The 288,358-nt window shown below is 47.6% G+C and overlaps 1 protein-coding gene across 3 annotated transcripts; it reads right to left on the reverse strand.

The window, feature by feature from the left end:
- Positions 1-12,190: 12,190 nt before the first annotated feature.
- Positions 12,191-222,667, reverse strand: LOC138246671 (carcinoembryonic antigen-related cell adhesion molecule 4-like). Of its 3 annotated transcripts, XM_069201425.1 has the most exons (8): positions 221,965-222,664; positions 189,382-189,522; positions 150,216-150,566; positions 83,324-83,485; positions 83,148-83,236; positions 52,854-52,886; positions 35,053-35,096; positions 12,191-15,361 (listed from the first exon to the last, which is right to left on the reverse strand). In XM_069201425.1, exons 2-8 carry the CDS (start codon positions 189,449-189,451, stop codon positions 15,355-15,357), a joined length of 756 nt encoding a protein of 251 aa, XP_069057526.1. In that variant the 5' UTR covers positions 189,452-189,522; positions 221,965-222,664; the 3' UTR covers positions 12,191-15,354. The 3 variants fall into 3 exon arrangements, with proteins under 3 accessions (XP_069057526.1, XP_069057527.1, XP_069057528.1); XM_069201426.1 differs by lacking the exon at positions 52,854-52,886 and having other exon boundaries at positions 221,965-222,667; XM_069201427.1 differs by lacking the exons at positions 150,216-150,566; positions 221,965-222,664 and adding an exon at positions 119,305-119,342 and having other exon boundaries at positions 189,382-189,517.
- Between the last annotated feature and the right edge of the window lie 65,691 nt (positions 222,668-288,358).

A 288,358-nucleotide genomic window follows, 5' to 3' on the forward strand; every position in this document is an offset into this window, starting at 1 on the left:
ACCCACATCACCCACAAACCCCTTCGACCAAAATCCAAAAAGAAGCACTGAGAGACACAGCAGCGATCACAGAACACCATCACACAGAGGCACACTACACTATCACCCACACAATATCCACACACAAAGCAACACACACCACCACACTCAACACACTTAACTACACATACTCCACCCCACACATCATACACACCACTCCATGGCACCCCAAAGACACCCCCGCTTCTCAGACGAAGAACTCAGGGTCATGGTGGAGGAAATCGTTCGGGTAGAGCCCCAGCTCTTCGGCACACAGGTCCAATACACCAGCATTGCCCGGAGGACGGAGCTATGGCAGAGGATTGTCGACAGGGTCAACGCTGTGGGACAGCACCCCAGAAATCGGGAAGACATCAGGAAGCGATGGAACGACCTACGGGGGAAGGTGCGTTCCATGGTATCCAGGCACAACATCGCCGTGCAGAAGACTGGCGGAGGACCCCCACCTCAACCCCCACAATTTACAACATGGGAGGAGGAAGTCTTGAACATCCTGCATCCTGACGGCCTCGCAGGAGTCGGCGGAGGAATGGATTCTGGTAAGTTGAAGCTTCAATACTGCTTCCCCCCGACCTGCATGCCAAATCATACCCCAACCCTCACCCCCATCCTCGAACCCCACCCTCACCCCCACCCCCATCCTCACCCCCACCCTCACCCCCACCACCATCCTCACCCCCACCACCATCCTCACCCCCAGCACACCTATTCCCTGCCAATGTCTCACCATCACAACCCACACATCCCAAAACCTAGGCCTGCATGCGTCCACTAAGCATGGACACCCATCACCAAAGCATGCCCAATGCATATACACATCCCCCCCACAAGCCACCCTCACCAAAGCCCCCACACACGAATGCCAGCACTTGGGGACACGGGAACCCACAGATACACCCATATGGCACACATTGAAACTATAACCATACCTCTATACCCCTGCAGGACCCGACCGCCAACACACCGCCACGGAGGGCCCAGAATTCTCCACACCCCCCACCCAAGAGGCCGTCAGCGATGACAGCAGCTCTGTCGACCTGGACACTGATGACCAGCCTGGACCATCGGGGACCTCTGGACAGTCGGTTCCCCTCAGACAGCCACAGGCCACTACAGACCCAAACCCCTCTGGGAACACCAGCACAGCTCCCACCCAGCGGGCCCATGCCTCTGTCTCCAGGGCGCGTCAATCAGCGGTGTGTCTACCACTACAGGGCACCCAGGATAACCCACCACCCCAACAACAACAGGGACCTGGGGGCAGTGGTAGTGGGCACACCGGCCAGGGGGCAGAGGCCCAGGGAAACAGGGGAACTGGGAGGGCAGCTGTGCGACAGGGGGGGGACGGGCCCAGGGAACCCACTCTCCACGAGGCCCTCACCACCATCATGGGAGCATACAACCGCTCCCAGGAGACGATGGCGACGGTACTGGCCAGGTTCCAGGAGATCCAGGTACTGCAGGAGGAACACTATCGGGGGTACAGGGAGGACATCAGAGCCCTCACCTCCACCCTGGTTACCATGGTAGGGCTGCTGCAGGAACTCATCAACACCAGGACGGACACTCAACAACAACAAAGGGCCCCTGCCACTAGCCTGGACCAAGAACAGCCAACCACCTCCGCCGGCGCTAGTGGACAGGAGGCCCCCGCACAACAGCAGCCCACCAGACCCCCACCTCCTGCAGGAGAAGAACCACCCCGCAAGAGGGCCCTGAGATCTCGCAAGAAGACAGAGTAGGATGTCAAGACCCCCGCCAGCAAAGGATACCACCTGATGTCATCCCACTGTCCCACATTGTCACCCTGTCCATCCTTGAACTGCCCATGCTCCATCTACAGGCCTATGGACAATGCACCTGTGTGACTGTTACTCTGGACTCTGCCATGGACATTCCTTTACAATAGCCCCCACCCACTTGAAACCACCCTTCCCATTTTGAGCACTGAAATAAACACCTATTTTGCACAAAACTATCTGGAGTCTGGCTGTGATTTCAAAATATTGTAATTGACATGACAGTGCAAATATGTCCTTGTACATAGTGAAGTCAACAAACAGCTGCCACAAAGCTGTAGTCCATGGGGAAACGAAGCACAGGACTCGTAGTGGGGACCCCAGATCTGAAATAGGGAGGGAAAAGCCACAACTCAGTCATCATACACTGGGGCAAATAGACAGGCATCAGAGATGCAGGAGAGTAGTTTACATTTACTAAATTATGTTTGAATTGTTACCTGTGTCCTATTGGAAGTACTGTGCAATGATTCTGTCCCTGTTGTCTGTTTCATCCCCGTCGTCTTCCTCCTCTTCACTCTCCACAGGTTCCACAGCTGCCACAACACCACCGTCTCGACCATCCTCCTGCAGGAAAGGCACCTGGCGGCGCAAAGCCAGGTTGTGAAGCATGCAGCAGGCCACGATGATGTGACACACCTTCTTAGGTGAGTACATTAGGGATCCACCTGTCATATGCAGGCACCGAAACCTGGCCTTTAGGAGGCCGAAGGTGCGTTCGATCACCCTCCTAGTACACCCATGGGCCTCATTGTACCGTTCCTCTGCCCTGGTCCGGGGATTCCTTACTGGGGTCAGTAGCCACGACAGGTTGGGGTACCCAGAGTCCCCCAATAGCCATACACGGTGTCTCTCTAGCTGTTCCATCACGTAAGAGATGCTGCTATTCCTTAGGATGTAGGCGTCATGCACTGACCCAGGGAATTTGGCATTTACATGCGAGATGTACTGGTCAGCCAAACACACCACCTGGATGTTCATGGAATGGTAACTTTTTCTGTTCCTGTACACCTGCTCACTGTCTCTTGGGGGAACCAAAGCCACATGGGTCCCATCAATGGCACCAATGACGTTGGGAATATGTCCAAGGGCATAGAAATCACCCTTCACTGTAGCCAATTCGCCCACCTCAGGGAAAAGGATGTAGATCCTCATGTATTTCATCAGGGCAGACAACACTCTGGATAACACCTTCGAAAACATGGGCTGAGACATCCCAGAAGCAATTCCCACTGTTGTCTGAAATGACCCACTTGCCAAGAAATGGAGTACTGACAGGACCTGCACCAGAGGGGGAATCCCTGTGGGTTGGCGGATGGGGGACATCAGGTCGGGCTCCAGCTGGGCACACAGTTCATGTATAGTGGCACGGTCAAGCCGGTAGGTCAGGATAATGTGGCGTGCTTCCATTGTCGACAGGTCCACCAGCGGCCTGTACACGGGAGGATTCATCTGTCTCCTCGCCAAACCCAGCGGACGGTGCCTAGGAAGGACAACATGGAGCACACAGTCAAGCAACCCACAGGTACGTACTCACAGCTTGCACAGTAAACGATTCTCTATGCAGTGAATGGCGTGTATGAGTGGCTATGCAAGGCCTAGGCCTGTGTGACGCAGTTGAAATTGAGCCATGTGGACCCTCGAAATGGCGGCTGCCTGACCTGTGAAGTGTGACGATGGGATGTGAGGTCAATGCGCTGGCGTGGCACACCGCGGCGGTCGGCGGTCGAAGACCGCGGCGCGAAGCCGCATTGGTTAACATTGAAGCCTATGGGTTTCAGGAGCCAATGGCGAAGGGCGCCGGCGGTGGCGGTACGCACCGCCGCGGTACGCACCGCCGCGGGCGTGACCGCCATTTCCTATCTACTTATTCACTCGCGACTTGAACTTTCACCTGGCGGGGATGGGGGGCATGTTGGGCCTGGCGGGGGGCCTGGCGGGGGGCATGGCGGGGATGGGGGGCATGTTGGGCCTGGCGGGGGGGCCTGGCGGGGATGGGGGGCATGTTGGGCCTGGCGGGGGGCATGGCGGGGGGCCTGGCGGGGATGGGGGGCGTTGGGCCACTGGCAACGAAAATGCAGACAAACTTGAACGTGGTATTTCTCCCTCCCTGTACGTGTCACATAGGTCCGCGCCCATGAGAAGATCGGGATTTGGCGTGCCATCGCCAAGGAAGTCCGGACCCTGGGGGTTCACCATCGACGGGGCACCCACTGCCGCAAGAGGTGGGAGGACATCTGCCGCGGGACCAAGAAGACCGCCGAGTCTCTGCTGGGGATGGCCTCCCAACGTAGGCGGGGTGCCTGCCGTCAACTGACCCCCCTGATGTTCCGGATCCTGGCGGTGGCCTACCCTGATTTGGATGGGCGCGTGAGGGCAGCACAGCAGACACAAGGGGGTGAATACAAGCATAATCTACTCTGTTGTCGCGCAGTGGAGGTGTCTGGGTGGGGGAGGAGGGCTGTGGGTCCCCCTAGGCCAGGGCGATATCTGTAGGCTGGGCACCCCCGTAAGCCCCTGTGTCCCCAGCCACCACCCTCAGTAGTGTGCCAGTACAGCCATCCCTGGGCCGTGTCATCCATGGGTGCAGTTGTCAACTCTAGGCGTGTAGGGCATGTTCCACGGAATGCGTAGCGGACCCCAAGTGCGCAACTTAGTGCAAGGGGCATCTGTGTCTGTCATGTCCGCTAACTGTACCGGTGATCCATGTACTCAAAATCTCTTTATTTCTCTCTCCCCCCCCCTTTTTGTTTGTCTTTCTGTGCTTGTGTGCATCAGCATCATCAGGCGGAGGAGAAGTGGCATTGGGGCAGGAGGGAGCTGCATCTCACATGGCCCAGGAGGGCCATGCCACAGAGTCTGACTGGACCAGTGAGACGGAGGGCGAGGGGAGCTCCACAACGGGGACGACTGGACCCTGCAGAGACACGGACACGTCCTCGGAAGGGAGCTCCCTTGCGGGGGTGGCACCATCCGTGCCCCCCGCCATTACAGGTACAGCCGCCACCCAGCGCACCATCTCCGCCCTCCCAGCAGCCCCTCAGCGTTCGCCCCGTGCCCGCTCTGCCAGGAAGCCGGGCATCTCCTTCGCCCCAGGCACCTCAGGCCCTGCCCCTGTTACCCCCGCTGCCCTCAGTGAGGAGGTCATTGACCTCCTCCGAACGCTCATTGTTGGGCAGTCTACCCTTTTGAATGCCATCCAGGGGGTGGAGAGGGAGGTTCATCGCAGCAATGCGTACCTGGAGGGCATTCATTCGGGTCAGGCTGCCCATCAGCGATCGTTCCAGGCTCTGGCCTCAGCACTGACGGCAGCCATTGTCCCTGTCTCCTGCCTCCCTCTACTAACTCCCTCCTCCCAGTCTCCTGTTCCTCTGCCTGTCCCACCCACACCATCAGACCAGCCTGCACACACCTCAACACCCAAGAGCAGCTCATCCAAACATAAGCACCACAGATCACGCAGACATTCACACAAGCAACATTCCGATGCAGACATGCCAACAGTCACTACCACCTCTGTGACCCCCACCTCCTCGTCTCCCTCCTCCCTCCCTGTGACGTCTACACTCACACCTTCATTCACCTCACCATCAGCCAGTGTTTCCATCACCAGCACACCCTCCAGTACAGTCCGCACACGTGCAGTCACCACCCCCACTGCCATTTACACGTCCCCTGTGTCCTCTCCCACTGTGTCTGTCACCCCCTCTTCCACACCACACAAACGCAGCCACCCACCCACCCAACAGCCATCCACCTCACGACAGCCTATCCCTCCTGCACCTGCACCCAAAGACAGCAAACGTGACTCACCCACAACCACATCCTCTCCCTCCACTCCCATTCCCACTGTACCTATCACTCTCCATTGTCCCAAGAAAATCTATCTCTCTACTGCTACCTTCTTTCCTGACCCTGAGCCCCCCCCTCCTTCTCGTCGGGGTAAAAAGAGCACCTCAGCCACCACCAGCCCTGCAGCCCCCTTGACAAGGGTGCAGGGGTATTGGAGCCCACCAGCCCGCATGTCTGGATCTTCGCCCAGCAGCAAGGGGACAGGCAGCCCACCCCTTGGGAAGAGGAGCAGGAGGCGGAAGGGCCGCCGCAGGAGCCCGGGTTCTATATCCCCCCAGGACACTAGCCAGCCACCGTCAACAGCCACAGCTCCAAAGGGAGGAAAGGGCCACAGACTCCCGACTAAGGAGGGCAAGGGCAGGAAGGCGGAGAAGTCAGGCAGCAGGCCTGCTGCCCATGGAGGACCCGTCCCAACTGCCCAGGAGGAGCCCACAACCCCCATAGCCGCTGCCCAGGGAGGAACCGTCACAGCTGCCCAGGGAGAGCCCACCACCCCCATAGCCGCTGCCCAGGGAGGACCCAGCCCAGCTGGCCAGGAGGGCCCCACCACCCACAGCCCAGGTGGGCATTGAAGGAGCACCATCCCCGCTGCCCAGGAGGGCACCACCAGGCAATGAGCAGTTGGCCATAGAATGGCCGCCTTCTCCAGCACCGCTCCGCTGGGGACCGCCGTCTCAAGAACCGCTGAACTGGGCCCTTCAAGGCAAGAACCGCTGAACTGGGCCCTTCAAGGCAAGAACCGCTGAACTGGGCCCCGCCGTCTCCAGCACCGCTCCCCTGGGGACCGCCGTCTCAAGAACCGCTGAACTGGGCCCTTCAAGGCAAGAACCGCTGAACTGGGCCCTTCAAGGCAAGAACCGCTGAACTGGGCCCCGCCGTCTCCAGCACCGCTCCACTGGGGACCGCCGTCTCAAGAACCGCTGAACTGGGCCCTTCAAGGCAAGAACCGCTGAACTGGGCCCCGCCGTCTCCAGCACCGCTCCGTTGGGGACCGCCGTCTCAAGAACCGCTGAACTGGGCCCTTCAAGGCAAGAACCGCTGAACTGGGCCCCGCCGTCTCCAGCACCGCTCCGCTGGGGACAGCCGTCTCAAGAACCGCTGAACTGGGCCCTTCAAGACAAGAACCGCTGAACTGGGCCCTTCAAGGCAAGAACCGCTGAACTGGGCCCCGCCGTCTCCAGCACCGCTCCGCTGGGGACCGCCGTCTCAAGAACCGCTGAACTGGGCCCTTCAAGGCAAGAACCGCTGAACTGGGCCCTTCAAGGCAAGAACCGCTGAACTGGGCCCCGCCGTCTCCAGCACCGCTCCGCTGGGGACCGCCGTCTCAAGAACCGCTGAACTGGGCCCTTCAAGGCAAGAACCGCTGAACTGGGCCCTTCAAGGCAAGAACCGCTGAACTGGGCCCTTCCAGGCAAGAACCGCTGGCCCTTTGGCAGACGTGGCAGGGCAGGATCTGTCTCGGGCAGGGCTGCAGGATGTCCTCTGGCCAACATGCCTCCTCCAGTGGCAGTGGAGTCTGTTATGGACTGTTTGGACTGTGGCTTTGCACTCCCCAGGATGGCCCAGTGGGCAGGCCACCCACTGTATGGACTGTATGGACTGTGGCTTTGCTCTCCCCAGGATGGCCCAGTGGGCAGGCCACCCACTGTATGGACTGTATGGACTGTGGCTTTGCACTCCCCAGGATGGCCCAGTGGGCAGGCCACCCACTGTATGGACTGTATGGACTGTGGCTTTGCTCTCCCCAGGATGGCCCAGTGGGCAGGCCACCCACTGTATGGACTGTATGGACTGTGGCTTTGCACTCCCTAGGATGGGCCAGTGGTCATGGAGTCCCCTCGTGGATCTGGCGTCGTGTACTCAAGTGGCTGAGGTGCCCCCCCTTCCCTTCCCCCTGAGGTGCCTGTCCTTTTTTCTTTCTGATGCCCCTGCAGTGTTCTCTCCGTGGAGTTCTTGTCGTGGGACTGGGCCTTGCCCCTTTGCTCAGGACCCCTGTGGTCCACGGACAGTGGTTGGACTACATATAGTAGATGTATATATTTTGTACATAGTTTATTTATTTATTTGGATTACTGCTGTCCATTTTTCAATATATCTGCCCGTTTAAGATCTCTTCTTTTGGTCTTTGCATTATTTCGGAGGGGGGGGTTTGTGGGTTGTGACAGTGATCTGTGGGAATGCATTGATGTGTGTGTTGTAGTGGGTGTGGGTGGGTGGGTGTGTGCCGGTAATCTTTTCCCTCCCCTGTGTCGTAGGTGCAGTACTCACCGATGTCTTCCGCGCCGCCGGGCGTGCTCCTGGTACAGGAGCAGGTATAGGAGTGCGGGGATGACCTGTAACTCGGGTTCCATACTGCCGGAATCTCGCGTGGAGTATGTGGAGGTGAGCGTTTTCCCGTTCGTAGTCTGTTTCCGCCGTGTTTTTATCGGCGGTGCTCCCGCCCCGGAAAAGTTGGCGGATTGGTGGGTCGTGATAGGGTGGGCGGTACCTTGTCTGCCGCCTGGCTGTTGGCGGTGACCGCCGCGCTGTTTGTTTGTTCCGCCGTGGCGGTCGGAGTGTTAATGCGGCGGGCTGTGTTGGCGGTTCCCGCCAGGGTCAGAATTGCATATTTTGGACCGCCGGCCTGTTGGCGGGTTGGCCGCCGCTTTATCACCGACCGCCAGGGTCAGAATGACCCCCATTGTCTCTTCTGCTATAGACATCATACAAACAGATATGTTCTCTTTACACCATGGACAGAGTCAGCTATGGTCCATTATGCAGTTGGGTAGGACACTTCAAACATTGAAGGCGGGTTGCGTTCACTGGCAGCATGTCAGCGCAAGGGAAATATTATCTTCCTTTAATTTAACGCGACAACAACTAATGGCTAAGAAAGAAGCAACTTATGTCATGCTAAACATTGAGAAATTAGAAAAGTTGCCTTTTACAGTGGCTGAAATACCATCCGCTGAGTGGCAAATACACGGGGTCATCATTCTGCCTATTTCTACACTTCAATTCACCTCCTGTTTAAAACACATTCCAGTAGGCAGATATGAAAGGCTGGGAGATAGTTACATCCATGAGGTGTGGGAGCTTCCCTTCTCGTGCAGATGTCTCAGTGGCATGAAAGAAATCTTTCTTAGTGGTAGTGAATACGAGACTTCAGTCAGCCATTCGGTGGTTTGTAAACAGCTGTCCCTGCATGGGGCGTGTAACGCGCCTGCAGCAAATTTGGCTTGTTATCTGAAGGGAGTTCCAGTCCCCTTGATTAGACCTTCATTCCAGGTGCTTTCAAATGGCAGCTATGTCCTCCTCAACTGTGAAGACTGTTATGGGATGCAAGCCGGAATAGTTTATGTTGATTCAGTCTCTAAGATCGTTACATGCTGGGGGAACTTACTTTTTCCCCCCACTAAGATAAAAGAGGTAGAGGACAATTGGCTTCACATTGCTACTTCGAATGTGAATTTTGACAAGTTGAGCAAACTCAAGGCTTTATTATTTCAAAAGCATGTGGCCCTTATATCTGCACGTGAGACCTACGCACTTCAAGTGGCAAAGTCGTCAGCAGAAATACAGTCCCTTTTAAGTACAAACTTTCTAAGACACTTTGGTGAACTCGTGGGACGGATAGGTAATGCGTCCAGTACAATTGGAATCGCACATTTCTTTAAGTCTGTTGGTTCTGGTTTCATTCACACCTTCTCCTCTAGATTTGATTTATTACCATCGGCCATCCACTCAATTTTTTATAGTATTTTCGGGGGATTTCCGATAACTTTGCCTTTTTTAGCTGGCATTTTGCTATCACTATTTTTTATGTGCAATGACTGTCCAGCCACAACAAGAAGGAATGAAAGTGCTCCCATCAGTGCAGCTGTGTCGTGAACGTATGATGCAATATTTTGGAGCAATACTCCTGGAGCAATTGGAGTGTGACTGGTCTCTGTCATTCAGACCAGTTCTATGGTGCATGCAGCCTGTGTTTCGGTGCCTCTGGTGCTCTTCCAAATACGCACTGGAAGTTTGTCTTTCTACACAGCGCTTGCTTTCATTGGATGCTGACCTGTTGATGTTCTAGCTGAGGGCTTATTACCAGACATGCGCGTTGAGGTTGCGTTTGCTACGGGAAGCTACTGATGAGTCACCCTTCCTGGAGGATATTGCTCTTGACTCATCTTTGGGTACACCACAGAATGCCGCCTTGGCTGAGGCTATGGAACACGGCTGCTTCTTGATCCTTCTAGGCGATTCCTTTCCAACCTTAACATCTGCTGAAGTGGAGGATTTCCTGTCCTCTATGGTCCCGGATTCAATTGGAACTTTTAAAAAATAACTTTGCGTTTTGAAATTCAGTCTTTTTTTGCCACATGTTCACATTTCAAATTGTCCTTTTATATGCTCACATGTCCCTTCGACTTGTCATAATTGACATTAATTTTTACATCCATATATCTTAGGTTGAGCTTTTGGTAGCAATTTTATATGTCTTTAGGCTTTGAACCACCTTCAACTGACAAGGGGAGGGTGTTGGGTAGCCATTTTAGCTATAGCTCCATGCACTTTATTTTACTACCCTAGGCTAAGCCGATGTGCACCCTAATCTAGATATATTTTATTCAGCTTTATTTTATTGTTATAATAGCCACTTTTACGGTCTTGTTTTATTTTCTGTTTATCTGACTGTTTTTGCCTAGACCAGCACTCGGTTCTCAAGCAAGACATTCTTGCTCACTCTGTGCTTTGTCCAAGGCTACAGCACGGTACATTGCCGGTGAACGTGGTAGAAGTGTAGTCTCCAACATTCTTAGAAAATACACATTCTTATGTAGGGACATTTTCTCAGAACATCAGCTGTTTTATTATAAAAACACTTCCCTGCCCCTTACACGTTAGAGGGAGATTCCAGCCAGAGAACCACGTCTGTATGCTGATTGCCGAATGCTTCGTTACAGATGCCAATGCAGACCGCAGGCCTTTGCTCAGGTATGGGGGATGATGTCTTCCCAGGGGAACCTGAAGAGCAGAATTAGAGCTTAGCATGCTGTGCTCTATTGTAGCCTAGGCAAGAGTTAGTCTATCAACCGAAGTGACCATATAATAGCGTTATTTTTATGCTTCACTCTCCTCGTCAAAATTGTAATATTGTCATGCTGTGTCGTCCTGGTCCATGGATTTTTAAAAGACAAATTATCAAAGCCAATTTTGCTTAAAATGTTTGGCGTTAATTCAGTCCAAGAACATCAACAACTCACGTCCGGATGAGATTAGAATTGGGATTAAATCAATTTTTAAATATTTATGAGATTGTTATAATGCTCCACTGACAAAATTGAAGGGCTTAAACAGTGATGACTTAACTATACATTCTTGAATTAATGGAACAGAAGCAGAGTTCTAGTCCTTCCAAGAAAATTGCAATTTGCTTCCCCTATCTATCCTAGCGTCACTTCCAAATCCAAGAACAAATCTATTATTTAAAAGTGATAAAAAGTAAATACCCAATGCCACTGATAAAGATGATCTTATCAAGTATAAGAATTATTACTATACAATTACAGGACTGACAAGTTTTCAGTTTGCTAACGTGTGACATTACTATGTTTTCTTTTTAGTTATGGGTGACATATGCATATCCTATGTGTGACACTTTGAGTGACACTTTTATCTTAAGGCTAGCTGAAGCAATTGCATCTATGTTTTTCTGTTAAATAGATACATCTTTACACTGCTAAAAACTCTTCCAATACTAATAATTAAGTTCAAAACCAATTCTTGTGATTCCCTTGAAACATCGTGGTCTATTTTCCATAACCTGTAGATAGCTTCTCTTCTCTTTCCCACACTGGTAGTTTCTCTTGTGTTTAGCCCTGGTGCACTCTTTTCCATCCCATCTCAGGTACCCGCTACTCTATGGCTGTTCCCGTAATCTCTGCCTGCCACATCTACAAGTAATTTCACTTCTGTTTTTCAGGTATTTGTTTGTCCACCTCCCCCCAGGTTCTCTCTCACTTCTGTTCCTACAACAATTGTCCTTATCATTGCACTCTTGCACCATTCATTAATTTCAAGTCTCTCTCTTCGCTGCCTCAATATTACCTTCATTTACCTTCTGTCCACCTCAGGTGATATTTCTTCACCTCCCCCCTAAAGAACTCCCCATTCTGGGATTGTATCTCCCACTATCACCTCACAGTAACCTTCTTTCCCTCATGTTCTTTTCTACACCACTTTTCTGTTCTCACTTACATCCTTCTTATGCACCCTTCACCCCATTTGTATTGTCTGGACCGTAAGGCATCAGTTCCACTCAGGTACCCTCTATTGCTCTTCAATTAATAATTGTGTACTGACCCGCCAGAGCAAACCCATCTCTGTACTGTGAATACACTCACCACCCACCTCAAAGCAAACAGATCTTTGTGTCCTCAACCTCCACCCCATCCTAGCCCATCCAGTTCTCACAAACAAAACCTTTCTGTGAATTAATTGCATTTTAGACATTTGAAGACAAATGATTTTTAATGGTGCACATCATACATTTTCGAATGAATAGTACAGAATCAGCTGTGAAAACGTTTCTATAGCAGTCTACTGATAGGACAGCTTTAAAGAAGAAGGGTGGACATCATTCTTATCTCATACAGAGGATGAGGCTCTCAATCTCCTTCAATCCAACTATCCCATATCATATGAGATAACCTTTGTCAGTTCTAGTTTATTTTGGCTCCTAAACTTTCTATGCTGGGATTTTAAGCACATACTTCCAACAAGGTACCACACAAAACAAGGACACATTTAACCCATCTTTTCAAGTGCAAGGAAAACTTGAAATGCCCCCAGAGTGGATCATTGAGCAGGGCCACGCCCTTTGACAGCCCCTGCAAGTCTGGAATGGTGTTGCCAAAGCATTTCTTGACTTGAAAGGCACTCAGTGACCTGACCAACAAGTACCCTGTGGTGAGTACAGTTGGGCAAATCCTGCTCCCCCGGCAAGTGGATGGTGCTTTGGCCCTTTAATAGGAGTCAAGCTACCAATGCACCATGGGTGAGCGGACCTAGCAACTATAATTTCAGATATCACTGTTTTAGTTGATATTCAAGGTTATGCATACACTGGGCAAATCAGAGCATTTGCTGCTAATGCTTGCTATACTGATGATTATGGATGGCTCTTCATAGTGATGGGGCAGCTCTTGAGTGGTTTTGAGGCACTACACCTAAATATTCAGAATGACTTAAAGGCATGGGATATATGAATGAAATTGAAGACACCTATTGAATACTGATTGTACAGGTAGATGTGCTTAAAAATATCTGGTCAATCTTCTCAGAATATCTCCTGTGTGGATGCAACATGAGGCCTTTTCTATTTGTAAGATGTACCGCTTATTATCGTACCAGGATATAATGCATGCATGACCTAAGGACTATGTCATGTTGTGTTTGTTCTGTTTATGAAGATTGACATATTTGCCGGCTTTTGTAATCACTGCTTTAAATGCATAAATCAACTTTTTGAGAAAGAATACACTCATTACAATCATGCCAAATTATGCCACTGCATTCCAAGTCAATGAAGAAGAGATTATAGATATCAAGAATAAATCAGGAAGAGCTCAAATAATGCCTCTATTATGCCAATATTGTCCGGAAACCCCCGGTTTTGCACATCAATTGTGTCCTAGTCTTTTGTCCTCTTCAATCTTTCTGGCTCACTAGTAACATGCCTTTACACACCACCTAATTCTTGTGTTTTCCAGCAGGCAGGGCTAATAATGTTAATGGAGCATCAAACCCTCAAGCTCACAATGTGTATATTTCATAAATTAAACTGATGCTATCATCCAGGATTTCCATTGCCAGACTTGAGAAGCTCATTCAGTTCCATTTTTTCCATTGCATTCTGGTGCTAGTATTCATGCTTTTATAATCAGAGAAGACCGCAAGTATTGTAATGCCAAAGAAAAGTTAGTAGAAGTTAAGCTATTTACACCAGGGTGGGTCAACTTCAGAGCTCAGCGGATGTCACCATTTTAACATGAATGATTCATGTATCAAGTCTACTTCATATTCTGAAAATGCCCGTCAATTGGGAACAACTGGTGCTCACTTTGTGGTGTCCACAAGCAACTTTAAACATGTTAAGTTGAAGTTTGGGAGGCAGTATCATCTACAGATAAAACTCTAGAATTCAAAAGCACTCTGACTCCTCCTCACCCTTCTACGCCCCAACAGCAAGGCTTCCTCTGTGTTCAGGAACATTACAAGCCAGCAGGCGCAGTTGGGCAGGCAAAGATAGGCACATTGATAAGATGACAGGTGAGAGACAGGTGAGGGCCTGCTACTTGCTGTCTACTGGAACTAATCCCATCCCAACTAGAAGTTGTGTGGTTTACAGAGGATGGTGGGCCCTGTTTGATGGTTAATAGCAGTGGTCTGTACTAGCATCTTCTAATATGGGTGCGTTTGGAGGTCAGCACAGGCTTTCGTTTATCAGAAACTCTGCATGCCTAAAACAAGACACACATATTGGACCTCTGTGGAGAACCAGAGGAGATGCTTACACAATTGGATTATAGCATTCTGGGGGTTTTCCATTGCACCTCTCTGCCATCATGTTTTAACACAAGGGACTTATTAGGTCAGTGGGAAACCTCCAACACAATCACTCTTTCAGTTTACCTAATCAAATTGTGAAACATTGCTCCCAACATGCACATGGAACCAAAGCCCCTCTCCTGATGATTCTCACATAATTGTCTGTAAACCCTGACCATAGAAAGGTGGGAATACAGAACCTGATGGTCTTGTTGCAGGACATTATTACTAAGGATTTCTAAAACTATGCTAATGAGGTAAGTGATGGATCCAGGATCCATATTCTTTATCATCAGAATGGATGCCGGGCTGGGTGAGAAACTTTGGACCAGGGATTCTACCCGGTGGCCTTTTACACAGATGCCATTAACCTAATGGTTGTTGCTCCCTTGATTTGTGCACTGATTTTCATAAGGTGAAATGACAACACTTACATCCAGTTGGAAAAGATGAGGATGCTAGTGGCATGTACTCCACTGAGAAAAATGGGTACAATTGGATATTATTGAAAGGTGCTGCCAGGTAACCAAACTAATCTAGCTTACACTGTGCAGTTTAACTGCTTGCAGGTGCCCTTAAAAATACTATTTCTATTTTCTCCCTCTTCATGTTTACATGTGTCAATTGTTTCATCTTTTTCTTTGTGCATTGTCCTAATTTCCTTATCGAATAAAACATAATTTGGTGAAATGGTTGCAATTTTATTTTAATAGGCCATTAATTTTGTTTTTCTATATTTTTTACATATAAACATAGATTTATTAGATGAACTAAGCATTTTATTTTTTAGTATTAAAAACAAAATATAATCACCTTGATGTTTAAGCACAAAATATAAATTTTCCTATAACACAATTATTAATGGTTGCACTTCATGTAAATTAACTGAAATCAGCCTGACTATAATTGGTCACATTTGCAGCACTTATACAATAGGAAAATCTCAAGCTGATAACATCCCCACAAAATGTTCAATTATTAGTTATGTCTTTCTGCATATTGATGTAAGCGGGGATCTTCCGGTTGTTAAAAGCATTTAGTTTCTTCTTCAACACACAGAGTCCTTTCAGCCAAAGCATCAGGGCCTAAAATGAGGAAAGAGTTATGAATTACTTTTTTCAGATGGAAACCTTGTCTTCTTCAATAAAGAGTAAGACCCCTGATGCTGAAAACTGCTGTCCATACTTTCTATCATTTTTGGTCTTGCATAAAATGCTACTTTACCTGTCTCATAACTTCTACTACTACTTCTACTACTACTGCAACTGCTGCTACTATTACTACTCCTACTACTCCTGCTACTTCTACTACTGCTACTTCCACTATTACTACTCCTATTACTCCTACTACTGCTACTACTACTATTACTACTACTATTATCCCTGCTACTTCCACTACTACTATTCCTCCTACTGCTACCACTACTATTACTACTCGTATTACTCCTGCTACTTCTACTACTACTACTATGTCTACTATTTCTACTACTGCTATTACTACTACTGCTGCTACTACCAATAATAATAATCATACTCATAACAATACCTAAAAAATTGCTGGTTGCATGAAGTGCATTTACTTCCTGAATTAGCTTGTAATTAGCATACCAAGGGCCACAAGTACAGAGCTTTTTTGAATGAGCAAACAACCCAATTCGCAGAATCAGGCTGTTCGCAACTGCAAAAAAGTATTTTTGTATGTACAAAACTCATTTTACGATTCAATAACCTATTACCCGATCGCACAATGGGTTTGCTATTCCATATTACGAATGGCATGTTAAGGATGTCCCTTCCTAATAGCGACTTGCAGTGGTATGTGTGGATGCTTTGCGAACAAAAGGCAGTGACAAAACATTCACATTTTACTGACTCCTTGAAGGAAGTGGTAACCCATTTGGAAATGGGAAAAGGCCTGTTGTGAATGTGGGTGAAAACATTTTTAAAAGCAGGCAGTGGTCCCACGGACGACTGACTTCAATAAAAAAAAAAAAAAAGGTTCAGTTTTCTTTTTGAAATGCATCCCGCTTTTCTTTAAGGAAAACGAGCTGCATTTAAAAAAAAATTGCTTTCTTTAAAAAGCAATCACAGACATGGTGGTCTGCTGACCTCAGCAGGCCTCCATCCCTGTGATATTTAGCCATTCCCAATGTGGTGCAAATTGTGATGTACCTCATGAATTCTGATGAGGTAGGTCTATTTGCGGCCCACTGGGACTCATTAAATGTGTCTGAGACAGCCCTGGTATCCTCCTTTATAAACCATTGATGATTCCTGTGTTTGTGATTTCATAATTGCAAATTAGGAAATCACAAATGAAATGCTTTGCACATCTGGCCCATAGAGTGGTGCAAGGGGTCAGCCACCTTCAGCCACCAGCTTTGTTGACAATGTCGTTCACATTGCATCAGTCCACTGGGGAGTCAGGGAGTGTGTTTAAATGAACATTGCTCCTACTTGAGGTAACTAAACTCTTCACTGGTCTGCAATTTTGTTAGCTCTCTCAGAAAGTGACCTAAATCATCTGTCCTCTGTAAGCCATCAATGCCTCATGTGTAAACCATTGATGCCTTCTCAGTAACCCATTCATGCCTCCTTTGTAAACACTTGATGCCTCTCTTGTAAAACATTAGTGCCTTCTGTGTAAACCATTCATGCCTTGTTTGTAAATTATTGTTGCCTCCTTTGTAAACCATTGATGCCTCCTTTGTAAACCATTGACACCTCCTTTGTAAACCACTGATGTCTCCTTTGTAAACCATTGATGCCTCCAGTGTAAAACATGAATTCCTTGTTTGTAAACCATTGTTGCCACATTTGTAATCGATGGATGCCTCCTTTGTAACCCATTGACACCATATTTGTAAACCATTGATGTCTCCTTTGTAACCCATTGACACATCCTTTGTGAACCATTGATGTCTCCTTTGTAAACCATTGATGCATCCTGTGTAAACCATTAGTGCCTTGTTTGTAAACCATTGTTGCCACATTTGTAAATGATGGATGCCTCCTTTGCAACACATTGACACCACATTTCTAAACCATCGATGTCTCCTTTGTAAACCACTGATGTCTCCTTTGTAAACTATTGATGCCTCCATTGCAAACCACTGATGTCTCTTGTGTAAACCATGTATGCTTCCTTTGTAAACCATTGACGCCTCCTTTGTAAACCATTGATGCCTCCTTTATAAACCATTGATGCCTCCTTCATACACCATTGATGCCTCCTTTGTAAACTATGTATGCCTTCTTTGTAAACCATTGATGCCTCCTTTTTAAACTATGTATGCCTTCTTTGTAAACCATTGATGTCTCCTTTGTAAACTATTGATGTCTCCTGTGTAACCCATTGATGCATCCTTTATACACCATTGATGCCTCCTTTGTAAACCATTGATGCCTCCTTCATACACCATTAATGCCTTCTTTGTCAACCATTGATGCCTCCATTGTCAACCATTGATGCCTCAATGCAAACCATTGATGTCTCCTTTGTAAAGTATTGATGCCTCTTGCGTAAACCATTTTTGCTTCCTTTGTAAACTATTGATGCCTGTTGTGTAAATCATTAATGCTTTCTTTGTAAACCACTGATGCCTCCTTTGTAATCCATTGATGCTTCTATTGATGCCGCCTTTGTAGACCATTGGTGACTCCTTTATAAAACAGTGATGCCTCGTTTGTAAACCATTGATGCCTCCTTTGTAAACTATTGATGCTTCCTATGTAACACATTGATGCCTCCTTTGTAAACCATTGATTCATCGATTGATGCCTCCTTCATAAACCATTCATGCCTCCTTTGTAACCGATTGATGATTTCCATGTAAACCATTGAAGCCTCGGTTGTAAACTGCTGATGCTTCTTTTGTAAACCATTGATGCCTCTTGTGTAAACCATTGATGCCTCCTTTGTAATCCATTGATGCCTCTATTGATGCCTCCTTCATAAACCATTGATGCCTCCTTTGTAACCGATTGATGATTTCCATGTAGACCATTGATGCCTCGTTTTTAAACTGCTGATGCTTCTTTTGTAAACCATTGATGTCTACTTTGTAAAACATAGATGCCGCCTGAGTAATCCATTGACACCTCCTTTGTACACCGTGGATGCCTCCTTTGTAAACAATTGATGACTCCTTTTTAAACCATTGGTGCCTTCTTTATAAACCATTCATGCCTTCTTTATAAACCATTAATACATCCTTTGCAAACAATTATTGCCTGCTTTGTAAACCATTGATGCCTCTGGTGATGCCTCCTTTGTAAACAATTGATGCTTCCTTCTTACACCATTGTTGCTTCCTCTGTAAACCATTGATGTCTCCTTTGTAAACCATGATCCGTTTTTGAGTTGGTAATGACAATTCTCACCACAGGTTGATTTCTTCTATAAGATGGTATACTTTGCTGGGCACTTGTCAAATATGCAGTTAGCTTACATCAAATGAACAGCTCCACCGCAGCATTTTAAAGGCCTGTCAGGTTCGAGGCTGAGCTGAAGAATTTGACCAGTGGTGTGAGGAGTTAGTAAATGTTTGTTAAACTGTGTTATGTGAAGTCACTGCCGGTCCAGCCATGTGAGGTTCACCAGGGCATCGAGCCTGCCCAAGTACACACCTTCTTGACAACTCTAATTTATCTTCAGCTCTTTCTGGTTCTTATACTACATTAGCCTTTTTGTTCTCTCCAAGCATTTTTTTTTACTTCTCATAGACATGCCCAGACATTAATGGAGCTGACCTTTTCCTTCAACTATTATTTTTCCTCCACACCTCAGCCCAAGCACTCTCAGTTCATGGCAGCAAAGTCAAAATCTAGTAGCAGTAGGAAAGTGGTACTACCTTGAAGTATCTTCAATAAGCTCATCGCTGTCACTGCTTAGCCAGTGAAGTGTGTGCACATCTCTAAAACATGAACATAAAGTCCTGTTCAGTGCAGGGTCAGGGCTCATGTAGCATAACAAAAAAACTAACAAGTACTGTGTGCTTTCTACTGGAGAGTGAGAGATTAAACTCCAGCAATGTGAAGGAGAGTATTGTTTCTTATTCCGGTCTTCTCCGAATGAAGATCCTCAGCCATGCCAGCTGTCAATTTCCTGGACCAATCTCACTTGGACTATTGCAACACTGGTTATCTGTGCTAGAAAAGTCCCTTTACTGACTACAAATAGTCCAGACTGCCACAACGCATCTGATTGCTAGCCTGTCCCACCACTGCAATCCCGGCTGAATATCCATCAAGGCCATGGTGATTACCCATAGAGCTGTCTATATAAAGGATCTCATAGCTGCCAAGGTCACATGGCATTCTTCTAAGTTCTCCTTAAGACATATATCCAGAGCACATGCTGTTACTTTTGGAGCTTGCTATTGCGCAGTGGTGGTAGCAACTGCACAGACTCTCTCCCTTTAAATCATTTACTAAAACTAACTTGGTGAAAGCAACTAAAAACCTGGCTAGTTAACCCATAGACAATGTTACTGTCCTATTTACTGTGTCTACAACTACTTTCATGATTATCAGTTTGTGATTTCACATCTCTGTTGGTGGTCCACAGCACCATGAACCCTAGTGAAACAAGTGCTTTTTCAATATACGTTAGTAAAATATAACATGGTGCTGTATTGCTGATTTTGCCCATTCAATCCTGTTGACGTCCTTTCCCAGAGATGTTTCACCATTCATATAAAGACCTTCCTTGTGACACTCCTGAGACTCCTAATCTCCTCACATATCATCTCATGACCCTTGACTCTAAAAGTACTAGCAAACGACACTATGCACATCCACGAGCCACTAGGCAGTCGGAAAGCCAGGACACTGGTTATTGCCATTCACTGGGTAGATATACTGGATTGGTTGTGAAAATTAAATGATCACTGCTGACACCTGCTGTGCCAATCAGGCCACCATACTGAATCTTGCCAAAATCAGCTCAGCCTTTCACCATTCTGTGGCTTAGTCAACTGATTACTACTAAAAGGAGGGGCAACAAAATGCAGCACATAGAATGGACAAAAACAGTCACATTTGCTACAACGTAAAACACAATGTATTAATATCATAGGGGCAGCACCTATTATCCATCATGAAGTAAAGGAACACATGTCTAGGTGAGCAAGCTGTAAAGTAATGTAAATTTGTACTTGTAAAGCACACTCTGACCCAAAGGTACTGAACCCAGACCGCTGTGGAACCCCTCCTGGCTTTTCCCTGTGAGGTGCCCACACTTGGGCAACCCCCAAGGTGAAGCCAGGCATCCCAGCACTTTTGGGGCCCTTGTTAAGATTAAGCAAGCTATTGCCCAGAGTTGCAGAGTGAGACCCATGAATTAGATTAGGCATTGAGGTCAGAAATATCCTATATAGGGAAATCAGCCTAAGAACCGCCGAGGCAGGAATGGAACCCTGGTCTAGGCCCAGATCACTGCATCAGAGATCTGCCTCTCTAACCATTGTGCCACACTTCTCCACATTTCAGTGAGCAAGCAGTAAGTGTTTAAACAGCAAATCATACTACAGACATTTGAGGCCAGATTTACAAGGCCCTTGTGCCTCTCAGCACCACATTTGTGGCAACATTTTTGCCGCAAATGTGATGCTAATGGGCCACTACCATAGCACCATATTTACAAGGTGGCGCAAACTAGATTCGCTTCACCTTGTAGACCCTTTGCGCCACATCTTGCATAATATATGCATGATGTATGCAAAGGGGGCGTTCCCTCGTTGGAGGGTCACTAAAAAGGGCATAATGGAATCTAAAAGATTCCATTGCACCATCTTGAGCGTCATTTTTAACGCCTGCCTAAAGCAGGTCCTAACATGATGATCCAATTGATTTCAAGGGGCCTCTTAACACTATACTGGATTAGCGTAATTTTGATCAAATGACGCTATTGCCCCTAACATGTGCCATAGTGCACCGTATTGTAAATTTGGCGCTACCATGGTGCCGTTAGGGGACGCAAGGGGGCCACGAGAAAAATGGCGCATCAATAGTGATGTGCCCCTTTCTTGAAAATCTGGCCCTTGGTTTGACAGGAAAGTTCTCAATGTTGCCTCAGTATTTCATCCTTCCCATGGTGATAAATTAAGTACTAATAAATTGAGTAATTGTAGGAAAGTACCATCTTGCCTGGCATGTTACCCCCATTTTTCACTGTATATATGTTGTTTTAGTTGTATGTGTCACTGGGACCCTGCCAGCCAGGGCCCCATGCTCATAAGTGTGCCCTGTATGTGTTACCTGTGTTATGACTAACTGTCTCACTGAGGCTCTGCTATTCAGAACCTCGGTGGTTATGCTCTCTCATTTCTTTCCAAATTGTCACTAACAGGCTAGTGACCAATTTCACCAATTTACGTTGGCACACTGGAACACCCTTATAATTCCCTAGTATATGGTACTAAGGTACCCAGGGTATTGGGGTTCCAGGAGATCCCTATGGGCTGCAGCATTTCTTTTGCCACCCATAGGGAGCTCTGACAATTCTTACACAGGCCTGCCACTGCAGCCTGGGTGAAATAATGTCCACGTTATTTCACAGCCATTTACCACTGCACTTAAGTAACTTATAAGTCACCTATATGTCTAACCTTTACCTGGTAAAGGTTGGGTGCTAAGTTACTTAGTGTGTGGGCACCCTGGCACTAGCCAAGATGCCCCCACATGGTTCAGGGCAAATTCCCCGTACTTTGTGAGTGCGGGGACACCATTACACACGTGCACTATACATAGGTCACTACCTATGTATAGCTTCACAATGGTAACTCCGAATATGGCCATGTAACATGTCTAAGATCATGGAATTGCCCCCTCTATGCCATCCTGGCATTGTTGGCACAATACCATGATCCCACGGGTCTCTAGCACAGACCCGGGTACTGCCAAACTGCCTTTTCAGGGGTTTCACTGCAGCTGCTACTGCTGCCAACCCCTCAGACAGGTTTCTGCCCTCCTGGGGTCCAGCCAGGCTTGGCCCAGGAAGGCAGAACAAAGGGCTTCCTCAGAGAGAAGGTGTTACACCCTCTCCCTTTGGAAAAAGGTGTTAAGGCAGGGACCGAGTAGCCTCCCCCAGCCTCTGGAAATGCTTTCGTGGGCACAGATGGTGCCCATTTCTGCATAAGCCAGTCTAAACCGGTTCAGGGACCCCTCAGCCCTGCTCTGGCACGAAACTGGACAAATGAAAGGCGAGCGACCACTCCCCTGACCTGCACCTCCCCTGGGAGGTGCCCAGAGCTCCTCCAGTGTTCTCCAGACCTCTGCCATCTTGGAAACAGAGGTGCTGCTGGCACACTGGACTGCTCTGAGTGGCCAGGGCCAGCAGGTGACGTCAGAGACTCCTTCTAATAGGCTCCTTCAGGTGTTGCTAGCCTATCCTTTCTCCTAAGTAGCCAAACCCTCTTTTCTGGCTATTTAGGGTCTCTGCTTTGGGGAATTCCTTAGATAACGAATGCAAGAGCTCATCAGAGTTCCTCTGCATCTCTCTCTCTTCACCTTCTGCCAAGGAACCGACTGCTGACCGCGCTGGAAGCCTGCAAAACTGCAACAAAGTAGCAAAGACGACTACTGCGACACTGTAACGCTGATCATGCCGCCTTCTCAACTGTTTTCCTGGTGGTGCATGCTGTGGGGGTAGTCTGCCTCCTCTCTGCATTAGAAGCTCCGAAGAAATCTCCCGTGGGTCGACGGAATCGTCCCCCTGCAACCGCAGGCACCAAAGAACTGCATCACCGGTCCCCTGGGTCTCCTCTCAGCACGACGAGCGAGGTCCCTTGAATCCAGCAACTCTGTCCAAGTGACTCCCACAGTCCAGTGACTCTTCAGTCCAAGTTTGGTGGAGGTAAGTCCTTGCCTCCCCACACCAGACTGCATTGCTGGGAACCGCGTCTTTTGCAGCTGCTCCGGCTCCTGTGCACTTTTCCAGGATTTCCTTTGTGCACAGCCAAGCCTGGGTCCACGGCACTCTAACCTGCATTGCACGACCGCCTGAGTTGTCCTCCGGCGGCGTGGGACTCTCTTGTGCAACTTCGGGTGAGCACCATTTCACTCCACTTCGTAGTGCCTGTTCCGGCACTTCTCTGGGTGCTGCTTGCTTCTGAGAGGGCTCCTTGTTTTGCTGGACGCCCCCTCTGTCCCCTCACGCAATTGGTGACATCCTTGTCCCTCCTGGGCCACAGCAGCATCCAAAAACCCTAACTGCACGCTTTGCAGCTAGCAAGGTTTGTTTGCGGTCTTTCTTCAGGAAAACACTTCTGCACGACTCTTCACAACGTGTGACATTCATCCTCCAAAGGGGAAGTTTCTAGCCCTTGTCGTTCTTGCAGAATCCTCAGCTTCTACTGCCTAGTAGCAGCTTCTTTGCACCCACAGCTGGCATTTCGTGGGCATCTGCCCACTCTCGACTTGATCGTGACTTTTGGACTTGGTCCCCTTGTTCCACAGGTACTCTCGTCTGGAAATCCATCGTTGTTGCATTGCTGGTGTTGGTCTTTCCTGCAGAATTCCCCTATCACGACATCTGTGCTCTTTGGGGAACTTTAGTGCACTTTGCACTCACTTTTCAGGGTCTTGGGGTGGGCTATTTTTCCAACCCTCACTGTTTTCTTACTGTCCCAGCGACCCTCTACAAGGTCACATAGGTTTGGGGTCCATTCGTGGTTCGCATTCCACATTTGGAGTATATGGTTTGTGTTGCCCCTATCCCTATGTGTCCCCATTGCATCCTATTGTAACTATACATTGTTTGCACTGTTTTCTATTGCTATACTGCATATTTTTGGTATTGTGTACATATATCTTGTGTATATTTGCTATCCTCATACTGAGGGTACTCACTGAGATACTTTGGCATATTGTCATAAAACTAAAGTACCTTTATTTTTAGTATATCTGTGTATTGTGTTTTCTTATGATATTGTGCAAGTGACACTAGTGGTACTGGAGGAGCTTCACTCGTCTCCTAGTTCAGCCTAAGCTGCTCTGCTAAGCTACCTTTTCTACCAGCCTAAGCTGCTAGACACCCCTATACACTAATAAGGGATACCTGGGCCTGGTGCAAGGTGTAAGTACCCCTTGGTACTCACTACAAGCCAGTCCAGCCTCCTACATTGGTTGTGCAGCGGTGGGATAAGTACTTTGCAACTACTTACCACTTTTGTCATTGTACGTTTCATAAGAGAAAAATATACAAAACAAGTTCAGTGTACGTACACATAACCAAAAAGTTTTGCTTTTCTTTTCTTCTTTCACTTATTTTCTAATTTCTGAAAAGTACCTCTAAACTTTCTAAAAAGTTCTTTAAAAGTTTTAAAAGTTTTTTTTCTGTTCCTTAAAAAGTTCTGAAAACTTTTTCTTTCTTTTTCTGTCCCTTAAACCTTTTCTATCATGTCTGGTACAGGCCAAACTCTTGATCTGGCCAGCACAACTTATGACAACCTTAGCTGGAAGGAAGCAAGGAGTCTCTGTGTAGATAGAGGTTTAGGGGTAGGGAAGAATCCCTCAAGACAACTGTTAGTTAATATGCTCATTGAACAAGATAAGACCTTAGGTGGCACTTCTGGTGAGAAATTAGCTGATGGTTCCCATTCTGATTCTGGGGCACCCCTAGGAAAAGATTTGGGAGGGAATCTTTCCAACCTGCCCCTTAGCAGGCCACCTAGCAGGGCTGGTACTTATGTGAGTTCTCATCACAGTATAGAGATTACTCTTTTAGGCCAGGTTGTTAGAGTGCCATCTGTTAGGGACAGGTCTCCCTCTGTTCATTCACACCATTCTTCTGTGTCAAGGCATGCCCAACCCACCCACCCTGATGACAGAGGCGGTCATTCTGACCCTGGCGGTAAAAACCGCCAGGGCCGGGGACCGCGGGAGCACCGCCAACATGCTGGCGGTGCTCCCTTGGGCATTCTGACCGCGGCGGTACAGCCGCGGTCAGAAACGGAAAACCGGCGGTGTACCGCCGGTTTTGCGCTGCCCTGGGGAATCTGCGCCGCCATGGGGATTCCGACCCCCATACCGCCATCCTGTTCCTGGCAGTTTCGGCCGCCAGGAACAGGATGGCGGTATGGGGTGTTGTGGGGCCCCTGCAGTGCCCATGCCAATGGCATGGGCACTGCAGGGTCCCCCGTAACAGGGCCCCACTGAGAATTTCAGTGTCTGCATAGCAGACACTGAAATTCGCGACGGGTGCAACTGCACCCGTCGCACCCCTTCCACTCCGCCGGCTCCATTCGGAGCCGGCATCCTCATGGAAGGGTGTTTCCCGCTGGGCTGGCGGGCGGCCTTCTGGCAGTCGCCCGCCAGCCCAGCAGGAAACCCAGAATACCCGCGGCGGTCTTTTGACCGCGCAGCGGTATTCTGGCGGCCCCAGCCAGGCCGGCGGATTCCGCCGCCGGCCGGGGTCAGAATGACCCCCAGAGTGTTAGAAAGGGAACTCAATAGATTGAGAGTGGAAGAGTCCAGGCTGAAGCTTAAAAAGCAACAGCTGGATCTAGACAGGGAAGCATTTGACTTAGAAAAAGAAAGGTAGAGGTTGGGGTCTGGACCCCATGGTGGCAGCAGCAGTATTCCAAATAGTCATCCTGCAAAAGAGCATGATTCTAGGAATCTGCACAAGATAGTTCCCCCTTACAAGGAGGGGGATGACATTAACAAGTGGTTTGCTGCACTTGAGAGGGCCTGTGTTGTACAGGATGTCCCTCAAAGGCAGTGGGCTGCTATCCTATGGCTATCATTTAGTGGAAAGGGTAGGGATAGGCTCCTTACTGTGAAAGAAAGTGATGCCAATAATTTTGCAGTACTTAAGAATGCACTCCTTGATGGTTATGGCTTAACCACTGAACAGTACAGGATCAAGTTCAGAGAGACCAAAAAGGAGTCTTCACAAGACTGGGTAGACTTTGTTGACCATTCAGTGAAGGCCTTGGAGGGGTGGTTACATGGCAGTAAAGTTACTGATTATGAAAGCCTGTATAACTTAATCCTGAGAGAGCATATTCTTAATACTTGTGTGTCTGATTTGTTGCACCAGTACCTGGTGGACTCTGATCTGACCTCTCCCCAAGAATTGGGAAAGAAGGCAGACAAATGGGTCAGAACAAGGGTGAACAGAAAAGTTCATACAGGGGGTGACAAAGATGGCAAGAAGAAGGATGGTAAGTCTTCTGACAAGGGTGGGGACAAATCTAAAAATGAGTCTTCATCAGGCCCACAAAAACACTCTGGTGGGGGTGGTGGGCCCAAATCCTCTTTAAATCAAAACAAAGAAAAGAAACCATGGTGCTATTTATGTAAAATAAAAGGCCATTGGACAACAGATCCCAGTTGTCCAAAGAAAAGCACCAAGCCTCCCACCACTACAACCCCTACTGCTACACCTAGTGCCTCTAGTAATAGCAGTGGTGGTGGGAGAAAACCTACTAATAGCCAATCCAAAGGAGTAGCTGGGCTCACTATTGGTAACTTAGTTGGGTTGGTCTGATTAGGGAGAACACAGAGGCTGTGTTAGTCTCTGAGGGGGCTATTGATTTAGCCACCTTGGTTGCTTGTCCCCTTAACATGGATAAGTACAAGCAACTACCCCTAATAAATGGTGTTGAGGTTCAGGTCTACAGGGACACAGGCGCCAGTGTTACAATGGTAATAGAGAAACTGGTCCACCCTGAATAACACCTACTTGGTCACCAGTACCAAGTAACCGATGCTCATAACAACACCCTTAGCCACCCCATGGCTGTTGTGAATCTCAACTGGGGGGGGGGGGAGTTTACTGGCCCAAAGAAAGTTGTGGTTGCCTCAGATTTACCTGTAGACTGTCTATTAGGGAATGATTTAGAGACATCAGCTTGGGCAGAAGTGGAGTTGGAGGCTCATGCAGCAATGCTGGGCATTCCAGGGCATATTTTTGCTTTGACCAGGGCTCAGGCCAAAAAGCAAAAAGGACAGGGCGACTTGGATCCTGGAAGAATGGACCAAGTGCTCCCTAAAGCTAGTGTTAGCAAAGGTAAAACACTACCTACTATCCCTCCCTCTACAGTGGATTCTTCTTCTGAGGAAGAATTTCCACCCTGTGCAGAACCTACACCAGAGGAGCTGGAAGCAGACACTGCTGAGCTTTTGGGTGAAGGGGGGCCTGCCAGGGAGGAGCTGAGTGTGGCACAGCAGACCTGTCCCACACTAGAGGGTCTAAGGCAGCAAGCTGTCAAACAAGCAAATGGGGATGTCAGTGACTCTCACAAAGTTTACTGGGAGGACAACCTCTTGTACACTGAAGCAAGGGATCCAAAACTTGGAGCTGCCAGGAGATTGGTGATTCCTCAGGAGTACAGAAAATTCCTAACTCTAGCCCACGACATTCCCTTAGCTGGACATTTGGGACAAATGAAAACTTGGGACAGGCTTGTTCCCCTGTTTCATTGGCCTAGAATGTCAGAGGACACAAAGGAATTTTGTAAGTCCTGTGAAACCTGTCAAGCCAGTGGCAAGACAAGTGGCACCCCAAAAGCACCCCTTATTCCACTGCCTGTGGTTGGGGTTCCCTTTGAAAGGGTAGGGGTTGACATAGTTGGCCCCCTTGACCCTCCTACTGCTTCAGGCAATAGGTTTATCTTGGTGGTAGTGGACCATGCCACCAGATATCCTGAAGCTATTCCTCTAAGGACCACTACAGTTCCTGCAGTGGCAAAGGCCCTCCTGGGAATCTTTTCCAGGGTGGGCTTCCCAAAAGAGGTAGTATCAGACAGAGGAAGCAATTTCATGTCTGCTTACTTAAAGGCCGTGTGGAAGGAGTGTGGTGTGACATACAAGTTGACTACACCCTATCATCCAGAAACAAATGGACTGGTGGAGAGATTTAACAAAACTCTCAAAGGCATGATTATGGGACTCCCTGAAAAAACTCCGCAGGAGATGGGATATCCTTTTACGTTGCCTCCTTTTTGCTTACAGGGAGGTACCTCAAAAAGGAGTGTGCTTCAGCCCCTTTGAACTCCTATTTGGACACCCTGTGAGAGGTCCTCTAACACTTTTTAAGGAGGGTTGGGAACAACCTTTAAAAGCTCCAAAGCAAGACATAGTGGACTATGTACTTGGCATAAGATCTAGGATGGCTGAGTACATGAAAAAGGCCAGTAAAAACCTTCAGGTCAGCCAAGAGCTCCAGAAGCAATGACATGACCAGAAGGCTGTTTTGGTTCAGTACCAACCAGGGCAGAAAGTGTGGGTCTTGGAGCCTGTGGCCCCAAGAGCACTCCAAGATAAATGGAGTGGACCCCACACAATTGTTGAGAAAAAGGGTGAAGTCACCTACTTAGTTGACTTAGGCACTGCCAGGAGTCCCCTTATGGTGCTCCATGTCAATCGCCTGAAACCCTACTATGACAGGGCTGATCTTAACCTGCTCATGGCAACAGATGAGGGACAGGAAGAAGAGAGTGACCCTCTCCCTGATCTCTTCTCTTCCACAGAACAAGATGCTCTAGTGGAAGGTGTAGTACTGGCAGATTGTCTTACTGCTGAGCAGAAAGACCACCACATAAATCTCCTGGGTCATGTTTTCTGAACTCTTCTCTACTGTGCCAGGTACCACTTCTTGGTGTGAGCACACTATAGATACTGGAGACAGCTTGCCTGTCAAAAGTAAGATCTATAGGCAGCCTGACCATGTCAGAGACTGCATAAAGCAAGAGGTGCAGAAAATGCTTGAACTGGGAGTGGTTGAGCACTCTGAAAGTCCATGGGCCTCTCCTGTGGTACTTGTACCAAAACCTCATTCCAAGGATGGAAAGAAGGAAATGCGGTTTTGTGTTGACTACAGAGGTCTCAACCAGGTAACCAAAACTGATGCTCACCCTATACCCAGGGCAGATGAGCTAATAGATACACTGGCATCTGCCAAGTATCTAAGCACTTTTGATTTGACTGCAGGGTATTGGCAGATCAAATTATCAGAAGATGCAAAAGCAAAAACTGCATTTTCAACCATTGGAGGCCATTACCAATTCACATTAATGCCTTTTGGATTGACAAATGCACCTGCCACTTTTCAAAGGTTGGTGAACACAGTCCTGCAAGGGCTGGAAGCTTTTAGTGCAGCATATCTAGATGATATAGCTGTCTTTAGCTCCAGCTGGGATGATCACCTGGTCCACCTATGGAAAGTTTTGGAGGCCCTGCAAAAGGCAGGCCTCTCTATCCAGGCTTCAAAGGGCCAGATAGGGCAGGGGAAGGTGGTTTATCTGGGACACCTGGTAGGTGGAGAACAGATTGCACCACTGCAGGGGAAAATCCAAACTATTATAGATTGGGTTCCCCCTACTACTCAGACTCAGATGAGAGCCTTTTTAGGCCTCACTGGGTACTATAGGAGGTTCATAAAGAACTATGGCTCCATTGCAGCCCCTCTTAATGACCTCACATCTATGAAAATGCCTAAGAAGGTATTATGGACAGCAAACTGTCAGAAAGCTTTTGAGGAGCTGAAGCAGGCCATGTGCTCTGCACCTGTCCTAAAAAGCCCCTGTTACTCCAAAAAATTCATTGTCCAAACTGATGCATCTGAATTAGGGGTAGGGGCAGTCTTATCACAACTTAATTCTGAGGGCCAGGATCAACCTGTTGCTTTTATCAGCAGGAGGGTGACCCCTAGAGAAAAGAGTTGGTCTGCCATAGAGAGGGAGGCCTTTGCTGTGGTCTGGGCACTGAAGAAGTTGAGGCCATACCTGTTTGGCACTCACTTCATTGTTCAGACAGACCACAAACCTCTACTTTGGCTAAAACAAATGAAAGGTGAAAATCCTAAATTGTTGAGGTGGTCCATATCCCTACAGGGAATGGACTATACAGTGGAACATAGACCTGGGAGTACCCACTCCAATGCAGATGGACTCTCCAGATATTTCCACTTAGACAATGAAGACCCATCAGGTAATGACTAGTCTTATTGTCCTTCGTTTGGGGGGGGGGGTTGTGTAGGAAAGTACTATCTTGCCTGGCATGTTACCCCCATTTTTCACTGTATATATGTTGTTTTAGTTGCATGTGTCACTGGGACCCTGCCAGCCAGGGCCCCAGTGCTCATAAGTGTGCCCTGTATGTGTTACCTGTGTTATGACTAACTGTCTCACTGAGGCTCTGCTATTCAGAACCTCAGTGGTTATGCTCTCTCATTTCTTTCCAAATTGTCACTAACAGGCTAGTGACCAATTTCGCCAATTTACATTGGCACACTGGAACACCCTTATAATTCCCTAGTACATGGTACTAAGGTACCCAGGGTATTGGGGTTCCAGGAGATCCCTAAGGGCTGCAGCATTTCTTTTTCCACCCATAGGGAGCTCTGACAATTCTTACACAGGCCTGCCACTGCAGCCTGGGTGAAATAACGTCCACGTTATTTCACAGCCATTTACCACTGCACTTAAGTAACTTATAAGTCACCTATATGTCTAACCTTTACCTGGTAAAGGTTGGGTGCTAAGTTACTTAGTGTGTGGGCACCCTGGCACTAGCCAAGGTGCCCCCACATGGTTCAGGGCAAATTCCCCGGACTTTGTGAGTGTGGGGACACCATTACACGCGTGCACTATACATAGGTCACTACCTATGTATAGCTTCACAATGCTAACTCCGAATATGGCCATGTAACATGTCTAAGATCATGGAATTGCCCCCTCTATGCCATCCTGGCATTGTTGGCACAATCCCACAATCCCATAATCCCATGGGTCTCTAGCACAGACCCGGGTACTGCCAAACTGCCTTTTCAGTGGTTTCACTGCAGCTGCTGCTGCGGCCAACCCCTCAGACAGGTTTCTGCCCTCCTGGGGTCCAGCCAGGCTTGGCCCAGGAAGGCAGAACAAAGGGCTTCCTCAGAGAGAGGGTGTGACACCCTCTCCCTTTGGAAAAAGGTGTTAAGGCAGGGGAGGAGTAGCCTCCCCCAGCCTCTGGAAATGCTTTCATGGGCACAGATGGTGCCCATTTCTGCATAAGCCAGTCTACACCGGTTCAGGGACCCCTCAGCCCTGCTCTGGCGTGAAACTGGACAAAGGAAAGGGGAGTGACCACTCCCCTGACCTGCACCTCCCCTGGGAGGTGCCCAGAGCTCCTCCAGTGTGCTCCAGACCTCTGCCATCTTGGTAACAGAGGTGCTGGTGGCACACTGGACTGCTCTGAGTGGCCAGGGCCAGCAGGTGACGTCAGAGACTCCTTCTGATAGGCTCCTTCAGGTGTTGCTAGCCTATCCTCTCTCCTAAGTAGCCAAACCCTCTTTTCTGGCTATTTAGGGTCTCTGCTTTGGGGAATTCCTTAGATAACGAATGCAAGAGCTCATCAGAGTTCCTCTGCATCTCTCTCTTCACCTTCTGCCAAGGAATCGACTGCTGACTGCGCTGGAAGCCTGCAAAACTGCAACAAAGTAGCAAAGACGACTACTGCGACACTGTAACGCTGATCCTGCCGCCTTCTCGACTGTTTTCCTGGTGGTGCATGCTGTGGGGGTAGTCTGCCTCCTCTCTGCACTAGAAGCTCCGAAGAAATCTCCCGTGGGTCGAAGGAATCGTCCCCCTGCAACCGCAGGCACCAAAGAACTGCATCACCGGTCCCCTGGGTCTCCTCTCAGCACGACGAGCGAGGTCCCTTGAATCCAGAAACTCTGTCCAAGTGACTCCCACAGTCCAGTGACTCTTCAGTCCAAGTTTGGTAGAGGTAAGTCCTTGCCTCCCCACGCCAGACTGCATTGCTGGGAACCGCGTCTTTTGCAGCTGCTTCGGCTCCTGTGCACTTTTCCAGGATTTCCTTTGTGCACAGCCAAGCCTGGGTCCACAGCACTCTAACCTGCATTGCACGACCTCCTGAGTTGTCCTCCGGCGGCGTGGGACTCTCTTGTGCAACTTCGGGTGAGCACCGTTTCACTCCACTTTGTAGTGCCTTTTCTGGTACTTCTCCGGGTGCTGACAGGACTCCTTGTCTTGCTGGACGCCCCCTCTGTCCCCTCACGCAATTGGTGACATCCTGGTCCCTCCTGGGCCACAGCAGCATCCAAAAACCTTAACCACACGCTTTGCAGCTAGCAAGGTTTGTTTGCGGTCTTTCTTCAGGAAAACACTTCTGCACGACTCTTCACGACGTGGGACATCCATCCTCCAAAGGGGAAGTTTCTAGCCCTTGTCGTTCTTGCAGAATCCTCAGCTTCTACTGCCTAGTAGCAGCTTCTTTGCACCCACAGCTGGCATTTCCTGGGCATCTGCCCACTCTCGACTTGATCGTGACTTTTGGACTTGGTCCCCTTGTTCCACAGGTACTCTCGTCTGGAAATCCATCGTTGTTGCATTGCTGGTGTTGGTCTTTCCTGCAGAATTCCCCTATCACGACATCTGTGCTCTTTGGGGAACTTTAGTGCACTTTGCACTCACTTTTCAGGGTCTTGGGGTGGGCTATTTTTCTAACCCTCACTGTTTTCTTACAGTCCCAGCGACCCTCTACAAGGTCACATAGGTTTGGGGTCCATTCGTGGTTCGCATTCCACTTTTGGAGTATATGGTTTGTGTTGCCCCTATCCCTATGTGTCCCCATTGCATCCTATTGTAACTATACATTGTTTGCACTGTTTTCTGTTGCTATACTGCATATTTTTGGTATTGTGTACATATATCTTGTGTATATTTGCTATCCTCATACTGAGGGTACTCACTGAGATACTTTGGCATATTGTCATAAAAATAAAGTACCTTTATTTTTAGTATATCTGTGTATTGTGTTTTCTTATGATATTGTGCAAGTGACACTAGTGGTACTGTAGGAGCTTCACTCGTCTCCTAGTTCAGCCTGAGCTGCTCTGCTAAGCTACCTTTTCTACCAGCCTAAGCTGCTAGACACCCCTATACACGAATAAGGGATACCTGGGCCTGGTGCAAGGTGTAAGTACCCCTTGGTACTCACTACAAGCCAGTCCAGCCTCCTACAGTAATGCTCAGTAGTTTTCTGTGCGTGCCTCACGAGAAGCTCACAGAATCTTACAAGCTTCATGCAGCAAGCTTCACCCACTGAAGCTTGCACGCTACTCTTGCAAGAATCTCGCCCGGTTACAATGCAATTTCAGGGATATAGGTGTGTATGTAAAGCACTAGCCTCCCCACAAAAACCCTCCTTTGGATAATGGGTGTGCAAACTGGAGTATGAGAAGGGACTACCCTCTGCTTTCAAATCTCTCTCCCAAATAAAAACTATGTATAATCGAGCATATGCAGGGACTGGCCTCTCTGCTGATACCCCTTTCTTCCTTAACACGTGTACACAGTAGGGTGTGTTGTGGGACTGGCCTCTCCTTTCAAATCTTTCTCTTGGATAGCAGGTGTGCATAGTAGGGTGTGTGGATGGAGCAAACTGTCCTTTGAGACCTCTCTCTTAGATGACGTGTGTTTAGTAGTGAGTAGAGGAGGTCTGTCCTTTACTCTCAGACCTCTCTCTCAGATGATGGGTGTATGTAGTTGTGAGTGGAGAGGGACAGCCCTCTCCTACCTGACCTCTCTCTCAGATGATCGGTGTGCATGGTAGGGTGAGTGGAGAGGGACTGGCCTCTTCTCTGAGACCTGTCTCTTGAGCGACAGGTGTGCAAATTAGTGTGCAGAATTTAACAGGCCTTTCAGGTATGATCGCTCTTTCAGATGACTGGTGTGTGCAGTGGGTTATGTGGAGAGAGACTGGCCTCTCTGCTGAGATCTCTCTCTCTCAGATGACGGGTATGCATGGTAGGGTGTGGTGAGGGTCTGGCTTCTCCTTTCAGATCTCTCTCGCAGATGAAAAGTGCACCTGGTGTGATGTTGGAGAGAGACTGATCTCTCCCCTGACACCCCTTTCTTGAATGACGGGTGTGCATGGTAGGGTGTGGTGAATGACAGGCCTGTCCTTTCTGAATTCTCGCATATGACGTGTGTACATATTATGGTCTGTTGAGAGAGACTGTCCTATCTGCTGACACCTGTCTCTCAGATGATGTACTAGGGAGCGGAGAGGGAGTGTCCTTCCTGCAAACACCCCTCTCTCTGATGATAGCTGTGCATGGGAGTGTGTGGGAAGAGGCTGTATTCCTTCACAACTCTTACCAAGCCAACAGGCGTAAATAGTACACTCTTATAAACAACATCTCCATTGCTATACATTCCTACAGTAGTAAGGAGCTGCGGCAGATAAACTTTATTTCTTGAAAGTTTTGTGAAGGTTTGTCAAACGGGGCCAAAGGTTATTAGCAAATCAAAAAATGCTTTGTCTATGAAAAAACAAACCCATCTATAACTACCTATTGGTGACTGTCAGTAGGTAACAGCTCTCAGGATGAGGCCCAAAGTCAGATGTTCACTGGGCCATGACTGCCCAAGACTTCTCTGTCACAGACCTCACTCTGAGGTGGGCAGTCCCAGGCAGAGTAATGAACGCAGAGTGATGGTCCCCCACATTAGGGTTTCTACCTTTTGTTTTTCAAAAACAAAATCCTGCTGTGGGAGTTTATTCTGGAAAAATTGCCAAGTGATATAAAAACAACATGGTCACTTCTTCGACAAAGCTTTACTGCAATCACAGCATCTCACAGATAGATGCGTCGAAGGCAGTAGGATCCCCGCTTGGCAAGCAGGGTAAGCAGTGATCTTCAAACAGGGCAGCCTGCCAGGTCTAAGGGTCTAAAGGACCCCTGGAGACCTCTTACAATCTACTAACTAGACTTCACTTAAGATAAAGGAACACTAGCACATTTATATTTTATTTTTTACCTTTTTATCTGCTCATAAGTTGCTTGATCTCCATGTTTCAACTCCTGAAACCAAAGAAACAATCATTAGAAACAAAAAGATTTTAGTAGATTCCCCTTGTTCTTGGTCAGCATTAGCTTTTTGAAAGGTTTATTTACTGTAGAGCGCACAATCTGGCATTAGTGTTGTATAGCTTGGAGGGGGCTGAGTCCACCTTCTTCATGGTTCCTGGTCCTATCTAAAAACATCAGTTGTCCCAGCTGTCAGGACCAAGAGAGCCACAGACTCCATGGATTTGGGAAAACACAATGGGGCATATTTATAATCCCCTAGCACCACTGAAGCATCACTTTCAATGACGCTCCAGTGGTGGTAACCACTGCTCTATATTTACAAAGAGGTGTAACGCCACTTTTGCAGCACAAGAAAGAGCAAAATGCCAGAAATTATTGTTTATGTGCGGGAAGGTGTCCCTTTCTGCACATAAACAATCATTTGAAAACGACGCTTTAGCACTTCTGTGTGTGCTGCATTGTGTCAAAACGGCATTAGTGATTATTTATGTGCAGGAAGGGATACCCCTCAACGCAGACATCCTTGCACGATGGTGCAAGGATGACATGCATTGGCGCTGGCAGCTAAATTTAGTGCCAGCACAGGTGACATCGCAGGGGTGTGCCATATTCACCTAAATATGGCGCATCACTGCGTTGTGAAAATGACGGAGAGTGGCGCTACCAAGTTTGGTGCAGCGTCGCACTCTGTCATTTTCCCATAAATATGGGCCCATGTTTCAAATGCCAGAAGCATAGGAAGGCCCTGAGCCCCGGTGTCTCTGCATAAGCTGCACCAGTGGTAGCTATGTCCTGTGCTCTATGCTCTTCTGAGAACTCACCGTGTGCCAGTAGCATTCAAGCTTTTGTATTGAGCAGGGACTATGGTGCTCACTAGCCTTCTATTATGTTGATAAACATTCACACAGCGTTCATTAAATCTGATAACTATCAGTCGTTGACCTTAACCAAACGTGTCCTTCCGACGTCTGCAGATCATGTGTTGGAATCCAGGACACTCTCCATTTATCCTTCCTACACCCATGAATAAAGTACAATCCTGATACTAACATCTGCTATGAAAGGTGCAGTATGAGGAATTCTATTAGCATAAATATTAGTAGCAATAAAAATAACAAAGCAATAATGACAATGATATTAATAAACATGATTACAATAATACTAATAACAATAGTATTAATAATAATACTAATAATGCTACTACTAATAATAATAACAATAATAACAATAACAACAATAATAATAATAATAATACAAATAATAGTAATAAACATAAATTCAATAGTAATATAAATAATAATAATACCTACAATAATAATAATATGCATTCATGTAATGATAGGAATAATAATCATTATACTAGTAATAATAATAATAATAATAATAATAGCAATTACCCTTGTTATTATTAAAACGATTATACTAATTACATGCATTAATATAATAATAAGAACAATAATAATAATAAGAACAACATTAACAATTACACGCATTCCCATGATAATAATAATAGCAATAATAATAATTATACACATTCGTATAATAATACTAATGATACTCATGATAATAATAATAATAATAATAATAATAATAATAAGGTGTTGTTGTTATTATTAATATTATTATTATTATTATTATTATTATTATTATTATTATTATTATTATTATTGTTATTAATGTTATTATTAATATAATTTCCTCTCAGTTAGTTTGAATCGGCTCTTAATCTATGCTCTGTTCATTTTGATCTCTGAGACTCTAAACGTCCCTCCGTAACCTACAAAGTTGAGGATCAGGAACATCTGAACTGCCTGTTTCGTGCTTCTCTGTCCCACAGGCAGACACGTCTCCTACCCACAGGAAGGACGTCTCCTCTTTCTGTGCCAGGGATCTGTCTCTTGTCTCCAAGGTGAAATACCATAATGACTCTAAGGCTAACGTCTTGTGATGTCACAAGGTCTGATCCTTGTACTGTTTTATGTACTCATGCTAAACTCTACTAAAAGCGACTACATATCCCAGACTGCTTTGTGGCCCTAGTAGGTGGCCATATTCACCATCACCTGCTCCCTCTTGCCATTTCCAACAAGCGCTATAAAGCACAAGGGGGCACACCACTGCGCAGGAAGCAGTAAACTCTGCTAAATGGGACTACATATCACAGACTGCTTTGTGGCCCCAGCAGGTGGCCATTTTTGACATTACCTGCTCACATTTGCCATTTCCAACAAGCGCTATAAAGTGCAAGGTGGTGCACTGCTGCGTAGGAAGCTCTAAACTCTGCTAAAAAAGTGACTATGTATCCCAGACTTCTTTGTGGCCCCAGGAGGCAGCCATTTTTGACATCACCTGCTCCCACTTGCCATTTCCAACAAGCGCTATAAAGCGTGAGGGGGAACACCGCTGCAGGGGAAGTGCGCAGGGCGTGACCGGGCCAAGGGAGGGCCTGTCTACATCGGTCGGGGCCCGAAGGAGGCTGGACTGGGCCTGCCCTCTTGGTTTTGGCTCCCACCTAATCTTATCATTTACGTCTTGTTGTGAGGTATAAGCAAAAAGGTGGGTCTGTTCTCCCAAAAAAATCTATTCTTATTTACATAGAGGTGTATTGAGGCTTTTAGAGCCCTAGGGAAACAAAATGGGAATACGCAAGTTGCAGGAGAGTAAGGGAGCATCTATAAAACCTCAAAAGGGATTTATAATTGACTCCTTCCTAACCCGGGCTATGGGTGTGATTGCAAAAGAAATTGATTTGGCTGAAAGGAGGTTATCTTTGGAGCCGAGGGAGGAACCGAGTGGCAGGCCACTTGAGGGTCCTTCCACGGTCCCATGTTCCCTCCACTACTCCATAGGGTCCCCGGATATTTTGCCCTTGGGACCCATCACCCAACAGAGATAGTAGCTGGGAGGGAGTAGTTGGAGGACTCATTAGTACAGACCCCACCTATAACCAAAATGAGTGCCCCACCAGTAAAAGGAAAGCGACAGCCCAAGCAACCAGAGAGAAGAGGTTTCATGAGCAGCAAGGTGGGGGTCCCGGATGGCAGCCAGTAGTGGGATCATATACTGGATACATTTAAACACATTATCAAACAGTGTCTGGCTCCATTCCTAGAAAGGTTATCCATATTGGAGATGTCGATCTCCCCTTTGAACAGGCCAGATCCCACTTTGACCACTCATGGGACCCATGTGCTGGCGAAAAGAAGATGTGAGGTTAGTCGCTTGCAAGGAGAAGCTGTTAGTAATCCAGAGTTTAGGGACGGAGGCCGTCCATTCTCAGTAGTTTTGCCATCAGCTCCATCTAATGTTCAACCCTCACAATCTCGTGCTGCGGGCTCCTCATTAGGTATTATAGGGGGGTCCCTTGTTTCGTGAAGTTGGGAGGGAAATGGTGAATCAGGGGCAATCCATAGAGGGGGTCTCTAGAAATAACAGGGGTAAGGATGCACAATTTGCGCCATTCAGAAGACTGCCATCTGAATCTGCCGCCTGAATGCTGTCCATATTTGGCAGTATTAGCTGGTGTTCTCCCCTTAAGTCTCCCTATGGAGAGACATCTGAAAACCTGCAGAATAAGGTTTGTCATTGGCTGAGCCAAAATACAACTATTCACCCCATGGAATCTAAGAACATACTATTTGTGCAGAGAGTTGAGTGGATTGGACCTACAAATAACTCCATGGAGGGTGAGTGCGTGGTGATTAATTGTAGAACCCTGGATATGGAGGGGAGGTTTATTTTGGCAACCAGGCAACCTTTTATGATGGGACCTGGCATCAGGATTTTCCCATTAGGATTTTTCTATAAGCCCACCACCCCGTCCGTAGCTACTGGTTTTAATTATCCAGAGCAGAGATTAGGGCTGTGCCCTGTTCCCACGATACCCACCAGAAATAGGTTCACCCCGTCTGATCTCAATCAGTCAATCAATCAATCAATCAAAAGAATTTATAAATCGCGCTACTCACCCGTGAGGGTCTCAAGGCGCTTGGGGGGGGGGGGGTAGGAGGGTCACTGTTCAAACAACCATGTTTTTAGTTTTTTTCTGAAGAGCAGGAGGTCTTTGGTTTTGCGGAGGTTGGTGGGGAGGGAGTTCCAGGTTTTGGGGGCGAGGTAGGAGAAGGACCTGCCTCCTGTGGTGGTGCGTTGGATGCGGGGGACTGTGGCTAGGGCAATGTTGGCTGATCGGAGGTTGCGGGTGGGAGTGTGAAAGTTCACTCTTTCGTTGAGGTATGTTGGGCCAGAGTTGTGGAGGGATTTGTGTGCGTGGATGAGGATCTTGAATGTGATTCTCTTGTTTATGGGGAGCCAGTGAAGGGTTTTGAGGTGAGGTGAGATTCGTTCGTGGCGGGGGAGGCCAAGGACGAGGCGCGCGGCTGTGTTCTGGATTCTCTGGAGTTTGCGTGTGAGTTTGAGTGTGGTGCCAGCGTAGAGGGTGTTACCGTAGTCTAGTCTGCTGCTGATGAGTGCATGGGTGACTGTCTTCCTGGTCTCTGGGGGAATCCATTTGAAGGATTTTTTTAGAGTGTGAGGAAGCAGGAGGACGTAAGTGTATTGATTTGCTGTGTCATGGAGAGGGCGGAGTCCAGGATGATGCCGAGGTTGCGTGCGTGGTTTGCGGGGCTAGGTGCGGGTCCTAGGGCGTGGGCCACCAGGAGTTGTCCCATATGGTTTTGTTGGGGCCGAAGATGATGATCTCGGTTTTGTTGGAGTTGAGCTTGAGGTGATTAGTTGTCATCCAGTTGGCGGTGTCGAGGAGAGCTGCGTGTAGGGTGGTTTTGGCGGTGGTGGGGTTGCGGGTGAGGGAGAGGATGAGTTGGGGGTCATCTGCGTAGGAGAGGATAGTGATTCCGTGTGATCGGAGGATGTTGGCTAGGGGGGTCATGTAAATGTTGAAGAGTGTTGGGCTGAGAGAGGACCCTTGGGGGACTCCACAGATGATCTTGGTGGTGGTGGAGTGGAAAGGTGGGAGGCGGACTCTCTGGGTCCGATCAGTGAGGAAGGAGGTGAGCCAGTCTAGGGCTTTGTGGCTGATTCCTATGTTATGGAGGCGTGTGCGGAGTGTGTGGTGGCAGACAGTGTCAAAGGCTGCGGAGAGGTCTAGGAGGATGAGTGCAATGGTCTCGCTTTTGTCGACGTTGGCCCTGATGTCGTCAGTGCATGCGATGAGGGCGGTTTCCGTGCTGTGGTTCTTGCGGAACCCGGATTGTGAGGGGCCAAGAGTGTTGTTTTCTTCGAGGTAGTGGGATAGGCGGGTGTTGACTAGTTTCTCTGCGACCTTGGCGGGGAATGGGAGGAGGGAGATGGGGCGATAGTTGGAGAGGATCTCTGGGTCGGCTTTGTTTTTTTTTAGGAGAGCAGTGATTTCCGCGTGCTTCCAGGGGTCTGGGTAGGTGGTGGAGTCGAAGGAGGAGTTGATTATGTCGCGGAGTATGGGGGCGATGGTTGGGCTGGCTTTGTTGTAGATGTGATGTGGGCAGGGGTCTGAGGGGGATTCGGAGCGGATGGAGTTCATGGTTTTTTCAGTTTCTTCGTGTGTGGTGGGGGCCCAGGTGGTGAGTGTGGTGGGGGGATCATGAGTGGGGGTTCAGTTGGGTGAGTGGGGGGTGTGTGTGGTGGGTGTGTGTGGTATGAAGCTGTTATGGATGTCCAGGATTTTGTGGTGGAAGTGGTTGGAGAGGGCGTCACATAGGGGCTGTGTGTGTGAAGGGTCTATGTTGCTGGCTTTGGGTTTGGCTAGTTCATTAATGATGGTGAAGAGTTCTTTGCTGTTTTGGGAGTATTTGTCAAGGCGTGTCTTGTAGTGGTCTCTTTTGGCATTGGGTATGAGTTGGTGATGGGTGCGAATGGTGGCTTTGAGGGTGGAGAAGTTGGTTGTAGAGGGTTCTTGTCGCCATATTTTCTCCGCTTGCCGGCATTTGCCCACGGAGTCTTAGAGTTCGGGGTGAACCATGGGGCGTTCTTGATGTTGCGGGTGGCGATGTGTTTTCTGAGGGGGGCTAGTGTGTCTGCGCAGGTGGTGATCCATTTTGAGAGGTTGTGGGCTCCTGTGTTGGGGTCGTTAGTGTGGAGGGGGGTTGTGAGCCAGTTGGGAGTTCAGGCGTTCTGTGGGGATCTTGTCCCACATGCGGTAGGGTATGGTGTGTTGATGGTGGTATGTGGGGGGTTTGGCGAAGGAGAAGTTGACGCAGTGGTGGTCAGTCCAGAGGAGTTCGGTGGTGTGGGTGTAGGTTATGTGTTGCCTTGAGGAGAAAATTGCGTTGAGCGTGTGTCCTGCTGAATGGGTGGGTGCGGTGGCTAGTTGTTTGCGTCCGAGGTTGGCGAGGTTGTCTATGAGGGATGTTGAGTTGTGTTCTTGTAGGTTCTCCAGGTGAAAGTTGAAATCACTGAGGAGGATGTAGTCTGTGGAGGTGAGGGCGTGCAAGCTGATGGTGTTGGCGATGGTGTCGCAGAAAGCGGGGTGTGGTCCTGCTGGTCTGTAGATTAGTGTACCTCTGAGGGTGGAGTTGTTGTTAATGTGGATTAGGAAGTGCATGTGTTCTGTGTTGTCAATAGTGTCTTGGGAGCTGGTGGTGACTTTGATGGTGTCCCTGTGTAGGATGGTGAATTAGATTGACAAACTATCACTGTGCCTATGGGGTTCCGGCTGGGCTTAAGCCAGATGTTTGCAGCCCTCAGAAGGGTATTCCCACAGGCGTATCCAGGGAACTAAGCTTCCTCTTATTGAAGTGTGCGGGTCTGGGGAATAAAATCTCCAACCCTCAGTGGATTACATTCATCTCCCAGTATGACATCATATAACTTCAAGAAACATGGGCACAGGATCTGTTTTCTGTGGAGGGTTTTGAGACCTATGTTGTATTAGCACCTCCTTCACAAGGGTCAAGAGCAAGTGGTGTTTTGGCTCTGTTATTCTGGGTAACTGCACAGCTGTGAGTTGTTCCAATCCCTCTTAGGCACAGTGGTATACAGATATCTTGGGTTGTGGTTTCTGAAAAATGTAATTTCTTTGTTGTAACTTTTTACAACTCAGTTTGTTACTTGGGGTGTCAGATCAGGACTCTATTCCAAGCACTTTTGATCTTGGCCGAGAGGGTGACCCCTAAGCTGGGTTGTTTTAATGTCCTCTTAACGGGAGACTTTAATGCCAAGATAGGAACGGCCCCTCTGGGTGTAGATCCACTCCTTATGGAAGAATGGGTATCGGCCGCAGAGCCCCTGGACCCTAGAGGCAAACTGCTGGTGACTTAAGTGTGCCGTGCCAATCTCTGCAATATGCTGGAGAGAGTGGCAAGCTGTGACGTACTCAAACCCACTTTGTTGAGTGGGAAAAAGGGACTATAATTGATTATATTTTTATTTCTATTAGCTTTGTTGAGTGTTTTACCAAGGGGCTGATCTGTGACCAATTGTTTAGTGACCACAATACTATCGAAGTTAGAATGGTTACTCCCACTACAGGGATTGTGAACTTGACTCCAGGTGTGTTTGAGCTGATTCCAAAAGGCCAGGGTAGGAGGCTCAGCTAGCAGAAAGTTTTGATCCTTATCCTATTGGTAGAGGTTGTTAAGAGATGCAGGAATGTGTTTTCCAGCTCCCTTTTACTATTTGAGGCCCCAACAGTGGCTATTCTGGCTGAATTTCAGTCTCTGAATAGCACCCTCAGATCTATTATGTTGGATCTTCAAGGACTGTTAAAAGACCATACAGAGGGATGGTTTAATAAGAACTGCCGTATTGCCAGTAAGCACCTCCCCAAAGTCCCTAAAGACCACCCAAGGAACCCCCACTTTCTCAGTGAAGCCAGGGCTGCTTACAAGGAGGCAATAAAACTTAGGAAGCAATGTCTCAAAGAAGAGACGCGGGAGCAGTTAGTGGGTGCTTGCAAGCTTGGGGATGTGAAGTCCTTCTGGAGTATAGTGAATGGGAAGCCTACTTATCAAGCTTCCCCTGACATTGTAGGGACCACCATACCCGCCCAAAATGGGCTGCCCATTTCGAGAGGGTCTACTCACTGGATAGTATAGAACAATTGGTGAAGGTGGATGTGGCTGTTCCCTCTCCGTTGTGCTTAAACTTTAAATTGGAGGGAGTTCAGGCTGCCTCTAACAAAGCCCCCAGCCCGGATGGTATCGCTATGGACTTATATAAGAAAAACGCTGCCCTGTGGGCTGCGCTATTGATGAATGTACTTATGGAAGTCAGCAGTATTAGTGCCGGTTTTTAAAAAAGGGTGTAGGCAGAAACCGGCGTGTTACCGCCCCATTTGCTTTCTGGACTCCACGGTTAAGATAGTGGGACGTATTGTCCTTCTTAGTATTGAAGAATGGATCAAAGCAAATAATATTATCTGCCCGGCCCAAAATGGTTTTAGAGAGGGCATAGGGACAGTGGAACAGTGCCTTAATCATAATCTATTGGTGGGTAAATATGTGGTGTCCAACAAGGGTGCTGTCTACCTGGTCTTTATGGATCTGAGCTGGGCCTTTGATAGGGTTGTTCGATCGAAGCTATGGTCATTCCTGGAAGGTCTTGGGTTGCCCTAACCTTTGGTAAATTTTCTTTGGGCGCTCCTCCAAGATATTAACACCCCAGTTAGATTTGGAAAGGCAGGGGAATGCTCTGATGTCTTTAAACTAGCAAGGGGAGTCAGTCAGGGGTGCGTTACGGCGCCAATTCTATTTTTACTATATAACAATGGCCTGAATTCACATCTAGTTTTAAATGTCAAATATAACCATGTCCCCTCTTTATTATATGTAGATGGCACAGTAATCCTCACTCACACACTGAATGGTCTTAAAGTTCTAGTGGATCTGTTTGTTGATTTTATGGGAGACCATCAACTGGATGTTAATACCTCTAAGAGACATTTTATAGTTTGTGGGAAGCGGAACCCAAAACTTAGACCGATCATAATTAAGGATCAGGTGATAACAAGGGTAACCTCCTTCTCACATCTGGGTGTCATCTTTGATGAGCACTGTACATGGACCAAATGTCTTGCAAACCTTTGTCTGCGCTTTGACCAGTCATGTGGGGCGCTCTTTAGATTTGCTTGTTTAGTTGAGAGCAAGCCTGTTTTACTGTTGCTGCAGATCTACAAGATGAAATGTTACCTGTAATATTATATGGCACAGGAATCTGGGGGTATTCTAACTGTATATCTATTCAGCGCGAAGATATTCCAAGTCGGTTTATGCATGAAGAGTTGGGTCTGGGCATTGCGGAAGATTATACAAAAATTGTGCCTATGTTGTTGTGGATATCGGTCTGGAGTTGGAAAATGGCAACTTTTAACAGGGAAGTCATTGAGGACTGCCTCAGTTGTGATTTAGGCCATAAAATCCCATGGCTTAACTATATTCGATCTTTCGCTTTATCAGTAGGGCGCCCAGAATAATTTTTTAATCCTGAAGTGTTGAAACGGACTGACAAAAAGACCATGAAGGAGCTGCTATTAACGCAGCTCAGCGAAAGTAGAGAAAGCATAAGTCAGCTAGGGCTCTGATGATGTTAAATACTACTCTTGGCCCAGAACCCTATCTTCTCACCAGGTTCAGACTAGGTTCAACTTATGCTTTCTGCCTGGTCAATATGAGCCCTCTGCGATAAAGATTTGCCCCTGTGACAACGCTTCGCTCCAAACCTTAGAACACTTGGGCCCTCATTATGACACTGGCGGTAAATCCTGCTTACTGCCACGCTGACGGCCGCCAACTTACTGCTTCGGCGGCGGATATCCGTTCACCATATTATGACACACACATACCAATCTGACAGAATACAGCCACAGACAGAAATCCGCCAGCCCAAAGGTCAGTGATAAAGTGGCGGTATCAAAACCCACACTGTTACACCAACAGAACAACGCCCACCACATTATGACCCATGAATCACCACGGCGGACATTTAACAACAGTAAACCATTGGCGGTACATACTGCCGTGCTCACAATGGACACCCACAGACAAAACAACACCACATTGGACAATTCAAACAACATACACCTGACACCCCAACACATTACCAAACACACCCTCACCAGCACACATCACATAACACCCATGGCACCACAAAGGCACCCCTGTTTCCCTGAAGAACAGTTAAGGGTCATGGTGGAGGAAATTGTCAGGGTAGAGCCACAGCTATTTGGAGCACAGGTGCAGCGGATATCAATAGCCTGGAAGATGGAGCTATGGCAAAGAATCGTGAACAGGGTCAACGCCGTGGAACAGCACCCCAGAACAAGGGACGACATCAGGAAGAGGTGAAATGACCTACGGGGGAAGGCACGTTCCATAGCAGCAAGACTCCAGCTCGCTATACAGAGGACTGGCGGAGGACCCCCACCTCCTCCCCCACAACTCCCACCATGGGAGGAGCAAGTCTTGGCAATACTGCATCCTGCGGGCCTGGCCGGAGTCAGAGGAGGACTGGACTCTGGTAACTTTAAAAAATGATCACCCCCTACCTGCATGCCATCATATACCCTCACCCTCACTCCCATCAATCCACTACATCCCACACACTCCACCATCACATCTCATTTATCCCAATGCCAAGCCCTGCATGCTGTACCAATGCATGGGCACCCCTCACAACCCTGCATGGACACTCATCACTAAAGCATGCACAGCATAGGGAAACTAACAATCCCACTATACACCAACATACACAAGTAAAAGCTGACTGGGCAACACCAACCATAGAGAGGAAGCCAGAGATGTACAATATGTCATACACATGAACCATAATACATCATTTACATCCCCACAGGTACCCCAGCCAATGTCACTGGAAAGGAGGTGCCAGCACTATCCAATCCCCCAACTGAAGAGGCCCACAGTGATGACAGTACCTCTGGTCTTCAGGATCTGGACGATCTACCTGGCCCATCAGGGACCACTGGACAGCCGGTTACCCATGCCCAGTCACAGACCACCACAGAGCCTCCCCCATCAGGAAACTACACCACAGCACCCCCCAGCGTACCCAAACCTCTATCCCCAGAACACGTCAATCAGCAGTATGCTCACCTGCACAGGGACCCCAGGCCACACCTCGCACACAAGACAATCAGGGACCTGGGGTCAGTGGCAGTGGGCACACGGTTCAGGGGAAAGAGGCACAGGCCAACAGGGACACTGGGAGGACTGCTGTGCACTAGGAGGAGGACAGGACCAGGGAAACGACTCTCCAGGAAGCGCTCTCTGAGATTCTGGGAGCCTATCAACATTCCCAGGGCACAATGGGCCAGATCCTACACAATGTGCAGGAGAACAGGCGTCTGCAGGAGGAACAGTATCAGGGGATAAGCGAGGACTTGCAGGCCATCAACAACACCCTGATCTTCATAGCAGGGGTGCTGGCAGACATGGCCAGCATTATGAGGGGGCAGTGTCACACCAGCGGGCCCCTGCCACAAGCCAATCATCTGAACAGCCTTCCACTTCTGCTACCACAAGTGGCCAGGAGGCTCCGCCACAGGACTCACAGGCCACCAGAACCCCTCCCCTGCAGAAGATGAATGACCCCACACATGTTCCCTGCGATACAGATGGAAGCCAGAGACACTTGCCAAGACCACCACCAGGAAATGAGAGTCTCCTGATTGTCCCCCTTGTGTCCGACTCAGTCACCCTGTCCACCTTGAACTGACATTGCTCTCCTTCCTATGTCTCCTTGGACAATGTACCTGTGCTACAAACAGACTGGAACAATACCCTGGAGTTTCCTCCATCATCACCCCATCCCATTGCACTTTCCCCTCTATATATTAATACTACAATAAACACCCTTTGATATAAATCAAATTCGAGTATGTCATGTATTTCAAATATGTATTGATTGAAACAGGTACAACCATTGCAAATGAAATGTACATACAATGAGCATAGAATCAATGACCTGTAGCTAGCTGTTGTGATCACACCAGGAGTATTTGTCAAATCACCAACATCTGCAAAATGAATTGCCAGAGGTGTGAGTAAGTGGGCATTGAAGTGGGAAATACCAGCATGCCAATGCCACACAGAATACAACCAAAGTCATTGAAATGTAAAGTTGCACTGTCATTAGGAGTACTGACAGATTACAGATGTTCTGTTGTTCACTTCCTCATCCTTTGCCTCCTCATCCTCACTGTCCAAAGGGTCCACTGCTGCCACAGGGGCATCTACAGTCTACTCCTCTTGTAGAAAAGGCACATGGCGTCTGAGGGCCTGGTTGTGCCACCACTATCTGGCAGACCTTCTTGTGTGAGTAGCACAGGGACCCACCTGTCAGATGGAGGCATCGGCACCTGGCCTTCAGGAGGCCAAAGGTCCTTTCAGTGAGCCTTCTGGTTCGCCCATGTGCCTCATTATAACGTTCTTCTGCCCTTGTCCTGACATTCCTCAAAGGGGTCAGCAGCCATAATAGGTTTTGGTAACCAGAGTCACCTGCAAATATTGAGGAACAACATTTAGCCACATGCTCTCCTATATGGCCAACACCATAGGCATACACCAACATATACTGGGTGGGAACCAGGGCTCACCTATTAGCCACACCCTGTGCCTCTGTAGTTGGGACATCACATTTGGGATGCTGCTATTAGGACAATGGCATCATGCACTGACCCAGGATACTTAGCATTGACGTGGGAGATGTACTGGTCCGCGCCAAACACACCAGCTGCACATTCATAGAGTAGAAACTCTTACGATTCCTGAACACCTGTTCATTCTGGCAAGGGGGGGGCAAATGCAACATGTGTTCCGTCAATTGCACCAATTATATTTGAGATATGTTCCATTGCATAAAACCCGGCCTTCAAAGTGGCCCAATCCGCAACCTGGGGTAATGCAATGTAGCTGCACATCTGTTTTATGAGGGCAGACAACACTCTTGTCAGGACTACTGAGAACATTGGCTGTGACATTCCTGCTGCCAAGCCCACTGTCACTTGGAAAGAACCAGTTGCCAGGAAATGGAGAGCTGATAGCACTTGCACAAGAGGGGGATCCCAGTGGGGTGACAGATAGCAGATATCAGGTCAGCCTCCAATTGGGCACACAGCTCTGTGATTGTGGACCTGTCCAGTATATAGGTGAGGATTATGTGCCTGTCCAGTGTAGCCAAGTCCACCAGGGGTCTGTACATGGGGGTATGTCTCCATCTCCTATTTATCCCCAGCGGTAGGAATTTAAGGGACAAAAGAGAGAGGAGGCTGTCACAAAGTGAACAATGGACCCACAACAGTAGTCCGCAAACTGTAAACATGTGATGGTACAGTGTAATTTGTCAAGTATGTGCCTATTTATCCTGTGATGCAGCATTATTCCGCAGGCCTGCCCCCCCTGAAATTCCGTCCGCCTGTCCTGTATGGAGGGACAGGTGGAAGTGAGGTAATGCTGCTGACGTGCCCTGTGGCGGTAGGTGGTCGGGAACCGCCGTGCAACTCCTCATTGGTTATAATTGGGCCCTATGGGGTACAGTGGCCAATGGTGATCTACGCCAGTGGTGACGATATGCACCGCTGCAGACGTGACAGCCATATATCTATCATATTCATCACTTGTTTCCTGAACATCCATAGGAGAGGACCTACACTGTATGTGATGCTGTGACCTGTGTCTGGAACCTACCATGGCCCATGTGACCGGGGAAAGGGCCCCAACCTTCACTCCTGAGGAGTTAGAGAGACCAGTGGAAGGGGTCCTACCCCAGTACGGACTGCTGTATGGGACTCCAGACCAACAGGTGAGTTCACTGTGGGCACGACGCATCTAGCATGAATGCATGGAGTTTTGTGTGAAGGCATTGTGTAAGGGGGGTGGATGTCCTGTTGGCAGTGTATATGTTGTGTGCTGGGCTATGTGTGTGCCAATGGTGATGGAAACAGGTATGTGGGCCATGTTTGTGAAAGGCTGGACTGTATGTTAAATGGAGTTCTCCTGTGTGTATTACCCCTGCAGGTCAGTGCCCATCAAAAGAAGGGATTATGGCGTGCCACTGCCAAGGACATGTGGTCCCTTGGGGTCTATGGCAGGAGGAGCACCCTCCGTCAGAAACGGTGGGAGGACCTGAGACACTGGGCATGGAAGACTGCGGAGGCCCAGCTGGGGATGGCCTCCCAATGAGGAAGGGGTGCCTGTCGGACCCTGACCCCCCTGATGGCCGGCATACTGGCGGTGGCCTATCCAGAGCTTAATGGGCACTTGAGGGCATCACAGCAACCACAAGGGGGTGAGTACAATGGCCATCATTGAAGGACACGGCTGGAGGGGTGGTATCCGGGTGGTGGTTGTGTGTCAGTGGATTCCCCTAAGCCAGGCCAGACATAGGAGCATAGGTCCTTTAGTGGCTAAGGGTCTGAAGGGGAAATACTGCCTACCTAGCTTGTCAGCATCCACTACTGGTCAGGTCTGCGTGGGTCCCAGGTGTGCTGCAGTTGGCGGGGTATGCTCCTCCTCATGCCTTGGTGGCTAGCAATATCACTGGTAGTGCAATGCATACTGCGTAGGCCTGTACCCTGTGTGTGGGGGTGCTGTGTACACCAACGGTGGTGTTGGTGCAGTCATTGACCCAGTGTACCCTTTGTCTCTCTCCCCCTTTCTTTTTTGTCATTCTGTCCTTATGTGCATTAGCATCATCTGGCAGAGGAGCAGAGGCACTGCTGATGGAGGGAGCTGCATCCCACAGGACACTGGAGGCAGAGTCCACTGACACTGAGGGCACCAGTGGGGCAGAGGGCGAGGGTAGCACCACGGCGGAGACTGAAGGGGACAACACAGACTCTGATACCTCCTCCGATGGGAGCTCCCTGGTGATGGCGGACACTTCTGTGACCACCCCAGCTACAGGTACAGCCACCACCCCCGTGCCAGCACTACCCTCCCAGCAGCCGCTCAGCGAGATGCCCGTGCCCGCTCACCCTGGAGGGTGGGCATCTCCTTCACCCCAGGCACCTCAGGCCGTGCCCCAGTGACCCCTGCTGCCCTGACTGAGGAGGCTATTGACCTCCTGAGATCCATCTCTGTAGAGCAGTCAACCACTGTGAATGCCATCCAGGGGCTGGCAGCCCAGATGTAGCAATCTAATGCATTCCTGGAGGGCATTCACAGTAGATTGGCGGCCCAACATAGCTCGACCAAAGCTCTGGCCTCCTCTCTGATGGCAGACATTGTCCCTGTTTCTACTGTCCCCCTCCAACTTCCACTTCCAAGTCCCATTCTCCTCAACCCCAACCCATCCCAAGCACACAGCCAGACGAGCAAACACACAAGACAACACCCAAGAGTGTCACAGGCAAACACAAGCACCACACTTCATCCCACAGGCACTCACACAAACACCATTCAGTTGCAGACACAACAACATACACTATTTTCACTGTCTCCCCCTCCTCCACCTCCCACCTAGTTACATCCACACTCACACCTGCATGCACTACTTCATCATCCACTACCTGCATCATCACGACACCAAGCAGAACACACACCTCACTGGCAGACACCTCCACAACATCCATGTACATGTCCCCTGTGTGCTCTCCCACCATGTTTGTCCTCCCCCCTAAAGTACACAAACACAAGCACTCAGACACCCAACAGCCATCCACTTCACAACAGCATACATCCCAAGCACCAGCACCTAAATCCAGCAGACAAACAGCTCCAACAACCACTCCCTCATCCTCCACTCCCATTACTTCTCCCTCTTCCTGTCCCAATGTCCCTAAAATGCTTTTCCTTTCCCAGATTGACCTCTTCCCTACCCCTCCCCCCCATCCTGCACGTATGGCCAGGGTATCAAGAAGCCAGCCAAGCACCTCAGCCAAACAGTTCATGGGAGTTTCAGCAGCACCTACTCGTGGTGGAAAGGATTCCAGGCCACAAATTCTGAAGGGGAAGGAGCCTGCACCAGCCACCAAGAAGGGGAAGGAGCCTGCAGCAGCAGCTGTCACGGAGGCCCCCCACTGCCTGCCATGATTGTGCAGCCATCAGAGAGTGCAGGGGCTCAGCAGGAGCCTCCCTCAACCACGACCTTAGTGCAGACATTGGAGGGTGCAGAGGCTGAGCAGGAGCCTCCCACAACCACCACCAGAGTGCAGCCATCGGAGGGTGCAGGGGCAGAGCAGGAGCCTCCCACAACCACCACCACAGTGCAGCCATCGGAGGGTGCAGGGGCTGAGCAGGAGCCTCCCACAACCACCACAACAGTGCAGCCTTCACTGCCGGCGGAAGCCATATGATCCAGCCTCCATGGGCTGCTGTGCGGCCTGCCCCCTCCAGAACCAGTGGAGTATTCACCCACCTGAGAAACTATTGGCTTGCACTCCCCAGGACCAAGCTCAGGGCATGTTGCCCCCTCCAGAACCAGTGTGAGAGACACCGACTCGAGAGACTGTGGCCTACCACTCCCCAGGACCAAGCACAGGGCATCATGCTGCCTCCAGAACCAGTGGAAGAGAAACCCACTCCAGAGACTGTGGCCTATCAGTCACCAGGGCCAAGCACAGGGCATGTTCCCTCATCCAGAACCAGTGGGAGAGACACCCACTCCAGAGACTGTGGCCTGCCTATTTGCCAACTGATGCCCTTTCAGTGTTCTCTCGATATTGGTGCAGGGATCGAGTGGGGCCTTGGATTTTGCCCTGCGGCCCATGTGAACAATGGACTGGGCAGTGTCCCTTTTTTTGTATATTTGTACAAATCTGTTGCATTGCCACATCGACTTATTATTTTTGATGTTGATCTTATTACAATCACTTTAATCAATTCCTGTTATCGTTGCATTATTCACCCAATTATCTGGGACAAATTGTTTTCTTGTGCATCTGGTTGGGTGTATGGCGTGTGTGTGTGTGGGGTGTGTGTTGTGCGTGTGAGTGTGTCACTCTCGTCTTCCTCCCACCCTCCCTTGTGTGCTGGGTGGCCGTACTCACCGTTGCCGTCTTCGCTGGCGTTGGTGTTCCAGGTGGAGCATGACGTAGAAGATCATCGGGAAAGCATGCAGTTCGGGTTCCATGGCAGTGTGGTTCTTCCTTGTGTCTCCTATGGTGAGTCCTTTGAGTTTTGCGTTCTGTTTCCGCCAGCCTTTTGAGTGAGTTGGTACCACCCCGGAAAAGGTGGTGGATTGAAGGGTCTTAATATGGTGGGCGGTACTTTGTCTTCTGCCTGGCTGTGGGCGGCTGCCGCCATGGTGCCTGTTGTTTCTGCCCTGGTGGTAGGTGTGGTACATTGGATGTCTGTCGGAGATAACACCGCCATGGTCATAATTTGGCGGTATTTACCACCATTCTGTTGGAGGTATTACCGCCACTTTATCACCGACTGCCAGGGTCATAATGAGGGCCTTGGTCTTGTTCTGTAGTTTTTATGATTCACTCAAAAGAAGATTTCTTCTGCTCATTCTTAAAATCAAAGGATTTTATCAATATCACCCTGCTTTTTTATATTTACAACTGCTGAATGATTCCATGGTTGCAGTGGCAGTTTCTAACTTTTAAAAAAATACCTTGCGTTGAAACAAGATTATGAACTTTGGGCCTTAGATTTCTACGGCTTCTGGAGACAGAATATATGATTTTTATTTAAGGACCCATGGTCATGATATGACCATGTTTCTTTTTAACATTTTATGGTTTCTAACATTTCTGATTGTTCATCACATAAATTATGTAAATTGTAATGCTTTGTACTTTTATGATTATTTTTTATAATCAAAATAAATAGAATTAAATTCAATTCATGTACTCACCGTGTACTCTGGGTCTAAAGCTGACTCTTGATTCTACAGGGGAAGAATGAAAAGACTTATCACATTTGATGATTTAAGTATAAAACAGGACATCTGACCTACATAAAACATCATGTGCTTGAGGTCCCCTGGCTGGAAGGATAGTAAAGGATTGAACTGATGTTCACGTCTAAGCCACCAATTATAACTCAGTGGGTAAACTGGGGTGAGGAGCAACTCTGACTTGTGTTCTGCTACCCTCAATACATCTTTCAGACCATTCTTCCTGATGTTTCCAACCTTTGTCCACCCTCTACGCTCTCAAGACTGTTTATTTGCTTTCCTTTGTCTCCCACAGATCTAGGCCTTTGGCTAGGAAGGGAAAGTGAAAGACCACTTTGGAACATGCAATATCATATGGCAAAGGCCACTGCTGTGGTCGCTCCTCAAAATTTGCTCCACAGAGCGGCAACCTTTTCAGAGATAGGAGCTCTGTTATGAGATTGTTTGTCTCATTGGTGAAGAGGTGTCCACCTGCTCCAATCTTCTTTTATGTGGAAGGAGGGCCGTAGAGAGTGTCATCCTCTCCGGCCCCTAATGCACTCTCCTGAGTGACAAAGGACAGAATAATAACTCAACTTATTGCATTGTAGGCAATGAGAGAGTACCATCGAGCATTAATGAAGGTGACTGTTAAAGAGTGAAACAAATGAATGACACTGTATTACTTGTAATTTGCACACACATATTAACATATGACCTTTGTGAGTTTGCAAATCGTTGCCATTTCAACCACAGCAAGATAAACACATATGTACTAATGAGGAGAGGAGAATACAGGTCTTTAGGTTCCAGTTTAAGCAACTTAGATACTAAGGGCCTGATTTAAAGTTTGGTATGCATGGTACTCTGTTGTGATGGCCACAGAGTGCCAAGTCTGTCAAACTCTTGATCCACCTGCCCACTTTTGAGTTAGAAAGTCATTCAAGTTTATGGTAACAGAGTAAAATTGCCTCCATTTGTGTAAACCTTTCTGCATCTATTTGCAGGAGCATGGGCCAACCGATCTGACCTTCTACCCTATTTAGAATGGGTGGTCAAATCATTTTTTTTACTGTCTCTCACCACCAGAAATATCCTTGTAGTGAGTGACAGTAAATATATAAATTGAGCCCCACACCCTTGGAGAAAAGCTACACTGGAGATGTGGTGATTAGCTTTCACTTTTCCAAAACAAACTACGACTTTGGGAATTTGTTCTTAGTATAGAAAAATCTTTTAAAGGTGTTATATATGCATCCATCACCAAGGACGGATGCACACCAAACCTTTACAAAGCTTTGTATAAACCAAAGTGACACCAGTTCATGCAAAGCCACAGAGTTCACTGGAGGACCAGCAGTGAACTCAAAACTTTCTCCAATTTTCCTTTAAATTTGTCAGGTGGAGTGAAGATAGGGTGGAGGACATAAAGTCCTTAACCAAGCTGGCAGCGTTTACTATGTTTATCAAACTCTAAATAAGCCACTAAATCATGAATGTTCTGATTACATTCTCAATTCATTTTAAAGGGTGCTGTTCTTCTTGATGATTTGTACACACTATAAACATATTTCCATAATTAGCTATATTTATGACCAGATATTTGGTGAATACAGACGCCCAAGATCATTGTTTTATTCTATATCTGCCAAGACAATGCCAGACTATCCACAAAATCTAAGGACAGTGAGGAGTCCTTCCTGATCATCATCACCCACATCATTATAATATCAGACTATGAAGTACTGGTAACTTGGTTCTTGAGACTCCGAGATAAGGCTGTTGCCTCCTTAATCCCACACAGTGACATGTAAAAGGACCAGACGTATTAGAAAGGATACTGTGTCCTCCGGAATAAAATCCATTGGCAAAACACTGGATAAATACAGGGAACTAACTTACTGAAGAATCTGACTCAGGAAGACCAGCATTGTGGCCCTGGAAGATCACCAAAGCACTAGCAAAGTTCTATAGTTGGAATTGAAACACACCAGATAAAGGAACTTCGAATGTGCTGCACACAAAGATAGATTCTGACCGGCTCCTCATATAACTAGGAAAACATTAAATGACCCACAGCAACTGAAACTAATGACAGCCACGGTGGTCAAGTAAAGAGTCATTGATAAAAGATGATGCCAGCCGTCTTGGTTTAGACTAATTTACAGGAAGTGACCTAATGGAAAACAGACTCTGGAAAACTGCAAGAACATTCCTTGAGTTTCTAGAAGTAATATTTAAAAGGAATACATATCTGTTGCCTAATCTTTTATGAAACACAAGGCATAGCACAGCCCAGCAGCCCCAGCTTCAGCATAACTGTCCAGACTGTGCTTCCAAAGTGTGCTTGAGAGAAGACACAGGGCTGGAGTGACATAGAAGAGTGCTGAGACCGGACACAAGGTAAGTCTGATTTACTTTGCCAGACAGTGCTGTTGACAATATAACAAATCTATTTTGTCCTAGATTAACTGTTAATTTAGTTTATGATCGGATTTGCACTATCTCATGGTAATCCTTGCTACATTTTTCATATTTGTCTCATTCCTGACTAATTCCCAGTGCATGTTCAAATTTGCATCACCACTTCATAGTCCTAAGAGAAAGTTGACATTTTGGGGCATGCTTTCATCTGCAACCAAAATGGTCACATAACTTGAAGCTCTGTTGTCCTCATGCACATCCTATGCACTGCTTCATTATCTTGAAGCGACAAGTGTATATGGCTGAGCCTCAGAAGGCTGGCCATGAGAGGGGTCACCAGAGACAGAAGCCATCTTCACTTCACATCCGCTGAGTTGGGTATGCACAGATGACACCACAGTTTGATTCCTGAATCTAAAATGGACCATTGTGCCTAGTGCTGCTCTACATATCCCAACACTGACAGCAGAGTTGAGCATGCCTTGGCATATGAGACTGTGGTGCTGCTGAGCTGCATGGTGGGCTGTTAGACCAGACAGCTCTTGGTGTTATTTCCCTGTACATTTTGCTTCTGACCCTCTAGTTCTGAATCCTGTGATGTAATTTGTTTTTGCTGGTTTTGTTACTCTTAGCACTTTACCACTGCTAACCAGTGCGAAAGTGCAAGTGCTCTCTGTCTAAAAGGTATTGGTAATTTGTTTTCCATGTTTTCATGATTGGCACATTCTGTTTTACTGGTAAGTCCCTAGTAAAGTGCACTATGTGTGCCCAGGGCCTGTAAATCAAATGCTACTAGTGGGCCTGCAGCACTGATTACGCCACTCACATGAGTAGGCCAATAAACATTGCTGAGACCTGCCACTGCAGTGTCTGTATGTACAGTTTTACACTGACAATTCGACCTGGCAAGTGTATCTGCTTGCCAGGCCCAAACCTTCCCTTTTACTACATGTAAGTCACCCCTAAGGTAGGCCCCGGGGAGCATTATGGGCATGGTGTAGTGTATTTAAAAGGTAGGACATTTACTGTACTAGTGTGTTCAACATGTTTGATAGTGAAATACTGCCAAATTCCTTTTGAACTATTGGAAGGCCTACCTCTGCCATAGGTTAACATGGGGGACTGCCATTAAATACTTTTTAAGTGCAGTTTCCTATTGGGACCAGGTGGAGATGTGGATTTTGGAGTCTCTAAACTCACAAATTAAAAATACATCTTTTGGGAGAGTTGCTTTTTAGATTGTCTGTTTGAAAATGCCACTTTTAGAAAGTGGCCATTTTCTTGCTTAACCATTCTGTACCTCTGCCTGCCTCTGGAATACACGTCTGGGTCAGACTGACAGTTGGGCTGTTTGTGAATTAACTCAGACAGTAATGCAAAGGGAGCTGAGGTATGTCCTGCATTTCCTATTGAGTCTTCCTAGGTTAAAGTGGGTAGGAGGACCTGTCACCTGCACTTGAAAGGGCTGTCCATGTCCTCTCACAATACATTCTCCAACTCCCTAGTGTGTGTCTGGGGCAGGGTAAGGAAGAGGCAGGGTCTTGTGCACATACAAAGACATTTCTTTGAAGTTTGCCTACTTCAAATACAGAAATGAGTATAAGTAGTGAACTCAAAACCCCAGACATTTAGATTAATTCTGGATCAAGTGGAGCCTCTGCCAAGGAGAAGATCTTGATGCTTGAGGAGGACCTGCCACTCTGCCTGTTGCCTTGCTGTGCTGGCCTGCTGCTGCTGCTTCTGCCTGAGAGGGAAAGGACTGGACTTTGGCCCATATTTATACTTTTTGACGCACAACTGCGCCAACGCAGTTGTGCGTCAAAAATATTACCGCCTGCTAACTCCATTCCAACGCGCCATGCGGGCGCCTTATTTATGGAATGACGTTAGCCGGCGCTGCGGACTGGTGTGCATAAAAAAAATGACTCACACCAGGCAGCGCCGGCGTATGGGAAAATGGGGGTTGTGCGTCAAAAAATGGGGCACGTCAGGTCTGAGGCAAAATTCAGGCCTCAAACCGGATTTGCACCATTTTTTTTTACGCCCAACCTCCATTGACATGACTCCTGTCTTAGCAAAGACAGGAGTCATGCCCCCTTGCCTAATGGCCATACCCAGGGGACTTATGTCCCCTGGGCATGGTCATTGGGCATAGTGGCATGTAGGGAGGCCCAAATCAGGTCCCCCTATGCCACAAAACAAATCTGAAAAAAATACTTACCCGAACTTACCTTTACTTCCCTGGGATGGGTCCCTCCATCCTTGGGTGTCCTCCTGGGGTGGGCAAGGGTGGCAGGGGGTGTCCCTGGGGGCAGGGGAGGGCACCTCTGGGCTCCGTCCGAGCCCACAGGTCCCTTAACGCCTGCCCTGACCCAGGCGTTAAAAAACGGCAACCATCAGGCTGTGCGTCGTTTTTTAAGGCCCACCCCCTCCTGTGCGTAAAAATGACGTCAGAGTATAAATATGTGGCACAGGCTTTAAAGTCATTTTTTGGAAGGGAACGCCTACCTTGCATATAATTAACGCAAGGCTGGTTCCCCTTTCCAAAAAATGACGCACATGGTGGAATTTTGACGCCCGCGGGTCGGACGTTAAAGTATAAATATGGGGCAGGGTTTGCACCGATTGTGCTTCAAAATTATTGACGCACATTCGGCGCAAACGGAGTATAAATATGCCCCTTTGTTTTCTGAAATCCTGCTTGTGAAGTTTTTCTAAGAGCTTGAACTGAGCTTGCCTCCTGTTAAGAAGTCTCAAGGACATCAAAGACTTCACCTACCAGCCTCTGGGTTCGTTTGCTGAGGAACCTGACTCTCCAGGTGGTGCCTATTCCAGTTCTGGGCCCTTGGGAGTGAAAGATGACCGTAAAACAAGAAAAAACAGGTGCCCGACTCCGGACGACTCCAGGACCGATGCTGCTGCCTGACCCCGTGACACCGCCTGCACCCGAAGCCGTGGTCCCCACTGGAGTGCGACAACCACAACTGAAACAGCAGGCCCAATGCTGCCGCAGCCCCGCTGAAATTCCGCAACTCCGTGAGTCCTGAGTGCTGTGTCATCGACGTCCGTGACACCTGACTCCGCCACAGCGCCTGTGGCCCCGTGATGAGACAGTGTCTTCACCTGTCGGCTTCATCGACCCCACCAGATCGTGAGGAACCAACTCCTCGCAGTGACGCAGCATCACCTCCCCTGCTTTGCAGTAAGGAACCAATGCTGCACTGGATCCAGTCACGCCACACCTCCTCAACTCTGGGCACCAGCTTGTTTCTTTGTTTACCAAAGGTACTGTACCGGGGGGGTCTGTGTGACTCCATGGCCGGTGGCGCCCACCGCACATCGTGATAGCCCGAGTTGGAGCTATTGTGTTTCTGAGTGTTTATATTAAACTTTAATCTTTGAAAATGTGCAGCTTTGCTTGTGTGTTGGATTTTTGTCATTTTGGTCTTGATCTAATCAGATAAATATTGGCTATTTTTCTAAACTGATGTTGAGTACTTTTGCGGTGTTTTCACTGTGTTACTGTGTGTGTTTGTACAAATACGTTACATATTGCCTCTGAGATAAGCTTGACTGCTTGTGTCAAGCTACCAAGGGGGTGAGTGGGGGTTATCTGAGCTGGGTATCTCCCTTACCCTGACTAGAGTGGGTTCCTGCTTAGACAGAGTTCAAACTGACTGCTAACCAGAGACCCCATTTCTAACAATGGCCATGAGGCAGTTCACTGGTGCTGTGGTGTGTGAACCCCCTTGGCAGACAGGCAGGCTATGAGATGCATGCTGAGTGTGCTGCCATTTGTGGTCCCTTTCCGTTGTCCATGGAGAGATGCACTTGAGGTTCCCCTACTTAATTGCATTCTCTCGTGTAATGGGGGGAACAGAATATCGCTCATGTTTGTAATGGAGAAACCCATCCAGCAAACTCAAAAACAGGCCTAAGAGTTTAAAATGGCCCATGCTGTGCATCCTCAGGAAATAAGTAATTTATTGCAGTAATACCATGATTTGGAATACAGAGATATGGCAGGCCTGGGAAATCCTTATGGATGGGACAGTATCCTGAGAGACCTGATAAGAACCTGGCCTCATTGCTGAGAAGAGACAGGTGCAGTAATCATAAATCAGAAATTGACAGAGAGCAATGGTAGATACTGATGGACAGTAGGTATATAATTTGAGAATTTGTCAAAAGCTAGTTGTGACTATATACTTCATGAGTCCCCCAAACGAAAAAGTAAAATGCCTTAAAGAGATGGACTTGGTTCAGTTGGCAAACTGTCATGGGCAGCTCCTGGGTGAACCAAAACTGATTTATGAGATTACAGCCCCTATTGAGAGAGTGGCAGTCTTCCATAGGCTATCGTCTAAGTACTATAAAACCTATAAAAACATATTAGAACCACATCTACTTGAGGTCTATGTGGAGGTTCTTCAGCCCAGGCAGCTCCAGTCCCTGCTATGTTAAGTCATTGCATTGCTTCTGAAACTGGGAAAATATCCTTTTAAATGTGCGTACTATCACCCACTATCACAATAAGATACTGGCAACGGTAATTAACAATCATCTGTCAATATTGATGGATGGGCAGCTATGCCTATGCAAAATTGATAGTTGGGGAAAGCTCCCTTTCTCTAGGGTCAGTTTATGCGCCTATGGGATCTAAGCATGCCTTTTTGCTTTTCCTCAACTGAATTCTTACTGAGATTGGAGCCTATTGCTACATCATAGGAGGAGATTGGAACCTCGCCTAGGAGGCCGTCCTTGACATATCCGGCCCCATTGATGTATGTAATAATACAGACAGGGCCCTCTTGAGGGATATAACTTTTGACCATGGCCTGTTTGACTTCTGGAGGCTTACCCATCCGGCAGACGGGGAATACACCTTTCTATCCTCTGTACATGATATCCAGTCCCATCTAGACTACTTCCTAGTCTCGCAAAACTTGGTAGCCTCCACCTGTGACTCAACGATCCTGCCGGCCATACTTTCCGATCATTCTCAGGTCCTCCTGACGATGGACACAGGCCTTACTTCTCCAGGCCATAAGCGATTACATGAATGACAACAAGGGCTCCGTCTCCTCCCAGAGGGTACTGTGGGCGGCACCTAAAGCCACACAACAGGGGCTTATGATACAGAATGCGGCTATAGCTAACAAACAAGCAGTGTCCCTCCAACATGAACTCGAGGACCTTTATTTCATCCCTTACCCGCCTTTACACAGCTCGCCCATCGCTACTCGTGCGCCGCCTAGGACAAGCCAGGGTAGCTCTTAATGCACTTTATACTTCCAAGGCGGAACACGCACTCCAACAACTCAAAAGCCGCCATTACGAGAGGGGCGAGAAGGCCGTCCGCCTCCTGGTGGCACAACTAAGACAGCTGGCAGCAGCACAGGCTATCACTGCCATTCACTCCTCTGGTGGAGTAGTACTAACGAAGCTGCATGAAATTATCGATGAATTTGCTGCATTTTATCGGCAGCTATACACCCAGGAATCTGTGACCAATACCAAACAAATAACGGCCTTTTTAGATGGTGTGAGAATGCCACAGTTTACCAATAAAAGTCGGGATCTGCTCGATGGGAACATTAGTAGGGGTGAGATAGTGCAGCTCATCTCTATCCTCCCCTATCATAAATCACCAGGGGAGGATGGCTTTCCATCTGAATTTTATAAGTGAGCCGGGGTGGAGGTACTCGACTCCCTTCATGGGGCCTTCCTAGAGGCTAGTCAAGAAGGATCCTTGTGCTCTCTTTCCAACAGAGCTGTGATAGCGGTGATCCCATAGCCCGGTAAAGACCCCCTCCACTCGGCAGTTACAGACATACCTCGCTACTGAATGGGGATATCTATTTGCCACGCTGCAGAAGTTTGGCCTGGGCTACCAATTCATAGCCAAAGTTTGTCTGCTCTACGAGCATCCATCGGCCCAAGTAAACTGCTGCAGATTCCTATCAGACCCTCTCTCTAAACAGCGGGGGTCAATACAAGGCTGCCCTTACTCTGCATCCTGGCCTTAGAATCTTTAGCAGCCACTATTTGGGCTCTACCCAAATTACTGTTGTACTACTCCCAGGAGGGGAATCCAAAGCCTACCTAGATGCAGATGGTATCTTACTAAAATCAACAGACCTCCAGTGCTCCCTTCCAGCTTACTTAGAACCATAGATGACTTTATGCTTATTTCAGGCTATAGGGTGAACTGGGGTAAAAACGAGCAACTACCCCTCACCATCGTCACCACGTGGCCAGTAGAACACAGCTGTCCTTTCCAGTGGAAATCATGACATTTGAAATATATGGGGATTCTTGTCAATTCGGAACTTGCCTGTATGGTGGTGGATAACCTTTTCCCACTCATAGTCCGTTCACGGCTCGATTCCACGAAATGGTAGCAGCTGAATCTCTTCCTGTGGGGAAGAGTATAAGCGGTGAGGATGGTCATGCTCCCAAGTTACACATATGTGTTGGGCATGCTCCCATTCATGGTGCCCCTATCGACTCTACGTCTGATAGATGCGGAGATTTGTACCTTTGTGTGGAGTACCTCTCGCTCCCGGTTGGCTCCAACTAAGATTATGGTACACCACTCCAGTGGCGGACTTAGGCTCCCCTCGGTGGAACATTATGCCCTATCCCTGCAGCTGTCCCAGTTGATGTTTTTGATCCCTCAGACGCTGGATCCCCCACAGTGGGTCATCGTAAAATGACAGCTATATGCTGGCCATAACAACTACGGTCTTAGCCTTCTGCATTACAGCCCATCCAGATCCCCCTCCGCCAGCCCAGTGCTCCAAGGAGCCATGCACAAAGCCTGGCAGAGAGCACACTAGCTCTTGGGAGTCCATCCCCAACTCCATAAGCGGGCTCCCGTATGGGGTAATGATAGTCCACGTATTGAAGAAGTGTCCCATACTTGGCCTCATTGGTGCACGACTGGACTCCACAGCCTCAATCAACTCCTGGATGATGACGGACTCAAGACCTTTGACCGTCTGCAGGAGGAATTGGGCCTCGAGTCCCAGAAGAAATGGAGATACCTACAACTACAACATTGTCTATGCAAAAGCCTCAGGACGGAACCCTGGAACCTCCAATCCTCACCAGTGATATCCTACCTCAAGATCTGGGGACGCTTTAAGGGAGCGATGCCAGGTTTATATGTGTTCTCACCAACCACCTCTTCTCGACACCCCTTACCCACAGTCTACATACTAAATGGTGCTCCCAACTCCAGGTGACAATAGAGGAGGAGGACTGGTCGAGCCTTGCGGAGGCCCTAGATAAGGGTGTGCTGGAAGCAAGGCTGAAATTCTGCATTTTTAAGTCACTACACGACTGGCATTGAACACCGGTGAAACTCCATAGGGAGAGGCATCTGCCAAATGCTAACTGCTGGAGGTGTGCAGCTAATCGATGTGACATTGCACACATTCTTTGTGAATTCCCCTCAATAAAGCCCCTTTGGGGAAGTTGGGAACACGTTAGGGTCTCTATGGCCCATCAGATACCTATATTTCTCTCTCTTATTATTCTTCATGACTTTGGAGACTCCCCTGACCTGATGGGTTCACAGCGCAGTCTCCTACACACAGCCTTTGCTAGGGCTAAGATATGTATCATGCATCACTGGAGATCCCCTACTCTTCCGACCCCAGAGGAATGGACAGTGGCAATAATACAGACTGCAGCCCATAAGCATGTTATTTACAACTTACAAGACCAAGCAGTGCTCTTCAAACAGCCCTGGGAACCTTTCCTTGGAGACAGCCCCTCAACCTGAACATACTCTGCATCATTGTGCCTCCCCACCTCCAACAGAGCTTGCGGCTCCTCTGCCAACCCCTCTGCTGACTCATTTACCCCCTTCCCATTAATTTTCCTTCCTTTTCCTTCCTTCTCCCTTTCTACCCTTCCTGATTCCCCTATTTAATTTCTACAAGTTCCCCCCACCTTCTTGTCATCTTTATCCCTCCTCCAGACCTGCCAGTCTGATGACAGTTCTGCCCTCCTCTCCGACTTAGCTGGTTTTCCCCTGCTTCTCCAAGTGCCATACTGTACCCTCTACATTGCCTCTCCCACTTGCTCAATAATGTGTACCATTGCCTCTTCCTGTCCATCTAGACGTCTCAAACTCCCTGTCCTGGTATGCTAAACCCTGTCCGGCCCTGCAATGTATGTCCTTAGGGATTCCTCCATCAATCTGGTCCTTCCTTTTAGATAGCCGGGCCCTATTACAATTTAATTTCTCTACCTGTGGGGATGAGTAAAAGCAACATTTTGCACATTACTAGTTAACTTTCCCTCTTCGTTTCCCTCCCTAGTCCCCACATACCACCTGCCCTCCCCGTTCCTCCCCATCCTCATTACTGTTAACAGTTATTGATTTGTTCTGAGCTACTGTTCTCCTTTCATGGTATTTACTGTAGCAACATATGCTTGTGTACGGATGTCCTGAAAATTTAATAAAGAAATGCTAAATAAACAAATATGTTGATGGAGGCATTGTTTTGTCTGCATAATCAGGATTTGTCCCACACAGGTTCACTGTAGTTATTCTACACTGTGCTTTCGGTACAACATTAGCTAAATCCCTAAACAGAGGACAGGGTGGCACTTCTGTACTAAAAACAAAAATTGATTCTCTAGAGTGACTTTTTTGATGGCCACATATGAAAAGATTGGTGTGGGAGAGATTTTCTTAAGTTCGTAACACTCTGTAAGTTTGCTTTTGCTAGAGAACTGGTTAACAACTCCCTCTCATGACAAGGGCGGTGATAAGATAAGGCAGATTTTTCTGCATATCTATTAACTGGGACAAAACTGTACTTCATCCCTTAACTGGTAACACAGCCAATATCGAGTTACAAATTTCCAATTCAATGGATGGAATAACCAGTCAGATATCTATGGATAATGCTTCACAGAGACACAGAGGTCATCCTCAGACAGAATTACAGTCCAGCTGTACAGTCTGACCCATCTTATAAAGAATGCAGTGCTCCCAGACTTTGTTTCCCTGTTTATGAATATACCTATACATTTGAGCAGAAAGGTCTTCAAAAACTTAAAACACTTTTGAGCACACAGGTGTGGGCAGATAAACAACCATGGCCACCTGGGATTTATGATGCTCTTTTATGAGAGAGGTGAGTTTGAGGTCCCAGGTCTATAATTTTATTATCTACAAGCCCAGTGTCATTTTATCATACATTGGTATCATCCAGAAGATAGACTCTTTTACCTCATTACAGAGGAGAGCAGCAGACAGCACCACCTTGAAATCTGTACTTTCCCTAGGACTGCCATAACTCCCCTATGATACTCACCATTGCAGCCACATGCTGGAATTGGTGGACTCTGAACCTACAATCCAGCATATTGTGTACGTATTCACCAGAAATACCACTGGCCTCCTGCTCACTGATGAACAAACAGTGATGGTGGTACTAACCATGGCAGCTTTAATTCATTTGGATTACCTGTATGTAGAGAGGGAAGCTTCTACCACTAGACTAGAAAAAGACTAGGGCGGTCATTACAACATTGGCAGTAAATGCTGCTTACCGCCGTGCAGAAGACTGCCAACACACTGCCGTGGCCGCGGAAATCCGCCACACCTATTATGACCTATAATTTGGAATCCGCCAAAAGTCAGACACCCACAAAAGTCCCCCACACCAAAGGTCAGTGATAAACTGGCGAAAACAAAACCTCCACCGTCACGCCAACAGAAATACGCCGACACTATCACGACACACGAATCCACGCAGCGGTCTTTCAACCGCAGTATTCCATTGGCGGCACACTCCGCCGCACTCAAAATACACACACGTTTACAAAACACAGCCATATTGGACAATTCAAAATACACACACCTGATACACATACACACACCACTCCCAGACACCCATTACAATATAAAACACACACCCACATCACCCACAAACCCCTACGTCCACAATTACCAAGAGAAGGCCAGAGAGAGACACTACAAACAACTACCAAGCATCCACAGGCACACAATACCATCACCCACATAACTTCCACGCACCTCACACAACACACCACTAAATACCACCCCACTTATCACTACACATACCACCCCACACATCACCCACACCACCCCATGGCACGGCAAAGACAACCCAGGAGCTCAGGGTCATGGTGGAGGAAATCGTCCGGGTAGAGCCACAGCTATTCGGATCACAGGTGCAGCACACCTCCATAGCTAGGAAGATGGAGCTATAGCGCAGAATAGTGGACAGGGTCAACGCAGTGGGACAGCACCCAACAAATAGGGATGACATCAGGAAGAGGTGGAACGACCTACGGGGGAAGGTGCGCTCCGTGGTCTCAAGACACCACCTTGCGGTTCAGCGGACTGGCGGCGGACCCCCACCTCCTCCCCCACAACTAACAACATAGGAGGAGCAGGTCTTGGCGATTCTGCATCCTGAGGGCTTCGCAGGAGTAGATGGAGTAATGGACTCTGGTAAGTCAAATCTTAACTATTACTTCCCCCACCCTACCTGCATGCCATCACATACCCCCACCCTCACCATCACCCCCATCACTCCAACTCCTCACAAATGTCCCAACATCACAAACCACACATCCTAACACCAATCCCTGCATGCATCAACAAAGCATGGACACCCATCACCAAAGCATGGCCACTGCACATACCCATACACCCCCCTAAACCACCATCACACAAGGTCCCACACAGGAATGCAAGCACTGGGGTACACGGTCACCCACCTATTGCACACCATGGCACACACAGATGTAATAAACATCCTTTTATACTCCTGCAGGACTCCTACCCAACATCACCGAACAGGAGGGTCCACACATGTCCACACCACCAACAGAAGAGGCCCACAGTAATGACAGCAGCTCTGTCCAACTGGATCTAGATGACCAGCCCGGCCCATCGGGGACCACGGGACAGTCGGTTCCCCTGACACAGTCACAGGCCACTACAGAGCTTCCCCCCTCTGGAAACACCAGCACAGCACCCACCCAGCGGACCCATACCTCTGTCCCCAGGACACGTCAATCAGCAGTGTGTCCACCACTACAGGGAACCCAGGCTAACCCACCACCCCAACAACAACAGGGACCTGGGGGCAGTGGTAGTGGGCACACGGTCCAGAGGACGGAGGCCCAGGAACACAGGGGAACTGGGAGAGCTGCTGTGTGACAGGGGGAGGACAGGCCAAGGGAACCCACGCTCCACAAGGCCCTCTCCAACATCATGGGAGCCTACCACCACTCCCAGGAGACCATGGCAACGGTACTGGCCAAGTTTCAGGAGACCCAGAGCCTGCAGGAGAAACAGTATTTGGGCTTCAGGGAGGAACTCAGAGCCATCAATTCCACCCTAGGCACCATCGTAAGGGTGCTGAAGGAAGTACTCAACACCAGGAGGGACACTGTGGCACAACAAGGGGCCCCTGACACTAGCCTGGACGATGAACTGCCCACCACCTCCACCGGCGCTAGTGGACAGGAGGCACCGCCACAGGACCAACACACCAGCAGCCCACCCCCTGCAGAGGAAGAACCACCCCGCAAATGGTCCCTGAGATCCAGGACAAAGACAGAGAACGATGCCAAGACCCCCGCCAAGAAATGAGACCACCCTGAATGTCATCCTTCTGTCCCACTTTGTCACCCTGTCCATCCTCAAACTGCCCCAGCTCCACTTCCTATGCCCATTTGGGCAATGCACCTGTGAGACTAATAGACTGGACTCTGCCATGGACATTCCTCCACCATCACCCCTCACCATTTTACAACCCACTCCAATATTGAGCACTTAAATAAACACCCTTGAAGAACAAAACAACCTGGAGTCAGTCTGTGATTTCGAAATAGTATATTAGCAATTACAGTGACGAAATGCTCTTTCAAATATAATGTCAACATACCTATGTCACACAGCTCTAGTCCATGAGGAAACAAAGCAGATGTCACACTGTGGGACCCACATCTGTGAAATCGTAAGGGAAAGTGACAACTCAGTGACCATACACTGGGTGAAAACGACAGATAGTAGAGAGGTGGTAGTGTTAAAGTACATGTAGTAGGCAGGTTTGTATTCTTACCTGTGTCTCACTAGAAATATTGCAGGATCACCGAGTTCCTGTTGTCGATGTCCTCTTCTTCTGCTTCCTCGTCTTCACTGTCCACAGGCTCCACAGCTGCAATAACACCACCATCTGGACCATCCTCCTGCAGAAAAGGCACCTGTTGTCGCAAAGCTAAGTTGTGAAGCATACAGCAGGCCACGATGATCTGGCACACCTTCTTTGGTGAGTAGAATAGGGATCCATCTGTCATATGGAGGCACCTGAACCTCGCCTTCAGGAGGCCGAAGGTCCGCTCTATTATCCACCGAGTTCGCCTATGGTCCTCATTGTAGCTTTCCTCTGCCCTTGTCCTGGGATTCCTCACTGGGGTCAGTAGCCATGACAGGTTGGGGTAACCAGAGTCACCTGCAAATGGCGAGAGACAACTGTTAGACACACACTAACCTGTTGGGATATCCCCAGAGCCAGACAGCCATTCCCACTGACTTGCTTCCAGGTGCTCACCTAATAGCCACACACGGTGCCTCTGGAGCTGACCCATCACATAAGGGATGCTGCTATTCCACAGGAAGTAAGCGTCATGCACTGAGCCAGGGAATTTGGCATTAACATGGGAGATGTACTTGTCGGCCAAACACACCATCTGCACATTCATGGAATGATAACTCTTCCGGTTTCTGTACACCTGTTCACTCCTGCGGGGGTACCAAAGCCACATGTGTCCCATCATTGGCACCTATGATGTTGGGGATATGTCCCAGGGCATAGAAGTCACCTTTCACTGTAGGCAAATCCTCCACCTTAGGGAAAACGATGTAGCTCCGCATGTGTTTCAGCAGGGCAGACAACACTCTGGACAACACGTTGGAAAACATAGGCTGGGACATCCCTGATGCTATGGCCACTGTAGTTTGAAAAAACTTGCTAGGAAATGGAGTACTGACAGCACCTGCACTTGAGGGGGGATTCCTGTGGGATGGCGGATAGCTGACATCAGGTCTGGCTCCAGCTGGGCACACAGTTCATGGATTGCGGCACGATCAAGCCAGTAGTTGATGATCACATGTCTTTCCTTCATTGTCGACAGGTCCACCAGTGGTCTGTACACCGGAGGATGCCTCCATCCCCTCACATGTCCCAGCAGACGGTGCCTATGAAGGACAACAGCGAGCACAGAGTCAACCAACTCAGAGGTACGTACCCACAGCTTACACAGAACACGAATCATAATCCGAAATTTGGCCTGTATGAGTGTTGAGGCAAGGCCCTTTATGTGTGACGCAGTTAAAAATTAAGCCATATGGGCCCTGAAATGGCAGCTGCCTGACCTGTAAAGTGGAACAATGGGATGTGAGGTAACTGCGCTGGCGTTGTACACCGTCGCTGTAGGCGGTCGAAGACCGTGGCACAATTCTGCATTGGTTAACATTGGACCCTATGGGTCCCGGGAGCCAATGACGATGTACGCCGGCGGTGACGGTACACACCGTTGCGGACGTGACCGCCATTTTCTATCTGTTCAATCACTCGATACCTGATCTTCGACAGGAGAGGACCTACACTGCAAGTGCTGCTGTGACCTCGGTCTGGAAGAGACAATGGCTCGTGCGTCTGGGGAAAGGGCCCCTGCCTTCACATCGGAGGAGTTGGAGAAACTCGTGGATGGGGTCCTCCCCCAGTACACGCTACTCTACGGTCCTCCAGACAAACAGGTAAGTACACTGGGAGCATGCTGTATGGGCTATGCCTGTGTGGAGTGGGGTGGATGAAAGATGGGGGGGGAGATTGAGGCGTGCATGAAACGATGGTGAGTGCATGTGCATCATGGCAAGGGTAGGGATGGGGGCCAATTACTCTGACAGTCCATTTGGTAATAACTTTTCTTTTCTCCCTGTACAATTCATGTAGGTCAGCGCCCACCAGAAAAAAGATATTTGGTGTGTCATCGCCAAGGACGTCCGTAGCCTGGGGGTCTATCACAGCCAGAGCACCCACTGCCGGAAGAGATGTCGGCCATGTTCCAGGGATTGAACAGTGGAGCCCAAGTGCGTGGCGTAGTGCAGGGGGCTTCTGTGTCTGTCGTGTCCGCCAACGGTAGCGGTAATGCATCCACTCAACATGTCTTTCTTCTGTCATTCCCCCCCTTTTTGTGGTCTCCCTGTTCTTGTATGCATTAGCATCATCAGGCAGAGGAGCAGTGGCACCGGAGCAGGAGGGAGCTGCATCCCACATGGCCCTGGAGGGTGACACTATGGACTCTGAGTTCACCAGTGGGACGGAGGGCGAGGGGAGCTCCACGGCTGGGACAGGAGCTGACACCAGTGACACGGACTCATCCTCTGATGGGAGCTCCCTTGTGGTGGTGGCAACATCTGTGCCCCCCGTATCTACAGTTACAGCCGCCACCCCCCCCTACCAGCACCGCCCTCCCAGCAGCCCCTCAGCCTTTGCCCCATGCCCGCTCACCCAGGAGGGTGGGCATCACCTTCGCCCCAGGCACCTCAGCCCCTGCCCCAGTCACCACTGCTGCCCTCAGTGAGGAGGCCACTGACCTCCTCAGGTCCCTCACTGTTGGGCAGTCTACCATTTTGAATGCCATCCAGGGTGTAGAAAGGGAGTTGCAACAAACAAATGCATTCCTGGAGGGCATTCATTCTGGTCAGACGGCCCTTCAGCGAGCTTTTCAGACTCTGGCCTCAGCACTGATGGCAGCATTTATCCCTGTCTCTAGCCTCCCCCCTCCACCTTCCTCAACCTAGAGCCAATCCCCTGTACCTCAACCTATCCCAAGCACACCTTCAGACCAGCATGCACACATGTCAACACACAAGGGAAGCTCTGGCAAACATAAGCACCACACATCCCACAGGCACTCACGCAAGCATCACACACATGCAGACACACCAACATCCACTGCCTCCACTGTGTCCCCCTCCTCCTCGTCTCCCTCCTCCATCCCAGTCTCGTCTACACTCACACCTGCATGCACTACATCTACAGCCACTACTTCCATCACCAGCACACCCACCACCACACCCCGCTCACGTGCAGTCACCACCCCCACTGCCATTCACACGTCCCCTGTGCCCTCTCCCAGTGTGTCTGTGAGGCCACCTTCCAAGATACACAAATGCAGGCACACACCCACCCAACAGCCATCCACCTCACAACAGCCTCCAGCGCATGAACCTTCACCCAAAGTCACCAAACGAACACCTCCTACAACCACAACCTCTTCCTCCACTCCCAAACCCCTCCAGCTACCCGTCACAGTGTTCCCAAGAAACGTTTCCTGTCCAACCTTGACCTCTTTTCCTCACCTTCCCCACCCCGTCCGTCTCCTAGGGCCTGACTCTCCAGGTCCCAACCTTGCACCTCAGCCACAATATCTCCGGGACTAGTGGTGCCTGTAGTCACCGGAATCTGGAGTGCACCGGCCACCAGGGCAGCCAGTGTGGCACGGAGCCACAGCACGGACAGTCCCCCACCTGTGAAGAATCAAAAGTTGGCCAGTGCCCGGCGGGAGAGGGGGAAGACTGCAGCCATCAAAGCTGCTCCCAGGGGTACAGGTGGGAGTGTGGAGTCAGCTGCGACACCTTCCAAGGTGGGGAAGGACCACAAGAAAGTCAGCAAGTCTGGGAAGAGCAGCAAGGCGGAGAAGACCGCCATCATCCCCGCTGCCCAGGAGGCCACCGCCAGAACCAGCCCAGCTGCCCAGGAGGTGACCGCCATCATCCCCGCTGCCCAGGAGGCGAACGCCACCAGCCCTGCTGCCCAGGAGGCCACCGCCACCAGCCCAGCTGCCCAGGAGGCGACCGCCATCATCCCTGCTGCCCAGGAGGCCACCGCCACCAGCCCTGCTGCCCAGGAGGCCACTGCCACCAGTCCTGCTGCCCAGGAAGCTACCGCCACAAGCCCTGCTGCCCAGGAGGCAACCGCCACCAGCCCTGCTGCCCAGGAGGCCACCGCCACCAGCCCTGCTGCCCAGGAGGCCACTGCCACCAGCCCAGCTACCCAGGAGGCGACTGCCATCATCCCCGCTGCCCAGGAGGCCAGCACCAGCCCCGCTGGGCCAGACAGGACCACCAGCACCTGCCCCACTGGGCCAGACAGGACTGCCAGCACCAGCCCCACTGTGGTGAGGTGGCTTTCAGATTTTACAAGGAACTTTTACACACACAGACCAAAACGCACGCACACACTCTTTCTCCCTGTGTTTTGAAAGACTTCAAAAATGTTGGTTATTTCCCAAAATAAGATGTTTTCTCTCACATAGAGCCTGATTTAGATGTTGGCAGTAACGGTCCCGCGGTCGACTTTTTGACTGGAAACCTGCCTGCTGCTGCAACGGTTTGCCGGCTGTATTTACATGTTGGCGGTCCAATAGATGAAACACTACATTCGAACTGCTGTCTCTGCCAAGAAACACCGCCCTCGTTGATGGCGGGAAAGAGAAAAGGGGATGCAGGCAGGACCACTGCCAGCCTACTGTAATGCTATTTCCATTCAACCACCGGCTCCATCTTGACCACTGACTCCATTTTGTGCTTAGCTTAGCTTCAAACACCGCCACATTGATTGCGCAGGTATTTTTCCACGCACAGCTTGTTAACGTGTTTTCGCTTTTTCTCACCAAGGAAGGGAACATAACATGGGGGAGGAATTTAGGTAAGGATGTACCAGGCTGAGAATGTTTATGGTAGAGCAGGGGAGCTGGGGATCGGGCCAGTCTCTAGTGTGTTCTTTCAACACTGACCTAGTACGGTCAGCATTTGAACAACAACTTACTCGAAGGGAGGGGGGTTGCTAGAATCTTCCTCTTAAGTTTGTTTAAAGTATATCAGATGGGGAAGCTTGACAATTGGAGGAAGAAGGAACTCATATCTGGGAATGGATGCATTGCCCAGGGAGTAATCCCATCAGGGTTCTTATCTCTCTTGCTTCGTTTGTCGAGGGTTCGTAGTGACTATATAAATAAATATATATATATATATATTTATATATATATATATATATTTATATATATATATATATATATAATATATATATATGTAATAATATTAATTGTTGAAGTATTGCATTTTCTTAGTTTCTTTGATCATTATTATTCTACTGCTGTGATTATTTTGAGAATTGCACGTGGGTTGCTCCATTTGAAATAAAAGCTCACATTATTCCTTTCAATTATGAAACTTGGGAACTGCCTTAATAAATTCATTACTTAGACTAAGGGGCATATCTATAAACCCCCAGGGCCACATTGCGCCACGTTAGAGTAAATTGTTTTACGCTAATGTGGCCGTGTGCAGCCAAAATCCTTGCGCCATATTTACAAAGTGGTGCAATGCATGCATGTAACCCTTTGCGCTACATTATGCCTGTGCTAAGCTTAATGTATGCAAAGGGGGCATTCCCCGTTAGGGGGGGCTGAAAACATGGCACAAAGGGGAGTCAAAGGGGGCTCTCAGAGAGCCCATAGAAGAACAGACAGCATGCACAGGAGTCCCACAGCACGGGCCAAGGAAGGTGCAAAAAGAGGCCAACGTAGCACTACTAGCTCCCACACCGCTGGAGAACCACTCAGGAAACTGTGCATCACAGGATAGAGTGCAAGGGGCCGGAGCTGCAAGATGCACAAAGAACTTTGTGGAAAGATGCCAACAAACTTTGGCAACTGCAAAAGACGTGGTGCATGTGGGTACTGTCTTGCGTGGGGACGCAAGCTCTTACCTCTACCAAAGTTGCACAGTTGGATGTAAGGACCGTCGGGACCACTTCAGTCCACCACCTGTGATGCAGGATTCAAGCAGCTCAGCAGGAGAAGGGATCCACGCAGCCGGACATCATTGCAGTCGGTGACTGCTGAAGCAGGGGAATGACTCCTTCAGCCCGAGGGAGATTCCTTCTCTCTTCTGGTGCAGGCTGAAGACCAGCTGTCCTTGGAGGATGCACAACTGGGAAACAGTTGCAGTTGCTGGCAAGAGCTGAAGATACAAAGTTGCAGAAGGCGTCTTGCTTCTTTGTTGCAGTTTGTAGAGTTTCTTGAGGGTCCAGATGTAGTTTCTTCGGTGGGAAGTTGAAGTGGAGGATGCAAAGGATTCCTGCTGGAGTCTTGCAATCCGAATCTGAGGAACCACCCAAAGGAGAGACCCTAAATAGCACTGAAAGGTGGATTGGTCAGCTAACCAGGTAAGCACCTATCAGGGGAGGGCTCTGACATCACCTGCTGGCACTGGCCACTCAGATGCTCCCAGAGTTCCCTGCCAACCTTGAATCCAAGATGGCAAAACCCAGGGACCCTCTGGCCCACAGGTGCCCACCCCAAGCCCCAGTAAGACCCCCACCCACACCAGAGAGATACCAGAGGATGGGGGGCCCACCCCAGGTTAGTATTTTAATTTTATTAAAGTGCCACTGGGGCTCTTACATGGGACTAGGTGTAATGGCCATGCAAAGGTGACACTGGTCCCCTGTGATGGCCATTGGGGTGGTGGGCATGACTCCTGTCTTTACTAACACAGGAGTCATTTTTGGATGGTTATGCGCCAGGAAATGACGGTAAGCTGGTTCCCGTCATTTCCTGTCAGACAACCTCCTTTTCCCATACCTCCACCCCACCCAGCTAGCGTCTTATTTTGTGAAGCTAGTCCAAGCTTAGCGCCGGCTTGCACCATTCCTTAAATATGGCGCCCACTGGCGCTGTAGAATGGAGCAAGTCAGTGCTATACTTTTTGATGGAAAAACAGCATTAGTGCATTTTTGTGTCAAAAACTATAAATCTGGGCCTTTGTCTCCTAAGTTAAGCCTTGTTGCTCGTTGCCAAGCTACCAAGGGTTGAGCTGGGGTTAATTTATTGAGACCTAACTGAACCTAGTGGGGGTTAGTGGCCTATTGCTAAGTATAGGTACTTACCTGCCCTTACCTGCCCTTACCAATAATCCACTTCACAACATTGAGGCAGCCTACATTTTATGAGAATACAGAGTGCATTAACTGTGCTATTACAGCAATTGTCAAACTAGACTTTCTTCCTATGTTGATGAGGATTAGAGAGGCTGCAGAAGGCAGTCAGTGGAGAGTGGCTGCTTATCAACTTTTATCAACCCCCAGTTATATGGAACCCTTTTTATCTTTTATATCCAATCATTGCCACTAGTATTATTTGGATAGAATTTGTTTTAATACAACTGTTTTTTTGCTTTCCTATCCAAAATATGTGTATAGAGATTCCGATCTTGAATCTTGTCCATGCAATTTAGAGGCATTAGAATCAATGATGTGTTTTCTTTTTTTGTAACTTTTTCACAACCCCAAAAATATTTTTATTGTCCTTACTAAAGTTTCTCAACATGAGAAAAGACAAATCTGCTCTACTGCATCTTCAATGACTTCAGCCAGAATGTGTCTGTATAATGGTATACAAATGTATTTCGGTTGGATCAAAAAATGTAGTGGCAAGCAATTTAAGGACATGAAATTCCAAAGAGCAATCTGATCTTTGTGTTTGTGGTAAATTTGAATTATTGTGTTTTAGCAGAACTTGACTATTGACAATAGATGAATTAATTAACTATGTTTTTTTTAACTTAACTGTGTTTGCAGAGTGTTTTTACATATTTTATGTCTGTATTTTAATGTGCGCACTGGCACGTTTTGATCTGTTTTAATGACTCATAAAATTGTATTCAAACCTTAAGCTTTGGTGACTAACAATGTATTTGTACATGCATTCCTTCATGGTGTAATATTCACCAAATAAAGATTTTTAATGATGAAGATGACTGCATGTTCAGATTTGTACTATCAGCAATTCTCAACATAGTCTTGGATTTGCATTGACTCAGTAGTTCTCAATGTTGTCTTGGATTATAACTATCATTCATTAATCCTCATTGGAATCTTAGATTTGGACTATCACTAATTAATCCTCAATGGAATCTTAGATATGCACTGTTAGAAATGGGGTCTCTGGTTGGCAGTCAGTATGCACTCTGTCCAAGCACGGACCCTCACTCTAGTCAGGGTAAGGGAGATACACACCTAAGGTAGCCCCTGCTCACCCCCATGGTAGCTTGGCAAAAGCAGTCAGGCTTATCTCAGAGGCAATGTGGAAAGTATTTGTACCAACACACACAATAACACATTGAAAACACTACAAAATGGACCACATCAGTCTAGAAAAATAGCCACTATTTATCTAAATCAAACAAGACCAAAACAAGACCAAAATGACAAGAATCCAACATACAGAAGCCAAAGAATAAATTTGTAAAGTAAAAAGAGTCTTACTCAATAGAAAGCAATGGAAATGTTGTTGTTACACAAAGTACCTGGTTTGCATAAAAAATAAGGTCGGATGGCAAAGCGTGAGTTGGAAAATTCAGCAATGCTTCGATTCCTTACTCCCATGTGAGGCCGTGTGACGTTTCTTCTCCAGTCGGGTAGGCGATGTGGTGTTTTACTCTCCCACAAGAGATCGATGAGTTGATTTCCGGATTGGCATCTTGGATCTGCACAGGTTCACAATGATTTTGACGCCCAGCGATGATGTGTGAGAAATCCGGCCACAAGGTGATGGAAAACTGAGCAAGCACAGCTTCCTGTGCGTGGATTTCAGTTCTTGTTCTACCAGCTTCACCTTTCAAGGGGCCAGGGACTGGATAAAGCACCAATTGGCAGGGTAGGAATCTCAGCAGAGAGTCCGGGTGCTGGCAGAGGAACTCTTTGATGGCCCTGAGACTTGAAAATAGGAGGCAAGCTCAGTCCAAGCCCTTGGAGAAACTTCTCAAGCAGAAATATACCACAAATTCCAGTCTTTTTCCCCTTTCTCAGGCAGAAGCATCCACTTCAGGATAGCCCAACAAAGCACAGTCACCGGCAGAGCCAGCACATCTCCTCAGCTCTTCAGCTTTTCTCCTTGGCAGAGGTTCCTCTTGGTTCCAGAAGTAATCTGAAAATCTGGGGTTTTGGGTCCACTACTTATACCCCTTTTTGCCTTTGAAGTAGGCAAACTTCAAAGGAAAGTCTCTGTTGTTTACAAGATTGTGCCTTGCCCAGGCCTGGCTCCAGACTTACACCAGGGGGTTGGAGACTGCATTGTGTGAGGGCAGGCACAGCCCATTCAGGTGTAAGTGGCCACTCCTCCCTCCACTCTAGCCCAGATGGCTAATCAGGATATGCAGGCTCCTCCCCAGCTACCTTTGTGTCACTGTCTAGAGGGGATTCACAAACAGCCTGTTAGAAATGGGGTCTCTAGTTGGCAGAGGGGTAAACCTTTGTCCAAGTTGGGACACACAGTCCTAGTCAGGGTAAGTCACACACAATCCAAATTATCCTTTGCCCACCCTCTGGTAGCTTGGCACTGACCAGTCAGGCTTAACTTAGAAGGCAATGTGTAAAGTATTTGTGCAATAAATCATGCAAGAGCACAGTGACAACACCACAAAGGTTTCGAAAAATATAAAATATTTATCTGAGTAGATTAAGGTTAAAACGATCAAGATTTGATAAATACAAGATGAAATATCACTGTTCTAATTATAAGATGAGTTTTAAGTTCTTAAAAGCAACAATTGTCTCTTGCAAGCACAAAGTACCTGGTTTGCGTCAAAATTACACACACGAAGACCGCAGAGGAGGAGATGCGCTGAAAAAGGTAGGTGTGCGTCGGATTTCCGGGCCCACACAGATGATGCGTCGATTCTTTTCCACACGGCAAGGGCTTTGCATCGTATTCCGGCACACAGGCTTGAATCCTCTTTGGAATGCGGGGTCTTTTGACGCCCAGGGACGATGCGTGGAAATCAGGGGCGTGCAGGACGGAGTCACAGGAGCTGCGGCGATCTGGTGGGTGATGCATCGCAGTTTCAGTCGCACGGCACGAGCTGTGTCGATTCCTCTCGAAGGAAGTCGGGCTGTGTCATTCCAGCTCAGCGATGTGTCAATCCAGTGGGCTGTGCGTCGAAGTTCTGGTCACAATGCTGGTGCTGCGTCGATCTCCACTCAGGGAGCCAGGATGCATCGTTCCGGTTTGCCAATGCGGGATTCTTTCCCCGCTAAGCAGGCTGTGCATTTTTTACGGCAGGCTGTTCATCGGTTTTTCACCGCACAAGGAGTTCTTTGCAGAGATGAAGATTTTTTGGCCCTGAGACTTCAAAAAACAGAAGGCAAGCTCAATCCAAGCCCTTGGAGAGCACTTCTGAGCAGAGCCAGAGGCCATTAAGGCAGCAGGGAAAGAGCAAGGCAGCAGTTCTTTATAGCAAAGCAGTCCAGGTGAGTACTTTGGGCAGCCAGGCAGCTTCTCCTGGCAGGTTGCAGGTTCTGGTTCAGAGTTTCTTTCCCAGGAAGTGTCTGAGGTGGTAGGGTCAGGGACCCAGTTTTTATATCCAAAAGTGCGTTTGAAGTGGGGGGGGACTTCAAGGAGTGGTTTTGAAGTGCACAAGGTCCCCTTTCAGTACAACCCTGTCTGCCAGGGTCCCAGTAGGGGGTTTGGCCATCCATTGTTTGAGGGCAGACCATGGTCCTTTGAAATGTAAGTGTCAGGCCCTCCACCCTTCCAGCCCAGGAAGACCCATTCAGTATGCAGATGTGTGCAGGTGTGGCTAAACATCCTGTGTTTGTCGTTGTCTGGCTGAAGTGCACAAGGGAGATGTCAACCAGCCCCACCCAGACGAGGATTTTAAGGCACAGAAGGATTTGAAAATGCAGAAAAATGCTCACTGTCTAAAAGTGGCATTTCTAAAATAGTAATATAAAATTCAACCTCACCAGTCAGCAGGATTTTGTATTACCATTCTGGTCATACTAAATATGACCTGTCTACTCCTTTTTGATCAGAATCAACCACTCTATCAGTATATGAGGGTAGCCCTAATGTTAGCCTAGGAACGGAGCAGGCCTCACAGCAGTGGAAAATGAATTTAGGAGTTTTCCACTACCAGTACATATAAAACACATAGGTATATGTCCTGCCTTTTACCTAAACAGCACCCTGTCCTATGGGTTACCTAGGGCCTACCTTAGGGGTGACTTATATGTAGAAAAAGGGGGGTTTAAGGCTTGGAAAGTACTTTTAAATGCCAAGTCGAAGTGGCAATGAAACTGCACACACAGGCCTTGCATTGGCAGGCATGAGACATGGGTAAGGGGGTATTTACGTGGGTGGCACAATCAGTCCTGCAGGACCATTGGTAGCATTTAATATTTTGACCCTGGGCACATGCAGTGGACTTTACTAAGGACTTACAAGTAAATTAAATATGTCAATTGGGTATGAGTCAATGTTACCATGTTTTAGGAAGAACATATGGACTTTAGCACCAAAAAGTAGTGGTAAAGTGCACAGACTCCTAAAGCCAGCACAAATTAGGTCAGAAAAAGAGAAGGAGGAAGGCAACAGGTTTGGGGGTGACCCTGCAGAGAGGCCATTTCCAACACAGCCCAACTGTCAGTGTGACCCAGAGAGAAAATACACAAGCAGGCAGAGTCACAGAATGGTTTAAGCAAGACAATGCCCACTTTCTAAAAGTGCCATTTTCAAACAGACAATTTAAAACCCAATTCTACCAAAAGATGTATTTTTAAATTGTGAGTTCAGGGACCCCAAACTCCACACCTCTGTCTGCTCCCAAAGGGAAACTTCACCTATAAGTTATTTAAAGGCAGCCCCGATGTTAACCGATGAGAGCACTGCACCCTGCCCATGGAGCTAACTAGGGTCTACCTTAGGGGTGCCTTACATGTATAACAAGCATTTGCAATGCAACGGGTCTCGCGTTTGCTCGTGTTAGAGCTGAGAGCGTTGTAAACTCCTAACCCGACTTTTCACTGGTAATGAAACCCATCGGCAAAAGTGCATTTATGTATCTAACCTGAAAAAGTGCAATTAACTGTGTAACAGGGCTGAATTTTGTAAAGCGCTCGACTTCTGCCAAGCGAGATCGCGCTGGGAAAATAGAGAAAAAGTAATTCACGAGCCAGACAGAAAACAGCGAGCCTCGCATGTTTTCTGTACTTGGTCGATGCGCTCGAGGAGGGCTATCCACCGAAAAGGCATGACATGTGCATGCCTTCCACTAATGAAATCAAGCAGATTCTAACAGGCAAGTCCACAAGCCAATGACAGACACTGATGTGACATGGACAGGGCTCCGAGCCCTTTATAATTACTAAAGCGTCTCGCTCAGCGATGCGCATGCGACGCGGGATCGACCCTAAAAAAGGAACGATGTGCCTTTTGCCTGTTTCTGCACACTACACTACAGGACCTCTCTTAAGTAGTATAAAAGTACTGCACATATCTAAAAAGCCATGACTGTAACAGGCCTGAGGATGAGGAGGACTCTCAGGGAATCTCAGGGTGAGAAATATTCCAAGAACACCCAAGAGAATAATGTGGAATAATTTTGTTTCCAGTCTTGACAACCGTTACAGGCCCTATAAGGTTTAAAATACTTTTAGTGCTGAAAATGTTTACGAACATTAGGTCCATGCCCCTAAATAAACAGTGTTTTGCGAAAGGTTGGGATCTGCGAATGTGGGCCACTTTTTTTTTTACTACCCGGGCCTATTTGTGGCCCCAATCCAACCCTGATGGTAACTCATGTAGTGCTTTCCGAGTTTCAGTTAGGGGCGTAACGCAGACACGTGCAGCTCCTCGGTGCACAAAGCCCCCCAACCCTTCAGGGTCCCCTAATTTTTCTACGGCCCCTCATTCAGCCAGAGACCAATGAATATTTTCACATCTACCGGGTCAAGGGTGCGTCATCATTTTGCGTTACGCCACTGGCTTCAATAAATAAAGAATTGCCTTTGATTGCAGGTCCGATAACAAATATCGCAAATAAAAACCCCTCTCTCGTTATAAGTGACGTGGCAATGCACCTACTCGCGTATGGCGTCACTTTTTTCTTTAATACAATTTATAGAGATTCTACTGGGCTCTTGAACGATTTTAAAGAGACTGTTTTGTGTAAAGAAAAGGAAAGACGACTGTGAGGTTTGGGGGAGAGGTTGGTAAATCCGTCACAATGTGAGTTATTGCTTTGCAGTTACACTGCAGTCGCTGTTTTAATCACAGACTCATGCTAAAAGCTGAGCAGCCCCGAGAATCCATTTGAATGTATTGTAGGATGGCGCTGTGAGAGCCCTGCCTTTACCTGTCAACACAGAGAAGCAAACACAAAGACCCGCCAAAACTACCTTGTTATAGGCAACAGAATGTGCACTGAGTTACGGAAATAGGAAGACAATGCACAATTTACGGGGCATGTCCGTGGTAAACCATTTAGCAGGAAGTGCAGCCACCAGTCAGTTTCAAATTAACGCGTCCAATTCTGTTTATGAAAAACCTGAGCAGCAAATAAGGGCGCGAACCTTTACCTTCCACCTTCCACCTTTTACCTTAGCATTTGCTCTGCCCAACTCTGCAGAATCACATTTTTTTTAATGCATTTCGAGTAAAGCGGCGCGCAGTTTATCGGTGGTCGGATTTAGAGTAATAAAAGCAGCGGTGGAATGAGCCCGGTGATTTTCAGGCAATACTTGCCAGTAACATTTATAAACTGCTGTTATAAAATGTCAACCCCTGTGATACATTCTGCTGCCGCTGCATATATAAAGTGGCCGCCATGGAAAGAGCCCAAAAGACAATAGATTATATCACCTCCGCAGCTCTGTTTGATCCGCCATTAAGGCAGCGTTTATAACAAGCATTGGCAATGCAACGGGTCTCGCGTGTGCTCATGTTAGAGCTGATCGCGGTGTAAACTCCTAACCCGACCTTTCACCTATCGGCAAAAGTGCATTTATGTACGAAACCCGAAAAAGTGAAATGAACTATGTAAAGCGCTCGACTTTTGCCAAGCGAGATCCGGCTTGTAAATGAGAGAAAAAGAAGTCCATGAGCCCGATGCAAAACAGCGAACCAGGGAGGGCAAGCCACCGGAAAAGGCATGACGTATGCGTGCCTTCCACTAATGAAAGCAAGCAGATTTTATTAGGCAAGCCCACGAACCAATAAAAAACACTGACGTGAAGTTGACAGGGCTCCAAGCTCTTTTCTAAATACTAAAGTGTCTCGCTGCGATACGCATGCGCGAGCGCATGCAACGCAGGCTCAACCCTAAAAAGGGAAGGTTTGGGGCCTGGCAAGTGGGTACAATTGCCAGGTCGAATTGGCAGGTTAAAACTGCACACACAGACACTGCAGTGGCAGGTCTGAGCCATGTTTACAGGGCTACTCATGTGGGTGGCACAACCAGTGCACAACCAGTGCTGCAGGCCCACTAGTAGCATTTTATTTACAGGCCCTGGGAACCTCTAGTGCACTTTACTAGGGACTTACTAGTAACTCAAATATGCCAATTATGAAAAAGCCAATTACACATACAATTTACACAGGGAGCACTTGCACTTTAGCACTTATCAGCAGTGGTAAAGTGCCCTGAGTACCAAAAACAGCAAAAACAGAGTCCAGCTCACAGTCAAAACATAGGAGGCAAAAAATACAGGGGGGACATTCCAAGGATGCCAGGTCTAACATTCACCATCACTCATTGATCCTCAGTGGAGTCTCAGGCTTGCACCATCTCTCAATGAACCTCAGTGGAGTCTTAGATTGGCACCATCACTCAGGTATCCTAAATGTAATTGTAGATTGGCACCATCACTTAGTTATCTACAATGTAGTCTTATATTCTGACCATCACTCAGTAATAGTCAATGCAGTCTTAGATTAGGACTATCACTCAGTGATGCCCAATGGTGTCTTGTATATGGACCATTGTTCAGTAATACTCAAAGGAACAATAGATTGGCATCATGACATTGGTGCCAATTAGTGTTCAGTAATCGTCAGTTACCCATCACTCAGTGATCCTCAATGGAGTCTTAGATTGGCACCATCACTTAGCTATCTTCAATGTTGTCTTAGATTTGGACTGTCACTCAGTAATCCTCAAAGGAAGATTACATGGGAACATAGCGATGGAACCATCACTAAGTAATCGTCAACTGAGTCTTATATTTGCACTATCATACTCCAATATCATTCAGAACAATGCACCCTCCGAACACAGCCTCACTCTGACAATATCCTTTTGCTGATAAGGGTAGGATCTAGGGGCTCAGGAATGTTCTCTGGGTTGCTTCCCTGCTATAAATATGTTAATTCAAGGTGCAGTTAAAATAGTAAAGCTAGGTACATGCTTACGTTCACTATATTGGGATCCTCAATATTTTGGTTATGATATTTTTGTAGCAGATATTTTAGATGTGATATTCTGGCACACTACCACCCTTGTCACCACTCACCCAGCAGGCATGAACTCAAGATCCAAGGAGAGGCTGGAGCCACACTTAACGTAGGGATCTGTCTATAGCAAAATCACTCCTCATCTTCATGCATTAAAGAATCGAGGAAAGCACTCAACCTGGTAGAATGCTTCCTGAAGCCTCTTAAGTCAACAGGGCCCACTCGGACACTGTCACAGCAGGGCACCTCAGGGACCATCAAAGGCCACTTCAGAGCCTTGTATTCACTCCATCTGCCAGACATACCTTACAGCCTAGTATTCATCAGGTTCAAAGCAATGTCTAAAGCCATGGTGTTTTTGCACAGAGTGGGAGGCCTATGGCCTCTGGTACATTCAGTGTGACTTTCACAATAATTATACGTTGGTTTTATTAATACTAGGCATTATTCCCTTTCATGCTTGAGTGCAGACTGCATGCTGCTCACCGTAGACTGCCCCAGCTGCCCTGTTCTCATGTTCTCATACTGGGTATCCAGGTTCTGCAGAGTGTTGTGTTTCTGGAATGCACTTTCATCTGGGATAAAAGAGTGATGTAAATATTAGTCATGTGCCATCATAATAAGGCGATATATAACAAGAGATCTGTGCCACAGTCTTTCACCTGTATTCGTCCCCTTCCGGGTCAAGCATCTCTCATAATGAACAGCCATCCCAGCTATAATGACTGCAGCAGCCAGGAGAACACCACAGGCCACCCCCAGGGTGGTCTGCCAGCAGGAGCCAGGGCAGGAGCAGGGGGTGGCTGGTGGAGGGTAATCCACCCCTGTAGAAGGAAGGAAGACAGTCAGTGAGTGTCTGGATTATGTCAGCAATTCACTCGGGAAGCTGAAGAGTTAGAGCAAAGCTATCTGTTGCGTGTTATGTGTCCCAGGACGGTCATGACTGGAATGCCTTCCACTCTCCTAGGGTCTATGTGTTGTTTATATAATAAACCCTAAAGAGTTGGGAGGACAGTTCTGATGCAATACTGCATCTTGAAGCAGGCTCCTGAGCTGGCAATCAAAGTTAACATATCATGTACGGTACATGCAGCCATGCTCAAACGTACAGATTACATGTTGTACAACGGCTGAAAGAAATATGTGCAGCATGAACCCTGACATCTAAGGAGAAGCAGTTAATCAAATATAACAGTTGCTAAAAGCAGGCTCACTAAAAGCATGAATGAAATGAATATGAAAGTAAAATGCATAACTGGCAAAACTAAACTAAGAAAGGGGTTTCCAACCCGCGTACTAAAGGGGTCCTCACTACATGAAGATTAAAATCCCGAAGCAGGATTAAATTAGTGGATTCTAAATATGCTGATGCAATAGCTTCTTGTATTGCAGTAATCAAAATATTAACAAGCCCAGGAGGTCTGTAGATGAACCCAATTGCATTAGACTTATTAGAAATGTATTCAAATATATTCAGTATCTGATGGAGAATTAATTATCCGAGATAAAACTGAAAACTCTTCGTTATATTTCACCATTATCCATCTCCCAGGGCGTAGCATTTCATTGGTGCTCACTCTTCTTTTATCCAAGTTTCAGATATTAATGGTAAATCCAAGAGGCTCCTCGTCTCCATTGCAGGCTTCACCATGGACCAAGCATTTCATAATAGGAATGTGCTTTTAGATGCAATATTCCTACCAGCCTCCTGTCCTTCTAGGCTGGTAAAACTGGAAAGTGAAGGGGTTAGGACTGGGGTGAAACAGGGTGAGGAATTGGCGCACCTGAAGCATTACATATCACTCAAGAGAAACTTCAAAGTAATGGGTTTCCTATTACATAGCGGAGAGTGTTGTATGGACAGAGTAGGATCTGTGCTTACTGGCTGAGAGGCAAGATAGATAGAGTCCTGGGGCTTGCGCGCAGTCAGGGCATGGGTAGGTACAGTTGGGCTTGCCTTTGGCGTCCCAGTGCTATGCCCGCTGAGTGTCCATGCTGCGACTGGCCCTAGACAGAGCGAGGATGAGCTACACATTCAGAACAGAAGAGGTGCGCACTGCAAAAATGGCCCTCAGAATGGACCACTCTACGAGTGAGAATATCGCTACCACTCTCCATGAGATACACGGACCAAAGAGCAAACAAGGCTTTTTAAAAAAAAAGATAACATACAACTGAAAACTAAACAAAGACATTTTGAAGAGGCCAAGGTTATCTAAGTAGAACAGTTCAATAACATTGCCCAATATTCAAGAAGCCAAAAAAAGAGATGTTGCAATGTGGAATTCCAGGGAGACAAGTGAGAGGAACCTCTGGGATTACTTACAGGCAACAGTCAGGGTCTGGGGTTCACTCAAGCTATTGCTGACTGGGTTCATGGCCTGGCACTGGTAGATCCCTGAATCCCCCCGGGACACATAGGATATGGTCAGGGTTCTGTTGTCTTCTGACAGAATGTTACTTCCAAGTAGAGCTGGGCTGTTATTGAAGGACCAGAGGATGGTGAGAGCCGAGCCCGAGATGTCACAGGTTATAGATCTCACATATTTCACAGTGGGTTTAGTTACTAGCTCTGCAATCAGAATATAAAGACAGAGGGTGCGTCTTGCAAGTACAATGAATCAAGGGTTAGACTGCGGCATTTTAGTTCCGGTGCCCCCCACCAGCAGTGAAACCCGCCACTACTCTTCCAGCCCAGGGGGAAATGCCTGATGCCTGGTCATGATAATTCAGGTGTAAATTTCCATCACATTGCGGGCTAATGTGTTAGCAGTTGACCATAAAATGGAAATCGGATGCAGCATCTGGCACGGAAAAGCAGCCATCACAGTGATGTTCCATCTTAATAAAGAACAAGCATTTGCAATGCAGTGGGTCTCGCATTTGCTCGAGTTAGAGCTATTAGCTTTGTCAACTCCTAAGCGGACTTTTTTTGCCACATAAGTTGAAAATGAAAAGTGAAACTGTTGACATAAGCAAGCTGATTCAAAGTGCCATGGCTGCCATGAACGTGAAGAAGACACACAAGGAAAAAGAAGTTCGCTCGCAGCAAAACGTAGCGGCAATCGTGTAATTATCCATGTAACAGGGTCGATGCCCAAGACGGTAACCAAACTGCCCCAAGGAAGGACAAACGTAAAGCATTTACCAAGAATAACAAAGAAGTTTTGAAGGGCAAGCCCACAAACGACTGAATGTGATGGGCATGCAGTGGGTGTGGTTACAAGCCCAAAGAGATAAGTACACGTCAGAAAAAACAGCACTTGCGCGCTGCTATACTCAACCTAAAAAAGGAGTAACTAAACATTTCCTACTAAAGAGCCTCTGTCACGATTAGTAACCTTCCAGGAAAACATTAGTCGCAATGGCCCCTACACAGCAATGAAGACATCAATCAATCAATCAGGAATTCTTAAAGCGCACTTGTAGGAAAATGCTACTGTTGGCATGGCTACCCCCTAACCTTTTGCCTTTGTTGATGCTAGTTATGATTGAAAGTGTGCTGGGACCTGCTAATCAGGCCCCTGCACCAGTGTTCTTTCCCTGAAACTGTACCTTTGTCTTCACAATTGGCAAAGCCCTGGCACACAGATAAGTCCCTTGTAAATGGTACCCCTGGTACCAAGGGCCCTGTAGCCAGGGAAGGTCTCTAAGGGCTGCAGCATGTATTATGCCACCCTGGGGACCTATCACTCAGCACATACGCACTGCCCCTCAGCTTGTGTGTGCTAGTGGGGAGAAAAAGACTCAGTCGACATGGCACTCCCCTCAGGATGTCATGCCTACAACCCACTACCTGTGGCATAGGTAAGTCACCCCTCTAGCAGGCCTTACAGCCCTAAGGCAGAGTGCACTATACCACAGGTGAGGGCATAGCTGCATGAGCACTATGCCTCTGCAGTGTCTAAGCCAATTCTTAGACATCGTAAGTGCAGGGTAGCCATAAAGAGTATATGGTCTGGGAGTTTGTCAAACACGAACTTTACAGTTCCATAATGGCTACACTGAATACTGGGAAGTTTGGTATCAAACTTCTAAGGACAATAAATCCACACTGATGCCAGCCCAACTACTAGTGCTAGGCCGACCAGTTTCTGCCAGCCTGCCGCATCCAGATAGGCTTCTGGCCACATGGGGTGAGTGCCTTTGTGCCTTCTGGACCAGGAACAAAGCCTGTCCTGGGTGGAGGTGCTTCACACCTCCCCCTGCAGGAACTGTAACACCTAGCGGAGAGCCTCAAAGGCTCAAGCCTGGTGCTACAGCACCCCAGGACACTCCAGCTAGTGTTGATGCCCGCCCCTGGACACAGCCCCCACTTTTGGCGGCAAGTCCGGAGGAGATAATGAGAAAAAAAGGAGGAGTCACCCTCCAGCAAGGACAGCCCCTAAGGTGTCCTGAGTTGAGGTGACCCCTGCCTTAGAAAATCCTCCATCTTGCTTTGGAGGATTTCCCCCAATAGGATTAGGAATGTGCCCCCCCACCCCACAGGGAGAAGGCACAAGGAGGGTGTAGCCGCCCTTAGGGACAGTAGCCATTGGCTACTGCCCTCCAGCCCTAAACATAGCCCTAAATTGAGTATTTAGGGGCGACCCTGAACCCAGGAAAACAGAGTTCCTGATGACCTAAACAAGAAGAAGGACTGCTGACCTGAAAGCCCCGCAGAGAAGACAGAGACAACAACTGGCTTGGCCCCAGCCCTACCGGCCTGTCTCCAGACTCAAAGAACAGGCAACATCGACGAATCCAGCGGGACCAGTGACCTCTGTCAACTCAGAGGACTGCCCAGCAACTCAAAGGACCAAGAAATGCCAGAGGACAGCGGCTCTGTCTGAACAACCAAGAAGAAACCATCTTTAAAGGGACTCCAGCCTCACTCTGGAAGCGTGAGTCCCTAACACTCTGCACCTGACGCCCCCGGCTCGTGTCCAGAGAAACCAACACTGCAATGAGGATCCCCAGGCGACTCCCACAACGGGGACACCCTGAGATGAACTCCCTGCACCCCCACGGTGACGCCTGCAGAGAGAATCCAGAGCCTTCCCCTGACCATGACTGCCCAGTAACAAAGAACCCGATGCCTGGAAGAAGCACCGCACCCGCAGCCCCCAGGTCCAAGAGAAACCAACTACTGGTGCAGAAGTGACCAGCAGGCGGCCCTCATAATGGCCCAATCGGTGGCTGGCCCGGGAAGCCCCCCTGTGCCCTGCTTGCATCGCCAGAGTGAACCCCGGGTCCCTCTATTGAAACCAAACCCGACTCCTTGTTTGCACACTGCACCCGGACACCCCTGTGCCGCTGAGGGTGTATTTTGTGTGTCTGTTTGGGACCTCCCAGTGCTCTACAAAACCCCCTGGTCTGCTCCCTGCTCCAGGTACTTACCTGCTCGCAGACTGGAACCGGATCACCTCTAGTCTCCATAGGCGCCTAGATTATTTGGGCCCCTCTTTAACCTCTACAACTGACTGGCCCTGTGTTGCTGGTGCTAGGGGTTTAGGATTGACTTGAACCCCCAACAGTGGGCTGCCTATGCCACGAGAGTAAACTAGTAAGTGCTTTACTTACCTGCTAAACTAACTTGTACTTACCTCCCCCAGGAACTGTTGATTTGTGTACAGTGGCCACTTTTAAAATAGCTTATTGCCATTTTTGACAAAACTGTGTACATTAGTGTTTCACTTCAAAGTTTCATAATCACCTATGCCAAGTACCTTACAAGTTATGCACTTACTTGAATTCTGAATCTTGTGGTTCTAAAATAAATTAAGAAAAGAATATTTTTCTAAATAAAAACCTATTGGCCTGGAGTTAAGTATTTCAGTGTGTGTTCTCATGTATTGCCTGTGTGTGTAAAACAAATGCTTAACACTATCCTCTGATAAGCCTACTGCTCGACCACACTACCACAAATAGAGCATTAGTATTATCTAATTGTATCACTATCAACCTCTAAGGGGAACCCTTGGACTCTGTGCACACTATCTCTCACTCTGAGATAGTATATACAGAGCCAACTTCCTACAGCACATTTCACCCATGAGGGTCTCAAGGCGCTGAGGTGGGGGGGGGAGGTGGATGCTGCTACTGCTCGAACAGCCAGGTCTTGAGAAGTTTCTTGAAAGTAAGGAGGTCTTTGGTCTGATGCAGGTGGGTGGGAAGTGTGTTCTACGTCTTGGTGGCGAGGTACGAGAATGATCTGCCACCGGTTGTAGTTCTGCTACGCGTGGGACAGTTGCGAGGGTGAGGTCGGCGGAGCGGAGATGCCGGGTCGGGGTGTTGAAGGAGAGCCGTCTGTTGAGGTGTTCTGGTCCGGTGTAGTGCAGTGCTTTGTGAGCATGGATGAGGAGTTTGAAGGTGCAGGTCTCTCAGATGGCCTGTGATGTGGCAGTGGTGGGGGATGCCCAGGATGAGGTGTGTGAAGGCATTCTGGATGCGTTGCAACCATATCTGGAGTTTGGCTGTGGTTCCCGCATAGAGGGCATTGCCGTAGTCCAGTCAGCTGCTTATGAGGGCTTGGGTGACTGTTCTTCTGGTTTTGGTGGGGATCCATTTGTAGATCTTTTGGAGCATGCAGAGGGTTTTGAAGCAGGAGGGGATGGCGTTGACTTGCTAGGTCATGGATAATGAGGAATCCAAGATGAATCCTAGGTTGCATGCATGGCCAGTGGGAGTCGGAGCGGCTCCGAGAGTGGCAGGCCACCAGGAGTCATCCCACGCAGAGGGTTGTGGAGCTGAAGATGAGGACTTCCGTCTTGTCGGAATTGAGTTTGAGGAAGCTGTTCTTCATCCATGTGGCGATGGCTTTCATTCCTTTGTGGAGGTTGTTCTTGGTGGAGTCCTTGGGTCAGGAGAGGAACAGCTGGGTGTCGTCGGCGTATGAGAGGATGTTGAGGTTGTGGGATCGGGCGGTGTTAGTGAGCGGGGCCATGTAGATGTTGAAGAGGATCGGGCTGAGTGACAAACCCTGGGGTATGCCGCAGATGATTTTGGTTAGCTCCGAGCGGAATGGGGGGAGGTGTACTCTCTGGGTTCTGCCAGTGAGAAAGGAGGTGACCCAGTCCAGGTTTCTCTCACGGATTCCTGCATTGCTGAGGCGTGAGCGTGGGGTGTGGTGGCAGACGGTGTTGAACGCGGCTGTTAGGTCCGGGAGGATGAGGGCTGCGGTTTCGTCATTGTCCAGCATGATTCTGATGTCGTCGGTGGCGGCGATGAAGGCAGTTTCGGTACTGTGGTTTGCTTCAGAACCCGGATTGGGAAGGGTCCAGGGTGCAGTTCTCCTCGAGGGAGCGGGTTAGTTGTCTGTTGACAACCTTCTCAATGACTTGTGCCTGGAATGGAAGCAAGGAGATAGGCCAGAAGTTCTTGAGGTCCTTTGGGTCCGCAATGGGGTTTTTGAGGAGGGCGTTGATCTTGGCATGTTTCCAGCTCTCCGGGAAGGTGGCGGACTCGAAGGAGCTGTGGATGATCTTCCGTAGTTGAGGTGCGATGATGGAGCTTGCTTTGTTGAGGATGTGGTGAGGGCAGGAGTTAGATGGAGGGCCGGAGTGGATGGTGTTCATGATTTCGATGGTGTCGTTGTCGTTGACGGGGGTCCAGGAGAGCAGGAGGCTAGTCGGAGATGAATCTGTGGTGTTGGTGGTTGCCGGGGGGTTTGGGTGCTGAAGCTGTCTGTAATCTTGCGGTGGAAGTAGGAGGCTAGGGAGTCGCAGAGGTCTTGAGATGGCGGGATGTCATTGGCATTGGAGCTGGGGTTGGAGAGCTCCTTCACGATGTTGAAGAGCTCTTTGTGGCTGTGTGCGTTGTTGTTGATTCGGTCTTTGAAGGCGGTTCTCTTGGAGGTTCAGATGAGTTGGTCTTGTCTGCAGATGGAGTTTTTGAAGGCTGTGTGGTTGTCCAGAGTCGGATCTTGGTGCCACTTTCTTTCGAGTCAACGACAGGTTTGCTTAGATTCATGGAGTTCGGTGGTAAACCAGAAGGCCTTTCTGTCGATGCGCCTGTTGGAGGGATTCATGATCGGGGCAAGAGTATTGGCACAGGTGTTGATCCATTGGCTGAAGTTGCGGCCAGCTGCGTCAGTGTCGGTGGTGTCGATGGGTGGGTTCCGGGAAAGGGTCGCGGAGGGGGATCCGTTGTGGGTAGTGGTGTGTTGTGGGTTTCTTGAAGGATAAGTGGATGCAGCGGTGATCTGTCCAGTGGAGTTTGGTGGTGTGGCTGAAGGAGACGTGATTGCTGGAGGAGAAAATAGGGTCGAGTGTGTGTCCTGCGGAGTGGGTCGGTGTCCTGACGAGCTGTTTGAGGCCGAGGTTGGAGAGGTTGTCGAGCAGGGTGGTGATGTTGTTGTCGTTGGTGTTCTCGGGGTGGAAGTTTAAGTCCCCGAGGAGTATGTAGTCAGTGGATGCGAGCGCGTGCATGCTTATGACGTCGGTGATGGAGTCGCTGAACTGCTGTCGGGGCCGGGGGGCCTGTAGACGAGGGTCCCTCGGAGGGTGGTGTTCAGGTCAGTGTGGATCTGGAAGTGCAGGTGTTCAGCAGTGCTGAGGGTGTCTTCGGTGCTGGTCGTGATCTGTTCTTGTGGATGATGGCGATGCCTTCTCCTGGTTTGTTGGAGCGGTCCCTGTGGGTGATCTTGTAGCTGTTTGGGATGGCTATTGAGATGTCAGGCGCTGAGGAGGAGCTCATCCAGGTCTCGGTGAGGAAGGTGACGTCTGGGGAGGCTGAGTCCAGTAGATTCATTAGCTCTACTGCGTGCTTGTGGACGGAGCGGGTGTTGAGGAGGATACATCTGAGATGGTTGCGTCCTGCCTTGGTGGGTAGGTCGTTGGCGTGGAGGCTGGTGAAAGTGCAATCTGGCAGGAGAAGGGTGCGCTGGTGGTCTGCTGGGAGGCTTGAAGGCAGGTGGGAGAGCGGCCGGTGTTGAGGGTGCGGAGGGTGGCGGCATCGTAGTGAAGACGTGCCTAGCGGCGTTGGGGGGGACGAGAGCCAGGGGTTCTGGTGCTGGGCGCGGTCCAGGCGTGGACTGGCTTGCCTTTGGCGCACCAGCGGCATGGCCACACAGCTGCTGCCATTAAGTAGGGAGGTCGGGGGGGAGGACAGCTGGGAGGCGGGAACAGGGGCAAAAAACAGTGCGAAAAAGGAGGCGGGCCGCAGGGGCAGCAGCTGCGGGGGAGATATAGAGGGGGGAGAGCGAAGTGAGAGAGAGAGAGCGGAGTGAGAGAAAAATGGGGAAGAGTGTAACTGAAGCAAAAGGAGCACAAAAAGGGACAGACAGAGAAGTGAAAGCAGAACAGAGAGCAAAGTAGAAAGAAGGAGGAGAGAGGCAGAGGGCAAAAGGAGAAGCAAAAGGAGGACAAAAAGGGACAGACACAGAAGTGAAAGCAGAACAGAGAGCAAAGGAGAAAAAAGGAGGAGAGAGGCAGAGGGCAGCCTAGCAGGAAAGCAGAGCTCTCCCAGTAGACACCAGGGATGAGGCGCAGGCAGAAGCCTGCAGGTGGAGGAGGGCCTCAAACTCCTGACAGGGGTCAGGAGTTCAGAGGAGCGAGGGATGAGGGCTCTACTTACCAGGTGGAGCCACAGGAGGCAGAGCAGTTCACTGACCAGGACATCTCACCCGACATGATGGGAGGCCACTAGCCCATGGCACAGAAATAAAACACCTCTACCACGGGCAGTATGTTCACTGTTAACAGCCGATAGCGTTAGGCGAGAGAGCATTACTGCACTGAAATGAGCCGAGCTAAGACATGATCGACGTTTCAAGCCAATGGCGGCAAGAAGCTAATCGGAGAAAGATACTGCAAGAAGGGGTCAGAGTCCAAGCTCATTCCATGTATATTTGTACCAAGATGTCTGTTTGGCAATTGCTCTGTCAAGACACACACCTAAAGTAGCACTTTGTGTGGAAATTATTCCACTGGCACCCAAATAATTAGACTGAATTTTCAAAGTTTGACCTGCAGAGTTTTACAAATGGATCACACAAGGCTGCTCTGCTAGAAACTGCTAGGAACTAAAATTGTGATCCATCTTTAAGGGCTAAAACAAATGTGCCTTGCACAAACACGTATTTACACTCAGGAATTAAGATAACGAGTGGACAATTTTACTAAAAAAACAACAGTGAACAACTTTGCACCCAACCTTCACCAGGTGAAGGTTAGACATATAGGTAACTTGTAAGTTACTTATGTGCAGTGGTAAATGGCTGTGAAATAACTTGGATGTTATTTCACTCAGGCTGCACTGGCAGGCCTGTGTAAGATTTGTCAGATCTCCCTTTGGGTGGCAAAAGAAATGCTGCAGCCCATAGGGATCTCCTGGAACCCCAATACCCTGGGTACCTCAGTACCATATATTAGGGAATTATATGGGTGTACCAGTATGCCAATGTGGATTGGTAAATTTAGTCACTAGCCTGTTAGTGACAAATTTGGAAAGCAGAGAGAGCATAGATACTGAGGTTCTGGTTAGCATAGCCTCAGTGAGACAGTTAGGCATCACACAGGGAACACATACAGGGCATATACTTATGAATACTGGGGCCCTGCCTGGCAGGGTCCCAGTGACACATAGATTAAAACAACATATATACAGTGAAATATGGGGGTAACATGCCAGGCGAGATGGCACCTTCCTACAGCCAGCAGAACAGACACAAACTTCCACCGGGTCAAAGACCTCCGAGCAGCCCAAGTAACCCAGAACCTGCATCAACACCAGACAAGCCTCCTACGCAGAGAATATGGCAGCCAATGACACCACCACCGGACCTGGAGGAGAAAGAGATAGTCCAATCATAATACCAGCCCCCAACAGCGAGCACAACAGAACCCCGCAGACTGGAGCAGACAGACAGAAAGGACTAAACGATTGTGAGCCCCCCAGCCACCACAGGGAGAAATCCCTGAAAGCAGAAACCCAGCTCAAGGCACCAGAAATACAATCAAAGCCAACAGACCCTGTACCAACAACCATACCAGTGAGTCCGAAAATTCACCCCAAAAAACACCACGACCAGGGAAAGGAACAAAGATGACAGTTCCCCAAGACAACAAAAATCTGAGCCCCCTACAGGACCCAACCACAGGAACCCCCAGCAGGGGCACAAAAGGAGAGTGCACCAACAACCACTGAAAATGAGGAAAATGAACACCCCCTTCATGTACAGAAAAGCCAGAACCATCACAAATACAAGGGTGTTGATTCAAGGCCAAAAGGAAAGAACTAAAAACCGGAAAGGCGTGACCCCTCATCTCAAACCAGAAAACCCGCCGAAAGGGAACAGCAACAGAAAGGGCAGAGGCCCCCAGAGACCCACAGATGCCAAGAACACCTGAACACAGCAACTGAACACCTCCAGGAAACTCATGGGAAGAGGCCCCAAACCTGAGACCAGTAATAGGCACCACATAGAAGGCCCCAAATCCCAACAAGCCCCTCAATGCAACCCAAAGGGCCAACCAGACCCCTAAGGCCACTGGAACTGGAGGCAGAAAGATGCCAGCAAGAAGGGGTAACAGGAACGAAGCCTACATTGTAGCCACAGGCTTCAATGACCAGGATCCAATGCCTGGACACACTCTGAAAGGGCAAGACATGCAGCCATGCAGGAAAGGCCCTGGAGAACAGGGCAGGGAACTGCCCACCAAAGAGTACCTGACCCACAAACTGAATAGACCTCAAGGCAGCCCCGTTAGGGTTCGACGACTATTGAGCCAAAAAAGCACTGCCAGGCTGTAGCCAGAGCACCAGTGAAGAATGAAGAAGTCCAGTGAAATGGGTGCAAACAACCCTGTCAACAGCTCCATAGCAGCCAACAGAGCAGAACAGAACGCAGCCACCTCAATGGCCACAGCCAGTATATTGAATACCTGTTCCAAGTAACATGGCAAAGACGCAGACAAAAGACCACCGAACAAAACCAATGTCCCAGCCATACACACCTCTAAAACTAGAGGCCATTGGCACCACCTTGGCAGCATATAGAGCACAGCATACTGGAGTAAAGGCCGCCAAGGTAAGCAGGGGCTACAAAATAGAGTCTAGACAAACAGAAGGAGGAGGAGCAACTGCCCCTCCCACCAAAGAAGGGCACAAAAACCGTATAAAGGGAAGCACGGGAACCATAGAAACATTCTGCCCTATCATCAGAACCAGGACCCAACAGGAACCGGAAAGGGCATGGTAAACCAGAAAGCTGAGCCTAGCAGAGAAACAGAGCACCCCAAGCTGTGCTGCCAGAAAGGATTGAACACCCCTCAAAAGGACCAGCACAGGTGCCAGAATATCGCAGCACTCCACACAGGAAAAAAATGTCCCCACAAAAGAAGTAGAGGGCACCCCAAAGCTGAGGCTGAAGAATCATAAACAGGCACACCGTCACAAGCAGTGCCTTTGCAAAATGCCAAGAAGGCTGCACACAGTGGCTCCAGCTACCACAACCAGGACCAGCAATTCCTCCCCAGAGAGAAGAGGCATACTCATCTAAAGCACAGAGAGGCATGAGCTGTGTTCCTGGGGAAGAGGAACAGCCGACGAGCCAGACGCAAGCAACAGTACATGCACTGAAAATCAGGGAGCAGATAACTACACACCACAAAGAAGGGAAATGATCACAGATACACCTGGAAGAGAACCCACAACATTCAGTGTGAGAGTAGACAGGAACACACAGTCTGCAGCACGAGGGCCAGGGACCTAAACCACCAGGCCACAGACGACCTCCAGAGTTCCATCAGAAGGACACAAAACCAACCAGGCCACCGGGAAGGAAACCGCCAACCATCATAGGCAAAGCCAAGCAGTAGGCCCAAGCCTGATGCTGCATGACAGGACAGAAGAAAAACTCACACAAAGGAACTCAAACACAGTCCCCCATGAGAGAAACAAACACACTGCCAAGTGATACAAGGAACTGAACCTTCAACATACTGAGAGACAGTGCAAGAAGTCACTCTCCATAACATAGAAAGAATAACTGCACAAACCTGTTCATACCACGTGCACATGCAACCAATACGCACTGACACCCGCCAAGGCACCGACCAGGAAGTGCAGCCCAGTCCATAGCAGGACAGCTGGACTCTTTCAGGGTGACTGCAGGCAGCAAACACATCCGCAGCCATGCAAAAATCAAGGGACGCCTCCCAAGCAGGGAAACTGCTGCCCAGAGCTACGCTCACAGCAAGGAGTTAAACCACAAAGCCCCCAAGGCCACACCATGAAGGGAGAAAGAAGGTAAGTTTACAGGGAGACAAAAAAGAACAGGACGAGGGGGGCAGAGGTAGTTTTTATTTAGAGGAGCGAGGGGTCTATTGGAGGCAAGGGGCTTCATTGGTTAAGAAGGAAGATGAGGAAGGGATGGGAGGTGCTAAAAAATACATAGTGAGTGTTAAAAATAGTACTAGAACCATATATACCCAGACATCTATGTGCATAAATGAAAACACTCATATAAAACATAGACACATAGACAAACAGTCACACAGACATAATTACACACAAACCTCACACTCTCCATCACAAATGCTTACACACCCACAAATTCCCATGCCAATAGACATCCCCTTGCACACATTCAGTCATACACACACATACACAACCACACGCTCTGTTTCTCAGACATGCATGTACTGACATGTTGACAGATATCCCCTTGAACTTACATGCACAACTACACCCACACACACATACCTCACACACTCATACACATACACTCACATCTCTCACACACTCACTCACTTAGCCACTCATGTACACACATAAACAACCAAATACAGGGCCTGATTCACAAAGACACTTACAACACATAAAGCTATGAGTACTGAGTCTCTGCACTTGAGGTGCAATCTCTGGACTCTGAGTGGAATCTCTGTACGGCATTGGACTGTATGGAGATTCCATCCTGAATGCAGAGATTGCAAGCCCTCTGTGTCACACATAGGCAGACATGCATAAACTCACATGTTCATGGACACCCTTGCACACTCACATCCATGCACAACTGCAATAGCACATATAACCTCAAACATGCAGTCAGACACATACACTCACACCTTGCACATGCTTACTAACTCACTTATATAAAAACATACACAGCCATTATCTGAGACACATGGAGCCAGACATGCAAATACTCCCACGTCGACAGATATTCCACGCTCAAGTGCACCCATACACAAACATAGCCATGTACACTCACTCAAACATATACACTCACACCTTACTCACTCACATGCACACATACACAACTTCACACTCTGTAAAGCACACAGACAGACATGCACATACTCACATCTTGACAGACATCCCCTTGTACTCATACACACACAACTGCACCCTCTCACACACTTCAGGTTCTCCTGGGAAGACATCATCCCCCATACATGAGCAAAAGGCCTGAAGTCTGCATAAGCAGCTGCAGCAAAGCATTCAGCAATCAGCATACAGTCGTGGTTCTCTTGCTGGAATCTCCCTCTAACGTGTAAGGGACAAGGAAGTGTTTTTATAATAAAACAGATAATGTTCTGAGAAAATGTCCCTACGTAAGGATGTGTGTTTTTCTATGAATGTCAGAGACAAAACTTGTACCACATTCATCATCAACCTATCTTACTGCAGCCTTGGAAGAAGCACAGAGTGAGCAAGAATGTCTTGTTTGAGAACAGAGTGCTGGCCGAGGCAAAAACAGCTAGATAGAGAGAAATAAAACAAGACCGCAAAGGTGGCTATTGTAAGAATAATAAAATGAAGCTGAATAAAATATATCAAGGTTAAAGTGCACAGCGACAGGCCTAGTATGCTAAAGTAACATGCATGGAGCTATAACTAAAATTGCTACACAACACAGTCAGATACACTCACTCACACCTTCCACACATTTGCTCACTCACTCATATACACTCATAGACAACCACATGCTCTTTCACATACACACCGAGTTACTCATGTACTCATAAGTTCAAAGACATTCCCTTCCACTCACACACACTCACACACACACACACATTCATAACTAGATGTATACTGAGACACAATAAATTAGAAACATATGCTCATAGACAGTCACATATTCTGTAATACACACAAGTAGAGACAGACATTATCAAACTAAGACATTATGGGGGTCATTCTGACCCTGGCGGTCATGGAAGCACCGCCAACAGGCTGGCGGTGCTTCTGGGGCCATTCTGACCGCGGCGGTAAAGCCGCGGTCAGAAAAAGGAAACCGGCGGTTTCCTGCCGGTTTCCCGCTGCCCCAGGGAATCCTCCACGGCGGCGCACCGACCCCCTTCCCGCCATCCTGTTTCTGGCGGTTTTCACCGCCAGAAACAGGATGGCGGGAACGGGTGTCGTGGGGCCCCTTTGGGCCCCTGCAGTGCCCATGCCACTGGCATGGGCACTGCAGGGGCCCCCTAACAGGGCCCCATTAGGATTTTCAGTGTCTGCTTGGCAGACACTGAAAATCGCGACGGTGCAACTGCACCCGTCGCACACCAGCAACTCCGCCAGCTCCATTCGGAGCCGGCTTCATCGTTGCTGGTGCTTTCCCGCTGGGCGGGCGGGCGGCCTTTTGGTGGTCGCCCGCCAGCCCAGCGGGAAAGTCAGAATGACCGCCGCAGTCTTTTGACCGCGGTACGGTCTTCTGGCGGTTCCCGCCAGGCGGGCGGCTTCCGCCGCCTGCGGGGGTCAGAATGACCCCCTGTATTGTTTTTCTATTTTTTGACCAATTTCAAGATATTCGGTTCGGAAAAGAACCATCTTTTTTTTTTTAAGTATATATTTTTTGAAGATTTGTATTACTTTTTAGAAAATGGGGTTACAAATGAGGGCTTCTGAATTGGGATGCAAAATTATATATATAAAAAACATTAACACTTGTGGTCAACCACAGCTTGCATCAAGGTGTTCAGAAATTGCTTCCCAATAGTGATTCTCTTATTGCACATGGAGGAAAATGTTGTCAATTTTTGTAGTTGTGGCAAATGAGGTGGTAGTGCTTGCACCAGTTGGAAAGGTAAAGGGTCTCCATGTGACAAAGATGGTTGTCTTGAAGTTCTAGAAATCTGAGCCACAGCTTGTTTTAAATCTGCTCCTGCGAGCTGATGAGGATATATTGTGTAAAGATGCTTCATCATGTTAGATGTCCCATGACTATATTTTTTGGCTGTTCCTCTAGACAGTTTCTACTGCCACAAAAAGCACTAGACAAATTTAGTGAAAACCTTCTTCTCCCTTGATGGAATTGGTATTGTAAAGAAATCCCACATTTTGAATTTGTTTCTTCCGGGGGATGGAGTGGGTTTTTTTACTCTCCTTGTCTTCATACTCATGCTCCCTCTCCTCCTCTCTCTGCCCTTCAGGGGCATATGATTTTTTTTTTAAGTAATAAAAGTTTCCAAAACACGAAAGAACGAAATTCAGGACAGTGCCTCACCCAAATAACTAAGCTGAAGAGTGAACTTCCTGTTAAAGAAGGTGGAGACTTGTTTTAACCAATGAGGGCTGCTGTTTGGGTATGTTTGCAAAAGCTTCATGGATCCAGGATAACACATAAAAGCACAAGCAAAAACTGTTTCTGACACATGATATTGCTGTTTCTTTTGCCTTATAGTAAACGTTTACCCTCAGTACTCACTAATATAACCTCTTACATAAGGAACACAGTGATTTTAAAGACCACAACAGATGTGCTGATCCATCATAGTGCATGGAATGGAAAGTAGAGGAGCCTGGGGACTGCGTGGGCCAAGACGTTTGGGCTCTACAGAGGCTCAGCAGAGCCCAAATATAACCCAATAATATTCGTAAAAAAATTCATGCAGTAATATGAATTTCAAATGTGTTTTGTATTATACAATGTAGGAAAAAAATCCTACTACTTTTTTGTGTAGTCCTTAGTACGTATATATCTAATTAAAAAAAAATGAAATTTAGTGCAAAACCTAAAACTTAAAGAGACGTCATAATTAGACTTATACTGTAAGTATATTTAGATCATAAAAGATAAAAAAACAAAAAAAAATTGAAAAATCTAAAGGTTAAAGAGACATAGTAGTATGATAACAAACTTGAGGAAAGTCCTCCTGTTTTAAACATAAAAAACACTGAGATTTGCCAGTGATAATTCAGGGAGCCAACTATAAATTGTGCCCTCAACATGCACTGCTGATGACCTCCTATGTTACATCAGTCATGAAATGCTCAATGGCATAATTGAGGGCATCACTGATGCCATCTTAAATTCAAGGATGGAGATATGAATGTGTTAGTTTGGTAACCCTCTGGAGACTCGGCAATAATATCAGCAAGCACTTTGAGAAAACTCCAAGTATTATTAATCTACACAGTAATTCTAAAGACAGGTTTTGGGGTGTTGTGGATCATTGTTATGAAGTGGTATCAGGCTCCCATTCACATGTTTTTATGGAGGCTTGAGGGGTAGGAACTGTGGACTCAATTACTGGGTCATTGGTTAGCCTCTGGACCTCATCAATTTGATCCTCAACAATCCCCAGTTCAGTGTTAATAGCCCCCATAGCTGATAAAAGGTATGTAGTGGTTGAAGTTGTAAAAATGCTATCCATTTCCCTTCCGCACTTGGGCTGGATTGATTCCTTTTTTTCCCATCAGTCTAGGTGGCAGTGAAAGACATGTAAGATGAAAGTAATCAATGGCCCACGTCATTGGGTCAAGTCCGTCACAGTGCACTGTGAAGTGGGGCCACAAGGGGGGGCCATCCTATCATTGTCTTGGTCTGGTCTTCGCCTGGACACACATCAGGCGCGTCCCACCTTGAAAGATGGCAACCTTCAATTTAACCTCCCAGGGTGGCATGGAAATGACAGCACCTCCACAGAGGTGCTGAGCGGTCTTCTTGGCTTCAAAGTCCTAGCCCAGCCCAGCCCAGCACTCTGTGTGCTTGATGCACTCTCTTCCACTCTGTAATTGTCAGAATTGGGACGGTGCGTGGTCTAAGGCCCACCCCTCTAGTAGCACCTGGTAGGTTTCTGCCCCATGTTCTATGTCCTCCCACATAAGACGGTTTCTGTGTGGGAAGGCTCATGAGAATGATAAACCAGGGCAATGGTGGGTGTGCTGCGCTTATAGATCCCATTAAGGATTTTAACATGTGTATTTGAGATCCGCACTGTTATGATTACTGTGATGCCTCTTTTGTTCCCACAGGGCTCAGGTAGTCGCTTAGGACTACATTTCCCAAGATAGCCTCGAGGCAGCCATGTTGGGTGTGTCAGGTCTATATAAGCCAGCCACACCCTGGAAAAAGGTCTTACTTTTCCTTGGGGCTTCCTGGTGGCAGAGTGGCATTGCTTTCTTAGCGGTGAGAGGAAAACATTTTCTAACTGACGCACCAAGAATTTTCAATTCTATTAAGGACACGGAGGCGAGGATTATGCTTCTCTTTCTTTACTGAATAATTAGCAGCAGGCAACAAACTTCAAGTAAATCAAAAACAACATTTACCAATATAACTTGTAGTCCAGTCTGACCAATCACAGGCCTGCAACTCTCTATAAGTGTCACTGTCACAACAGCTCTTCCTCTTTGCACCAACTTGAAACTTGAACTCCACAGAATCAGACAACTTCTAACGAAGAACTCGAACAGCCAACAGTGACCAACAGCGGCAATCATCACATTTCCAGCATCTTTCTGGTTCATTTAAATGCCTTTACTGTCGGAACCTAAGAAATCTGCTAATGATACTATTTTGAAATGAATATGCAAAAAATAAGGGAGGGAAACTTGGTAATCAAATTTAAAAAATATAATCACAATGTCATGTCTTAATAATCATATAACCAATACGGTATTATATCATATATAATCACAAATAAGGGAGGGCTCATCCTCCCCTCCGTGTCCTTAATAGAATTGAAAATTCTTGAGGAGTCAGCTAGAAATGTTTTTATCCTATGTCCAGACCGGAGTCTTTGGATTATGCTTGTTCAAATCTACTACAGTCGACGCCACATCAACAATAGGCTTATGATAAACATTTTAAACGTACTGTCTGAAGACCAATCTGTGGCTGCCATGATATCTTCAAGACGAGAACCAGCACCAAAATACTTGGATGCCATGGCCCCTCGAACTGAATGTGCTCCAAATATGGTAGTGTCTATTCCAGCCCCCCCAATTAACCATCTAACCCATCGAGCTAAGGTAGTGGAGGCCACTGGACCGAATGGTTTCTGTAATTAAATTAATAATTGACCTCCTGCATCTCTACGGATCTCACGCGTACAACTTTCATAAGTTTTCAAACAATGAACCACATACAACTTCTGATTGTGAGGAAAAGCTGATTAAGAAATACACCTCAAAGAGGTCTTAGTACGTCTGGAAACAGTGAATGAAACTCCAGTTTGAGTAAATACTCTACTTGTCAAATCCAGTGCTCTTTCATCCGATACCTGTCTATATGAAATGAGCCATAAGAGTATTGTAAGCGTAGCCGATAATTGTTTACGAGACAGATCTTCACTACATGGCCAACATCTAATAAAACACAAAACAATATTCACATCCCATAAAGTGGAAAACCTGGGTTGAGGAAGCTTAACCATCCTAATACCACGAAGAAGTTTAGAAATCAAGGGGTGTTCCTCGACCAGTCTACCCCTTCAAGTGAGGGTGTCCTGCCGAAAAAGCAATCTGAAATTGTTAATGGTTCTATAAGCTAGACCCTAAGTCACTAGGTCCGATAGGAAATTAGCAATCATAGTAATGTGGGCCCCCATGGGATCAATACTCCGTTCACTGCACCAACCCACCCATCGCTTCCATGAAGCTTCATATCGCTTATGGGTGGAAGGAGCCCTGGATTGGGAAAGGAAGAACATAGCGTTTCCTGAAACACCTGGCATTTGCCAACATCTCCTGAAAGCCTCCATGCCATGAGGGTTAGTTGACCCTGCACTATCAGAGGATGAGGAAGCCCCCTCGGTCCAGAAGTAAGGAGGGGAACAATGGAATTAGAACTGGAGGAGCACATGATAGTGACATCGCTACTGGAAACCAAGAATGGGACTTCCGGAGAGGTGTCACCAAAATGATCTCTGCTAATCGTCTCTTGACCTGTGTGAGAACCCTCTGGATCATTGAAAATGGAGGGAAAGCATATAGAAGGTACTGGGGCCAGTCCTGAAGAAAAGCATCCAAGCTCATCACTAGCGGATCCGGTTTCCAACTGAAGAACTTAGGGAGTTGTGAGTTTAGCCGGGAAGCAAAAAGATCTATCAAGCCTCTGCCCCATCGACCAATCAGGTTGTGAAAAACTGACTGATGTAGCTTCCAGTCTCTGCCATCCCGCAGGAGGCATGAATTCCAGTCCTCTACCACGTTGGAGCGTCCCGGGATATACTCAGAAATTACCGAAATTCGGTGATGGAGGCAGAAATGCCAAAATTCCTTGGCTATCTCCACCAGAATACAAGATCTGGTTCCTCCCAGGTGATTTATATACTGAACCGCTGAAATGTTGTCCATCCGAAACAGAATACAGCAGCTGGCCTTGAGGGGAGCGAGAAAGCAAATTGCAAAAGCTCCCACTAGAAGCTCCAAACAATTGATGTGAAGGTTCAGTTCCTCCGAGGACCAACGACCTCCCGTCTCTTCTGTGCCACAACGGGCTCCCCAACCCCACCGACTGGCATCTGATTCTATCACAATTTCCAGCGATGACGCAAATAAGGCCTTGCCGTTCCATACTTCCATGTGATCAAACCAACAAGCAATCTCCGATTTGGCCTCCACCGAAAGCGAGACCTGCTCTGCATAGGTCAGACCCTTGCGAAGATGCATGATCTTTAGATGCTGGAGGGCACGGTAGTGCAACGGGCCCGGGAAAAATTGCCTAGATCGAGGAAGCAAGAATCCCTACCAGGCGAGCTAAAGTCTGTAATGATATAGTCGGAGAGGCAAGGGCTCTCAGTAACTCTCTCTTGATCAAGAGGCACTTCGCTACCAGTAGTTTGAGTTGAGCCTGAATGGAATCCACTTGAAAGCCTAAGAATGCTATACATTGTGTGGGAAAAGTTATAGACTTTTTGTTTTTGATCAAAACACCTAGATCCTGTAGGATCTTTACCACCCAAGCCAGATGACTTAAAACCAAATCCGTGGACTGGGCCATGATAAAGATGTCATTGAGATAGATAACGAGGCAGACACCTCGTTCTCAAAGGAATTGCGCTCTGGGACGCAGCAGCTTGGTGAAACACCATGGGGCAGAAGACAGACCAAATGGGGGGACCTTGAATTCGAACCATTGGTCTCTCCAAACTGGAGAAAATTCCAGTATGGAGAAATAATCAGCACTGTTAAATACGTGTCTTTGAGGTCCAGACGCACTAACCAATCTCCTTCTTGTAGGAGGTCTCCTAATAGATGGATACCCTCCATCTTGAAATGACGGTAGACTATCCACAAATTGAAATCTTTTAAGTTTAGAACCAGGTGAGAGCCTCCGCCTTTTTTCTGAACCAAAAATATTGTACTGACAAAACCTGTCGGATGGGGAGGTGATCTGATTATAGCTTGCTTGTGCAGAAGCTCTAAGATCTCCACATCTATAAAAGAACTCTCTGTTTTGGAAAAACGGAGAAGGAGAGTGTGAAATTCCTGTATGGGAGTGGAATAAAATTCCAGTCTGTAACCCTGAACTGTTTGCAGGATCCAAGGGTCCTGAGATATGTGTGTCCAAGCCTGAAAATGGCTCTCCCACCTCCCCCCAAGAATAACCTCTGTAAAGGGGATTATTCTCACCTGAAACCGAGGCATTTGGGACGTTGACAGCCCCTCGTGCACCGTCTCTGTATCCACGAACACGGCCTCTTCTGGAGCGGGACCGGTAGAACCAAGAGGAAGCCTGATAGTAACCTTGGCCCCTTTGGATGTAATTGGAGAGGTCTGATGAAATCCTCAGCCTGGCTCCTGACCTGGATAGCATCCGGCCCTTGAAAAAAGGGTACTACTGAAGATTTTCTTCATTGAGGTCTGAGCCTTATCTAGAACTGAAAAGGTGGAAACATATTTGGTCAGATCCTTAACAAAGTTTTCTCCAAACAGGAGACCATTAGCCAATGTTCCTGGTTCTGAGAGGGCAGGTTCTGCTAATTTAGGGTCGATTCGCATTAAGAATGATTTCTGCTGTTCTGTGGACATGGCACAGTTAGCGTTTCGAAAAAGACAAATAGCTCTTTGGGCCCATTCTAAAATTGTATCCGGCTCCAAAGGCATTTTGGTTTCTTTAGACTGGACCGCTAGTTCTAGGATTTTGGTAATGGGGCCTGATAGATCCAGAAGTTTGTCTTGAGAATCCTACCAGGCTCAATACAATCCCTTTTTGGGATCCCTAGCAACTTTCTTTAGGAATGTAGCCACACTCGGGTCCAGTTCCGGGCACTTTTCCCAACAAAAAGGGACGGGGCATTCTTAGCGCAGAGTATTGGGCATGTCTTTATTGAAGCTCTTGAACAATCTATCTTGCACATAATGTGCCAACTCGGTGCATGGCACCCATTCCGTAGACCTGGATTGAATAATGTTCTCAGGTTCAAAAAGTAAATTTCTCTGCGCCACCACCTCCTCTGTGGCATGATACACCTTGCACTTACACATGCCAGTATGCTTGGGCTCTGTTAGAGGACCTGGTGGAAGTGTGAAGGCTTCAGAATCCAACACGATCTCACCGCCATATTCGTGGGCCTTAAGAATGATAAAGGCTCCGATGGAGGGCGTCACATCAGTTCTCTTCGCCCAAATCTACTGAGATGTAATGCAAAAGGTGTTAGGGCCTTGATCAGGGCCTGGTTCACTGAGTCCTGCACATGGTGGCCCAAGGCCTGCACCAATCTTTGCTCCATCTGTTCGAAGGGCACCTCAACCTCTTCTTGGAAATATTCATCCTCATCTGCAATATATGCCATCTTGTCAGAGGTAAGAAGGAGTTCAAAGGGGGGGGAATCCAAAACAAGGAGAAGATCTCGTAATAAAGTTTGAGACCAAGTCCCAAAACGGCCCAGCGCTAGAAGGTGGAGGGAACACCTGCAAATTTCCCCCTAGGGAAAACCATTCACTGTTGTTACACCCCGTCGGACGTTCTGGGGGCATATAACACTTATCTTGTTCTGGCAGCACGCACGACGATCTCCGACTCAGAAAGATCGGCAATTGCAGCATGCACAGAAATAGAAAGAGGACGGAGTCCTCTAGGCAGCACTCGTTGGGTCTCACACGGAAAGCTGTGAAATAATGGAGGCGGCACAGACCACGCTCCCAGCCAATCAGAGTGCAAGGAGCACCTTCTGAGAAGGAGGGAGCGGTGGAAATTGTCACAGTATGCATCCCGCCCAAGAGAGGGGGGAGAGCTGAGTAAGTGCGATATTCGCGAGCCCTGAAATCCACAGAGAGTTCCCTGAAATGAGCGCAACTCTGCCCCACTCCCACTCCACAGGCTAAATCAAAATGCTCACAATAAAGTCAAATAAGCAAAAAAATTAGATTACTTTTCTCCGGCTGCGCAGCAGCAAAGAAAGAGGAAGAGCTATTGTGACAGTGACACTTATAGAGAGATGCAGGCCTGGGATTGGTCAGGCTGGACTACAAGTGACATTGGGACGTTAGCCGGCGGTAAAATTTCTGACGCACAACTGCGTTGGCGCAGTTGTGCGTCAAAAAGTATAAATATGGGCCTCAGTGCTGTAGTAGCCATTTGAGTTGGTGATGTCTGGAGGTGGGCCCTAATGAGCATGGCACAGATCCCAAGGAAGCAGCGATTTGACAGTAATAAGATTCCCAGGCTGGCAACCATCAATTTAATCTCTCAGGGAGGTGTGTCAATAATAGCCCCCCTCCCTCCGAGGCACAGCACAGTGTTCTGGGCAAGGGTGGAGAAGAGAATCAGTAAGCTAGAAAGGACGGCAATGGGGGTTGCAAGCGACATGGAGGTTGGGATGGGGAGAAAAATTAATGGGCAACAGAGCAGCATGATGAGGGCAGGGGGTTGCATACAGGTGAGAAAGCAAAGCACGGGTACAGTACAAGAGAGAAAAAACAATATGGATGGGTGGCAAGGAGGAGCACCAGGGCAACAGAGAGACACACAGAGCACAGGGGGAGAAAATTACACAATGCAGAGAGCTGAAAAACACAGCACTCTCATGAAGTGCTTACCGCAAAAGAAAAAATGAGTGCTTAAAAAGCAGTGGAAGTAGAGAAGTCAGCCAATCAAATGATAAAATATATTCTCCATGGAAGACACATACACTAGATTGAAAAGCTAGGGCACAAATAAGAAGCAGACAAGGAAGAGTGAAAATGCATAACTTGGTCGTGCTATTATGTGGTGCAGGAGTTACACAAAAAGTATATTCAACGAAGCATATATTGTATGCTTTAATGTTACTAATGTCAAGTGGTGAATCGAAATCAGATTATTCAAGGTGCACTCACAAGTAGAAGGGAAGTAATTTTATATGTATGTTTTATTAATGACTTTAATCAGTCGAAATGTAGCGTGTGTATGCCTTTATATTCATGTATCCAGATTATGGTATTATGATTGAAAGATGTGTAAGGAAATGCCTTCCTTGGCATGGTTACCCCCTAACTGTTTGCCTTTTGTTGATGCCAGTTATGATTGAAAGTGTGCTAGGACCCTGCTAACCAGGCTCCAGCACCAGTGTTCTTTCCCCAAACTGTACCTTTGTTCCCACAAATGGCACAGCCCTGGCACACAGATAAGTCCCTTGTAAATGGTCCCCATGGTACCAAGGGCCCTGTGGCCAGGGAAGGTCTCTAAGGGCTGCAGCATGTATTATGCCACCCTGGGGACCCCTCACTCGGAACATGCACACTGCCTCACAGCTTGTGTGTGCTGGTGCGGGGAAAATGACTAAGTTGACATGGCAATCCCCTCAGGGTGCCATGCCCAACTCTCACTGCCTGTGGCATAGGTAAGTCACCCCTCTAGCAGGCATTACAGCCCTAAGGCGGGGTGCACTATACCACAGGTGAGAGCAGAGTTGCATGAGCACTATGCCCCAACGGTGTCTAAGCAAAACCTTAGACATTGTAAGTGCAGGGTAGCCATGAAGAGTATATGGCCTGGGAGTCTGTCGATTACAAACTCCAAAGTTCCATTATGGCAACACTGAAATCTGGGAAGTTTAGTATCAAACTTCTCAGCACAATAAATGCACACTGATGCCAGCGTGGGATTTATTGTAAAATACACCAGGAGGGCATCTTAGAGAAGCTCCCTGAATACCAGTCCGACTCCTAGTGCTAGGCTGACCAGTTTCTGCCAGCCTGCCACAACCAGATGAGTTTCTGGCCACATGGGGTGAGTGCCTTTGTCACTCTGTGGCCAGGGACAAAGCCTGTACTGGGTGGAGGTGCTTTTCACCTCCCCCTGGAGGAATTGTAACACCTGGCGGTAAGCCTCAAAGGCTGATGCCTTTTGTTACAGCACCGCAGGGCATCCTAGCTAGTGGAGATGCCTGCCCCTCTGGCCACGGCCCCCACTTTTGGCAGCAAGGCCGGAGGAGATAATGAGAAAAACAAGGAGGAGTCACGTACCAGTCAGGACTGACCCTTAGGTGCCCTTTAGTATTTAGGGTTGACCCTGAACCCAGGAAATCATATTCCTGCAACCTGAAGAAAGAAGAAGGACTGGTGACCTGAAAGCCCAGCAGAGACGACGGAGACACCAACTGACTTGGCCCCAGCCATACTGACCTGCCTCCAGACTCAAAGAACCTGCACAGCGAGGCATCCAATGGGGACCAGCAACCTCTGAGGACTCAGGGGACTGCCCTGATCCAAAAGGACCGAGAAACTCCCAAGAACAGCGGCACTGTTCGGAACCTGCAACAACTTTGCAACTTTAAAGCAACTTTTAAAGAGACTCCACTTCCCACAGAAGCGTGAGTCTTCACACTCTGCACCTGACGCCCCGGCTCGAGTTTCGAGAAACCAACACCGCAGAAAGGACTCCCAGGCGACTCCAACAATGTGGACACCCTGAGTCAACCCCCCTGCACCCCACAGCAACACCTGCAGAAAGGATCCAGAGGCTCCCCTTGACAGCGACTGCCTCGTAACAAAGGAACCTGACACCTGGACCAAGCACTGCACCCGCAGTCCCCAGAACCGAGAGGGACCCCGTACCAGTGCAGGAGTGACCAGCAGGAGGTCCTCATCCTAGCCCAGTCAGTGGTTGGACTGAGAAGCCCCCCTGTGCCCTGCCTGCATTGCCTCAGTGACCCCCCGGTATCGGTATCTATAGCAAACCAGACGCCTACTTTGCCTACTGCACCCGGCCGCCCGTGTGCCGCTGAGGGTGTGTTTTGTGGGCTTGTGTGTGTGTGTGTGTGTGTCCCCAGTGCTCGACAAACCACCTCTGGTCTGCTCCCTGAGGACGCAGGTGCTTACCTGTCAGCAGACTAGGAGTGGAGCACCCCTGTTCTTCATAGGCGCCCATGTGCTTTGGGCCCTCCTTTGACCTCTGCACCTGACCGGCCCTGTGTTGCTGGTGCTGTGGCTTTGGGGTTGCCTGGAACCCCCAGTGGTGGGCTGCCTATGCCCAAGAGACTGACTGTGTAAGGGCTTAACTTACCTGAGAAACCTAACTAAACTTACCTCCACCAAGGAACTGTTGATTTTTGCAGTGTCCATTTTTAAAATAGCTTATTGCCATTTTAACCAAAACTGTGTTTACTACTGTTTTAAATAAAAGTTCTATACTTACCTGTGTGAAGTACCTTGGATTTTATGTACTTACCTCAAATCTTGAATCTTGTGGTTCTAAAATAAATTAAGAAAATATATTTTTCTATATAAAAACCTATTGGCCTGGAGTTAAGTCTTTGAGTGTGTGTTCCTCATTTATTGCCAGTGTGTGTAGAACAAATGCTTAACACTACCCTCAGATAAGCCTACTGCTCGACCACACTACCATAAAATAGAGCATTAGTATTATCTAATTTTGCCACTATCAACCTCTAAGGGGAACCCCTGGACTCTGTGCACACTACCTCTCACTTTGAGATAGTATATACAGAGCCAACCTCCTACAGATGTAGAATTACACGTTTATTCATAATTATATTACATCTATTCAGGGAAATGCACGTAAAATGGCTATATGCTACACACACCTCTCTATCAGAATATCTACTGAGGTTTCTGTTCTGTCTGGGAAACTGGCACCTTGTTGCAGTACCCCCCTAATTTTTGCTTGGGGTCTGAATGCAACTTGGACTGGAGTGCACTGGGATCCTGCTAACAAGGTTCCCAGTGCCAGTGTTCTTTCCCTAAAATTGCAAAGGTAATTAGAAACACCGTTAGCTGCTATTATAAGTCCCTAGTAAATGCTATTTAGGTTCCCAGGGCATGTGGTACTATGGGTAGGCCACTGAGGGCCGCAGCAATGATTGTGCACCCTCGAGGGCCATGCATCCAGATGCACCCAGCACTGCCATTGCAGGCTGAATGTTCTGGTGCAAACCTAAAATACCAACTCAACATGGCACACTACCTGTGTGCCTTGTCCACTATACACTGCATACCATATAGGTAAGTCACCCCTCTGTCAGGCCTTTCAGCCCTAAGGCAGGGTGCACTATGTTGTATGTGAGGGCATAGCTGCATGAGCATTATGCCCCCACTGTGTCCTTGCCAAACTTGGGACATAGTTGGTGAACAGAGCAGGCCATGAGTTTCCCAGCTACATGATGGCTACTCTGAACCCTGGGTTTTTTGGTATCAAACAACTCAGAATGATAAATCCAAACTGGTACCAGTACTGGATTTATTATAAAATGTCTTAGGGGTCCCCTAGAGGGGCCCCCTGCAAAAGCTAACTACCCTGCCATGGTTGTTGATAGGTTCTATCCAGCCTGCCACTGCCAGACAGCCAATATACAAACCTTGGGGGGATCCCTGTCTCTCTGGTTTGTAAAACAATGCCCTTTCGGGTGAAGATGCTAACACCCCCTCCTCCAGGAATGTGCACTGCCCTGGCGGTGAGCTTCAAAGTGCTTACCACCGTAGCAGGGCTTACCACCCTAGCAGCAGATGGCCTCCCCTTTTGCAGACCTCAACTTTTGGAAAGGACATGGTGACCTATGTCCAGTACACAAGTAAAATGACATCCCCCCACTCACAAAGTCCGGGAAAATGATCCTGCAGGTCATGGGGCACCTCTGCTAGTGCAGGGGTGCCCTCACACACGGCTACTCTGCACCCTGCCCTCAGGGCTGAAGTGCCTGCTATAGGGGTGACTTATAAGTGGCCTGGTGCAGTGTAATTGTCAGTGAAAGGGTACATGCACCTTTTCACACAGGCTGCAATGCAGTCCTGCAGAAGCCTTTGCATGGCCTCCCTATGGGTGACAAAAGATATGCTGCAGGTCATAGGGGTCCCCTAGAGCTCCAATGCCCTGGGTACCTAAGTACCACATACTAGGGTCTTATAAGAGGGCACCAGTATGCCAATTGTGGGTGAAATACTGGGTTACCAGTATGGAATAACCATAATTTAAGGGAGAGAGCATAACTACTGGGGTCCTGATTAGCGGGATCCTAGTAGACACAGTCAAACACAATGACAAACAGGCCAAAAGTGGGTGTAACCAAGCTAGAAAGAGGCTACTTTCCTGCACAACCCCTCCCCCTGAACGAAAGACAATAACCTTGGCCAGTTGAGACTTCATTGTCTAAGTTGTGATAAGTGGAGAGCAGCTTTGCAATAGAGTGGTTACTCCCCTTATCATCCACTATGTGGTCCCTTCCCTGTGGGGAGATGAACCACCCTGTTTGGTTACTTTTAGCTAGAGAACAGTGAAACTGTGGACTCTGAGATTCATTATGTTTAATGTTAGGAAAAGTTTTAAAGTGGGGCAGGATGACTGTCCCTGGGATCCTATGTTAGGACAGGGTTGCTGTCTTAGGGGTTGTAATGCCAGACAGTGGTGCTGTCTTAGCAAGGCTAGAGCAGGGCAAACAGTTTGTCCCCATGGCTCTAAATGATGACAGATCTACTGTCCTTTTTGGGGTAGAGCAGGACAGGGTTGCTGCCGCAAGGGCTCTACATAAGGAGATGATTGCTGTCCTATGGTTTTAGAGGTAGTGCAGGGGTGCTGCACTAAAGTTTCTCTGGGAGGGATGGAGGGTTACTCCAAATTTTCTAAGACAGGGCAGAGTTGCTGTTTTGTCTTAGTTTTCCCACAGAGAGGTACTTTTACATCTGGGAGTCCAGCTGTGGTAGCTTGTGACTCTTTTGATACAGGCTCCACCCTAGGAGGGTTGTCTCCCACTACAGGAATGATACTTTGATACCTTTTTTACCTGTGGTTTGAGGAGGATCCTGAGGCTTCAGGGCTGCTTCTCTTCTTTGCCTTCTAATCTCACTTGAGATTAAAGGAACAATTTCTTGGGTATGCCCAGCATGGATGCATGGGTCATAAACTCTACTTCATCACAACCTGAGGCCTCTAGGTCATTTCCTAAGAGACAGTCTACAGGTAAGCTAGGTGACACCACCACCTGCTTAGGGCCAGTAACTCCACCCCAACCAAGGTGCACTACAGCTAAGAGGAGAGACTAACTGGAGTTATTGACATCATTAACTTTGGACGTCTGTCTAAGTAGGTGTTGTACAGGTGACACCAAGTTTTCAGTGACTAAAGTGATACTGGCACCTGTGTCCCTGAAGGCCTGGGCCTCAATACTATTTATCTGATTTGGCTGCTTGTACTTATCCATGTTAAGGGGACAAGCAGCCAAAGTGGCAAGTCCAATGACACCAGGCAAGAAAGAATACTATTTATCTGAAATGGCTGCTTGTTCTTATCCATGTTAAGGGGACAAGCAGCGAAGGTGGCAAGGCCAATGCCACCAGGTGAGACAGAAACTGTCTTGGGTTTTTTTACACCTACCCCATTTTCTATTATGGACCCAAAAGTGAACCCAACTACACCTTTGTTTTGACTATTGCCAGTAGTCCCACCACTATTACTACTACTACTAGGGGCACTAGAAGTGGAAGTGGAGTTAGTAGTGATGGTAGGCTCAGGAGTTTTAGCAACACAAAAGGATGATGGACGGAGTGCTGAACAATGCAAACACTCACCCCCAGTCACAGATCTGGGTTTAATCCACAGTTCTTTTGCTCACCATGCCACCCCAGTTTGGACCCAGCCATGTGCAAATCAGTCTTGACCCTGTTCCTCATAGGAACAGTCCAGCCCGAACCGCCAAGCCAGGTCCTCCCTTGACCAGAAACAAGCATCCTGGGACCGGTTTCAGGGTTTCACCCTTCATCAGCCAGGCTAGCTTGAATCCAGTGGCACAGTGAGCAAGGCTCGGCATACCCTTCCCACTTTAGAAACACAAGAGGATCTTTACCTGGACAGGATTTGTCCCCTGGCCAATGGCCTTTACCTCTGCATGAATAGCACCAAGGCTTTTTATTGTGTGCAGAAGAAGAAGAGGAAATGGTTTTATTCCCACCCCCAGAGGAGTTTTGTGGACCTGATGAGGAGTGTTTACTTTTGTGTTTGTCCCCACCCTTGTCCTGAGACTTATCACCTTTCTTGTTGTCCTTGTCACCACCATATGAGATTTTCTGCTCACTCTCGCTCTGACCTATTTGTCTGCCTTAATTCTCAATTCTTAGGGAGAGGTCAGATCTGAGTCTACTGGTGCAACAAGTCAGACACACCGTTGTTCAAAATATGCTCTCTGAACAGAAGATTATATAAGCCCTCATAGTCAGACACTTTGCTGCCATGTAGCCAGCCTTCTAAAGTTTTAACAGAACAGTCCACAAAGTCAACACAATCTTGTGAGGCCTCTTTTCTGGTCTCCCTGAACTTGATCCTGTATCGTTCAGTGGACAGACCAAAACCATCTAAGAGTGCAGTCTTAAGAACACTGTAGTTGTCTCAGTCTTCTTCTGACAGTGAGAAGTCTATCCCTTCCCTTGTCAGAAAAGCACAACCACAAAATAGCAGCCCACTGCCTTTGAGGGACCCTCTGAACTTTACAGGCCCTCTCAAGTGCAGCAAACCACTTGTAAATATCATCCGCCACCTTGTATGGGGGAGCAATTTTGTGCAAGTTTCTAGAATCAGTGGAGTCCTCCCTGATTCTATAATCCCTGAAACTGCAGCTTCTGCCACCATGGGGAACTAATCCCAACCCCTGCCTTTACCTTTCCACAGCCAATGCCTCTCTATCTAGGGCTAGCTGTTGTTGCTGCAGCCTCAGCCTGGCCTCCTCCAGTCTCAGTTTCCTGACCTCCCTACTTATGGAGTTATCTCCTGGAGTTGTGCAATTGGATCGCTCAGACACTGAGGTTATATGGGAATGGGCAGAGGTAGATCTTTCCCTAACTTTTGTGACCCCAGTGACCTAATATCTGGGTGTGAAGGGAGCCCTACCTGAGTGACTACCCCTCCCACTACTAGCTACACTAGGGGGTCTGCTAGGTACTAAACCTTTGGAATAGACCTCCCCTGAACCTGAATGGTGATTATCTGATTCTATGGGGTCAGAATATCCCTCTACCTCCTCCTCTTCCTCCTGGCTACCAGCATGCTCCTGGTCATCCTGTAGAAGGAGGCTCAAAAGGAATTTCTTGTTAGGGTTATTTCCCCACATCTAGTTTTCTCTCTGTGCAAAGCCCCTTCAATTACTTGAAGGTCATGCCCTCATAGGGAGTACCCATGACCTCAGAGCTAGGCCCAGCAGTAGACATGATGTGTGTGTTAGGGTGGTGTGGGGAAAACCTAACCTACCTAACATCTAGTTTCTAAGAAAGGAAAGTAAGAGACTAGACCCTTGTACTAGGTATATATGTATAGCTCTAGACATAGAGTAGTCTTTCCTGTGGAAAGCACCAGGTGACAGATTGATAAGGGAATTACAAGTACCTATCCCACTGCAGCGCCACCAATGTAGGAGGCTTGCCTGGTTTATAGTGGTTGCCTAAGGTACTTACACCTTATACCAGGTTCAATTATCCCTTATTAGTGAAATGTAGGCAGTGTCTTTAAGCCAGGCTCTCTAGGGGTAGCTGTAGCTGAGCAGCCAAGGGTTATCTAGGAGACATGCAAAGCTCATACAGTACCACTGTAGTCACCCAGTACTCACACACATGAAAGAAAATACTCATTGTTACAAAAATAAAGGTACTTTATTTTGGTGACACAAATGCCAAAAATACCATAGAGACTATACTCCCTTAGGAGGTAAGTAAAACACACATTATACACACTAGTATGCAAAAACAGGTGTAAAAACTGTTAGAAAACAGTGCAATTAGTGACAATCACAATAGTTAGAAATGGGCCTACGGAGAACACAAACCATATACTAAGAAAGTGGAATGCAAATGTCCGTTTCCCACCTAGGCAAGTGTAGTGTGTATGGGAGTATTACAAAACACCAAAGGTAAGTACTAGAACACACCCCAGAGCCCAGAAAAGCAGGAGTAAAACACAGTAACTTTCCTAGAACACACAAGAACATGAGAAAGAAGATTATGCAAGAACCAGAAGAGACTGCAAGACACCAACAGTGGATTCCTGGATCTGAAGACCTGTGGAAGAAGGGGACCAAGTCCAAGAAGCACAGAAGAGTCCAGGGAGAACAGGAGCCCCTGCCAACTCGGATGAAGGTGCAAAAGAAGAACCACCGGTGAAGAACAACAGTCAGTACTGCACCTAAGAAGAAGGATACACATTCCTGGTTGGTGCAGATGATGTCCCACGCTGGATGGAAGATTGCAGTCTGGTTTGATTCACTGAGTCCACCAACAAACCTTGGCACATGCAAAGCTCGTGTTTAGCACAAAATGGCGCTGCCCAGGACCAGGAGCGACCTGGTGGACTCTACCCAGGAGGGGGAGTCAGAGAGGGCTCTCAGCAACTCAGAGAGCGCACATAGGACCAGGCAGCATGCACAGGACTCCCATGGCACGGGGACAAAGGAGGTGCAAAAGAAGGCCCACGTAGCACGACAACAAAGGATCCCAACCCACCGGAGAACCTCTCAGGAAGCTGTGCATCGCAGGATAGAGTGCAGGGGGCTGGAGCTGCATGGTACATGAAGAACTTCATGGAAGGATGCCAAAAAGCCTTGGCAACTGCAAAACACGCGGTGCAAGGGGGTACTGTCTTGCGTGGGGTGGCAAGCTCTTACCTCCACCAAAGTTGGACAGTAGGACGTCAGGGCCGTTGGGACCAATTCAGTCCACAACCCATGATGCAAGATCCATGCAACTCGTCAGGAGAGGGGACCCACACAGCCAGTCGTTGTTGCAGAGAGGTGCCTGCTGAAGCAGGTGAGAGACTCCTTCACTCCAAGGGAGATTTCTTTGTTCTTCTAGTGCAGGCTGAAAACAGGCTGTCCTCTGAGGATGCACAACCAGAAAACAGTTGCAGTTGCTGGCAGGAGCTGAAGATACACTGTTGCAGAAGTTGTCTCTACTTCTTTGTTGCAGTTTGTAGAGTTCCTGGAGGGTCCAGATGCAGTTTGTTCAGTGAGAAGGTGAAGTAAAGGATGCAGAGGATTCTTGCTGGAGTCTTGCAATCCAAATCTGAAGAACCACCCAAGAGAGAGACCCTAAATAGCCCTGAAGGTGGGATTGGTCAGCTAAACAGGTATGCACCTATCAGGGGAGAGCTCTGACATCACCTGCTGGCACTGGCCACTCAGATGCTCCCAGAGTTCCCTGCCAACTTGGAATCCAAGATGGCAAAACCCAGGGACCCTCTGGATGAGCTCTTAGCACCACCCCTGGGGTGGCGATGGAAAGGGGAGTGGTCACTCCCCTTTCCTTTGTCCATTTTCACACCAGAGCAGGGACTAGAGGTGCTTGAACTGGTGTAGACTGGATTATGCAAGGAGGGGACCAAATGTGTCCTTCAAAGCATTTCCAGTGGCTTGGGAGGCTACCCCTCCCAAGCCTGTAACACCTATTTCCAAAGGGAGAGGGTGTAACACCCCTCGCACAAAGGAAATCCTTTGTTCTGCCTTCCTGGGCTTGAGCTGCTTAAGCAACAGGAGGGCAGAAACTGGTCTGAGAGGTGGCAGCAGCTGGGGCTGCCTGGAAAACCTCAGAAGGCTGAAATGGCAATACTGGGGGTCCCTAAGGAGCCCCCAGAGTGCATGGAATCATACAACCAATGCTTGCAAAATCCTTGGGGTATGATTCCAACACGTTTGATACCAAACATGCCTATGTTCGGCGTTACCATTATGTAGCTGGACATAGATAGTGACCTATGTCCAGTTCACGTGTAAAATGGTGTTACCGTACTCACGAAGTCTGGGAAAATGGTCCTGAAGGTCATGGGGGACTTCTGCTAGTGTAGGGTTGCCCTCACACACAGCTACTCTGCACCCTGCCCTCTGATTTATAAGTGAACTGATGTAGTGTAATTGGCAGTGAAAGGGTGCATGCACCTTTTCACGCAGGCTGCAATGGCAGTCCTTCAGAAGGCTTTGCATGGGCTCCCTATGGGTGGCAAAAGATATGCTGCAGTCCATAAGGATCCCCTGGAGCCCCAATGCCCTGGGTACCTAAGTATCATTATTAGGGACTTATAAGGGGGCACCAATATGCCAATTGTGGGTGAAATACTAGGTTACCAGTATGCAATAACCATAATTTAAGGGAGAGAGCTTACTACTAGGGTCCTGATTAGAAGGATCCCTGTAGACACAGTCAAACACACTGACAAACAGGCTAAAAGTGGGGGCAACCAAGCTAGAAAAAGGCTACTTTCCTACAGTGACACACGGGCGACCAGGAGGCTAAGCCTCACAAGTGTGCCAGGCTTAGTGACACTGCGCCCTCCAGTGGCCAAATCGTTCCAATACCTTGGGTACTGGTCAGCTGACATCAGACACCAGAAAAAACAGCTCACTCAGAGCTGAAAAAGGACGAGGAGGAAGCCCTAGGTGAGGGACTTCAGGAACACCCCAGACCTCCCACCAGAGTGTCCCCGTTGTCCTGTAAGTGACCCTCAAAGAGACCTACCTCCAGATCCAAAGGGCACCTTTGCGCACCGCCTCTGGCTCACTGATTCTGCACCAGGCGGCCTTGTGCCCTGCAACGAAGAACCAGCTGTGACCCAAGGGTCCCGTACCCCTTGGAACCTCGGCAATCCAAGGGGACCCCAAGACGCCACCTTTAAACTTGAAAGAGCAGACCTTTTCCAAACGGTCCCCCTCAGTGGCCCTGCACCAGCTCCAAGAGACTTTTCAACGCTGCTCCTGCCAGATCTGTGTGGCCGCCCAAACTTCTCCCACTGGTACAGTGTGACATCGATGACCTCAACCAACTTGTAAAAGCGGAATTTGGTAAAACAACTGTATGATTTTTTAATGAATTTTTAAAGGTGTCTTCAAACTGATTCCGATGGTGCGTAATTACGCACAGAAAGACTGCATTTATTAAAACTTCAAAAATCCATATCTTCAAAAGTACTTAACAAATTTTTATAATCTTGGTCTTAAAATGTATATAAAAATCTGAACTGTTATTATAAAATGGTCTTGAGTTATCCTTTCGAATGTGTGAGTTGTATGATTGATACTGTGAGTACAACAAATGCTTTGCATTTCTCCAAGATTACCCTAACTACTCAAACCAAGCTACCTCAAATATTAGAGCATTAGGTGATCTTGTTTTTGCCTCTGTAAACCAACGTGTGGTTGCCTGGACCCCCTGCACAGTGTGCCTAGTTTTGCACACTACATAGAGGGCCAGCCTGCTACATTATGCTGACAGTTTCTAATTGTTTTCATTAGTTCCTATATTTCTGGGAGATAATTAGGACTTCCCCTAGTTTTGAAAGGATTAGATAAAAGGATTGCAACTTGTATATTTACTATCAAATCTTATTTTCTGTATTGCTGCATCCAAGATTCTGGTTTGTATTATGCTTGTATGATTTAATCTAATTCCGCGCTTTACTTCACCTTTGCTGATCCTGTGCTTATAAAGCATGTTTCTCAGACTCATTTACATACATTTGGGCTTAAATTTATAATGAACATTTAAACCTTACTCTCCGTCTCTGAGATTTGATGTGTGAGTCTGGGTTCAGACAGGGTAGCAGCACGGAGGATATTTGGGTGATCCTCTATTCATTGTTTGAGGCGGCAAATAAAAAGCAAGCACCACCATTGTAGACTGCCTTTGTCGATTATACGACTGCTTTTGGTAAACTGGACAGAGTAAGGATTTGGCAAAAGCTTCATAATTGTGATTGTGGCATTACATCTGCATTGTTGCAAGCCATTATGAGCTTGTTTGTGAAAACTTGGGTTAGATTCCGGTCTCGGGGAATAGAGTCATGCAACAAATCCAGACCTCCAAAGGGCTGAAACAGGGGTGCATATTGGCTCCCTTAGTATTCAATATTTATTTGGCTGACCTTAGTAATGCTTTGTCAGGAGTGAACACCTTTCCACCCAAGCTTGCTGGCATACACTTGCAATGTCTACAGCATGCAGACAACACTATTCATTTGACCACACAGCAGTTGGCATGCAAAGGCTTTTGTATGCTCTGTCCATATATATATTAAAGTGATGATCAAACTAACCATAGCCAACGTGTTTCGTCCTTACTGACTTCTTCAGGCTAGAACCAGACAAAAAACATATAACATAAATATATATATAAAGACATTTACATCTAAAATCTTATTAATCCTTCTATTTACAATGTTCTGATGTTGCCATCTTCTTCTAACAGTGCGTCTTATGATGGAAAGTATTTTTCTTGCACCCACATTTATTATCAACCTCCGACGGGGCACATATATTTCTACCTATTATATCCCATTTGCTATGTTATTATGTATCACAAGGGTCCTTAAAACCAAAGACAGTCTAGGGATTTAAATCACTTATTTGTTCAAACTCATCTTATGATATCATAATTAACATTCCACAATTGCTCGATTATATGGGCAAACTAATCATATGAATTTCATCTAGCAACAAATCATAGAGATGTTAGTACATATATTTATCATTACCACAACAGGGAAACACAAATATGGCGGCCATTTTGAAGTATAGCGATCGTACATGTTAACTAATATGTTACCTTCAAAGTTGTGTTGTCACATGACACGACGGCTTTACTTATTCAACCATATACTTTAGAATCTATACACAATTAATTTTTTATTCAAAACATCATGTGATATGATTCACATTCCATATTTTCAACAAATACGTGGTCACAACGTGAACGTGCAAATTTCATCTGGCAACATACCTCTAAAGGTATTATCACATTTATTTAATTCATTGTCGTCATTTCTAAAATCCTTAGTGATAGATGACCCGTATCCGGACCGCAGACAAACATGCATAAATATAGCGGCCATTTTGAAGTGTAGTAATAGGGTATGCTAGACAGTATGTTATTACTGATGTTATTTAAATGCAAAGCTCATTTACTTATATATCTGGCAACGTACCTCTAGAGGTATTATCACATTTATTGCATTTATTATCTCATTTCTATAATCATTAGTGATAAATAGCCCGTATCCAGACCCGCAGGCAAACATGCGTAAAGATAGCGGCCATTTTGAAGCATAATAATGGGGTATGTTAGATAGTATATTGTTGCCGATGCTGTTTAAATGCAAAACACATTTATTTATATATCAATATTATGAGCTAACCCACTGATAATTAAACCAAAATTAGTAAATTCTAGTTTAATCTCCAAACATGATATTACAACCTGATGTCACTCTGAATATATTTGGTCACAGACACAGCGATACACATTCCATTGTATTGACATATGAATTTCCAGCTTTTCATGGGTATTAGTGGCCATTTTATTGATGCTGAGAATAGTGATAAGCATGCCAGGCAAGCTTTGGCCACAAACAGAGTGATACGCATGCCACTTCACCCTACATACTTCATACGTTTCACATCTGAGAACAGCGATACCTTTTCTATGCAAAAGTGTCCTTGTGTGCCACTTAGCAGGCATAAATTGTAGATCTTTGCGCATCAGTGCTCTTTGGAAGAAATACAAGTTTCAATTCACTTTTTTTGTGTAATGATCTGTGGAGCATAATTTGGCAATGCTACCTGATTCTAATTGTAAATTGTACACCGGCATTACATTTGTTTTGCGTAGAGCTTTCATTACTATAATTACATTTACATTTTTTGTCGTTTTTTTAGCTGCATTATTATTATTAGCATTATGCAAACTATCGCACAACCTTCACCATTTTTGCAACTACCTGGTGATCTTCCAATTAAATGTAAAGAGTGGTTCAGGTCATTTAACCATATAGATGTGTTAAGATTTGATTTGAAGAAGGATTAGATGAATACAAGGAGACTGTTCAATTCTTGGAAACACATTTTGATAAACCATCCAATTTAATTGTCAGAAGACACATTTTTTTCATGAGAACAATCTGATTCTGAAAATATATTGATATGTATGTAGCATTTGTACGTGTGTTGGAAGCCAAATGTGAATTTGGAATTTTTATTGATGAGCTGATTAGAAATCAGTTGGTTACTAGATGCTTCAATAAAAAAATCAAGAACTCCTATTAACCTACAAGAATCCGTCTCTTGAAGAAACTATTGGACTAGCCAACAGCATGCAAGATTCTAAAGAATATCTGAAAATAAATCAACAAAGCTTCATCTGATACTCTTGTTATCATTAAAAATGAGAAGCCTGGCTTTACTAACACTAGTCCACAGCAGAAATCTAAAGCCACAAGTGAGTCCACGTGTTACAGGTGTAGATCACAAATGCATCGGGCATCTTATAAACACTGCGCTGCACTTGGCAGAGAATGTAAAAAATGTGGAGTCTTGGATCATTTTGCAAGAGTATATAGCAATATGAAAATATTCAAAGTCAACTCTGCCATGGGTGATGAATCAGATTCTATAGGTAATGTAATGAGAAATATGCTGCTTTGTTTAAAAGTACACAAGACAGATATACCTCTTTGCAAAGACCCTGTTTAAAAGTTTGGAACTAGTATTCCTTTGTTGGCTAATTCAGGTTCCAAAATTACTATCATTTTGAAACAAACCATGTTAGGCTGCGGTCTTATGCAAGGTCTTTTACTCCATAATGTTACTCTGGGAGGTTACAATGGACACAAGATAGATCTTGAAGGGTATTCTGAATCATCTATACAATTTAAAAATTGCATAGTTGTGGGAAAGAATTATGTGTTGGTTGCTGGGCCAAACATTTTAGGGAGGCACCATCAAGGGTGTTTGGTTCTTCAATTGACACCTGGATGTTACCCACAAGTCCTGAGTATAAGTGAAATTGATGAATCAGTGTTAAATGGATATTTTTGCAGAGAAATTGTGTTCGCTGGGCATTTTTGAGCATCATATTAAACTAAAACTCAAGCATAAATTACGTAGTGTTCTGTTGAGTATTAGAAGAGAGTTATGTGAATTGTTGAAGAATCTACAGATTCCTCATTATGGTTGTTTCCTATTATGGTGGCTCGCAAGAAAAACAATGAACTACATATGTGCATTTACTAAAGGAGCTTAAACAAGGCTATGGGGGTCATTACAACCCTGGCGGATGGTGTTAAAGCTGCGGTAATACCGCAAACAGGCCGGCGAAAAAAAAAGGAAATTATGACCGTGGCGGAAACCGCCAACATAGACAGCCACTTTAACACACCGACCGCCACGGCAGTACAGACAAGCAGCGTGGTGGTCACCGCCAACAGACAGGCGGAAGACAAAGTACCGCCCACAGTATTACATCACACCAATCCGCCACCTTTTCCGGGGCGGATTCACCGTGGATAAAATCATGGCGGAAACAGCTATTGCAATGGGAAAACGCTCACCGTAACACACTCCACGAGGAAGGAGGCCACCATGGAGCCCGAACTCCAAATACTCCCTGCGCTTGTCTTCCTGTTCCTCTACGAACACCAGCAACGGCCGCGCCAAAGACAACGGTGAGTACTGCACCTACGACATAGGGGAGGCAAAAGGCAGGGACACACACACGCAACACCCCCACCATCAACCCGACTCTCGCACACTACAACACACACACCAATGCATTACCAAACATCACAGGAACAACCCACAACCCCCCCGGAAGAATGCAAAGACAAAAAGGAATTCAGTAAAACCATTGTAATGTATCCAAATACAGTAAGCTCATATATGCAGAAATATATACACATTCCAAATATATACATCACGATTAGTAGTGCAGGTATGCACAATTCAATGTCCGTGGAGCACTGGGCCCACAATGCATGGGCGAGGCCCACACTAGATACCTGTCCACAAACGGAGAGAACACTGCAGAGGCATCAGATAGAAATACAACAGGCACCTCAGGGGGAAGGGAAGGGGGGCACCTCAGCCGGATGAGTGCACCACGCCAGATCCACAAAGGGACTCCTTGCCCATTGATGTATCTTAGGGAGTGCAAAGCCACAGTTTCTCAAGTCTCTACAGTGGGTGGTTTGCCCACTGTACCATCCTGGGGAGTGCAAAGCCACAGTCTCTCAAGTCTCTACAGTGGGTGGTTTGCCCACTGCCATATCCTGGGGAGTGCAAAGCCACAGTCTCTCAAGTCTCTACAGTGGGTGGTTTGCCCACTGTACCATCCTGGGGAGTGCAAAGCTGCAGTCTCTCAAGTGGATAACAGTCTCCACTGGTTCTGGAGGGGGACTGGTGCCCAGAGTGCTTCATCCTGTGAAGGATTCAGGTAGTGTATGCAGTTCTCCACTGGTTCTGGAGGGGGACTGGTGCCCAGAGTGCTTCATCCTGTGAAGGATTCAGGTAGTGGATGCAGTTCTCCACTGGTTCTGGAGGGGGACTGGTGCCCAGAGTTCATCACGCTCCCCGTCACGGTCCCAGTTCCGTCACTGTCCCAGCTGCACATGGGCTAATGATGCTTGAGTTGGCAGTCTTTGCCCTGTTCAGCGGTGCTTGACTTTGCAGTTTCTGACCTGTTCAGTGGTGCTTAGCCATGGTGGTCTTTGCCCTTTTCAGCGGTGCTTAGCCATGGCGGTCTTTGCCCTGTTCAGCGGTGCTTAGCCATGGCGGTCTTTGCCCTGTTCAGCAGTGCTTGACTTTGCTGTCTCTGACCTGTGCAGCGGTGTGTGGCATGATGGTCCCTCAGTGCCCAGCGGGGCTGTGGCTGCCGGGGCCCTCCACAGCACTGACGCTGGCGGTGGTCTTCGGACCAGCGACAATTGTGCTGCCTTCCTGGGCACTGACTCTGTCGGTGGTCTCCGGACCAGTGACGATTGTGCTGCCCTCCTGGGCACTGACTCTGGCAGTGCTCTCCGGACCAGTGACGATAGGGCTGCCCTCCTAGGCACTGACTCTGGCGGTGGTCTCCGGACCAGTGACGATAGGGCTGCCCTCCTGGGCACTGACTCTGGCGGTGGTCTCCAGACTAGTGACGATTGTGCTGCCCTCCTGGGCACTGACTCTGGCGGTGTTTTCCGGACCAGTGACGATAGGGCTGCCTTCCTGGGCACTGACTCTGGCGGTGGTCTTCGGACCAGTGACGATTGTGCTGCCCTCCTGGGCACTGACTCTGGCGGTGGTCTCCGGACCAGTGACGATGTGGCTGGCGGTGGCGTCCTGGCCAGCGGGGAGGATGGCAACCTTCTCCGCCGTGCTGCTCTTACCAGACTTTGGAGACTTCTTCTGCCCCTTCACCACCTTGAGAGGAGTCACAGCTGACTCGGCACTCCCCCCGGGACCCTTGTGAGTGGCTTTGCCGGCAGGAGTCTTCACCCTCTCCCATCAGGCACTGTCTAACTTCTGGTGCTTTACAGGGGGTGGACTGGCAGTGCTTTGGCTCCGTGTCACACTGGCTGCCCTGGTGCCCGGTGACCTCCATATACCTCTAACACGCACCACTGGAACCAGACTATTTTTAGATGAGGTGCTAGTATGGGACCTATGAATTGGAGGGGGGGTGGTGGGAAAGAGGTCAACATTGCTCAGGAAAAGTTTCTGACGAACACTAGCTGGAGGGGGTCTGGGAGTGGAGGAAGAGGAGGTGGTTGTAGGAGGTGTAACTTTAAATGATTTGTGTGCAGGTGCATGTTCTGGAGGCTGTCGTGAGGTGGATGGATGTTGGGTGTGTACTTGGTTTGTGTACTTTGGGAGGGGGCGTCACAGACACACTGGGAGAGGACACAGGGGACGTGTAAATGGTAGAGGGGGTGGTGAGTGCAGGTGAGCGGGGTGTGGTGTTAGGTGTTCTGGTGCGAGTCCTAGTGGCTGTAGATGTAGTGCATGCAGGTGAGAGTGTAGACGACACTGGGAGGGAGGAGGGAGAAGACGAGGAGGGGGACACAGTGGAGGCAGTGGATGTTGCTTTGTCTGTATGTGGGTGATGCTTGTGTGAGTGCCTGTGGGATGTGTGGTGCCTATGTTTGCCTGAGCCACTTTTGTGTGTTGAGGTGTGTGCATGCTGATCTGATGGTGTGCTTGGGATAGGCTGGGGTACAGGGGATTGGGTCTGGTTGGAGGAAGTTGGAGGGGGGAGGCTAGACACAGGGACAATGGCTGCTATCAGTGTTGAGGCCAGAGATTGCAGGGTTCGATGAAGGGCAGCCTGACCAGAATGAATGCCCTCCAGGAATGCATTACTGTGTTGCAACTCCCTTTCTACACCCTGGATGGCATTCACAATGGTAGACTGCCCAACAGTGAGTGACCTGAGGAGGTCAATGGCCTCCTCACTGAGGGCAGTAGGGGTGACAGGGGCAGGGGCTGAGGTGCCTGGGGCGAAGGTGATATCCACCCTCCTGGGTGAGCGGGCACGGAGCGAAGGCTGAGGGGCTGCTGGGAGGGCGGTGCTGGTAGGGGGCTGGGGCTGTACCTGTAGAAGTGGGGGGCACAGATGGTGCCGCCACCACAAGGGAGCTCCCATCGTGGACGAGTCCGTGTCGCCGTTTGCTGATCCGGTGACCGACGTGAAGCTCCCCTCGCCCTCCGTCCCACTGGTGTATTCAGAGTCGGTGGTGTGGCCCTCCATGGCCATGTGGGATGCAGCTCCCTCGTGCTTCGGTGCCACTGTACCTCCGACTGATGATGCTGATGCACAAAAGAACAGTGAGAGCACAAAAAGGGGTGGGGAAACAGAAGAAAGACAGGTTGAGTGCATGGCTTACCGCTACCGTTGGCGGACAATACAGACACAGCAGCCCCCTGCACTACGCCATGCTCTTGGCCTCTACAGATGCAGTTCCTGGGATATGGCCTACATGGCTATGAGTGTCATCTGTCCACATATATGCCTGTACTTGGCACTCTACAGAGGTGGGGTGGAGTGGCACATGGCCTGCATTCTGGAGGGGCCAATCCTATGGAACTCGCCCTGGCCTATAGAAACCCACAGCCCTCCTCCCCCACCCAGACCCCTCCACTGCGCGCAAAGTCATCAGAATGTGAGTGTACTCACCCCCTTGTGTCTGCTGTGATGCCCTCAAGCGGCCATCCAACTCAGGGTAGGCCACCGCCAGGATCCGGAACATCAGGAGGGTCATGGTGCGATGGGCACCCCTTCCATGTTGGGAGGCCATCCCCAGCTGAGCCTCCGCCATCTTCTTGCTCCAGCGGCGAATGTCATCCCATCTTTTACGGCAGTGGGTGCTCTGTCTCTGGTGGACGCCCAGGGTCCGGACTTCCTTGGCGATGGCACGCCAAATATCCTTCCTCTGGTGGGCGCTGACCTACATGACATGTACAGGGGAAGAAGAGAAGTCATTAGCAACAGCACCGTCGAAGTGAGTGGCCCACATCCCTGCCCTTGCCATGTGGTGCATGCATACACACTCCTTCATGCTCGCATAACTCTGCCCCCTTCCTACTTACATCCAGCCCTCTCCACCCAGGCATAGGCCATACAACTTGCACCCTATGTACTCACCTGTTGGTCTGGAGGACCGTAGAGTAGCGTGTACTAGGGGAGGACCCCGTCCACGAGCTTCTCCAACTTCTGTGCAGTGAAGGCAGGGGCCCTTTCCCCAGACGCACGTGCCATTGTCTCTTCCAGACCGAGGTCACAGCAGCACTTGCAGTGTAGGTTCGCTCCTGTCGAAGATCAGGTATCGAGTGATTGAACAGATAGAAAATGGCGGTGACGTCAGCGGCGGTGACGTCCGCGGTGGTGCGTATCATCACCGCTGGTGCACTTCGTCATTGGCTCCTGGGACCCATAGGGTCCAATGTTAACCAATGCAGCATTGCGCCGCGGTCTTCGACCGCCTACCGCGACGGTGTACAACGCCAGTGCAGTTACCTCACATCCAATTGTCCCAGTTTAGAGGTCAGGCAGCCGCCAATTAAGGGGCCCACATGGCTTCATTTACAACTGTGTCACACATACCTAGGCCTGGACTCAACACACTTACAGACAACTTTTTGGATTATGTTTCGTGTACTGTGTAGCTGTGGGTACATACCTCTGATTTGCTTGACTCTGTGGTCGCTGTTGTCCTTCCTAGGCACCGTCAGCTGGGACATGTGAGGAGATGGCGGAATCCTCCGGTGTACTGACCCCTGGTGGACCTGTTGACAATGGAGGAGCGACATTTAATCATCACCTACAGGTTTGACCGTGCCACAATCCATGAACTGTGTACCCAGTTGGAGCCAGATCTGATATCACCAATCCGCCATCCCACAGGAATCCCCCCTCAAGTGCAGGTGCTGTCAGTACTCCATTTCCTTGCAAGTGGGTCATTTCAAACAACAGTGGCCATGGCATCAGGGATGTCCCAGCCTATGTTTTCCAACGTGTTGTCCAGAGTGTTGTCTGCCCTGCTGAAACACGTGAGGAGCTACATCGTTTTCCCTCAGGTGGAGGATTTGGCTACAGTTAAAGGTGACTTCTATGCCCTGGGACATATCCCTAACATCATAGGTGCCATTGATGGGACCCATGTGGCTTTGGTCCCCCCCCACAGGAGTGAACATGTGTACAGGAACCGGAAGAGTTATCATTCGATGAATGTACAGATGGTATGTTTGGCAGACCAGTACATCTCGCAGGTAAATGCTATGTTCCCTGGATCAGTGCATGACGCCTACATCCTGCGGAATACCAGCATCCCGTATGTGATGGGTCAACTCCAGAGGCACCGTGTGTGGCTATTAGGTGACTCTGGTTACCCCAACCTGTCATGGCTATTTACCCCAGTGAGGAATCCCAGGACCAGGGCAGAGGAACGCTACAATGAGGCCCATGGGCGGACTAGGAGGGTGATCGAACCCACCTTCGGCCTCCTGAAGGGCAGGTTCAGGTGCGTCCATATGACAGGTGGTTTCCTATTCTACTCACCAAGGAAGGTGTGCCAGATCATCATCGCCTGCTCTATGCTTCACAATCTTGCTTTGCGATGCCAGTTGCCTTTTCTGCAGGAGGATGGTCCAGATGACGGTGTTGTGCCAGCTGTGGAGCCTGTGGACAGTGATGAGGAGGAAGCAGAGGAAGAAGACATTGATAACAGGGACTCTGTCATACAGCAATATTTCCAGTGACACACAGGTGAGAACAAATTTCTTTACTAGTACATTTACTTTCACACTTCTACCTCTATCGTGTCTGTCAATTTGAAGCAGTATATGTTAACTGAGTGGTACATTTCCATTACGGTTTCACAGGTGTGGTTACAAACGTGTGTCATCTGCTTGCATCCTTCATGGGCTTGTGATGTGTGACATAGGTATGTTGACATTACATTTTCAAACGGATTTTGTCATTGTCATAGATAATACACATTTTCATAATCACAGACTGACTCCAGATTGTTTTGTAGTTCAAGGGTGTTTATTGAAGTGCTAATTATTGGAGGTGGTGGCAAAATGGTGATGGGTGATGGTGGAGGAATGTCCATGGCAGAGTCCAGTCTATTAGTCTCACAGGTGCACTGCCCATATGGGCATAGGAAGTGGGGCTGGAACAGTTCCAATCTGGACAGGGTCACAAAGTGGGACAGTGGGATGACAATCAGGGTGGTCTAATTTCCTGGCGGGGGTCTTGCCATCTTGCTCTGTCCTGTTCCTGGATCTCAGGGACCGCTTGCCGGGTGGTTCTCCATCTGCAGAGGGTGGGGTGCTGGTGTGGTGGTCCTGTGGCGGGGCATCCTGTCCACTAGCGCCGGCGGAGGTGGTGGGCAGTTCATCGTCTAGGGTAGTGTCAAGGGCCCCTTGGAGTGCCACGGTGTCCCTCATGGTCTTCTGTATATCCTTCAGCACCCCTACTATGGTGCCCAGGGCTGATGGTTCTGAGTTCCTCCCTGAACCCCAAATACAGTTCGTCCTGCATGCGCTGGGTCTCCTCAAACTTGGCCAGGACCTTCGCCATCGTCTTCTGGGAGTGGTGGTATGCTCCCATGATGGAGGAGAGAGCCTCGTGGAGAATGGGTTCCCTTGCCCGGTCTTCCCCCTGTCGCACAGCAGCCCTCCCAGTTCCCCTGTGTTCCTGTGCCTCCGTCCCCTGGACCGTGTGGCCACTACCACTGCCCCCAGGTCCCTGTTGTTGTTGGGGTGGTGGGTTATCCTGGGTTCCCTGTAGTGGTGTTGTTAGTTGTGGGGGAGGAGGTGGGGGTCCGCCGCCAGTCCGCTGAATCGCGATGTTGTGCCTGGAGACCACGGAACGCACCTTCCCCCACCTTCCACCTCTTCCTGATGTCCTCCCGATTTCTTGGGTGCTGTCCCACTGTGTTGACCCTGTCGACGATTCTTCGCCATAGCTCCATCTTCCTAACTATAGAGGTGTTCTGCACCTGTGAGCCAAATAGCTGTGGCTCTACCCGTACGATTTCCTCCACCATAAACCTGAGCTCCTCCTCAGAAAACCTGGGGTGTTTTTGGCGTGCCATGGGGTGGTGTAGGTGATGTGTGGGGTGGTGTATGTGGTGATGAGTGTGGTGATGTGTAGTGGTGTGTGGTGTTTTGTGCGTGGATGTTGTGTGGGTGATGGTGTTGTGTGCCTCTGTGTGGTGGGTTTGTCTATTGCTGTGCTCTCTCTGTCGCCTTCGTCTCTATTTTTTGGTCGTAGGGGTTTGTGGGTGATGTGGGTGTGTGTTTTATATTGTGTTGGGTGTGTGGGAGTGATGTTTGTATGTGTATCAGGTGTGTGTATTTGGAATTGTCCAATGTGGCGGTGTTTTGGAGATGTGTGTGTATTTTGAGCGTGGCGGTGTGTACCGCCAATGGAATACCGTGGTTGAAAGACTGCTGTGTGGATTCGTGGGTCGTAATAGCATGGGCGTGTTTCTGTTGGCATGACGGTGGAGGTTTTGTTTTCGCCAGTTTATCACTGACCTTTGGTGTGGGTGTCTGAATTTCGGCGGATTCCGAGATGTGGGTCATAATAGCTGTGGCGGAATTCCACAGCCGCGGCAGTGTATTGGCGGTCTTCTGCATGGTGGTAAGCGGCTTTTACCGCCGATGTTGTAATGACCCCCTATATGTTGATGGGCATCCTCTTTCCTATATTGATGAGTTGATTGTGTCATTATATACAGCATCTATATTTTCCAAATTGGACATGTGCTCCACATATTATCAGCTTCTTCTTAGTATGGAGTCCAAGCATTTACTGCTTTTGCCACTCCAGATGGTGTTTTACAGTTCTGTAGAGCACCATTTGGTTTAGCTTCAGTGGCTGCTACTTTTCAGAGAGTGAATGAGGATGTACTAAATTGTATTCCTGGTATTTCTATTTTCCAAGATGATTAGGTTGAATAATCGGGCATGTAGTGCCCTGCAAGAATTTCACCAAGACCAGGTTTACTCAGTGACATTGTTGATATAGCCAAACCCAGGGATCGCGGTGAACTTCAGGTGTTCATGGGCATGTTTGAATTCTATGAAAAGTTCATCCACAATGTTGTCACGGTTGCAGAACCTTTGTTAAAGTTATTTAAAAAATGCAAAGTTTGTTTGGAGTGTGAAGCAGAAAGGAGCTATTGATAGTTTCAAGAAGAAGCTTAGTGATGCACCTTTACTGAGTAATTTTCTACCGGGAGGAAAGATGTGCATTACAGTAGATTTGAGCACTGTTGGGGTTGCAACAGTGTTAGCACAGTAATGTGCAGGCAAAGAAAACACTGTTGCATTTGATTTATCTACATCAAAACCTCAGGAGAGGATGTACTATGTTAGCCTAAACTTGAAGTGTGGAAAACTTCAAATTTTATGCATGGGGTACTCATTTCTTTATTAGAATTGACCATAAGCCATTGATTCCATTTTGGGTGGTTTTAATATCAATACAAGTAGACAGACAGATCACTTAGACTTAGCTCGAAACGTTTGGAGCATCATTTTGAAGTTGTACACATCCTGGGTAAGAACAAGAAGGCGGATTGTCTCTGATGTGATTACCCAGACTGAAGAGGATGAAAATGATGTGGAATGTTTGGTGGCTAATATTTGTTGGTTGGATGTGGGTTGTGTGTCTGAACAAGAGTAGAGAGATGCTTTGAAGGAAGGAAGGTAGTATTTTGAAGGAAGGGAAAAACTATGTGACCGGTGGTTGGCCTAGAGAGATGAATTTATTGTTTATAGTTTTTTTAAGATTCAGGATAAATTGTCGGTGAAGGGTGATTTTCTTTTTCTTCGTGATAAACTAATAACACCTTCCAATGTTAGAAATAAGTTACTTGCCCTTCAGTAATGAAGGGCACTTAGGCATGACCTCCAACAAGAAAAGATTAGGGGTTCCAAGTGTGGGCATTGGGTTCCAAGTGTGGCCATTGTCAGCAAAATGACAAAGGTCTTATAACAATAGTACTGCTTTTGACATTTGTTGATTCACAAAAAGGTGTGTGGGAAAGAGTTGCCATTGATTTTGTGGGGCCATTTTATTATCTTACAGTAGAATATATGCATGCTGTTGTTTAGTAGACTATGGCCCTCATTGTGAGTTTGGCCGGCAAAAAAGGCCACCCACCAAACTCCTGCGGTCAGGTCACCACCAGTGCAGTGATCTTCCCCATCCCCTATTACGAGTTTCCCCCTGGGTCAGTGAGCAGAAACAGAGTTTCCACCCACTGGCCCAGCGGGAAACAGCCCACAACTTTGACGCCGGCTTGTATTCGAGCCGGCGGCAATGTTGCGGTGGATATGGTGCAACAGCACCTGTCGTGCTTTTCACTGACTACTAAGCAGACAGTAATAAGAGCAATGGGGCTGTCCATGGGGACCTCTGGATTGCCCATGCCAAGTGCATGCACCGTGCAGGGGCCCCCATTGGGCACCATGCAACTCTGTCTCCGGCAGCTTTTACATGGCGGTGCTACCACCATGTAAAAGCTGGCGGAGAGGGGGGTCATAATCCCCAGGGTGGCACTGCGTGCAGATTATGATCGCCAGCACTACAAGTACCTCCAGTGGATGGAAACTGGCAGTGCTGGTGGTCCGACCGTGGCCGAACTGCCACTGTCATAATGTGGCGGTCTGACCGCCGCCAAAGCGGTCAAACCACTGCTTTGGTGGCGGTCAGACTGCCACCGCGAGTCTGGCGGTCCTAAGACTGCCAGACTCGTAATGAGGGCCTATGTCTCAAAATGGCTGGAAGCTAGGTTTGTAAGTAAAACTCACATGAAAGATGTCATTACTTTTTTGACTGATATTTTTGCCAGAGAGGGTTTTCCAGCCAAATTAATATTAGACAATGGGGTGCAGTTTAGGTGAAAAGAAATGTTGGAGTTTTTGAGTGGGTTTGGTATTAAACACAAATGCTGCAGTGCATATCACCCATGAGCAAATGGTGTGGTAGAACAAATGAATAGCATGGCTTTGGCATCATAACACGACCAACATTGAGACAGAGATCACCTCTTTTTGTGCTTTAAGGGGAAGAAAACCTTTTGATTCACATAAACCAGCATGGTTGTCTAGGTCTGGTGTTTTGATGGAAGATGCATCTGCAGGGAGTTCTGCGAGGAGGATAGTTCCGAAAAATGATACCTCCAGATGCAGTCAGAGTATGGTCAGATTTGATTCCATTAAGAGTGCAAAGAAATTGCAGGACAATAAAGGTGATTGGGTGTGAGCGAAATTAACCAAGGTCAGTGTGAGAAAAGAGAGCGTGACTTTTACTCTGGCTCATAATATTCAGGAAGTTAGTGAACATTCAAGTGCTGTGAAATTGAAGAATGGTCAATGGTGGAATTGTACTAAAATTGTGAAAGTAAGTAGAGAATGTGCAAAAATGTTATTAGTGCATACATTTTGTGGGTCTGAGTGCACTCAAGGGTTTTTGTTAACGATAAATCTTCCTGTAGTGCAGGTGATGCTATTGCTGCTTTTAACTAATCATTGTAGACCACAAGTGAGTGAAGTTTTGCTAAATAAAATGCAAAACTATAAGATGTATTAGTTCAGTTACACACTGTATAGTTGCTCCTTAAAATTGATTGCCTCTTTAGTTACAACATACATAGTTTAGGTTTCTATTTGAGAGTTTCCATTTTTGGACTTTCTTGTATATGTTTTTATTGTTTTGTGATTGTTAAACTCTGTAAAGGGACTGTTGGGTTGCAAAGGGGGGAGGTGTGTTCACAAGGGTTCTCTGCAGTGGCGGCCCCTCCTTTAGGGCGGAGTAGTGTCGCCCCTCTGCTTAATTTATTACCATTTTATTTTGTTTTCTTTCCCTAGCCCAAGCTGTGTTTGGGGGCGGGGCCACTGCTGCAAACTGGCAGCAGGGGAGTGGTGCTCACCCCACCAGTTTAGAGTGCACATATCATTTTGACTGGTGGTCATTTGACAGACAGCCTGACAGGCACACTTTAAACCTCTCAACCTACCTTTCTTAGACCACTAGGTGGAGAGCAGTCACAGGCCCACAGTGCCTGCAGAAGCTTAAAGGAAGCCCGTTTCAGCCACTCCTGTTTCTGCTCTCATGCTGCTTAACATTACCAGCACCATGACAGCAGCATCTGGATTGGTGTGGAGAATTCAAAATTGCTGCAGTCAGAGCGCCGAGGGACCCAAGCACGAGGACTGAAGGAGACGAGGGAGCTGTGATGGTAAGTGCATTTTTATTTTTTGTGTAAGTTTACCATCACAAACATAGTCATAACAGAGCCATGCACTCAAAAGTTAACCAAATAGGACCGTACTAGACCGCATGAGACACAGGGAGATATTGTGATTTGCCATACATCACATGATGCATTTTGGTCAAGTGTCAGAGCCGAGATTGTAGTAGCTCCAAACTCCAGCCATCAATGTCGGCAAGTTAGACTTCAAACTACGCTTCTAGCTTCTTTTCTATCATTTATGTTTATTTTGTTGATGGCATCACTCCTTTACCCATCTGCTCAGCCAACTGTCTTCTGTTTAATTTCATAATTAAATCAACAAATTGCAGGGGCATGTTTTCTCTCCAGTGCCTGGATGCACTGCCTCAATTATGGTTGTTCGATCCCTCCCCATTTGAGCACCTCTGAATCCTAACTACCTTCAGCAGGCAAGGGGAGCAAGACTACTGGCTGTTTGTTCCAACCAATACATTGCTCTGTACTGAAATCTAAATCTAAATGTCATTATTTCACCCGCACTGAATCTCAGCACTGTATCAGGTGCATGTACAGTACCATAACTGGCCCATGCACAAAGGGCAAGATATATAACACTTCAGGTGCACTCATCAGGAGAGCTGCACCACTATAGCTGCAGATAGGAACAAAGTGACACTTGCAGCAATCAAACCATTTTAGCAACAATCAAAGCTAAAAGTGCACCCAAGAGGCAAATACACACATGCATTGGCATTTCACACATCTGGCCTACAAGTAATATCCTCTCCAGCAGTGTGCCAACAAACAACACAGCACCATAACTACACACATTTTGTGGCCTGGCTAAAGACAGATTATCTTTACTCAAAAGCTCATGATATGAGCCCTCAAAAACACTAACAGGATAGAGAGAAGAAGTACTTCAGGTCAGTCCCTATGAGCCGTGTATTTGCTTTCATTACAGCAGTTTGTAGTGTTCACACACAGTCATGTATTGTTGCTGCTTTTCGAGAGGCTGTTGTAGTAGAATTCTGTCTGTTTTTATCGGGGTTTTTGGTTTGTTATTTCATCTTTTGTGTCTATAGTAATAGTAAATGTGATCTTCCATGTTTTTATATTTTAATTTAACAATTAAACAAAAACAGTACATATGTAGCACATACAGTCTAGCTTTATACTGTACTCACAAAATACTCACGATATTGTGCAAACCGCAGACATTTGAAATGTTTAACTATCTGATAGAGCTATTCAGTGTGCTGTTTATGCCTATTAAAGATGGACTGATAATATTGTGAGGATCTCTGTCTTTCTATCTTTTTTAGGTCACAGCCTACCACACAGCATAGCTGTCCATTTTGCTAAAGACACCTTGGTGAAATTCAGAAAGTGGACCTGGGAATACATTCTGCCCATTGCTTGCCACTGGCTTTGTAATTTCTTGCTTTCCATTTGCTGGATTTATTTGCTTTATGCTCCCCAGCTAGAGTTCATACCTCCTCATGCTAAAGCTGTGTTTGTACTATTCTTCCATGAACACGTTTTCTATAATAAACAAATCTGTAAATCTTGCTCTTATCCCATCACATTTGCTGGGCACTCAGAGACCAAGGACAAATGACAAGCTGTGTTTTTGAGGGAGCCTGGTATTTATTTTGTTTTTGGCTGACTTCAAAGTGAGAGCATTTACAGGAAAGAAGAATGCAGCGTACTTTCTCCATGAAGCCTCCTTGTGCTATTTCTTATAATATTTTAGACATAGCCATCTCATAAGGTATCTCATTCTTCAGCTGCACTAAACATTTGCCTTTCATTCATGGGCATGAAGGTCACTATTGGCACTGTCAGGGTGGGTGGAAGCATGAACATTTTTAAACTCATCTTTAAAAACTATCACTAACAAAGAAATCTTGCGGTGGTTTAGTATGGTGCGGTAGCACTACTAGGATGAAACAGTTTGCCTTGTCCATGAAATACATTTTTGTAATTTTTGCAGAGACTTTTTCATATTTAACAAGTTTTTTGTTAAATTAATCTTCTTTGGTGAGTCCATTTAATTTGTAAAACTGCCTTTTTAGGAGCAAAGTACAAACCCGTGCTTCAGTCTCACCTTTAGCCTAACATATGGTGATCTAGGGCAATTTACACTGTTTATGGCCCATTCACTGTCATGAGATCTTCTCACAGGAACGAGCCAGCCACATTGTAACACAATTTAACAATGCTTGCTTTTCACTTTGATGAGTAAAGCATGTGTTTTATTTAGGACATCTGTGCAACTGGTATTGTAGCTTTAATGTTTATGTTTAGCTACACAATAATTATGTATTCTGCCTGCAAGTGTGCCTTTTTCGGAACACATATATTACTTGATATAAACAATTTCCTCATTTGTCCTTGCAGGCATTGGGTCAGGATTTGAATGGTGCAGCAGGTGCAGTGGCACAGGGCCAAAAGATCTAGGAAACCTACTGAACACCAATAAATGCTGTAGAAGGGGGATGGGCACACACTGCCTCACCTAACAGCACAGTTCACTGCTTTGCATTGTGGTAACTGCAGTACAAAATGTGCGGATAGTGCTGTACATCTCTAGACACGTGTTTCAGGATTTTCTATTACATCAGTTGAGATCAAAAAACGCATTTCATCAGGGGTTGCTGAGAATGCTGCCATAGTCCTCTCAGGTATCAGAACCTCTCACTGAGTAAGTGCAAACATTGTACTGCAGTACCACAATGCTAAGGCTCAAACTGTTCAGTGATATGAGGCAGTGTGCTCTCACCCTCCTACCAATTATTGCTATATTTCACTACTGAGCAATCAGTCACAACTGCAGTTACCTTGCAGGTACTAGGTCATGATTTAAATGGTGCATCAGGTGCAGTGACACAGGGGCCAAAAGCTCTAAGAAATTCACTGAACACAACGTAGTGCTATATTTCACCACTAAACAAGTGTGCAGCCACCTTGCAGACACAAGGGTCATGATCTGAATGGTACAGCAGGTGCAGTGGCACAGGGGCCAAGCTCTAGGAAACCCACTGAACACCTAATATTACTATATTTTACTACTATCTCCAACTCAAAACCAGCTATGGCCGATATCGCCTCGCTCCGTAGGAAGCGTCTCCTTTCGCAGTGCTTCCTGTGGCACAGTGTGAGTGCTTCCTCCTCCACCACTGCCGTGCTTCCTGACCCTTCCGTCTACCCCTCATAGGCTTCCTCCCTCGCAGGCTTCCTCTTCTACTCACCTAGGACAATGGCACAACTTAAATCACTTAAAAGCTCTATAAAGTATCTCAGCACTTAAGAGCACCAGTTATAATGCACAAAGACACTTTTTTATGGCACTAAGGAGATTACATGATTTGGCCAGGATCTCAGAATGTTGAGCAAACACGAGAATCAAACCCATTTCCCTAAGTCCGCAGCTCTTTTTGTTACTTCACATCTTTATTGTAGTCCTCTGCAACGTATACAAAAACATTAACAAAGACAATAGATTTCACAAAGGCATAACCTATTGGCTTTGCCAATGCTTGTTATTTATTATTAAAAGACCTTGAAATATATACCTTCAAGGTCAAGAAATGTATACCTTCAAGATCGAATAGGCTTCACCTTGCCAAAATCTATTGCCTTTGCCAAAGCTTGTTCTTTATTATTATTACATATAAAAAAGACCTTGAAATATATACCTTCAGGATGTGTGCTGTACAAAAATTTCTCCAACACTTGATTTTACTAAAATGTTGTCCATGTAGAATAGCAACCCAGGCCATCCAAAGGGTGCACATTACTGACTTGCCTCTTAGTTCACTATTGGCATTGTGCGGGTGGGTGGAAGCATAAACGTTTGAAAACTCATGTTTGAAAACTATTCCTTAAAAAAAACTAAAAATACTAAGGTGAAACTATTCTGCATGTGAACAAAATGCATTTTTGGAATTTCTGAGGAGAGAGTTTTCATATTTGATATATTTGTTGCATAATGTCTTCAAAAATGAAGGTGGCTCAAAAGTTAACTGTGTAGGATGCCCTAGTTACTTGCTTTCTTTTACGTTGATCAACTTGTAAATAAATTCCTGCCCGTTTTGAACAGCTGGCCACATGCAAAGTTCAGGAGTGTACTTGCAGACCCCAGACCATAGATCTTCAGGACTATTCTACTATAGATTATACAGCTGAGCTGGCTTAAGTGCAGCATTGCTTCAAGTAAAAAAAAATCAAGATCTATAACACAGTCGACACTGGCTGTATCATAAAGCTTTTTATGTTTACTTCCAGCCATTTGCAACATGGCTAAAAAAACATAGGCAAAGCCAATAGATTTCACATAGGCAAGACCTATTGGCTTTGCCAATGCTTGTTCTTGCAGAAATTACCCCGAGTTCCTTAGCATTGGCACCCCTCAGATGTACTCTGAGGATGGAAGTGAGCAGCAGAGCTGGCAGTCATAAAACTATTAAAATGTTGCAGCCCCAGGGGGAGCTGCTGATGGGGAAGTGGCCCATGGCACTGGGGATGCACAGTGTGCTGCTGAGGAATATGGAGGGGGGTCGAGAAAGGAAGGAAGAGACCTGGGCACCAGTTCCAAGGAGGCAGCCTGCTGGTTCCTGAGGTACAGGATGGGGAGGAATGGAACACTGGGCAGGAGGCACCTACACAGGGGTCATGGAGACAATGAGGATGCACACCATACACCGCATAGAGGGGTGTCACCAGCAGCCTGAATCAACGTTCATGGACAGTAGACGTTGTCTGTGTGTTTTAGATAGCCTTGCACATATCATTGTTGTGGAGTCCAAGGTAGGGCTTCCAGAACAATCCCCCCACTTCGTAGATGTGAGTTACTCTGACACCGTTGTGTGACTCCTAACATGCTTTGTTCGAATGATCCCAACTCATTGTGGTCAGTAGTGAAAGGCACCGGTGCCTTCTCCTTTACTTGGGGTCGGTTATGTATTATTCCTTTTGGAGCTTCAGAGATGTATGAGGGTGAGCCCTCTCCAAGAAGTGGGTTTCAAGGCACCACCGGTTGGATGATTTTAGAATTATTTGCTGATTCCTACACAACAAAACGTTTTCTAATGTACATAAATAAGCATGAGATTTGCATCAGAGATCAGTTTATAGGATTAATATTAGTGCTGCTTTTATTTTATTTGCAGTGAGAAGCTGTTCCCATTGGAGACCCTTCCCAAGCACATCTCCTGATCAGAGCCCTAATCCAGCACCTTCCCCTGCTTCACAAACCTCTATTCCCTTTGTGACAAAGGTCCTTTCATTGACCAGCCCCACCTTCCCCAGAGCTTGAGTCCTCTCCTACCTAAGTCACTGCACTTTGTACAAATAAAATCCCTGTTCATCCATCGGAGTGGTGAAAGTCACAATGTCCAGCGCCTGTGGTAGACCTGTCAGGCTTAGAGTGGTCTTCCCCAAAACATTTTGCCTTCACCTCCTCTTTTTGATACTCTTTTTGTTGGCCTTAGGACTCAGAGCACTTTACCATTGCTGACCGGTGCTAAAGTACATGTGTTTCTTCCCTAAACATGGTAACATGTATACACAACTGACATATTTCATTTACTTGTAAGTCCCTTTCAATGTGGTATACCATATACCTAGGGCCTGTAACATAAATGCTACTAGGGAACCTGCGGCACTGACTCTGCCACCCACTTCAGTAGCCTTTCAAACCTGTCTCAGGCCTGCCATTGCAGGGTCAGTGTGTGCAGTTTTACTGCCACTTCGACTTGCTATTTAAAACCACTTGCCAAGCTTAAACTCCCTTTTACATAGGTCACCCCTAAGGTAGGTCCTCAGTAGCCTTAAGGGCAGGGTGCTATGTAAGTAAAAGGCAGGACATGTACTTTTAGGTTTTACATGTCCTAGTAGTGACAATCAGCCAAATTCATTTATCGCTAGTGTGAGGCCTATTCCTCTCACAGGCCAGCATTGGGAATTCCTAAATTCACTTTTAAGCTGTAATTCTTGATTGGAAAGGAGTAGCTGCATCATGTTTCATATCCTTGGAAAGGTAATAATACATCCTCTTTAATGGTAAAGATGGATGTAACATTACTATTTTTGAAATGCCACTTTTAGAAAGTGGGCATTTATCTGCTCCTGCTGATCTGTGTGCCTTAAATCATGTCTCCAATACACATGCATTCCCTCTAGACAGCCACAAACACAGGAAGCATGTTTTGACAGAGAACTCATCTCCATTCATCTGCCTTCTGATGGCTCTTCCTGGGCAGTAAGAGGGAGGGGAGCTGACACTTACACCTGGATAAGGAGTGCCTGTCCCCGCACAAAGGGCTGATTAACCCCTACTGGTAGTCTGGAGTCATAGCTAGGAAGAAAGTACCTCTGTGCACGTCAAAGTCCCTTCTTTGAAGTCACCCCACTTCAAAGGCACTTTTGGGTAAGACAGTACACTACTGGACCTATGAAGAACTCTGCCAGGAGAAAGGACTGCTGTGCTACAAGGATCGCCACTCTGCTGGACTGCTGCCATGGAAGGACTGCTTTCTGCTATGATGAGCTGCCTGCTGATCTCTGCCCTGTTGAGGATAAGGACTGGACCCATCTCACCTGGACCCAGAATAACTCTAGGGCTTGTTGGGTTGCCCCCGTTCTTCTGTAGTCTCAGTGACATCAAAGACTGTCATGCAACATGCAACCAACACCTGGACTCTATCTGCTTTGAGTCCTGCTCTTCCAAGTGGTGCCAATCCAGTCCTGGGGCCTTGGAAGTGAGTATCTGTGCTCCAACCCAAGAAAATCACTACATCAATGACGTTGTGACGATCAGATCTGCTGCATTTTCCCCCGTCACTGCCGCAGTGCAGCTGCTGCTCAAGATCTAGCCCTGCTTGGGTCCTGTAGTCGACATACCCTCTATCTCAGATAGCCTGAACTTTGGACTTACCTCAGTTACACATGACTCAAGTAACCCTTAAGCGCTATTGACTTCTAAGCACTACCTTTAGATTTGGTCTTTAGGAATTCATATCTCCACTTCTACTGATTGGAATGTTGTCACTGTACTCATAAAACTATTGTCTTTCTAAATCTGTGTATTCTTTTTTCAGTTTTGTCATTGTGTTAATGGGTGAGTGAGTTGCACAAATACTTTACACATTGCCTTTAGATAAGCCTGACTGCTCTGTGCCAAGCTACCAGAAGATGAGCACAGGTTATCTCTAAGTGTTTTTCTAGCTTCTCTGACTGGAGTGGTGGTTCCTGATTGTGCAGGGTACACACTACGACAACCAGAAACCCTAGTTCTGACAGCCTGGAAGTCACCCAAAAGCATAGACCCTGTCCATGGAGAAGTTACTGTAGGTGGTTTATGTTCAGTAGCCTTTGTGGAGAGCAAGGTTTGTCCACAAAGAGTGACCCTTTAACTGCCCTAATTTTAAAATACAGAACTGCAGATTAAAAGTGACTTCTGATGCTTCATTAATCCGTTCACATTCAGCTGTGAGAAAAAAGTTAATCACCAACAAGTAGTGATTTTGTCTTGCAGGGAAGAATATACAAGACACTTTAGTTTGTCTAAATCATATACACAGTCGTACTTACACAGAACTACCCTACATGTTCACACTTTTGTTTGGTTCTAGGGTAGACAGTAGTTCTTGGGGGTGCATTTACCACTTGGGCCCCATACTTAGAAGTACTAGGTTAGGCACTCTAACTGGTTGACAGGTTGGACACTTTGGTCACTTGACAGTCCAGTGGATGTTAAGTTGAAGAGTCCAGTCTAACAATATGAGATGAAAGTGTCTTAAAGTTGAGTGCAGCATGTCTGTAAATGAGTAAACACATTCAGCTCAGTGCTGTCAGGTGTCCAGGGCCCTTCTACTCTACTCAGCACAAGGTAGATACAATCAGAACCTTGGTTCCATGTGGCAGCCTGTAACAGGAAAGTAGTGTGAAAGTCAAGGGACTGATGTCAATAACATGATTTAATGTACCCCTGGTGAATATGGGCTGCAGTAAAGGTCATTAAATCGGGCCCATGCCTCATAGCATTATGTGGGGCCTTATGGAAAGGTACAGGAAAGGGTACTTAAGAAGAATAGCATTTTTCTACTTTATCTAGCTGTGGAGTCCAATAAAGTTTTACGGTAAAATATAGCCTTTACCTTCTGAAAACAATCAGTAATCCCTCACCTAACTCTGCAATGTTGCTGCCTTACTCAGAAAAAAAGGGGCCATTTGTGCATGTTTTACAGTACCCGTTTGTGTAAGATACATTTGTAGGTTGAGCCTAGGCAGCATGCACGCTCTGTCTGGAAGACCTGTTGTTTTCAATAAAGGACTTTGCTCCCGCCTCCTGCTTACTATAGGTTCCGTGCAGCGTCCCTCTTCTTTGCTGTCTCCTAATAGGTTTGCAAAGCCAATACCTCACTTATGTTCTTGACAGAGGAGCACTAGCCAGGTACAGTTTACTTACACTTTGAATTGTTTATCTGTAGTTTACCAGAACTTTTTTTTAATTAATTCCTGCCTTGGCTCCAGGTTAATAAGGGCTTTTGTTTTCCAATTACTGTGCTCAAAGCATGGAAAGGATCTCATTTGCACAGCTGCTGTAGAACACTTATCCTCTTGCTCCAATGTTAGTATATTTGCTGCAAAGCAAGCATGACTTAGAAGGGTAGCATGCTGGTGTATAAAGGATCAACGTCACATGATTTTAAAATTAAAGTGCTTTTGGAATATCAACAATTTAGTATATACACCTAGTTTTTTTGTATCAGAAAGAAAAGAAATGCTGTAGAATAAAATTGCCGTCTTAGTTTATGAAAATCGCAGAGGTCATGGATATGCAAATCAAGTCAGTGATGTAATCGTTCGTGCTGGACGTTCTTTCCTGCATGTAAAGCATGTACATTTGATAGACACAGAGAAAGGACTAGCTCCAGATGAAGTGTTAATACAATAATGGGCTCTTGTAGATGGATGTGTTCTGGTTCAGCCCGTAACGAAAACAACTAGAACCGTTTTATTGGTAGTTTTTCAATTTTGTGTGCCTTTGGCTGTTTGCACCCCTCTGTAACTGGCGGCGGGGAGTGCTTCTTGCCACAATCCTCTGTGGTGTTGTGAATGAGATGGGAATGATCCGTGTCTAAGGCCTCCCATGCGTTTACCATCCCGCGCTCCAGGGTGGCGGGGGGTGCAGAGGTTCTCGCAGTGGCAGTCAATGGCCTCGGTCTATGAGTAGTTGGTCTGAAGCCCAGCACACCACTAATGCTACATAGAGACAAACCTATGCTTCGCTTGTGTGCCTTTCCTGCCTGGTTTATAGGTTCTGGCAACGTCCATGGGCCACAGACAAATAAACCAGGGAATTTGCAGTCTCTGCATATTTCCGACTTTGTACAAACAGAAGGGAGGACAGGGCCAGAAGCTGAATAGGAGTGGAAATTAGGGCCTGTGAGGGAGGAAAGAACGTTACTTTTGGGCAGGCAAGGATGAGGACACATGGCTGACTGCAGAATCTGGATTTCTTTGATAAATATGCCACATTTGATCTCTTTTCCCAATGAAGTATAACCCTTTAAGCGATAATCTGCATGGAGGACTGTACACGTGAGATTGTGTTGAGGTAACTTTGCCCAGGCTAGTTTTAATTCTTAGGTGTAGGAGGCTGGCCTGGCTTATAGTGGGTAGCTTAGGCTGAACTAGGAGACATGTAAAGCTCCTACTATACCACTTATATCATATAGCACAATATCATAAGAAAACACAATATTCAGAGTTACTAAAAATAAAGGTACTTTATTTTAGTGACAATATGCCAAAAGTAAGTCAGAGGATATACTTTCTTGGGAGGTAAGAAAAATACACAAAATATAAACACACACACCAAAAACAGGTAGGTAAACAGTTAGAAAAGTAGTGCAAATACTGTAGAACACAATAGAATGCAATAGGAGAAAATAGGCCTAGGGGCAACACAAACCATATACTCCAAAAGTGGAATGCGAATCACGAATGGACCCCAGGCCTAGTGTAGTGTGTAGAGGGTCCAAGTCCAAGAGTCACGCAAGTGTCCAAGGGGGGCAGAAGCTGACTAAACCCCGGATGAGGGTGCAAAAGGGTTGCCTCCGGGTGGAAGAAGCCGAAGATTCTGCAGCAATGGAGGCTGCCAGGAACTTCTCCTTTGGTCAGAAGATGTCCCACGGCGTGCTGGAGGATGCAGAGTTGTTTCCACACAGAAAGACCACACACAAGCCTTGCTAGCTGCAAGAGTCGCGGTTGAAGGTTTTGGGTGTTGCCAAGGCCCAGGAAGGACCAGGAGGTCACCCCTTGGAGGAGGAGACAGAGGGGGCAATCAGCAACACGGAGAGCCTACGCAGAAGCAGGCAGTACCTGCAGAAGAACCTGAACAGGCGTTCAGAAGATCTGAGCACGATGGTTGACTCAGCACAACAAAAGGGGGTCCCACAAAGTCGGAGTCCAACTCAGCGAGTTGGGCACTGCAGGACAGAGTGCTGGGGACCTGGGCTAGGCTGTGCACGAAGGAAGTCTTGCAAAAGTGCACAGAAGCCCTAGCAGCTGCAGTTCAAGCAGTACACAGGATTACTGTCTGGCGTGGTGAGGCACGGACTTATCTCCACCAAATTTGGACAGAAGGGCCACTGGACTGTCGGGGACACTTGGACCCAGCTCCTGTGTTCCAGGGACCACGCTCATCAGGATGAGAGGAGACCCAGAAGACCGGTGATGCAGAAGTTTGGTGCCTGCGTTGGCAGGGGGAAGATTCTGACGACCCACTGGAGATTTCTTCTTGGCTCTGAGGGCTCTCTGCCTTCACCCTGTGCTGGAACACAGGGTGAAGGCAGAGAGCCCTCAGAGCATGCACCACCAGGAAACAGTCGAGAAAGCCAGCAGGATGAGGCGCTACAAAGTTGCTGGTAGTCTTCTTGCTACTTTTTTGCAGTTTTGCAGGCATCCTGGAGCAGTCAGCGGTTGATCCTTGGCAGAAGTCAAAGAGGGACGAGCAGAGGAACTCTGGTGAGCTCTTGCATTCCTTATCTGGTGAGATACCCACTGGAGAGACCCTAAATAGCCCTCAGAGGAGGATTGGCTACAGAGAAAGGTAAGCACTTATCAGGAGGGGTCTCTGACATCACCTGCTGGCACTGTCCATTCAGAGGTGTCCATTGTGCCCTCACACCTCTGCATCCAAGATGGCAGAGGTCTGGGACACACTGGAGAAGCTCTGGGCACCTCCCTTGGGAGGTGCTGGTCGGGGAAGTGGTCACTCCCCTTTCCTTTGTCCAGTTTCACGCCAGAGCAGGGCTGGGGGATCCCTGAACCAGTGTAGACTGGCTTAAGCAAGGAGGGGACCATCTGTGCCCTTCAAAGCATTTCCAGAGGCCAGGAGAGGCTACTCCCCCCAGGCCTTTCAAACCTATTTCCAAAGGGAGAGGGTGTAACACTCTCTCTCCTAGGAAATCCTTGTTCTGCCTTCCTGGGACTGGGTTGCCCAGCCCCCAGGGGGCAGAAACCTGTCTGAGGGTTGGCAGCAGCTGTAGCTGCAGAGAAACCCCCGGAAAGTTAGTTTGGCAGTACCCGGGCTCTATGCTGGAGCCCTGAGGATGCATAGAATTGTCCCCCCAATACCAGAATGGTATTCCATGATCTTAGACATGTAACATGGCCATGTTCGGAGTTACCATGGTGACGCAACATATAGGTATTGACCTATATGTAGTGCACGTGTGTAATGGTGTCCACGCACTCACAAAGTCTGGAGAAATTGCCCTGAACGATGTGGGGGCACCTTGGCACTAGCCCTCACACTAAGTAACTTTGCACCTAACCTTCACTAAGTGAGGGTTAGACATATATGTGACTTATAAGTTACTTAAGTGCAGTGTAAAATGGCTGTGAAATAGCGTGGGAGTTATTTCACTCAGGCTGCAGTGGCAGGCCTGTGTAAGAATTGTCAGAGCTCCCTATGGGTGGCAAAAGAAATGCTGCAGCCCATAGGGATCTCCTGGGACCCCAATACCCTGGATATCTAGGTACCATATACTAGGGAATTAAAAGGGTGTTCCAGTGTTCCAATCAGAATTGGTAAAATTAGTCACTAGCCTGCAGTGACAATTTTAAAAGCAGAGAGAGCATGAACACTGAGGTTCTGGTTAGAAGAGCCTCAGTGATACAGTTAGGCACCACACAGGTAACACATACAGGACACACTTTATGAGCACGGGGTCCTGGCTAGCAGGATCCCAGTGACACAGGCAAAAACAAACATATATACAGTAAAAATGGGGGTAACATGCCAGGCAAGACAGTACTTTCCTACACAAGACCTTTAGTGCTCTGTAGTTTTGTTTTTGCTTGGTTTTATTTGTTTAAAGCCATCAACGTCGTCACTACTCCTCTCGTACACCTAATTCACAAAACAATATTGTTTTCTGTACGCACTCTAGTCTTCCTATTGCATGAAATGGTTTTAAAGCTATCAAACCATGCAGGTTATTTTTGCCTTACAGTAAGTTGCAGACACATCCGTCTGCATCAAACCCATTATTACATCAAATACTTAATATTTAATAGCACAGATGAAATTGTTTTACCAATAAATACGTTCTGGAATAATTGCCAAAACGTTTTACTGGCAAACAATGATACAAGATTGCAGAAAAGTGACCAAGAGGCGTGCCACCTCCCTTCATTAAAAAAAAAAAAAGTATTGGTACTGTACATGTTGGATCACATGTTTAATTCTGTCGTCTTGTCATTTTCATACAAAAAGCAAAGCAGTGGTGAGCCATTTTGAAAGGATAATTAATTATACTTTGCGTATTTTAGTCTGGAGCATTCATGGTGTTTTGGGATCTTGAGGAAGTTAGCCTCTCAAAGTGATCTCAATTAACTTTGGATACCTGGAACAACATTGAAAGGGAGAAACTGGACCCACTTTAGACAAATTTTCTCTTGATGTGACAAACTTTCACAGGTCCTTGATGCTCTCTTTCCTTTAAACACGTGTGGGCTTAAGAACCAGAGTGTACACACCCCTGACAGCAGTCATAAGTCTGACATTGTCAGTTTGTTTGATTTCTGGCCCTCGGATGTGGTCCACATTAATGTTGGCTGGAGATGATGTGGCTGTTAGTTTGGTTTTTGCAATGCCATTTGTATTTTGTGGCTTTCTTTTTTTTAAGCTGACCTTTCCGTGTCCTGGTGGGCTGATGTCTAGTAGGTGGCTGGCTTTTACTGTCCACTTTAGTGCAAGTCAGGAGGTGCACGTGAAGTGCCCCTTCACTGGTCCCTGCTGCCTCCTTTATGCTATGCCATGTGTGACTGTGTTTCAAGCCTTCTTACGTGCACTTCTGATGGGAATGCGGCCACTTCTGTGTAAATTCCAACTCATTCTTCATAATTGTGTCCTTGCCTCCCAAAGAGTGGGTGTAGTGTGTTATTTGTATTCTGCTTGCTTCTTAAATAAATGCAGAATCAAAGACCATGTGCTGGGCATGTATGACACCATAAGTGTTCGGCAGTGAATGGTAGTTCTTCAGAGGTGATGTTGCATGGTTTCTTATAATATAAATATTTTCATTAGTGTCACATGGGCTCAAAGGCAGAGTAAGCCTGTATCTTTAAGCACAATCAAAAGGAACAAAAACCTATTGGTAAGTACTATTAACGCATAAAAACAACACAATACAAAATAACAAATAAAAAAATAGCACCAAGAAAAATCATCATAGGAAACCAGTAAATGCTGCATTTTCAACTTTTTATGAACAATCATTAGAGAAAAGTTCAGTCTCCAAGACCCTGGCAGAGAATCCCGCACTACTGTGGCCATATCCATAAGCAAGTGTTTCCTAAATCCTGAAATCTCAAGGCCGAAAATTCGTTTTTTTTTTTGTTAACATTTTGGGGTGGTGAAAGTGGTATTCTATTCTACTTAGAATGGTAAATTTAAATTAGAAGTCTAAATAGCAATTTTAGCATTTTTTGCTGCAGACAGAGGAAGAAGGTAAATAAAAGTGCGTTAGTAATGTGCAGGGTCACCGGAATTATGTGGCAGAGAGGACTAAATTATGTGGCAGGGTTGACCAATTTATGTGGCAAAAAAAAGTCTGGTTATGCATTTACAACACCAATAGCTCTAACTCTCGCAAATGCGAGACCAATTGCATTGCAAATGCTTGTTAAAACTGCAATCCTGCTTATGTTAGGCTGAGTGTGGAGAGAATGAACACTCTTTTATCCTGTTTTCTTTCTGTATTTGTTGCTTTCAGTTTGCATTGGATTTCACGATTGTCTTTAGTTCTCTTAAGTTTTAGCATGAACTGGTAAACTTGTGAACTGGTGAACGAGTCCGGTAAAACATTTGTAAGCGACAACCTTCCCGAAGCTGAGGATGATGTGTGCGCCTCTGCAGGCAGTGTAATGTGAGAAGAATACCATCACCTTTCTGCTGAGTAAGAGTGGCCTCTGTAACTGTTTTAGTAAGCTTTTTCAACCAGCAGTCTTGCTCAGCCAAAAAATATATGTGCTTCTACTGTATCCTGTCTGTGCAGTACTTTGAAACCTGTGAACAGAGTAATTAGTTTCTGGCCAGCATGAGGCCAGCGGGGAATTCCCCTCTCCCACCCACGGACCCACACCACCCACAGCCCCCACCCACGGCCCTTCACTACCCACAGCCCCCACCCACGGACCTTCACCACCCACAGCCCCCACCCACGGCCCTTCACCACCTACAGCCCCCACCCACGGACCCACATCACCCACAGCCCCCACCCACGGACCCACACCACCCACAGCCACCACCCATGGACCCCCACCACCCACGGACCCTCACCACCCATAGCCCCCACCCACGGATGCACACCACCCACAGCTACCACCCACGGACCCTCACCACCTACAGCCCCGACCCACGGACCCTCACCACCCACAGCCCCCACCCACGGACCCACACCACCCACAGCCCTCACCCATGGACCCTCACTACCCACAGTCCCCACCCACGGCCCCACAGCACCCACATCACCCACCCACGGACCCTCACCACCCACAGCCCCCAACCACAGCCCTTCACCACCCACAGCCCCCACCCACGGACCCTCACCACCCACAGCCCTCACCCACAGACCCTCACAACCCACAGCCCCCCCCCACGGACCCTCACCACCCACGGACCCACACCACCCACAGCTCCCACCCACGGACCCACACCACCGACAGCCCCCACCCACGGACCCTCACCACCCACAGCCCCAACCCACGGCCCTTCACAACTCACAGCCACCACCCACGGACCCCCACCACCCACAGCCCCCACCCACAGACCCTCACCACCCACAGCCCCCACCCACGGCCCTTCACCACCCACAGCCACCACCCACAGACCCTCACCACCCACAGACGCACACCACCCACAGCCACCACCCACGGACCCTCACCACCCACAGCCTCCACCCACGGACCCACACCACCCACAACCCCCACCCACGGACCCTCACAACCCACAGCCCCCACCCATGGACCCACACCACCCACAGCCCACACCCACAGACCCTCACCACCCACAGCCCCCACCCACGGACCCTCACCACCCACGGACCCACACCACCCACAGCTCCCACCCACGGACCCACACCACCGACAGCCCCCACCCACGGACCCTCACCACCCACAGCCCCCACCCACGGACCCACACCACCCACAGCCCCCACCCACGGACCAACACCACCCACAGCCCCCACCCACGGCCTTCACCACCCACAGCCACCTCTCCTCTTCCTTTCCAGCAACTACCAAGCATGTGCTTCTCACCCGGATCAGGCGCGTGTAACTGACAGAAAAGGAAACATTTGTTCACTTAGTTCTAAGTAATAAAGCTACATAAAAGTTAACTTTTATGCTACTTAGAAAACGAAAGCAAAACAGGAATAATTAAATAGCCTGTATTATGTGAGAGTGGGTCTCTCCTCCGCTCTCCCATTCTAAGGTCAGAGCTAATATATTATTCCCCCACTTCAAACAGGAACCCCTCCTAGGGAGCTCCTGATAGATAGAGCTCATCGTCCTCGCACGTGCGTTCGAGCTCTCAGTTAATCATCACGACGCAGTGCTTTTAAAGACCTTGTTGTCTTCAGCAGGACTGAGATCCCACAACCTTAGTAACGTATACAGATCCATTAAAAGACGTTTTATAGAAACCTGTGCGCCGTGCTATGATTGTTATTGCATTGCAAATGACACCTGATCCCTACCCCAGGAGAATGGATGTAGATGGACCGAATGAGGTCACGTGAGAGGGTCACGCTGAATGTCAATGCTCAAATCAGTTCAAGCTGTCTGTGTACGTAGCACATAAAATGTCAACCCTATTCCTCCCCTAAAAGGAAAGATCGACTTCCGGGCAGAGGTCGTGCACTTACCGTAGACCCTCAGCTGTCTGGTGGCTGTTACCAGGGATGCACCACTTACTATCGCATTCACGGTGTAATTCCCGGTGTAGTTTGTCCGCAGGTCTGTGATCTGTAAAGATCCGTCCGGGCGGCCGCTCTCCCGACCCGTGTACTGGGGTCCGTTCAGCTGTTTTGATGATGAAACAAAGTAATTGAGGATGAGCTGAGAGCCAGCCACCGGGGTCCCTCTGTACCAGGCAAACGAAAATATATCCGCAGTGACCGGGGCGGGGATGGTGGCCGACCGTCCCACCGCAGCATCAATCACTTCTGCACCTGCCCCCTGAGCCCATGCCCGATGGATGCACACACCGAGGCAGACTGAAAGACAGGAGAAAAGGTGAAACAGGGATTAAAAACATAGGGGGCATATTTACACTCTGCTTGCGTTGTTTTAGCGTCATTTATTTTGATGCTAAAACGGCGCAAACCTAATGCCATATTTATATTTGACACTAAACCCAGTCTAGGGTCAAAATATAGGGGTTAGTGCCATATTGTGGATGCGGCAAACTAACTTGCGCTAATTACATGCAAGGTAGACGTTCCCATCCACAGTATGACTCTAACCCAGATATATTGGAATGAACAGAGGGAGACCTGTCCCTAACAGCTTGCGCTCTAACAACCTGGCCTTCAGGAAAAAAAGTACCTCTACTATGATGAGAACGTCTATTACTAAAAGCATTGCTAGGTGGTCTGCTAAGGGGCAGATTTGGAAGAGAACCCTGTACACCTCCCTCAAGGGGCTGTGAGTTATCTACTAACTTTTCAGATGAAGTGGCACCCTGGGCCTTATCATTTTTAATTAGCATGTTAGACAGAAATTCTCTAGAAGGGTTCTTTCCTACCACTAAACCGCTATCAATGCAGAGACTCATTAGGCTCTTAAAGTTAAGATTGTCATATGTTGTATTGACCATTTTAAGAGAAGTTCCTACATCAGACATGATAGAAGAAGGTTTAGGGACAGTGAGAAGTGAGAAAAAGTTTCAGGACTTTTTAAAGAACAGGAAAAAAAACTTTTTCAAACTTTTAGAAAGTTTAGAAGTACTTTTCAGCACTTAGCAGATAGTGTAAGAGAGGAAAAGCAACATTTTTTGGTTAGGTGTACATACACTGAACTTTTTTTGTATATGTACCCATGGGGAGCTCAGACAATTCTTACACAGGACTGCACTGCAGCCTGAGTGAAATAACCTCCACATTATTTCACAGCCATTTTACACTGCACTTAAGTAACTTATAAGTCGCCTATATGTCTAACCCTCAGTTGGTGAAGGTTAGGTGCAAAGTTACTTAGTGTATGGGCACCCTGGCACTAGCCAAGGTGCCCCCACATTGTTCAGGGCAAATTCCCCGGACTTTGTGAGTGTGGGGACACCATTACACGCATGCACTACATATAAGTCAATACCGATATGTAGCGTCACCATGGTAACTCCGAACATGGCCATGTAACATGTCTAGGATCATGGAATTGTCCCCCCAATACCATTATGGTATTGGGGGGACAATTCCATGCACCCCCGGGTTTCCAGCAAAGAGCCCGGGTACTGCCAAACTAACTTCCCGGGGACTCCACTGCAGCTACTGCTGCTGCCAACCCCGCAGACAGGTTTCTGCCCCCCTGGGGCCTGGGCAGCTCGGTCCAGGAAGGCAGAACAAAGGATTTCCTCTGAGAGAGGATGTTACACCCTCTCCCTTTGGAAATAGGTGGGAAGGGCTGGGAGGAGTAGCCTTCCGCAGCCTCTGGAAAATGCTTTGATGGGCACAGATGGTGCCCTTTCTGCATAAGCCAGTCTACACAGGTTCAGGGATCCCCCAGCCCTGCTCTGGTGTGAAACTGGACAAACGAAAGGGGAGTGACCAGTCCCCTGACCAGCACCTCCCAGGGGAGATACCCAGAGCTCCTCCAGTGTGTCCCAGACCTCTGCCATCTTGGATGCAGAGGTGTGAGGGCACAATGGACAGCTCTGAGTGGCCAGTGCCAGCAGGTGACGTCAGAGACCCCTCTTGATAGGTGCTTACCTTTCTCAGTAGCCAATCCTCCTCTAAGGGCTATTTAGAGTCTCTCCTGTGGGCTATTCCTCAGATAACTAATGCAAGAGCTCACCAGAGTTCCTCTGCAATTCCCTCTTCGACTTCTGCCAAGGATCGACCACTGACTGCTCCAGGACGCTTGCATGACTGCAACAAAGTATCAAGAAGACTACCAGCAACATTGTAGCGCCTCATCCTGCCGGCTTTCTTGACTGTTTCCTAGTGGTGCATGCTCTGAGGGCTATGTGCTTTCACCCTGCACTGGAAGCCAAGAAGAAATCTCCCGTGGGTCGACGGAATCTTCCCCCTGTCAACGCAGGCACCAAACCTCTGCATCACCAGTCCTCTGGGTCCCCTCTCATCCTGACGAGCGTGGTCCCTGGAGCACAGGAGCTGGTTCCAACTGTCTTCCACAGTCCATTGGTCCTTCTGTCCAAATTTGGTGGAGGTAAGTCCTTGCCTCCCCACACCAGACAGTAATAATGTGTTCTGCGTGAACTGCAGCTGCTCGGGCTTCTGTGCACTTTTGCAAGACTTCCTTTGTGCACAGCCTAGCCCAGGTCCCCACCACTCTGTCCAGCATTGCCCAACTTGCTGAGTTGGACTCCGACGTTGTGGGACCCTCCTTTGTGACTGTGAGTCGACCGCTGTCCTCGGATCCTCTAAGTTCCTGTTCAAGTGCTTCTGTGGGTGCTGCCTGCTTCTGCGTGGGCTCTATGAGTTGCTGAGCACGTCCTTTATCTCCTCCTCCAAGGGGCAACCTTCTGGTCCTTCCTGGGCCCTAGCAGCACCCAAAATCCTCAACCACGACTCTTGCAGCTAGCAAGGCTTATTTGTGGTCTTTCTGCATGGAAACAACTCTGCGTCCTCCAGCACGCCATGGGTCACCTTCTGACCAAAGGAGAAGTTCCTGGCACCTTCTGTTGTTGCAGAATCTTTGGCTTCTTCCACCTAGAGGCAGCCCTTTTGCATCTTCATCTGGGGTTTAGTGGGCTCCTGTCCCCCCTGGACACTTGCGTGACTCTTGCACTTGGTCCCCTTCCTTTACAGGTCCTCAGGTCCAGGAATCCATCTTCAGTGTTTTGCAGTCAGTTGTTGTCCTTGCAGAATCCCCTATCTCAACTTTACTGTCTTTCTGGGTAGTAGGGTAACTTTACTCCTACTTTTCAGGGTCTTGGGGTGGAGTATCTTGGACACCTGTTTTCTTACACTCCCAGCGACCCTCTACACACTACACTAGTCCTGGGGTCCATTCGTGGTTCTCATTCCACTTTTGGAGTATATGGTTTGTGTTGCCCCTAGGCCTATTTCTCCCTATTGCATTCTATTGTGATTCTACATTGTTTGCACTACTTTCTAAATGTTACTTACCTGATTTTGGATTGTGTGCATATAATTTGTTTATAGTACTTACCTCCTAAGGGAGTGTATCCTCTGAGATACATATGGCATATTGTCACTAAAATAAAGTACCTTTATTTTTAGTAACTCTGAGTATTGTGTTTTCTTATGACATAGTGCTATACGATATAAGTGGTATGGTAGGAGCTTTGCATGTCTCCAAGTTCAGCCTAAGCTGCTCTGCTACAGCTACCTCTATCAGCCTAAGCTGCTAGAACACCTCTTTTCTACTAATAAAGGATAAGTGGACCTGGCACAAGGTGTAAGTACCACAAGGTACCCACTATAAGCCAGGCCAGCCTCCTAAATTGGTGGTGCAGCGGTTGAATAAGTACTTGTAACTCCTTTACCACTTTGTCATTGGTACTGTTCATGAGAAAAAAATATACCAAATATTTCAACATATACACATTGAACCAAATCAGTTTACTATTCTGCTCTTAAACTTTCTACAAAGTTTCTGAAAAGTTCTGAAAACTTTTTAAAGTTTTCAAAAAGTTTGAAAAAGTTGATTCTCTGTGCTTTCAAAAATTCTAAAACTTTTTCTCTCTCAGTCTTAAACCTTTTCTATCATGTTTGCCGTAGAGCTCACTCCCAAAATTGTTCAGGCAACCTATGAGAGTTTAAACTTTAAAAGTTTGAGGGGTCTCTGCATAGAAAGAGGTTTAAGCATCGGTAAGAATCCTACAAAAGACTTTCTCTTTAACTTTCTCCTAGAAAGTGACCAGAACCAGTCTGGCCCATCTCAGGAACAGGAGGTAGGAGGGGAAGGTACCCAGTCAGACGCAAAGGAGTTCCCTGAAGAGACTGGGGAGGGTTCTTACAAAGAACTGCCATCTAGCAGGCCACCTAGTGACACTGGTAGTGGGAGAGGGTCACACATTAGTAGGGCATCTTTCACTCCTAAAGGACAGGTTACTAGGGTCCAGCCAGTTAGGGACAGGTCTCTCTCTGCTAATTCCCACATCTCCTCTGTATCTAAACATTCCCAAGCCTCCCACCCTGAGGATAACTTAATGGAAATGGAACTCAGAAAGCTGAGGTTGGAAGAGGCCAGGCTGAAGCTTAAACAGCAGCCGATGGCCTTAGACAGGGAATCCCTGGATGTAGAGAGGGAAAGACAGAGATTGGGGTTAGTTTCCCGTGGTGGCAGCAGCAGTATTTCTGATAGCAATCCTGTTAGAGAGCAAGATTCCAGAAACCTGCATAAGATAGTCCCCCCTTACAAGGAGGGGTATGACTTTAACAAGTGGTTTGCTGCACTTCAGAGGGCCTGTATGGTACAGTTGGTCTCTCAAAGGCATTGGGCAGTAATCTTCTGGCTATCTTTCACTGGTAGGGGTAGGGATAGGCTCCTTACTGTCAGAGAAAGTGTTGCTAATAATTTCAAAGGGTTGAAGGATGCACTCTTGGATGGATTTGGCTTAACCACTGAACAATACAGGATTACGTTCAGAGACACCAGAAAAGAGTCCTCTCTAGACAGGAAAGACTTTGTAGACTGTTCAGTGAAGGCCTTGGAGGGTTGGTTGCATGGCAGTACGGTGACTGACTATGAAAACCTGTATAATCTGATCCTGAGAGAGCATATTCTTAACAACTGTGTGTCTGATTTGTTGCACCAGTACTTGGTAGACTCAGATCTGACCTCTCCCCAAGAATTGGGAAAGAAGGCAGACAAATGGGTCAGAACAAGAGTGAACAGAAAAGTTCATACAGGAGGTGACAAGGATGGCACAAAGAAAGATGGTGAGAAACCTCAGGATAAGCATGGGGATAAGGGTAAAACCAAAGATCCTTCTTCAAATCCTAAACACTCTTCAGGGGGTGGGGATAAATCATCATCTTCCTCTTCTTCACAACCCACACACATTAAAAAGCGTTGGTTCTATAAGTGTAAAAATAAAGGCCATAGGCCAGGGGATAAGTCCTGCCCAGGTAAACCCCCTGAGCCAACCACCACTAATACATCAAACTCTAGTGCCCCTAGCAGTAGTGGTAATAGTGGTGGGACTGCTGGCAACAGTCAAACTAAGAGTGTAGTTGGGTTCACTTATGGGTCCATCATAGAAACTGGGGTAGTCAGTCCCAAAACAGTTTCTGTCACACCTGGTGGCATTGGCCTTGCCACACTGGCTGTTTGTCCCCTTACAATGGATAAGTACAGGCAGACAGTTTCAATAAATGGTGTTGAGGCTCAGGCCTACAGGGACACAGGTGCAAGTATCACTTTGGTGACTGAAAACCTAGTGTCTCCTGAACAACACATCATTGGACAACAGTACAAGATTATTGATGTCCATAACTCCACTAAGTTCCTGCCCTTAGCTATAATTCAGTTTAGTTGGGGTGGAGTTACTGGCCCTAAGAAGGTGGTAGTATCACCTAGCTTACCTGTAGACTGTCTCTTAGATAATGACCTAGAGGCCTCAGGTTGGGCTGAGGTAGAGTTTAATACCTATGCAGCCATGCTGGGTATCCCTGAGGAATTGCTTCCTCTCATTTCAGCTGAAATGAAAAAGCAAAGGAGAGAAAAAGGCCTGGAAACTCAGGATACTTCTCCAAGAACAGGTGAAAGGGCATCAAAGTATCCCCTACCCACCCTACTGTTCAGGATACCATTCCTGTGGTGGGAGAAGCCTCGCCGGGGGTGGCACCTGTACCAAGGGAACCATCAGCTGGCACAGCTGTACTCCCTGAGGTAGAAGCACCTCTCTGTGGGATAACTAATATTGGTGAGAAAAAGTCCACCATTGTAGTTAACATGGAGCATCCCTCCAACCCTCCCAGAGAAACATTAGTGCAGCAACCCTGCACTGCCTCACAACACTTAGGACAGCAGCCCTGCCCTAGTGTGGAGATTATAGGACAGCATCCCTGCCCTGCTCCAACTCAAGAGAAACAGCAACCCTGTTCCCTCTTACACCCATATGGACAAAGTTTTTGCCCAGCTATGGCTTTACTGAGACAGCATCCGTGTCTGGCATTCTCATCCTTTGATATAGGTCCAGTGGACAATTCCCACTGCTCTAAACTAAAACATACTAATAGGAACTCTGAAAATATAACTTCACAATGCTGGCTAGCTAAAAAACTTGAAACAGGGTGGTTCATATCCCCACAGGGAAGTAACCATATAGTAGATGATAAAGGGAGTAACCAATCTATTACAGAGCTACTCTCCACTTATCACCACTTAGACAATAAAGACTCAACTGGCCAAGGTTAGCCTTATTGTCCTTTGTTTGGGGGGGTTGTGTAGGATGTTAGCCTCTTTCTAGCCTTGTTACCCCCACTTTTGGCCTGTTTGTGAGTATATGTCAGGGTGTTTTTACTGTCTCACTGGGATCCTGCAAGCCAGGGCCCAGTGCTCATAGTGAAAACCCTATGTTGTCAGTATGTCTGATATGTGTCACCTGGATCCTGCTAGCCAGGACCCCAGTGCTCATAAGTTTGTGGCCTGTATGTGTTCCCTGTGTGGTGCCTAACTGTATCACTGAGGCTCTGCTAACCATAACCACAGTGTTTATGCTCTCTCTGCTTTTCAAATTGTCACTGCAGGCTAGTGACTAATTTTACCAATTCTCATTGGCAGACTGGAACACCCTTATAATTCCCTTGTATATGGTACCTAGGTATCCAGGGTATTGGTGTTCCAGGAGATCCATATGGGCTGCAGCATTTGTTTTGCCACCCATAGGGTGCTCAGACAATTCTTACACAGGACTGCCACTGCAGCCTGAGTGAAATAACGTCCACGTTTTTTAACAGCTATTTCACACTGCACTTAAGTAACTTATAAGTCACCTATATGTCTAACCCTCAGTTGGTGAAGGTTAAGTGCAAAGTTACTTAGTGTGTGGGCACACTGGCACTAGCCAAGGTGCCCCCACATTGTTCAGGATAAATTCCCCGGACTTTGTGAGTGTGAGGACACCATTACACGAGTGCACTACATATAGGTAAATACCTATATGTAGCTTCACCATGGTAATTCCGAACATGGCCATGTAACATGTCTAGGATCATGGAATTGTCACCCCAATACCATTTTGGTATTGGGATGACAATTCCATGCATCCCCGGGTCTCCAGTACAGAGCCCGGGTACTGCCAAACTAACTTTCCGGTATCTCCACTGCAGCTACTGCTGCTGCCAATCCCTCAGACAGGTTTCTGCCCCCCGGGGCCTGGGCAGCCCGGTCCCAGGAAGGCAGAACAAAGGATTTCCTCTGAGAGAGGGTGTTAAACCCTCTCCCTTTGGAAATAGGTGTGAAGGGCTGGGGAGGAGTAGCCGTCCCCAGCCTCTGAAAATGCTTTGATGGGCACAGATGGTGCCCTCTCTGCATAAGCCAGTCTACACCGGTTCTGGGATCCCCCCAGTCCTGCTCTGGTGCAAAACTGGACAAAGGAAAGGGGAGTGACCACTCCCCTGACCAGCACCTCCCAGGGGAGGTGCCCAGAGCTCCTCTAGTGTGACCCAGACGTCTGCCATCTTGGATGCAGAGGTGTGAGGGCACAATGGACAGCTCTGAGTGGTCGGTGCCAGCAGGTGACGTCAGAGACCCCTCCTGATAGGTGCTTACCTTTCTCAGTAGCCAATCCTCCTCTGACGGCTATTTAGGGTCTCTCCTGTGGGCTATTCCTCAGATAACGAATGCAAGAGCTCACAAGAGTTCCTCTGCACTTCTCTCTTCGACTTCTGCCAAGGATCAACTGCTGACTGCTCCAGGGCCCCTGCAAAATTGAAACAAAGTAGCAAGAAGACTACCAGCACAATTGTAGCGCCTCATCCTGACGGCTTTCTCAACTGTTTCCTAGTGGTGCATGCTCTGGGGGCTGTCTGCCTTCACCCTGCACTGGAAGCCAAGAAGAAATCTCCTGTGGGTTGACGGAATCTTCCACCTGCTAACGCAGGCACCAAACTTCAGCTTCACCGGTCCTCTGAGTCCCCTCTCATTGTGATGAATCTGGTTCCTGGAACACAGGAGGTGGATCCAAGTGACCCCGACAGTTCAGTGGTCCATATGTCCAAATTTGGCAGAGGTAAGTCCTTGCCTCCCCTCGCCAGACAGTAATCCTGCGTACTGCATGAACTGCAGCTGCCAGGGCTTCTGTGAACTTTTGTAAGGAATCCTTTGTGCACAGCCAAGCCCAGGTCCCCAGCACTCCGTCCTGCAGTGCTCAACTCGCTGAGCTGACCACTGGCTTCGTGTGACCCTCCTTTGTAGTGTTGAGATGACCACCATGCTCAGTTTTCTTGAACCTGGGTTCAAGTACTTCTGCGGGTGCTGCCTTCTTATGTGTGGACTCCCTTTTTTGCTGACAACCCCCTCTGTCTCCTCTTCCAAGTGGCGACCTCCAGGTCCTTCCTGGGCCCGGGCAGCATCCTTTTTCTTCAACCGCAACCTTTGCAGATATCAAGGCTTGTTTGCAGTCTTTCTCCAAAGAAACAACTCTACATCCTCCAGCACACTGTGGGACATCTTCTCTGTAAAGGAGAAGTTCCTGGCACCTGCCGTTGTTGCTGAATCTACAGCTTCTTCCACCCGAAGGCAGGCATTTTGCACCTTCATCCGGGGTTTAGTGGGCTCCTGCCCTCCCTGGACACTTTCTGTAGGAGGCTGGCCTGGCTTGTAGTGGGTACCAAGGGGTACTTACACCTTGCTCCAGGTCCAGGTATCCCTTATTAGTGTAGAGGGGTGTCTAGCAGCTTAGGCTGATAGAAAAGGTAGCTTAGCAGAGAAGCTTAGGCTGAACTAGGAGACGAGTGAAGCTCCTACAGTACCACTAGTGTCCTATGCACAATATCATAAGAAAACACAATACACAGATATACTAAAAATAAAGGTACTTTATTTTTATGACAATATGCCAAAAGTATCTCAGTGAGTACCCTCAGTATGAGGATAGCAAATATACACAAGATATATGTACACAATACCAAAATATGCAGTAACAGCAATAGAAAACAGTGCAAACAATGTATAGTCACAATAGAATGCAATGGGGGCACATAGGGATAGGGGCAACACAAACCATATACTCTAGAAGTGGAATGCGAACCACGAATGGACTCCAAACCTATGTGACCTTGTAGAGGGTCGCTGGGACTGTAAGGAAACAGTGAGGGTTAGAAAAATAGCCCACCCCAAGACCCTGAAAAGTGGGTGCAAAGTGCACCTAAGTTCCCCAGAGAGCACAGAAGTCATAGGGGAATTCTGCAAGAAAGACCAACACCAGCAATGCAACAACAATGGATTTCCAGACGAGAGTACCTGTGGAACAAGGGGACCAAGTCCAAAAGTCACGATCAAGTCGGGAGTGGGCAGATGCCCAGGAAATGCCAGCTGTGGGTGCAAAGAAGCTGCCACTGGATGGTAGAAGCTGTGGATTCTGCAAGAATGACAAGGGCTAGAAACTTCCCCTTTGGAGGATGGGTGTCCCACGTCGTGACGAGTCGTGCAGAGATGTTTCCGTGCAGAAAGACTGCAAACAAGCCTTGCTAGCTGCAAGGGTCGCGGTTAGGGTTTTTCGATGCTGCTGTGGCCCAGGAGGGACCAGGATGTCGCCAATTGCGTGAGGGGACAGAGAGGGCGACCAGCAAGACAAGGAGCCTTCTCAGAAGCAAGCAGCACCCGCAGAAGTTGCAGAACTGGCACTACAAAGTGGAGTGAACCGGAGCTCTCCCGAAGTCACAAAAGAGGGTCCCACGACACCGGAGGACAACTCAGGAGGTCGTGCACTGCAGGTTAGAGTGCCGGGGACCCAGGCCTGGCTGTGCACAAAGGAAATCATGGAAGAGTGCTGCAAAACACGCGCTTCCCAGCAATGCAGTGTAGCGTGGGGAGGCAAGGACTTACCTCCACCAAACTTGGACTGAAGAGTCACTGGACTGTGGGAGTCACTTGGACAGAGTTGCTGAGTTCAAGGAACCTCGCTCGTCGTGCTGAGAGGAGACCCAGAGGACCGGTGATGCAGTTCTTTGGTGCCTGCGGTTGGAGGGGGAAGATTCCGTCGACCCACGGGAGATTTCTTTGGAGCTTCTAGTGCAGAGAGGAGGCAGACTACCCCCCACAGCATGCACCACCAGGAAAACAGTCGAGAAGGCGGCAGGATCAGCGTTACAAGATCGCAGTAGTCGTCTTTGCTACTTTGTTGCAGTTTTGCAGGCTTCCAGCGCGGTCAGCAGTTGATTCCTTGGCAGAAGGTGAAGAGAGAGATGCAGAGGAACTCTGATGAGCTCTTGCATTCGTTATCTAAGGAATTCCCAAAAGCAGAGACCCTAAATAGCAAGAAAAGGAGGTTTGGCTACCTAGGAGAGAGGATAGGCTAGCAACACCTGAAGGAGCCTATCAGAAGGAGTCTCTGACGTCACCTGCTGGCACTGGCCACTCAGAGCAGTCCAGTGTGCCAGCAGCACCTCTGTTTTCAAGATGGCAGAGGTCTGGAGCACACTGGAGGAGCTCTGGGCACCTCCCAGGGGAGGTGCAGGTCAGGGGAGTGGTCAGTCCCCTTTCCTTTGTCCAGTTTCGTGCCAGAGCAGGGCTGGGCTATCCCTGAACCGGTGTAGACTGGCTTATGCAGAAATGGGCACCATCTGTGCCCATGAACGCATTTTCAGAGGCTGGGGGAGGCTACTCCTCCCCAGCCCTAACACCTTTTTCCAAAGGGAGAGGGTGTAACACCCTCTCTCTGAGGAAGTCCTTTGTTCTGCCTTCCTGGGCCAGGCCTGGCTGGACCCCATGAGGGCTGAAACCTGTCTGAGGGGTTGGCAGCAGCAGCAGCTGCAGTGAAACCCCGGGAAAGGTAGTTTGGCAGTACCCGGGTCTGAGCTAGAGACTCGGGGGATCATGGAATTGTCTCCCCAATGCCAGAATGATCTTAGACATGTTACATGGCCATGTTCGGAGTTACCATTGTGACGCTATACATATGTCGTGACCTATGTATAGTGCACGCGTGTAATGGTGTCCCCGCACTCACAAAGTCCGGGGAATTTGCCCTGAACAATGTGGGAGCACCTTGGCTAGTGCCAGGGTGCCCACACACTAAGTAACTTAGCACCCAACCTTTACCAGGTAAATGTTAGACATATAGGTGACTTATAAATTACTTATAAGTTACTTAAGTGCAGTGGTAAATGGCTGTGAAATAACGTGGACGTTATTTCACTCAGGCTGCACTGGCAGGCCTGTGTAAGAATTGTCAGATCTCCCTATGGGTGGCACAAGAAATGATGCAGCCCATAGGGATCGCCTGGAACCCCAATACCCTGGGCACCTTAGTACCATATACTAGGGAATTATAAGGGTGTTCCAGTATGGCAATGTAAATTGGTGAAATTGGTCACTAGCCTGTTAGTGACAATTTGGAAAGAAATGAGAGAGCATAACCACTGAGGTTCTGGGTAGCAGAGCCTCAGTGAGCCAGTTAGTCATAACACAGGTAACACATACAGGGCACACTTATGAGCACTGGGGGCCTGGCTGGCAGGGTCCCAGTGACACATACACTAAAACAACATATATACAGTGAAATATGGGGGTAACATGCCAGGCAAGATGGTACTTTCCTACACTTTCATGACTCTTGGACTTAGTCCCTTTCCTTTACAGGTCCTCAGGTCCAGGAATCCATCGTCAGGGCTTTGCAGTCAGTTGTGGTCTTTGCAGAATCTCCTATCACGACCTTAGTGTGTTTCTGGGGAAGTAGGGTCACTTTACTCCTACTTTTTACGGTCTTGGGGTGGGGTATCTTGGACACCCTTAATGTTTTCTTACACTCCCAGTGACTAGGCCAGGGGTCCGTAAGTGGTTCGCATTCCACTTTCTTAGTATATGGTTTGTGTTTCCCCTAGGCCTATTGTATTTTACAGTATTTGCACTACTCTGCTAACTGTTTACTTACCTGATTTTGGTTTGTGTGTATATTTTGTGTATTTTAACTACCTCCTAAGGGAGTATATCCTCTGAGATATGTTTGGCACATTGTCACTAAAATAAAGTACCTTTATTTTCAGTAACTCTGAGTATTGCGATTCTTATGATATAGTGCTATATGATATAAGTGGAATAGTAGGAGCTTTGCATGTCTCCTAGTTCAGCCTAAGCTGCTCTGCTATAGCTACCTTCTATCAGCCTAAGCTGCTAGAACACCTCTTCTACACTAATAAGGGATAACTGGACCTGGCAGAAGGTGTAAGTACCATCAGGTACCCACTATAAGCCAAGCCGGCCTCCTACACCTTGACAGAACTGAACTGAAAACAGTAATAAAAACAGATTCCAACAGATTTAAAATGATTAGCTGCTCAGACCCACCGCTAAAGTGCCCAAGTGAAAATACGTCGGTCCTAGCTGTCGTGCGTACATCATAGCCTGTTTAAGTAGGGAATGGGAGCCAGTATACCAGCCGCTAGACCATGCCAAGAATAAAATGGCAGCTCTGTGGTGCTAACTGGGGGAGCCAGGAAGTGGCCAAAAACACAATTTTAACCCAAAAATCACGAAAAAGTAATAAAAATGCAATGTCACAGATTTGAAATTAGTAGCTCCTAATACCCACTGCTAAGGTGGCCAAGTGAAAATTTTCTATTTCTTGATGCTGCGCATCCATGGCACAGCCTGTTTAAGTCGGGAACAAGAGTCTGTATACCAGCCGCTAGAGAGTGTCAACAAGAAAATGGCAGCTCTGCAGGGGCTGCGGGGGCTTTTGTTACGACACTGGGGAACCATGTAGCGTCAGAAAACACAAATATTGAAATAAATAGATTTAAAAATCCCTCAATAGAATTGAACTTAAAACACAAATAAAAACAGATTCCAGCTGATTTAAAATTAGTCGCTGCACACACTCACAATTAAAGTGCCCAAGTGAAAAAACAGCAGTCCTAGTTGCTGCACATGCACGGCATAGCCTGTTTAATTAGGGAATGAAAATCTGAATACCAGTCGCTATAGAGTGTCAAGAACAAAATGGCGGCTCTGTGGTGGCAACCGGGGGAACTGGGTAGTGGCCGAAAACACAGATTCAACACAAAAATCACAAAAGGTTTAGATTGCATTGATTTAAAATTCACTCAAAAGAATTTAACCTAAAGCAATAATAACAACATATTCCCACAGATTTAAAATTAGTAGCTGGACACACCCACCTCTAAAGTGCACAAGTGAAAAAACTGCAAGCATGGAACATGCATGAAAATCTAACACACAGACACAATGCACACATGCAATGAGCACAGACATGATAATGGTACACAAGAGACATGATGCAAACATGAAATAAGCACAGATATGATAATGGTACAAACAGACATACACACATGGAAAAGGTACAAACATGATAATGGTACACACAGGTATGATGCAAACATGGAATAGGCACTGACGTGATAATGGTACACACAGGCATGATGCAAACATGGAATGGGCACAGACATAATAATGGAATGCACAGACATGATGCAAACATGGAATGGGCACAGACATGATAGTGGTACACAGAGGCATGATTCAAGCTTGAACTTTAAAAGGAAAACCCCATCTTGGTGTGCCTTCTCTGAACTCAGTGCTACCATCATGGCAAATCCCCAAATTGTATAAATAGCTGTTAACATGAGACAACCTCTCACAGCACACTTATTAGCAAATGGCCTAACGTCCCAGAGAGGTCCAGTCACGTTAGTGGTGGACGCCCACGCAGCTTATAGAACTGAACTTTTTTACTCTTGGGTCACATTTCCAGCAGTCGATGGGAACACAAATACATTTCACAGATATACGTTTGCGAACGCGCCTGGACAATACTGAACGTATGCATATTTGGAGATACCTCTATCTTATCAAGAACATAATAATTGGCTTGATGGCACCCTACCCCATACAATATTACCAGTTAGGTTAGGTCCACTAAGGAATGATGGTCCTACCTGGCCTTCATTGGCCACTTATACACCACATCCTGCGGTTGGGAATTTAGCAGTAGCTAAGGTTCGTCGCTTATACATTGAGTTAATAGCAATATATAGACGATTAGTACAATTTGTGATGCAAACTTTAAATACAAACCCAGCACGTGCTGCTCCAGCACATCCACATGCAGTAACACCAGGTATAAACCCGGCGACTGTACATTCGATTATGGGTAAAGTACCGGCCAAACGAGAGGAGACTCCGTTTTGGCTAGCACAAAAAATAAATACGCTGGAGGCAGTATTTCCCCATACGGGACCTCAGGATAAACATAGAATATTAACGATGTGCTTGCCCTTTGGGATGGTCCCTACAGTAGAAAACTGTAATACATGGGGCACAGCATTTGCCATGCTCTATACAACTGCACACAGTACACCGACACTTGCCAACCTACCAGAAGTGCTCAAACAAATTCAAGATGAATACAGGGCTGCCCCGGCCCTAGATTTGGGGATGCAACTGAAGGGCATCTTAGCCACGGTGTCCTCAAACATTAAAGTAACCTTAAAGGGGAAGCAGTTGCACTTGCAGTGCGCATGCGGCTCCATGACGTCCCGCAACAAGATCAAGAACGAGAGCTGCCTAAAATAATAGCGGAAACATATTCAAGTATCGGTCGGGCACAAAAACCACAATTTCAGGGTAAAACAAATAAAGATACCTCTAAACAACAACCTGAGTGTAATAAGAAATGCTGGGATAAAAAACAACAGATGCCTAAAAAAGAAAGGGGAGAATCTCCACGTACGGAGACCCCACAGAATAGATATAATCTCAGAAATAGAGATATTATCAAAACGCCTGAAAGATACCAATATACTGATACACGTCAATCTTGTTCCTTTCAGGACTCATCGGAAAAGAGAAATGAGAGAGGTGGGCGATCAGAGCGAAGAACAGAGTACGTGAAACCGAGGCAGGAATCACAACGCTCTTCAGAGGTTTTTGTTAAAAAGGAAGAGAAACCTGTCCAACAAAAACATTAATTTAAAAAGAAAAAGGTGGCAGCAGTCTCAGTTCGACATACCACACAGGAAGAGGGTCCTCTTGAAGAACAAGAACTGGGCTCTAGCATTGCTAGACAGCGCGGCAGAGGTCACAATAGTTCACCGGAATCTTCTAGAGCATCTGGAGGTGAAAGCAACTGATGACTTTATACAAGTAGAAACAGCAGACTTGCGTGTCTCTGAGCCTGATAGGGTGTACAAAATAACACTGCAATTAGAAGGAGACCTAGAACGCACAATACACACAATCTTTTGGGATCGCATAGTTAAAGTGTATGACATCTTGTTGGCTGAACAAGATTGGCCGCCTGACTTTGTCTGTACCTGACCATATGGAGAAGAAGTCATTAAGCCTTCTTTCTCGCCCCTTGTTCCAGAGGAACTTGTTGAATATTCCATTGAATGGGCTCTAGCACAAGCACCTGCATTATAGAGAAATCACGTAGGATGGGATAAGGATTCCCCCTACCATGTAATCCCCATTAAAAGTGAACCTCAGCCACAACCGCAGTATCCTATAAAACATGAAGCAAAAGCACCAGTGAGAGAAATACTCACGCAACAGGAGTACCAGGGTGTGATTGAACCCTGTGCCTCGCCAATCAATAGCCCCTTATTTCCTGTAGCTAAACCGGACCATTCATACAGAACAGTCTTAGACTACAGACATTTAAAAAGTCATACACGCACATATGCTTTACAAAATTCACATAGCACTGCACTAATAAGCAACATAGTGCGGAGGAAAAAATACAAAACAACTTTAGACATTTCAAATGGGTTCTTCTGCCAGAATATAGTGCCTGAAAGCAGGGACTTAACAAGCTTTAGCGCACTAGGCTCTCAGAAAAAAATCAGTTGTTTGCCTCAGGGGTATAAGAACAGCCTAGGACTGTTTGTAGCTCGTGTGACTGCCATTTTACACAAGATTGACTCTGAAGCATTGTCATATGTAAATGATATATATCTCACGGATGATGAGTTACTATAATATTTAAGACGTGTAGCATTGTTTGCCGAACTTGGCTATAAATTTAACTTTAAAAAAACAAATTTGCCTTCCTCAGCTTCCTGTTCCTGGGATATGAGCTGTCGAGTGAAGGGAAGAGCCTAGCGCCACAATTCTTAGAAAAATGTGCACAATTACAACCACCGAATACGATTAAAAAACTCCAATCATTGTTGGGTTTCTTAAATTTTGGCAGAACATAGATTCCCGACTATGCTACGCTCATAAAACCTTTGTATGACTTAATACGTCCCGATTTTTCAGGTAAATTCTGGACAGTTGAACATACACGCACTCAGACATGCTAGCAGCAAAACAATTACACACAAGGGACAACAAAACACATTTGGTCATCAGGGTAATAGCTGGGGCCATCTGTTTCACCTATGTGACTTTCAATGAAGGTGAGACAGTCCCGATTGCATACAAATCACATTTGTATTCAGCTGCTGAACAACGCTTTGCTCCCACAGAGAAAATTCTCACTGCTGTGCAGATGGCTGTTATTAAAGAAAGACCTCTTGCCCAAGAAAAACGCATTATTGTTGTTTCTCCAATCCGAACGCAAAAGCACTACATCCACGATGGATACAATGGGCTACGTCCTTAACAGCCACTGATGTAGATTACATTTTTGATCCAAAGTTACAAACTCAGGAATTTCTACAATATGAAGTAGAATATCCAGTTCCAGCAAATACCTTGCCCATCGATCAATATCATAGAGTCATGTACACCGATGGCTCTGCGCAACCGGTGATTGGAACTAAACATCAATACTCTGCTGCTTGCGCAGTCGTAAGCGGCTATTTGGAAGGGGAGAAATTCTGTCCCCTACATACCTTTACACAGACCTTAGGGGATTGTACAGCACAATTGGCTGAGCTAAAAGCTCTGCTGATAGCACTAGAACATATGGATCCGGCACAGCCTATGCTGATTGTTTGTGATTCATATTACTGTGTCCAGTCCTTTAATAAATATCTGCATTTCTGGCGCCAGAATGGGTACAGAGATTCCAAAAGACAACACCATAAAACACAGACTTCTGTGGGGGAAGGTAGCAGACCTGAAAGAGACGCTACCGAAAGTCCATGTTGTGCATACACTCGGACACCAGTGCATTGGAATACACGTTGCTGGGAATACTTTGGCTGATGAAGCCGCAAAGTCAGCAGTGGCAGTAGCCACTGTATCTGCAGTGACTCGTTTGAGTTCCAAACCAGACACAGACATTTTGGCTGCCATAAAGGCTACGGCTGACGGTACACCCCACCCTAAAGGATTCCCTAACAAATAACAATACTATATGGACAGTATGCTGAATGCTGAGGTTAAAATACCAGGTGTAGGCGTACGTGACATCCCTAACAAAGATATAAGACCACAATTGATCAAAGCAGCGCATGAAGGGGTGGCATCTGCACATGCTGGTGTGGCGGCTACAATTTCAATCTAACAGGCCCGTTATTGGTAGTCCGGTCTCTATAAAGAGACTAAGCAGTATGTCCTTTGTTGTGACATCTGTCAACAAATCAAAGTTTCCACAGCCAAGCGCCCGCCGCAGACACCCCTCTTAATTTCTAACAAACCGTTACAGTGTGTGTACTTGGACCACTGCGGTTCACTAACACCTGACAGTGCATACAAATACATATTAGTCGCTGTTGACTCATGCTCCAGATTTTTATGGGTGTGGCCACAACGCTCGGCTGACGCTCCTATTGTTATTAAAGATTTGCGAGTCTCTATCAGAACATGTGCAGTTGCGGCGTTCCACTCCGACCAGGGCCCTGCTTTCGCCTCAAGGGCATTCAGGGACACCATGGCTTCATTGGAGGTCCAACTCCAGTACTCGTCTCCATTTTATCCCGAGGGAAATAGTGTTGTGGAGCGATTAAACCACGATTTAAAGCAATCCTTAACAGCCAGAGTCTTAGGTACGGGTCATAGTTGGCTTAATCACCTGTATGGAGCCCAGAGAGCATTAAATAACCTGCCTAGAAAGTCCCTGTGGGGGTCATACTTCATATGAGTGCCTGTTCGGAACTCAAATGTTTGTTCTGGATCTTGATGGTCCTGGCGTGGAGGCAGCAGAAACACCTTTGGACATAAATGAACGTGTCACCGTTTTACAGGAATTACAACAGTTCTGTGAAGATAACTCTTCTAAAAGTGCTGCCTCCACAGGAATTAAGGATGTGCCTGTAACATCTACTGGCTGGATTCCCAGAGTTGGGGATATTGTGCGTGAAAAGGTTGCAGTGAAAAAGGAATTTGACCCTTCTTATCGAGCACCAGTCCCTGTACTGGGGATACACGGTACTAGAACTGTTATTCTACCACCTTTGCCAGGTGCCAAAGAAAATCGTTTTGTTTCAATTGACAATGTCAAATTACACCATGTGGCCGATCCTGCACAGCCGACCAAGAGGAACATCCAGTAGTTCCCGGATGCCTCTCACTACTGGAGAAGAAGTTCCGCTACAAGTTGTTTATTACCTCTCCGAGCTTGGGGAGGGTGGATAATGATCTTGCATTAGTTCCACTAACATCAAATAATTCAGAAACATTTGATCAAGTCAACTCGACTACCAGCCAGACGGATGGTGCTGTCTACAGTGTGCCACCACAGGAACCACCAACTGCACCACTGACAACGGCTATGCCATTTGCACGAACTGCCTCTGGGTGTTTTGCGACTTCAACAACGGTTTATCTGACTCATTCACCTCTTTGACAGCTGACCTGTCAGGTACACGTAAGCTAACACATTGGCTTAAAGAAACATACTTCATTTTTCCATGGAACTAAGTATGGCTTTCTTTGACTGTTTTAGCCTTTCTACTTTGGATTGGTTTTGTTATTACCTTTTTCTTGTTAATACATGGTAATTTTCTTCCTGAAAGATCAGAGGTTGAACAGGTGGAGGAGGATTTGAAACCACAATTTTCATCACATAAGGTCCGAAGAGACTTGTCTTTTGTGAACATTTCCGCAGTGCCAATTCCTGATGGGATTGTTTGGGACAAAGTAATGTTTGATATATATGGTCCCACTGAGATTATTCAAATACTGTATGTGTTAAAATTATCAATGAATGATATAGTCATACCGGGTATTGTATCTGATGATTGGGACATGAAAACTGTTGATTCTATGATGACAGAATTACAATACTATACTGTCTTTGAAAACGAAGATGTTTACAAATTCAAAGAAACTTATGGTGATATGTTTTGCTATAATTATTATGGGCACCACTCCATACATAGAGCGAGTAGTCCCAAAACGATATTTAATTACATGCAATGGGAATATTGTCCAACTCCACCGCAAGGGAGTTCTAAAACATATTCTGAAAAGTTTGCGTATTTTTCTGGGCATCATCCAAAGAATGCTGAGACATATTATTTTAAAGTAACTCCTACTAAGGATATACATATGTTATTGACAGGAATCTTTTGTTTCCCGGTTATCAATAGAAGGGTATGAATATTGGTCCAAATCTATTGATTTGAAAAGTGTTTGGGGAACGAAAAATTGGCAGATCAAGGGAAAGGAAACATTGTTTAGAGCATGTCTCATCCCTGTTCAAATTATATTTTTAAATGAAACAGTGCAACAAACAAGTTGTTTAGGCTTGGCAACAATCAAACATTAAACATGCCCAGTATACCTGTCCCTGCTAAATTTGACAACTGGCAAAAGTATACAAATGTAACTAAAGATGAGCTCAATGAGTGGGTCCAGAATGGTACGTTTATGGCTTCACTGACACGTACAGGCGGGTGGTTATTGTCACCCATAGATACCAACGGATGTCATCAACATTTTATTAACTCCTCAGGGGGTTTTAGGATGAGTAGGCCAGACCCTCGCTATATATCACCAGAACATGCAGATATAATTACAACATGTAGTGGGGGGAGGAAATTGTGCCAACAGTGGCTAAAAACATCCTCACTAGACGCGGTTAAAGCACACCTAAGTCTCCTGTCTAACACCACTGACTTACAAGATTTCTTGTCAGGCCCCAGGATACCACGCAGGAAGTATTTCTCATATGCAGTATACAATGAAATGTGGAAGCTATCCTAACAAGATGCTGCAGCACGGTTAAGGCAAATAGATCAGGAAAATTTGATTTGTTGTAGATAATGGGATAAACACCTTGTCCGACTGGATATACACAATAAACAATATTGTATCTTCTGCTTTAGGCATTATACAATCTGATATGTCTTATTTATACCATGGGCAGAGTCAGACCAGGTCCATTATGCAGTTGGGTTGGACGCTTCAAACATTGAAGGCGGGTCGCGTTCCGTGGCAGCAAATCAGTGCCAGGTAGATATTTTTTTCCTTTAATCTAATGCGGCAACAACAACTAATGGCTAAGAAAGAAGCGACTTATGTCATGCTTAACATCAAGAAAATAGAGAGATTGCCTTTCACCGTGGCCGAGATACCTTTGGCAGAGTGGTTAATACACAGGGTTATTAATCTGCCTATTTCAACACTACAATTCACCTCTTGTTTAAAACACATTCCAGTAGGCAGATATGAAAGTTGGGAGATAGGTACATCCATGAGGTGTGGGAGCTTCCCTTCTCGTACAAATGCTTCAATGGGATGAAAGAGGTCTTTCTTAGCAGTAGTGAATGCGAGACTTCAGTCAGCCATTCGATGATTTGTAAGCAGCTGTCCGTGCATGGGGCATGTAACGCCTCAGTTGCAAACTTGGCTTGCTATCTGAAGGGAGTTCCAGTCCCCTTAATTACACCCACGTTCCAGGTGCTTTCAAACGGCAGCTATGTCCTTCTCAATAGTGAAGACTGTTGTGGCATACGGGCCAGAATAGTTTACGTTGTTTCGGTCTCTAAGGTTGTTACATGCAGCAGGAACGTGCTGTTTCCCCCCACTAAATTAAAGGAGGTAGCTGATATCTGGCCTCATGTTGCTTCTTCAAAGGTGAATTTTGACAAGTTGAGTAGACTCAAGGCTTTATTGTTTCAGAAGCATGTGGCCCTTACATCTGCACACGAGACCTACGCACTTCAAGTGGCAAGGTTGTCACAGACATACAGTCCCTGTTAAATACAAACTTTCCGAGACACTTTGGTGAACTTGTGGGATGTATATTTAATGCGTCCAGCACGGCTGGATAAGCATATTTCTTCAAAACTGTTGGTATTGGTTTTGTTCACACCTTCTCTTCTCCTCTATATTCGGTTTCATACCTTCAGCTAGTCACTCATTTGTTAGTAGTATTTTGGGGGGATTTTCTTGCTGTTGCTGTTGTTTTTCCGCAATGGCTGTCCCGCCGCAACAAGGACAAGTGAAGGCACTCCCATCAGCGCAGCTGTGTCGTGAACGTATGATGCAGCATTTTGGAGCAACACTCCTGGAACATTTGGGATGTGGCTGGTCTTTGTCATTCAGACCAGTTTTGGATTGTGTGCAGCCTGTGTTTTGGTGCCTTTGGTGCTCTTTTGAACATGCACTGGCAATTTGTCTTTCACAGAAACGCCTGTTGATGTTCTTGTTGAGGGTTCATTACCAGACATGCGCACTGAGGTTGCGTTTGCTATGTGAAGCTGATTACGAGTTACCCTTCCTGGAGGAAGCTGTCATCAATCCGCACTGCACTGGATGCTGCCTTGGTTGAGACTGGGGCTATGGAACGCACCTGCTCCTTGGTCGTTTTTGGCATGGATTTTCCGGTTTTGACATCTGCCGAAGTGGAAGATCTCTTGCTTTCCATGACTTGTGTTTGATTCGGAACACTTCTAAATTAACATATATATATTTTTTTTTATTCGGTTCTCAGCCGCATGCTATTCAATTTAAATTGTCAAGTAGTATGCTTGTGTGTCCTCTTAACTTGTCAGAATTGGGTAGGATTTTAGGTATATCTTAGGTTGAGATATTTTAGTTTTGGCTTGAACTACTTTCTACCGACAAGGGGAGGGTGTTGTGTAGCCATTTACTTATAGCTCTGTAGTGTAGCCATTTTTAATGTAGCTTTCTGCACGTTTGCTTAAAGTACCAGGCCTCTGTGCACTTTGCCCTAGATGCATTTTATTTAGCCTCGCACTGTTATTTTACAATAACCAGTTTCACTGTCTTGTTTTATTTTCTTCTATCACACTGTTTAGCTTACTTCAGCACTGAAGTTCTCAAACAATACATTCTTGCTCGCTCTGTGCTTCAGTCAAGGATACAGTCTGGTACATTGCCGATAGACGTGGTAGAAGTTTAGTCTTTAGGGTTCGTAGAAAGTACAAATTCTTATGTAGGGACATGGTGTGTTAGTTATAAAAACACTTTCTAGTCCTGGTACACGTAAGAGGGAGATTCCGACCAGTAACCCACAACTAGATGCTGACTGCCCTGTTGCTGATGCTGATCCAGATCACAGGCTTTTGCTCAGGTATGTGGGTTGATGTCCTCCTGGGGGAACCTGAAAGGCAGGCTTAGAGCTTCACATGCTGTGCTCAAAATATAACTTAGAGAGAGAACATAGGGGGTCATTCCCGCCGCCCGCCAAAGTTCCCCCGTCGAAAGACCGCGGGGGTCATTTCGACTTTCCCGCTGGGCCGGCGGGCGACCGCCAAAAGGGCGCCCGCCGGCACAGCGGGAAAGACCCTGCAACAAGGAAGCCGGCTCCGAATGGAGCCGGCGGAGTTGCAGGGGTGCGACGGGTGCAGTGGCACCCGTCGCGATTTTCACTGTCTGCAAAGCAGACAGTGAAAATCTTTATGGGGCCCCCAGGGGCCCCACGACACCCGTTCCCGCCATCCTGTTTCTGGCGGTGAAAACCGCCAGAAACAGGCTGGCGGGAAGGGGGTTGGAATCCCCATGGCGGCGCTGCAAGCAGCGCCGCCATGGAGGATTCCCTGGGCCAGGGGAAATCCGGCGGGAAACCGCCGGATCCCCTTTTCTGACCGCGGCTTTACCGCCGCGGTCAGAATAGCCCTGGAAGCACTGCCAGCCTGTTGGCGGTGCTTCCGTTGCCCTCCAAACCGCCAGGGTCCGAATGAGGGCCATAATCTAGTTGCACTATGATAGCATTATTCTTATGTTTCACTCTCCTCATTACTATTTCAATCCTAATGTGTTGTATGGTTCTGGTTATTGCGGCTCACGCCTTGTTATCTAAAATGCAGTTGTTTTATTAAACCAATCTTTAAAACTCAAACTGCCTTTGCCATTTATATATGAGACTGCACTTTGTACGAGAGAACTGATTGTGACCTGAGTGACCACGACTTCCCTGGGAAGCACTAAGATGTCATGCGCTCGGCTGCTCAATTGTCTCTTCCCTCTGGGAGAGATAAGGCACTGCTAGTTAGCCAGAGCACAACCCGGATTTGGGGTGACACGGGTCCTTCGCCGTGGGTCAGTCTTAGTCCCCCACACTGTGAACGAACTTGCCGCCCATAAATCCAGTAGTCTCATTAGGATAATGAGAGCCTACGCGACAGCTCCATGCACGTTAGTTTAATACACTAGGCTGCTGTGCACCTTGACCTAGATATATTTTATTCAGCTTCGCATTGTTATTTTTACAATAACCAGTTTTACGGTCTTTTTGTATTTCTTCTATCAAACTGTTTTGCTTAGTTCAGCACTGTGTTCTCAAACAACGGATTCTTGATCACCCTGTGCTTCAGTCAAGGCTACAGTCTGGTACATTGCCGGTAAACGTGGTAGAAGTTTAGTCTCCAATGTTCGTAGAAAATACACATCCTTACGAAAGGACATTTTCTTAGAACAACTGCTGTGTTAATTATAAAAACACTTTCTAGTCCTATTACACGTCAAGAGGGAGATTCCAGCCAGGGAACCACAACTGTATGCTGAATGCTCCGTTGCAGATGCTGACGCAGATTACAGGCCTTTGCTCAGGTATGAGGGTTGATGTCCTCCCGGGGGAACCTGAAAGGCAGGATCAGAGCTTAACATGCTGTGCTCGAAATATGATCTAGATAGGGAATAGTCCATCAATCCTAGTGGCACTATGATAGCATTATTCTTATGCTTCATTCTCATCGTCACCATTTTAATATTGTTGTGTTGTGTAGTTCTGGTTATTGCAGCTCACTCTTTGCTATCCAAAATGCAATTGTTTTATTAAACCAATCTTTAAAACTTATACTGCTTTTATTGTCATTTATATATGAGACCGAACTGTGTATGAGAGAACCGGTTGTGACCTGAGTGACCACGACTTCCCTGAGAAGTATTGAGATGTCATGCGCTTGGCTGCCCAATCGTCTCTCCCTTTAGGGAGAGACAAGGCACTGCTAGTTAGCTGGAACAAAGCCCGGATTTGGGGCTACAAGTGTCATCCACCGTGGGTCAGACTCAGTCACCCACACTGTGGGCGAGCTTGCTGCTCAAAATCCAGTAGTATCATTAGAATAATGAGAGCCTACGCGACAAGACATGTTACATGGCCATATTCGGAGTTACCATTGTGAAGCTACATATAGGTATTGACTTATATGTAGTGCATGCATGTAATGGTGTCCCCGCACTCACAAATTCCAGGAAAATTGCACTGAACAATGTGGGGGCAGCTTGGCTAGTGCCAAGGTGCCCTCAAACTTAGTAACTTTGCACCTAACCTTCACTAAGTGAGGGTTAGACATATAGGTGACTTATAAGTTACTTAAGTGCAGTGTAAAATGGCTGTGAAATAATGTGGATGTTATTTCACTCAGGCTGCAGTGGCAGTCCTGTGTAATATTGGTCTGAGCTCCCACTGGGTGGCAAAAGAAATGCTGCAGCCCATAGGGATCTCCTGGAATCCCAATACCCTGGGTACCTAGGTACCATATACTAGGGAATTATAAGGGTGTTCCAGTGTGCCAATCAGAACTGGTAAAAATGGTCACTAGCCTGCAGTGACAATTTTAAAAGCAGAGAGAGCATAAACACTGAGGTTCTGGTTAGCAGAGCCTCAGTGATACAGTTAGGCAATACACAGGGAACACATATAGGCCACAAACTATGAGCACTGAGGTCCTGGCTAGCAGGATCCCAGTGACACAGGCAAAAACAAACTGACATATAAGTAAAATATGGGGGTAACATTCCAGGCAAGATGGTACTTTCCTAAAATTCCTGCAAGAGAACTCCCTGTGTGGTGGAAATCAGCGCACAGCCTGCAAGAAACAATGCACAGCCTGCATCGCAGTGAGAAAATGACCACACGCCGAACAGGAACGACACAGCCCTACTTGGCAAGGAGAAGATCGATGCAGCACCAGCGTAGCAACCGGACGTACAGCCCACTAGATCGATGCAAAGCCGAGCCGGAATGACACAGCCCGACTTCCTGAGAGGAATCGACGCAGGACCTGCTCTGTGGTAGAAATCTCCATGCAATGCTCACAGGATAGACGCAGCCCCTGTGACTTCATCCTGCAAGTGCTGGATTTCAACACATCGTCCCCGGGGCGTCCAAAAGCCCCGCAACCCGAAGAGGATTCCATTCTACTCGTCGGAAATCGACGCAAAGCCTGCCCTGTGCGAAAACTCAACAAAGCATTGTCAGTGTGCGCCGGAAAAATCAATGCACACTTCCCTGTTTTTCACACATCTCCTCCTCTGCAGTCCCTTGTGGAGAATTAGAATGCAAACCAGGTAATTTGTAAGAGACTAAAGCCACTTTGTATCATTTTTACAGTGATATTTCAACATTTCAACATATACTTATTGCATCTTAATCGTTTTGACCTGTATCTTACCAGATAAATAATATATACACTGTGTGGTGGATTTTTGTGGTGTTCTACTGTGTTATTGCATGATTTATTGCAAAAATACTTTACACAGTTAAGCCTGACTGCTCAGTGCCAAGCTACCAGAGGGTGGGCACAGGATAATTCGGATTGTGTGTGACTTACCCTGACTAGAGTGAAGGTCCTTGCTTGGACAGGGGGTAACCTGACTGCCAACAAAAGACCCCATTTCTAACAGCAAGTGAGTGTAGTAGGGCATATAAAATAACTGGTATCTTCACTCAGACTTCTCTCTGGGATAACTGGTGTGCATAGTAGGTTGTGTGTTTTAGGGCCCCATCGTTTCTGCTGAGACCTTTCTCTTGGATGACAAGTGTTCATGTTAGAGTGTGGAGAGGGAATGACCTCTCCACAAAGACTTCTTCCTTGGATGACAGGTGTTACTAGTGAGATATGGATAGGGACTGACCTCTCTATTGACATCTATGTTCAGGGTGATGGATGTACGTATAAAGGTATGGAGAGGGACTGACCTCCCCACTTAAAACTCTCTCTTGGAAGCCGGGTCAATGCTAGACTATAGAGAGGGACTGACTGAGACCTATCTCTTGCATGATATCTGAGCGTAATAGGGTGTACAAAACAGCTGGCATCTCTGCTAACAGTCTGCATAGTAAGATATGGAGAGGGACTGATGTCTACATTGACAGCTGTGCCCAGGGAGATGAGTTATGTAGTAGGGTATAGGAAGGGACAGGCATCTCCACTCAACCCTCTTTCTTGGATAATGGATGTGAATACTTGTGTGTGGGGATGGGCTGGCTGGTCCACCAGGACCTCTCTTCTGGATGACGTGTGTGTGTGTACGAGATTGTGGTGTTACACGAGTGTGAGAAGGTAGCCTCTTTCTAGCCTTGTTACCCCCACTTTTGGCCTGTTTGTGAGTGTATGTCAGGATGTTTGTCACTGTTTTCACTGTCTCACTGGGATCCTGATAGCCAGGCCTCAGTGCTCATAGTGAAAACACTATGGGGGTCATTCTGACCTTGGCGGTCTTTTCGCAAGACCGCCGAGTTACCGCCGCAGTGAAGACCACCGACCGCGGCGGTATGCCGCTGTGCGCATTCTGACCGCTGGGAGCGTTCCGCCGGAAAACCGCCAGCAGCCACACTGGCGGTCGGCGGGAAAGTGGAGACTGGTCAACCTCCACCGCCACGCCAGCAGAACACCGCCCACAGAATTACGACCCACATTTCTGTGTGGCGGTCTTCTGTTGGCGGTCTTCTGTTGGCGGTCACCTCCCCATGGCTCCTGTCACCTCCCGGAGGACCAACGCACAAGGTAAGTTGATCGTCCGTGAGGGGAGGGGGTGGGGGGGTGTTGTGTGATGTGTGCGTGCATGGGGGTGTGCGTGTGAGTGTGTAGAGGGGGTGTGTGAGTGCGTGCATGCGGGCGGGGAGTGCTGCTGTGCCTATGGGCAATGTGTGTAGTTCGGCGGGTGCGCATGTCGGCATGTATGTGTGCGGGTATGTGTCCCCGTTGTGTATGTGTGTGTGTAGGGGGTGTGTATATGTGCATGTTGGGGGTGTGTGCATGTCGGGGTGCGTGTATGTGCATGTCGGGGTGGGGGTGGGGAGGGGGTTCGTACCACCTCTGGGGGGTGGCAGGGGGGTGGAGGGTGTGGGGGGAGGACTCAGGGGGGCAGTGGGGGGTGGGGGAGACCCCTATCAGTGCCAGGGAAGGAATTCCCTGGCACCGATAGTGCCTACCGCCATGGTTCGCATGGCGGTTCCCGAACGCCAGAAACCGCGGCGGTAAGCAGGGTCATGATACCGTTGGCGGTCTTGGGTCGACCGCCGGACCGGAGTGCGCAGACTCCAGCCCGTCGGTCATGACCGCCGTGGCTGTCGGAGTGGGGAAGTGGCGGTCGGTCGCGGCGGTGACCGCCGCGGTCAGAATGCCATTTTTAATACCGCCGGTCTGTTCGCGGTCCGACCGCCGCCTCTCCGCCGACCGCCAAGGTCAGAATGAGGGCCTATGTTTTCAGTATGGTTGTTATGTGTCACTGGGATCCTGCTGGTCAGGACCCCAGTGCTCATAGGTTTGTGGCCTATATGTATGTGTCACTGGGACCCTGTCACACAGGGCCCCAGTGCTCATAGGTGTGCATGTATATGTTCCCTGTGTGGTGCCTAACTGTCTCACTGAGGCTCTGCTAACCAGAACCTCAGTGGTTATGCTCTCTCATTACTTTCAAATTGTCACTAACAGGCTAGTGACCAATTTTACCAATTTACATTGGCTTACTGGAACACCCTTATAATTCCCTAGTATATGGTACTGAGGTACCCAGGGTATTGGGGTTCCAGGAGATCCCTATGGGCTGCAGCATTTCTTTTGCCACCCATAGGGAGCTCTGACAATTCTTACACAGGCCTGCCACTGCAGCCTGAGTGAAATAACGTCCACGTTATTTCACAGCCATTTTACACTGCACTTAAGTAACTTATAAGTCACCTATATGTCTAACCTTTACCTGGTAAAGGTTAGGTGCAAAGTTACTTAGTGTGAGGGCACCCTGGCACTAGCCAAGGTGCCCCCACATTGTTCAGAGCCAATTCACTGAACTTTGTGAGTGCGGGGACACCATTACACGCGTGCACTACATATAGGTCACTACCTATATGTAGCTTCACCATGGTAACTCCGAATATGGCCATGTAACATGTCTATGATCATGGAATTGTCCCCTCTATGCCATCCTGGCATTGTTGGTACAATTCCATGATCCCAGTGGTCTGTAGCACAGACCCTGGTACTGCCAGACTGCCCTTCCTGGGGTTTCACTGCAGCTGCTGCTGCTGCCAACCCCTCAGACAGGCAGCTGCCCTCCTGGGGTCCAGCCAGGCCTGGCCCAGGATGGCAGAACAAAGAACTTCCTCTGAGAGAGGGTGTGACACCCTCTCCCTTTGGAAAATGGTGTGAAGGCAGGGGAGGAGTAGCCTCCCCCAGCCTCTGGAAATGCTTTGTTGGGCACAGATGTGCCCAATTCTGCATAAGCCAGTGTACACCGGTTCAGGGACCCCTTAGCCCCTGCTCTGGCGCGAAACTGGACAAAGGAAAGGGGAGTGACCACTCCCCTGACCTGCACCTCCCCTGGGAGGTGTCCAGAGCTCCTCCAGTGTGCTCCAGACCTCTGCCATCTTGGAAACAGAGGTGCTGCTGGCACACTGGACTGCTCTGAGTGGCCAGTGCCACCAGGTGACGTCAGAGACTCCTGCTGATAGGCTCCTTCAGGTGTTAGTAGCCTTTCCTCTCTCCTAGGTAGCCAAACCCTCCTTTCTGGCTATTTAGGGTCTCTGTCTCTGGGGAAACTTTAGATAACGAATGCATGAGCTCAGCCGAGTTCCTCTGCATCTCTCTCTTCACCTTCTGATAAGGAAACGACAGCTGACCGCGCTGGAAGCCTGCAAACCTGCAACATAGTAGCAAAGACGACTACTGCAACTCTGTAACGCTGATCCTGCCGCCTTCTCGACTGTTTTCCTGCTTGTGCATGCTGTGGGGGTAGTCTGCCTCCTCTCTGCACCAGAAGCTCCGAAGAAATCTCCCGTGGGTCGACGGAATCTTCCCCCTGCAACCGCAGGCACCAAAAAGCTGCATTACTGGTCCCTTGGGTCTCCTCTCAGCACGACGAGCGAGGTCCCTCGAATCCAGCGACGCTGTCCAAGTGACCCCCACAGTCCAGTGACTCTTCAGCCCAAGTTTGGTGGAGGTAAGTCCTTGCCTCACCTCGCTGGGCTGCATTGCTGGGAACCGCGACTTTGCAGCTACTCCGGCCTCTGTGCACTTCCGGCGGAAATCCTTCGTGCACAGCCAAGCCTGGGTCCACGGCACTCTAACCTGCATTGCACGACTTTCTAAGTTGGTCTCCGGCGACGTGGGACTCCTTTGTGCAACTTCGGCGAGCACCGTTTCACGCATCCTTGTAGTGCCTGTTTCTGGCACTTCTCCGGGTGCTATCTGCTTCAGGGAGGGCTCCTTGTCTTGCTCGACGTCCCCTCTCTCGTCAGGTCCAATTTGCGACCTCCTGGTCCCTCCTGGGCCCCAGCAGCGTCCAAAAACGCCAAACGCACGATTTGCGTGTAGCAAGGCTTGTTGGCGTCCTTCCGGCGGGAAAACACTTCTGCACGACTCTCCTAGGCGAGAGGGATCCGTCCACCAAAGGGGAAGTCTCTAGCCCTTTTTGTTCTTGCAGAAACCTCAGCTTCTTCTGTCCAGTCGAAGCTTCTTTGCACCCGCAGCTGGCATTTCCTGGGCATCTGCCCATCTCCGACTTGCTTGTGACTTTTGGACTTGGTCCCCTTGTTCCACAGGTACCCTAGATTGGAAATCCACAGTTGTTGCATTGCTGGTTTGTGTCTTTCCTGCATTATTCCTCTAACACGACTATTTTGTCCTTAGGGGAACTTTAGTGCACTTTGCACTCACTTTTCAGGGTCTTGGGGAGGGTTATTTTTCTAACTCTCACTATTTTCTAATAGTCCCAGCGACCCTCTACAAGGTCACATAGGTTTGGGGTCCATTCGTGGTTCGCATTCCACTTTTGGAGTATATGGTTTGTGTTGCCCCTATCCCTATGTTTCCCCATTGCATCCTATTGTAACTATACATTGTTTGCACTGTTTTCTAAGACTATACTGCATATTTTTGCTATTGTGTATATATATCTTGTGTATATTTCCTATCCTCTCACTGAGGGTACACTCTAAGATACTTTGGCATATTGTCATAAAAATAAAGTACCTTTATTTTTAGTATAACTGTGTATTGTGTTTTCTTATGATATTGTGCATATGACACTAAGTGGTACTGTAGTAGCTTCACACGTCTCCTAGTTCAGCCTAAGCTGCTCTGCTAAGCTACCATTACCTATCAGCCTAAGCTGCTAGACACCCTATACACTAATAAGGGATAACTGGGCCTGGTGCAAGGTGCAAGTACCCCTTGGTACTCACTACAAGCCAGTCCAGCCTCCTACAACGAGTTACTGCTTTGGCATAACTCTAGGAGAATAAACACTTTTAAGTTAAAAGTATTTATTACTACAGAAACAATCTGTTTCTCAGTACATCTAAAATAACTACACAGAATATTACAAAAACAGCAAGAAGGCACATTATAGCAAAAGGAAAATTAACATTTCTGTCATGTTTTAAAATGTCATCTAAAACAAAACTTAACACCCCAATATCTACTTCTATGTGCTACATGAGAGCATGGAAGGCAGAGCATCTTTCAATCTAGAGTTTCTTGTAGACAGAAATGGCTGTCTTTATCATTGGAACCATGAAGACAGTACATTCTGTGAAGGGCAAACACAAGCTGCAGTCTTCTCTAGGACTCGGATATATCAACTTCAGGTGAGAGGTAGCATCTGCAAAGTGAAAAGTGTGCTGGCAGTACATGAGACCATCTCTGTCAGAATCTCAGATGATAATCCTGATGAACGATCGTTCGGGATGAGTGGTCACGTGGTCGTCCTTATGTACTAAGGGGCATATTTAAGAAAAGTGGCGCTGCGCACAGTGCAGAACAACATTTCTTCCGCCCCATAGTGCCCCCTAATGCCACCATGGGTGTGCCATATTTAAAATATGGTGCACAATGGTGGTACTTTAGTGGACTAGCATCATAATTTTTTTAACTAGACCGGAGCTTTGCAGGATTAAGGCATCCTGCAAAGCTCATTGAGGCCCATTGTAATCAATGGTGTGCCTCCTTTTAACACCTGCTCTGAGCAGCAGTTAAAAGTGCCAAACAAAACAACACAAAGAAATCTGTTAGATTTCTTTGTGCCATTTGTTTGGCACCCCCAAAGGGGGAATGCCCCCTTTGCATACATTATGCCTGATGAAGGCATAATGTAGCGTAAATGTTTACAAAGTGGCTCAATGCATGCATTGCGCTACTTTGTAAATATGGGGTGGGGATTTTGGCCTTGTTGGGAAGCCAAGGAGGCACTAGAGGCTCTTAAATATGCCCCTAAATCTTATCAGAAAATGACATTTCAGACACAAGTTTAAGAATGTCAGACATAGATTATTACCTTATATGCTCATACTTAAACATCTAGGTTGCATCAAGTTATGGAACTAGATGTTTAAGTATGAGCATATAAGGTAATAGGACGTTAATTCAGACTACAGTATTTTGGTTATATGTCTGTATGTGTTCTTAATTAACCTTGAAATGGTGGAAAGTAGTCATCTGACCCAGACAGATATCACAATGATGGTTGTATCTGTGTCATCAATCAAATGGCTTGACGCTTTCACAGTTCTTAGAAAGATATGGTCAGGCGACATCAACATCTAATAAGTGACATGACAATGATTCTGCATTAATCAAGAAATATGGTAACCTCCATTGTTTGAGAGAGGCAAGATGGTGACCTCCATTAGTCAGCATGGAGTTGAGGCCTACGTATGACGGAGTAGGACCTTAGGGATTTTACATCGGTGGAAGTGACTGACCTCTCTGCTAAGACCTCTCTCTACCCAGACAATTGAGCATAGTAGGGCACAGAAGCCAACTGGAATCTCTGCAAACACCTCTCATTGGGTAACAGGTGTGCATAGTAAGGTATTGAGAAGGACTGACCTTTCCAGTGACAGCTATGCTCAGGGTGATGAATGTAGGTAGTAGCGCATGCAGATGGACTGGCTTCTCTACTCAAACCTACCTCAGAGATGATGGGGATGATGGGGAGGACAGAGACCTCTCTCTTGAATAACAGGTGTGCGTAATAAAGTGTGAAGAAGAACTGACCTTTCCGTTGGCACTCTTCCGCAAGATGACAGATGTGCATAATATGGTGTGGGGAAGTTATGCCCTTTTCGCTGAGACTCCATATCAGGGTTACCGGAACACGTAGTAGGGTATGGGAAGTGATAACCTCCCTGCTCAAACCTCTCTCTGTGATGACGGTGTGTGTGGTAGGGAGTGTGGAGGGACTTCCCTCTCAGCTCAGACCTTTCTCTTGAATGACTGGTGAGCAGACTAGGCTGTGGAGAGGGACTGGACTCTCTACGGAGACTTCTGTACATGGTGACATTTAGGTGTAGTAGGGTTTAGAACTAATTGCCCTCTCCTCTGACACCTCTTCCATGGATGATGGATGTGCATAGTAGGATGTGAGGAGAGACTGACCTCTCCACTGAGACCTATCTCTTGGATGACGGGTGTGCATGGTAGGGTGTGATGGCTTCAGTTACCTTATATACAAGTACTTTAGGCAATGTAATTGATTCTCTAGCGTCTTAGTGAGAGACTGGGTTGTTGGTTGACTGGGGAGTGAGCCCTGGTCAAGCAGCAGCCACAATCCCTTGCAGGGTGAACCGCAAAATGTTAATAAATTAACCTGTGCTTAACCTTGGATAGATTGGCACAAAAAGCATTGGCACAAAAAGTCAGGCTTAACTTAGAGGCAATATGTAAATTATTTATGCAAGACACAAACAATAATAAAGTGTAAACACAACACAAGAAAAATCCTAAGCCATTTTAGAAAAATAGAGTGTGGTTTAATAAAGTATTTGACACCAAAATGAAAAAAATGTAATCAGTAAAACCAGAGTTAAAAAAATGTTTAAAGTTTTAAGTGATTTCAAGTGCCTAAAAGATCAAAGTGCCAACCTTGGACAGCTAGTCGTGCAAGACCAGGTCAAAGTACAAAGTTAAGGCCGGTCGCAATGGAGCACGGTTCGGATATAAAAAGTAGATTGGGTAATTCTACAGGAGTGGATCATAGTCATTGGATGGCTGTGAAGCCAAGCTGCAGTGAAGATTTTTACCTTTGGACTTAGTCGCCAAAATTGAAGTAAAAAATCTCCAGCAGAATGAGGCAGAGGGCTGTAGCTGAAGATTGTTCCTCAAGGTTGGATACCCCTTTGGCTAAGGAGCACTGAAAAAGATGTAAAATCAATTCAACTAGAGAATGACCTCGGTGGATAGGCGAGCAGGTTGGTAACAGTCTCCTCCTGATTCTCACAGCACTTTTTGGCCACATTTTGTCTAAAACCTCAGGGTTAGAAAATGTCCATTTGGGAACCTTTAGTACCACAACCATGGGTCCAGGACTGGTGAGACACTTTCTAGGGGTTCAGGACTCAGTCTGGCTGGGTCCAGGTGCAGGTTGAAGATGGTGAGTGCCTGTTATGTTCCATTTGCTCTGAACAGGTCGCCAGCGAACTAGCCTTGGAGTCACTTCTGGTAGTCCTGGGTGCAGGTGTAGATGCAGGGCTCAAAAGAAGGGCTAGTATCTGAGGGTTCAAGGCAGGTTCCAGGGAGCAAAGCAGTCCTTCCAGGTACAGCAGCAGTTTGGCAGAGTGCACAGCAGGTCAGACCAACAAGCAGACCTCTGAGAGTCCTTCCACAGATCCAATAATAAACTGAATAGTGGGTCTGAAGGTCCTATTTGTATACCCTTGTGCCCTTCTTCTGGAAGGTGTGAAAAGGCTCTGGAAAGGTTATTTGAAGTGCTTGGAATATACTGACTGCCAGTCGGCCTCCAGCATCTATTGTGCCACCCACTTAAGTAGCACTTTAAAACATGCCCCAAGCCTGCCATTGCAGCATAAATACAGTGTTATGCTGTCATGTCGACATGGCCCTTAAGCCCCCTTGCCAAGTCTTAAACTTTCCTTTTTATTAAATGTCACCCCTAAGGTAGACCCTACGTAGCCTATAGGGCATGATGCTCTAATGTTAAAAGGCTGGAAGTGTACTTTTGAATGTCACATGTCCTAGTAGTGAAAAACTCCCAAATTCATTTTTCACTACTGTGACGCTTACCCTTCCCATAGGATTCCTTATTACCTTTAATACGCTGTAATTTCTAATTGAGAGGAAGTAGCTATGTCATGATTGGTATCTATGTAATTGTGATGATCAACCTTCTTTAATGGTAAAGTCAGATTTTTCATTACAATTTTCAAAATGCCACTTTTAGAAAGTTGTCATTTTCCTGCCCTTAGCTGACAGACTTTGTGAATTTCTCTCAGACAGTCACACAATAAAGGGATTATGTTGCCTGAATGGGCCATCTGCCGGCATTGAGCTGAGGATAGCCACTCTTACACCTAAATAGGCTGTGCTCTGCCTTCACACAAAGGGCTTAACAGTCCCATATTGTCACTGCTGTCAGCTTGAAGCCAGGGCATTGAATCATCTCACTTTATCCCTTCAGGCCAGCTCCATTCAATTCACATCTAATGTACTTAAAATGTCTACCTCCTCTATAGCACTTGCCTTGGCTTTCCACTGGACCTAAACCTAATATCCGCCTTCAATCTCAACTATTACTGTTATGTATATAATACACAAATCATAAATAAGTATGAAATCCCACCTGGCTTTAATGCATACGTAAATGGATATTGGTGGCTGATCTTTCACCACAGCTAAGTAATCATCACAAATTGACATACTCATATATGGCTAAGGGATCAAACACCACCCATGAAAAATATCACCTAAGCAACCAGGCCCACCACCATGCAACTCAGCCAAACCATGGACTACAGGTAAAACCATGGACTCCAATCTTTCAATCAGAATCAGAATGGGTGTGTCCAATATGTTTACACTCCAGAGACTGTCACTTCTTTACATCATACTGGGTTTAACAACAGCTCTGCTTGCGTTCATCTGGAAGTGTTAGCCCCACCTCCGAAGATCTCATCTACATGTATCCCTTTTGCTAACAGATACGAATCAGCTAGCTGACTCCTTGTTTTTTAAGCTAAAAATGTCTTTATTTTAGCTGTCTCTCACCTAAAGTGCTTCTACTGCAATAGGAGTCAAAAAGGAAAACAGATTTTCCCATTTATTTTCAGGATCTCTGATTTACCTGTTCTGAAGACTTGGGGGCATATTTAAGAGCCACTAGCGCCATGCATTGCGCCACTTTATAACCATTTGCGCTATATTAGGCCTGCGCCAGGCATAATGCATGCAAAGGGGGCGTTCCCCGGTGAGGGGGGCCAAACAAATGGAGCAAAGAAATCTAAGAGATTTCTTTGCGTCATTTTTTTTGGGCACTTTTAACCCCTACTCAGAGCAGCATTAAAAGGTGACGTCTGTTGGTTACAATGGGCCTTTGAGTGCTTTGCAGGATTAGTGTCAACGTTTTTGATGCTAATGCTGCAAAGTGCCAGATCAGCATAAAAAATTCTGACGCTAGTCCCCTGGTGTGCGTATTTTGAAAATGGCGCACACACAGTGGCATTAGGGGGCGCTAAAAGGGGCAAGAAAAGTGCCACTGCACTGGGTCAGCGCTGTGTCACTGGCACAGTGCTACTTTTCATAAATATGCTCCAAGGTATCTATACTTGAGGCACTGAAATATTTAAATCTAATTTATTGTCCACCTCATCAGCAGCATATATCTCTTTATTCCCTTGCAGCATTTCTGTACTGCCACCACCAGTCCTTAACTTTCTAGATTAGAACCCCTTGTTTTAAATGATGCATTCACAATACATTACACCGCACATGAACAGTAAATATCTGAACCTAAAATGTTTGGCCTACAAAGACTTTATTCATTCAAAAGATGGGAGGAGTGATATAAATGAAGCAACAATTCTTCAAGGTAGAAAACATGATAATGATCTCCTCAAAGAATACGAGAAAAAGTCATATAAGCCAGAAAAGCAACAAATATTTTAAAAGCAAAAAAGAGCAAAAAAACTCCGGCCTCAAAAGAGTCTGGGCCGCCACATAAGGATGGGCGCAAAAATAATGGGAAGTTCTTTGTGAACCAATCACGTTTCAGGGATCACATAAGCACATTGATAGAGAGGGGGTAAACTCCCTTGTTAAGGGACTAAAGGCCTGATTTAGTTGTGGCGGACAGGTTATTCTGTCACAACAATGATGGATACCCCCTCTGACAAAAACTTATTCCCATAGAATTGGATTTAGATTTTAGGGAGATGGGATTTCTGTGACCGTTATGATGAAGTAGCCCGTCCGCCAACATCTAAAGCAGGCCCAAAGTATAAAATGAGGCTTTCTGTATGGGGTGCTGGTCAAGCAGAAATAAGTCTCTTCTAATTAAGTACTAGGACAAGTAAGGAAGAATCAGTGTAATAGAGATTATCAGTAAGTAGCCTGGACATTACTCTCTCGAAAGCACAAAGTGCACAGGAGTGCGGCATGCCTATTAATGTTACAAGCATCCAGCCTTTAGCATAAGACTGAGAGATGCAAAAACCAAGGGTTGTCTCAGCAAATGAGGAGCACATGACTACAGCTTGTCACACCTCTCCTCTCCATTCTAATATATAATTAGGGACATAGCAGCTGACATACCGTAGACATGTTCAGGCTGCCTTCTGATGTTTAATTTAACTTAGAAATTAATCCCCTTTCCTTAAGAATGAAGAAAATTGGGACCCAGAATACTCAACTTTATGAGATAAAGAGCCAAATGTATCAAGAATCCACTTTGCGATTCTGTAATAGCGAATTTTAAGAAATGTTAAGTCACAAAATGATATGTATCATATTTGCGATTCGGTAATAGTGATTTCTTAAAAATTGCAAATGCTATTACCGAATGGCAAATAGCGATTCTGAGCCCATTCGCACCTATGGGCCTGTAGGCCCATATTTGCGCATTTTTTGCATTTCCCAAATTGCGAATTCCTAACTGGAATTTGCAATTTGGGAAATGCAAAACCCCAGGGTGCTGGGGGCCTAAGGCCCCCTCTGCTGCACCTCAAAAAATTATTTATGGACATGTAAGGCACACACATGCCGAAGGAGCATGTGTGCGTTACATGCCAATTTAAAAAACTGTACTTGGTGCAAATTGCGATTCCTTAATGCCCAATTCGCATTAAGGAAAAGCTTGATACATGTGCTTAAGAAATCGCAAATAAGGATTCCTTATTTGTGATTTCTTATTTAGAGAATCACAATTTGCGATTCTCTAAACGGGCTCGCTATTTCATCGATTCCCTAAAATTGCATAGCGAATGCCTTTCATACATACTGAAAGGCATTTTAGCATTCGCACCATTTGCAAATGCAAAAACGCTTGATACATCTGCCCCAAAATTGCTAGCAAACAAAATTCACATTCTGCTGCAGCCCTTTTGGATTCAGTTACAAATTAGAAGCAATGCAAGCAGCAATGCTCCAGGGAAGTACAAACAAACAAATAGGAAGGAAAGAAATTGCATAAGGAACAGAGAATTAATTATAAGAATCTTAATGAGAACATTTACTCCAGGCAATGCAGTATTTGTGTGCCAACATTATTCATGTAAGATGTATTAACTGAAGGAAACCCTGTCTCAAGGGTGTTTTGATTTCAGGGTCAATGCTGATAAAAAACATCAGGTAACATGAGATATAATTGGCATTAATGAATTTGTAAAGTACTTCAGAAATGTACTAATGAAAATTCTTCAAATTTAAATACATTTTCTAAAACAATGTTTCCAAGGTGCCATAAAATGAGAAGTTAGATGTAACAACATATGACATACTTCATCTTACAAATCTCACCAAACGTGTATTTTCTTTCCAGTTTTAAAGTTTATACCCCAGGCTCTATTTAATCAAGCTCAATTTTTATTAATCATCTTTTCTACTATGGAAATATATTGTGCCCTGATGCTGCCAACACATAGAATTTATATTTTGCCTGCAGTTCTTCAATACTTGCACGTTTTACAAATATTAATTTGAAACATTTATTGATAATCAAGTATACCCAACAATGTAAGATAGTTACAGGTATACCTGGTAGCACTGGAGTGCTGTATTACTGGTAGGACTGGTAGCACCAGGGTGTTATAGTCACATAAACTATTTGTTACATTAGTTGCAGACACTGATACTTTTTAGCAGTTCCAGTTTCTCTTACCCATGAGGATCCATCCTTGGAGGCTTTGTTTACACCTAGAAGAGCCCTTGGAAAAGAAGATACCTGGCATCTTTGATGTAATATCACTCAAAGCCGATCCGTATGGAGCACAGACAAGGGAAACAATGCCTTTCTGTTTGCCTGGAAATGCAAAATATAGTTTGATTAATTGTATTATACAAAATGATACTCTTAAGGAATTCTGCAAGTCACAGAGGAGTTCACTGCTGCAGAGATCCAAGGTGGATGGCCATAGAACTGAGTGGTAACATTAACTCCATTCAAGGTACAATTCAGGTGATTATTATCTTTGCAATTTTTAAAACTGTTGCTCAATTGGTGCCCTCTTCTTACACCCCTTCATGGTTTAACCAATGCATACTGAGGTTAATTAACTCCAATCTGCAGTATTAAAATTGATACTTTAAGCTCTACAATGCATTATATTGTTGGCTAAAATGCCCTGACAAGATGCATGTTGCACACTTGACTCTACTCACCCATGGCACAGAACAATCAAATCAAAATAACATATATATAACTTTGTATTTGTTCATCATTCTTTGTGCGTACTGATGTTTACGAGGTGAGTACCATACAAAAGAAGAGGCGCACATGGTCCATTTGCACAAAGCATGTAGCTGAGTGGGACATGGCTAACCCTATGCTGCTGCTTATGCAATGGAGCCTAAACCACAGATGCGAAGCTTCCATTTATTGAAATGCAGCAGAACAGCATAAAACCTTACACTTAGTAGGCAACTGTTTTACATCAGTGCCTTCACCTACCATGATAGCATCTATGTGGAATGGAAGGATATCTCACGTGTAAACAGGAACACTAAAATATTCAATAGTGTATTGATAACAAGCATTGACAAAGGCAATAGGTTCCTGGTACCTCATGACGCATCCATCACGTGCATGCCCCTGAGCAAATAAAGGCCATACTGAACGTGTTCTATCATTCCAAGATGGCCACTGTGTGCTCACATGAGTATAATGTATGCGACTCACTGATGTCCATTTTTCCACTTTTTAATTTACTGCCATTTTCAGAACAGTGAAATACATCTCAAAGAATCATAAGTGTGCAGGATCAATAAAGCAAGCAAGTGGCTCATTATCACATAACATTTGTTGGGAAATGGAAGACACAGGGAACAGGATGGGGAAGGTTTTGGGAGCACCACAGAGCAACATTCAACTGTGGTGCTGAAGAAAAGGAAGGTGAGTGCAGGGGAGGGAACACTTTGGACAAAAAACTAAAATTAACCACTTTTTTGGGTGTTCACCTCCACCAAACGCCATTGGCTAACACTAGTGCTGATGGACCTCCTGTTATCCACTGCAACAATATAGCTGAACCACGGTAGCCTGTGAAAGCTGTAGGAGAGATCTAAAACTTAGGTATTTGGAAATAAACCAAAACATTAGTTTGTGCAACTGTTCTATGTACAGTGATGATGATATGTGCACATATAGTATAAACATCTATCTCTCTAAACGTCAATGTGACACAGTTTTAAAAAAAACATAAATTTTAAATCTTTCTCTCAGAGGCAGTTATTGGGTTGATGTAATCACATCAGTTGGGTTGATGTAGTCACATCAGTCCTTGTAGCTTAGAACACATTGTCCACTGCTAGGGATAGTTTAACAATGTTATACAATGTTGTATCACCCTTGTGCCATGCTTGTGGGCGCCCGGATGACACAACATTAAAAACAGATTTATCAAACCAAGGAATGCCAACTTGAGTGGCCCTGCATAGGTTGATGAACCTGGAGTAACGCAAGACTGCGCAAATCTTGTGTTACTCTGCCCCAGGTAGGAGCTCCGTTGGTGGAGCATACATTTTTGGTGCATTCCCAGATTTACTATTAGCATTACACCTGGGAATGCATCAAAATGCTGCACTTCCAAAGGAAGGCCTAACGAGGAAAAATATATTTTTTTCTCCTTGTTTCTTCCTCTTTCTGTGTGTGTTGCATTCTGCAGCACACATAGAAAGAGAAAATGATCTCTGACAATTGTTTTTGTGCAGGTTTGTGCCGGAAGGTGCCCCTTCCTGTGAGACAAGTCCAGTTAATTTGTTGGGTCATGATTTATTTAGTAAAATGAATTGTACGACAGATGGTGTAACAATTCAAACACAAGATGAGGATGAGAATTTGTATTTCAAGTTAAAATCATAAGAGTGAAATAGTTCTCGGTTCTCACTTTCCTATTGATTTAAGACACACAATGAAAGAAGAGGCTTGATATGTTACTGGGAAAGAAAATAGTTTTATATACAGGACAGACCCAGTGATGATCACAGTGAAACCAAATGCCATGTGTCCTTGTACTCCTTAGTACAAGATTATGCTTGAAGTAGAGAAAATGCTGGCACCTGCCATTGATAAAATATTTGAGCAAGGTATCTTAAAAGTAATGCTAGGAAGACCTTTTCAACCATCCAATCATGGCATTTAAACAAATGAGTTGTCAAATTTCATAAGGCTATACAGAGAGCACTTCAGTTTTCTCCCACATTCTGAAGAAAGATTTAGAAAGTCTCCACCTTCCATGTAATTCAGTGCTACCGTAATATATTGATGCTGCAATATTGTAATGACCTGATGGTTGTGTCCAAAGCCAGAGAAGCCTGAAAAAATTATACAATTATTTGCCAGACAATGGATATAAAGTGTTCCCAGCACAATTGCAATATTGTCAGCAAGAAGGTATTTAGGGCCAGATGTAGCAAACTTTTGCGAGTCGCAAATGGCCCGAATCGCTATTTGAGACTCCGCAAAATCGGAAATGGGATGAAAAAATCCCATTTCCGACTCGGAAAAAGCGATGCGAGCCGTTACCGACTCGCAAATTTTGCGACCCCATTTTCCGACCCGCAAATAGGAAGTCGCAATTTGCGAGTTGCAAACCATATGCAATAGCAACTCGCAAATTGCGACTAGGCGCAAAAAGCCCAGTTTGCATGTCCAATTTACCACTAACTCAGACCAGGTGGTAACCGTTACTCAAGATGGCGGAGATATACCTGATAGCAGTGAGGAGGAGAGCCCACGCAGCCCAGCAGAGGAGGAGGAGGAGCCAGAGACAGGAGAAGATTTACAGAACAAGGTAGACACTCTTCCAGCAAACTGAGGAGGAAATATATGACAAATAGAGACTTAGCAGCGCAGCTATACTAGATTTAATAGATTTACTCAAACCACAGCTAGAACGCCAGACTGTGCGCGGCTGCGCCATCCCTACGCATGTGCAAGTGCTATGCTCACTGCACCTCTTGGCCTCGGGGAGCTATCAGGAGGTTATTGCTGTGGCAGGTGGGGTATCCCAAAGTGCACTATCAAGGTTCCTCAGGGCATTCCTAGATGTCTTACTCACACACATGTCCCAATACATATACCTACCCAGGAATGAGGCAGAAATTAACAGCACCAGGTTGGACTTTTACTGGATTGCCAACTTTCCCCTTGTCATAGGGTGTGTAGATGGGACACGTATTCAAATATGCCCCCCTGCAAACCTGGAATATCTGTTCCGCAATAGAAAGTGTACCCACTCACTCAATATTCAGGTTGTTTGTGACGCCCATTATGTCATCACTGACATTGTTGCAAAATTTCCAGGCAGTACTTATGACTCCTACATTTTTAGGCACAGTGGGATACACCAACGCCTGGAACGTGGGGAGTTTGGAGACGTATACCTCCTAGGTAGAGCTGCATACACCTTGTAGACATGCACACAGATCAATGTGCACACCAACCAGGACTTGCTAACAGTGTACTTTTTGTGCCCAACAGGTGACAGTGCATATGCACTACGGCCATGGATACTGACTCCGTACTTAACACCCAGCAATGAATGTGAGAGGCGACACAACAGTGCACATAAGAGGACCAGGAACTTGATTGAAAGAACCTTTGGATTGCTGAAAGCACGGTTCAGATGCCTCCACCGAAGTGGAGGTGCCCTCCAGTATACCCCCATAACGGCATTCAAAATAGTTGTTGCATGCGCTATACTGCACAACATTGCCACCTGACGTGGGCTACCTCTCACCCCTGCAGACCCAGATTCTGAGGATGAAGAGCAAGAGCTACCACATCGCCATCATGGGGATAGGAGCATTGCAAATCAAGGCAGACTGAGACGGGAACACATTGCTACCCAATACTTTGGAAGGTACGTGCCATACTCACCAATAGAACAAACACTCCATGTGTTAAGTGTAACGAACAAATTATTTAATATGTGCAAAAACCAAACTATATACAAGGAAAAACTGTTCAGGGACTTCAAAAAGTCCACCTGGCATGGGACACATTGCCATCATGTGCCCAACATCAGAGACAGTGGTTAGTTCACAGCCTACGGCGGGCTCGGCCAGCCTGGCTGGTACCAGGTTGCTCAGCAGTGCTCTGCCTTGTACTCCCACTCCGTAGCACCCTGGTGTCACCAGCAGAGACACTGCTGACAGTGGAGCCCTCCTCACTGTCTTGTGGGGTGTCCCCTGTACCCCTGGACACCTGCCGTACCTCCATGAGGTCTATTGCATGGGTGATTCGGCCCAGGCCCGGTGCCACATCACCCGCAAAGTGGCCCATGTCAACCTGGAGGCTGACTGTTCTCCTTGACAGCCCAGTTGTGTTCACTGCCAGTCTGCAAATAGAGGAGGCCATCCTGTCCAGCCTTTGGAGCAGCTGGCGGTCCCTGCGCCGCACACTCTCACTCTGCGTAAGCAGTCCAGCCACCAGTTCGCGCATTGACAGGGCTAGGTCACCTGTGTTGTTCCCAATGACCTCCAGTTGTGCATGAACCTGCTGCATGCTGTTGGCATGGTTCCTCCCGAAGCGCTGCAGAACCCCACTAATCCGCCCTAACTGTTGATTCTGCAGGCGCTGACCCAGTAGCAGTTGTGCTTCCGTCGGTGTTGTGGATGGAAGCCCTGACTCTGCCTGCTGCCCTGCTCTCCTCATCCTGCGTCGCCTGCGCAGCGGTGTAGGCCCTGTGATAAGGCACTCCGGATTGTAACTGGTGCAGGCTCCAAGACCACTGTTGCAGCGGGTGTTGCCAGAGAGGGGATGGTGTTGGTGGTGCAGGTGGGAGTGGTGGCTGCTCCTGTTGTCTCCTCTTGGGGCTGGCTGACCATTGGCACCTGGCTGCTTTGGCTGGTGGGGGTGTCTTGTGGGAGACCTGTGGGACATGGGGAAAACACTGTCAGTGTCTACTATCTGTTGAACACTTCCTAATAAACAATTGCCTATTAACTGCCTACTTGACTACATTGCCCATAATGCATCATGCTGGTGTTTACTACTCTGAAATGGAGCTATCTTGGTTGTGCATGCCCATGTGTACATGGTGGGTGGGGGTATGGCATTGATGGGGGTACAGGAATATCACATGGTACTCACCGGTTGATGGTCCGGGCTCAGAGGTGTCCAGTTCTCCAAATCCAGTTACAGACTCCGCCTCCAGGGTCTCCTCCACCCTTTCCTCCAGGGGTGTGGGTGGTGGTATGGAAGATGGTCCCCCTCCTGTGCCTCTCATCTCCCGGAGCCTTTCTGCCACCCTCTCCTTGGTCCGGGAGCGGAGGTCGTACCACCTCTTCTTTAGTTCATCCACACTCCTGTGGCTGACCCCCAGGGAGTTTACCTTCTCCTGGATTTCCTGCCAAATTCGTTTTTTGGCAGAGTCTGGCACATTGAGGGCTGCCTTCCCAAAAAGCTCATCATGGTGCTGACAGCACTCATCTGTGAGCACCTCCAGCTCCTTCTCTGCAAACTTGAGCTTTCTCTTCCTGGGAGTGTCAGCCATGGTTGCTGGTGCTCTGTTAGCTGTGCTGCAGTTAAAAAGGGTGTGGTCCTCCCTCCTCCCTGTAAACTTCCTGGCTGTGATGTCATCATCATGTGCCAGGAAGTGTTTTCCTGAGTGTTCTGGAGTGGTTTCTGGAGTATTCTGCAGCACCTGTTTTCAATTTTCAGCACAGTCGCAATTTGCGACACCCACTCGCAAATTGCGAGTCAGTTTTTTGCGCGGTCGCAAAAAGCGACCTCGCACACAGCGGACTTGCTATCTGCGGTGCGACTCCGGGTGCGAGTAGCAATTTGTCCGCGCACATTCTACCTGCATTCCAGTTAGCGACACGCAAATTGCGAGTCGCTAATTTATTTTTACCTACATCAGGCCCTTACTTCTTTACAAAATTTAGAGTGAAGTGAGAAAGCTGTCTGCATAAAGTATCTCTATTATTCTGAAAATGAACCCGCTTGCGACCCAGAAAGCAGTGAGGATGTTTTTGGTTGGCTTCTGTCGTCAGTGGATACCAAACTTTTCCCTGATTGCAAAGCCTTTATAGAAACTTACTCACAGTAATGTATATGCGCTGGGGCAAAGAATGCATGAATGACTTTGACAAACTTAGACATAAGGGCCAATTATGACCCGGCGGTCCGGCCACCGCCAGGGCAGCAGCAGAGTCCGGACCGCCACAGGGCTGACAGTCTGAATGTGAGATTCGGATGCTTACGGTCCGACTGTCAGTAGTCTGCCCCCACTGCCAGGAGCAGAGGTCCTGACGAGCTGGCAGCAGACCCATTTCCTAGTCAGCCATGGCGGTGCTGGTTTCCCATCATGGAGAGGCTGGCCCGAAAACCAAAAAGGGGGCCATTGCACTGTCCTCCACAGGGGCTGTCCATGCAGGACCACATAATATGCACTGTCTGCACATGCAGACAGTGCACATTCCACAGGTGCTGCACGACCCTTGTGTGTGGCTGCATTGGCGTTGGCTCCATGAGCTTTTTTTTCTGCTACACTAGATTCAGTCCCCATTCAGCAAATGAAAGAATTATGGTAGGTTATACACAAGGGAGCAGTTTTTACTATTCTTTCATGAATGCAGGACAGCAAGCACAATTGCTGAGTTGTGTTGCATGAAGGAGACAGAGCTGAATTGCTCTATATTTACAAAGATGTGGAACATTTCTGCTCTCTCCTTGCACTGGTGTACTCTGTGCAGCCTTGATCTAATGTACATATCCTTGCATAACAGTGCAAGGGTACTTGTGTAACAGCAGATTTGTTTTTGAGCAGAAAGGGATAGCTTCCTTCTCAAAAAGAATCCTTAGAGGGATTTTCCTCTTTCCATATGTTCTACAGAATGCAGCGCGTGGCATTTTGACCAATTTACTCGCTTTAGAATGCACCAAACTCCATGGGCAAATGCATGGGAATACCCATCCTCTACCCCTCGAATGCCTCCCAAGTTGAAATGTAGTGTTGAAATGTAGTGTAATGCAGCACAAGCAACTGTGTTGTGTTACATTGCTTTAAAAAGCCACACAAATTGTGCATTTGCATAGATTTGTAAATTTTAAATAAGCCTTTGTGTTGCCCAGCATCACATTGTGCTGCATTAGTAAATCTACACCTTAATGTGTAAATCCCTCAATCCCTGAGATTTTGCTGATTTGTACCCAAACTCACTGTCCAACAAAGTATGAGTTCCTGCAGCTGAAACTATTTCAATAAGTTGCTGCAAAACCCTGAATCTCGGCACTCCTTTGCCAATGGCTTTTGAAGAAGATACTGATAAAGGAGGCAATGATTGTGACCATGACTGTATCAATGAGACAGAATTGTGTATCGAACAGATCTTCAAACTGTATCATTCGCACTGTCTGATTTTATTTTATTTGTATATGGTTCTTGTCTGAGAGACAATCAAGGAACATGCAGTTTTCACAATAATCTACATTGTTGAAGCATCATACTTGCATAAATTTTACTTCTGCACCACTTGGAAAAATAATTGCCATTAAAAAAGCATGCTTCATGGCCAATGTTTTAGTGTTACAGTCTACGCTGACAAACAATATGGTTTTGTTGTGGTCCACAATTTTGTCCAGCATTGGTCACAGAGGAGTTTCTTGACTTCATCTGGCACACCTTTTAGGAACAAGCTAAGAATTTTGAATCTTTTGTATGATCTTCAGTTACCAAAATAAATTGATGTTGGAAAATATGTCACACATAAGAGTGGAGTACAGATACTACAGTTACTCTGAGCAACAAATATGTTGATGAGGTTGAAAAATTCTCTGCTCTTTTGTCCAGTATTTTGAAATCAAATGAAGAATGTATTTCTGAAAAATATATTGTGAACTATTTTTAATCTGCGACAGTTCAGACATTGGAAGAGTTGAGAACTAAAATAATGTGCCTGAGCATGAAGTGAATAAGTGGGTAATAGCAGGTTGTGCAAAGAATGAAATTGACATTTGAAAGTCACCTGATGATTTTTTCTTTTTATCAATTGTATTCTGAGTTACATGGTGAGACACATCCATGAATCAACTCACATTGGGGGTGAGGGCATGTAGCAAACCTTTGAAAAATGTTGGTTAAACTCACACTTTAAAAAAAAACCATTATTTATGGTTTTCAAAAGAACAAGTACGATTAAACAACACACAATTATAAATGAGTGCCTTGAGAGAATAAAAAGGCAATTTATGGACCAGTGAAGGTCTATAGATGAACAATCGAGGCATACATGAATCGAGGTACGCGGATAGCAGAGCATTTGCTAAATTCAACTAAGCTAGACATGAAAGTCAGTACTATTTGTTAGAAGATAGTCTCTGAGGGATTGCTAGATGTCTTTGGGCCGTGAGGTGGGCGGTTGTAACGTAGCATAAATTTCACCAGTGTATAGCAATAGATTAAACTGTTATTCCAAGCCTTAACAATCGGACAAACTCTGCTGCCCCAGTCTATTGCTATCTCTCTCTTGGCCAGCAGTAGTTGGGGTTATCTGCCACATGACCAAGGAGTGCCATGATGGGGTCTGGACAGAGGTCAATATATATCATTAATGAGGGATGCACAAAGATATTAGACCAGTAGTTCCCAATGTGCAAGTAAAATGTGCAAAGTTGGCATCAGGTGCGTTACATTTCATACAGTGTGAGGATCTAGTGGGATCCGTTTTGCCAAGGGTACTAGAGGTGGCATATGCCCTGTGTAGGAACTTGAATTGAAGCAGCTTGTGCCAGTGATTCGGGAAAACTAACTTAATCTATTAGAAACACTAGGGCCACATCTTTTCTGTCAGGGCATGGCCTAGGTCCATCTCCCACGGCTCCCTTATCCTCTCGTTGCGGGCGGTGGGTTTCAAGGACATGCACGCCTTATATAGTTTGGAGATCAGTTGACACTCCCCACAGTCTGGTATTAGTAGAGTTAATGGACGAAAATCAGTGGGTCCTAAAGGATATGAGGGGATGCAAGCAGGGAGGGCAGCATGGAGATGACATAGGATAACAAGCATTTGCAATGCAACGGGTCTCACATTTGTTCGTGTTAGATATATTAGCATTATAAACTCCTAACTGGACTTTTCTTGCCACACAAATTACAAGAAAAAAAACACAGCGCGATCGCGCTATGTAAAATGCAGCATGATCACGCTGAAATTGAAAACGGAAAAACCGAGCACGATTGCGCTATGTAATCCCTAGCGCGATCATGCTGCATGGAAAATAAAAAGATAAAGTAGTCCTGAAACCATGCTGAAAACATTGATCCTCAAATTGTTTCAGTAGTTTACCGGTGCTGTGTAGGTGGGCTAAACACCAGAAAAGGCATGAGGTATGCATGCCTTTCACAAATAAAAGCAAGTGGAATTTAAAAGGCAAGCCCACAAACCAATGAAACTGACTGAGTTGACATGGGCATGGTTAGAAGCCCAAAGAGAGATTACAGCATGAGACAGAGCGCTTTGCACTCACCCATAAAAAGGGGTTCAATTCAAATTATAAAGATGCAGTTGAAGAGTTTTGTTAGCTTTGAGTTACTTGTCTACGGTCAAATGTTGGCAAAAAGACTGCAGTGTATGAAAGCCCATTTACTGGATTGCAGATTGACTTTGTGAAAATTCCTGTATGTAATGGATTGCATTACGTTTTGGTGACTTTTTTGTCTTTTTTGTAAGTGATGAGAGGCCTAGCCAACTAGGAAATGTGACAACTTGACTGTAGCTAAGCTCTTATTGAAAGACTGATCCCTAAATTTGGTTTCCCAGCTTCTTTACAGTTAGATATGGGAACTAAGTATGAGCTAATGAAAATATTGTGTAGCGCTCCGGAGGTGGATCAGAAGTTTCATTGTAGTTATAGGCCAGAAGCATCCAGAGTTGTTAACGGAGTTTATAGTAATCTCAAGTTAAAGTTGAATGAGATATGTAATTCAACATGTCAACACAGTCCCTTTCATTGGTTTGTGGGCTTGCCTTTTAAAACAGATGCCTTACCACTAGCTCTAATGAGAAATACACCTAACAATGGGATAGACATCTCGCCACATGAGATAATCATGGGTAGAGTGATGCAGGTTTCTGGTTTTCCATCTGCGGCACTTGTAAATATTTGTGATCACCTTGTTTTGAAATACTACAAAGGCTTGGATGATGTTTGTACGTGCTGTCTTTCACCAGGTGGAGACAAAATACACCACTGGCAAGAGAGGGGCCCTGCCAGGCGACCGGGTCTTAGATGGAAATGCAGCATAGACTTCTCCAAGTAACGTTTGCGAGAAATATTGCTATGAATTGTGCAGACTTGCCACCATGCATCCATGCTTCACACGCAAGCAGAGTGAAGACTCTAGATGATGAAGTGGTGACACCAGTCACTGATTGACAGTGTCAAACTACGTGGATCCATCAGGGGAGGTAAAAAAACTGCTGTCCAAAAGGGAGAAGCTCAAGCTGAGCAAAATCAGACTGCAAGAGTATGAGTTTCAAACCACCACCCCCAAATCAGATCAAACTGTTCTAATCGTACTTTACACAGATGAAGTGGGAAGTGAAGAAGATGTTACAGTTGTCATAAGTGGGTCATAAGATGAAAGTTGCTTCAAGACACTTTGACTTGGAGTGTGAGAGAGAGGAAAAGAGCACCAAGAAAAGTTACAGACCTGCAATAGCCAAAGAAGAGACAGAAGAAGAGCCAGAGTAGATAGGCTTGAGTAGCAGAGAGTCAGAGCAAGCAGTGGACAGAAGACAAACAAGAGTAACACAGCTGAACCAGTAGCATGCAGCTTGGGTCTGCTTACATTCTTGGTTTGATGTTAAGTACCAATGTAAAAGAGGATTGGAATAAATGTAATTTGTAGTATTTTTTGTTTTAGAATTATTGGTCACCTATCAACAAATGGTCCTGATGAGGCTTTCAATTCTATACAGGCCAAAAAGAGGCAACTTGATATCATGCGGAGAAGCCAACCAAGGATACATTTTCATAATTGGTTGTTGTGAGTTATTTTAACCAAGTCTGACAGTAATTGCTGTTGTGTTTTAAAAACAAATGTAATTTTTGTTTGACTTATGGTAGATATTTGTTCCTGGGCCTCCCTTCTAATTATGTACAATAGGTCACCCCTAGAGCGGCGGTGGTTAAAGGGTACACCCCAGTTTTCTTTAACAAATGTTTAGTTGACACAGGTGCAACAAGAGGACACTGGTGGAAGCAGTCATTACCTCTAAATTGGGAGTGAAGCCTCTATAGAAAATGATAACAGAGGACAAATGTAAACGTTCTTAAGAAGGTGGCTGCCAGTTCCGAACAGCACACAGACTTATATTTGTCATGCTTCTGGTCAATATTGGAAAGGTATAATTACATTTAACTCTTAGTTTTATGGAGATCTGTGTGGCCGAAGCTGGAAACAAATTTTAATTGCATGGTAAGCTATCACTGTGTGACTTTGAAGCATGCACACTGGATATATCCTGTAGGAGGTCTAGAGACCTTTTACTATGCTGATGACATATTAGTTTCTTCAACAAACCTAAGTAACCCATCACACATTTTATATTTACACGTTGGGAATGGTCTAGATCCTCAGAGTACATAAACAACTGCAGGAAGTGTGAGTCACTGCCACTATCAAAATATACACCAGTGGCTGCAGAGTATCCATCATGTAGCTGTGAAATTCGTACTGACCAGTGTCCAACAAATGCATGTAAAATGGCTGCTCTGTTCACTTTCTATGTCCCAGGTTTGGCAAAGACACACTAGGGGCATATTGCTCTGTGCCCACATATTCAGTATTCCATGCAGTGTGTAGTGGACAGGGCACACAGGCTGTCTGTCATATTGAGTTTGCATTTTAGAAGTGCATCAGGGCACTCAACCTACAATAGCAGTGTTGGGTGTATCTGGATGCCTGGCCTGTGAGGGTGGCACAATCTGTGCTGCAGCCCTCTGGGGCCTACCCTTAGTATCCCATGCCCTGGGTACCTAAGTACCATTTACTAGGGACTTATAGAGGCAATTGTGCCAATGCATCACAACAGTTTTGGGAAGGAGATCTGGCCCAGGGAACCTGGTTACCAGGTGCCCTGGGCACTAACAAGTTTGAGAGCACGTCAAATACCAGTCACAAAGTTGGAGCTAACCATGACAAATGAGATATTTTCTCACAGCGTTGAGTGGAGAACAGGTGGTTATGGCTGGGCTTGGGTTTGCTGGTTGGAAGAGGTTGTTAAGGCTGAGAGAGGTGGGTTGAGGGTTAAAGTTGTTGTAGATGTTGGCAATCTTACTATTGAAGTAGTCAGATGGTGAGTCCCAGAGTTGTTGGGAGGGGTGTACTGTGTTTTCTGTGGCAGAAGGGTTGGAGAATTCCTTGATTGTTTTGAAGAGTTCCTTGGTGTGGTTGGGTGCAGCATCAATGCGGTTTGTGATGGCTGCTCTTTTGGCCTCCTTGATGTGACAGTGGTAGTCATTGAGTGCTGTTTTGTGTGTGGCTCTGTCGGATGGGTCCTTGGAGATGCGCCATCACTTCTCGAGTAGAAGGTAGTTGTCCATGGTGGCTCTGAGTTCTGGGGTGTATCAGCTGGTTTGTCTTGACATTCTGTTGGCCTTTGCAGGTTTCAGAGGGGATACTTTGTTGGCTCATTTGCTGATCCTGGTGGAGAAGTTGTGGATGGCCTGGTTGAGGTTGGCTGACATGTCAGGTGGTGTGGTGCTGAGATCCTGCATCCATTGGCTCTCAGATACTTTTTCCCAGCTTTAGTGGGTGGCACGTTTGTACTTGGTGATGGTTTGCTGGGTCTAAGAGATGGCAAGATGGCCGATTGTGTGGTTGTTCCAGGACAGTTCTGTGGTTTGTGTGAATTTGATTCTGTTGCTTGAGGAGAAGATGATGTTGAGGCTGCGTCTGGCTGTATGGGTGGGTTTGGAGACTAGTTGGGTGAGTCTGATTTTGTTGAGGTTCTCCATCAGGGATGTGGAGCTGGCATCCTTGGAGTCTTTGTGTAAGTTGAGGTGGCCGAGCAGCATGTAGTGGAGGGAGTCAATTGTGAGGGGGAGATGATGTTGCTGATGGTGTCGCAGAATGCTGGCTGGGGTACTGAAGATCTGTACATTTCTTAGGGTTTTTCTTTGTGTCGATGTGTAGTAGGAAGTTAAGGTGCTCAATGACAGGCATTGGGTTGGTTTTTGTGGCGGTTTCCTTGAATATTATGGTGATTCCTCTGCCGTGCTTGTTAGGGCAGTCCCGGTCCAACATCTTGCATCTGCTGGGGGTGGGGCTGGCGATGTTTGGGTTGGAGGCAGGGTTGAGCCACGTGTAGGAAAGTACCATCTTACCTGGCATGTTACCCCCATTTTTACTGTATGTATGTTTGTTTTTGCCTGTGTCACTGGGATCCTGCTAGCCAGGACCCCAGTGCTCATAAAGTGTGTCCTGTATGTGTTTCCTGTGTGGTGCTTAACTGTATCACTGAGGCTCTGCTAACCAGAACCTCAGGGTTTATGCTCTCTCTGCTTTTAAAATTGTCACTGCAGGCTAGTGACTAATTTGACCAATTCTGATTGGCACACTAGAACACCCTTATAATTCCCTAGTATATGGTACCTAGGTACCCAGGGTATTGGGGTTCCAGGAGATCCCTAAGGGCTGCAGCATTTCTTTTGCCACCCATAGGCAGCTCAGACAATTCTTACACAGGACTGCCACTGCAGCCTGAGTGAAATAACGTCCACGTTATTTCACAGCCATTTTACACTGCACTTAAGTACCTTATAAGTCACCTATATGTCTAACCCTCACTTAGTGAAGGTTATGTGCAAAGTTACTTTCGTATGAGGGCACCCTGGCACTAGCCAAGGTGCCCCCACATTGTTCAGGGCAAATTCCCTGGACTTTGTGAGTGTGGGAACATCACTACACGCGTGCACTACATATACGTCAATACCCATATGTAGCGTCACCATTGTAACTCCAAACATGGCCATGTAACATGTCTAGGATCATGGGATTGTCACCCCAACACCATTCTGGTATTAAGGTGACAATTCCATGCATCCCCGGGGCTCTAGCATAGAGCCTGAGTACTGCCAAACTAACTTTCTGGGGTTTTCTCTGCAGCTACCGCTGCTGCCAACCCACGGACAAGTTTCTGCCCCCCTGGGGTCTGGGCAGCCCAGTCCCAGGAAGGCAGAACACAGGATTTCCTCTAAGAGAGGGTGTTACACCCTCTTCCTTTGGAAATAGGTGTGAAGAGCCTGAAAGGAGTAGCCTCTCCTGGCCTCTGGAAATGCTTTGAAGGGCACAGATGGTGCCCTCCTTGCATAAGCCAGCCTACACTGGTTCAGGGATCCCCCCAGCCTTGCTCTGGCGCGAAACTGGACAAAGGAAAGGGGAGTGACCACTCCCCTGGCCAGCACCTCCCAAGGAGAGGTGCCCAGAGCTCCTCCAGTGTGTCCCAGACCTCTGCCATATTGGATGCAGAGGTGTGAGGGCACAATGGACACCGCTGAGTGGCCAGTGTCAGCAGGTGACGTCAGAGACCCCTCCTGATAGGTGCTTACCTTTCTCTGTAGCCAATCCTCCTCTGAGGGCTATTTAGGGTCTCTCCTGTGGGTATCTCACCAGATAATGAATGCAAAAGCTCACCAGAGTTCCTCTGTACTTCTCTCTTCGACTTCTGCCAAGGATCTACCTCTGACTGCTCCAGGACACCTGCAAAACCGCAACAAAGTAGCAAGAAGACTACAAGCAACATTGTAGCGCCTCATCCTGCCGGCTTTCTCGAGTGTTTCCTGGTGGTGCATGCCCTGAGGGCTGTCTGCCTTCACCCTGCACTGGAAGCCAAGAAGAAATCTCCAGTGGGTCGACGGAATCTTCCCCCTGCCAACGCAGGCACCAAACTTCTGCATCACCGGTCTTCTGGGTCCCCTCTCATCTTGACGAACGTGGTCCCTGGAACACAGGAGCTGGATCCAAGTGTACCCGACAGTCCAGTGACCCTTCTGTCCAAATTTGGTGGAGGTAAGTTCTTGCCTCCCCACGCCAGACAGTAATCCTGCGTACTGCGTGAACTGCAGCTGCTCGGGCTTCTCTGCCCTTTTGTAAGACTTCCTTTGTGCACAGCCTAGTCCAGGTCCCGACCGTCGTGCTCAGATCTTCTGAATGCATGTTCAGGTGCTTCTGCGCGTGCTGCCTGCTTCTGTGTGGGCTCTCCGTGTTGCTGAGCATCCCCTCTGTCCCGTCCTCCAAGGAGCAACCTCCTGGTCCTTCCTGGGCCCTGGCAGCACCCAAAACCTTCAACCATGACTCTTGCAGCTAGCAAGGCTTGTTTGTGGTCTTTCTGTGTAGAAACAACTCTGCATCCTTCAGTATGCAGTGGGACATCTTCTGACCAAAGGAAAAGTTCCTGGTGCCTTCCGTTGTTGCAGAATCTTTGGCTTCTTCCACCCAGAGGCAGCCCTTTTGCACCTTCATCCGGGGTTTAGTGGGCTCCTGCTATGATGCATAGGATTTTGTCTGGAGCAATGATAGCTCTGGAGGTTTGGACTGCAGGCAACGTGGTAGACTCTTGGTGGGAGAAAGCCTCAGCTGTGCAATTGTCTTTACCAGGATGGAAAGTTACCACAAAATCAAATTCGGCAAAAAAAACACCCAGTGTAATTGCTGAGGAGTCAAAAGTCTGGCGGAACTCATTAACTGGAGATTGCGATGATCAGTATACACTGTGACAGTATATTTGGCACCAAACAAATGATGTCTCCATTCTTTTAAGGCGTCACGAATTGCCAGAAGCTCTTTTTCAGCAATGACATCGTTTTGTTAGGCTTCGTTCAGTTTCCGAGACATGTGGCTACAGGATGAAGTTGGCCAGTGTCTTTACTTCGTTGTGACAAGACTGCACCTATTGCCACATCTGAAGCATCAGCTTCCACTATGAAGGGACAGTCCGCATCAGGGTGAGTCAAGATTGGGGCAGTGGAAAAGGCTTCCTTCAAAGTTGAAAAGGCTTGGTCAGCTTCTGGGGACCATACAAATTTTTCTTTCTTTCTTAGTAGCTTAGTGATTGGGGCCACTCGCTGGGAAAAATGATTTATGAACCTCCGGTAAAAAATTTTAAACCCAAGGAAACATTGTACATCACAAACAGTTTTTGGGGTGGGCCAATCAGATACGGCTTTTACTTTCTTTTCGTCCATCACCATACCTTGAGGGGTAAGGATAACCCCTAAAAACTCAACTGTGGTAACGTGAAACTCACACGTGGTTAGTTTCTAATATAAATGGTGCTTTCGAAGGGCTGCAAGGATCTTCTTGACATGTTGTACATGTTCATTTTCAGTGTCAGAGTAGATCAAAATGTCATTGATATAGACTATGGCAAATATGTCGAGATACTCTCAAGAACGTCATTCAAGAAAAATGTAAATGGTGCTGGAGTATTAAATCGACCAAAAGGCATGACGGTGTATTCAAAGAGGCCATATCTTGTCTTGAACGCTGTTTTCCATTCGTCACCCTCTCTCATTCTGACCAAATGATAAGCAACTCGTAGATCAAGCTTAGTTTAGATTTTAGCTTTCTTTACTTGTTCCAATAAGACCAGAATCAGGGGCAAGGGATATTTATTCTCGATGGTGACCTTGTTCAAACCCCTATAGTCGATACAAGTTCGAAGATCTCCATTCGCTTTAGGAACAAAAAACAAAGGAGAGGTGGAAGGAGACTTAGAAGGGTGGATGAAACCATTCTCCAAGAATTGATCTAGATACTTTCGTAAATATTGATTTTCATGTTCTGACAGGGCGTTTACACAACAGTTGAGGAGTATCGCTCCTGGGATTAGATCAATTTGACAGTCATAAGGTCTATGAGGAGGCAAGTTTTCTGCTTCTTTTTCATCTAAAACATCTTCATAGGATGAATACTGTTTGGGCAATTTAACTTCTTTCTCCACGGCAGTGGCTATGTAAGAGTTGCAAACTTTTGGTACTTGAGTCTTTTGGAGGCATTGTTCTTTACATAGTGCTGATGAGAACACAACCTTTTGTTCTGCCCAATTAATCTCAGGATTGTGATGAGTTAACCAGGGTAAACCAAGGATAATTCAATACTGGGGAGCATGGATCATGTCAAGGACAAGTTTCTCTATATGTTTATTTCTTTGGTTCTTACCCTCACAGATCACCGACAAGGGGACAGTCTGAAGAGTTACCGGACCTCCAGTCAAGAGTTCTCCATCTACTGCCTGTATTATTTCTGGAGTCTTCTTCTCAATACATGGGATCCCCCATGCATGAACCAATTGGGTGTCAACAAAGTTCCCGGTAGCCCCAGAATCTACTATGGCCTTCTTGAAATAGGTATTTTTCTTTGCTTGAACTTTTATGCCCAGCTTGAGATGTCTAGATTGTGAAGGGGCCACGGTGGCACCGAAGAGCAACCCTTCTTTACATCTTGGGAGTTTTAGTTTTCCGACTCGGCTTGTGCATTGGCTGCAACTTTCTGGACAGGACCTCGTTTGCTCTTTGGTTTGATTGGACATTCTTTGGCGAAATTACCCTTGCACCCACAATAAAGACATTGTCCATTCTTTCTATGTAGGTCCTTTTCGTCTTTGGTCAAAGGTCTCCTGATTGTTCCAATGTCCATAGGTTCTGGCGTTCTTTCTTTCTGAGTCCTTGATTCTCTATTATCGTGAACACGCCAGGAATATTTTTCAGTCTTTCAGCGTGTTCCCCTTCGTTCTACTAAACGATGGTCCAATCTCGAAAAGAGGTTAATCAGATCTTGACAGTCTGTAGGCTGCGGGTCTATTTGAGCTAGAATATCTTTTAACTCCTCTTTGAGTCTTTTGCAGAACAAGGCTGCTTGCTTTTCTTCAGGCCAGTATCCTGATTAAAGTTGGCTAAATATAAAACTAAATCCTGGTTACCTTGTGGTAAGTCTTATAATTCACAATCTGCCGACAATGTTACAGTTCTACGATCAAATACTCGTTCAAACTCACGAACAAAATTTCTCCAGTTGTAAAGCAGGGGACTGTCTTTACGCACAAGAGGGATAGCCCAGGTAGCCACATCCCCAGTCAGGTATGATAACAAGAAAGCCAATTTGGACTGGGCATCAGGGAAAGTATGTGGTCGGCAGGTGAAGTGTAATTCCACTTGAATCAGGAATGATTGCACTTTCAAGGGATCGCCTGAGAAACGTTCTGGAGGAGCTAAAGAAATGGCTGAAGGAACATTGAGGGAAATGTTTGTAGGATTACCTCCAGAAGTCTGAGAAGAAGGACCTGGCCAAGACACACCTGTGGGGTTTTGTTCCTTCTTCTCTACCTTATCCTGTAACTGATTCACTCTCTCATCTAGGCTAGCTGCCAAATCTTTTGATGACACCACCTCTGCTTGGAGCTGCGTGATAGCCTTGACTAGCTCATCCAATGTGGCCATGCTGAGAACATACGCAGGAGGATTATTAATTAGTGGGCTCACTATTCTGTCAGAGTCACCAGATCTTCAGGGTCTGCGCACGCTCCCAACACGTCCACCACAAGACAGCTCCAATACTCTGACTAGAATGTCACAGAGTCTAAGAGAGTCCAAGTGGGGAAAAGGGGATTAGGTAGGGAACAGCTGGGAAGGAGACCTGTAGGAAGCAAAAGGTTAAAACACACAATATCAATATTATATCATATTAATCATTACTAGGCTATGATTCTAAGCATTGTCATACTGGAAACATGGATAACTTAAGCATGGACTAAATAACTAGGCCTCAAGATGTATGGTTACCTGTGAAGGAATCAAGAAGGATTAATGCAACTTTTTTAATGAACTTCTCAATGAAATGTTACACATGGATTAGAAACATCTGACCCTTCTAGAATTACATTTTCAAATTCAAGCATACTCTTCTGCATGAGGACAAGAAAGTAATTTGAATTAATTCTATAACACCATAGGAATTGTATTTAAGCGACTTATTACGCACATACAATATAACATCTTGAATATAGCACTTTAGTTTCTTAGAATGCAGGAACCTGAATTGCGCACATTGCAGATTTCCACAAGAGTTTGTAAATGCCATGAAATGGTTGCACACAATGAATAACATGAGTTAGGCTTAAGAACTGAATCACGCGTCTTACCGATTCAAAGGCCACCATGTATATGTCATGCAATGGTAGCGCACAATGAACATCATGAGTTAAGCACAAGAAATTAATCACGTGTCTTGCCGATTCGAATACCACTATGTGAATGCCACGAAATGGTAGCGCACAATGAATAACATGAGTTCAGCACAAGAAAAGAATTGTGCGTCTTGCCGATTCGAATGTCACCACGTAAATGCCAAGAAATGGTAACACACAATGAATATCATGAATTATGCATAAGAAATTAATTGTGTGTTTTGCTGATTCGAATGCTACCTTGCGAATGCCATGAAATGATATCGCACACTGAATATTCATGAATTAGCAAAAGTAATGAATTGCGCATCTTGCCAATTCGAAGGCCACCATGTGAATGCCATGAAAGGGTAGTGCACAATGAATAACATGAATTAAGCACAAGAAATGAATCGCACTTCTTGCCGATTCGAATGCCACCATGTGAATGCCATGAAATGGTAGCGCACCATGAACAACGTGAATTAAGCACAAGAAATGAATCACGCATCTTGCCGATTTGAATGCCACCATGTGAATGCCATGAAATGGTAGCGCACCATGAACAACATGAATTAAGCACAAGAAATGAATCGCGCGTCTTGCAGATTCAAATGCTACCTTGTAAATGCCATGAAATGGTAGCGAACCATGAACAACATGAAATAAGCACAAGAAATGAATCGCTCGTTAGCCGATTTGAATGCTACCTTGTAAATGCCATAAAATGGTAGCGCACAATGAATATCATGTGTTGTACACGAGCAAAGAATCGCGTCTTGCCGATTCGAGAGACAGCATGTAAATGCCATGAAACACCAAACGCACATTCACACGCACAAGAGCAAAACTGTTTTATCATGCAAATTAGTCCCAAGAACTCAAATGCTTTCGAGAACGGGATCGGGGGCCCAGCCCGACCTCCGTCTTACCGCCCTGATCAAGAATCACTAACAAAGTGAAAGGGCAAGACCTGGAAGATCAAAGTAGGCCTCTGGAACAGGAGCTCAGGAAGTTGCTGCTGCTCTGCACAGGGACCTCTGAATAGTGAGCAAGTGGAGCTGGGCTGGCTCCCTTATATAGAGTCTTGGCCCAGCCCACAAACCAAAACCAGGCATGCTGCAGGGAAAGCTTCTAGAAGGCCCCGGAAAGGGACCACACCCTGACACACTCTGAAAGCCTGCAGCAATACATTGCAAATGAACAGTATTTATAAGCACCTTGAATATAGGTCTTCAAGATTAAACTCTGCAATGCAAAAGGTTAAACAACAGCATATCAGCACAATGCATAAATCACGTTATCTTGAAAGTGCTGGGTTTTTGCATTCTAGTCGCCCGTAGAGCGCGCACTGACCTGATGTTGACAATTGTCTCCTATTGCATTACATTGTGCTCTACAGTGTTTGCACTACTTTTCTAACTGTTTTTGGTTAGTGTGTATATTTTGTGTATTTTACTTACCTCCTGAGGAAGTATATCCTCTGAGATTCTTTTGGCATATTGTCACTAAAATAAAGTACCTTTATTTTTAGTAACTCTGAGCATTGTGTTTTCTTATGATACAGTGCTAAGTGATATAAGTGGTATAGGAGGAGCTTTCCATGTCTCCTAGTTCAGCCTAAGCTGCTCTGCTATAGCTACCTCTATCAGCCTAAGCTGCTAGAACACTTCTAATCTACTGATAAGGGATAATTGGACCTAGCACAAGGTGTAAGTACCACAAGGTACCCACTATAAGCCAGGCCAGCCTCCTACACCATCTTTTTTGATGAAAGCAACATTTGGGATAAAGGTGGTGATGGTTATCAAGATTTCCGTAGCATGTTTGCTGAGGGAGTGACCGTTGAGCAGGATGCAGTGAATTGGTCCTGGGCTGGTCTCTCGGAGGCAGTGGTGTTGGGTCCTGTGTGGCTAGGCGGTTCTGTTAGGCAGAAGAAGTGGCAGGGGGGACAGGTGAAAAGTCCATCATTTGAGTGCAGGGAGGAAGTGCAGCAGCAGGAGTCTTGGTGTTCAGTGATGAGGACCAGGAGCTTGTCTACAGAGTAGCAGCGTTGGTGGGAGGACCAATGGTTCTGGTGCACGGTGCGGTCCAGGTGCAGACGGGCGTGGGTGGGCTTGCCTTTGGCACGCCTTTGCTGCTACATCTGTATGGAATATTAAACAGATGATCCAGATGTCCCAGGCCAGGCTTCACACAGCAGGAATGGGTGGAATATTACACAGATTTCTCAGGCTACAGACAGCAGCACTGTATGGAATGTTACACAGATGTCTCAGGTAGCAGGACTATACTGGGTGTCCTGCTACCTGAGACATGTACAGCTTCAGACAGCAGTACTGTACATAATGTTACACAGACGTCTCAGGCTTCAGACATCCGGACAGTGCAGAATGTGACATACATTTCCAAAGTCTGACTCTATCTTACACAGGCATGGACTCCATCTTGATTAATGGAGGTTGCCATCTTCCCTTTCTCAAGCAATGGCTGTCACTGTCTTTCCTGGTCTATGCAGAATCATTGCCATGTCTGCTATTAGAGTCAGATGTTGTAGGAGGCTGGCCTGTGTTGTAGTGGGTTCCAGAGGTACTTACACCTTGTGCCAGGTCCAGTTATCCCTTATTAGTGTAGAAGAGGTGTTTCTAGCAGCTTAGGCTGATAGAAGGTAGTTATGGCAAAGCAGCTTAGGCTGAACTAGGAGACATGTAAAGCTCCTACTATACCACTTATATCATAAGCACAATATCATAAGAAAACACAATACACAGAGTTACTAAAAATAAAGGTACTTTATTTTTATGACAATATGCCAAAAGTATCTCAGTGAGTACCCTCAGTATGAGGATAAGTTACATACACAAGATATATGTACACAAACCAAAATTAGGTAAGTAATAGCAAGAAAAGTAATGCAAACAGTGCAGAATTACAATAGATTGCAATAGGAGCACATAGGTATAGGGGCAACACAAACCATATACTCCAAAAGTGGAATGTGAACCACAAATGGACCCCAAACCTATGTTAGCTTGTACAGGGTCGCTGAGGGTTAGAAGAATAGCCCACCCCAAGACCCTGAAAAGTAGGTGTAAAGTGCACCTACTTCCCCAGAGAGCACAGAAGTCTTGATAGGGGGATTCTGCAGGAAGGACAAACACCAGCAATGGAACAACAGTGGATTTCCGGACCTGAGTACCTGTAAGACAAGGGGACCAATTCCAATAGTCGCAACAGTGTCGAGAGTGGGCAGGAGCCCAGGAAATGCCAGCTGAGGGTGCAAGGAAGCTGCCACCTGTTGGAAGAAGCTTGGGGTTCTTCAAGAAAGAAGAGGAATAGGGACTTCTCCTTCTAAAGACTAATGTCCCACGTTGTGATCAAGCTTGCAGAGGTGTTCCTACGCAGAAAGACTGCAAACAAGCCTTGCTAGCTGCATGGGTCACAGTGGAGGTTTTTGGGTGCTGCTGTGGCCCAGGAGGGACCAGGATGTCGCCACCTGGAGGAGGAGACAGAGGGGGTGCCCAGCAACTCAGGGAGCGCTCACAGAAGCAGGCAGCACCCACAAAAGTACCCTAACAGGCACTTGGAAGAAAAGTGAACCGGAGTCCATGCAAAGTCACAAAAGGGAGTCCCACGACGCCGGAGGACAACTCAGAAGGTTGTGCACTGCAGGATGGAGTGCCGGGGACCCAGGCTTGGCTGTGCATGAAGGAAATCCTGGAAGAGTGCACAGGAGCCGGAGCAGCTGCAAATCACACGGTACCCAGCAATGCAGTCTAGCATAGGGAGGCAAGGACTTACCTCCACCAAGCTTGGACTGAAGAGTCACTGGACTGTGGGAGTCACTTGGACAGACTTGCTGAGTCCAGGGACCACGCTCGTCAGGATGAGAGGGGACCCAGAGGACCAGTGTTGCAGTCTTTTGGTGCCTGCATTAGCAGGGGGAAGATTCCGTCGACCCACAGGAGATTTCTTCAGAGCTTCTGGTGCAGGGTGAAGGCAGGCTGCCCCCAGAGCATGCACCACCTAGAAACAGTCGAGAAAGCCGTCAGGATGAGGCGCTACACTGTTGCTAGTAGTCGTCTTGCTACTTTGTTGCGGTTTTGCAGGCGTCCTGAGCAGTCAGTGGTTGATCCTTTGGTAAAAGGTGAAGAGGGAGATGCAGAGGAACTCTGGTGAGCTCTTGCATTCGTTATGTGAAGAATTCCCCAAAGCAGAGACCCTAAATAGCCAGAAAAGGAGGTTTGGCTACCAAGTTAGGAGGATTGGCTACCAAGAGTGGTAAGAGCCTATCAGAAGGAGCCTCTGACGTCACCTGCTGGCACTGGCCACTCAGAGCAGTCTAGTGTGCCCCCAACACCTCTGTTTCCAAGATGGAAGAGGTCTGAGACACACTGGAGGAGCTCTGGGCCCCTCCCAGGGGAGGTGCAGGTCAGGGGAGTGGTCACTCCCCTTTCCTTTGTCCAGTTTCACACCAGAGCAGGGCAGGGGGATCCCTGAACCGGTGTAGACTGGCTTATGCAGAGATGGGCACCATATGTGCCCATCAAAGCATTTCCAGGGGCTGGGGGAGGCTACTCCTCCCCAGCCCTTCACACCTATTTCCAAAGGGAGAGGGTGTAACACCGTCTCTCAGAGGAAATCCTTTGTTCTGCCTTCCTGGGCCAGGGCTGCCTGGACCCCAGGAGGGCAGAAACCTGTCTGAGGGGTTGGCAGCAGCAGCTGCAGTGGAGACCCCGGAAAGGCAGTTTGGAAGTACCCGGGTACTGTGCTAGAGACCTAGGGGATCATGGAATTGTCTCCCCAATACCGGAATGGTATTGGGGGGACAATTCCATGATCTTAGACATGTTACATGGCCATGTTTGGAGTTACCATTGTGACGCTACACATAGGTAGTGACCTATATGTAGTGCACGTGTATAATGGTGTCCCCGCATTCACAAAGTCCGGGGAATTTGCCCTGAACGATGTGGGGGCACCTTGGCTAGAGCTAGGGTGCCCACACACTAAGTAACTTTGCACCTAACCTTCACCAGGTGAATGTTAGACATATAGGTGACTTATAAGTGACTTAAGTGCAGTGGTAAATGGCTGTGAAATAACATGGACTTTATTTCACTCAGGCTGCAGTGGCAGGCCTGTGTAAGAATTGTCAGAGCTCCCTATGGGTGGCAAAAGAAATGCTGCAGCCCATAGGGATCTCCTGGAACCCCAATACCCTAGGTACCTCAGTACTATATACAAGGGAATTATATGGGTGTACCAGTATGCCAATGTGAATTGGTAAATGTAGTCACTAGCCTGTTAGTGACAAATTTGGAAAGCAGAGAGAGCATAACCACTTAGGTTCTGGTTAGCAGAGCCTCAGTGAGACAGTTAGGCATCACACAGGGAACACATACAGGGCACATACTTATGAGCACTGGGGCCCTGGCTGGCAGGGTCCCAGTGACACATAGACTAAAACATCATATATACAGTGAAATATGGGGGTAACATGCCAGGCAAGATGGTACTTTCCTACAGATGTTGCCTGACTTTATCTTTCTAGGAACTGTGAAAACATCAAGCCTTTTCATTGATGGCACAGATACAACCACCAAAGGAGATATTTGTCTGGGTCAAATGATTATTTTCCTACCATGTTGTGGTGATTAAGACCACACTCCGATATATAACTAAAATAGTGTAGTCTGAATCAAGATCCTCTTACCTTATATGTTAGTAAGGAAATGTCTAATAGGCATACCTTGATGCACATAATCTGTCAGAAGTTCTTAAACTTATGTCAGAAATTCCAATCGCCGATAAGGTTTAGTATATAAGAATGACCATTAGACCAATTGTCAGGAGAAGTCATTTGCCCAGATTATCACCCAAGATCCTGCTAGAAACAGTCTTACCTACTGCCGGCACTCTTCGCGAATGCAATATCTCACCTGAAGCTGATAAAGTTGAGTCGTGGAGGAAGACTAACTGACTGCTACTGCAATGGGAGTTTGTCTTTCATGGGGAACATTGTCCCTGCACCTCTGCTGATAAAGACAGCCTTTGGTGTCGGCAAGGTATGCAGTGCGTCTTCTCTCCCTAAGAAATTCTATGCAGCCAGGTGCTCTGTCTTCTATGCACTCATAGTATTAGCGCATAGAAGTAGGCATTAGCATGTTAGGTTCCAGATGTCATTTCAAATGAACAATGCTAGATATGTTCTTTTTTTCCCATGATTTATAGCACACCTTCCTGCTGTTTTTATAATATCCTGTGTAGTTGTTTAGATGTGCTAAGAAACAGATTGTTCCTGTAGTAATAAACATTTTTTACTTAAAAGTGTTCATTCTTCTTAGTACAGTGTGTGTTAGACTGTGAATGATGAAATAAGGTTTGTTCCAGTTTCCACTCTGCCCCTGATCTCTTTATAGGATTGTTAGTTTGATGTTCATCATTGGTACATTGAACCAAGTTCACCTGTTTCACCTGTGGGTAGAAAAGCAACCTTTGTAGAGTTAAGTCAAAGTTAACTTAACCAACAGCAGTACTGTACAGAATGTTACACAGATGTCTCGAACTTCAGACAGCAGGCCTATACAGGAAGTTAATCAGATGTGTCAGGCTTAAGACAACAGGAGTATACAGGATGTTACTCAGATGTCTCAGGCTTCAGACAGCAGTGCTATACCGAATGTTACTCTCATGTCTCAGGCTTCAGACAGCAGTACTATACAGGATGTTACTCAGATGTCTCAGGCTTCAGATATCTCAGGCTTCAAATATCTCAGGCTTCAGACAGCAGTACTATATAGGATGATACTCAGATGTCTCAAGCTTCACACAGCAGTACTATACAGGATGATACTCAGATGTCTCAGGCTTCAGTCAACAGGACTATTGAGGATGCTACACAAATGTCTCAGGCTTCAGCGAGCAGAATGTTGCTGTGATGTCCCAGATGGACAAATGAGATCAGATAGGCCCAGGTCTTGTGGTCCTCTAGAGCTAGATAAGGGGTACAGGCTCAGACTTCACACAGAAGAACTATCCTGAGGTTGCACAGCTCTCTCAATATTCATGCATCCCACCTGTCCCCAAGCTTACAGAGATATCACAAGCAAGAGTGCTACCTAATCACACATACAGGTGTCCTGACACCCTCTTTAGCTGATCTCTTCTCTGGATGTTGTGTAGCTTTTACTCTGAGTTTTTGCATCTTTATTTAGGCAGTAAATTAACAAGTGAAAACTTGTTTCCTGGATTCTGTTCATGAGAGGAGCTGCATGAGATTTTGAATCAGGATCCTTAACTCAGAAATGTCATGTTTTTATTTTATGTTCCTATTGATGCAATATTTTTGTGCAGTGAGCACAACTACCTGATTGACAAGAAACACACACATTTGTGATCCCTGCATTTATACAACAAGAAGAATGAAGCAGAGAGTAATAATGCATGCTGCTAGACATTGCTACATCTGAGTTTACATGAGAATAAAACAGACATGCTAAAGAATATTACAACACTGCCCTCCTGTGTTAGAAGCTGACACAAGGCATGTACTAACTTGGGGAAACGTTAAATCTGAATTTATGGATCACATTTATAAAGTTCATTTGTTGACCTCCACAGCAACTTGAAGAAAGAACAGCTAAGTTACACACAGGTTTTTGGTAATTGGACAAAGTATTAAAGGTTTTGCAATTTAGTTTGTATTCTTCCAAGATGCACTATGAACTATGCTGTTGTTATACATCATATGTTCCCTCTGCAGTACATCGTAGGGTGCTGTAGGCCACCAAGATCTTGACCATCTAGAGGAACGATCAAAAACAAAGAGGTTCACCCCTGGGTGACCTGGGTAAGAGAGCAAATGTAAGAAAACGTGGACGCAAGGAGGGGACTGATTGTAACTTCTATTTCCATTAACACAGAGTTATTATTACTCTCTCGGAAATCTAATTTCTTTATGTGATTTATTTAAACATTTCAGGGTAGGACGAAGAATCCAAATATTAAAACACAGAAATACAGTAAAACATGCATCTCAGTCAAACCTAAAACATAACAAATAAAAGGGAAACTGGAAAAGGGATGTTACAAAATCGTGACATGAACATCACAAGCAAATTGTCCCACAAACTTCTCCTGCCTTTGAGGAAGGAGTGGTTACGTTGGCAATTTACAGTCGTAATCCACCGAACTCCGATGGTTAGCAAAAGTGTAAACATAGTATAAATTCGATTGGCGACAGCCGTGTCGCATGTAGCATCTCATCAACATGCGACCGTAGCTGTGAGTCCGAATACGTTAGTGCCGCGATCTCGGGAGCCCTTGGACGGTGAATGAACTGGCCGTAATTCATTTTCTTACATTTGCATCTAGAGAAACAAGGTAGAAGGCTGAGTTCTATGATGAGGTTAGGGAACTCAGAGGTTACTTGCAATAGCCTTAAAACGTACAGCAGGGAGGTAACTTTTGTCTGGTAATACATGGTCATACCATCACCCTTCCTACTAGCCACATAATTCTTGGTGTGTTGCTCTTTCCTATGAAAGTGGCAATATGGCTGCAAACATGAACAATAAAAGAGCAATCAAAAAACAGTTAGTAATATGTTGCAAAAGCATATTAGGATCAGTATAAAGGTAGTCAAATTAAAAAGTACTGGGGTTCAACATGAGTAAAAAGAGGCAGATAATTTTTTTCATGTTACGTCCTTCAGACTGTAAAAAATGTTTCCATAAAGATCTCCCTTCAGCGCATCAGTGTTTCTTTTAGAAAAACAAATCTTAAGAATGAAAAGTCAGTTTTCGGTGATGTTTGCACTGCTGCTGTAATAAATTGTTACAGTTGAGCAGACATGTAATTAGGTCGAGCATGCAAGTGCTCTGACGTGCTTTAATCTATCTGTGGGCTTTTAACCTCGCCTACTGCACGTCCATCACTTTCACACATTCATGGGCTTGCTTTTCAAAATTCCTTTGTTATCATTGGTGTTAGAAATTGGGTTTTTGGTTGGCAGTCTGGTTACCCTCTATCTAAGCAAGAACCCTCACTCTAGTCAGGATAAGTCACACACAATCCAAAATGATCCTGTGCCCACCCTCTGGTAGCTTGGCACGAGCAGTCTGGCTTAACTTAGAAGGCAATGTGTAAAGTATTTGTGCAATAAATCATACAATAACACAATATGGCACCACAAAAATAAACCACACAGTGTTTAGAAAAATATATAATATTTATCAGGATAATTGTAGGTCAAAACGAATAAAGATGCAATGTGAAATTGTAGAGATATCACTGAAAAGTGACATAAAGGGGGTGATTCCAACTTTGGCTGGCGGCGGGCGCCGCCAGGCAAACGGGAACTGCCAGAATACCGATGCGCGGTCAAAAGACCGCCGCGGTTATTCTGAGTTTCCCGCTGGGTGGGCGGGCGACCGCCAGAAGGCCGCCCGCCCAGCGGGAAACCCCTTCCCACGAGGATGCCGGCTCCGAATGGAGCCGGCGGAGTGGGAAGGGTGCGACGGGTGCAGTTGCACCCGTCGCGATTTTCAGTGTCTGCCATGCTGACACTTAAAAACCTTAGTGGGGCCCTGTTAGGGGGCCCCTGCAGTGCCCATGCCATTGGCATGGGCACTGCAGGGGCCCCCAGGGGCCCCACGACACCCGTTACCGCCAGAACCAGGCTGGCGGTAAGGGGGTCGGAATCCCCATGGCGGCGCTGCCTGCAGCGCCGCCATGGAGAATTCCTCAGGGCAGCGGTCCGTTTCTGACCGCGGCTGTAGCGCCGCGGTCAGAATGCCCTGGGATGCACCGCCAGCCTGTTGGCGGTGCATCCGCGGTCGTTGGCCCTGGCAGTAGTCTACCGCCAGGGTCAGAATGACCCCCAAAGTGTCTTAAGTCTTTAAAAAGCAAACAAAGTGGGTGATTCCAACTTTGGCTGGCGGCGGGCGCCGCCAGCCAAACGGGAACTGCCAGAATACCGCTGCACGGTCAAAAGACCGCCGCGGTTATTCTGAGTTTCCCGCTGGGCGGGCGGGCGACCGCCAGAAGGCCACCCGCTCGCCCAGCGGGAAACCCCTTCCCACGAGGATGCCGGCTCCGAATGGAGCCGGCGGAGTGGGAAGGGTGCGACGGGTGCAGTTGCACCCGTCGCGATTTTCAGTGTCTGCTATGCAGACACTGAAAATCTTAGTGGGGCCCTGTTAGGGGGCCCCACGACACCCGTTACCGCCAGCCAGGTTCTGGCGGTCAAAACCGCCAGAACCAGGCTGGCGGTAAGGGGGTCGGAATCCCCAGCGCCGCCATGGAGGATTCCTCAGGGCAGCGGGAAACCGGCGGGACACCGCCGGTTTTCCGTTTCTGACCGTGGCTGTACCGCCGCGGTCAGAATGCCCTGGGATGCACCGCCAGCCTGTTGGCGGTGCATCCGCGGTCGTTGGCCCTGGCGGTAGTCTACCGCCAGGGTCAGAATGACCCCCAAAGTCTCTTTCAAGCACAAAGTACCTGGTTTAAAGTGGAAAATCTCTGCAAAGGGCCACAGCCGAAGAGATACGTAGAAAAATTAGGTGTGCGTCTATTTCTCCCCTGCACACACGGACTTGCGTTGTTCTTTTTCACGCGGGGAAGTTGTGCATCATTTTCCGGCGCGCGGACAGTCTCTTTCTGTGGGTCGCAGGATTACCAGCTGTCCCGGGGTTTGTGCGTTGATTCTTCGGCTTGTTTTCCGGCTGCGTGTCGTTCCAGGAGGCTGTGCGTGGAAGTCTCGCTCTCACGGCAGGCGTCGCCTTGATTTCCCCTCTGGAAGTCGGGCGGCATTGTCCTTGCGAGACTGTGCGTCGAAGTTCCGGTCGCCCCGAAGGTGTCGCGTCGATCAGCGTCGGTGTGCGCTGATTTTCTCGCCGCGGAGCAAGCTGTGCGTCTAAATGTTCGGCGCACGAAGAGTCGAAATGAAAAAGAGAATTCTTTTTGGTCCTGAGACTTCAGGGAACATGATGAAAGCTCTATCCAAGCCCTTGGAGAGAACTTTTACAGCCAGACAAGAGTTCAGCTAGGCAGCAGGGCAACAGCAAGGCAGCAGTCCTTTGTAGAAAGCAGTCAGGTGAGTCCTTTAGGCAGCCAGGCAGTTCTTCTTGGCAGGATTCAGGTTCTGGTTCAGGTTTCTTCTCCAGCAAGTGTCTCATGAGGTAGGGCAGAGGCTCTGTTTTATACCCAAATGTGCCTTTGAAGTGGGGGAGACTTCAAAGAGTGGCTAAGAAGTGCAACAGGTCCCCTTTCAGTTCAATCCTGTCTGCCAGGGTCCCAGTAGGGGGTGTGGCAGTCCTTTGTGTGAGAGCAGGCCCTCCACCCTCCCAGCCCAGGAAGACCCATTCAAAATGCAGATGTATGCAAGTGAGGCTGAGTACCCTGTGTTTGGGGTGTGTCTGAGTGAATGCACAAGGAGCTGTCAACCAAGCCCAGCCAGACACAGAAGGCTGTGGATTGTAAGGCACAGAAATATTTAAGTGCAAAGAAATGCTCACTTTATAAAGTGGCATTTCTAGAAGAGTAATATTAAATCCAACTTCACCAGTCAGCAGGATTTGGTATTACCATTCTGGCCATACTAAATAGACCTTCCTACTCCTTTCAGATCAGCAGCTGCCACTTCAATACTGTATGAGGGCAGCCCCAATGTTAGCCTGTGAAGGGAGCAGGCCTCACAGTAGTGCAAAAACGAATTTAGGAGTTTTACACTACCAGGACATATATACTACACAGGTACATGTCCTGCCTTTCACCCACACAGCACCCTGCTCTAGGGGTTACCTAGGGCACACATTAGAGGTGACTTATATGTGGAGAAAGGGGAGGTTTAGGCTTGGCAAGCACTTTTAAATGCCAAGTCGAGGTGACAGTGAAACTGCACACACAGGCCTTGCAATGGCAGGCCTGAGACAAGGTAAAGGGGCTACTTACAACCAGTGCTGTAGGCCCACTAGTAGCATTTAATCTACAGGCCCTAGGCACATATAGTGCACATTACTAGGGACTTATAAGTAGATTAAATAGTCCAATCAGGTATGATCCAAGGTTACCATGTTTAAAGGGAGAGAGCATATGCACTTTAGCACTGGTTAGCAGTGATAAAGTGCGCAGAATCTAAAAGCCAGCAAAAACAGTGTCCAAAAAGTGGAGGGAGGCAGGCAAAAAGTTAGGGGTGACCACCCTAAGGCTGTCAGGTCTAACAATTGGTAAATGCTTTACATTTGTGCCTACTTGGGGCAGTTTTGTTACAGTCTTGGCCATCGACCTGTTACATGGATAACTGCACTTTTGCCAATAGGTTTCATTGCAAGAAAACTTCTTTTTCCTTTTGTGTCTCTCCTTGGCCCTCACACTCTTGGCGGCTGTGGCGCTTTGAAGCAGTTCGCTTATGTCAACTGTTTTACTTTTCATTTTCAACTTATGTGGCAAGAAAAGTCCAGTTGGGAATTTACAATGCTAATAGATCTAACTCGAGCAAACGTGAGACCCATTGCATTGCAAATGCTTGTTTTTTAATTACAGGTGAGTAAGAATGCCAAAAATCGCCCCTTATAAAGAAAACAGTGACACGTTTTAATGCAGGGATTAGATGCTCCCATGTAGATGATCATCACAATGATTCTGGCAGCCAACCTGAAAGATGTTCACTGCTCTAGTTCAGTGGTTCCCAACCTGTGGGCCGGGGACCCCTGGGGGTCCACGAAGCCTCGTCAGGGGGTCCGCGGCAGCTTAAAAAATTTAATAATATTAGGTCTCAGCTATCAGTATTGACTCAGTGGGGGTCCCCTGGTTCCAATAATGATTCAGTGGGGGTCCCCGGGCTCCAGTATTGATAAAATGGGGGTCCACAGAAGTAAAAAGGTTGGGAACCACTGCTCTAGTTGGTTTGAAACTGCATACAGTCCTTCAATGGTAATGAAATGCTTAGGTTCGATTACTTAAATCTCAATCGAGAAACGTACAAAAAAATGACACCAGGACAGGTCTGAAGATGCAAACAGAGCATTAGAAAAGCTACACATTGCAGACTGAGTCTTTCACTTACCACGTCTCCTGTCCCTTCTGGCTGCCAGCTCTCTGTCCCTCCTGGTTGGAAGTGGTTCTGTCGCCTGTGGTTGATAGAAGCTCTGTCCCTTCTGGCCGGGAGCGGCTCTGTCTGCTGTGGTTGATAGAAGCTCTGTCCCTTCTGGCTGGGAGTGGCTCTGTCACCTGTGGTTGATAGAATCTTTGTCCCTTCTGGCTGGGAGTGGCTCTGTCTCCTGTGGTTGATAGAAGCTCTGTCCCTTCTGGCTGGGAGTGGCTGATAGAAGCTGTGTCCCTTCTGGCTGGGAGTGGCCCTGTGACCTGTGGTTGATAGAATCTTTGTCCCTTCTGGCTGGGAGTGGTTCTGTCACCTGTGGTTGATAGAAGCTCTGCCTCAGGTGTCTTGGAGCGTCTGTGTCCCTCCTGAAGTCTCTCAGATCGAGTTTCCTCTGCTCAGGGCCCTGCAGGGTCTCTGGTCTCTGCTCCAAAGGCTGCTCGGCACCGATGACCTGGCTCAGGTGAAGGACCTCAGAGCCTGGACTCCTGCCCTGATGGCCGTCGCTGGCTGTCACTGCTGCAAGCACTGAAATAGAGTGAAATACACACTGACTTCCTGGTACTCGGGCCAAAGCCAGTGAAACCACTTAAGGGCGCCCGAGCCTTTCACGAGTGAGAATAAATAAACAGAACTCTCAGAAAATAAAGAAAAATACATCTTGCTTCGTGTAAAAAAGTAAAAACTGCTTCTGGCGAAATCCAGTCTTGTCTGCGGCTTCCCGACACCTTCCCCCTCCCCCGCCATGTTCCTCTTTTCACCAACAAGCTTTGGCAAATCAATGCACGCAAATACCGGCCTGCAGGAGCGCTGTACGCATGTATTAAAACATTCAAGCAAGATCTATTGGCAGTGGCAATGCTTGTTGTTATAGAGAAACAAAATGCTCCCTACAGCTGTTTCTAAGTACTGTAAGTAAAAGATATTTAATTTCCTTGCGACGCTGCGTCTTTCTTCTTATAATAAAAAGTGTCACTGCCTTAAAACTATTTTTATTAAACATTAGAATGGGCTATTTACGCGCCCGTGGCCTAATAATACCTAGGGCCGTATTTATACTCCGTTTGCGCCGAATTTGCGTCGTTTTTTTCGACGCAAATTCGACGCTAAACTAACGCCAACTAACGCCATATTTATACTATGGCGTTAGAGGCGAATAGCGCCAAAGTTCCCGGAATGTGCGTCATTTTTTAGCGTGAACCCCTTCCTTGCGTTAATGATATGCAAGGGAGGCGTTCCCGTCTAAAAAATGACTCCCAGGCCTTTACGTGGTATTTATACTCCCGGGCAAAAGAGACGCCCGGGAGTGGGCGTGGCTAAAAACGGCGCATTTGCGCCGCTTTTTAACGCCTGGGTCAGGCATGGCGTTAAGGGACAAGTGGGCTCAAAATGAGCCCACAGTGCCCTCCCCTGCCCCCAGGGACCCCCCCTGCCACCCTTGCCCACCCCAGGAGGACACCCAAGGCTGGAGGGACCCACCCCAGGGACATTCAGGTAAGTATATATATTTTTTTTTTTAATAATTTTTTTTGGCATAGGGGGGCCTGATTTGTGCCCCCCTACATGCCACTATGCCCAATGACCATGCCCAGGGGACAGAAGTCCCCTGGGCATGGCCATTGGGCAAGGGGGCATGACTCCTATCTTTACAATGATAGGAGTCATGTTGATGGGGGATGGGCGTCGAAAATAAATGGCGCAAGTCGGGTTACGACGATTTTTTCGACGTAACCTGACTTGCCCCATTTTAAGACGCCCATGCGCCATTTTCCCCCTACGCCGGCGCTGCCTGGTGTACGTGGTTTTTCTCGCGCACACCAGGCAGCGCCGGTCTGCTTGCGCCGGCTAACGCCATTCAATAAATACGGCGCCCGCATGGCGCTTCAGAATGGCGTTAGCCGGCGCAAAACTTTTTGACGCTAAACTGCGTTAGCGCAGTTTAGCGTCAAAAAGTATAAATCTGGGCCCTAGTCTCTGCTATGTACCCAGTGACTGACACTTTGCGCATAATCTCTGTGTTTCCCCGCCACGGGGTGACTATTAGAGATGATGTACACTCTGACCGGCGGCCGGATGTAGAGCGGGAAGGAGGTCTTGTATTCATCTGTCCAGGAATTGAAAAAGGACTCCAGGTGATGCTCTGCGGGCTCCATCTGGGGATGCAACATTTGTAAAACATCTGAATGTAACATTGTTATTTAATATGCAAATAAGACACGTAGGAACCAAACTTCTGTATTCGGAGCTTCAGGATGTGGCACAAACATTCTGCACAGAAGTCTAGAAGTATTGGGCTGTCTGCAGAAAATAATGAGTGCAGCTTTAAATCATGTCACTTAAACCTTTTCTTCACTTATAATAATACATTTGTAATTGAAATGAGCCTCCTGTTTGCAATTTTCGAGGGCGGACGGGACCCTTTTTGGACTTCTTGTGGAAGGTTGCGCTGGCTTTGTGCTTCATTCTAAGAAGGCCTGTGCCTGCTTATCTTTGCACACCGTGAAACACAGCAGCAATCACCAGGCACCAGCACACAGGGAATGCAGGCAGACAGGTGGTATTATAGTGAGGACCTCTAGGACCCGGGTTGGCCACCCCTGATTTAGCTTCATTTTAGTGCTCATATTTTACTCATTTAAGTAAAACTGCGTTTAGCAAGAAGTCTTACAAATTTGTAACAGTAGACTTTTATTCTAGGAAAGCGAGGAACAAGCTGTTTGTTTAGTTAGTCTTTGCACAACATATAGGCCCTCATTATGACATTGGCGGTAAATGGCGCATACCGCCACGGTGATGGCCGCCAACATCCCACTGCAGTGGAGAATATCCGTTCACCATATTATGACACACACACACCAAACTGACAGAATACTGCCACATACACAAATACGCCAGCCTAAAGGTCAGTGCTAAAGTGGTGGTACGAACACCCATATCACCCATATTGTTACGCCAACATTATGACCCACGAATCACCACGGCAGACATTCCATGGCAGTAAACCATTGGGGGTACACACCAGCGTGCTCAGAATGGCCACCCAAATACAAAACAACACAACAGTGGCCTAAACTAAAATCACACACCTGACACTCATACACACACCACAGCCACCCACCCACCCATAGCACTATAAAACACACACCCACATCACCCTTTACGAATACCAATAAGAGCCACAAGACTAACACGAAGACCACTTAGACAACTAAACACACACACACACACACACCACAAACACCCATACATCCATCAAGCAACCCACATCCCACACCCCACCACATGACTTAACACCCTCTGCACAACACACACCACACAACACCTACGTCCCCTCTAAGGCACCCCTGTTTCACAGATGAGGAGTTGCAGGCCATGGCAGATGAAATAAGCAGGGTAGAGCCACAGCTCTTTGGAGCACAGGTACAACAAATATCCATTGCAATGAAGATGGAACTATGGCAGAGAATCGTGGACAGGGTGAACGCCGTGGGACAGCTTCCAAGAACAAGGGACAACACCAGGAAGAGGTGGAACAACCTAAGGGGGAAGATACGTTACGTGGCAGCAAGGCACCAGCTTGCCATCCAGAGGACTGGCGGTGGACCCCCATCTCCTCTACCACAGCATACAGCATACAGCATGGGAGGAGCAAGTCTTGGCAATCCTGCATCATGAGGGACTCACTGGAGTAGCCAGATGACTGGACACTGGTGAGTCAATATTCACTTCTTATCACCCCCATACCTCCATGCCATCCCACCCCCTCACCCTCACTCCCATCACTCCACTCTATCCCACACACTGCACCTACACATCTGACTAACCCCAATGCCAAGCCCTACATGCAATACCAATGCATGGACAGCCCTCCCAGCCCTACATGGACACCCATCACCAAAGCATGTACAGCATGGGGAACTAACAATCACCCAATCCATCACCCTACACTAACAAAGGTGGCAGGGCAACAGCAACAATACAGGGGAATGAAAGGATGTACAATATGCCATAGAAATGAAGTATAATACATCAATTACATCCCCACAGGTGTCCCAGCCAATCTCAGCCGCAAGGAGATACCACGACTATCCAGTACCCCAACAGAAGATGCCCCCAGTGATGACAGCGACTCTGGACTTCTGGATCTGGATGAACCACAGGGCCCATCTGTAACCACTGGTCAGTCGGATACCCCAGCCCACTCCCAGTATACCACAGAGCCTCCCCATCAGTATCTAACACCACAGCACCCACCCAATGTCCCCACACCTCTGTCCCCAGGACACATCAATCAGCAGTGTGCCCACCTGTACAGGGACCCAGTCCACTCCTCACCCCCAAGACAATTAGTGGCCTGAGGTCAGTGGCAGTGGGCACACCGTTCAGGGGACACAGGCACAGGGGAACAGGAACACTGGGAGGACCGCTGTGCACCAGGGGGAGGACAGGCCCAGGGAACAGACTCTCCAGGAGGCACTCACTAATGTCCTGGGGGCTGACCAACAATCCCAGGACAAGATGGGCCAGATCCTTACCAACATGCAGGAGAACAAGCAGCTGCAGGAGGTACACCTTCAGGAGATCAGGGAGGATTTGCAGGCCCTCAACACCACCATGGTCTCCATAGCAGGGGTGCTGGCAGATATGGCCAACATCATGAGGGAATGGACAGCACACCAGCGGGCCCCTACCACTAGCCAGTCTACTTACCAGCCCTCCACTTCAGCTGCAGGTAGTGGGCAGCAGGCCCTGCCACAGGACCCACAGGCCACCAGCACCCCTCCTCCTGCAGAAGGTGAACCACCCGTAAACGTTCCCTGTGACCCAGACAGAAGACAGAGACACTTGCCCGGACCAAAACCACTGCCAGGAAATGAGACCCTCCTGAATGTCCCCCTTGTGTCCCACCTTGTCACCGTGTCCACTTTGAACTGCCATTGCTCCCCTTCCTATGGCCCCTTGGACACTGAACCTGTTCTACAAACAGACTGGAGCAATACCCTGGACTTTCTTCGACCATGACCCCATTCTAATTCCATTGCACTTTTCCATCAATTATTTGACTACAAAAAATACCCTTGAACACAACCTGAGTGAACATGTTTTATGTGATGAAAATGTGCATATATGGAAACAGTCACATTCTGTGAAAATGATTTGAACACTGTGATAGCATACAGTTAATGACCTGTATCCATCTGTAGTCATCACATCAGCACACAGTTGTCATTTCACCAACATCTGCAATATGAGAAGCCATAGGTGACAGTAAGTAGAGATGCAAAGGAAGTGAATGCCATCCTGCTACAGCAACAGAGAAAACATCAATAATCAGAGGAATGGTCAGTTCCACTGTCTCAGCTTTGTGTCATTGGAAGTATTGACATATAACTGATGTTCTGTATCCTCTGCCTCCTCATCCTCACTGTCCTCAGGGTCCACTGCTGCCACAGGGGCATTTCCAGACTCCTCCTCCTGCAGATAAGGCACATGTCGTCTGAGGGCCAGGTTGTCCAACATGCAGCATGCTACTACTATCTGGCAGACCTTCTCGGGTGAGTGGCAGAGGGATCCACTGGTTAGATGGAGGTATCTGATCCTGCCCATCAGGAGGCCGAAGGTCCTTTCAATAATTCTCCTGGTCTGTCCATGTGCATCATTTCAACGATTCTCAGCCCCTGTCCTGGCATTCCTCACAGGGGTCAAGAGCCACAATAGGTTTGGGTAGCCAGAGTCACCTGCAAGTATTGAGGAACAAACATTAGCCTTACACAATGGTATGGGGTTAACACCAGAAGGCATACACTGACATACATTGGGTGGGGAGTCAGGCTCATCAATTAGCCACACCCTGTGTCTCTGTAGTTGTGCATCACATTTGGGATGCTGCTATTCCTCAGGACGAAGGCGTCATGCACCAACCCAGGATATTTGGCAGTGACGTGGGAGATGTACTGGTCAGCCAGGTACACCATCTGCTCATTGAGTGAGTGGAAACTCTTGTGATTCCTGAACACCTGTTCATTCTGGCGGGGGGGACAAACGCAACATGTGTACCGTCAATCGCCCCAATAATGTTGAGTATATGTCCCATTGCATAGAATCCTGCCTTCACAGTGGCCAAATCTTCCACCTGGGGAAAGCAATGTAGCTGCACATGTGTTTCATCAGGGCGGACAAAACCCTTGCCAGCATGATTGAGAACATTGGCTGTGACATTCCTGCTGCAAAGCCCACTGTCACTTGGAATGAACCAGCTGCCAGGAAATGGAGCACTGATAGAACTTGCACTAGAGGGGGGATCCCATTGGGATGACGGATAGCTGCTATCAGATCAGGCTCTAATTGAGGACACACAACTCTTTGATTGTGGCCCTGTCCAGTCTATAGGTGAGTATTATATGCCTCTTCTCCAGTGTAGCCAAGTCCACAAGTTGTCTGCACACAGGGGCTTGTCTCGTCCTCCGATTCCTCCACAGTGGTAGGTATCTAAGGGACACAAGAGTGAGTAGGCTCTCACAATTTGAACAATGGAACTACCACCTCAGTGTACATGGGGCAGTAACATGATGGGACACTGAGAATGGCAATGTATGTGCAAAATATGGAAATGACGCAGGTCTCTATTTTCTGAATATTGTCCACAACCATAAAATGGCGACTGCCTGTCCTATATGTAGGGACAGGTTGAAGTGAGGTAACTCCGCTGGCGTTGCGCGTCATGGCGGAAGTCAGTCTTGACCCGCCTTGCTATTCCTCATTAGATACGATGGGGCTCTATTGAGTACAGTGGCCAATGGGGAATCACCGGCGGCGGTGACGGTGTACACCGCCGTGGACTTAACCGCCATTTTCTGTCCATAACCTCACTCGATTCCTGACTTTCCACAGGACAACACCTACACTGTGTGTGCTGCTGTGACCTGTGTTTGGATCCTGCCATGGCCCGTGTGACTGGGGAAAGGGCCCTTGCCTTTACTTTGGAGGAGTTGGAGCATTTGGTGGATGGGGTCCTACCCCAGTATGAGCAGCTATATGGGCCTCCAGACCAACAAGTGAGAAAACCTTGGGCACGAGGCATGTGACAGGGTTGCATGGAGATGTGTGTGCAAGCGTCGTGTCATTTGGGGGGGTTGTATGTCTGGTAGTAGTGTACATGGTGGGTGCTGGCTAATGTGTGCACCAATGCGGATGGAAGGGGATTTGTGGGCCATATGTTTGACAGGCTGGATTGTATGTGTAATGGTGTCCTCGTGTCTGTATTTCCTCTGCAGGTCAGTGCCCATCAGAAGCAGGGATTGTGGCGTGCCATCGCTGAGGACGTGCGGACCCTGGGTGTCTACAGCAGGCAGAGCACCCACTGTAGGAAGAGGTGGGAGGACCTGAGACACTGGTGCCGGAAGACCACGGAGGTCCAGCTGGGGATGATCTCCCAGTGAGGGCAGGGTACCCATCGGAACCTGACCCCCTTGATGGCCAGCATACTGGCAGTGACCTACCCAGAGCTGTATGGACACTTGAGAGCATCACAGCAGCCACAAGGGGGTGATTGGTAGGTGGTATGGGAACCTGGTGGTGGGTGTCAGTTAGTGGGTGCCCCTTCAGGCCAGCTCAGAGATAGCAGCGTGATCCAGCTCAAGGGCAATGGTTGTATTGCAAAATCTGGTAACCTATCTAGGTTGCATTCCATGTCAGACTAGTGACTCCCAGGAGGGGTGCAGTTGATGGGGGATGGCTCACATCTTGCTGTGATACCTAGCCAACGTAATGCCAGTGTGATGCATGGTCCTCAACCCTGATCCCTGTGGGTGACGGTAATGTGTGTGCCATCTGTGGTGTTGGTGCTGCAATTGACCCAGTGCTAACTTTCTCTCTCTCTCCCCTTTTTTCTACTGTCTTCCTGTCCATGTGTGCATTAGCATCCTCTAGCGGAGGAGCAGGGGCACAAGCAACAGAGGGAGCTGCATCCCACAGGACCCAGGAGGCAGAGTACACCGATGCTGAGGGGACCAGTGGGACAGAGGGCGATGGGAGCACTATGGCGGAGACAGGAGGGGACAACACTGACTCTGACTCCTCCTCTGATTTAAACTCCGTGGTGGTGGCGGACACCTCTGGGACCACCCCAGCTACATGTACAGACACCTCCCCCTGTACCAGCACCGCCCTCCCAGTAGCCCCTCACCGAGTTGCCCGTGCCCACTCACCCAGGAGGTTGGGCATCTCCTTCACCCCAGGCACCTCATGCCCTTCCCCAGTCAGCCCTGCTGCCCTCAGTGAGGAGGCTATTGACCTCCTAAGATCCATCTCTGTAGAGCAGTTAACCATTGTGAATGCCATTCAGGGTCTGGCATCCCAGATGCAGCAATGCAATGTATTCCTGGAGGGCATTCGTGGTGTAGTGGTTGCCCAAAAGAGATCGTTCTCTTTGGTGGCAGCCATTGTCCCTATTCCTACCACCCCCTCCAACTACCACTTCCCAGTCCCTATCTCATCAACCCCAACCCATCACTGCATCAACAGCCACCACCACCATCACCACACCAAGTAGCACACACACCTCACTTGCAGACACCTCCACAACATCCAGCCATGCGTCTCCTGTGTCCTCTCCCACCCTGTCTGCTCCCCCACCACCTAAGAGACACAAACGCATGCACACAGAAACCCAACAGCCATCCACCTCACATCAACACACTGCCCATGTACCTGCACCCAAGTCCAGCAGACATACACCTCCAACAACCACTCCCTCAACCTCCACTCCCATTCCTCCTCGCTCATCCCGCCCCACCATCCCTAGGAAGCTTTTCCTTGGCCGACTTGACCTCTTCCCTCCCCCTCCACCCCATCCTCCCTGTAAGAGCAGGGTCACAATGATCCATCCCAGCACCCCAGCCAAACAGTCCACGGGGATAGTGGCGGTACCTCCTAGTCTGGGAGGCAATAGAGTAAAGGATCCACTCCAACACCCAAGAGAGGGAATGATCCCACTCCACCAACCAGAAAAAGGAAGGATCCCACTCCACCACCCGAAAGAGGGAAGGATCCCACTCTACCACCCAAGAGAGGGAAGGATTCCACTCCACCACCCAAAAGAGGGAAATATCCCACTCCACCACCCAAGAAAGGGAAGGATCCCACTACACCACCCAGGAAAGAGAAGGTTCCCACTCCACCAACTAAGAGAGGCAAGAGCCCCCCCTCAACAGCAGTGGTAAAGGTGCCCTCACCTCAGAAGAGGCTGGTAGGGTCTCCCCTCCAATAGCAGTGGGCAAGGAGCCCTCACCTCCAGCTGGGACACAGCAGCCCTCATCTCCAGCAGAGGCTGGCAGGGTCTCCCCTCCAACAACAGTGGGCAAGGAGCTCTCACCTCCAGCTGGGACACAGCAGCCATCACCTCCAGCAGAGGCTGGCAGGGTCTCCCCTCCAACAACAGTGGGCAAGGAGCCCTCACCTCCAGCTGGGACACAGCAGCCTTCAGCTCCAACAGAGGGCATGTAGGCCACCCCCAGGGATTGTTGTACAAGGAGCCCCTTCCAGAACCAGTGGGCAATTTCCCCAGCTTAGAGACTGTGACCTTGCACTTCCCAGCACAGTGAAATGGGCATGGAACCCTCTCCATAACCAGTGGGCAAGTTCCCCACCTCGGAGACTGTGACCATGCACTCCCCAGCAAAATGAAATGGGCATGGATCCCCCTCCAGAACCAGTGGGCAAGTTCCCCACCTCAGAGACTGTGACTTTGCACTCCCCAGCAAAGTGAAATGGGCATGGATCCCCCTCCAGAACAGTGGGAAGGTTCCCCACCTCAGAGACTGTAACCTTGCACTCCCCAGCAAAGTGAAATGGGCACAGAGCACCCTTAAGAACCAGTGGGCAAGTTCCCCACTTCAGCTGAGGTGCTCCCCACCCTCCTTCCCCCTGAGGTGCCTGGCCATTCCCACCATGATGCCCCTACACAGTGTAGTACGGATTACGTCAGGAAACGAGTTGGGCCTTGGACTGCGGCCATGTAGTCCTTTTGTACTTTGGACTGGCCATTGGACCTTTCTGAACAGTGACTCATGTATATATTGTCACATGGACAATATGGTGGCTGTTTGCATCAAATTACGCTATTAGTTCTGAATAACTGTAGTCCTTCCATTATTATGACGTGTGTCCTGTGGGACCGGTTCTGCTCTGCAGCTGGTTGTGTGTATGGTGTGTGTGAATGGTGTGTGTTGTGCTTGTGTGTGTCACTCTCCTTTTCCTCCCTCCCTCCTTTGTGTGCTAGGCAGCTGTACTCACCGTCAGCGTTGGTGTTCCAGGTGGAGCATTGCGTAAAAGAGCATCCGGAAAACTTGAAGTTCTGGTTCCATGGTGGCCTTGATCTTCTCTGTGTCTCTGTTGGTGAGTCTTTCGTCTTCTGTGTTCTGTTTCCGCCAGACTTTTGACAGCGTTGGTACCGCCCCAGAAATTGTGGCAGTTTGCTATGTCATAATATGGTGGGCGGTACCTTGTCTTCTGCCTGGCTGTTGATGGCTACCTCTGTGGTCAGTGGTGCTGCCCCCCCCGTACCCCCCTCCCCCTAGCGCCTTGAGACCCTTACGGGTGAGTAGCGCGCTTTATACATTTTTTTGATTGATTGATTGATTTACACCCTGGCGGTTGGTGTGGTTCATTGGCTGTCTATCGGAGATGTCAGGGTACTGGCAGATCACCTTGACTAAAGAGGATCATGAGAGATCTGCTTTTAATACTCCTGAGGGCCATTACCAGTTCAGAGTAATGCCCTTCGGGTTGAAAAATGTCCCAGCTACCTTCCATCAGTAGGTTAACGGGGTCCCAGCTGGCAAGGATGCCTTCTGTGCAGCCTGTCTAGATGACATTGCCGTCTATAGTTCCAGCTGGGAAGAACACCTGTTCCACCTCAAGGAGGTACTTCAGGCCCTGCAACAGGCAGGCCTGACCATCAAGGCCATTAAGTGCCAGATTGGGCATGGTTTCATGGTGTACTTGGGACACCTACTAGGTGGTGGCAAGGTGCAGCCCATCCAGGCCAAGATTGAAACGATCAAGGCCTGGCAACCACCTAGAACTCAAACAGAGGTGAGGGCCTTCTTGGGACTCACAGGATATTACCACAGATTCATTAAGGGATATGGCACCACAGTAGCCCCCTTAACAGAACTGACATCCAAGAAACAACCTAGGTTGGTGAATTGGACAGAGGCTTGTCGGAAAACCTGACTCCCTGAAGGAAGTCATGGTCATGGCCCCCGTGATCATGCAGGTGAGGGGCTAGAATCCTAAACTCTTGAGGTGGTCCATTTCCCTACAAGGTTTGGACTTTACGGTGGGGCATTGCCTGGGGATCGACCATGCCAACGCTGATGGTCTCTCCGGATACTTCCTCCTTAGCGATGAGAGCTCCCAGGAGATTGGGTAGCTCTCTCCACTTTCAGCTGGGAGGGACACATGTTAGACCTGACAGCCTTAGGGTAGTCACCCCTAAATTCTTGCCTGCCTCCCTCTACTTTTTGGAAACAGTTTTTGCTGGTTTTAGGACTCTGCACACTTTACCACTGCTAACCAGTGTGAAAGTGCATATGCTCTCTCCCTGAAAACATGGTGACCTTGGTTCATACCCAATTGGCTTTTTAATCTACTGGTAAGTCCCTAGTAAAGTGCGCTACATGTGCCTGTAGATTAAATGCTACTAGTGAGCCTGCAGCATGATTGTGCCACCCACATAAGTAGCCCCTTAACCATGCCTCATGCCTGCCATTGCATTGCCTATGAGTGCAGTTTCACTGCCAATTCGGCTTGGCATTTAAAAGTACTTGCCAATCCTTAAACTCCCCTTTTTCTACATATAAGTCACCACTAATTTAGGCCCTAGGTAACCCATAGGGCAGTGTGCTATGTAGGTAAAAGGCAGGACATGTACCTTTGCAGTTTATATGTCATGGTAGTGTAAAACTCCTAAATTTGTTTTACACTGCTGTGAGGCCTGCTCCTTTCTTAGGGTAACATTAAGGCTACCCTCGTATACTGTCTGAGTGGTAGATTCTGAACTGAAAGGAGCAACCAGGTCATATTTAGTATGGCCAGAATGGTAATACAAAATCCTGCTGACTGGTGAAGTTAGATTTAATATTACTGTGCCTTACAATCTACGTCTGTCTGGGTTAGTTGACAGCTTCCTTCTGCATTTCACTCAGACAACCCCAAACACAGGATGCTCAGTCACACCTGCACTCATCTGCATACTGAATGGGTCTTCCTGGGCTGGGAGGGTGGAGGGCCTGACACTTACATGTCAAAGGATAGTAGCCTGCCCTCACACAATGGACTGCCACACTCCCTACTGGGACCCTGGAAGCAGGATGGAAGTGAAAGGGGACCTAGTGCACTTCTAAGCCACTCTTTGAAGTCTCCTCCACTTAAAGGCACATTTGGGTATTTCAATAGGACCTCTGACCCTACCAACCCACACACTTCTGGACAAGATACCACTGGTGAAGAAACTCAGAACCAGAACCTGCAATCTGCCAATAGAAGCTGCCTGGCTGCCCAAAGGACTCACCTGACTGCTTTGCTGAAAAGGACTGCTCTCTTGCTGTTGCCCTGTTGCCTTGCTGCCCTCTGGCTCTGCTGAGAAGTGCTCTCCAAGGGTTTTGATTGAGCTTGCCTCCTATTTCTTGAAGTCTCAGGGCCAAAAACACTTCGGCCCTCATTACAACCCTGGCAGTTGGTGTTAAAGTGGCGGTAATACCGCCAACAGGCCGGCGGTAAAAAAAATTGGATCAAGACCACAGCGGAAACCGCCATCTTAGACAGCCACTTTAACACACAGACTGCTATGGCGGTAGCAACCAAAACCGCGGCGGTCACCGCCAACAGACAGGCGGAAGACAATGTACCGCCCACCCCATTACAAGCCGCCAATCCGCCAGCTTTTCCTGGGCAGTACCAACGCCATCAAAAACAACACGGCGGAAACAGTCTTTGGAAGGGAAACCACTCACCTCTCGACACTCAACAAAGAACCAGGACACCATGGAGCCCGAGTTACAGGTCCTTCCCATGCTGGTGTACCTCCTCATACACCAGGAATATCAAAGGCGGCGGCGACAACCACAGTGATAACTGCACCTAATAACACAGAGGAAGAGGGGAGGAAAAAGAGAGTGACACACACACGCAACGCCCCCACCCCCACCCACAACATTATACACACAAACACATGCAGCAACATTACAGTTACACCCCGTAACCCCCTGAAAGAATGGAAGGAGAAAAGGAATGGAGTTAAAAAGTGATATTTTCGAAATAGTCAGATATACGTAGTGAGTTAAAAAACAGTATTTACAAAAATATACAGTATGTACAGAAGGCCGTACATTGTCCATTGCAAATGTCCGTGGGCCACTGGGCCAAAATATCATGGGCCAAGCCCACACCTGACTCCTGCCTCAATACGGAGAGATCACTGCAGGGGCATCAGGTCGAAAACACACAAGCACCTCAGGGGGACGGGGAAGGGGGGCACCTCAGCCGGAAGATAGTACTACGCCACTGCTCCTCGAGGGGGCTCCATGCCCACTGCTTAGTCCTGGGGAGTGCAAAGCCACAGTTTCTCAAGTGGATGCCTATCTCCACTGGTTCTGGAGGGGGCCTTGTGCCCAGTGTGCTTCATCCTGCCAAGGATAGGGTGAGTAGATGCCTTTCTCCACTGGTTCTGGAGGGGGCCTTGTGCCCAGTATGCTTCATCCTGCCAAGGAGGGGGTGAGTGGATGCCTTTCTCCACTGGTTCTGGAGGGGGCTTTGTGCCCAGTGATGCAGCACCTGGGTGTCTGAGGCACGAGATTTGCAGGGGACAGGTAGCAGGAACGTCAATCCTGCGGCGACTAAGTCTGAAAACTGGTGGTTGTTGCAGGGCTGGTGGGGGTGCTGCTAGTGGTGATTGGAGGCTCCAAACCGTCTCCTGCAGCCCCAGACGGACGCACAGTGGTCCTACTGTCAGCAGTGCAGGTGGCGGTGCTTGCGGCGGAGCTTGCGGTGGGGCTGCTGGTGGTGCTGGCTGTGGGCAGGTGCCAGTGCTGCCAGTGGTGGCGGGAGGCACCAGCCCTTCTCATGCTGCCTCGGACGACTGGCCACTGGGGATGTTGCTGCTGACAGTAGTGATGGCAGTGGCGGTGCAGGTGGAGGTGCAGGTGGCAGTGCTTGCGGTGGGGCTGCTGGCGGTGCTGACTGTGATGCAGGTGCCAGTGCTGCCAGTGGTGGAGGAAGGCACCAGCCCTTCTCCTGCAGCCTCAGATGGCTGGCCACTAGGGATGCTGCTGCTGACAGTAGTGATGGCAGCGTCAGTGCAGGTGGCACTGCAGGTGGCAGGGTTGCTGGAGGTGCTGGCTGCGGTGCAGGTGGCAGGGCTGTCGGTTCTAATGGTGGCCACAAGGCCCCCACTTACAGGCTCCAAAACCTGATGTGCCTTGCCTTGGCTTTTCTGCCCCTTTTTCACCTTGGCAGCTGCTGTTGGTACCTTGGCTCTGGCAGCTGCAGTTTTGGAGAAGGCCTCGCTGGGTGGGTCGTGCTCCTTGCCCTTGGTGCATGCTGTCCCCTTCTTCACCTTGGCAGGCTGCGGAATGGTATGGTACTTTGCAGGGGTCGTTGGCACACTTGCTGGCCTGACGGGTGCCCCCTTAAAGCCTCTGGGAGTTGCAGGTACCTCAGCGGATGCCGACTTGCTGGCTGAGGTGCTGGCCTATGTTCTGGACACCCTTCCCTGAGGGGAAGGACGGGTGGGGGTGGGGTAGGAAACAGGTCAATGTTTGCCAGGAAAAGTTTTTTAGACACACTGGGGCGGGAAGATGGAGAGGGTTTGGGAGTGGAGGAAGAGGGAGTGGTTGTCGGAGGTGTCTTTCTGCTGAGTTTGGGTGAAGGTGCATGGGCTGGATGCTGTTGTGAGGTGGATGGCTGTTGGGTGGGTGGGTGCTTGCGTTTGTGTACTTTGGGAGAAGGGGTCACAGACACAGTGGGAGAGGACACAGGGGACGTGTGCATGCTTGTGGGAGTGGTGACTGCTCGTGAGTGGTGTGTTGTGATGGGCGTGCTGGTGAGGAAGTGGATGAGGATGTAGTGCATGCAGGTGTGTGTGGAGATGCTACTAGAAGGGAGGTAGATGAGGAGGGGGACACAGTGGAGGCAGTGGATGTTGGTGTGTCTGCATGGGTATGGTGCTTGCGTGAGTGCCTGTGAGATGAAGTGTGGTGCTTATGTTTGCTTGAGCCAACTTTGTGTGTTGCTTTGGGTGAATGCTGGTCTGAAGGTGTGCCTGGGATAGGCGGGAGTTTAGGGGATTGGGTCTGGGTAGAGGAAGTTGGAGGGGGGAGGCTAGACACAGGGACAAGGGATGCCATCAGAGCTGAGGCCAGAGCCTGAAATGCTCTCTGTTGGGCTGCCACGCCAGAGTGAATGCCTTCCAGGTATGCATTTGTTTGTTGCAAATGCTCTGCTACACCCTGGATGGCATTCAGTATGGTTGACTGCCCAACAGAGAGGGATCTCAGGAGGTCAATAGCCTCCTCACTGAGGCAAAGGAGATGCCCACCCTCCTGGGTGAGCGGGCACAGGAAACACGCTGAGGGGCTGCTGGGAGGGCGGTGCTGGTGGGGGGTGTGGCGGCTGTGCCTGTTTTTGGGGTGGGCACAGAGGTGTCCGCTACCGCCAGGGAGCTTCCATCGGAGGAGGAGTCGCTGTCTGTGGTCTCCTCTCCTGTACCCATCGTGGTGCTCCCCTCACCCTCCGTCCCACTGGTGCCCTCACCCTCGGTGGATTCGGCCTCATGGACCATGTGGGATGCAGCTCCCTCTGTCGCCAGTGCCTCTGCTCCTCCGCCAGATGATGCTAATGCACACATGGACAGGGTGTGACCGTCCGGACGGGTGAATAATTCCCTTTTCTGTTGTCTTTTCCCTGCAGGTCAGCGCCCACCAGAAAAAGGGTATTTGGCGTACCATCGCCAAGGAGGTGTGGACCCTGGGGGTCGTTGACAGGCGGAGCACCCACTGCGACCAGAGGTGGGAGGACCTGCGCCGCTGGGCAAAGAAGACGGCAGAGGCCCAGCTGGGGCTCGCCTCCCAATGAGGAAGGGGTGCCCGTCGCAACCTGACCCCCCTGATGTTCCGCATCCTGACGGTGGCCTATCCAGAGTTGGATGGGCACTTGAAGGCATCACAGCAGCCACGAGGGAGTAAGTACAGAATCTGAAACCTGACCTTTGCGCACGTCAGGAGGTACCTGGGTGGGGGATGTGGGCTGAGGGTGCACCTAGGCCAGGAGGAACATGCCAGAATAGGTCCTATGTTGGGCAGGCTCATAATCACTCCTACCCCAATAGTGTTGGCGGCCATCTATCCCTGGGCAGGGTCCTGTGGGTTTCAGGTGTGCAGCTAATGGCGTTAGGCATTGAACCCCATGGGCTGGTGACTGTCTTAGTAAATGGTTGCGCATGGCCTAGTGCATAGGGCTGCTCCCTGTGTGTTGTGTACGCCAACAGTAGTGTTGTTGTTGGAATTTACCAAGTGTATCCTCTGTCTCTCTTCCGCCCTTTTTGTCTGGGGGCTCTATGAGTTGCTGAAAGCCCCCTCTGTCTCCCATCCTGAGTTGAGACCCCCAGGTCCCTCCTGAGCTCGGGCAGCGCCTTTTCCCACCAAAAGCGTATCTTGCATGAGCTAAGGTTTGTTGGCGGAATCTGCTGATAAAAAACAGCCTGCCTTCATCTACTCAATGTGGGACAGCTCCTGCACCAACCAGGAACCCGCATCTGTCTTCTTGGGTGCATAACTGACTGTCTTCGAACCGGAGGTTCCACCTTTGTACCTTCATCCGGGTTAGCATTGGCTCCTGTTCTCCCTAGACTCTTCGGTGCTTCTTGGAATTGATCCCCTTCTTCCACAGGTCTTCAGGTCCAGGAATCCATCATTGATGTCTTGCAGTCTCCTCTGGTTCTTGCATAATTTTCTATCACAACTTCTTGTCTGTTTCAAGAAACATACTCTGATTTACTCCTGTTTTCCTGGGCTCTGGGTTGGGTTCTATTACTTACCTTTGGTGTTTTCTTACACTCCCAGCATTCCTCTACACACTACACTTGCCTAGGTGGGAAACCGACTTTTGCATTCCACTTTCTTAGTATATGGTTTGTGTTCTCCCTAGACCTATTTCTAAATATTGTGATTTTCACTATTTGCACGTTTTCTAACTGTTCTGAACAGCTATTTCTGCATACTAGTGTATATAATTTGTGTATTATTTACCTCCTAAAGGTGTATAGTCTCTATGGTATTTTAGGCATTTATGTCACTAAAATAAAGTACCTTTATTTTTGTAACATTGAGTATTTTCTTACATGTGTGTGAGTACTGTGTGACTAAAGTGGTATTGCATGAGCTCTGTATGTCTCCTAGTTAGGCCTTGGCTGCTCATCCACACTACCCCTAGAGAGCCTGGCTTCCTGGCGCTGACTACATTTCACTAATAAGGGATAACTGGATCTGGTATAAGGTGTAAGTACCTTAGGTACCCACTGCAAACCAGGCCAGCCTCCAACATAGGGTCTCTGGCTGGCAGTCAGTTTGCACTCCATCGAATCAGGGACCCTCCCTCTAGTCAGGTCAATGGAGATACGCACTTAAGATAGCCCCTCGTCACCCCCTTGGTAGCTTGGCACAAGCAGTCAGGCTTATCTCAAAGCCCTTGCACCCAGCGATGGTGCGTGCTTGATACCAAACATGCCTATGTTCGGAGATACCATTGTGAAGCTGTATATAGGTCCAGTGCAAATGTAAAATGGCATTCCCGCACTCACGAAATCTGGGGAAATGGGCCTGGACGACGTGGGGACACCTCTGCTAGTGCAGGGGTGCCTTCACACACAGGTACTTTGCACCTAGCCTTCAGGGTTGGAAGACCTGACATATAGGTGACTTATAAGTGACCTGGTGCAGTGTACATGGCTGAGAAATGATGCATGCACCATTTCACACAGGCTGCAATGGCAGTCCTGTAGAAGCCTTTGCATGGGCTCCCTATGGGTGGCAAAAGTAATGCTGCAGCCCATAGGGAATCCCTGGAACCCCAATGCCCTGGGTACCTAAGTACCATATACTAGGGACTTATAATGGGGCAGCAGTATGCCAATTTGGGATGAAATACTGGGTTTCCAGTATGTAGTGACAAATTTGAGAACAGAGAGAGTGTAAGCACTGGGGTCCTGGTTAGCAGGATCCCAGTGGCACAGTCAAGCATACCGACAAAAACAGTGAAACATACTCACAAGACAGGTCAAAAACCATAAGCACTGGGGTCCTGGCTAGCAGGATCCCAGTGACACAGTCAAACACTGACAAACAGGCCAAAAATGGGGGTAACCATGCTAGAAAGAGGTTACTTTCTAGCATGGTTACCCCCCAAAACGAAGGACAATAAGGCTAACTTTGGTAAGTTGAGATTTTATTGTCTAAGTGGTGATAAGTGGAGAGAAGATCTGCAATAGAGTGGTTACTCCCTTTATGATTCACTGTATGGTCCCTTCCAAGTGGGGAGTCGAACCGCCCTGTTCGGAGATTTTTAGCTAAAGAACAGTGAAACTGCGTACTCTGAGATTACCTATTTGTAAGGTTAAAACGCTTTAAAGGGGGGCAGTGTGACTGTCCCTGTGATCCTATGTCAAGACAGGGCTGCTGTTCTAAGTATTGCAATGCTAGACAGGAGCGCCGTCTCAGCAAGGCCAGAGCAGGGCAAAATGTTTGTCCCCATGGCTCTAAGAGAGGACAGGGTTGCTGTCCCTCTTGGGTTGGAGCAGGACAGGGTTGCTGTTCTAAAGGCTCCACATAAGGACAGGGATGCTGTCCTACGTTTTAGTGTAGGGGTGCTGCACTAAAGTTTCTCTGGGAGGGCTGGAGGGTTGCTCCAAATTTACCAAAACAGTACAGATATTCTGCTTTGTCTCAGTTGCTTCACCGTGAGGGACTTTTACCTCTGGGAGTTTAGTTGTGTTAGCTGTGGATTCCTTTTGTACAGGTTCCACCCTAGGAGAGGAGTCTCCCACCACAGGAATGGTATCCTTAGTAGTAGGGTGGGGAAGGGATACTGTGATGCCCTTTTTACCTGTGGGTCGAGGAGGATCCTGAGACTTCAGGGCTCCTTCTCTTCTTTGCTTTTTTAATTTCACTTGAAATGAGAGGAAGCAATTCTTCAGGGATACCCAGCATGGATGCATGGGCCCTAAACTCTACATCAGCCCAACCTGAGGCCTCTAGGTCATTACCTATGAGACAGTCTACAGGCAAGCTAGGTGACACCACCAACTGCTTAGGGCCAGTAACTCCACCCCAACTAAGTTGCACTACAGCTAAGGCGAGAGACTGAGTGGAATTGTTGACATCAGTAACCTGGTACTTCTGTCCAAGGAGGCATTGAGCAGCTGACACCAAGTTTTCAGTCACCAAAGTGATATTGGCACCTGTGTCCCTGTGGGTCTGGGCCTCAACACCATTTATTTAAATTGACTGCTTGTATTTATTAATGCAAAGGGGACAAGCAGCCAAGGTGGCAAGGCCAATGCCACCGGGTGAGACAGAAACTGTCTTGGGGGTTTCTACACCTACCCAGTTTCTATGATGGACCCAAAAATGAACACAACCACACCTTTACTTTGACTATTGTCAGTAGTCCCACCACTATTACTACTACTACTACGGGCACTAGGAATTGAAGTGGATGTATTAGTGGTGGTAGGCTAGGGGCTTTCCCTGGACAGTACTTATTTCCTGGCCTATGGCCTTTACCTCTGCACACATAGCACCAAGGTTTTATCCCCACCCCCAGAGGAGTGTTGTGGACCTGAAGAGGGAGCTTTATGTTTATGTTTGTCCCATGCTTGTCCTGAGATTTTTCACCATCTTTCTTTGTCACCCCCATATGAGCATTTCTGCTCACCTTTGTGGTTCGCATTCCACTTTTGGAATATATGGTTTGTGTTGCCCCGAGGCCTATTGTGTCCTACTGCATTCTATTGTGTTCTACAATGTTTGCATTATTTTTCTAACTGTTTACTTACCTGATTTTGGTTTGTGTGTATATTTTGTGTATTTTACTTACCTCTTAAGGGAGTATATCCTCTCAGATACTTTTGGCATATTGTCACTAAAATAAAGTACCTTTATTTTTAGTAACTCTGAGTATTGTGTTTCTTAATATATTGTGCTATATGATACAAGTGGTATAGTAGGAGTTTTGCATGTCTCCTAGTTCAGCCTAAGCTGCTCTTCTATAGCTACCTCTTTCAGCCAAAGCTGCTAGAACACTACCAATCTACTAATAAGGGATAACTGGACCTGGCACAAGGTGTAAGTACCACAAGGTACCCACTATCAGCCAAGCCAGCCTCCTAAAAATGGTAACTCTAAATGGCCATATTCGGAGTTACCATTTTTAGGAGGCGCATTTGGTATTGGGGTGCCAATCCCATGCATCCCTGGGGCTCCAGCATGGACCCCGGGTACTGCTAAACTAGCTCTCTGGGGTTTTCTCGGCAGCTACCGCTGCTGCCAACCCACAGACAGGCTTCTGCCCTCCTGGAGTCTGGGAAGCTCAGTCCCAGGAAGGCAAAACAAAGGATTTCCTCAGACAGTGGGTGTTGCACCCTCTCCCTTTGGAAATAGGTGTTAAGTGCTGGGGAGGAATAGCCTCCCCCAGCCTCTGGAAATGCTTTGAAGGGCACAGATGGTGCCCTCCTTGCATTAGCCAGTCTACACCGGTTCAGTGATCCCCCAGCCCTGCTCTTGCACGAAACTGGACAAAGGAAAGGGGAGTGACCAATCCCCTGACCTGCACCTCCCAGGGGAGGTGCCCAGAGCTCCTCCAGCGTGCCCCAGACCTCTGCCATCTTGGATTCAGAAGTGTGCTGGCACACTGGACTGCTCTGAGTGGCCAGGGCCAGCAGGTGATGTCAGAGACTCCTTCTGATAGGCTCTTACCTTTCTTACTAGCCTATCCTCCTTCCTGGGTAGCCAAACCTCCTTTTCTGGCTATTTAGGGTCTCTGCTCTGGGGAATTCTTGAGATACCGAATGCACGAGCTCACCAGAGTTCCTCTTCACTTCTCTCTTCACCTTCTGCCAAAGGATCGACCGCTGACTGCTCAGGACGCCTGCAAAACCGCAACAAAGTAGCAAAGACGACTACTGCAACCTTGTATCGCTTCATCCTGCCGGCTTTCTCTCCTGTTTCCTGGTGGTGCATGCTCTGGGGGTAGCCTGCATCCTTCTTGCACCAGGAGCTCTGAAGAAATCTCCTGTGGTCGACGGAATCTTCCTGTTGCAACCTCACGCAACAAAAGACTGCATCACCGGTCCTCTGGGTCCCCTCTCAGCAAGACGAGCGTGGTCCCTGGAACTCAGCAACTCTGTCCAAGTGACTCCCACAGTCCAGTGACTCTTCAGTCCAAGTTTGGTGGAGGTAAGTCCTTGCCTCCCCACGGTAGACTGCATTGCTGGGTACCACGTGATTTGCAGCTGCTCCAGCTCCTGTGCACTCTTCCAGGATTTCCTTCATGCACAGCCAAGCCTGGGTCCCTGACACTCCTTCCGGCAGTGCACAACCTCCTGAGTTGTCCTCCGGCGTCGTGGGACTCCATTTTGTGTCTTCGGGTGAGCTCCGGATCACTCCTCTTCCAAGTGCCTTTTCCGGTACTTCTGCGGGTGCTGCCTGCTTCTGTGAGGGCTCGCTGTCTTGCTGGGTGCCCCCTCTGTCTCCTCATCCAAGTGGCGACATCGTGGTCCCACCTGGGCCACAGCAGCATCCAAAAACCCTAACCGCAACCCTTGCAGCTAGCAAGGCTTGTTTGCTGCCTTTCTGTGTGGGAACACCTCTGCAAGCTTCTTCACGACGTGAGACATCTATCCTCTAAAGGGGAAGTTCCTAGTCCTCTTCGTTTTTGAAGAATACCAAGCTTCCTCCACCCGCTGGCAGCTTCCTTGCACCCTCAGCTGGCATTTCCTGGGCATCTGCCCTCTCTCGACATTGTCGCGACTCTTGGACTTGGTCCCCTTGTTTCACAGGTACTCAGGTCCGGAAATCCACTGTTCTTGCGTTGCTGGTGTTGGTCTTCCTTGCAGAATCCCCCTATCACGACTGCTGTGCTCTCTGGGGGCTGTAGGTGCACTTTACACCTACCTTTCAGGGCCTTGGGGTGGGCTATTTTTCTAACCCTCACTGTTTTCTTACAGTCCCAGCGACCCTCTACAAGCTCACATAGGTTTGGGGTCCATTTGTGGTTCGCATTCCACTTTTGGAGTATATGGTTTGTGTTGCCCCTATACCTATGTGCTCCTATTGCAATCTACTGTAACTTTACATTGCTTGCATTGCTTCCTTTTGCTATTACTGCATATTTTTGGTATTGTGTACATATATCATGTGTATATTTGGCATCCTCATACTGAGGGTACTCACTGAGATACTTCTAGCATATTGTCATAAAAATAAAGTACCTTTATTTTTAGTATATCTGTGTATTGTGTTTTCCTATGATATTGTGCATATGACACCAGTGGTATAGTAGGAGCTTTGCATGTCTCCTAGTTCAGCCTAAGCTGCTCTGCTATAGCTACCTTCTATCAGCCTAAGCTGCTAGAAACACATCTTCTACACTAATAAGGGATAACTGGACCTGGCACAGAGTGTAAGTACCCCTTGGTACCCACTACAAGCCAGGCCAGCCTCCTACAAGCAATCACAGGCAAACAATACCATCACCCACATAACTTCCACGCACCTCACCCAACACACCACTAAATATCACTCCACTTATCACTACACACACCACCCCACACATCACCCACACCACCCCATGGCACGGCAAAGACACCGTAGGTTCTCTGAGGAGGAGCTCAGGGTCATGGTGGAGGAAATCGTTCAGTTAGAGCCACAGCAATTCGGATCACAGGTGCAGCACACCTCCATAGCTAGCGAGATGGAGCTATGGCACAGAATAGTGGACTGGGTCAACGCAGTGGGAAGGTTCGTTCCGTGGTCTCAAGACACCACATCGCGGTACAGAGGACTGGAAGCGGACCCCCAACTCCTCCCCCACAACTAACAACATGGGAGGAGCAAGTCTTACCGATTATGCATCCTGAGGGCCTCGCAGGAGTAGATGGAGGAATGGACTCTGGTAACGACCTACAGGGGAAGGTTTGTTCCGTGGTCTCAAGACACCACATCGCGATACAGAGGACTGGAAGCGCACCCCCACCTCCTCCCCCACAACTAACAACATGGGAGGAGCAAGTATTGCCGATTATGCATCCTGAGGGCCTCGCAGGAGTAGATGGGAGAATGGACTCTGGTAAGTCAAATCTTAACTTTTACATCCCCCACCCTACTTGCATGCTATCACATACCCCCACCCTAACCCTCCCCCCCATAACTCCAACTCCTCACAAATGTCCCAACATAACAAATCACACATCCTAACACCAAGCCCTGCATGTAACAGCAAAGCATGGACACACATCACCAAAGCATGGCCACTGCACATACCCATACACCCCCCTAAACCACCATCACACAAGGACCCACACAGGAATGCAAGCACTGTGATACAGGGTCACCCACCCATTGCACACCATGGCACACACAGATGTAATAAACATCCGTTTATACCCCTGCAGGACTCCTACCCAACGTCACCGGACAGGAGGGTCCACACATGTCCACACCGCCAACAGAAGAGGCCCACAGTGATGACAGCAGCTCTGTCCAACTGGATCTAGATGACCAGCCCGGCCCATCTGGGACCTATGGACAGTCGGTTCCCCTGACACACTCATAGGCACTCACAGAGCTTCCCCCCTCTGGAAACACCAGCACAGCACCCACCCAGCGGGCCCATACCTCTGTCCACAAGACACGTCAATCTGCAGGGTGTCCACCACTACAGGGAACCCAGGCTAACCCACCACCCCAACAACAGGGAACTGGGGGCAGTGGCAGTGGGCACACAGTCCAGGGGACGGAGGCCCAGGAACACAGGGGAACTGGGAGGACTGCTGTGCGTCAGGGAGAGGACAGGCCAAGGGAACCCACTCTCCACGAGCTCCTCTCCAAACTTCATGGGAGCCCACCACCATTCCCAGGAGACGATGGCAACGGTACTGGCCAAGTTTCAGGAGACCCAGCGCCTGTAGGAGGAACAGTATTTGGGCTTCAGGGAGGAACTCAGATCCATCAATTCCACCATGGGCACCATCGTAGAGGTGCTGAAGGAAGTCCTCAAACCAGGAGGGACACTCTGGCACAACAAGGGGCCCCTGACACTAGCCTGGACGATGAACTGCCCACCACCTCCGCTGGCGCTAGTGGACAGGAGGCACCGCCACAGGACGACCACACCAGCACCCCACCCCCTGCAGAGGGAATACCACCCCACAAACGGTCCCTGAGATCCAGGACAAAGACAGAGAACAATCCCAAGACCCCCGCCAAGAAATGAGACCACCCTGAATGTGATCCTTCTGTCCCACCTTGTCACCCTGTCCATTCTCAAAATGCCCCAGCTCCACTTCCTATGCCCATTTGGGCAATGCACCTGTGAGACTAATAGACTTGACTCTGCCATGGACATTCCTCCACCATCAGCCCTCACCATTTTACAACCCCCTCCAATATTGAGCACATAAATAAACACCCTTAAAGCACAAAACAATCTGGAGTCTGTTTGTGATTTCGAAATAGTGTATTAGCAATTACAGTGACAAAATGCTCTTACAATTGTAATGTCAACATACCTTTGTCACACAGCTCTAGTCCATGAGGAAACAAAGCAGATGTCACACAGTGGGACCCACATCTGTGAAATCGTAAGGGAAAGTGACAACTCAGTGATCATACACTGGGTGAAAACGACAGACAGTAGAGAGGTAGTAGTGTTTAAGTACATGTGGTAGGCATGCTTGTATTCTTACCTGTGTGTCACTGGAAGTATTGCAGGATAACCGAGTGCCAAGTACACCTAGTCAGGCTCCTGTGACATCCATGTGTGCGGATGTCGGCCATAGTCTTGTAGGCCATGTCCCAGGGATTGAACAGTGGACCCCAAGTGCGCGTCGTAGTGCAGGTCTGTGCTGTGTCTGTCGTGTCCGACAACAGTAGCGGTAATGCATGCACTCAAAATGTCTTTCCTCTGTTGTTTCCCCCACTTTTTGTGGTCTCCCTGTTCTTGTGTGCATTAGCATCATCAGGCGGAGGAGCAGTGGCACCGGAGCAGGAGGGAGCTGCATCCCACATGGCCCTGGAGGGCAAGACTACGGACTCGGAATTCACCATTGGGACGGAGGGCGAGGGGAGCTCCACGGCAGGGACAGGAGCTGACACCAGTGACATGGACTAGTCCTCGGATGGGAGCTCCCTTGTGGTGGCGGCCACATTTGTGCCCCCCGCATCTACAGGTACAGCCGCCACCCCCCCCTACCAGCACCACCCTCCCAGCAGCCCCTCAGCCTTTGGCCTGTGCCCGCTCACCCAGGAAGGAGGGCATCACCTTGGTCACAGGCACCTCAGGCCCTGCCCCAGTCAGCCCTGCTGCCCTCAGTGAGGAGGCCATTGACCTCCTCAGGCCCCTCACTGTTGGGCAATCTACCATTTTGAATGCCAGCCAGGGTGTAGAAAGGCAGTTGCAACAAACAAATGCATTCCTGGAGGGCATTCATTCTGGTCAGGTGGCCCTTCAGTAAGCTTTTCAGGCTCTGGCCTCAGCACTGATAGCAGCTATTGTCCATGTCTCTAGCCTCTCCCCTCCAACTTCCTCCACCCAGACCCAATCCCCTCTACCTCAGCCTATCCCAAGCACACCTTCAGACCAGCATGCACACACGTCAACACAGAAGGGAAGCTCAGGCAAACATAAGCACCACACATCCCACAGGCACTCATGCAAGCATCACACACATGCAGACACACCAACATCCACTGCCTCCACTGTGTCCCCCTCCTCCTCGTCTCCCTCCTCCCTCCCAGTCTCGTCTCCACTCACACCTGCATGCACTACATCTACAGACACTACTTCCATCACCAGCACACACACCACCACACCCCGCTCACATGCAGTCACCACCCCCACTACCATTCACACATCCCCTGTGTCCTCTCCCAGTGTGTCTGTGACGCCCCTTCCCAAGATACACAAACGCAGGCACACACCCACCCAACAGCCATCCACCTCACAACAGCCTCCAGCGCATGCACCTTCACCCAAAGTCACCAAACAAACACCTCCTACAACCTCTTCCTCCACTCCCAAACCCCCTCCAGCTACCCATCCCACTGCTCCCAAAAAACTTTTCCTGTCCAACCTTGACCTCTTTCCCTCACCTCCCCCACCCTGTCAGTCTCCTAGGGCCCAACTCTCCAGGTCCCAAACTAGCACCTCAGCCACAACATCTCCGGGACAAGTGGTGCCTGTAGTCACCGGAATTTGGAGTGCACCGGGCAGCAGGGCAGCCAGTGTGGCACAGAGCCTCAGAACGGACAGTCCCCCACCTGTCAAGCATCAAAAGTTGGGCAGTGCCCAGGGTGAGAAGGGGAAGACTCCAGCCACCAAAGCCGCTCCCAGGGTTACAGGTGGGAGTGTGGAGTCAGCTGGGACATCTTCCAAGGTGGGGAAGGGCCACAAGAAACTCAGCAAGTCTGGAAAGAGCAGCACAGCGGAGAAGACCGCCATCATCTCCGCTGCCCAGGAGGCCACCGCCATCATCCCTGCTGCCCAGGAGGCCACTGCCATCATCCCCGCTGCCCAGGAGGCCACTGCCATCATCCCCGCTGCCCAGGAGGCCACCACCAGCACCAGCCTTGCTGCCCAGGAGGCCACCTCCATCATCCCCGCTGCCCAGGAGGCTACCGCCATCATCCCCGCTGCCCAGGAGGCCACTGCCATCATCCCGCTGCCCAGGAGGCCACCGCCAGCACCAGCCCTGCTGCCCAGGAGGCCACTGCCAGCACCAGCACAGCTGCTCAGGACAGGACTGCCAGCCCAGCTGCCCAGGAGGCCACCGCCAGCACCAGCCCAGCTGCCCAGGACATGACCGCCAGCACCAGCCCCGCTGGGCCATAAGCGACCGCCAGCACCAGCCCCGCTGGGCCATAAAGAACCGCCAGCACCAGCCCGCTGGGCCAGACAGGACCGCCAGCAGCTGAGTCACTGCCAAGGACCCCACCGCCACAAGCACCGCTGAACAGGACACTGCTGCCACAAGCACCGCTGGCAAGGACACTGCCGCAACAAGCACCGCTGGCCCATGAGCGCCAAGGGCACTGACGCTACTGAGTCCGTCACTAGCAGGATGAAGCACTCTGGGCACCAGGCCCCATCCAGAACCAGTGGAGAGATACATCCACTACCTCTGTCCTTGGCAGGATGAGGCACTCTGGGCACAAGCCCCCTCCAGAACCAGTGGAGAAAGGCATCCACAACCTCAGTCCTTGGCAGGATGAAGCACTCTGCGCGCAAGGCCCCCTCCAGAACCAGTGGAGACTGTTATCCACTTGAGAGACTGTGGCTTTTCACTCCCCAGGATGGTACAGTGGGCAACCCACCCACTGTAGAGACTTGAGAGACTGTGGCTTTGCACTCCCAAGGATGGTACAGTGGGTAACCCACCCACTGTAGAGACTTGAGAGACTGTGACTTTGCACTCCCCACGATTGTACAGTTGGCAACCCACCCACTGTAGAGACTTGAGAGACTGTGGCTTTGCACTCCCCAGGATGGTACAGTGGGAAACCCACCCACTATAGAGACTTGAGAGACTGTGGCTTTGTACTCCCCAGGATGGTACAGTGGGCAACCTACCCACTGTAGAGACTTTAGAGACTGTGGCTTTGCACTCCCCAGGATTGTACAGTGGGCAACCCACCCACTGTAGAGACTTGAGAGACTGTGGCTTTGCACTCCCCAGGATTGAACAGTGGGCATGTGGCCCCCCTCGTGGATTTGGCGTTGTGCACCCAACCGGCTGAGGTGCCCCCCTTTCCCTTCCCCCTGAGGTGCCTGTTTTATTGCTATCTGATGCCCCTGCAGTGTTCTCTCCGTCATGTTCGGGGATTGAGTGTGGGCCCCACCCATGCCGTGTGGGCCCAGTGTTCCACGGACTTCAATGGAGCACTACCTGGACTACTATTCTTGGTGTCTATATTTGTTTATAGTGTACATATATTTTTGCGTACTGGATTTTAATATATTACAATTGTTACACTCATTTCCTTTTGTCTTTGCATTCTTCCAGGGGGTTTGGGGGGTGTAACTGTAATGTATCATGCTGTATTAGTGTGTGTGTTGTAGTGGGTGTGGGTGGGAGTGTTGCGTGTTTGTGTCCCTGTTTTTTCCCTCCCCCCTCCCCTGTGTCGTAGGTGCAGTACTCACTGTGGTCTTCGCCGCCGGCGTTCGGGCTCCTGGTACAGGAGAAAGAAGATAAGGGCTGGCAGGATCTAGAGCTCGGGTTCCATGGCGTCCAGATTCCTTGTGGGGTGTGTAGAGGTGAGCGTTTTCCCTTCGAAGTCCTGTTTCCGCCGTGTTTTTGTTTGCGGTGAATCCGCCCCAGAAAAGGTGGCAGATTGGTAGGTTGTGATACTGTGGGTGGTACATTGTCCTCCGCCTGTCTGTTGGCGGTGACCGCCAAGCTGTTTGTTTGCACTGTCGTGGTGGTCGGAGTGTTAAAGTGGCTGTCTTTGTTGGCGGTTTCCGCCACGGTCGTAATTCCAATTTTTTTACGGCCGGCCTGTTGGCGGTCTTACCGCCGTTTTAACACCGACCGCCAGGGTTGTAATGACCACCTTAGTCTTTAGGAACTGTAGACAAGGAAAAAGTAACTTTCTAAAGGTTACATTCCTTAATATTTATTAAAATCCAACTGCACCATTGAATTTGATTTTTGATAACTATATCCTTTCCTGAGTTACAGTATTTGGATTTTGATCTGTACTCTGGTCTTCTACGACTGCTATGACAGCTTGGACTGATGCAGTGAAAATAGCTTTTAAGTGCTAATCACTCTATGGGCATGTTAGCTTTAAATTTCTACATACCCTACTTTTAAATACCATGCACCCTGCCTGGCGGAGTATGAGGCCTATATAGGTGTGTCTCAGTAATATTAACAAGGGAGTTTTTGACTTGTTAACAGGGTTTATTTTGACAGGGTGAATTACAGTAGATGGGACAAAAAGTGCTGTAGTTCTCTAGCAGGCCCTGGATACTAGTTACCAAGTGCACTGAGTTCTAAAGCCAGGAAAAACATAGGGATCCAGCAAAAGGTAAAAGTATGGGGTGACCACACAGAATTGGTGAATTTACTACATGTGTCAGATGCAACCAACAAAGAATCCTCATTGGTCCAGACAATACCTGGAAAGGTGGTGGCTACCTGTGTGGATGCTGCCTGTGCATTGCTCCCGAGGTCCAGGCACAATATGTTTCAGCGAGTGGGTGCTGGTCTTCTTAAATATCCTTCCACATGACATCAAAGGGAATGGGAGTCATTGTCATAAACATTTTCATCTCTGGAGTAAGCAAATGGTCTTAATAGAGTAAAGGAGAAGCTGTTCGGGAGATACTCTTTACAACCAGTAGATTAATTTGAAAAGGTAATTGAAGTGCAGGACAGCACATCACAAAAGGCAAAGGCCACAGATATCTTGCTATTTATGTGAGGAAAGTGGCATTTTACAGGTTCACTCCCACCTTTTGACCCACTTTTTGATTGTAAGCTACCGGTGTGATGACTCTGAGAGTGCACTGAAGCCTGCTAGCCAAATCTCAGTGCCAGTGCTTTGAACCTTAAAAGTATATGTTCAATTGGCATATACCCAATTGGCATAAATTATATTACTTATAAGTCCCTTTTATAAGTTGTTGCTCCTGAACTGCAGCACATATTTTGTAACCATCAGTGTGACACAGTAAAGCACAACTCCTATCCAGCCACTGCAGGCTGGCAGAGAAGTTTTAAACTGCTAACTCCATTTTGCCATTCAAAGTAATGGTGCCGCCCAAACCTCCTTTTATAATATATATGTCAGTCTAAAAGCAGACCTATTAAGTGCTAAGGCAGGGTGACAGGTACTAAAAAGCAGAAAACGTGCTTCACATGTTCTGAAAGTAAAAATCCTAACTTGTAGTTTTTACAGCTGAAAGGCTAATAGCCCCATTATTGAGTACAGGGTTACATGCTGACAATTCAGCTGTGCTAACTCCTGATTAGAACCACTAAAGTCAGTACTTCGAGGTATCAAACGAATTGTTATATGAAATCTGACTTGATGCTAGGGGTGGGCATAATTTTTAATTCCGCCAGCGTAATTAGAGGAATTTAGTAACTCCACGTTACTCTCATAATGGAGAATTACTAATACATTCCGCCACTCCGCCAGTGGAATTATTCAGCACTGACATCCATCTGTTGTGCACTCTCTTCCACAATGTATGACTAGATCAACACTTATACTATTTTAACATCCCACAAGTGTAGTGCAGCTCCACATCTGTACGATGGACTACTCTGTGCCAGATGTGAGTCAGTACCTTTCTCGCCAAGCACATGACATGCAAAACCCACTCATCAGTATACCAGGCGAAGATTAGGGGCCACTTCCTCTTATTTCTTTAATACAGAAAGTTACTACTCTAGTTGTTTCATTACACCATGGTATGGCAGCTCCAACTCGCTCACTGGTTAAATCTCCCCCCTTTCACTGCTTTCTCTGATGCTCTAGCCTATTTCTCCATGGTAAATACCAGTTGTCTCCTCGTTCACTCTGCTTATGTTTTTGCAATGTTCGGTTAGTGACTGACTACATTCGTCCTGCTTCTCTAGTTTCTGAAGATGCCATTTTCCCCATGGCACCCTAGAAACACTCAGAGTCGAGGTAGTGCTGTGGAAGGTGGCGGAGCAAGCAAGGCGCGCAAGTAGGAACTAATGAAGGTACCATACTATACCCTACATCTCGCAACTTTCCAAGGGGTCATCATGACTACCAGGGTGACTTGCACTTCTAGAGCCAAAGATTACAGCATTGCTTGTTATGTTAAGTGCTACATTGCAGGAGTATGGCTCTGCACCCTTTTGTACAGTATATTCATTTTGTTATCATTTCTTTGGCTATAAAATTAGATGATTTATTTGAGACACCAGTTTAGTCATGGATTTAACCGCTATGCAGATCTTATGTAATTTTTATTTGCTTCTTTGAGTATTTTTTAGGTGTTTATTTGGCAACTTCACTTGTACTCAATTTTATTGAAAACATTTGACAAAAGTATGTGCTGGTGTTTGTGATACACTGGGAAATATTTAGGTGGCTCATAGAAAGTAGAAGTAACCACAGAGTCTTATCTTAGATGCAGCGGTGGGAGAGGGGAGAAGGAGGTGCCGGAAGAGAGGTGGGCTTGCGCAGTGTCTTCCAGACGTTTCCTGGCTGTGAGAAAGATGTGTGTGTCAGAGCAGATACTGCAAGACCAGCAATGGGAACATTTGTAGGAGGCTACCTAAGGTACGTACATCTTACACCAGGTTCACTAATCCCTTATTAGTGGAAATAGGCAGAGTCTAGAAGCCAGGCTCTCTAGGGTTAGCTGTAGCTGAGCAGCCAAAGCTTATCTAGTAAACATGCAAAGCCCATGCAATCCCACGGTAGTCACACAGTACTCACACACATGAAAGAAAATACTCAGTGTTACAAAAATAAAGGTATTTTATTTTGGTGACACAAATGCCAAAAATACCATAGTGACTATACTTTCTTAGCAGGTAAGTAATACACAAATTATGTGCACTAGTATGCAGAAGTAGCTTTAAAAACAGTTAGAAAACAGTGCAAAATAGTGAAAATCACAATAGTTAGGGGGGAACTCAAACCATATACTAAGAAAGTGGAATGCGAAATCAGTTTCCCATCTAGGCAAGTGTAGTGTGAAGAGGGGCACTGGGAGTATTGGAGAACACCAAAGGTAAGTAATAGAACCCACCCCAGAGCCCAGGAAAGCAGTGGGGGTACTGTATTCCGTTGGGAGGCAAGGTGTTACCTCTACCAAAGTTGGACAGTAGGACATCAGGACCATCGGGACCACTTCAGTCTACCACCTGTGAGGCAGGATCCATGCAGCTCATCAGTAGAGGGTACCCAGGCCACTGGTCGTCATTGCAGAGAGGTGCCTGCTGAAGCACGGGAGTGAGTCCTTCACTCCAACGGAAATTCCTTCGCACTTCTGGTGCATATCTCACTGGCTTTACCAAAAAGCATGATCTCTGTATTCTCGCTGTTTAATTGGAGACAATTTTTATTCATCCAGGCAGCAATTTCCCTCATACAGCCCGCAAATTTGTCTTTCACTTTAAATCACGATTTGAGCTAGTGGTACTACATAGGCATTAAACAGTTTTGGGTCCATGGACGATCCCTGGTGGACCCCCTTGGTGGTATGTATCATTCTGGATTTGAAGGAGCCAAGACAGACATTTTTCCAGGAAGTCCCTGAGCCAGTGTAGCTCTGTGCCATATAGACCTACTTCATGTAGTCTGTAGATTATAATGAAATGGAGACCGTGTCGAAGGCCGCAGATACATCTAGTAGCACTAACATGTCTGGCATTCCAGCATCTAGAGAGAGCCTGACGTTATCAGTGACTGCTGGCAGAGCAGTCTCAGTGCTGTGCAGCTCTTGAGAGCCCGATCGAGAGGAGATTAAGATCTTATGCTCTTCAAAAAAAGATAGGAGCTTATTCCTTTGTCTAAACATGACTGCTTGAAGCCACAGCTACCCAGGATTGAGTTAAAGGTTTTACAAAGATGCTGATGGACCCCAGGCAGATCATGAGTGTATTACATGGTGAGATCTCACAACCACACCATATAATAAACCACTTTCATCACAATGTCTCACCAAGAGTACCTTGTGCAATTAAATGTAATAGATGCATATCTTCTAATGTAGAGCTTGTATTGTTAATGCCATGTCCTATGGTTTACAGTGGGGGGAATTATTATTAAGTCAATATTCAGGACTTTGAGATCAAGTCAGTACCGTATTAACATTGACAGGATGCATTCACCTAAATGAATACCTTTATTCAATTTCATAAAATGGATAGTTGCAACCATCACCCTATTGTACCCATTGTGAAGTGTCACTACTACCATAACTGTATAATTCACTTCTACAGGCTACATTACTAATAATGTTCCAGAGCGTGCACTGTGCATGTGTAGGATTCTCCCAAGTTTACATTTCTGTTCAAAAGTGAGAAATACCATTTCATTCCATTAGAGGGTTTACAATATATATGAATTACATTTATGGAACATATGGGGATGATGTAACTATCTGAAGAGATAATGGCTAGACTTGATATTTAATTGCACATCTCACTGGATCTATCAGCACAGCCATAAACTGTGAGCCCAACAACATGCAGATTCTTGGATGTTCCTTCTAGCAGGTCTCATTTCAATCCAATGGCAACATTCCAGTTCAACAGTAAATAAGAAATTACACTGAGAGTGTCCCGGGGTGATCTAGGAAAACTGATTTCCTTGCACCACACATTTACAGTTCCAACTGATTCAATCATAGAGATTTGGAGTGCAACGTTTGAGTTGCAGATAAGATAAGATTTAAGGAGTCACTAGAAATTTCTTAAAAATACCCAGACTCATAACCTGTTTATCACTGTTCTAACATTGTTAGCCCAGAACTAACAGGCTAGTCCAGATCAGGAGAGGCACTGTAAGTGTTGTAATGTATTTGAAATGGCACTTTCTTCAGAGTTAACCGAAACTTCTTGTCTTCCTTCTCCACTTTTTCTGACACTTTTTTTGTTGGCTTCATGCATCTGCACTTTTTCACTGTTAACCAGTGCTAAAGTTCTTGCGCTCTATCCTTAACATACAGTAATATTGGCTTACCCGCAATTGGTATATTTAATTTACTTATAAGTCCATAGTAAAGTGCACTACATATGCACAGGGCCTGTACATTAAATGCTACTAGTGGGCCAGCAGCACTCCTTGTGCCACACCCATCAGTAGCCCTTTAAACATGTCTCAGGCCTTCCACTGCAGGTCTGTGTGTGCAACTACACTGCCACTTCAACCAGGCATGTAAAACTCCTGCCAAGCCTTAAAATCCCCTTTTTTGTATATATGTTACCACTAAAATAGGCATTTGTTTTTCCCTACTGTGAGGCCTATCTCTCCCATAGTTCAATATTGGGATTACCTTGAAGCAGCCTTCAAGTGTAACTTCCAATTGGAAAAAGATAGAAAGGACGAGTTTGATGTATCTGAACTCATAATTCAAAAACACAACTTATGGTGAAGTCAGATTTCAAATAGTCAGTCTGAAAATGACATTTTTAGAAAGTTGGCATTTTCTTACATTAACCAGTCTGTGCCTCTGCCTGTCTCTGAATTCACATCTGACGTGGGTGACAGCTAGAAAATGTGCATTCCCTCTAGACATTCACAAACAAAGGGAGCTGGGGTGTGACATTTGCATCCTGATGACCAATCACCAGGCTAAGGGGCCTTCCCGGGCTAGATGGGAAGGAGGAGCTGATACTCCAGAATATGGAGCAATGCCCACCTACACACAAAGAGCTGTATAAACATAAGCCCTCTAGAGCGTCTGGAGCCAGAGAAGGAAGCACAGGGACCTTGTGCACTTCAAAGGCCCAACTCGATATAAGTACTGGACCCCAACCCCGCCAAATCAGAACTATAGTGGAAACAAGGACATTCTGCCAGGAGGAAGATCTGTTATGCTGCCTGGAGGGACTGCCACTTTGCTAACTTCACTGCTGTGTTCACCTGCTGCCTGCCGATTGCTGTGCTGTAGGAGGGACTGCCACTTTGCTACCTGTTTACAATGTTGGCACGCTTCCTGCTGCTTCTTGCTTGGAAGTGAGAAGGACTGGGCCTGCTCTCTAGACCCTTGAACCCAGGTTCTACAAGGGCTTGATCAAACATCAAAGACTGCCTACAACTTTCCTGTAATTCCTGTCGGAACCGATTCATCGCCTCTCAATGGCAATGCATCTTCATCTCAGCGGCTTCTAGGACATCTCATCGTCTACTGCATGGCTCAGTGACAATGCATTTCCATCGCAATGGCTTAGAAGACATCGCAGTAACCACTACGAGGCTTGACAGTGACGCATCTCCATTGTACTGGCTTCAAATACATCACATCAACCCCTGCGCAGCTCGATGATGACTGAACCTCAGACTTCACGGCTCAGAATCGATGCATCACCAATGCATTGGATCCTCGACGTCAATGTAACTTGCGTCCAAGCTACTTTTTCAGAGGGACAAGGTTGGTCCCTGTAGTTGGCCTGTACTCAATTGTGGTCAGCCTGCACTTTGCATTTACACCAGTGTAGCATGACCAAAGACCCCGGTTAGGGCATTCTGTTTTTAAGAACTGTGTTGCAGTTTATTTTTTAAAATATCACATCTTGAGTTCTACTTTTTTTGCTGTTTTGGCCGTGGTTTACCCAGATGAATGTAATCTATTTTTCTAACTTAGTCTGGCATCTTTTTGTGGTGTTTTCACTTTGTTACAGTTTTGATGGTTTCACAAATACTTTACACTTTGCCATCTAAGTTAAGCCTGTCTGCTATGTGCCAAGCTAGAAGAGAGCGATCACAGTATAATTTAGCTTGTGTTCAGACTTACCCAGACTAGGGCTACTTGGACAGGTGAATACCGCTGCCAGCTAGAGACCCAGTTTCTAACATGGTTTATATGAGTCATCAGAGGGGGGCAGTATTAAGTTTTCTGGGACATAGATCCTCTCTATAAATTGTATGTGTAAAAGGGAAAGACAATAAGCATGCCACTTACCTTAGTAATTCTTGGGCTTCGTCATTAGCCCAGGGGGTAATCCAGGAATTGCCTCAGTTTTGTTGTGTAGCACACCTAAATGGATTTTCTGCTCTGTATGGTTTGTTGCTGATCATGTTGGGCAGTGTTTCACTGTGTGAAGTTATTGGGGTAGATATGTGTTGGTGTTAAAAACAGGAGTTGGTCGTGTTTGTTACTTAAAAGAAAAAAATCATTTCTGTGTTATAGTTTGTGCTTTAGATTGCTTCTCCAGCAGAAGATATTTACTGTGTCAAGCTACCTGCATGCATTTTGGCCATCTTTGGAAATTATTTTAAGATGATTTCAATGTTTCCTCTTAATTGTGCTGCTTTGGTATTCTTCAGTGGTTAAGACCAGACAAAAAAGATTGACCAAGTGGTAGCAGCTTTATTACCTTTGATTCTTGGGTCTATCACATTCAACCTTTACCCATCCACCCTTAACTGTATCAGTTTGTCCATACACGGCTTGGGAGGTAAACATAAAGTGACAAAATTAAAAAGGAATTTCTGAAGCTCTGGAGAGGGTGGTGTTAGGCGATTGGAAGAACTCTTAAAGCTACAACATGTTCCTGACCATGGAGGACATCTGCCTTAAAAAAATAAAAGGACGTTCTGTGACAATGAAGAGTAGATCACAAAAAAGATTTTATCATCCCTTTAGAAACAGAGCCATTACTCAATACTGTTATATATAAAATGCATAAAAAATCAATATTACACAATAAACCACTTTTTGAAAAAATCAAATCATGTGATAGGTGGGAAAATTGTGAAATTTGTGACAGGTGAAATGCAAGTAATTTTTGTGAAAATTACACATATTGCATAAACACACTAAGGAGGTTGTCTGTGTAAATTTTGCACATGAGGTATGACTGTGTGTAGAACAGTTACACAAGATACTTGCTCAGTGCATTTTCCATGAAAAGTATAAAGTCACAGTGACTCATGGGAGCGCAGTGGCATGCGGTCACAGCACCCGCGCAGGTTCACAGTTGGTTTGAGAGATAATCTGCTTAATCACATCTCATTAGTGTTAGACAAAAAAAAAAATGAAAAATGAGCAAATCCAGTAATCAGATGGTAAACAAGAACACCACACCACAATGCTTTAACCACCCACAACCAGTTTCCTCTTTTACTTGTTGACTTTATGCTTGTCTTTGACCCTCTACAGCAGTCCTCTGTCTTTCGACTAGGTTCACCCTATAGAAATACCAGATACATACATACATAAATACATACATACGCTGCTTGCACAATACATACATACATACATACATGTTGCTTGTGCTCTACATACATACATAAATACATACATTCACACATGTTTGTTGTGCTCTACATATATACATACATATATACCTACATGTTCCTTAAGAGAAAATGCCTGGCCTAATATTGCAGCTCTTAAACTTATTACACACCTCCATGTTATTTTCAGAAACATTATGGGGCATTTTTACAAGAAAGTTGCGCATCGGTTCTTGCGTCCCTCTAACGCCGCCTAATGACACCATAGTTCCGCAGTATTTACAATATGGCGCACCATGGTGGTCGTTAGCACAATAACATCAAACTTTTTGATGCTACTGTGGTGCTTTGCTGCACAAGCGTCAAAAAGTTGGACGCTAGTGCAGCAAAGCACTGGGAGGACCATTGATTTTAGTGGGTGTGTTAAAAATGACAGGAAAACTGGAACAGTGAAATGTTGTAAATTTCACTGCACCATTTTTCTGGGCCTCCTAACTCGGGAGCGACCCCCTTGCGTACATTATGCCTGACACAGGGATATTGTGGCTCAAGGTGTTACAAAGTGGTGCAATGCTTGCATAAATATGGCACGGGGCAAAGGCCACCTTAGCACCACCTTAGCTTCAAAGCGGCACTAAGGTGGCAAAAGGGGCTTGTGAACATGCCCCTATATTTGAATACTAGTTTTTTATATGATCTCTAGAACAACAAAGTGAACACACTTCAATGATCAACTTGTTTGATTTAGGTGCTCAGCTTTTCTGATAATTAATTTCATAAAGTATTTATGCTTTTTCTATATTCATTAGACTTTAACATGCACTCCAAAAACTCAGAATAAAATTGAAAAGTAGAGATGACAACTCCCGGAATGCTTTAAAGAGTTAACTAAGAAAGACAGCAGCTTTGTAAATTAGCTGTTATATCAAAACCATCCTGGCCCGTTTTGACCAGTGTATTTAGCATTTCTGAAGGTGTTTGGCTTTCATTTAGCAAATGGGGTGTCTTAAATGTTTTTATAAGTTCATCTCTGTGCAATCTGCTTAAAAGTGGTCACATTTGGAACCTTACGAGAGGCTGTAAATAGTTTTAATCAGAAGAATGATAAGGCAGTTCAGCTTTCAATTACCCTCTTTTTGCAAAATCTTCAAAGGGATTCTTACACTTTTAAGGGTAGCTCCAACTATATCTCTTTGGATAATCAAGTTATAGAAAGATATTGAGTGTAAGGTTCCCAAAAGTTCCTTTCAAATTAATAATGAGAAGACTGAGAATTGATATGACTTCAATTCCATTATGTGATCTTTGTCTCAAAATACAATGTATCAAATTTCATTAAAAATCTTTTTTTTATCAACCATTATTAATGTTTTTAATTGTTTTCACATCATATAGATCTTAAAAAATCTTTGATATGCTCCAAACAACCTCTGATGTATTTATTACCCAAAGTTTTTGTGGTCAATGTCTTTCCAATAATAGCCACAGTTTTCCAGTAATTGATCATTGATTAAAAAAAGGACTTTTAGGAGGCTTACACTCAATATCTTTCTGTAAATAGTTTTAATGTATGCTCAACGGCTCAGGCAAGAGATGCAATTTTTCAAGACATGGGTGGTCATTACAACCCTGGCGGTCGGTGTTAAAGCGGCTGTAAGACCGCCAACAGGCCGGCGGTAAAAAATTTGGAATTACGACCGTGGCAGAAATCGCCAACAAAGACAGCCACTTTAACACTCCGACCACCATGGCAGTACAAACAAACAGCGCGGCGGACACCGCCCACAGACAGGCGAAGGACAACGTACCGCTCACAGTATCACAACAGGCCAATCCGCCACCTTTTCCGGGGCGGATTCACCGCGGATAAAAACACGGCGGAAACAGGATTCCGAAGGGAAAACGCTCACCTCTACACACCCCACTAGGAACTAGGGCACCATGGAGCCGGAACTCCAAATTCTCCCTGCGATAGTCTTCCTGCTCCTCTACCAGGAGCATGAACGCCGGCGGTGAAGACCACGGTGAGTACTGCACCTACGACACAGGGGAGGGTAAAAACAGAGACACACACACGCAACACTCCCACCCCAACCCTCACCCACTACAACACACACACTAACACATATTTATACATGATAGTTACAGCCCCCAACCCCCCCGGAAGAATGCAAAGACCAAAGGAAATTAGTGTAACCATAGAAATATATTAAAATCAAGTACGCAAAAATATATATATACACCATTAACAAAATATACACCAAGCATAGTAGTCCAGGTAGTGCTCCAATTAAGTCCGTGGAACACTGGGCTCACACGGTATGGGCGAGGCCCACACAAGATCCCCGATCATGATGGAGAGAACACTGCAGGGGCATCAGAGAGCAAGAAAACAGGCACCTCAGGGGAAGGGAAAGGGGGGCACCTCAGCCGGCTGAGTGCACAATGCCAAATCCACGAGAGGGCCACATGCCCACTGTTCAATCCTGGGGAGTGCAAAGCCACAGTCTCTCAAGTCTAAACAGTGGGTGGGTTACCCACTGCTTTATCCTGGGAAGTGCAAAGCCACAGTCTCTCAAGTCTCTACAGTGGGTGGGTTACCCACTGCTTTATCCTGGGAAGTGCAAAGCCACAGTCTCTCAAGTCTCTACATTGGGTGGGTTGCCCACTGCTTTACCCTGGGAAGTGCAAAGCCACAGTCTCTCAAGTCTCTACAGTGGGTGGGTTGCCCACTGCCATATCCTGGGGAGTGCAAAGCCACAGTCTCTCAAGTCTCTACAGTGGGTGGGTTGCCCTTTGCCATATCCTGGGGAGTGCAAAGCCACAGTCTCTCAAGTGGATAACAGTCTCCACTGGTTCTGGAGGGGGCCTTGTGCCCAGAGTGCTTCATCCTGCTAAGGACAGAGGTAGTGGATGTATCTCTCCACTGGTTCTGGAGGGGGCATTGTGCCCAGAGTGCTTCATCCTGCTAAGGACAGAGGTAGTGGATGTATCTCTCCACTGGTTCTGGAAGGGGTCTTGTGCCCAGAGTGCTTCATCCTGCTAAGGACAGAGGTAGTGGATGTATCTCTCCACTGGTTCTGGAGGGGGCATTGTGCCCAGAGTGCTTCATCCTGCTAAGGACAGAGGTAGTGGATGTATCTCTCCACTGGTTCTGGAGGGGGTCTTGTGCCCAGAGTGCTTCATCCTGCTAAGGACAGAGGTAGTGGATGTATCTCTCCACTGGTTCTGGAGGGGTCTTTGTGCCCAGAGTGCTTCATTCTGCCTGTGACGGACTCAGTAGCATCAGTGCCCTTGGCGCTCATGGGCCAGCGGTGCTTGAGATGTCGGTGCCCTGTTCAGCGGTGCTTGGAGCGGCGGTGCCCTGTTCAGCGGTGCTTGAGACAGCGGTGCCCTGTTCAGCGGTGCTTAAGACGGCGGTGCCCTGTTCAGCGGTGCTTGAGACGGTGGTGCCCTGTTCAGCGGTGCTTGAGACGGCGGTGCCCTGTTCAGAGGTGCTTGAGACAGCGGTGCCCTGTTCAGCGGTGCTTGGAGCAGCGGTGCCCTGTTCAGCGGTGCTTGAGACGGCGGTGCCCTGTTCAGCAGTGCTTGAGACGGCGGTGCCCTGTTCAGCGGTGCTTGAGACGGCGGTACCCTGTTCAGCAATGCTTGGAGCGGCGGGCTCCTTTGCAGTGACTCAGCTGCTGGCGGGCCTTTCTAGCCCAGTGGGGCTTGTGCTGGTGGTCCTCTCTGGCCCAGCGGGGCTTGTGCTTGCGGTCCTCTCTAGCCCAGCGGGGTTTGTGCTGGCGGTCCTCTCAAGCCCAGCGGGGCTTGTGCTGGCGGTCCTCTCTGGCCCAGCGGGGCTTGTGCTGGCGGTCCTCTCTAGCCCAGCGGGGCTTGTGCTGGAGGTCCTCTCTGGCCCAGCGGGGCTTGTGCTGGCAGTCCTCTCTGGCCCAATGGGGCTTGTTCTGGTGGTCCTCTCTAGCCCAGCGGGGCTTGTGCTGGCGGTCCTCTCTGGCTTAGCGGGCTTGTGCTGGCGGTCCTCTCTAGCCCAGCAGGGCTTGTGCTGGCGGTCCTATGTGGCCCAGCGGGGCTTGTGCTGGCCTTCCTCTCTAGCCCAGCGGGGATGATGGCTGTGGCCTCGTGGGCAGCGGGGATGATGGCGGTCTCCTCTGCTGTGCTGCTCTTCCCAGACTTTCCTGCTTTCTTGTGGCCCTTCTCCAACTTGGAAGGTGTTGCAGCTGAATCAAAACTCCCACCGGGACCCCTGGGAGCGGCTTTGGTGGCTGGAGTCTTCCCCCTCTTTCATCGGGCACTGGCCAACTTCTGATGCTTCACAGGTGGGGGACTGTCTGTGCTGTGGCTCTGTGCCACACTGGCTGCCCTGGTGGCTGGTGCACTCCAGATTCCGGTGACTACAGGCACCACTGGTCCCAGAGATGTTGTGGCTGAGGTGCTAGTTCGGGACCTAGGAGACGGACGGGGTGGGGGAGGTGTGGGAAAGAGGTCAAGGTTGGACAGGAAAAGTTTTTGGGAGACACTGGGATGGGTAGCTGGAGGGGGTTTGGGAGTGGACGAAGAGGTTGTAGTTGTAGGAGGTGTTCGTTTGCTGACTTTGGGTGAAGGTGCATGCGCTGGAGGCTGTCATGAGGTGGATGGCTGTTGGGTGGGTGTGTGCCTTTGTTTGTGTATCTTGGGTGGTGGCGTCACAGACACACTGGGAGAGGACACAGGGGACGTGTGAATGGTAGTGGGGGTGGTGACTGCACGTGAGCGGGGTGTGGTGGTGGGTGTGCTGGTGATGGCAGTAGTGGCTGTAGATGTAGTGCATGCAGGTGTGAGTGGAGACGAGACTGGGAGGGAGGAGGGAGACGAGGAGGAGCGGGACACAGTGGAGGCAGTGGATGTTGGTGTGTCTGCATGTGTGTGATGCTTGCGTGAGTGCCTGTGGGATGTGTGGTGCTTATGTTTGCCTGAGCTTCCCTTGTGTGTTGACGTGTGTGCATGCTGGTCTGAAGGTGTGCTTGGGATAGGCTGGGGTACAGGGGATTGGGTCTGGGTGGAGGAAGTTGGAGGGGGGAGGCTAGAGACGGGGACAATGGCTGCCATAAGTGTTGAGGCCAGAGTCTGAAAAGCTAGCTGAAGGGCCGCCTGACCAGAATGAATGCCCTCCAGGAATGCATTAGTTTGTTGCAACTGCCTTTCTACACCCTGTATGGCATTCAAAATGGTAGACTGCCCAACAGTGAGGGACCTGAGGAGGTCAATGGCCTCCTCACTGAGGGCAGTAGGGGTGATTGGGGCAGGGCCTGAGGTGCCTGGGGCGAAGGTGATGCCCACCCTCCTGGGTGAGCGGGCACAGGTCAAAGGCTGAGGGGCTGCTGGGAGGGCGGTGCTGGTAGGGGGGGTGGCGGCTGTACCTGTAGATGCGAGGGGCACAGACGTTGCCGCCACCACAAGGGAGCTCCCATCAGAGGACGAGTCCGTGTCGCTGGTGTCAGCTCCTGTCCCCACCGTGGAGCTCCCCTCGCCCTCCGTCCCACTGGTGAACTCCGAGTCTGTAGTTTCGCCCTCCAGGGCCATGTGGGATGCAGCTCCCTCCTGCTCCGGTGCCACTGCTCCTCCACCTGATGATGCTAATGCACACAAGAACAGGGAGACCACAAAAAGGGAAACGACGACAGAAGAAAGACATGTTGAGTGCATGCATTACCCCTACCGTTGGCGGACAGGACAGACACAGGAGCCCCCTGCACTACGCCACGCCCTTGGGCTCCACTGTTCAATTCCTGGGAAATGGCCTACTAGGCTATGGACGACATCTGCACACATGGATGACACAGGGGCATGACTAGGTGTACTTGGCACTCTACAGAGGTGGGGTGGGGTGCCACATCGCCTGCCTTACGGAGGGACCTTGCCTACTAAAATCGCCCTGGCCTAGGGAAACCCACAGCCCACCTCCCCCACCCAGACCCCTCCACTGCGCGCAAAATCAGCAGGATGAGAGTGTACTCACCCCCTTGTGGCTGCTGTGATGCCCTCAAGCGGCCATCCAACTCCGGGTACGCCACAGCCAGGATCCTGAACATCAGGGGGGTCATGGTGCGACGGGCACCCCTCCCACGTTGGGAGGCCATCCCCAGCTGAGCCTCCGCCGTCTTCTTGCTCCAGCGGCGAATGTCCTCCCATCTTTTCCGGCAGTGGGTGCTCCATCTGTGGTAGACCCCCAGGGTCCGGACGTCCTTGGCGATGGCACGCTAAATATCTTTTTTCTGGTGGGCGCTTACCTACATGATTTGTGCAGGGGGAAGAGAAACTTATTACCAACTGCACCGTCACAGTCATTGGCCCCCATCCCTACCCTAGCTATGTGGCACATGCACTCACTGTTGTTTCATGCACGCCGCACTCTCCCCCCTTCCTTCTTACATCCACCCCTCTCCACACAGGCATAGCCCATACAGCATGCTCCCAGTGTACTTACCTGTTTGTCTGGAGGACCGTAGAGTAGCGTGTACTGGGGGAGGACCACATCCACGAGTTTCTCCAACTCCTCCGATGTAAAGGTAGTGGCCCTTTCTCCAGACACTCAAGCCATTGTCTCTTCCAGACCGAGGTCACAGCAGCACTTGCAGTGTAGGTTCTCTCCTGTCGAAGATCAGGTATTGAGTGATTGAACAGATAGAAAATGGCGGTCACATCTGTGGCGGTGCGTATCGTCACCGCCGGCGTACATCGCCATTGGCTCCTGGGACCCATAGGGTACAATATTAACCAATGCAGCATTGCGCCACGGTCTTCGACCGCCTACCGCGACGGTGTACAATGCCAGCGCAGTTACCGTCCGCTGGGACATGTGAGGAGAAGGCGGCATCCTCCGGTGTACCGACCGTTGGTGGACCTGTCGACAATGGAGGAAAGACATCTGATCATCACCTACAGACTTGACCATGCCACAATCCAGGAACTGTGTACCCAGCTGGAGCCAGACCTGATGTCAGTTATCCGCCATCCCACAGGAATCCCCCCAAGGGCAGGTGCTGTCAGTACTCCATTTCCTTGCAAGTGGGTCATTTCAAACAACTGTGACCATAGCATCAGGGATGTCCCAGCCTATGTTTTCCAACGTGTTGTCCAGAGTGTTGTCTGCCCTGCTGAAACACATGCGGAGCTACATCGTTTTCCCTCAGGTGGAGGATTTGCCTACTGTGAAAGGTGATTTCTATGCCTTGGGACATATCCCCAACATCATAGGTGCCATTGATGGGACACATGTGGCTTTGGTCCCCCACCACAGGAGTGAACAGGTGTACAGAAACCGGAAGACTTATCATTCGATGAATGTACAGATGGTATGTTTGGCCGACCAGTACATCTCCCATGTGATTGCCAAGTTCCCTGGCTCATTGCATGACGCCTACATCCTGCGGAATAGCAGCATACCTTATGTGATGGATCAACTCCAGAGGCACCGTGTGTGGCTATTAGGTGAGCACCTGGAAGCAAGTCAGTGGGAATGGTTGTCTGGGGATATCCCTACAGGTTAGTGTGTGTCTAACAGTTTTCCCTCGCCACTTGCAGGTGACTCTGGTTACCCCAACCTGTCATGGCTACTGACCCCAGTGAGGAATCCCAGGACAAGGGCAGAGGAACATTACAATGAGGCCCATGGGCGAACTAGGAGGGTGATCGAACGGACCTTCGGCCTCCTGAAGGCCAGGTTCAGGTGCCTCAATATGACAGGTGGATCCCTATTCTACTCACCAAAGAAGGTGTGCCAGATCATCGTGGCCTGCTGTATGCTTCACAACTTGGCTTTGCGACGACAGGTGCCTTTTCTGCAGGAGGATGGTCCAGATGGCGGTGTTGTTGCAGCTGTGGAGCCTGTGGACAGTGAAGACGAAGAAGCAGAAGAAGAAGACATGGACAACAGGGACTCAGTGATCCAGCAATATTTCGAGTGAAACACAGGTATGAATACAAACCTGCCTACTACATGTACTTAAACACTACTACCTCTCTACTGTCTGTCGTTTTCACCCAGTGTATGGTCACTGAGTTGTCACTTTCCCTTACGATTTCACAGATCTGGGTCCCAATCTGTGACATCTGCTTTGATTCCTCATGGACTAGAGCTGTGTGACATAGGTATGTTGACATTACAAATGAAAGAGCTTTTTGCCACAGTAATTGCTAATACAGTATTCCGAAATCACAGACTGATTCCAGATTGTTTTGTGCTTTAAGGGTGTTTATTTTAGTGCTCAATATTGGAGGGGGTAGCAAAATGGTGAGGGGTGATGGCGGAGGAATGTCCATGGCAGAGTCCAGTCTACTAGTCTCACAGGTGCATTGCACAAATGGACATAGGAAGTGGAGCTAGGGCAGTTTAAGGATGGACAGGGTGACAAAGTGGGACAAAAGGATGACATTCAGGGTGGTCTCATTTCTTGTTGGGGGTCTTGGCATCGTTCTCTCTCTTTGTCCTGGATCTCAGGGACTCTTTGCGAGGTGGTTCTCCCTCTGCAGGGGGTGGGGTGCTATTATTGTGGTCCTGTGGCGGTGTCTCCTGTCCACTAGCGCCGGCGGAGGTGGTGGGCAGTTCATCGTCCAGGCTAGTGTCAGGGGCCCCTTGTGGTGCCACAGTGTCCCTCCTGGTGTTGAGTACATCCTTCAGCACCCCTTCGATGGTGCCCATGGTGGAATTGATGGCTCTGAGTTCCTATACTGTTCCTCCTGCAGGTGCTGGGTCTCCTGAAACTTGGCCAGTACCCTTGCCATCGTCTCCTGGGAGTGGTGGTAGGCTCCCATGATGTTGGATAGGGCATCGTGGAGAGTGGGTTCCCTTGGCCTGTCCGCCCCCAGTCGCAGACCAGCCCTCCCAGTTCCCCTGTGTTCCTGGGCCTCCGTCCCCTGGACTGTGTGCCCACTACCACTGCCCCCAGGTCCCTGTTGCTGTTGGGGTGGTGGGTTAGCCTGGGTTCCCTATAGTGGTGGACACACTGCTGATTGATGTGTCCTGGGGGCGGAGGTATGGGTCCGCTGGGCGGGTGCTGTGATGGTGTTTCCAGAGGGGGGAAGCTCTGTGGTGGCCTGTGACTGTGTCAGGGGAACCGACTGTCCAGAGGTCCCCGATGGGCCGGGCTGGTCATCTAGATCCAATTGGACAGAGGTGCTGTCATCACTGTTGGTGGTGTGGACATGTGTGGACCCTCCTGTCCGGTGACATTGGGTAGGGGTCCTGCAGGGGTATAAAAGGATGTTTATTACATCTGTGTGTGCCATGGTGTGCAATGGGTGGGTGACCATGTACCCTAGTGCTTGCATTCCTGTGTGGGACCTTGTGTGATGATGGTTTAGGGGTTGTATGGGTATGTGCAGTGAGCATGCTTTAGTGATGGGTGTCCATGCTTTGTTATTGCATGCAGGGCTTGGTGTTAGGATGTGTGGTTTGTGATAGTGGGACATATGTGAGGAGTTAGAGTGATGGGGGTGAGGGTGGGGGTATGTGCTGGCATGCAAGTAGGGTGGGGGATGTAATAGTTAAGATGTGACTTACTAGAGTCCATTCCTCCACCTACTCCTGCGAGGCCCTCAGGATGCAGATTCGCCAAGACCTGCTCCTCCCATGTTGTTAGTTGGGGGGGAGGAGGTGGGGGTCCGCCGCCAGGCCGCTGAACAGCAAGGTGGTGTCTTGAGACCACGGAACGCCCCCTTTCCCCGTAGGTCGTTCCACCTCTTCCTGATGTCCTCTGATTTCTTGGGTGCTGTCCCACTGCGTTGACCCTGTCCACTATTCTTCGTCATAGCTCCATCTTTCTTGCAATGGAGGTGTGCTGCACCTGTGATCTGAATAGATGTAGCTCTACCCGGACGATTTCCTCCACCATGACCCTGAGCTCCTCCTCCGAGAACCTGGGGTGTCGTTGCCGTGCCATGGGGTGGTGTAGGTGATGTGTGGGGTGGTGTGTGGGGTGATAAGTGTGCTGATATGTAGTGGTGTGTAGTGTGAGGTGCGTAGGAGTTATGTGGGTAATGGTGTTGTGTGCCTGTGGATGCTAGTATTGTTGGTGGTGGTGTCTCTCTCTGGCCTTCTCTCAGTAATTGTGGTCGTAGGGGGTTTGCGGGTGATGTGGGTGTGTGTTTTATATTGTAATGGGTGTGTGGGAGTGGTGTGTGTATGTGTATCAGGTGTGTGTATTTTGAATTGTCCAATGTGGCTGTGTTTTGTAAGAGTGTGTGTATTTTGAGCGCGGTGGTGTGTACCGCCAATGGAATACCGCAGTTGAAAGACCGCCGCGTGGATTTGTGAGTCATGATAGTGTGGGCGTATTTCTGTTGGCGTGACGGTGGAGGTTTTGCTATTGCCAGTTTATCACTGACCTTTGATGTGGCGGACTTGTGTGGGTGTCTGAATTTTGGCGGATTCCGTGCTGTGGGTCATAATAGCTGTGGCTGATTTCTGCAGCCGCGGCGGTGTGTTGGCGGTCTTCTGCACAGCGGTAAGCGGCTTTTACTGCCAATGTTGTAATGACCGCCATGGTTCTTAAGTTTAGCCGGTCTCAACTGTTGGGTGTTTTGTTTCCTTTGCACTTTGCAACACTTTCCTAACTAATGACACCAGAGCATTTCACCAATCGTATGGAACAACAGAAAATTGATGCTTTAACTACTTACCTGTACTTCCAATACTCTGAGTACTCTGAGTTCACTCTTTCTCGTTTCATTATTTGAGCTGAGTCCACTGCTCTTGCTTAGCTCCTTCTAAACATTTACATAAAACCCTCCCATGCCTCCAAAAGGCCTACCACCAAACAAGAATACATCCCCTAACACGTCTCAGGTCCCAAGAAGGTGGTAGACAGTGACTGGAATGGGGAAGGTTGGACTCAGAGTATAAGAATTACCAGTAAGGAGTGAGCACATTACTTCTTGGACCACTTCCATTTTACAGTCATTACTATTTGAGGCACAACCAGATCCCAGCAGAGGTCAGACGACCAGGCAGCAAAGCATGACAATAGACGTATACAGATAATAATGGAAGCAGATGCAGAAAGTGAGAACAGCACCCAAATGGAAAGGAAACCCACAAGCAGAACCCACATAGCAAGTTGAGAGAACATTTGTCCCCGAAAAAGGAAAGGAAGTTGCCCCCTTCTACCATAGGCCATGGTGGAGTAGAAGAGAACCAACGCTCATCAGTCCAGGATTGTAGGAGGAGGCCAACTGAGTGAAAGGTGTTATCCAAATCAAAAGACACAAATACAGTCAACGCGTGGCCAAGATGTGTGCCAGCATCTCCAAAGGGAAAGAATGTCTAGAAAAAATACAGTCTACACAATCTCTGCTCCAAAACATGAATTAGTGGAAATGCCAAAGGTAAACGTAAGTCTCATGGGGAGACTCCCATAGAGAACCTAATTGAAGCAATAACCACCAAGAAAGGTCTTTACCAAGAAATGAGTAGAAATAACCACTACTCCATATGCTCCATATGGTGCATTGGTCCAGGTGCGCCACTTTTCATGTGTCACCCCCGCCCCACCTAACGACACCATGGTTGCACCGTATTTATACTATGGCGCACCGTGACGGTCATTAGGACAATAGTGTCAAAATATTTGACGCTATTGTGGCTCTTTGCGGCACTAGCATCAAAAATGTTTACGCTAGTGCAGCAAAGCACAGGGAGGCCCATTGATTAAAATGGGTGTATACTTTTAACACCTGTTCTGACCAGGTGTTAAACATGATGGAAAAGATGTTGCAGTAAAAAGTTGTAAATTGCACTGCTCCATTTTCTTCAGGCTTCCCTGCATCGGAATGCCCCCCTTGCATACATTATGCCTGACGCAAGAGGTTGCAAAGTGGCGCAATGGAAGCATTGTCCCACTTTGTAAATGTAGCACAGGGGAAAGGCCTCCTTAACAGCGCCTTAGCATAAAGAAATTACACTAGGGCGGGGCAAGGTGGTGCTAGGTGCTTGTGAATATGCCCCTACATGTCAACAATGTGGTAATGCAAGTAAACAAAAAACAGACAGACCCAGGAACAAGGATCCCCTGAAGAAGAGGAGTATAATAAAAATAAACCTATGCATAAAAATCCCAATAGCCACCACTGCCACTGGGATCGTAAAATGTCATCATGAAGCCCACTGAAGATAAACAGAGGCAGCAAAGAGCAACAGAGGAAACCATTCAGCATGAAAAATAGGATATTCAATTCCAACCCAGCAAAAGGACCTCCAGCCCATAAACTTAGGCCTGCCTGATGGTGCATGTAGAAAAAACAACACTTGAGATCTAACGGGTCACTTACCTGAGACCCTCCTTGAGTTGATGTGATTGGCTAGAAGAGGGTTCCAGTGAGTTTCAAATGTTCATTGACTCTAACTTGGAGAGATTCAAGGGCCGAGCTGAACAAGAATCCAGAGCTGAAAAAGAATCCAGTCTAGGGCCCACCGCACTCGGACCTTCACCCACCCCACCACTCACACCGGCGACCTCAGAATCATTATCAACAGCGAACTCTCCATGAGATGCGAGGTCAACTTGACTGCCTTAGCCTGCTTCAACACCCTCAGAATGCTCAGGAAAATCTGTACATGGATCTCCACCGACACAAGAAGAACCAGCACCCACGCCCTCATCACCAGTAGACTCAACTACGTAAACGCCCTATACACCGGAACCTCCACCCACCTTCTCAATCATCTCCAAACCATCCAGAATACAGTGGCAAGAATCTTTCTGGACCTGCCCAAACGAGCCCATATCACCCCCCACCTCTGTAACCTGCACTGGCTCCCCATCAAGAAGAGATGCCACTTCAAGCTGCTCATGCACACCTACAGAGCCCTCCACAACAACGGACTAGAATACCTCAACAACCGCCTGACCTTCCACTGGCCTTCCAGACACCGGCGGTCTGACGCCCTTGCCCTCATCAACTTCCCACACATTTATTGCACTCAAACTGGAGGTGGCTCCTTTTCCCACCGTCCTGGAAGGACCTCCCCATCCACCTCCGGACAGTAACGTCCCTCGCCGAGTTCAGGAGCAGACTCCAGACCTGGCTGTTCGAATAGACTCTCCTCAGGCCAGTGCCTGGATACCCCTCGAGGTGATTAGCGCGCTCTACAACATTCCTGATTAATTGATTCATAGAAACCATGTTTAACTTGAGTGACAACCTAAGCAACCGCCATGTTTATAAGTGCAATGGGCAGAGAACAAGCTATAGTTGATGTAGAGGAAAGATCACTCATGTTGACACCAGAGGCAACCTCGAACAAGTTGTGTCAATATCATGTTTTGAAATGTTTTATAGATTAACAGTTCTTAAATGCAAAGCGCACATTGAGAAAAACGCCAGTTAAAAAAAATGTTGCAATGTCGCAGAGCAAACCTTTAAAGAGGGAATGAGGTTGTGCTGAAAAAAAGTTCCAGGCTCTTAGCGAGGACTCCAAAAATGGGTCCAAGACATAGGCGGGAGAAAATAAGCTAAACAGAGGCTCATAGCTAGAGAACATAGGTAGGCTTGATTTTGGCACACTGTCTAAGCGTTGCACAGTGGGCTCTTTGTATCCCCCCCCACACACCATTACTTAATGGCCTCAACAGCTCGGGGTGAAATAGGGAACATCCAGAAAGTAAGTAAGATAAAAGCACTCACCACATGCAATTTCCACTCTGGAAAGTTGAGGGAAAATATTTAAAACAGAAATGCAAATTAGAATGTAAAAGCTCAAAGTTAAAAAATAAAATCATCACTGAAAACTAGAAAAAAGGTGAAACTCATGAGAACAACCAAAACTCCCACTCAGTCCTATTTAGGAAAATCACATTAAGAGAGGTAGAACTGTTGCAAGATCAATAGAGCAGTAACATTCACAGAGACCAATAACTGATGGGCAGGCACTAAACTTGTAAGAGTGTTGTCAGTAAGTCTAGTTGCACAGATCGAGCCATAGCGGGCAAAAGAAGAAGACATGGACTGACATGGATACAGTTAGTAGTATCAAAAAAGCCCATTTTAGTGATGGCTCACATGCTGTGTCATGCAAAGGAGTACAAGTGTAAGAAGAGAGTTTTATTGTTACATGGCTCCCAAGCAACACTAGAAAACATGTCACTATTGCCTTAGTTACTAGCAATTTGGATACCGGACCACCTTCTGTGCTAGGATTATGAAGCAACTCACTAGAAGATTACAAACCATCCAGAACTTGGCAGCCAGACTCATCCTCAGCCTCCCTCGCAGAACTCACATCACAAAACACATTGAGGAACTATACTGGCTCCTGATACACAAATGTACTCAATTCAGACGCCTCACACACACACATTCAAGTCAGTACATAACTCCAGCCCCACCTACCTGAACAGTCGCTTCTCCTAGCCTGACTGATAAAGGATGATACCCTCAAACCGGTCCTAGAATGCTTGTTTCCAGTCCAGGGAGGACCTGGCTTCGCAGTTCGGGCTGGACTGTTCCCATGGGGAGCAGGGTCAAGACTGATTTGCATATGGCTGGGTCCAAACTGGAATGGCATGGGTGGCAACAAAACAATGGATTTAGGCCCAGATCTCTGTACTGGGGGTGAACGTTTGACATTTTTCAGCATTCTGTCCATCACTTGTTCTTTTGCGTTTGTTGCCCCAAGTGGGAAGGGTATGCCCAGACGTGGGTCCCTTGCTCCCCATGCCACTGGAGTCAAGCTAACCTGGCTGATGAAGGGTGATACCCTGAAACCGGTCCTAGGTTGCTTGTTTCCAGTCCAGGGAGGACCTGGCTTGGCAGTTCGGGCTGGACTGTTCCCATGGGGAGCAGGGTCAAGACTGATTTGCATATGGCTGGATCCAAACTGGAATGGCATGGGTGGCAAAAAAAAACTATGGATTTAGGCCCTGTACTGTACTGGGGATGAATGTTTGACATTGTTCAGCATTCCGTCCATCACTTGTTCTTTTGCAGTCACTTCTCCTTCCAACAACTACCCAAACTCCTCCAGTTCATAGGACTCTTACTCGCACACATCCCCATATATGTAGAACTAGATCAGGAGGATGGGCTTTCTATTACACTAATCCTAAAGCACAGAACGCCCTCTCACTCACATCAGAGCTTCCTCCTCTTTTGCTGAACTGTGCTAGAAGCTGAAGATCTGGCTTATCAATTAACCAACCTGCGATAAGCAGGGCTAGGCACACACTCCTGCTCAGTGTCAGGATAGCCTCATGGGTGATAGTGTGCTTTACAAATACACATACCATTGTTTTTTATTTGTAATTACAGAGCAGAAAGTTATTGGAATGTAAGTGGTACTGGTCAGGTCTGTGGAGATCTGTGTAAAAGAAGCAGGGCTACATTTTAATTTCCAGATATAACCTGGTATTCTGTATTTGTCAGTGGTGTGTTCAATATGTTGTTCTGGGACACCACATTTTTATTTCACAGCCAGTATCATGTGACCAATCAAAGTTACACTTCCTGTTGATCAAGCAGTTCTTTATCTTTTGGGTAATCAGATATTGTGGTGGGGCAGAGCCACACTTTCACCATCCTTCTAAACTACTGGTGATTTGTGATGATTTATGGCAGCTGGCAGCTTTACTGGGAATTAAATCCATTGTGCGGCATTTTGGACGGAGAAGAGTGTACCACCAACAGTGTTTTTTATACAGGGGTCCAGGGCATACGTGGGAGAATTTCTTGAGTTTCATCTGTAAAAATGTTTTTTTTTTCCTTTTCTTGCCTTCAAGATAATTTAGAGTAGTTTGAGGGAAGACCTTCTGCTCATCGGCAGCCAGCACAGAGCCTTCAGAGCTAGTATGCTGATGAGATGTGTTCATGAATCTTGAGGGCAGAAGCTGTCCGTCAATGAATTTTGAATTCTTTGGACGTCTCTCTTATTACTTAGTCATACATCATGCAATTGGTATTGTCAATTGTTATAGTGTAGGAGTGATAAGATGATTAAGGTGGTTACTGGAACCATCTACAGTAATCCATGATAATGGAGGATGTGTTAGAGTGTGCTCATGGTGTGGAATAAGGATTGATCAATCGATTGACCTGGGAGACCAGGGATAGGATAATTTTTAAGTTCCTTACCTCAAATAAGGTTAAGAATAACATTCATAGTACTACAGACACTTCTATAGTAGGTTGTAGTGTTTACATCCCTGTCTGTCAGGAGTTGTGGAACTTTGAGTCTGAGGTGGTCCTATAATATTGATCGGTCAGTGGATTTGAGACACTCATCTAATTTTGAGTATTGAAGGTTGTTTAGTTTATCAAATTTGATGTTTGGGGTTGAATTCTGCTGATACATCCAACATTATGGGTGTTCCTACTCACTCTTTAAACACAGTAGTTCTAAGGTTGGCACATATGGGGGTAAGGGCAGTTTCAGTGCCTCTTCTCAGCTGGAAGCCTATTTGTTGGCTAAATAGTCAGCAGTTTTCTTCCATGTCCGGGTCCTGTGAGATCTGGGAGAAGGTGGTTCTTTCCATCAGTTTTCAAATGAATGGTTCATTTTAGTGGGTCTGTATTTTTTGGGGTCTATTGAATCCAAGTTGTTCTTCTTAAGTCACAGTTGAATACCGGATGTTTAGACTTCTAAAGCAAATGTGACTGTGATTAGAGACTTGATGATGATATGCAGTGTTGAGATTGGTACTGAGGCTGATTGTTTTACCATTATTGTGGGTTAAAGTTATGAGGGTGTGTAGGATAGATCATTCACCCTTATTAGCATGTGGAATTCCATGAAAGACAGTTCTCTGTCAAAGGGTGGGTGGTATGTTTTTCTCCAATCATACCCCTTTGTGGCGTTGTTGAATGTGAGGGCTTTTCCTTTTATTTAATAAGTATACCCATAGTGCTTTGGCCAGATTGGAGACTGCTAAAGCCCTATACACTGGCCTGTTGTAAGGCCTGATTTGTTGGCTTCAGTTCATTCAGAATGCCACCAGTTACTTGGGACCAGATGTACAAAGCAGTTTTCAAGTCGCTAACGGCGAATCAGCCCGTTTGCGACTTGAAAAATATTATTTGGGATGTACAAAGCCCAAACTGTGATTTGGTAACTTGTTACCGAATTGCAGTTTGGGTTTTGCGATTCGGTATTAGGAAGGGGCGTGACAAGGGCGTCCCTTCCTAATACCGAACCCAGGTGGTATATGTGATATTTTTTCAGAGCAGGCAGTGGCCCCAGGGACCACTGCCTGCTCTGAAAAAATGAAAAGAAAACTTTTCATTTTTGATTTTTGATTTTGAAATGCATCTCGTTTTCCTTTAAGGAAAACGGACTGCATTTTAAAAAAAAACTGCTTTATTTAAAAGCAGTCACAGATGTGGTGGACTGCTGTCTCTAGCAGGCCACCATCCCTGTGAGGGCCGCCATTCCCAAGGGGGTGGCAAATTGAATATTCATGAGGTAGGTCATTTGCAACCCCATTGGCAATCGCAAACAGTGTCATTAACACTGTTGTACATCAGGCTTTGCGACTCGCAAAACCTGATTTTTGTACATGTGGCCCTTAGTTCTGAGGCCTCCTGGTGTGCTTCGATTTCCTCTCACTTTAGATCCCATCTTTGGTAGCTAATTAGGAGGAGGATCTTTTTCAAATGTTTAGTTTTGATTGATACATGCGCTCTCCAGAACACCCCTCCACATTATATTAAGCTTTGTATTTACAAGTAAGTAATACTATCCTGCTAGAGCCACAAGGATGATTTCTAATAAAGTTTCAGCATTTATCCAGAGCATAACTAGGAATCTGTCTTTGATCTGTGCTTACTTCTTCGTATCCAGTTTGCGAGTACCGGGGTAAACCTTTTGCAGTCTACATAGAAGCATATGTTCACCGATAATACATGAACTGACACTGAGTGTTACTAAGCATCTGTTTTTGAACCCTGCCCACTTCTTCCTACCTAGTTTGAGCCCTGAAAAAGCGGCAAACTCATCCACGAACCACATGTTGGCTGAAAGTTGACAAGTTGGCTCCACAACAAAAGAGTGACACAAAAATAGCTTCATTCTGTAAATTACCGTCTTTATTAATGACTGATTGTATCTAATAAAGTTAGTGATGAGAAGATACAGTGTATACAGTATAGATCTATATTTCCAAAAAAAGGAGTGATTCTTATTAATGTAGTTTGTATTATTAGAATGTGCCCAACAAATACAGTTATTATTTGACTTACTTACAAGTCCCTAGTTTATAGTACCCAGGATACTCAGGGAATATAAGGCAGTGTCCACTCAGGGCTGCAGCACTGGTTGTGCCACCCTGAATATGACAAGGTACAAAATGGTTCCCTACCTACCATTACAGTCTGGATGGACAGTGTTTAAACTGCCAGTTCGACTTTCGCATTCAGAAAAATGGCAAAACCACCTTATCTCTTAACAATATATACCTAAGGAAGGCCTATAGAGCCATATGACAGGGAGCGGTTTTATGCTAAGTAGGACAAATATTTATGCTATGTCTTAACAGCAACACTTCCAAGTTGTTGTTTTGCTGTGGCTAAGTTAGTAGCCCCATTGACTTACATGGGGTTACCGGTTAGCACCCCAACCTGGCTAACTCCGGAATGAGACTATGTTACTGGGTCATGTAAGGTACCCAATTATTCATGGCATTAATCCCAACCTGATGCATGTGTGAAATGTAATGTCACAATTAAAGTTTAGCAACTTTTAAAGGTTGACACTCTGTACTCCAGTTAGCCCAGTGGCCTCACAAAGCCCCTGGCACACAGAACGCTTTTCTGACCACCTGGGAAAACTTGTTGACAACTTCCAGGCCCAAGAACAAAAGCAGTTGCCACAGAGTGAGGTGTCACCTCCTCTCCCAGGATGGCCACTCAGGGTGTAAGCCTAAAAGGCAAGCTCCAAAGGGGTAGCTGCCTTTGTAAGGGAGATAACAGCAACACTCCAGGATGCTTTTTGATCCTGCAGACAAAGTAGAGACAGAGCCAAGGAGAGAGAACATTTGTTCCCAAGCCGGGTTTACCATTGGTGTGTAGGTCTCTGGTAGCCACACATCTAGGGTAGGCTACCAAGCTCCTGATGACCGAGGAAGGGTCGTACCATCTTGAAAGAGGGAAGAATGTGGCACTCTGGGATAGACAGATGCCACACATCATAGGAACTTAATCACTAGGTATGAGGCTACCCAGTGGCCATTGGCTAGTGACTGTGTGATCCCCTCAGGGCACTTTCCTGGGATAATTATGGAACCCCTGGGGTCATAATCCTCAGATCATGCTGGAATTGGAGAGCGGATCATAAAAGGACTGCCCTGCTGCCCTTGGATGTGCACAAAGAGAGGCTGCACCGTCGGAAGACCTACACCTTCTGCACTTTTCTCTAGCAAAGTTTAGACTGTATTTATGGGTCCTTACTGGGGAAAAAGTTGATTCCCTGCCACAACCTAGACCAGTGACTCCAAGGTTCAGACAGCTTCTCCTGGAACTAGCTGCAGGGACACAAGAGCTGAAAAAGCCCAAACTGAGGTGTTGGTAGCCACTGAGAAACTTTAGCAGCTACCTTTCGCTGAGCACCCCAGAGGACAAATCCAAGAGAAGCAAAAGCTGCATCTAAGTCTGTCTGACCCGGGAGTGGGATCCAAGTCTGGATTTGTTGCACTAGCCCCCACCTAAGGATTGTACCCCAACCATGGTGCAGACTGACCAGTAGCCCATCATCAGCTCCCCTGATACTGCAATATAGAGGGCTTCAAGGAACCCCTGACCTCTGTGGCCAAGTTTGCCCCACTTCTTCCATGGAACAAGTAGCAACCACAGAGATACCCCTATCAACCGCACCACAACCAGAGCATTCTTTGAGCATCTTTTGTCTGTATCCCTCAGCAACAGCACCACTTTGTTGATGTCTATAGCTGTCATCTTATAAAGTTTAGATTGTGCCTTAAAAAAGCTCTGGTGACTAGGTAACTGACCAAAGTGTCCACTTTAGCCCCGTACACCTCTTTCCAAAATGAATTGGTTGCCCAGCTTGGGCCTGAGTAGTTGAATTAACTGTATCAAACTTCAAGAGTTTTTAAACTTGTTTGTTGTCCATTGCTTGTTTGCAGCTGCATTTAAAAGTGATAATATCTTCTAATATCTGTATCTCTGGAACCCTCCAGTCGAATTTGCTCATTAAGGACTCTAAAAATTCATAAAAATATGGGGCCTCATTACTAGTCTGGCAGTCTCAAGACCGCCAGACTAGCGGTGGCGGTAAGACTGAGCACTCTGCCAGGAACATGGTTTCCGACGGAGTGACGGCGGTCGTACTCATGGTGCTCCAAAGCGGGGCTGAGTTCCAGCCATGTAAAGGCTGAAGGAAAGGCAGTGCTGGGGCCTACATGGGGACCTCTGCACTGTCCACAACCATGCTACGGCAGGCAGTGCGCATTCCGAGGGTGCTGGGGGCCCCCTCTGTGCTGCGGTATTGGGCGAGGCCAATGTCGCCACACTGTTTCAAATGGGCTGTCCGCCAGAAACCTCCTAATATGGAGGGTTCCCCAGTCAGCACAGTGGAAACATCGTAATAGGGCTAGAGGGGCAGACTGCCAGCTCAGCCTGCCATCCTCGTAATGGGGCCCATAATCTTTATAACTTGCTGTCTTCTTTCTTTCATGTATTGTGACTTTCTTATTTAGTTGTTTGGTGCTGTTAAATGCTTTACGCATTGTTCTTTTCCTAAGCCTTACTACTTGCAGCCACAGCTGCTCAGGGTTGCATAAATGTACTTGACTGGAGAGAAGAGCATATTTGTGAGTGTACTGCAGCAGTCGCAAAAGCAAGTGGACAATGAAAATATGAACACCAATTGCATTTATGAATACTCTACTGGAACTGAAGCGCTTTTAATACTATTATAGACATATGGAAATTATGCACTCCAGTTCATGAAGATATTATCAGAGAACCATGCATTATGGGAACTGGATTTTGACTGTGAAGTCACATGATAGTTAATTTAAAAGTACTGCCTCCAATCACACCTGCTTTTACATACCTGTCCTGATATGCTATTAAATGCATGGTTTTTAACGTGGATTGGTGCCTGGGTATTTTGTGTTCAGAATATATATATATATATATATATATATAAAACCTAACCTATAGTTAGGACCTAGTTTCTTTATGAAAAGCATTTTTTTACTTGCATGTATGTTTGGTGCCGCTTGACGAATCTTGCGAAAATTTCCCCCACAATTTGCAAGTTCTATCAACTGTTTCAGGGTGAGCCGTCTTGGGGGGGAATGGGGGCTGAGAAAAAAGGGGGGTCCCTAAACACATTTTCCCCATTCATTTTTCCATATGGATTTTGAACAGCAATGGTGCCAGGACGGAATTACACCGTATTTGGCAGAATAGTAGGTCCAGGTCCAGAAAGAGTCCTTTTTTGTTTCGGTGTGATTACATTCAGTAGCTTTAGAGAAATTAAAGAAAATCCAAATTTGTATATCTGGGGACGCGAACCCTGCCGATCTCATGCAGGGATCTGATTAGCAACTGAAGTTGATGAAGTGTTGTCACCCATCTTGGGACTCAGCTGAAGCCGAGTCCCAAAAAAGGAAACAAAAAGAAAAGAGGACAGGGTACAAACACCCTGACCCCTTAGCTCTGGTGGTGGGGTCCGAAAGGGAACCCCCAGGACTAAAAAGCATTATCTTTTTGTATTTTACGTGTGGAGTCACAGATCCACCACGACTCCGTTAAAAAAAAAACAAAAAAAAAAACGAAGCACGGTCTCCCATGCTTCGTTAGTCTAATGCCCTTGGGTGGGTCAACTCCTTGGGGCCTTTAAAAAAAAAAAAAAAGTGGGGTGGCCTCCTGGCCCCCTACCGATGCTCTGGGGATCGTCACCTCCCCAGGGCTTTCATATAATATGCAGGGGTGTCTGGCCCTCTCCTTCTGCACCAGGGACCACCACCTCCCTGGAACATTGAGCTAAAATAATGCAGTAGGCCTGTGGTCCACAGCCCCCTGGGGACAACACTGTAGTTGGAGTGGGGGGTCGCGCAGCCCCCTGCTGCCCTGGGGACTACCACCCCTGGGGGCAAATCTTCAAAAAAGAAAGAGGGTACCTATGGACCCCTGTGCCCCGGAGACCACCACCTCCTCAGGGCTACGTCCTTGTGGGAGGGGAGCACGTGGCCCCCCTCTTGGAGCCACTGATGGTCCTGGGGACCACCACCCCCAGGGCTGGCTCCTGCTATGTCCCAGGATGTCCACCCCCATAACACAGCTGTTTGCTGTGGCTGGACTGCAGTGCTGCAGCTTCAGCCAAACCACAGAAAACACTCTTTAAAGTAGGTCCAGCTGTCAAACAGCTGAGCTTTCATCTCTGTCACCTGCACAGCTGAGCTTTCATCTCTGTCACCTGCTGAAGCAATGGCAGTGCAGGTGAAGCCTTAAGGCTTCCCCTGCAGTGCCAGGTAGCCCGTAAAGGTTCTGAATTTACTCATACAAAACCATAGAAATTCAGCAGTTATAGTTATAGTGCTTCCAAGTAAGTATAACTCGCACCCTAAGGTAACTATAACTCATGCCTTCGCCATGCACAGTTAATTACTCCACATGTTATATCATTGATGACATCTTCTATCCCACCTTTCATATTATCATTGCAACATTTGCAATACAATTCTTGATCAGACAACTGTGCCTGGTGATGGCGTGAGTTATAGTTACCTTAGGACACAAATTATAGTTGCTTGAAAGAACTCTAACTATACCTGCTGAATTTCTATGGTTTTGTACGATTAAATTCAGAACCTAACCATAACGTCCCGGTAACCTTTGGTTTCTTCAGTGAATAAATATGTATGTATATATATATATATTCACTGAAGAAACCAAAGGTTACAAGATGTTACAGTTAGGCTCACATTCTAAACATACAAAACCATTGAAATTCACCTGTTACAGTTAGAGTTATCTCAAGTAACTATAACTCGTGCCCAAAGGTACCTATAGCTCCTACCCTCGTCATACAGTTTTTTCGTCAAAAGTTTTATTGCAAATATCACATTGATATTATCAATGATATCATTAAATGTGTCATGAGTACCATAATTTGTGGGGTAATTGGGAGTGTATGGAGGGAGTGTGAGTTAAAGTTACCTTATAGCATGAGTTATAGCTACTTGAGATGACTTTGGCCGTACGCAGTTGGATTTGGCTGCAGGGCCTCTTTAACCACTCAACCCTGCACCACACATGGGGTTGGCAACAGGGCCTTGCCATATCCAACCCCTATAACAAGTCAACCCTGCACTGCACATGTTCGTCTGTCCTTCTGCCATGCGCAGTAGGGGTTGGCTGCAGGGCCTGGGCTGTGGCCAGTCCCAGCATCCAACACCCCTAGCCACCCAACTCTGCTCTGCGCTTGGCCTTTGACCTTGCATGACAGGAATTGGCTGCAGGTCCATGTGGCTCCCCTCACCAGGCCCATTTCGGACCCAGAGACCCCATCCATTGGGGCCCAGCATTAACATATGTCTTTTTTGAGGGGAGAGGAGCTGTGGGGCCCCCCTTCCTGGGCAGATCCTGGCCCCAGGGACCACATCCCGCATGGCCCTGGTTTACTAAAAATAATTGTCTGGGGAGGGGTAGCCACGCGGCCCCCCTCCTTGGGGCGATCTTGGTTGCAGAGACTCCAACATTTTTGTTTTTTGGGAGGAGGGGGGCTTTGCAGCCCCGCTCCCCAGGCCGATCTCAGTCCTGTCAATGCTATTCCCTGAGGCCGTGTCATGTCACCTGGGTGGCTCCTAGGGCACAACAAGTCACAATATTAGGTACGGTTGGGGGAGTCTGAAGGTCCCCTTGGTACAAGACTATAGGCCCCCGTGGTCTCAGATGGCTCCCCTGTCATGCCACGTCACAGGAAGTCAGAGCAAACAGCTTTGTCCCGGAGGTGGGCACCCCAGGACATAGCAGGAGCTGGCCCTGGGGGGTGGCGGTCTCCAGGGCCATCTATGGTTCCTCGAGGGGGTCGCACCTCCAACTTATACAGCCCTGGGAGGTGGTGGTCCCTGGGGTGGGGGATCTGAAACAGAACCCCACTCTTATTTAGATTTTGCCCCGGTGAGATGGTGTTCCCCAGGGCTGCAGGGGGTCAGGTGCCCTCCGCATTTCTTTTCAACATTCTACCTTTTTTTGTGGGACTCAGCTGAAGTCGGGAAGTGTTGGCAGGCAATCAGATCTCAGCGCTAGATCAGGAAGGTTTGTGGAGCTTTTGCGTCCCTATTTATACAAATGTGTTTTAACTTTAATATTTCAAAAACAAGGAATGGATTTCTACCAAATAAGACAAGCATTTGCAATGCAATAGGTCTCACATTTGTGAGACGTTGAGCTATTGGCCTTGTAAATGACAGTGCCTTTTACACATGTATTTTGGTTTGGAGTGGATGTATGTGATGTGGAGTGGAATTCTGTGGGTTGCATTGGAATAAAAACACTCCCAACACCCTCCAGTTATTTTCTTTGCCAGCGCAGTGTCATATCTCCATGCCTCAAACACAATAATGCTCTGTACCTCTCATGTGCGCCCCCACAAAATATTAGGGCGGCCTTCATGATTGATTAATAATCGCCCATAAAATGACTGTGACCCTAAATCTTCCCAAATGGATTTCACTGAAAGGCTACAGTTAACACAAATTTCACCTAAGTTAATAGAAATGCACAGAATGATAAAAAAATGTTAATGCAGAAATATGTCAAATTAAATGCTAGATATTCCCTGCTCATTTCAATTCATCTTCATCTTTCTAACCCTGCTTATGGAGCTACACACCTAATGCAGTAATATAACATCATTCTTTTCAAACCTTTCTCTAAACCAACCTCCCATAGTTTGGACTGTGAGGTGAATGACTTTGAACGTGTCCTTGTTTAATGTAACTGGTGCTAATGTAAGGCGCTCCAGTACCTTCGGGTCGAGTTCGCGCTATGTAAAACTACAAAATAAAAATGGTAGATGCCGTTCTCCTTAGTGGTTTACCATTCATTTTGTAAGGGGCAGCATTGGGGCACATCAAAGTTTGGGAGAATCTTGTGAGGTCATAGCCTGTAAAATGTGGATCACAACATGCACACATGGGCCTAACGGCACCCAAGTCTTCTTACTGATCAGTTTAAATCGACTCATGCTGTTGTTAGAGAGTCTGCACAGCTGACGGAGACCCTCGTAGTCCCACCAGCCTTTGCCCTTCTTCCTCAACTCTAAGGGCTGCAGCCCTGGAGACTTTCGCCGCAAAAAACAGGCCACAAGTATGAGCAGGGAAGCTTTGCTTGTTATCTAAGAGCATACCACAGATGTTAAATTGGGAAACTAAAAGAACGCTTGCACGCTGTACAAGAATCAGTCATTATACTACATGCCCAGAGAGCAGTAGTAGAGAAGGGGGGATAAAAGGTACATTTTCTTTCATTAATGCGAGAATTATTTCAGAAAAGTTGTCTCTTTCAGGTCTTAGATGCTATCATAAATCGCATATGATAAAAGCTCCTCTCATTCTAAAATGGTTGCTATATTTCACCAAAAGATTTTACTTTTGTGCGTGGACCTTTGAAAAGCAGTCAGTCTTTTATTTTCTGCAGTAAACTATGCTCCAGCGTGCGGCTGCTCTTCCAATAAATACTTTGTGTAAGAGGCCATGGCTTTTCCCTTGGAAGAGTTACATGGTTTAGGCGTGTCCCGGGTGCACCTGCTCATTGTCCAAGTTTACTAGGACTCGCCGAACTCGGAGAACAATCCCCAGAAGTGACGCGGCATCAGGCTTCGAGAGAAGACAAGATACTGTCTGTGAGATGCACACCCCTCTTCGCTTTAGATGCCGAAGCAGTGGTAGGTGGAAGCAAAAACACAGGCAACTTTACAAATAGAACGATGGGCGGGAGGTGGTGGGGGACCGCGCCACATTGGGACATTAACTAAGTTACGACATGAACAAGAAAAGGAGCGACGGGAGATGGTGGGGGGACGCCACCGCCTGCACAGTCAAAAGAAACAAGCATTTGAACTGCAATAGATCTCGTGTTCGCTCGAGTTTCAGCAAGTAGCGGTTTCTTGCCACAAACTGAAAATAAAAAGTAAAACAGTTGACATAAGCAGCCGGTCCACAGCGCTGCCATGAGAGTGAAGAGAGAGACAAAATGAACAAGCATTTGTAATGCACAAACAGAATGTGTGCAAGGAGAGTAAGGAATGGAATAAACAAAGTCACACATGACTGCAGGTGAAAATATGTAAAAGACTAGTGCCCTGTTAACAGAAACAGACTGGGGCCACTGAAGCATCCAGCACTCTGGTCAAATGCTATTATCCTAAGAAAAAAGTAATCCCTAACACATGCTACATAGGCACAAGTGGAAGGGTACAAGTACTAGGCCCATGCTCCAGGGGAGTGTACAACTGTGGAAAAGGTGGGACAAAGAGCAAGGATTGACCACTAGCAAGCAAGGATTTTTTAAAGACACTGAAACAAACCAGTGAAAAAGCAGAGAGCCCACAAAGAAGCATAGAAGTATATACTAAAGTAATTACAAGAGGTCTCAAATGTTGACCTAAAAAAGGGTGCTTTCTGGATGAAGAGCTACCTTTCTGCCATATTTGGTGTAATTCCGTCTGTGGTTCGGGCGCTATTCAGGTTCAAAATCCCAATGGGAATTAACATAGAAAATGCAACTTTTTTGTCCCCCTTTTTCGTGCCTCTCATATGATGAGTCACCCAGAAACTTTCCAGATAGCAGCTGACGTGAGAGTTGAATTTTTTGGGAAAATTTTGTGATTATTCATCAATGGACATCAAAGATATAGGCAAGTAAAATGGTGCTTTTTATATAGAAACTAGCTACGAAGTATAACTACCTACTGGTGATCACCAGTAAGTAATATATATGTATGCAGAGCCCCAAAGCCCACTAACAGTGCTGATAAATGGCAGGGATATCAAATATCAGTATTCACTGTTTACATTCCTCCACATGCCTCTTTTTTCCTCGACTCAGCACTTCCTGTTTTTTTTAATATCACTAGAAGTTTTTTCTTTCATTCCTGCTTTCTCCCTTTGTCACTGTTACCCTTATTTTCTCTTTCCCCCTCTTCCTCACTTTTTTGCCTTTCTCACTCTTGCTCTGACTGATGATGGAAAAAAAGTCCCGGTTCCCAGACACTTAGCAGGTCACCTGAACTTTTCTTGGTTGACAATGCCCTGTCACTACACAAGATAGCTATACCTTATGGCTGCAAGAAACTTTGGGGGTGATTCTAATCGGGAACCGCCAGAAGACCGTACCGCGGTCAAAAGACCGCAGCGGTCATTCTGAGTTTCCCACTGGGCTGGCGGGCGACCGCCAGAAGGCCGCCCGCCCGCCCAGCGGGAAACCCCCTTCCACGAGGATGCCGGCTCCGAATGGAGCCGGCGGAGTGGAAAGGGTGCGACGGGTGCAGTTGCACCCGTCGCGATTTTCAGTGTCTGCTATGCAGACACTGAAAATCTTTGTGGGGCCCTGTTAGGGGGCCCCTGCAGTGCCCATGCCATTGGCATGGGCACTGCAGGGGCCCCACGACACCCGTTCCCGCCAGCCAGGTTCTGGCGGTCAAAACCGCCAGAACCAGGCTGGCGGGAAGGCGGTCGGAATCCCCATGGCGGCGCTGCCTGTAGCGCCGCCATGGAGGATTCTTCAGGCCAGGGGAAAACCGGCTGAAAACCGGCAGGAAACCGCCGGTTTCCCTTTTCTGACCGCGGCTTTACCGCCGCGGTCAGAATTGGCCTGGATGAACCGCCAGCCTGTTGGCGGTGCATCCGCGGTCCCCGGCCCTTCGGAATGACCCCCTTTGTCATTTACCAGGACATCTGCATTTTTGAGTTACCAGTGGCTTTGTCACCTATAGGGCACCTTTGCCTTCCAGCTTCAAGAGGCTCTTTCACTTTCACTGGCTACTGTCTCTTCTCACTCCCAGAGTTTCTGTCACTTACCAGGACACCTGTCCCTTCTAGCTGATCGCAACCCTGTTGCCTACCAGGGCACCTGTCCCTTCCAGCACCTCTGTCACCTACTAGGACATCTGTTCCTTCTAGCTGTGCTTGGCTCTGTCATTTACCAGGGCACCTGTCTCTTCTAGCTGCACCTGGGCACCTGTCCCGTCTACCTATTAGAGTGTCTGACACTTATGAGGGCAACTGTCTCTTCCAGCTGCAGGGTGCTCTGTCACTTACCAGGGCATCTGTCTCTTCCAGCTGCAGGTGGCTCTGTCACTTACCAGGGCATCGGTCTATTCCAGCTGCAGGTGGCTCTGTCACTTACCAGGGCATCTGTCTCTTCCAGCTGCAGGTGCCTCTGTCACTTACCAGGGCACCTGTCTCTTCCAGCTGCAGGTGGCTCTGTCACCTACCAGGCCATCTGTCTCTTCCAGCTGCAGGTGGCTCTGTCACCTACCAGGGCAGATGTCTCTTGCAGCTCCAGGTGGCTCTGTCACTTACCAGGGCACCTGTCTCTTCCAGCTGCAGGTGGCTCTGTCAATTACCAGGGCACCTGTCTCTTCCAGCTGCAGGTGGCTCTGTCACTTACCAGGACATCTGTCTCTTCCAGCTTGAAGTTGGCTCTGTCACTTACCAGGGCATCTGTCTCTTCCAGCTGCAGGTGGCTCTGTCACTTACCAGGGCACCTGTCTCTTCCAGCTGCAGGTGGCTCTGTCACTTACCAGGGCATCCTTCTCTTCAGCTGCAGGTGGCTCTGTCACTTACCAGGGCACCTGTCTCTTCAGCTGCAGGTGGCTCTGTCACTTACCAGGGCATCTGTCTCTTCCAGCTGCAGGTGGCTCTGTCACTTACCAGGGCATCTATCTCTTCCAGCTGCAGGTGGCTCTGTCACTTACCAGGGCACCTGTCTCTTCCAGCTTCAGGTGGCTCTGTCACTTACCAGGGCATCTGTCTCTTCCAGCTGCAGGTGGCTCTGTCACTTACCAGGGCACCTGTCTCTTCTAGCAGCTCTGTCACCAACCAGGGCACCTAACCCTTCTAGCTATGCATGGCTCTGTCACTTACCAGGGCACCTGTCCCTTCTAGTTGCACCTGGCTCTGTCACCTTCCAGGCAC

The sequence above is a fragment of the Pleurodeles waltl genome, chromosome 7 (genome assembly GCF_031143425.1).
Source record: "Pleurodeles waltl isolate 20211129_DDA chromosome 7, aPleWal1.hap1.20221129, whole genome shotgun sequence".
Classification (NCBI taxonomy): domain Eukaryota; kingdom Metazoa; phylum Chordata; class Amphibia; order Caudata; family Salamandridae; genus Pleurodeles; species Pleurodeles waltl.

Coding starts and splice junctions, on each gene's coding strand:
- LOC138246671 (XM_069201425.1), bottom strand. CDS start 189,451: ATGCCAGGTATCTTCTTTTCCAAGGGCTCTTCTAGGTGTAAACAAAGC. Junction 150,567..189,381: donor CCAAGGATGGATCCTCATGG/GTAAGAGAAACT, acceptor CCTGTCTTTCAG/TCTGCCTCGGTGTGTGCATC. Junction 35,097..52,853: donor CTTTAGACCCAGAGTACACG/GTGAGTACATGA, acceptor CTTTGGTTTCAG/GAGTTGAAACATGGAGATCA.